A 278,706-nucleotide genomic window follows, 5' to 3' on the forward strand; every position below is an offset into this window, starting at 1 on the left:
GTGGAAACAGGATGCACTTGAGCTCTATTTTGAGTGTCATGGCAAAGGCTGTGAATACTTATGTACATGTGATTATTTTTTTATACCCCCCCCCCCCTTTTTTTTTTTTTTTTATAAATTTGCAAATATTTCAAACAAACATCTTTCACATTGTCATTTATGGGGCATTTTGAGGAAAATCAATGAGTTTGATCCATTTTGGAATAAGGCTGTAAAATAACAAACTGTGGAAAAAGTGAAGTGCTGTGAATACTTTCCAGATGCACTGTAACTTCTCCCTGATATGCGCGATTTTCGAATTCATTGGAACTCACCAGAGAAACATCTGTGTAATACACTTCTTAGTGGAGAGCATACATCGCTCCCCATAATATACAAACCTATGGGGGGAGTTGACTGTTGCCTAGTAAGATAACTCATCTCATTTCTCATCATGCAACCTTCATGGTTTGCATTTACCAAACTCTTAAGTCCCCATTCACACCGGTGTAGCTTTGAAATCGTGCTATTTGTACTGCTGATTTCATTACAACTTCATACAACTGAAGTCTATGCAAGTCGCAATGAAATCGGCAAATGGTAGTGCAGGAACTTTTTTCAAAGTCGCTGCGACATGAGTCATTGCAATTTGAACAGTTCCATTGCCAACAAAGGAGTGTGACTTGTAATGCGAATTTTTGAACGCTTAGCCTTAGCTTCCCTGAGGGTTTTTCTATATATCTGGCTTTGTATTTATTTCTGACATCTCGACTTTGCACTTCTGTGCTCCCCCTATTGCAGGTTTGCGCCTTCTTGTCTCCTATGGTGATCTTCTATATTCTTTTTTGGGATATTTTTTAAATGTTCTCTTGAACCCCCTTTATGATCCTGGGAGTCACCTTGGGATATCATTTCTCTAGAACCATGGTACCTTATCCATAGCAGTGTGCTGCTGTCTAGGCACCCCTCACTTCTTGGAAGCCCTCATTTATTTTTGCTTTCTTATTTTTTTTTTTTTTTTTTACACTATCCTACATGAGAATCACATTTTTGCCTGGAAGCTGCTCCCTGGACAACAATTTTCCCTCAAACTGTCCTACACTGGCAGCCTTTTTTACTTTTTATTTGTGATTTCTTGATCTTTGACAGAGAACATAACTGTGCCTTGTGTCTTTACATTTAGGACTATTCCTCCTCATTTAAACATTATTTCATGCAAACATCTGGCTGTGCCTTGTGTTTACATTTCAGCCACTGCTACCTTTATTAAAATGTCCTGAAGGTCTTTCCTCTGCACAGTATTATTCATTATTATTGCCATTTAGCCTCCAATGGAATTGTTGGTAAATTAGGATTTCAGAATTTGCTGAAATTTTTTATTTTATTTATAGATATATATGTATATTAGGGCTGCAACTATCGATTATTTTCATAATCGATTAGTTGGCCGATTATTGTTTCGAATAATCGGTTAACAACCTTAAAATAAAAATTTTGCTGCGATTTGCATTTTTTATTTTTTTTTGCCAATTTGTTGTTGGGGCAGATAGAAAACACAAATTGGCCAATTTTTTTTTTTCTGCAGCTTCTCCATTGAAGTATATTGAACCAAAAAAAACAAAATAGCACCGTTTTGCGTAAAAAAAAAATAAAATAAAAAAAAGTCCTTGCCCTTTCCAAATAGCAGCTGACAAAATCATGGATGTGAAAACCTTGTAAATGACGTAGTGTGACCCAGGCCTGAGATGTTTAGTAACATAATGGGGGTTAAAAAAAACTAAAATTAGTACAAAGAGCAAATAATCGCTACTGTAAGGGGTTCATTTTTTACTGTGGGACAGTGAAAGTAATATTTACAGTAGAGATTTGCTCTTTTTGTACTATAAAAGGATAATTGTTTTATTTTTTAACCCCATTATGTTACTGGCCGATTAATCGATTATGAAAATGATAATCGATTATGAAATTAATCTATTAGTTGTCGATTAATCGATTAGTTGTTTCGGCCCTAATAAATTATTTAGATCGCGATAGATCTATCTATCTTCCTGTCTACATGCATGCACTCCAGTAATTGTTACGTATTCTTTCTCAGGGCAATATTCTGGTGACAAAAGGAACATGTTTTTTTGCAATGATCTCAAACGGCTAAAATAGGAGATATCGTTTAAAATGTTTTTCATGACTTATTAATTTGTGTATTTTTTTGGCATAAACAGATTTGGCACACTGGGCAGTAAGTCACAAACTTTCTCCCATATATAGCCTTATAATATAAAAAGTAAATGATTACTGTGCTTATATCCACAACTTTAATGATCTATAGCGAGCAGCTAGCACAGTATTGGTGAATAACAATAAAAGAGATATGGTGCAGCACTTATACAATTAACGAATCCATAATAAATCAATCAAAAGATGGTTTTCAATGCACTTCACATCAAGAGATGGTTAACAGAAGGTGAAAGAGGGAGGAAACCATCGCCGGCACCCGATAACACTGCCACCTAACCTCCTTTGTGGACCCTCATCACAAAACGTTTGATATAACGAACGCCCTTTAATCTCCATACATCTCAGTCAGGGCCAGCAAACGGGAACACAGGTATAACTACCCTGATCTCAACTTGATATGCCATGATCACCATAATTTTTTTTAAATTGGGAAAAGAGTGACAAGGTAAAAGCTGACCCAAACAATGGGATGGAATAATCTATGGTGATATTGCTGGAGTATCGGAAGAAGAAAAGTTGAGATCAGGGTAGTTATACCTGTGTTTCTGTTTGCTGGTCCTGACTGAGATGTATGGAGATTAAAGGGCGTTCGTTATATCAAATGCTCGTGTGACCTTTCCTATGAGGGTCCACTAAGGAGATGGTTTCCTCCCTCTTTTTTTTGTTTGCCTTCCTTTTAACCACCTTTTGATGTGAAGTGCATTGAACACTGTCTTTTTTGATTGTGTTTTTTTTTTTTTTTTTTTTTTTTCTTTCTATGGACTCTTTAATTTTATAAGCGTTGCATGATCTCTCTATTATAACTATAATGCTTCCTCCACTATTGTTTTTAACATTGGCAAATGGTTGTTTAAGTGTCAGGTAAAACTTTGTAGGATGTACATTTGGCCATCAAGTTATTTGAAAAAGTCCATGACAAATCTAAACATCCATATCTGAATAGTCTTAAATTCATGAGAGGACAATTCTTTTGTTTAACCGCTTCCTCCGCCGGCCGTACGATTTTATATACGGCCGCAGGGTGGTTGTAATTCTCTGACGCGCTGTGTTATTTACGGCCTCCGCCTCCTACTGGCCACTGGGGGGGGGGCGTGTGAGCTGCACCACTGAGATGCCGATGCGTGTGCCTGCGGCCCGCGATGTCTGCCAGGCTCCCGCGATCCGCGGTTACAGAGACAAGGACGTGGATCTGTGTGTGTAAACGCACAGATCTACGTCCTGTCAGGGAGAGGAGACCGATCTGTGTTTCTTGTACATAGGGACACAGATCGGTCACCTCCCCAGTCAGTCCCCCCCTCCCCCCACAGTTAGTAACACCTAGGCAGGGGTACACATTTAACCCCTCCTCACCCCCTAGTGTTAACCCCTTCAATGCCAGTCACATTATACAGTAATTGGTGGCATATTTATAGCACTGATCGCAGTATAAATGTGAATGGTGCCAAAAATGTGTCCGCCATAATGTCGCAGTCCCCCAAAAAAAATCGCAGATCGCTGCCATACTAGTAAAAAAAAAAATAATAATAATTATGTCCCATTTTGTAGGCACTATAACTTTTGCGCAAACCAGTCGCTAATGAGCAGTATTTTTTTTTTTTTTTTTTTTTTTACCAAAAATATGTAGAATACGTATCGGCCTAGGACTGAGGGGAAAAAAAAAAAAGGGGGTATGTATTATAGCACAAGTAAATATAAATTTTTTTTCTTTTTCAAAATTGTCGCTCTATTTTTGTTTATAGCGCAAAAAATAAAAAACGCAGAGGTGATCAAATACCACCAAAAGAAAGCTCTATTTGTGGGAAAAAAGGATGTCAATTTTGTTTGGGAGCCACGTCGCACGACCGCGCAATTGTCAGTTAAAGCGACGCAGTGCGGAATCGCAAAGGGGGAATGGGGTATATGTGCCCAGTAAGCAAGTGGTTAAAGTCTGACATCTATTGAAAATAGAAGACTAGAGACATGCAGTAGTAATCTGTTCACGATGAATCAAAAAGTACCAGTGACTATTTTCCACCGCTTAAAGGCTAATTTATAGGTGTATACTCCTGGCTGATCATTTTGGCTTCCTGTGACAAGGCTGGCTAAAGAAAATCAAATTGTGTTCAGTCAAAAATGTACGTCTTTAAGTTGGTTATTAAAATATGATTTTTCCTGTATCTAGGGGTACGTTTAGAAAGTTATGCTCTTATAATACAAGCAAACTTTTTATTCAAACCCTTTTTATTTTTTAATCTTGGGGAATGTCTATTGTGAAGTTTTTAATAAATAGCATACAAGTTTGCTATGCTGCACTGTGGTATTCTGTAAAATAATTTTTTTCTTACCAGTAAAATCAGTTTCTTGTTGTACAGTATGGGACACAGATGCTTGAGTCATAATCATCTACCTTTAGGTGATTGGGCACTGGAAAGAAAGCTATATAAACCCTTCCCCTCTTATCTAGCCTCAGTTTTGTAGCAAACCATAGGTAGATCATAAGAACAGAGGGGAGGAACCTAAGTCTGTAGTGTCCTCCAAGAAACACATTTTACTGGTCAATCAAACATTTTTCTATTTGTACAGTATAGAACACAGAGCAGACTAATCATTACAACTGTGACATCCGCAAGCAATCAAACTGAGTAGTGGGAAATACGGCAAACAACTATCAGACCTACATAACACATGGGCCAAGAAAGGCTTGACAAACTTGAGAGCAGCTTATAGCACCTTACACCTGAAATTGGCATAGGCTTAATCGTTCACCTAGTAGAACTTAACAAATGTGAAAAGAAAACAAAGTAGCAGCCTTGCGGATCTGCCCTGATGCTTGAAAAGCCCAAGAAGCATGAACAGATCTGATAAAATGTGCCTTAACAGGGAAGGTAGGAATTTCCTTCAAACTATAGGCTCTAAAAAATAAAAAAAAACTTGTCTGATCCACCTAGCAATAGTGGAGTGAAAAGCAGCACAACCCTTGTGGGAACCCTAAGGAAGCAGCTGTAAACCCTCACAGTATGTACCACATAAAGGCAGTGAAGAGAAATTTCCTATGGATGCATTAAAGCTGGACATAATAAAGGTACGACAATATCTTAAAAGCGGGAGTTCACCCATTTATTTAATTGTTGCCCTTTTCCCCTTAGATGGATGCTCGTTCGGTCTAGGGGAATCGGCTATTTGTATTAAAATATGATCCGTACTTACCCGTTTTCGAGATGCATCTTCCGTCGCTTCCGGGTATGGGTCTTCGGGAGCGGGCGTTCCTTCTTGATTGAGAGGCTTCCGACGGTCGCATCCATCGCGTCACTCGTAGCCGAAAGAAGCCGAACGTCTGTGCGGCTCTATACTGCGCCTGCGCACCGACGTTCGCCTTCTTTCGGAAATCGTGATGCGAAGGATGCGACCGTCGGAAGCCTCTCGGAAGACTGTCAATCAAGAAGGAACGCCCATTCCCGGAAGCGACGGAGAGGATGCATCTCGTAAACGGGTAAGTACAGGTCATATTTTAAAACCAATAGCCGATTCCCCTAGACAAAACGAGCATTAATCTAAGGGGAAAATGTGCTCTCTAACGGTGAACCTCCGCTTTAAGTTGGAAAGAAGAGATCATCTTTGAGAGGAAGGGTTCTTTAAGGCCCGTACACACAATCATATTTTCTGACTGGAATTGTGTGACGACAGGCTGTTGGAAAATTTGACCGTTTGTATGCTCCATCGGACAATTTTCGGATTTTCCGCCAACAAATGTTGAATAGCATGCTTTAAAATTTTCTGCCAACAAATGTGTTTTGAATGAATTATCTGATCATATGTACACAAGTCCATCGGACAAAACTCCAAAGTACAAACACGCATGCTCAGAAGCAATGCTCACCATAACGCTAAATTAGCAGAAGTTGCCCAAAGGGTGGTGCTAAAGAGCAGAAAAACATGTTTTGTGTTTGTTGGCCAACAATTTGTGCTGTTTGTATGCAAGACAAATTCCTGGCCAACTCCCTTCCCACAAAAGTCCTATGCTTTGTCCGTGGAAAATCAGATTGTGTGTACCAGGTTTAGGCTTCTGAGGAGCTGAGAGAACCAGATTGAAGTAACAGGAGACTGCACAGGGAGAGAGAGGTGTGCTACAACTTGAAACTTACTAAGGAGTGAGAGGCCAAAGGTCTCTGAAACAGGGTGACCAAGGCCAAGATTTGTCCCTTTTGTACTACTCAAAAGCCAGATTTGGATCCAGACCAGACTTTTAGCCTTCAACAAGGTGGAGAGGGAAGACTCTCATAGGCCCCTATCTTTCAGAACTGTGGCTTCAACATTGGCCCCTAGTACAGAAGAACCCACAGAGCATCTGTCAGCAATGTTAGTATGCCCAAGTACCAATGAGAATCCCCGGAATGCCCATCTCAATCCTAGGGGGGGAAAAAAAAAAAGTTGAGGGTGGGTCTGGAGGATGTCCCCCTGTTCAATATGTTGTGAATTTGGACACCAGCCAGTTTCCCATACCTGTGGCATAGGGCCTAAAACCCTTCTGGCCCATTTGGCCTGGTCCAGGTGCTGACCACTGAGAAATTCCAACTGAAAATGTTCCAAAGGAGAAGGCGGACAAGGCTAGAACATGCATTTCTGTCTAAGCGAGAATCGAGTCTGCTTCCTTTTGAGCGATATGGCTTCTGGGCCCCAATGATGATTTATTTAGGCCACTGTCATGTTATAATTTAATGGAATTGTTGTCCTTGAAAAAGAGGAGTCCTCTGTTGAAGCGACAGCCACGCTAGAACTGAGATCAGGATCGTTGTTGAGAAAGCAAACTTCCTCCGTTTGACCAAGGTCCCCTGCACTAATATGGCATCCGGGACTGCTTCCCAGCCCAACTGGCCTGCATCCATCACAAGGAATCTTCCACCACCTTGGAGGAAAGTGCTTTGCTGGCTGGAAATCCAAGCTAGAGAGAATCTGGTCTTTCAGGTCAGATGCATGGGACGGTCCAAGCACAGGGTCTGCTTGTCCCATACTGCCAGAATGTTGAGTAGCAAACAGTCTGGGGTGAAACTGGGCATACATCACAGTCTCGAAGGAGGCAACAATTGAGGGCTTCCCCTGAGCCTGGGCATGGGAGTAGAGGGACAGAAGTTTTTTTTTGAGGCACTAAGGTTCTGGAGAGAGCCATGTCTAAAATCAGGCCCAGATACCCCAAACTGTAAGATGGATCCAGTGATGGCTTCCTCATGTTGAGGATCCAATCTAAGCTCTGCAGATTTTACATTATTTGTTGGATATTTGCTAACATGGTTAAAAAAAAAAACAGTCTGGGGTGTTTGTGTAATGCCACCACAGATGCTTGGCAAAATGTTCTTTTGTATAATGTAAAGACATTCTCATAGGCTAACTGACATTTAACCAACCTGTCCCATGTGTGTGTGCTTGTATAAATGTGGTAGCACCATTAAACTGGGTCCCTTTGGTAGCAGAGACTAATGTGAATGGTTTTACATATTGTTACCAGCTGTGTAATATATTAATTTTATATAAATATTATGTAACACATCCATACAATGCATACAGGAGTGATTTTATTCTATTTAACCCGATGGCAGGGTCAGCACACATGACAATCATCCCTGTTACAGGTGTATTAGTGGAACAGTAAAAATTCTGCACAAAAAAATACCAGCAAATGATTAGACATTCATTGAATTCAATTTCTTTTTAATGTATTAAGGTGCACAGCCAGCCTTTACAGAATTAATTGTCTTAATGTAGGCTGCCTAAATCCACAATAGCACAAAGCATTAACATGAGAGCGCTGGTCGGATGCCAATCAGCAGATCTTATTTTAGGCATGCCCCTTCAACAGAAGCTGGAAGTTCAGCTGACTTCTGTTGTACACCCGGGCCAAATGTCAGCCATTTTCTGTTGAAACGGCCGATATTCGGCCCGTGTGTACGTGGCTTTAGGTCAGTTAGGTACTGGCTGCTGGTAGAGTGAGAGTGTTGTCAGGGCTTTTTTTCAGGGGGAACTTGGGGGAACTGAGTTCCACCACCTCTGGCTCAGACCCTTTGGTGCCTGCTCACCACAATCACTTGTAAACCCAGAAGTCTGGTTTCTGTGTTTACAAGTGACAGCTCTGCACTCTGTGTGTAACCCCCCTGAACTCTGCACTCTGTATGTAATGCAATCCTGGTATTTAATGTCCCTTTAAGACCCTTCTACTGTTTGTGAAATCTGAAAGGGGTCGTGGTTGAGTTCCTGCACCTATTTTCTGAGAAAAAAAGCTCTGGTGTTGGTAAAGATTATTATCTTCTAGTAGGCATAAACAAGCATTTACCCCTTGCATAGCACTGTATCTTTTTGCTTTCTCCAGAGTAGTTTTAAGAAGAGATCAATATTACTCCAATAACGGTACATTTTAGACCAATTATACAACATGTGAAAATGTGTCCCAGGTTCCATCTGCTGATACATCTGATGCATTTTTGTAAATGTAGGCGTTTTATATGTAGATATGATTTTAACAAGGGTTGTTCAAAGTCAGCCTATTCAAATGACTGGATTTCCTAACCAAAAACACATGCACTATTTTTGTAACACAGCACACCATTAACACAGCACAGAGCATTACAGTGCATTGTGGTGTGCTACAACTCATGCATTGGCAATGTGTGTTGGGACGAGTTGTTGCTGTGGTATGACACTGTGTGACCAGTCCGTTTTTTTTTTTTTTAGGTGTGTGAGAGCACTTGGGTATGGATATTATTTAATATATTTTTTTTTTCTGAGTTATATTTATATTGTTACAGTTAATTGTTGAAGTTTGTAGTTACAAAAAAGCCAATGTGACTCCAATGGTAAATTTTAGATCAGTTTTATACCACCTGTGGAAAAAAATCCCAGGCTCGCCATTACTTTATTTCCAGGTTTAATAACCTACATTTGACATAATGGGCTTGATTTAACAAAGAAATAGAACTTTTTAATTTTATTTACCTTAGCAACTGATGTGAAATTGTGTTGACTTCATATGATAGGAAAAAAGTAGGGTTTTTTTTTTGTGTTGAATTTCCCTTACACAAAATTGGATATTCTTTGCTACATGGTTTACTTTTTCACCTCATTCATTAAGACAAGTAAAAATTCACTTTGAAAGCAAAAATGCACTACTCCTTTAGTAGATTGGAACCAGAATGTATGAATGTAATGTGAAAAATGTGTATTGAAAAGAAAAACAAAGGAATCTATTGAAACATGGACATTTTCTTTCTGTACATGCCACACATGAACACTCAGACATAGACATGCCAGCCAAAACCCACAGGACAAGTATAAAAAGAGTAGAATTAAAAGTTCTCTTTCAATATGGTTTTCCAAAAGATATATTTACAATGTTTCAATGGCAGGAACCCACAGGAGCAGTGACTCAATGTAAATCCACAAGACTTTAATCTCTATGTTGTAATAAGAATGAACCTCATACAAAACGCTGCTTTAAATAGTTTATTTTGTATGTCATTTACATAAATGTATATATATTTATATATATTTGGCTTTCTCATATACTCTGAGGTTTACAATTTCTAAAAAATAAAATAGTCCTTTTTCCCCTGAAATAAATCAGAAAACTATTTTACTTCAGTTCTTGTATGACAAGAAAGCACCACTCTGTATATTACATAGTAAAGTGGTTATCATAAGTGCTGGTTTATCTCTCGCTACATACAGGACCAGCTTTTCCTTACAGTAGCAAAAGGGTTAGTAGCAAAATACAGACATAAAACACTTTTTTTTCAAAATATACAAAACCATCAATAAATATTGTATACGGTATCAGACAAAGCCTTCATCACATGTAAACTAGTTAATATTTCTCCAGAGACAACGTTTGAGTGTAAGCAGCAATTTAGCAGAATGGGGTGTATACAAATGAATACAATCCAGTATGCTGAACACTGATATAGCATCATATAACAAATTGCGGAGTATAAGGAAAATAACAATTAGCCATTGCTAGTATAAAGATCGGAATGTATATGAATAGTGGTTAGCATGAATTTCAGGCTACAACTGTAGTATAGAAACAAATCCATTCAAAATGATTTAGACCAATTTGTTCCACTAATAAATTGGTCAACATGTTTTTCTTTGTGTCAACTATATTATGTGAACACAAAGTGTTGTGTCACCAAATCTTGGGGAAATTGGGTTTTATGTGCATTTTACTTTAGCCAAATTGGTAAAGGAAACCTATACTTAGAGACATACAGGGTCTGCCATTGCCAATTTCCTTCTGAAGATGCTAAATACATGGCCATCAATACATTGTGACAGTGATCTGCAAAAAGCTCCAGATTAGCAGTAAAAACTCCTAATCCACATTCTTGTTAAGAGCCAGTGACTTTTGTAAGTATTGAAGACACTAGATCAGCAAGACATCCAGGAAACAAAAACTTTCAGGAGAGGTCAGCGATTTTAGCCTATTTGCTGCCTCATCAGAGTTCCTTTAGGAAAGTCTATGAACCATGTGCTTATCTGACCATTGATAGCTTCAAGGCAGTTTCCCATATGCAGGTTGTCCTACCATCATGTACACCAAAGATAACATTTTATGGATTTTAACAATGATCCTCCTATACAATTCCTCTACATCTTGAGGAACTTAATAACTCATTGTAATAATGAGTTATGAGAATTATACAATTGAGTACTGTCCGTGATACTTTTTTTTTATTTGCACTAATATACAATTTTTCAGGGCAAGCTTTGGGGTATTTCCTCTTTCTTCAAGGTCCAAGCAGTACTAATACTACTGTATTTGTACTGATACAAGCTTTCAGGGTATTTCCCCTTCATCAAAGTCCACGCGTACTGATACTAATAGAGTTGTATTAGTACTGCTTGGACCTCGAAGGGGAAATACCCCAGAAGCTTGTCCTATAAAACTGGATGTTGGTGCAAATAAAAAAAGTATCATGGACAGTAAGTACTTTTTTTTTTTTTTTATCTCACACGTGCACTAATACAGCTACAAACACTTCAAGCTGAGAATTGTACCAAATCCATACAGTTTTACCATATTTTTGCAGCCTGTAAGATGAATACCTCCAAGAGGCACTTCCAGCAAAAACGACAGTTCATACAAATACAGCTTCAAGTGATCTCATATATTGGTCATCGTTTTTAGGATGAATCTAGTTCTTCATGATTGCTGCTACATATAATGCTGTTTTCTGCTGATAGCACGGTGTGGATTGTACAGGGCTAGAACAGTGTTAATATTACCTAATTCTTTAAAAAATATTGAAAACTCAAGTGCATATGTAAAGGTGAAGACGGGGGTCTGTGCCTGGCTTGTCTTTATGCGAGAAAGCCCAGAACTTACCTCCCTCCCCATTCTCCATGTATGCCCCTTGTGACTAGACAGAGGGCATTAGTGAGTATAAACACTGTGTTGGCCCTGTGCATCTTGTGAATTGCTACCAACAGAGTACACTATTGTTTACAATGGAAGGTCTATAGCATGGCACTGTCATTTTTCTTGTGAGCTTGCCCTTTTTTTTTTTTTTTTTTTTTTTAAATAATGAAAAAGTGAACCTGTTAGGATAGGAATAGGGGACTTTTTTTTTTTCTTCTCTAAGGTGCAAGCCCCAGGGATGTCTTCCTCATCCTCATTTCACTACCTAGGGAGTCATGTACACCTGTGCAGACAATAAAGCCTGACAACACTTTTGCACACACTTATTCACTACACATTAAAGCCAGGATCAGGATGACAGTGCTAGAGTCTGAAGCAATTAAGAGCGGCAGGTCCAATTGCCATAGGCATGTACATAACATGCTTTAAGATTTACAAGCTTTGGGAGATACTAGTTAACATTTTTAGACAAACAAACCAGGCAAACTGATCTGTTTATAGAGAGAGCTATAAGATAACTACATTGGAGATACAAGTGTTCTCTAAAAAGTCGCTGCACTTTTTTTAAACTCTATTAAATATAAAAAAAGTCTGGAAACCTTTTGAAGACCCCCTCGTATATGTAGGTCAGAAGCCTAAGGTATTCCTATTCTAGGTGTTGACTGCGAGACAGATTGCATCATTAACACTTTGAGGTTGATTTACTAAAACTGTAGAGTGCAATATCTGGTGCGGCTCTGCATCAAAGCCAATCATCTAACTTCAGCTTGTTCAGTTAAGCTTTGACAATAAAACCTGGAAACAGAGCTGCACCACATTTTGCATCCTCCAGTTTTGGTAAACCTACTCCTTTGTATAGCTTACATGAAAACCACAGCTACACAAGGAAATCCCTACTTTAGCTTTCTTCCAAAAATAACAATTACTGAAGCACTGATTCCTCCAGACCTATGTACGGATACATGGAACAGTGCAAGTTTCCTGTTTTCCTTACAGACATCAATCCTATATCAAAAGGTCTTGTAACAGTTTAGTATTTCTAAAGAAAAGCTTAAAGTACAGCTGTACCCATACAGAACACCAATCCACTATTCTTAGCCCTCCCAAGCTAATCAACACTCCATCTCGCCCACTCCATCTGTAGTCTCCATAGTACAGTCATGAACTGCTCTGAAGTTTACAGCCTGACAGGGAGAAATCCTTTTTAGCAGTAGCAGGATTTGCACAGTGAGCCCTCGAAGACTTGCATAGAGCCATACCCAGAGTAGTGTCAAAGTACAGCCTTGTTTAAGGCTATGAGTGCCAACTGCCCAGGTACAGCCACACTAAGCCTTGGTTTACACCAGTGTGGCTTTGAAGTTGCGCTAGTTAAGTGCAACTTCAAAGCCGACTATTCAGTGCAATTTCATTGTGCCTTGCTGACACTCTGAGCAACTTCATTTAACAGATGTGAATGCAAGTCGCAATGAAGATGCACAAATAGTGCAGGAACCTTTTTCAAAGTTGCTGTGACATGAGTCGCATCATTTTTAACGGTTCCATTGAGGCAAATGGGGTGCGACTTGTCAAGCCCGAACCAGGGCTTAAGCAGATTTCAGGCAGAGAGACTGTAAACATTAGAGCAAGGGGTTCTCTGCTACTGGGGTTAGGTAGACAGCTGGAGTAGGAAGATTTAGAAATGGTCATTTCAGAAAGGCTAGGAAGTATGGCTTAGCATTAGTTTTTTTCAAAGTACACCTGTAATTTACCATCTGCTCTAAATTAAGTCTCACTATGAGATAATCAAATGTATTAAAAAACAACAACCCCACATCTTGGGGATGCACATGTGCATATTTGCCTCCTATCTTTTCTATTGCAAAAAAAACTGTTCCATTGGATAGTAGGCAGCTAAGTGGAATTTCCTACTTACCCCATCCTATATCTCTTTTTCCCAACAGATGAAGATAAAATAAAAGTAATCTGTATGCAATTCTAACTCTGCTCCATTGTTTCTATCATTCTTGGCTAAATTGATCAGGTGGAGAGACAAGCCAAACGCAAAGCGGTTGATTTACTAAAAACAAAAAGGCTGTGCACTTTTCAAGTGCAGTTGCACCAGAGCTTAATAAATGAGAGGATGCTCTGCTAACCTCCATCATCCAAACTTGTGCAACCAAAAATGCTTTTTTTTGCGTATTCCTTGGGTATTCTTTACAAAGTGAAGTTTCACCTCATTTACTAAGCTCTGGAACAATTGCACTTGTAAAACGTACAGTTTATTTGCCTTTAGTAAATCAACCCCAAAGCCTTAGGCTGCACAAGTAGGAATACTCACTTTTTAAAACATCCATGTGGTCAGGGCACATACTTAAAAGGGTTATAAAGGTTCGTTTTTTATTTTCTAAATAGGTTCCTTTAAGCTAGTGCATTATTGGTTCACTTACCTTATCCTTCGATTTCCCTTCTAAATGTTTGTTTTCTTTGTTTGAATTTCTCACTTCCTGTTTCTCCTCAGTAAGCTTTCCACCATCATCCGAGCGGTGGAAAGTCATTTAGAACAGCTTACTGAACAACTTACTGAGGAGGAACAGGAAGTGAGAAATTCAGACAAAGAAAACAAACATTTAGAAGGGAAATAGAAGGAAAAGGTAAGTGAACCAACAATGCACTAGCTTAAAGGAACCTATTTAGAACATAAAAGACAAACCTTTACAACCCCTTTAAGCCTCGTACACACTAATAGTTTTTTTTCCGTTCAACTGGATCGAACCAGCCGACATTTGGCCTCCTGACATTCTGCCTGTGTGTACAGGGCTTAAGTCAGTGATGGCGAAACCTTAACACCCCAGATGTTTTGGAACTACTTTTCCCATGATGTTCAACTACACTGTAGCTTGCAAGAGCATCATGGGAAATGTAATTCCAAAACATCTTGGGTGCCATTGTTCAAATCACTGGTTTAAATGTATGCACCATGACAGACTTTTTTTTTTTTTATTGATTTATTTGGACATGGAATTACAAACCACACCCAAATACAGTTGTGTTTGTTTAAAGGCCACCAGTCACACATTGTACAATCTCCTTTAGATCTACCAACAACCATATAGTGCAATGGCTTGCTGACTGGATACAAATTGATTGACTATAGTTGCTAGGTCCTCATATTACACAGTTTTGGTAAAACTAAAGTTGATTGTACAAGGAATGTACAGTCAGATTGGATGGAAAAGGGACAGATCCTCTGTCAAGTTAGTATTGCTGCCTCTGCCCCTGTTGGGGAGATTTCAGTTCTTCACTTCTTGTTGTAATCACACTGTTGCCATCAGTGACAGGAAGTGAGAGTAAGTCTCTTCAACAGGCACATAACAACGATGTTTCATTCTTTGTGCATTAATGTGTTAAACAACACAACTGAAGTGCAATTCATTCATTTTGAGATTTTTTCCTAAAACTGTGCCATAGATTTTTTTATTGCCTATCCAAATCTTGCCAAAGCAGTGCTTTGCAGCGAACAGTAGTACATTACTGTGCATTGTGGTGGGCTGCAATGTGTGTGTTGTAGGTGCATTGCTTTAGTATGCCATTGGAAATGAATGTCACCTCAACATGCTAACGTGAATATGATGTTTCTGTGTTTTGTAGTAATGTATTATTGGAATACACTGCAATTGACAGCTGTAAATGGGCCGGAAAAGTCTTCCTTGCTTTGCACTAGATATTACAAGAAAGCACATATCAGTAAAAATTCATGTGTAGTGATATGCAAAATTGTGTATGAAAATGCATAATATAATGTGTATTGTAAACACGTTAATGTATGCACACAGGTGAGAAGACCACAAGTGATAGAGATACAATTTCATATGCAAACTAACTTCGTAGAAACCTATATTCATAAGTGCAGCAAGCCATAGCAACCAGAATTAATCTTATACTGGCCTGATTTCTGCAATGTGAACTCTAATTGGTTCTGAACTTAATAATTAGCCTTACGAATTAAGAAATCGTTTTTTAAAAATGGCAAAATAAGAGATGCTTAGAACCATACACTTGACAAACCCTGGACTTCCAAGCAGTGAGTGCCATATCACATGACTGGATGCCTATGGGAGCAGTGTACCTGACCTTAGGTGCAAAGATTTTTTTTTTAAACTAATGTAAGATATTAACGAATAAACAAAAATCAGCTAGAAATGCTCAACATGCAGCATTGGTGACATACAACTGGGCTATCAGAACATTACATTAAACAGTACAGAGTTACTGGACACATTTCAATAAGCACCAATATCTTGTACAAAGCCTTTCCTAACATTAGTCGTCTATTACTCCAAGCAAGGTGACTATTAATGACTCATTTAAATGGGTATCAATCACTGACCCAATGAAAGAATTTAAAAAATACCAACTCGATGTTGGAAACTAAAGTCTCTACTACAAGAAGGTACCGGTAATTAACAAAAGACATGAGCACCAGTCAGAGCATCAGCACCTTCTTTCCTTCCATTAACTTGTGCCTCCTAATGCACATAAGTCTTAATGGGAGCTTTGCCCTCAAACAAATGTTTGGTTTAACGGAAATAGTGGAGATTTTTTCTTTTTTTATAATGTACTTGTTTGTGTGCCATTATTATTCAAAAGGGGGAAATAATTTTGCCATCATGATATTTTGGTCATCCTATTGGTAGACTATAAAAATTAAGTTCTAATAGCATTTTATAAACAAAAAGTGATGCTGGACTGTAATGTCAGCAATCTGCATGTATTAGAACAGCAACCAAAAATTACCCTACAATGTGCAGAGCAGACAAAAGGATGCTTCTTGCAACGTAGATCTTCACTTAGTGCAAATAAAAATATGTTTAAGTGTTGCCTATAGCAAAAATGCAGATTTCATCTCTTCATCTTTTGAGCTCCTGTAAGACAGTCACACTAATACGTGATTGTTGGGCATCACCACTGTTGTCCTTTTTCAACAGATTTTTTAAGTGATCCCTAATGTCAAAACAGGGACAATAAAGGAGTAACAATAGTTAAACCATATGACTGCCATATTATTTAGTAAGTGTCTTAAAACATATATTCTAATACTGGTAATCCTTCATAGTTGTAATACCAAATAATAAACTAAAGTAAACTTTAGTGCAAACCAAAGATTTTTACAATTATACTCAATTTCCTCCATCACTATAAGAGGAAACGTCACTGCAATTTTTTTTTACCAATGATCTGCATGAGTACAGGGCCAATTTACCAGCAGTTATTTCTACATGACATTAAAGCTTCGGATTTGCAAATGTCAGATAATAAATATGCAATATCTGTAAAAACAAGCCAATACGTTGCCCAAAGTTTAAATAAAGAATAGGAGTTTGTAAAATATATACATTATATATACTCATATCTCCATATATACAGTTACAAAAAAGTATATACACTATTTTACATACCATATAATAATTATCTCTTCATGTGGAAAAAAAAAATAATGTTAATTACACTTTTAACCTTGCATTTGTCTCATTAGATTTTGTGGCAAGGTAGGGGTTATGCACTGGGACGGTTTGTTGGTTCTTCTTGACCATTGATCACAGTGTATTGTACTGTATTGCAGTGGCACCTTCCATTAATGTAGTTGGGTATATCCATTTCAGCTAACCGGTTGCCATCATGTTTATAGACATTGGAGGTATAAATCCACTTGCATAGCCGTCATAAATGGAAATATATCCATTATCTTTGCTGTAAGCTATCTCCTGTAGCTTCATCTTGGTGAATAATTTCTTTCAAAGCAGCTTACAGTTATAACCCCCTTTGTTCATACTGAAAATCCTTTGGTATTTTTTTGAGTTGTCAAAAGCTATGTCCAGGAGTCATTGTCTTCCACTCTTGGTATTGACCTATGAACAAGAAAAGGCTTATTAGATCACAAGTCTTATATACGGAACATGAAGCAAAATAGAGGCAGTCACTTAAAGATGATCAAGGTAGAAAGAAATGCTCGGCACTGGCGTATGAATGTAGGATGGCTGCAGGAAGAATTTATTACCCTGTCATGTAAGACCACTATTGACCACTACTGGAGGGAGAATGGGGCGGACACCTCGATTCATAATCAGTGGGAGGCTTTTAAAGCGACTTTGAGAGGGCTGTTTACTAAAGAAACCAGTGATTTCCCTAAAGCTTTAAATTCATATATACGAAATGCAGGATTTAATGTGACTAGTGCTGAACAGAAGTATATTCAGGAACCAACCCCTGATACTTATCAACTTTGGCAGAACCAGACGAGACAGTACAGATTGCTCTTGACTGAACAAACTACAAAACAGCAATTACGTCAGACTAGATCCTTTTTTGAATTTGGGGATAAGAGTGGTCGTCTGCTACCATTCTTAGCAAAACTGCTTTATACTCCAATGTCTGTCCTACAACTCAGACGATCCAATGGGGAGGTGGTGCGAGATTCTCCTGGTATGCTAGACACCTTACTGGAGTTCTACCACACCCTTTATCAGTCCCAGACCCGACATACAGACTTGGAGCTGTCTTCCTATCTAGATAACATATTACTGCCCTCCTTAAGCTCAGAGGATAGTGCTAACCTGGAGCACTCTATAACACAGGAAGAAATATGTGACGCCATTTCCTCTTTCAAGCCTGGTAAGTCGCCTGGACTTGATGGTATTCCGGCCGACTGGTACCGATTGCACAGGGAGAACTTGGCGCCACATTTACATAGGGTCTTTACAGCAGCAGAAAAAGAGGGTATACTCCCGGAATCTATGCACGAATCCCTGATTGTGGTGATTCCCAAGCCGGAGAAGGATCCGCAAGACTGTGAATCTTATAGGCCAATTTCCCTGATCAATTCCGATGTCAAAATACTGGCCAAAATTTTGGCCAATAGATTGCAATCGGTGATTCTCAAATTAATTAACTCAGACCAGACAGGATTTATACCCAGCCGATGTACCCAAATGAACCTTAGAAGGCTATATGTTAACTTACAGATTCAACATGAGAATGCAGGCAAGAGAGTGATGGCATCATTAGACACTAAAAAAGCATATAACTATCTCTTCTCCCTACTTGTTAAACTGGGCTTTTGGCCGAAATTTGTCTCCTGGGTTAAACTATTGTACAAAGAACCCTGAGCTAGTATTAGAGTAAATGGCCTTATATCAAACACCTTTCAGATCCACCGGGGGGACGAGGCAGGGGTGCCCTCTGTCTCCTCTCCTGTTTGCCCTGGCTATTGAGCCACTGGCGTCTAAACTTAGAGCTCATGACTCAATTGGGGGGCTGTTGGTGGGGGACCTGGAGGAACGTGTGTCATTGTACGCGGATGACATGCTCCTGTTCCTGGGAGACTCAGATGCGTCCTTATTGGCGGCGGTTTCACTGATTCTGGAATTTGGAGATTTCTCTGGTTTTTAGAATTAACTGGTCCAAGTCTAATCTTTTTCCCTTAGATCTGCAACCTACCTCCCGCTCAGTGTCCTCTGCTAAACGTATACTGGGGATTTGTATAAAACATATAGCCGTCACCCCTCTGCACCTTTCACCCAATGCCCCGCTGTGGTTCAATCCTTGTTTGAGGGAGTATTTTCATCTGGAGGATAGGTATAGGTGGGCAAAGTTTGGACTCGCATATCTCCACCAACTATATATGATCATGGGGAACTAAAAACTTTTGCACAACTACGTAGGGAATTAGACATACCCGACTCCTGGGAATTTCAGTTCACCAGACTGAAGCATGCTGTTAATGCTCAGTTTGGGACAGAACGACTACCACTTGAAAACTCTAAACTGGAAAAGCTCCTTATTGCTCCTGAGCACACTAAATTGATCTCTACCTACTATAGTTCACTCATAGATAGAATAAACCCAAGGGAAAAGAAACGTAGCGAGAGGTGGACTAATATTATACCAGAACTTACAGAGGAACAGTGGGGGGAGGTGTTGACCTCTTATACGCCCACAGTTATCTCTGCCAGAGACAAATTGATACAACTTAGATATTTGCATCAAATGTACTATACTCTGTTAAGGCTGTATAAAAATTGGAAGGAAGGATAGCCCCACCTGTCATAAATGTTTACTGGCGGAGGGATCCTTTATACACATGGTCTGGGTTTGTAATAGGATACGGCCCCTATGGTCGCAAGTGACCCAATTTATTGCTGACACATTTGATCTGCCGAATATCTGTAGTCCACTGTTGGGACTCCTAGGCATTATAGAGGATGAGGTTATAAGTAATAATACACGAACACTACTGAGACTGCTGTTTTACTAGGTTAGAAAGTTGATTGCTCTCAACTAGATTAAGAGAGAATATCTCACATTAGCTGTCTGGAAAGGCCTTGTCAATGCCAATGTCACACTGTATAAAATGATGTATGAATCCAGGGGCTGTCCTAAGAAATTTAATAAAGTTTGGGGAAGATGGATTGATTCTAAAGATACGGTACAAACTGACAACTGAGAGGATTTCATTTCTTTGCTATTATCTGATAGGAAATTGCTATGACATGCAGAGGCGTCTCTAGGGGGGGGCCAGAGGGGGCCCTGACCCCCCCAACATTATGCTGTGCCCCACCATGTGCCCCCCCAAAAAAAAAAATTTTTTTTTGCTTTTTTTTTTTTTTTTTTTTTTTTTTCGGGCCGCCGCTGGAGTAACAGTCTCTCCTGAGAGGGAGAGCGTCCCCAGTCAGCTCTGCGGGGCATTCCTCCCCCCTCCCTCTGCTCGCTGACACTGCATAATGCGAGCGTTCACACAACCACAGCCGCCCGATCTGCTCCTTCCCCTGCATCCTCATTGGCACGGAGAAGAGCGAGTTGCAGAAAGGACTCCATGAGCACTGTGGGGGAGGGGGGCCCAAGCCTTCATCTCAGTTACTGAAAAAACAGACTGATTTCTCCCGTCCTTAGGACAGGAGAACCAGCCTGTAAATTCCGAGAGTGGTGACTGCAAGCTGAGCCAAGTGTCAGTCTATGACACTCTTTTACAGCCCAGCGAGTCTAGCCACCCCCCCCCACTCTCCTCACATATGAGCAGGGAGGAATAAAGCTCCTCCTCCTTCTCCTTTCAGTCCCGCCCACACTATCTCAGTGTGCTGTATCTGAAGAGAGGGGATGTGTGTTCAGGAAATATGAAAATCAGCAGCATGTGTGTGAATGATGCCTGAGATTCTAGCCTGGACCGTGGGTATGTGTGTGCACTGCAGACTGCAGTACACTGTAATCACTGAACTGCATTATCTCCATCCCTTCTCTCCCCCATCTGTCTCCCTCCCCCTCTCCTGTTCTTTCAAGACATTCACAATTTACTTTCTGTAAAGGTCACCACCGTTTACGATATTCCAATCCATCGCCCCATGACAGGTTATCTGACAGTCCGACAGACATCAGACACGACCCATTTCATTTCCCAGAATAAACGAGACAAAACAAGCTCTGGTACTGGCTCCAAAATGAATGAATGAATCCTTTAATGGTAACTTAGCTTTGTTATATACAGTACAAGCATGTTACAGTTAATCACAGGGACAAAGACACACTCCACCCACACATCACACAATGGGGGGCTTCATACACATTATTTTACATAATAACATTCCGATGAGTTAATTACTACTTATTACCCAGACGGTCTGGCTCCGCATTTAGAGGGGTTAATTACTACAGCTTGACACATTCACATTCCACATCTTAACAGTGTCATACACAATGAACAGGTCTTAGGAGAAGACCTAATTAGCACAATGGACACAAAACAGTATTAGCATCACACAAAGGAGTGTCTAGGAGCAGACTCAATTAACACCTCAAAAGCATGTGTCCCCCCCATTGAATGAAAACACTCTATTGACCTGTCGGAGTCAGACTTTAACAACTTGTAATATTTCAAGATATCCTGCAATACATGAATTATCAGTAATGTCCCATCTCATGTAATTTATAATTATCATTTCTCAGTCACCCTATGCCCAAAAGGGCATAGTGACGCTGGCACAGGAGTAAACCCCATCCTTCAAAAGTCTCTGGGTGTCACGGGCCATTCTGTTACACTTTCACTTTCAGTTAGGCAGGTAATATACAATGCAATTTTTTTTCCTACATCCACAGATTGCAGGAAAGAAACTTGCATGATTCCCCCATCAACACAAACAGTGCTGACGGGAATATCCCTCCTGCCCAGCAATTGTATTCTATACAGCAACCACTGGTGATAATCATAAGAGAATCTGCTCATTAATGGTTCAAATCTCAGCCAGTTCCTGCTGAACCAGCTGAGATTTAAAATGTCTATGGCTGGTCTTAGCTCTTAGGCAGCCCATACATTGATCACTATTTTTCATTCAACTATTAGGTTGAATAAAAAAAAAAAAGAAATGATCCAATTACCCCATCTACACATTATAGGTGGATGGGGGAATCGTCCCAGTGTGGACCAGTGCTGGAACAACCAGAGTTACTGTCCTGTCCCGGCTATTCACAGCACTGGTCTCTGTCTCCATGGCAGCGGCGGCAGGACATTGGAACCCAGAGCTGGTTACTTTATGGGGCTGATGTACAGGAGGGCCAGCACAATTTGTTGTTAGAGATGGGCTGGGCATGTTCAAAATTCCACATGCCAGAGCCTGCCAGGAAGCCCACACTGCACAGCGCTAATCACAGGCAGTGAGACATTTCTCGGTCCGCAGCTGCACAGATCAGGAAAGGTCTCACTGCCTGTGATTAGCGATGTGGAGTGTCGGCTTCCTGGCGGGATCGGGCATGTGGGATTTCAAACACACCCACGCCCATCTCTATTGGTTGTAGACAGTTGAGCTCCCTGCAGGTTGCTTAGCAGCAGTGGACCATTCTCTGACATGCTGATCGTGATGCAATCCAGGTGATGCTCTTAGTCAAATCCTAGTGTTAAATATCAGAGATTTTATTGATCAAAGCCCACACTTTACAGGCATAGAGCCCACACGGCTGCGGAACATACGTTTGATTATATATATATATGTGGTTGTACTCTTGATGCTAATAAATATTGTGTTTATTAGATCTGACTGGGAGCATCACCTGGATCACATGCCGATCAGCATGTCAACAGAGAAGGTTATACAGCATTACTGCTGCTAGGTGACCAGCTGGGGGCTCAGTTCTCTATAACCAATAGTGCCAGCCTTCCCCTGCATGCACCCATAATGTCACCAGCACTAGGACCTAATAGACTGCCGCCGCTGCCAAGGAGACAGACGCCAGACCAGCTCTGTAAATAGCAGGGACAGGACAGCTGGGGATCCCCACTGTGGCAGAACACCAGGGCCCGGTGGCAAGACAACCTTTGCAACCCTGAAAGTTCTCCCACTGCTTTGGACCCTTATATTTTATTGGTGTGCTGGTGACATATATCTCTTGTTTTCTGCCACCCTGGGGGGCCCCAGTATAGTAGGAAGGGAGCTCACGACAGAACATGTAAAAGGGCCCGTTGTGGGATCGTAGTAAAGGGCCCCAGGAGATTTTATATATATATATATACTGTATATATATAAAATTGCATTTTATAGTTGGCCCCCCTACTTTTTTCCCTGTCCCCCCATGTGCCCCCCCTAAATATGAAAGCTGGAGACGCCACTGATGACATGGGAGAGGGGAATGTGAAAGTTTGGGTTTGAATGAGTAACAGCACACATCACAAGAAGGTTTGGAGGACTTTACCTCCGTTGTTATGTGATGTTTAGGTTATTATGTTTCTTTTATATGAGCATGTGAGGTGCCTGATATTTTGGTTTAAAAAAAAAACGTCTAAAGAATATACTGACCCCAGAATTAGAAAGGGGAAAGAGTTCTCTATTGACATACTTTGATGTTTTACATGCTTATGACTGTACCTTGTCTACAACTTCTCAGGTCCTGTATGTACATTTGGCAAATACAAATCTTAAAAAAAAAAAAAAAAGAAGAAGAAAGAAATGCTCATCCCTCTGCCTGACTACATTCATCTGTCATTTAAAAATACCCCTCATGAGAATTTAATTATTAATCTCAGGTGATTGAAATAAAAAAAAGCAGAAAGATGATCAGGAGCAAAGTGTTCTATACCTCTTGGAGCAAGTCATGTTGCAGTTGCTGTATATGCAAAATACCAGCAGGGTCAGTACTTTTTTTCCTAATCTTGGATGGTTAGAATCCTACTTAAAGAGGCACAGGTATAGTGGCAACCTAATACCTAGTTCTTATAAAAATCCAGTATCCACCAATGAAAACATCCATGGCTTATAATGTCACACTGCTCCTTTTATAAAAAAAATAGATAATAGATAAATAAAAATAAAAAATGATTTATTTTCCTTTAAAAAAATAGATTTTAGCAATGAATACGAGTAGACTTTCCATAAACGAATTATAGGCCAGAGATTAAGCCATATAAAAAAATCATATTAAAAAATCATCTCTGTATGTATAAAAAAAATGATTCCAGAAAAGTGATTCTAGTAATCCACTGGAAGCCAAATACTAGGAACCTCCACCAGTCATCCGTATCTTCCACAAGATTTGGACATGTCTTTTTTTCTGGGGATTGAAAGCTTTTACATCTAAGCATACGTGTACATGGCCTTATCAGTTGCCCATTGCCCTTATCGGTTAAAGAGGCAACTGATCCATGCTTGGTGAAGGAAAATCATTTTATTTTTTTTCAGTACAAAAATGAGAAGACAGAGGGCCATATTCATGTAGAATTACGGCGGCGTAACGTATCCCGTTTACGTTACTCCGCCGCAAGTTTTCAGCGAAGGTGCTTGATTCACAAAGCACTTACCTGTAAACTTGCGGCGGCGTAGCGTAAAGCCGTCCGGCACAAGCCCGCCTAATTCAAATGGGGCGTGTACCATTTAAATTAGGCACGTTCCCGCGCCAAACGTACTGCGCATGCTTCGTTTTGAAATTTCCCGCTGTGCTTTGCGCGAAATGACGTCACCCGACGTAATGTTTTGAACGGCGACGTGCGTTACGTACTTTCGTATTCCCGGACAACTTTACGACGGGAAAAGCCGACTAGCGACAATGTAAGAGAATGCGACGAACGCGCGTACCTTCGTGGATCGCCGTAAACAGCTAATTAGCATACCCGACGCGGCCGTACGCCTGTCGGATCTTAGCCAAATGCCGTTGTATCTTTGTTTGTGAATTACAAATAAAGATACGACGCGGCAAATTTGAAAGTACGGATACTCCGGCGTACTTTTTCTGTGAATCTGGCCCAGAATATTTATTTTTCTATTTGGCACCACAATGGGCTGTAATAGTGATTGCCTCCAGAATTTGTGAATTGCATGCTTGCCAGAACAGAAATACATTTCATTGTTAAAAATGTGTATTCATTGAAATAAGAACTAATGTCATCTGAAATAGGAATTCATATCTTAATTAGCTTTGTGCAATGTACATAGGAAGCCTAAAGCCTTTATCTACTCTTTATTCCTCAGACACACATTGCAATGTCCACAACTAGGACAACTCTTTGTAAACCTCAGCAAGTGACCAGTGCAATTTATATGCAATGGCTGGATCAAAGTGAGTTCAGACACCAGTTTACAATTATAAACCCTGAGATTTCTGAGGCGTAATGAGGCAAGCACAGTAGGTGGCTCTGCTATAGAGCATAGTCTATGAAAAGCACCCAGGTGAGAAAAAATGTGCTTCTTCCTTAAGGCATGAAAACAAGAATAGCTGCTAAGTGTAAGCAACAACAGACAGGGTACATCGCTGCCCACAAAATAGACCAGCTATCCTTATCTCAACAGTTGGTGTGTGGCTATAATTTCAATACCAAAAAATAGTCCATACTATGGTCCTTCTAAGCCATTTTGAAGCAGGTTAGCAATGTACTGCCACTTTATGGAGCCTGACATTTACGTTTTTTTTCTTCAAAGCTTTGAAGTGTATCTCTAGGATCTTCTTATAGAGTATGGTGGGATTTGACTAATCTGTCAAGTTTTATGATGTTTGTGTCCCCATTTGGGAGTTTCCCCCCTATCTTTGTACTGATGAATATTGGCCCAGATTCACAGCCGAGATACGACGGAGTATCTCAGATACTCCGTCGTATCTCTCAGAGTATCTATGCGACTGATTCATAGAATCAGTTACGCATAGATATCCCTAAGATCCGACAGGTGTAATTGTTTTACACTGTCGGATCCTAGGATGCAATACCGCGGCCGCCGCTGGGGGGAGTTTGCGTCGTAAACCAGCATCGGGTATGCAAATTAGTAGTTACTGCGATCCACGACGGTTTTTCGCGTTCGCTACGTCGCTGCTAGTCTTGTTTTCCGTCGCAAAGTTAGTCGCCGTTTTTGGTGCCCTAACTTTACACAGCACACGTATGTGCTGTATAAAGTATGGCCGTCGTTCCCGCGTCGAAATGTGAAAATTTTTCCTTCTTGCGTAAGACGTCCGGGAATACGAAAGTACGCTACGCACGTTGCTGTTCGAAAAAATTACATCACTTCAGCGCAAAGCACGGCGGGAAATTCAAAAGGGAGCATGCGCAGTAGGTCCGGCGCGGGAGCGCGCCTAATTTAAATGGCACACGCCCCTTTGAATTACGCGGGCTTACGCCGGAGGCCGCCGGCGGACGTTTTCTCGCAAGTGCTTTGTGAATCAGGCACTTGCGATGAAAACTTGCGGCGGTGTAACGTATGTACGATACGTTACGCCGCCGCACTTCTACGTGAATCTGGGCCACTGTCACCAAGAATAAAAGTGAGGGAAAATCCAATATTTAGGAGTTGTCCCCAGAACAAGAGGTAAGGGATCCTTCTAATGGGAACACCAGTTCTAGGACAACTGTCTAAAGCTAACCAAATACCAGTAGATTCCAACATTCCTACGTACATTCTAAACACAGACATTTTCTAAGTAAATGTTTTTAATGTATGGCTGGCTTTGAAATGGAATTCATCTCACTTTGAGAGATGTCCTAAAATGTTTTGTTTTATCTCTGGGACAGGAAGGGAGTCTCCCCAATGCTACACAAGACAGCCAAAAAACACCTGGCAGGGGTTTTAACCCTTCGTTCACCTCTAATAAAAACGTTTTGGCTATTCATACACTTTAACTGTTTCTCTCTTTCTGTTTTTAACTATCTGTAATGATTACAAATACAATTTACCAAACCTAATAGGGATTATCTTGGAACATAGCAGGTATTAGATACTATAAGCATTCTGATGGAGAATGAAATATACTGTTATCATACTGTAGGATGGAGAAAGTACTGAAGGCAGAGGATCAAAAGAACAGTCAGGCAGTTGCTATTTTCAGAAGATTAGCAATGAAAGTCCCCAATATTACTGTTGGAAAAGTTTACTTTAACCCAAGATATGAGCTTGCTCAAAATTCACTATGGTTTCCCTTTATTCCCTTTCATTCAGTTGATTGTGTGGCTTATCAAAGGGAAAGAAGAGTATCCTTGCCATCAGCAGAGTCTGCACATTTTTATTCTACCCAGTAATAACCTATTACACTATTTGACCAGGCTGTCCATATTGTACAGCATTTCTATTGAAAAAGAATCCAAGTGCAAAATTGCTCCTATTGACCACTCAAAACTTTTGTTTAAAGTGTTTCTAAACAGAGAAGTGTTACTTGTCATAATTCAGTCACATAAATCATATACAGTATATCAGGCCACTGTTTTTTTTTCTTTTATTCTCTTATTACCTTATTCCTGCAGCACTGTTGTATGGTTGCATGGTCTTTCCCTGTTCTTTGGCATCAGCAGGGAAAGATCTTTGGTATGGGCTTCTATGCTCTCTAAACCGTGAGTCTGTGTCTGGCCAGCCCTGATTGGTGCTGTGCCAGTCACATGACTAAAAAAAATAGTTTTAGAAGAGTAATTCAAATTAGATTTTAAATATCAAACATCAGAGCTGTATTTTTGTGCAATAATATGGTATGGCATAGTCAAAGAAGATTGACACTAGCATTTACCATAACGTATAAGACGACCCCCTATATTTCCAGCTAAAATGTTGGTTTTGGGATTTACTCAAGACGACCCCCTTCCTACTAGTCATGCCTTGCCTCACCTCACTGTGCCATTACATGCCTCACTGTGCCACCATTACATGCCAGACTGTGCCACCATTACATGCCAGACTGTGCCATCATTACATGCCAGACTGTGCCACCATTACATGCCTCACTGTGCCATTACATGCCAGACTGTGCCAGCATTACATGCCTCACTGTGCCACCATTACATGCCTCACTGTGCCACCATTACATGCCTCACTGTGCCTCCATTACATGCCTCACTGTGCCTCCATTACATGCCTCACTGCGCCATTACATGCCTCACTGTGCACAATTACATGCCTCACTGTGCCATTGCATGTCTCGACGATCCCTTACCTTATCCCTGACATGCAGAATCTGTCAGACCGTGGCCGTGCATTTTTCAAAAGCCGCGCCTCCTCCTTGTGCTGTTCCGTGATAGGCGGAACACTCAGCTTCCCAGAAGACACGGGGCTAGATTCAAGTAACCCGCCGTAAGTTTGTGCGGATGTAGCGTATGTAATTTACGATACGCCGCCGCAACTTACACGGGCAAGTGCAGTATTCACAAAGAACTTGCTCCGTAAGTTGCGGCGGCGTAGCGTAAATGGGGCCGGCGTAAGCGCGCCTAATTCAAATGAGTTATGAGGGGGGCCTGTTTTATGTAAATGGGTGGTGACCCGACGTGATTGACATTTTCCTGAACGGCGCATGCGCTGTCCGTGGAATTTCCCAGTGTGCATTGCTCCAAAGTACGCCGCAAGGACGTCATTGGTTTCGACGTGAGCGTAAATTACATCCAGCCCTATTCGCGAACGACTTACGCAAACGACGTAAAAAAATTCAAAATTCGACGTGGGAACGACGTCCATACTTAACATTGCATACGCCTCATAATAGCAGGAGCAACCTTACGCCGAAAAAGCCTAACGTAAACGACGTAAAAACATAGCGCCGGGCGTACGTAAATTTGTGAATCGGCGTATCTAGGTCATTTGCATATTCTACGCCGAAAACAACGGAAGCGCCACCCAACGTAAATATGCACCCTAAGAAACGACGGTGTAAGAGACTTACGCCAGACGGATCTTAGACTAATGTCGGCGTATCTTGCTTTCTGAATACAGAAAAAAGATACGCCGGCGCAGCTTTGAATTTAAGCGGCGTATCTATAGATACGCCGGCGTAAATCAATGCTGAATCTAGCCCACTGTGTTCAGTGTTCCGCCTATCACGGATGCCATCTCGTCCGAGACCAAGGAGGGCATCCGTGATAGGCAGAACACTAAACAGAGGCTCTGCTGGGAAGCTGAGTGTTCCTATCACAGAACAGCAGAAGGAGGAGGCATGGCTTTTGAAAAATGGATGGCCGTGGTCTGCATTTTAGGTTACCGGCGTATAAGATGACCTCCGACTTTTAGGAAGAGTTTCAGGGGTTAAAAAGTCGTCTTATACGCCGGAAAATACAGTAAACATAATATTTGATTAAAAACAAGTCCAATTTTGTGCTCATTTTCTTATCTATAGTTTTGATGAATCAGCCCCACAGGATGAGCTGTGAACAACTGGAAAGTGTTGTGGGTATATATATATAGTAGCTCACAAAAATGTACAGCTTGTATAATAGTGTAAATTTGCTGTCCCCTCAAAAATACTGAACACATATATTATATATATATATATATATATATATATATATATATATATATATATATATATATATATATATATATAGTTACATAGTTAGTCAGGTTGAAAAAAGACACAAGTCCATCTAGTTCAACCATAAAAAAATAAAAAAAATATCATACAATCCCATATACCCAATTCTATACCCAAAGTTGATCCAGAGGAAGAAAAACAAAACCCCAGCAGAGCATGATCCAATTTGCTACAGCAGGTGGAAACATTCCTTCCTGATCCCCCAATCAGGAAGGAATATATGATATATTCAGATTATGTTACTCAAGAGACAGCCTTCTGACGAAGACCTGTATTCAATGTATGTCTACAGATAGGACTGGACATTTTAAAAATAGGATGAGGCAAATTATTTCTTTTGGACAGTTAATGTGTCATAAAGTCCCATGTGCCAACGATAGCTTTTCCTTATCAGCCTTTCACAGAGGCTGGTGGCATCATGAGTTGACTCACCCTAAATAATGGATGAACATCAAATACTATTTTAAGAATAGCAAGTGGATAACGTGAAATGTCACGATTTTGGTATCTGACAAACACCATGCCACGCTGTGCACAAAAAATGAAGTCATAGCCCCACTTGCAGCTTGCTGGATTCTTCCATAGATACAGAACTATTGCTGAAAGTGGTTCTAAAGGCATTAAGGTAAAACAAACTTCTGTCTTCAGCTACCCCTCTAGCGCCCTATTAAATATTTACCTGAGCCTGATCTTAATCCAGTGTTGTGCCCGGGAACGGCAGCTCTCTCCTTTCTCTGGACATGGATGCAGTAGCAGAAGCCATTGCCTGTGTGAAGAGAGCAAGGCCGAACCGCTCTATGTGTCAATGGATACACAGAGCCCAGCTCAGGATTTAGCCCTTAAGAGCGCCCCCAAGGTAAGTGGGGGAGGAGACAAGAGCAACGGCCAAGGGTCCCCACAAGAGGATGACCGGAGCGGCTTTGTGCAAAACCATGTTTGTTATTTAAAAAAAAAAAAAAAAATCCTTTACAATTACTTTAAAAATCTGGTGCAAAGGGGTTTAAAAAACACTGAAAAGTGTCAGGTCCCGTACACACGAGAGGATTATCCGCTGGAAACGGTCCTCCGGACCGTTCCCACGGATAAATCCTCTGGCGGATTTTGATCTGATGGTTGTACTAACCATCAGATCAAAATCCATCCGCGGTGACGTGTCGCGCCGTCGCCGCAATGATGACGCGGCGACGTGCACGACGTTGGAAGGTAAAGACTTCCCATGCATGCGTCGAATCTTTACGACGCATGCGAGGGAGGGGATCGGACGGATTGATCCGGTGAGTCTGTACAGACCACCGGATCAATCCGCTGGACAGGATTCCAGCGGATAGATTTCTTAGCATGCTAAGAAATTTTTATCCGCTGGAAATCCATCGGCCCGAAAAATATCCGCGGATAAATATCCGCTGGGCCGTACACACCACAGGATCTATCCGCTGGAACTGATCTGCGGATAAATCCCAGCGGATAGATCCTCTCGTGTGTACGGGGCCTCAGGGCCTATTCACCTCACTGGAGGCACATTAAGCTCTGTTTAACATGTGCCCACTGGTGTGCATTGTGTAGAGGCAGTACAATTAGAGGTCGACCGATATGGGTTTTTCTCTGGCCGATGCCGATATTTGGAAATCGGAGCGGCCGATGGGCAATATGTGTTGCCGATTTTTGCGGCCGATTTTTTTCCTTCATCTCAAAAAACCTAGGGTGGAGAGGTGGGGAGGAGATAATTGTTTAGGGTGGAGAGGTGGGGTGCAGCCTGTCAGTGCCACATCAGTGCCTATCAGTGCAGCCTATCAGTATCCATTAGAGCCCACCAGTGCAACCTCATCAGTACCCACCAGTGGAGCCTATCAGTGTCCGTAAGTTCCACCTCAGTGCCCACCAGTGCAGCCTATCAGTGTCCATCAGTGCCACCTCATTGGTGTCTATCAGTGCCCACCAGTGCCACCTCATCAGTGCCCACCAGTGCAGCCCATCAGTGCCACCTCATCAATGCCCACCAATGCACCAGTGCATCACATCAGTGCCAACCAGTGCATCACCTCATCAGTGCCAACCAGTGCATCACCTCATCAGTGCCTCACATCAGTGCCCACCAGTACAGCCCAATGTCATTCACTGCCACCTCATCAATGCCCACCAGCGGAGCGCTCCAGGCTCCGTTCAATCTCCTAGACTAGCACAAGAAAGCTCCATTCGTCCCTGGCCCTGACATTCTGCCCCGTCTCTGCCTACAATCCCCAGAATGCAGAGCGGGCCGGTAACAGCCAATCGGCGGCCGCCGCTGCTGACATCCTCCACTCTGAAAAAAAAATCCCCTGACGTGCTGCGCGCCCTGCCTCTGCCTACACACCCCAGAATGCATCGCGGGCCGGCAGTTACCTAGTCTTGCCACCTAATTTGGTTACACTTAGGAAAGTCATACATTATAAACAAAAAAATGTTCAACCATTAGGTTGAACAAAAAATAAGTGCTGATTCTCCCATCAACACAGTTGGTGATGATGGGGGAATCACTCCCACAGTGCTATTGCGTTCTGCCGACAGGGAAGGCTATAGCCGGAGGCACTGATCATTTGGAAAAAATCCAACAGGCCAACTAGCCCACACATGGATCGAAATTTGGCTGGTCCCTGCTGAGCCAGCTGGATTTTGATCCATGTATGGCCAGCTTCAGAGAAATGACCTCTGCAACGTTTGTGCTCTTCGGGTTTCTGTAAGTTGGATATACAGGCAGTAACTGAAAGCTTATCAACCAGAAGAGGAAGCCAGTCTCTCCGGCAATTGTTCCAAGCCTAACATCTTGTAAAGATGCGCTGTCTGAGTGTTCATAACTGTACTCACATTCCACCCAGACTTAGCTGTACTCTTTGACAATTGCAATTCCCTAGAGTCCTTGGGAATCATACAAATGAGGGTAAGGAAGGAACACTAAACTACCCCTTTCATCCTGACAGAGGAAGAAACTATTTTCTATCGCTTGCATTGCAAATAAATACGAAGGTGCAGTGCAGGAATAGTGTTTTACTATTTTGGGAATTCCAAATCTTCTCTGAGATTTTCTGACAGTGAGAGCAGTTTATTTTAACTTCTCATCCGCCTATTCTTTCTCAGAAAGACGTATTTTTTAGATAGGATTCCCTTACAATAAAGTAATTATTTCTGCCAGCCAGTTCTCGGAATTACAGGATGTTAAGTGTAAAACACCTGAGTGGGTTATTTAATGATATACTGTTATCAAAAGCATCTTTAAGTGTGGGTAGGTCACGTCTGCATTGTTATATTAAGAGTCTAATACTGTGATTTCTAAGATTTCCAATTAAACAGTGTGTAAGGACACATCACTGTGTCACGACTCTAGGCAGCACAAGTCAAAATAATTCTAGGAAACAAAGACATTTCTTAAAGGAAAGCTTTACTTAGAAAGCATGGAGGCAGCCATTGCAACATCTCCATCTGAAAATAGTTATACTGAATGAATTGCCTTAGTACTTTCTGTGTCCCTAACTTGGACCAAATATGCAGATTAGGAGTTCAGACTTTACTCTAAGGTCAGAACTCCACGGGCCGGATTCACGTACAGCCGCATAAAATTGTGCGGGCGTAACGTATCTGATTTACGTTACGCCTCCGCAACTTACACGGGCAAGTGCTGTATTCTCAAAGCACTTGCTCCGTAAGTGTAGCGTAAATCGGCCGGCGTAAGCCCGCCTAATTCAAATTTGGATCAGGGGGGCGTGTTTTATGTAAAACTACTGTGACCCGTCGTGATTGACGTTTTTGCGGAACGGCGCATGCGCCGTCCGTGGAATTTCCCAGTGTGCATTGCTCCAAAGTACGCCGCAAGGACGTCATTGGTTTAGACGTAAACGTAAATGACGTCCAGCCCCATTCACGGACGACTTACGCAAACGACGTAACTTTTTTAAATTTCGACGCGGGAACGACGGCCATACTTAACATTGTTATGCCGCACTTATGCCTCATATAGCCGGGGCAATTATACGCCAGGAATAGCCTAACGTAAACGTCGTAACTTTACTGCGTCGGCCGCGCGTACGTTCGGAAATTTGCGTATCTAGCTAATTTGCATACTCGACGCGGAAATTCGACGGAAGCGCCACCTAGCGGTAAAAAAAAATGCAGTTAAGATCCGACGTCGTAAGAGACGCCTGTCGGATCTAATGGATATCTATGCGTAACTGATTCTAAGAATCAGGCACATAGATACAACGGGTAAAATGCTGCATTTGAGGTAACACAACACAGGTCAAACACAACTTCTGAACTGTCATTTATAGTAATGAAGTCAGTTGCAATCTGACGTGTGTTTCAAATGCATATCAAACTCTGTAGATCAATGCTGTGAACAAAAGCCCATACAGTTGCAGGCTTGGTAAAGATTGCATAGTTAGGCTGCCCATCTATACACTGATGAAATTTCAGCCTGTTGATTGAAAAATAGAAGGGTCCAGGCATAAAACTGTTCACTGAACAGCTCCTGCACCCCAATTCATTCCCACCCATATTCTAAATACCCAGTTTAGAATATAATAGCCGCAGTGGGAGATTCGACCATCTGTGCTGTTTACCATCGGCGGAGGAGTCTTTTTCTGTTCAGCTCACAGGTTGACCAAAAGAAACCTATGGGTGTAATGCCAGCTTTTGGTTTGGTTTTACATCAGACAGTAACATGACATTAAATTACACATATAGTTAATATGTACTGGTCCAGGTTATCTGCAATATTAACCTAATTGTAACATTTTTGTATAGGCTTATTGGAGGATTACAGGTCAGAGAGTAAGCCCTTTATTTTGTGTATGGTTCTGTAAATCTTAATAAATACTCTTTTGCATAAACCAACCTGCATTTAGTATTTAGAGGTTCTTTAAGATGTGTCTGCACATGAGATCCAATAAAACAAACGAAAAAAAAACACAAAAAAAATGGAACCAACCTAAAGCTACAAGATGGAAGCTTCTTCTGAGTCACTACAGCTGCCAACAGTGAAGGAATCTGAGCAAGGCTCTCTAGTGGGAAGAAAATGCACCCTTTAATGTAGGACACAAACTATTTTAAGCAGAATTACCAGACTAACTATTACAAGACAAGGGAACATTTAATTATTTGTCACTGCTTTTGTTTGCCTGTTAGAGTGTCATTAAAGCAGAAGCTAGGTTCTGTTCTAAGCATTCAGCTGTCTGCATGCTCACAGTGTACTGTAACTGGATGAATTACATATACAGGCTTCATTCATACTGTAAAATGCAATGAAAAAATACAGTAATTCATAGCAACCATCTTCCAGTATTATGATTAATAAAAGGGGAAAAGCCATTTTGTTTGCTATGGGGTATGAAATGGCAATTAAGTAAGCTGAATAGCACTCATTACCTCTCCTACCAACCTGCCCCCTCAGAAGAATCACAAATTGATGAGGTTTATGTTACGTAGGTGGTAAATGCAAAGGAATATTACATGTGTTATATGAAAACAGACATATGTTGGGTTATATACAAGTTTGATTTGAAATATATGAAAATCAAGCTACATATTACAAGATATCCCTGGAGCCACATATTAAACCAGCATACAAAAAATCTGGGCAAGGATAGCTACAGTATATACGGTATTTCATTGAACAACTAGAACAATTGTCAACTACTGTTGAACCCTATCAGCTGCTCCAAACCTGTCTGTTACTGAACAACTGCCTAATACATTACACCTTCAACATTCTCTGTGATGGGATAGAAAATGGACTGCATTAACTGGACTGGAGGCGAATGTTCAGGCTGCTACAACTTTTATAACAATAAATGAACATCTATCTACATCTTTCAGGTTTAACTCACTTTTATTATGTCTTTAAAATATTTTCTACTATGCCCAAACAGTAAACCATAGCGATGTCCTCCCAACAAACTCTCTTATACTGGGACATAGGCTTTACAGTTTTCTACATCCATATTTAGAATTCACCATCACAGCATTTCTAAGGGCACAATTGTAACCATTGACGTACCAATCAAATTAGTTATTTCTGCAACCAAAGTGGTTCATTTACTATACTCATAAAGACTGTTCACTTTGCAAATGAATTTCCCCTTAGCTTAGAGGCAAAGCTCTGCTGGCTTCTAGTATCTAATCATTTGTCAGTAGTGTAATTTTTTTTTTCTTCTGTTAGTAAAAAGTTAGGCCCTTCCTAAGATTAACACAAACTATTTTAGATATACTGTAATAATGATGAGTGATGAGGTTAATTGGATTAATAAAGAACATTCATCAAAAGAGGTTAGGCAAAGAGTCCTGCAATCACAGATGGTGCAAGTACTTACTGTGGTAATGCAATTCAATATAGCCACATTTTCATACTTATAAACAACTCAAGATACTAGTGTATTAGGATGCAATAATAATAATAATAATAAAGGTGATGATAATAATAATAATAATAATAATAATTGCAACTAATAGCAAATGATAATAATATTCAATTCCCACTGTTTTACAAATGACTTAGAAGACTGAATGTATCCAAGAAAATTTACTCACTCACAGGGCACCAGAATATGTGTAATTAGTGTTTGTGCCATATGTCACCTGCAGCATCAATGATGATACCCCAGAGAGAACAGACATGAATTGAGTATCTGAAATTTAACTTATCATTTTAAATTTAATATATTTACCTATTAAATTCTGATGTCTGCCAAGTATTGATTTGTTTGCAATGAATTAGACAATTTAAAACAGTTTGGAATATAAAAACCAACCAATAATGGTTGTGAAAACTGTCTTTGATCCTTTGCTTTAAAACCTGTCTGTAAATATCAGTCATAAACAAATAATGATTAATGAATAAGGTTTAGGTTAATTCACACCCAAATTCCCACCTACGCCAACAGAAGTGAATTTAAAGGATGTCTTCTTTCTGAATTCTGGTAAGGAGCTGCAAGTGTATCCTTTACCAGCAGAATTATGTTTCCCAACAAGCAATTTAATGCAAAGAAAAACATGAAAAGGTGGATCAACTTACTGTTGTTCAGCTTTGGCAAGGTCTTCCAAAAAGTAAAGTGCTGTAGCTAGGAAAAACATTCCCCCCAAAACCACCACGAATGGGCAGAGCATCAGTGCATAGCCGAGACTCAGGAACTCCCAAAGTGGAGTCTTATTGGTGCTCTCCTGGATCAGATCTGAGATCTATGAATCAAAAACAAAGGGAAAGTAAACAGATTGCTCCTGCCTTGTGGAATGAAACAATTCCCTTTTACATAAAAGGAAAGCAACATTATACTAACTGCATATTTATCACATGCACTAGGGATAAGGGAGGAAAACTTAGTTTAGTTAAATGAGACTCGGATGCGAACAGCTGCAAACACATTGGGCCATTTGTAAACACACAGAAGGTGATTTGTAGGTATTCATGTCTGCACTCAGGTGTGTAAAACTGCCTTAGAATAAAATGATTCTTACACAAAAGGAAAAACAGGAATCCATTTATTTTTATGAAGAATACATACAGTAGTCAAGAATTCTATAAAGGATTCATTTTGTCCTACATTAGTTTATCTCCACATTTAGCAAAGTCTGATGATCCCACCAAATCACTGCAATGACTTCTGGAAGTAGAACCATTAGCATAATTCATCAAGCTGCAACTGTGAAATGGCCTTGTAGTGGTGAAAAGAATGAGCAAGCTGAGCCAGACAGACACACTGGGAGCAGTTCAGTATAATACTCAGAAGACTCTTTATTGTTAGGGCTCATATGCTTTGTAAATATAAAGAAAGCAATGTGTGTATGCACATTACATTTACAGTAGTATTTAAAAACAAAAGCGCATAATTGGATAATGGTTCCAATAGTACCCAGTAGATGTTACTGTTCTTTTTCCACAATAGTCTATAAAATAGACCATAATGTCTAAGCAAAGATTTTTTGGATGTGAAGATATGGCAGCAATAACACTGCAGAGGATTCCACAGAACTTAGAATGAGGTAAATGCAACTATAAATAATGAGATGGTAGTTGGAAGATATGATTACTTGCTAGGCATATTTAAAAAGCCTTTAACACCATGCAAGTTTATGCATGGATTTAAGCTTTAGCTTTAGTTTAGCCAGCTATAAAGCCTTATTGTCTACACAAATGTGTATAGGATTATTCCATGTTTTTTTTTTCTTCTGGGGAGTCTGCATAAAAGTTCATTTATGGAAAGATCTGCATTCAGATCTTTCAAACTCAATCCCATATCTATCATCAGAAGTAACTTATTTTGCTAGGCGTTATCACTTTCTACTTACAAATCCAATAAGGTATGGACTGCCAGCGTCTCCGAGGAGGTGAGATGTAAAGCTCTGCAAGGCCACAGCAGTTGCACGACGTGTTGGAATAACTACATACTGCACAAAATACAAAGAAGATAATTATACAGAACATCATTAAAAAATATTAATGAAAATAATAGTTACTATTTTTCCCATTGTTTTATATTGCTTTATTTTTTAATAAGAAATATTTGTATATACTATAGATGCTAGCTTGAATTAAGTGGGGAATGATCTATACATGCGCACACCTAGATTGATAAATGGATAGACTGGCTATTAATTAAAGGTACTGAAACACATAAATGTCATTGACTTGACAAAATAGTACACTGTATATTAGTTAGGCTGCTTTCACACTGAGGCGCTTTGCAGGCGCTATTGTGCTAAAAATAGCGCCTGCAATGCGCCCTGAAAGAGCTGCTCCTTTCTATCCAGTGTGAAAGCCTGAGGGCTTTCACACTGGAGCGTTGTGCTGGTGGGACGCTAAAAAATGTCCTGCCAGCCGCATCTTTGAGGCGCGGTATGAGCCCATTAAAATCAATGGGGTAGCGCCTCCAAACCGCCCGCAAAACCCTGCAAAGCTTTTTCTGCAAACACGACAAACACGGTGGTAAAACGCCGCTAGAAATAGCGGCGCTTTACCGCCAGCGCACCAAGCGCCTCAGTGTAAAAGTACCCTTAAGCTGTGGAAAAGATACATGGTTCATTCCTACTGCACAGATACACTGTGTCCTCAGGGGACAATATATATTGAAGCCTAACTTGGTAAAACCTCCCCTGCAGCAATGATCATGTGACTAAATGCCTAAGCCTCATGCACACTGGACGTTATAAAAAAAGCCAGCAACATTAGTTGTAGGAAGCTGTAGCTGTATAGTGAGTTTTTCAGCATTTTTGCACTAGCATTTTTTAGCTCCTTTTAGCAAAACTATACTCTCATAAAAGCATATGGCTCAAAAATGCTGATAGACGCAGAATAGATGCGTTTTCAGCGTTTTTTAAGTTGTTTTCAGCTTTTTTCATAATTAGGGCCCTTTCACACGTACGTACGGACAAACGGTCCGTTTATTACAAGTCCGTTTACGGACTTGTAATGTATCCCTATGGGATTGCAGACATTAGCGGATGATGCATCCGCTAACGCCCGCAACCATCTGCTTCCGCAAAGAACCGCTATTTTTCTTCCGTCCGGCGGAACGGATCGGATAAATACGGACACACGGTCCGTATTCATCCGATTCCCCATAGGGGAGAGCTGAGGAGAGACAGGGCGGTCTCTGCACTGTGTGCGGGGACTGCCCTGTCCGCCGACAGCTCAGCGGGGATTTACGGAGGAATCCCCGCTGAGCCAAACGGGCTAACGGAGCGGATTAATATGGATCCGCTCCGTGTGAAAGAGCCCTTAGAGCTGTTTTACAGCTGAAAAACTCCTCTCAAAACCTACTAGTTTTGGGTTTTTTTTTCCAGTCAGAAAACGCCCTTGCCAAAAACTACTGATAACAGCCTATGTGTGCATGGACACATAGGATAACATGCTGAAGAGATTATTGGCTGCAGACAAAAACATCTGAAGCCAAAAACAACATCTGTAAAAACATCCAGTGTGCATGAGGCCTATGGGAGCCTGAAACAGCACCTTCTCAAGGGCATACTTCTGCCGCGTACATACGACCGTTTTTCATGTCGAGAAAAATTAAATTTTTTAAATTGGTCATTAAAAACAATCGTGACGTTAAAAATGGCCATTAAAAATTTAGAACATGCTCTAATTTTTTTCGTAGTTTTTCACATCGTCGTTTTTCACGTCGTCGTTTTTTTCACGTCGTGTGTAGGCTTTATTGACCGGAAAAAAAACTTACATGCTCAGAAGCAAGTTATGAGACGGGAGCGCTCGTTCTGGTATGGAGATAGCACATTCATCACGCTGTAACAGATTGAAAAGCACGAAGACTGAAAAGCGCAAATTGTCTCTCACCAAACTTTTACTAACACGAAATTAGCAAAAGCAGCCCAAAGGGTGGCGCCATCCGAATGGAACTTCCCCTAGTGCCGTCGTACATGCTGTACGTCACCGCGCTTTGCTCGAGCATTTTTTTTTAACGATCGTGTGTATGCAAGGCAGGCTTGACAAGAATCACGTCGAGAAAAACATTGTCTTTTCCATGACATTAAAAACAGTCGTGTGTACGCGGCATTACAATTTACACATCCCATAAAGACTGCTAACATTAATGTCAACATTTGAGTATAGATCCACTTTAATAGATGAGTACCTTTATTGACCCTAATCCTAAAGTGGATAGGCATAATGTGTATTCATAAAACTTTATCTCATAGTTTAAAGTACTCCTAACATGGTGTATTAGGCTTCTGGGTAATAACCAATGAATAAGGAGAGCCTGACGAGAATATTATTACTTATCTACAACATTACCCTGAGTGCATGGAGCTAGAGGAAACAACATTGTGCTACTGGCTGACTGGTGATATCTTGACATATCAATAAAGAACACAACATTCAAGGAACTTCCTGTTTAAAAGAAAGTATTCAGGGCTAAAGTGTTTGGTTTACTTTAAAAGGTTCAATAGGAAATTCCTAAAGTTATAGTAGATGATGGTCAAGATTCTTTCATTCCTTAGCGAGGACAAACATAGAGAATAACATTCCAATGTAAGAGGTGGAAATCATTGGAACAATGGACCAGGAATAATCATCTTGATGAGAATCGCAGAAAAATGTGACTAAAGCACAAAAATAAGGCAAGTATCTGATTCACTCTTCAAAACTAAATGGATTAATGCTTAATGACTTATTAATGTGCATGAGAACACATATAAGCACACGTTGTTAATCCATGACTCCGTCATATGATGTCACAGACTTTGATTGGTGATACCTGCAGTTACAGGCATCATTCAGATATCTTCTTTTACAGTCTGTGATTCCCTGTACCGTAAAAACAGTTATAGCGGCTTTTTTAACAGGTGACGGAAGGGGACCCCCCCCCGCCTCCCTCTGGTGCTTTTACTGGCTCGCCCGTGTGATCGGCAAGCCGGAGAAGGAATCAGCCTTTTTATTTCAGGCTTCCCAGCCTAGATGCGAGATGTGGAGACTTATAGACCTCAGATCTAACTGTAAAGAGAACCAGTCATGCCCTATTCCTATTACAAGGGATGTGTACATTCCTTGTAAAAGGAATAAAAGTGATAAAAAAAAGAAAAGGTAAGAAGAAAGTGTCAAAATAGAAAAATAAACAATAAAAAAATAAAAGTGCCCCAGTCCCCACGTGCTCGCTCACAGAAGCAAACGCATATGTAGGTCACACCCACATATGTAAACGGTGTTCAAACCACACATGTGAGGTATTGCCACGATTGTTAGAGTAATAATTCTAATGCTAGACCTTCTCTGTAACTCTAAAACAGGTAACATGTAAACATTTTTAACGACTTCCATACCAGGCACTTTCGCCCCTTCCTGCCCAAGACAATTTTTATCTTTCAGCGTTGTCGCACTTTGAATGACAATTGCGCGGTCATGCTACACTGTACCCAAATAAATTTTCGATAATTTTCTTCCCACAAATAGAGCTTTCTTTTGGTGGTATTTGATCACCTCTGCGGTTTTTCATTTTTGCGCTATAAATGAAAAAAGAGCGACAATTTTGAAAAAAAAAACAGATGGGCGACACTGATAGGCAGGACTGACGGCACTGATAGGCGGCACTGATAGGCAGCACTGATGGGCACTGATAGGTGGCACTGATGCGCGCGCCGACTGTGATATCCTGATCCCGTCATATGATGTCCGGTCAGAATACCACAACCACTTTGCTGCCATCATTCTGCTATATGGCGGGCAGCAAGTGGTTAAAGCTTTGTTTTAAAAAAAAAAACGTTGAAAAATTGCTGTTCAAATGCCGTGCAAGATAAAAAGTTGCAATTACCACCATTTTATTCCATAGGGTCTCTGCTAAAAAAACATATATAATGTTTGGTAGTTCTGGGTAATTTTCTAGCAAAAACATTATGATTTTTACATGTAGGAGAGAAGTGTCAGAATTGGCCTGGTAGGCAAATGGTAATAAGGTTAAGTACATGATCACAAAACTGTTAAAAATAGCTTTAAGATGTGACACAGCAATTACTTAATTGCCACATCCATTGCTGCTATAAATTGCCATATTTCATAATAATTAAAGGAAGTAGAGTGCCAGGGTGGATCATAACAATCAAACAGGTTCCAGCTGTAATTTTTATGGGAAGATTACATAATAAAAATGAGTTATTCAGTGCCGAAAATATGCGAAAATGCTTGCTTGTGTCATTTGTAGCTTATAAATCTATAAGCACTGTTGCTAAATAATACGGTTGATTGGATTAACTCTATCAACAAGGGAATATTAACCATGATTTACTTGACCCAGTTTGATAATCTTGTTATCAACGTATATTACTTATCAAACTAAAATGCATCCAAAAAATTTCAAGAATGAAAGAAAAATATACAGCTGACGCAATAATAAAATGAGAAAAGCGCGGTCGCAAGAATGACAAATCCACTAAAAGCTTTTCATTCATAGTAGCGTTTTTCATCATCAAAAACCAATGATGAAACTCTTAATTGTAGCATCCTGGCTCCATGGAGCAAGGTATGTTGAATTAGAAAGCACCACCTACACTCAAAAAACTGACTGGAGATCCATATTAGGCATTATGCATTAGTCATTCATATAAAGACATAATGAGATTTATGATTAATGGAAAATATATTTCCTATCTCAGTCCCTGATTTCAGTTGCAGTTTAACAATAAAATGCTATACAAATATTATCTAGAGTGGACATATTCCCAGAAGCAATAATTTCTTCTAAAATAGCCTAGTATTAACTGCGAAACGGATTATGGAATAATATAAGGTAATTAAAGAAAAGTTAAATACATGGATTGAATATTCATAAGTCAATTAAATGTATAAGTGTATATAAAAGACATATAGATTTATGATCCACTTATCTCTCAGAATTAGTCTTAAGAATGTATATACAAAACCTTTTATGACTCAAGTGTCACAATTGCACTAATATGGCTACAATCACCTCAAGTATGAATCAAATGTCTAACAGACTCACCATTAACATATCAGCAGTGATGGCCCAGTTGGAGAACAGCAAAGTCTCGCCAGCAAATATACATATCTGGAAAAAGTAAGAGAATGATATATCTATTATAGATAATAGGAAACACTAGAACTTAAACAATTGACTCTGTGGGTCAGCTTGCTCAGTCAAATTGGTTTAAAAGTTCAAAAGGAAAAAAAAAAACGGATATTAAAAGCCTTATATTTTACAGCCACATTCCAGGTAGGTATGCAAAATATATACACCATTTACCCAGTTATGTATTCATTAAAAAACATTGAATTCAATTTTACATGCAACCAACATATGAGTACTTAAATCTGGGATGATGTCTGCCCCCTGTAATCCCTGCTTAATAAGTGGGAGGGAGAGAGGTAGCACTTTAAGCTGGTCAGAGCTCCATTACTTTGTACAGTGCTGTCAGTCTAGCAGAGTCAACATGCTTACATGGGGGGAGAAAACATGTAAGATCCAGGGCCGGTGCTACCACTAGGCAAACCAGGCAGCCGCCTAGTGCACACTGCTGCCTAGGGGTGCCCGGCAATTGGTGTTCCTATTCTCTTCTCTCTGCAACAAGCAACTAAGTCTCTGCATCTGCAGGCAGCCACGCTCCATTCATACATAGTGTCAGAGGTGCAGGACTGTGTCCCAACTCCCGAATGAATGGAAGCAAGTAAACATTCATTGATGGGCACTAGTAGGCTGCATTGATGGGCGCTGGTGAGGCTGCATTTGATGGGTGCTTCATTACAAATGTGAGGTATACATAGGCAGGACAAAGGGGGTGGAGTCAAGAGTGAAGTCATGGGGGGGGGGGGGGGGTGCGACAAAATGAGGTTTCGCCTAGGGCAGTGATGGCGAACCTTGGCACCCCAGATGTTTTGGAACTACATTTCCCATGATGCTCAACTACATTGCAAAGTGCATAAGCATCATGGGAAATGTAGTTCCAAAACATCTGGGGTGCCAAGGTTCGCCATCACTGGCCTAGGGTGTCAACAATCCTTGCACTAGCCCTGGTAAGATCCTTCATTGTCCAGTCACAGGCTGGGGCATAACTGGACCAAGTGTTTGTGATTAAATACTATCTAGTCTGTATGGAAGCCAAGGTTTTTGGCTGTGCTGTTGGAAACTGCAACTGACTGAAGAAAATGAAAAATCTTTGCTGTAAAGAAGTCCACATATATGGTTTTTAACGTGCATATACAAAACCAATTTCAAAAAAGTTGGGATGCTATTTAAAAATCGTCATAAAAACAGAATGCTAAGATTTGAAAATCATATAAACCCATATTTTATTCACAACAGAAAACATATCAAATGTTGATGACATTATATACTGTCGATGGTGATATATTTAAAGTGGAAGTAAACCACAAAAAAAATAAAAATAAAAACCTGCAAGACAATGGCATAATGTGCATCATATACTTGCACATTATAAAAAACTCACCTTAGAACTAAGCCCTTCCAAGGGGCACCCAGTCAGCGCTGAGAGGGCTGACTTTTTCTCTCATCCTTTCTTCCGGGATCCGGGGCTCCGGCGCTATGAGTGGGGGGAGCCACCATGACGTTACTCCCGCGCATGTGCACAGGAACCCTTGGTTCTGGCAAGAAGCTCTGAAGGTCCGGCATAGTATGCTGGACCTTTAGAACACATGCACCGCTGACGTTAGCGGCTGCATTCAGGATGAATATCTTCTAAACAGCGCACATTTAGGAGATATTCATTTTACCTACAGGTAGGCCTTATTATAGGCTTACCTGTAAGAAAAATAACACAGAGGGGGTTACAACCGCTTTAAAATTAAACAAGTTTTATAAAACATTTTAGGTGGTTTATAGCAACTAAACAATGCCAGATACTTGTTTAAGTACCATTTCCTTTTCAACTGAAAAGGAAATGGTACTTAAAAAAGAGGGGAAGCCAATGGGAGGTTATCCAAAGTGACTAAGCTTTTACACTTTCGAAAGAGATGAGTGAGTCAAACTCAGACGAGTATCTGAAGTGAAACTAAGACTGTAGGATTCGGTTTTATCCTCATCCTACACAATCATTGCAAATAGTAAATTTTATCCATTTCACAATCCCAATTTTTCCAGAGAACCCACAGCCACCCCCTGCGGTCATCCGCACCGCCCCAGTCGGTCGGTTGGGTACGAGCCCCATCTATGGTGGGGGCAGCGCTTCCCTCTTGGCGACGGTCTCCTCCCTCCTCCTTATAGGCCAATTGGAACGCTTCTCCTTTCAGCCAATCGGAAAAAGGGTCTTCCTCAATTTTAAGATGCAGCTTTTCATAGATTGATGAACCTCTGCCCATCTTTACTTCTGACTCTCTAAGATGCTCTTTTTATCCCCAATCATGTTACTACCTGTTTCCAGTAAACCTAATGAGTTGCAAAACGTTTCTTCCAGCTCTTCCTTATTAGTACCATCTTTTTGTTGCCCGGTCCCAACTTTTTTTGCTGTCATCACTTTTTTTCTTAAAATGGTACATTTTGTCAATTTAAACATTTGATATGTTTTCTATTTCCTATTGTGAATAAACTATGGGTTTGAGGTTTTCAAATCATTGCATTCTGTTTTATGTGGATTTTACACAGCGCCCCAGCTTTTATTTTTATTGGGGTTGTAGCTGTTTATCTTGAGTTTGACTTTAACAATAGACTAACATGTGTGATTTGGCCAAGCATGTCCCTTGCTACCTATAATACAAAAGACATAACAGGCAAACCCATACAGAATGAATACCATTTCTATCTTTTGCTACTTGAAGGGGAAAGCTATGCATTGAAGATGGTCAGATTGGGAGGGCTTGTGGTTCTTTTGATGTATTAATGTTTGCTTATATGTACATTTGTAATAGAAAGTCCTTACCCATGATGTTAATCTGAACACAAACAGTAACATAGTCTTTCCAGTCATTGTTTTCCCTTACTAGCTCTTTGCGTATTTGAATTGCTGCTATTATGTTGTATAGCTTTGAAGAACAATATGGTTTTATCTTGCATGTAATTTCTTTAGGTAGGTTCAATTTCACAACCTTTTGTCCATGCAATATTAAATATTAAGCAAGCTGGACAAATACAGTACATTTTTACTGTCAGTAAAGGATCCAGTCATAGATCCTCTGTATGACCAACACATGTATACTCCTTAGCATACATTGAGTTACTAAAACTGGAAAGTGCAAAATCTCCAGTTTTAGTAAATCAACTGGAAGCTGATTGGTTTCTATGCACAGGTATATATATATATATATATATATATATATATATATATATATATATATATATATATATATATAAAACAATGTAGCAAGTCATTTTACTTATTTGCAAAGCTGGCAGTGTACTGTGCACGTTATGCTTTATGGCTTTGTGATAGTAGAGCTACCTCTTGCGACTTCTCTTTCTAGCTCCTGCACCACCCTTTCTCCTTCAACTCTGCTATGGCAAGTGCCAACAATTTACTAGAGGTGGCCAGTTATACCTAAAATGCAATAAAGTAAATAACAATTATAGATATTGAAACCGATGTGCTTATCACTACCACCATCCTGGACATAAGTGACCACACTCCCTATTGGTGACATGACTCTTTTGTGACAGTATGCAGCAGACAAGCTAACGAGGTATGGCTCATGAGCAACTTGTGTTCCAACACAGTCAGTTAATTCCTTACAGTTTGTAGATTTGGATATATGTATGGAAGAGTTTTTGGGTAAGTTTCATTGTTGTTAGTGTTAACCCATTCTATTTTTCAGTAGGACAGAAAGTGATATTGAATCTAAAATTGTACAGTTGTCACTGGAACAGAAGTTGTGAATAAGTCTTTTAAATGGAGATTTTCCTTTACTTTGGAGATATGTCCTCTTAATTTGTGTATTCTGGGCAGGAAGTGGACAGAAATCTCTTCAATGGGATTCACAAAAGAAAAAAAAACCCTGGCAGGGGTTTTAATCATTCCGTAAACTATCCAAAGCTTAAAAATGTGCCCATAGATACACTAACAAATGTATAATTTGCAAATGACAGTTGTCAACAAATAGATTTGTGGTTTACATTATATTCCCTAGCCTGAATAATTTGTAAGAATTGTTATTGTACAGTGCTGTGGAGAGAAATCCCTGGATCACCTTTGCTTACAGGGCTGGCAGCACTGCATTATAACAAACTAAATGTTTTCAAGTGCCCAAGAGCAAACATTTTCCTGCTCCTTGGCCCATGAAAAAGATAAACGGTGGTCATAAAATCATTTTTGTTGTATTATAGCCTAGAACTGCTTCAGGAGAAAACAGCTTCACAGAAAAAAAAGGTACACACCTCAGTACAACCTCATTCCTGATCTTATTTTGTAGCATTACGTTTTCAATTGAAAATAACCTCTTATCGCCAAGTATGCAGTGGTGTTAACATTACTGTGAATGTAATGTATTTATAGCATAACATTGGATTATCAATGAGTTCTGAAGAGGGAACAACAGAAGATTTCAGTTTATTTGAGTTGTTAAGACTACTGATGAATATATTATTTTAAGGTGAAGGTCAGTTTTAATTAAAAACCCATTAGCCCACTCTCCCTAGGCTCCTAACCTAATTGAACCTAAACACCCCCAACCAGATGCTTACTTACCCCTCGCTAGCTCTGGTCTATCTTATTTGAACCAAAATGTCTGATGCTGGTTGTGCCTGTGTAGTGACTTCCAATAGACTTGAATGGGGTGGGGCCATAACCTCTACATCTCTAGTGTTATGCCGCGTACACACCATCACTTTATGTGATGGAAAAAAACGACATTTTCTAGGAAGTAAAAAACTACGTTTTTGAAACTTCAATTTTCAAAAATGACATTGCCTACACACCATCGTTTTTTCACAATGCTCTAGCAAAGCGAGGTTACGTTCACCACTTTTTTCCATTGAAGCTCGCTTCATAACTAGCTTCTGGGCATGCGCGGGTTTAAAAACGTTGTTTTAAACGTCGTTTTTTGCTACACACGGTCAATTTTTGTGAAACAAAAAACGACGTTTTTTGAAAAACGAGCATGCTTCAATTTTTTTTTGTCGTTTTTCACAAGACATAAAACAACGTTTTCCCCCACACACGGTCATTTAAATTGACGTTTTTAAAAATGTCGTTTTTTTCATCACATAAAGTGATGGTGTGTACGCGGCATCAGAGTTTGTCCTTATTAAAGTCATATTTGGGCATATGCAGGAACCTCAATATTTATTCTTTAATAATTATGACTGCTTTAACAGAGACCACTAATGGCTGTTAAAAAAAGTTATTTTCATAAAAGTGCATGTGCAATTCTTTTGAGCTCCTCCCAAAAAGCTAAATATACAGCTGAAACATTTAAAAGGAATTGTTTTGACTGCCAAAATGTTTGTAATTGAATGCACCTTTCCTTGTGATCCAATCCACATATTCATGAGTTGCACTGCATGGGGGGCTTGGGAGGGTGGGTGACAAAAATCAGCAGCATCTATAATTCTGTGGGTGATGCCCAGTACCCTTCCCCTTGTCTACTCTTGAAACTACTATGTAAAAAAAATAATAATGCGGATGCTTACCCTGGGCTCTGTCCCTCCTTTGGAGCTAAGCACCTTCCTTTACTATACATGGACTTACAAAACAATTGAAAGACTTTTGAAAATACACACATTTTTTTTTTATATAAATTTGCCCGAAGTTCCTAAATTAAACAATTAAAAATAAAAAATTTTTGTAAATTTTGTGTGCAGGAATAAGGCTTTTGCAGCAAGGTATAGTGTTAGTAGTACCAGGGTGCATGGCACTAATTCTTAAGCAGGAAAATGACACAATGTGCAATCTGGATAGCAGCTGAGCTGCACAGAAGGCTTGTTGCAGCCTCACTGGGTAAAACTAATTTTTATCAGCAGAAAAGCAGAAGACAGAAGATTTTTCCAATACTGGAACTTACATATGCAGCTATGCTGCTACTTTTGGCAGCGACGAAGACCAGGCAAATGAAGATAGCTGATCCCAGCATGCCAACAGCACAGACAAGTGGGTCAGCACGTTGTGTTTTCAAACGGCACCACTTAGTAGCTCCAGCCCCCGTTATTACACCAAGAAAGCCAGTGATACAGGTGATTGCTCCAAAAATCAGGCTGTTTAAAAATAGAAATCTGTATTATTTTTTTCCAATAAAAAATGGTTAACTACAATGATAAATAATTAATATTTGCTTCAGTATTGACCTGTCTTTGTTGCTGCATGGTCCAAAGTTGCAGGGTTCCACTGTTTTCTGCACCACTTGGGCTCTGTACAGATAGAGGGGAATCCACATGCCCAAAGCCCCCGTTGCAAACGACACTGTGGACGTTGCCAATGAAGAGAAGACATAACTGCGGCTGGTGATAAAATAAAATACATAAGTTAATAACACAATTAACAAACAATGAGATTTGGCGGAGTCATTGATTTTACAGATATCTGTACTGGCAAGTGATACCGTGAGTAATAAAGCCACCTAAAACTGATATTTTATTAATGGTGATATTTATTATTTTATCGATTATTGTAGTTTTTATTAACCCCCCTGGCGGTATTCCCGAGTCTGGCTCGGGGTGGAATTTCAGAACCAAAAGCGGTAACCCCGAGCCAGACTCGGGATCGCCTTGCAGTGTCCACAGGCAGGGAATTACTTGCCTTGTCCCTGGATCCTGCGATGCCTCGCCGCTGTGTGATCGAGCGCTGTCCTCGCTGCCGAGCTCCGTTCCCTGCGACATTATGACGCACGGGGGCGGAGATCAGCGCCAAATTAAAAAAAGGAAATACACACAATACATACATTATACTGTAATCTTAAAGATTACAGTACTGTATGTAAAAAATACACACCCCGTTGTCCATAGTGGTCTTCCCAGTGTCCTGCATGCACTTTTATATAATAAAAACTGTTCTTTCTGCCTGGAAACTGGAGATTGTCCATAGCAACCAAAAAGTGTCCCTTTATGTCAAAAGTGGTTTTAGACCAGCTATCACTTGAAGAATTAAGCAATAGCAATTTGTGGGGAAATTCGTCATCAAAAAATAAAAGTAATGACAGCGACAATTCTGCAACTGAGCAAATTTAATTTCATTATTAATATATTATTTGTTATAATTATTTATATTTATTTATTGTATTATAATTTATGATTTTGTGTTTCAAACTTTATCATACCCAAGATGTCTACTAAACTCTTGTTTGGACAGATTTAAGTGAGTTATTCCTAAGAATTACAGGCCTACAATACAAAATGCCAAATTTTCATGCAAAATAATGGTACCACTTTCAGCACCTAAAATCTGACATAATCATACCGCCAGGGAGGTTAAAAGTAAAACAACAACAGTATATACATGGTAAATATCATTCATTCATTATGACACTTATACAAAGTATCATAATGAAGTCTAAATAGGTTTTCTATAGATTCTTTGAAACATGCAGTCCGAGCCTAAGTTGCGTCAGTAACAAACATTTATATTCTAGAGAGCATGTACTGATAATATACAAGGTTCAGACCTATCAAGTAATGTAATATCAAACAGAATACAGAAAACTCTCATGTAAAACCCATGTATAACTATAACAAGGGGGTTCAAGGAGGGTCGAGTCTACTTGTGGACAACCAATTCAGGCCGTACACCTGTAGCTCGCACATCATGGAAATAGCAATGAAATTAAAGAACAGAGAACAAGGGCCAACCGGCGAGATACAATTATAGTTAAGGACCATTAGGGGTTTTTGCAATGTCAGAGGTGGGTATGGGAGAGGAGCCAAAGCTAGAGATGTCCCACATTACCCATATTTTATTAAATTTGGCTAAGGTCTCCTCATTTAGGGCTATCAAGTATTCCATGGCTTGAATTTCAGAAAGAGTTGTGGTAAGATGGTTTTGTGATGGTGTCTCTACTGATTTCCAGTGCCTAGAAATTATAGAAATTAGATGTCAAGTTGCGGTTAAAATGTGTATCCAAGGTTTTTGAGCTTTTTGGTATACCTTTAAATGGAAGGCATAGAAGATATTGCACAGGGTCTAAAGGTAGGCCCGTATCTAGGACTTGTTCCAGTACTCTTTGTACAATGACCTAGAACTTCTGAATTTGGGGACAGGACCAGAAGATATGCACCATGGATCCGACATCCACGGAGCATTTACAGTGTGTAAGAGTGTCCTGTACCAGTGCATCATAATTTTGTAGATGTTTTCTTTATAAGTTACACATCTAGAGGTTTTGGAAGTAGCCTCCTAGATCATTCGTCAGCTAATCAAAGGTATAGGACGGTTGACATAGTGATATTTTTTTAAGGTGTAGCCGTGGAGTCCGTCCCTGGATTATACTGTATGTCGTGGTTATTCTAACTATGAGATCTCTGTGCCTGCAGACCCACTCAAGTAAGGTGAACCAACAAAGTCCCCAAGACACAGAAGATACTGTATATTTAATGAAAACTGAAGCACAATTAAGAAGTGGTCAGGGGAGGTTTTTCCTGTCACAGTGCTATTTTAGAGCAGCAGGGGGGACTTTATGAATAAGTCTTTATGAATAAGTACTACCTTGCAACAGAATTGATAAATGTCCCCAAAAGTGTTTGCTGCAGTCAGTGCCCCCACTGCACATTGATTCGAGAACTTCATGAACAACAGGGACAGAATTCTTGATATGTGCTTATTCTTATTTCATATACATGAATATTGATGATATATTTTGAAGCCCACTGGAAGAACTGAGAGAAGCATGTGCCACCTACACAGTATGTAATAAGCAGTTATGTTTATATATACAGCTTACTTTTTAATGAGAGCCTTCATGTCTCGAAACCATGAACTCCGTGCCTTGAGCTGTTCTACATGGCCTCTTTTGGCAATTGGTACAAATATCAGGATTAAAGACCCAGTTATCATGCCCAACACTGGTGAGACCTGGAAGAGATGTCATGCTGTTAAATGCATTGATGAAACTACGAATTTTAAAGAGAATACATTCTTTTATGAATACAATTAGAACCATATTTATAAGTATTGTAAAATATTAATTTAACTATTACAAGCAATCACCTCAGTTTCATTATACATGCATAATAAGTCGGCATATAGTAATTTGTAGCCACAGACAAGGACATATGAAGCTTTATCCTAGTAAATGAAAGATATTGCTGTTTTCTAGAAGAGAGATTGTGATGAGTATTTTTGGAAGGTTGTGATCAGAGTGTTAAGTATGTGTTCAGCCAGCATTGGGTATTTAGCATCTGATTATTTCTAATGAGCCTCAGCGATGATGCCACATAATCCTACGCACAGTCCTGCATGTACCTATCTTCAGGTTTATTGCCAGGGGGACGTATTCACTAGTTTCCTGGTCTACCTACATGTGGCATGTTTTCAGCTTCATCTTATGGATAAAATATCTACAGTATACACTAATGCAGCTTGACATTTTGATACTCTAATATGTTATATATTGGTTGGCTTCTGTGGTTTCCATGATGACCTTTACAACTGCAAAGCATAGATGTGTATAGTATGACAAACAGATGTGCACAGATGGTACCTCACAGTCATCACCGGTTTGACAGGACAGACTGCACATTGAGTACGACAAGGCTCAAAGTATTCCAGACAGTTTTACATTTTGCGTATTAGTTTAGGTGAAATAAGGCAGAATTTCAACCCTCTCCCAATCCTCCAATCAATATTTATATCCACGACCCTGCAATACCCCACCTCAAAACGGGCTGGAATAGGTGCCATCTCAGTACTCTTCATAGAATCCTGTGGAGAATCTAAGTGGGCCAATGGCACCAGTATTATATTGTCACTGCCCCTCCTACAGTCCCTCCAATAAGAATATAGGTAGTATGCATTCCGGAATTGCACCAGGACAGAACCTTGGCTGTCTTGATTGGACCAATTTTGGGAAAAGAGATTCCCACCAAGTTCTTTAAAACCATGCAGGGGACTCAACTGTATTGTTTAACATTCCACTTGAGTATATCTTTGAGTATATCAAATATAAACAAGAGACTCCGTTATCATTTAGTGTTCAGATTTGATAGGCCACAGGTATAATTGTTTGTGATGTGAATTTGTTTCCCTGGTTAGTTTTTTGGTTTAAGAGAGTTCAGAAAGGGTCAAAGGTAAAGAAGCAACACTTCCTACTTGTTAAGATTTAAAATCATATTTATAACAACACTGTCAAAGCACATTTTTCTATGGAAATGATAATGTGTGAAACCTGGATGCCACAGCACAGAACAATGGAAACAAAGCATGTTTTCCCTTAAATCAGGAAATGGTCTTTGGTATAATCCTAGACAGTGGAAAACAGAAAACATTTGGTGGCAATCACTAATTAATATCAAATGGTTGGAATTTCAGTTAGAACACTGGATTGTTTTTTTAAACAAGTACATGTTTTACAGCCGGTAAAGCACAATCCAGTACCCAGACTAATAATGACAGCTCATTAAATTCAGAATAGTACAAAATAATTATTGTGTTAAATAGGGAACTGCATTAATGCATAAAAAAATCACATACTCTAATAATAACAATAATGCCCCGTACACACGATCGGAATTTCAGATGGAAAAAGTCAGATTCAAGCGGAGTTTAGATATAGAACATGTTCTATTTTTTTCCAATGGAATTCCGTCGGAATTCCGATGTGATTTGGCCAGGCAAAAGCACGATCGTGTGTACATGGCATAATAATAATATGCATAGAATTCCTATAGAATGAAAAAAAGAAAGGTAGATACTTTTACCTTCTAAAAGCCCAGCATGAATCTTCTTGCTGTTTTGGGGTACAAGGGTAATCCATCTGCTCTTGGGGTACAAGGGTAATCCATCTGCTCTTCTTATGTAAGATAATCAGATGGATTACCCATGCACCGAAGAACAATATGATTTATTCTGGGCTTAAGTTTAGACATTAATGGCTGTGTGTTGAGTTATTTTGAGGGGAATAGAAAATTTACACTGCTGGCCTCGTACACACGACCGTTTTCCTTCGACAGAATCCATCAAGAAACTTGGTGGCAGAGCTTTTTTGCCAAGGAAAACGGTCATGTGTATGTTTTTCGTCGAGAAAACTGTTGTGGATCTCGACGAGCATAAAAGAGAACAAGTTCTCTTTTTCCTCATCTGGGAGTCTCAATTTCCTCGTCGTGTTTCTCGTCGGGCTGGTTTACGACGAGGAACACGTTTGTGTGTATGCTTATAAACCCGCGCATGCTCAGAATAAAGTATGAGACGGGAGCACACCTTCGGTAAAAGTAGCGTTCGTAATGGAGATACCTCATTCGTCACGCTGTAACAGACTGAAAAGCGCAAATCGTCTCTTACTAAACTTTTACTTAACACGCAGTAACATGAGATTAGCAAAAGCAGCCCCAAGGGTTGTGCCAGTGGAATCGAACTTCCCCTTTATAGTGCCGTCGTACGTGTTGTACGTCACCGCGTTTGAGAACGACGAGATTTTGTCTTGACAGTGTGTATGCAAAGAAAGCTTATCAAGATTCTCGACAAGCCTGACAAGGAACTCGTCAAGGAAAACGATGTTTCATTTACGACGAGTTCCTCGGTCGTGTGTATGAGGCCTTATACAAGCTGTACTCTCAATACTTTACATTGTAGCAAAGTGTCATTTCTTCAGTGTTGTCACATGAAAAGATATAATAAAATATTTACAAAAATGTGAGGGTGTACTCACTGTTGTGAAATACTGTAGATGACCCAAGTTCTGTTTATGAAAGGTATGTTATATACTGATGTATTTGGGCCCGCTTACTCCTTTGTGGCTCTTAGATGGCTTAAGGATTAAAACTGAAAGATGCCCCAGTGGATAAAGGCTTTACTTCCTAATACTAGTTTTCAGCTTAATATATCAGAAAATATTTTATGGGTCTCTCTCCTTTATGATAAGATGCTGTAATTTGCAATTATTACTATAATGTTAATTACCAAAGCGATGTAATTTTTTTTGCTGACATTTAGTAGACATAGCCTTCAGTACAATTGTTCCACTAAATTTGGCTCCTTGTTTCATTTGCGTCAGTCATGCTAATTTCACATGCATTGAATGATCTGACAGCATGTTTAGTCTTTGCACTAGCCATTGTAAAATTGTTCATGCTAAGATATGCTTGTAAAGCACCATGATGAGATTCAAAGCAATATCAACCAGAAGTTAAATCATTTAACTACAGTAAAATGAAATCCAATTATTCTCGGGCATGTTACACTTCATCACTACTTATTGCAATTGTTATTGAATAAGCCCAAACACATATAAAGAGAAAGGCAGCAACATAATATGTGCTATGCTTCACTAAACCTTTGGCGTTACCATTGGGCTCTTGCCATTTTCTGGTTTCTAGCCAATGTTATACAGGTGTTTATGCATTCTATATCAAGTATCATTTAGTTTTCAGAACTATATAAGTATAGTACAATGTTGTATGTATCAAAACAAATATCTTACCCTCAGAGCCCAGCGCCAGTCCCCTGCAACTTGCTTGACACTTGAACCAGTGATATAGCCTAAGCCACTAAAGGCAACAAAAGAAAATAGAATTGTTGATAATTCAGTCTAGATAGTCAACTGTCTTGTGGGCATTAACTTTTAAAAACTGGAGTTGTTTTACATGCTTATAAGTATACTAAAATCATGTTTAAAAGATTATTATTTTAAAATTTTATGTCTGGGCAAAAAACAAACAAAACAAAAATCATTAAGTACAGCTCCGCAATACATACACATGTTTACATGTGTTATGCCTTTACAGCTACAGAATACACTTTTCCCTTTCCTATGCCATAATGGAAGTTTACTGCTTGGGATTTAGTGCAGCAGAGTCAACATGCTGTCAGCATAAACAGAAAGGTAGAAGCATACTGGATTTGTGGCAGATAAACAGGTATTTTTCTGTAGTTGTAGAGTTTTTAAAGTGATACAACATGGGGAAATGTGCAAGTATTCTCGAGATGTACTGATTTGTACATGTACTGTTTTTTTTCCCTGACATACACATTAATAAAAATGTTATTGAATTTCATCAGACTAGGTAGTAGGGATATCTGTTATGTTAGAGCAAAATCCCATGGCAGAAGGCAGTGCCTACATTTAGTAAAGCAGATGAAAACATATCTTATCTGATAAGCAGAGTAGTTTTGAAGCACAAATACACGCTAGAGACTTTGCATGCTGGGCTCCTGCTGTTTCCTTATTGTGATGCCTATGGTAAATGACAGTAGATTGGTGCTGTTCTTGTTTATTTGTCAGGAAATTATCTCACTGTGCCACTTCACTATAGGAAATTGCTTACAGGAACCCACTTGTATGTTATACGCCATGCAGTCTACTGACTCCCAGTGCAGAGGTCAACTATTGTAGGGGCCGCCAATGTTGACTGTAACAGACGCGGTGCTTTCTGGTACTACTCAAATAGTTGGGCCAGCAAAACAAGTTCTCTAGCCTTATATTTTAATTTTTTGCCAGCTCTGGCACTAAAGATTTTAATCTAAAATGCAATCTAGAAAACCCTACAGCTGAGCTAACATCAGTAAGTTATCACAGTTTATCTTAATGTGCAATCAACTGCAGTCAGAATGCAGAAACAAACTGGGAGTGTACTTCCTAAAGCCTGAGTTAAAGGGGTTGTAAAGGTTTGTCTTTTATTTTCTAAATTCGTTCCTTTAAGCTAGTGCATGGTTGGTTTACTTACCTTTTCCTTCTATTTCCTTTCTAAATGTTTTTTTTCTTTGTTTGAATTTCTCACTTCCCGTTTCTCCTCAGTAAGCTTTCCACCATCATCCCAGCAGTGGAAAGTCATTTAGAACAGCTTACTGAACACCTTACTGAGGAGGAACAGTAAGTGAGAAATTCAGACAAAGAAAAAGGGAAATTGAAGGAAAAGGTAAGTGAACCAACAATGCACAAGCTTAAAGGAACCTATTTAGAAAATAAAAAACATACCTTTACAACCCCTTTAAAGCGGGGGTTCACCCTATCAACGAAAAAAAAAATGTTTTTTTTCTTTTACCATCGAGACAGGCATTGTAGCGCGAGCTACAGTATGCCTGTCCCGAATTTTTTACCCCCGTACTCACCTTGTACGCGTAGATCGAAGATACCGGGGAATGGGCGTGCCTATGGAGACGGAGGATGATTGACGGCCGGCTCTGGCGCGTCACGCTTCTCCGGAAATAGCCGAAATAGGCTTGGCTCTTCACGACGCCTGCGCATAGCCTGTGCGCAGGCGCCGTGAAGAGCCGAGACCTACTCCGGCTGTCTTCGGGGAGAGTGACGTGCCAGGGCCGGCCGTCAATCATCCTCCCTCTCCATAGGCACGCCCATTCCCCGCGGGAGCCGAAATCTACGATGTCCGATTACAAGGTGAGTCCGGGGTTAAAAAAATCGGGACAGGCATACTGTAGCTCGCGCTACAATGCCTGTCTCGATGGTAAAATCAAGCCAGTGAGGGTGAACTACCGCTTTAAGTAATGTTATTATTAAATATATTCATATTAATTATGAGTTATAATTAACCATCTTTGCTTTAGGTACTACCAATCATATTTAAATAGGGACATCTATCGGGTCCAGATAGCTGCACATTCAAGTAACTGATTGAAGAATAATGCGATAAATTATCATTTATATACAGTTTTTGTCTTATAATTGTATGTTTAATTTTAATTCTGACTTCATGCTCATTTAAGAGGCCTATTTCTCTCAAATATTGTTCACAAATCTGTCTAAATCTGTGTTAGTGATTTACTGTAGTTAAATGGTTTAACTTCTGGTTGATATTACCTTTGCCGGGTGTGGCATATTAAGATGCTAATTAGACAGCATGATTATTGCGCAGGTGTGCCTTAGGATGGCCACAATAAAAGGCCACTCTAAAATGTGCAGTTTTATCACACCGCACAATGCCACAAATGTTGGAAGTCTTGAGGGAGCATGCAATTGGCATGCTGACTGCAGGAATGTCCACCAGAGCTGTTGCCCTTAAATTGAATGTTCTTTCTTTACCATAAGCCGTATCCAAAGGCGTTTCCGAGAATTTGGCAGTACATCAAACCGGCCTCACAACCGCAGACCACGTGTAACCACACCAGCCCAGGACTTTCACATCCAGCATCTTCACCTCTAAGATCGTCTGAGACCAGCCACCCGGACAGCTGCTGCAACAATCGGTTTGCATAACCAAAGAATTTCTGCACAAACTGTCATAAACCATCTCAGGGAAGCTCATCTGCAGGCTCCTCGTCCTCATCGGGGTCTCGACCTGACTGCAGCTCGTCATCATAACCGACTTGAGTGTGCAAATGCTCACATTCAATGGCGTCTGGCACTTAGGTAGAAAATAACCGCTCAGTAGTCTTCAAAGAACCTCCTCACTGGAACCAAACCATGGGTGCCGGCAATGCAATAGTGATGCAAAAATACGAAGGAAACTTGGACAGCCGCACTCCAAAAATGTTCTTTTAATTAAAATCGATCACAAAATAAACATGCCACAGCAAAAAAATTGGAACAAAAGCTAACGTTTCGCACTGTAGCTTCAGTGCTTAGTCTTGTACTAGCTATGACTAAGCACTGAAGCTACAGTGCGAAACGTTAGCCTTTGTTCCAATTTTTTTGCTGTGGCATGTTTATTTTGTGATCGATTTTAATTAAAAGAAATTTTTTGGAGTGCGGCTGTCCAAGTTTCCTTTGTATTTTTGCATCACTTTGGAGAGGTGTTCTCTTCATGGATGAATCCTGGTTTTCACTATACAGGGCAGATGGCAGACAGCGGGTATGGCATTGTGTGGGTGAGCGGTTTGCTGATATCAACGTTGTGGGTCGAGTGGCCCATGCTAGCGGTGGGGTTATGTTTTGGGCAGGTGTGTGCTATGGACAATGAACACAGGTGCATTTTATTGATGGCAACCATCACCTCATATTGCAGCATGATAATACACGGCCCCCTGTTGCAAGGATCTGTACACAATTCCTGGAAGCTGAAAACATCCCAGTTCTTGCATGGCCAGCATACTTACTGGACATGTCACCCATTGAGCATGTTAGGGATGCTCTGGATCGGCGTATAGGACAGCATGTTCCAGTTTGTGCCAAAATCCAGCAATTTGGCACAGCCATTGAAGAGGAATGGACCAACATTCCACAGGCCACAATCAACAACTTGATCAACTCTATGCTGTGCTGCACTGCGTGAGGCAAATGGTGACCCCCCAATACAGTAAAACTGCACATTTTTGAGTGGCTTTTTATTGTGGCCAGCCTAAGGCACACCTGTGCAATATTCATGCTGTTTAATCAGCATCTTGATATGCCACACCCATGAGGTGGATGGATTATCTCGGCAAAGGAGAAGTGCTCACCAACACAGATTTAGACAGATTTGTGAACAATATTTGAGAGAAATAGGCCTTTTGTGTACGTAGAAAAAGTCGTAGATCAGCTCATGATAAATAGGGGCAAACACTAATTGTTGCGTTTATAATTTTGCTCAGTGTATATATACAGATAGTTCTTCTGCTTGATATGTCAATATATTTTAGGTGAAATGTGATGTATTAACCTTTAAGGATTTGTTTTAACTTTGTATTGAATAAAACCAGTTGATTTTTTTTAAAAATGGTTGTACTTTTGTTTATATCTGAGAATAAGCATTGAACTCTCCAATTACAGCAGAGGTTTTGGAGATTTTTCAAATCACATTCACACACTCGTTTCATTAAGTGTCTGAGATTTGAATCTGGCTGGTGGCTGTTAAAAAGTTCTTAATACAGAGACTTTGGGGTTGATTCACTAAAACTGGTGTACACAGAATCTGGTGCAGCTGTGCATGGTAGCAAATCAGCTTCTAAATTCGGTTTACTCAGTTAAGCATTGACAATAAAACCTTGAAGCCAATTGGTTTCTATGAAAAGCTGCACCAGATTTTTCACGCTCCAGTTTTAGTAAATTTCCCTATTTGTTACATCAGGTTGTATGTGAGAGACAGCAAGGATCATGTAATGAGCATGGAGCAGCACTCTTGCATTACAAGTTACAACATTTTGCAGTTCTCACTGAGCTTACCTATAATAATATATGAATGTCACAATTTAGTATGTGACACTACAACATTTTGTCAGCTCCGATTGGTAATGTTATATATATGTCAACTATACATTTAAAAGATATGTTGAGGTTTTTTACATTATTTATAACTTGATGTTTTTGGTAAAAGCCCAATAAGTAGATTCTTGTAGCATCATAATGCAAATGGTGCTGATTCATTATGAAATAAGAAGAGCTGTAGTGTCAGTATCCTGATACATGTGCAGTGCATGGTTGTGCATGGAAAGTGAAGGCAGCGCGTGTGACATGGCTAGAAATAGTCACAGTGGTTGTGCTAACTAAGGATTCTCTGCACTGACCACTTCCTGTTTGTAATACAGTACATTACATATAACAATGCTTACCTTCCAAGAGGAATGGCAAAGTAGAAGACTGACAGCATAAGTGTACGGGTATTCTTTGTAAACAGGTCTCCAATGATAGTGGGGGCGATTGTTGAGTAACTGGCTTCCCCAATGCCCACCAAGCCTCGGGAGAGTACAAGCAGCCAAAAATACTGCAAAGGAAGACAGAAAAAGAGAATTATGTTATTTACTAATCACCACACTAAGACAGGCAGGATGGTACTTGGGCTATTCTTTTACCAAAAGAAGGAAAGTGTTAATGCCTAAGTCATTTTCGTTTAGTTGCCACGGAAACTGGTCAGGGGATATGCATTGGGAATATACAACAAACAACAGAAAAGATGGGTGTATCCCTGCTGGCAGGGAGCCTGCTATCAAGTTGGCAGCCCCAACATACAGAAGAAAAAGCATTACACTAATGGCTTGTGTAGTATGTGTTAAGCAATGATAAGCATACGACAGCTTATTCTGTTTATTATCCTTAATATTTTTTGCTACCAATGATAGTTTTGTAGATGCCAACACTGACATGAATGAACTGAGAAATCAGGAATACCCATTAATGTCTACCACATGTATAATGTACTGTACACTTGCAGGTAAAGAATATGTTTTAGCACACAAACACAATTTACAAACAATTGCATGACAAAATACATGTTGCAATTTAGCAAGAGTATATAGAATTGCTAGCACTTAAAGTCTGATTGGTACTATAAAAGAAATGTTACAATCATTTCTGAATTCTAAAACAAATGCATTATTCTGTCACTTAAAGTGGACTAATATTCAAATGATAACTTAAAATGATGTTAAACATTTTGCTGGAATAGACAAGTAAAAAGTAATCGGTTGCAATTGGTTACTTTCCTGGAAAAAATACCTTTCAGGTTACATTCAGTCCTGGTCACACTTCTGAAGGCTTAGGTACTAGGTCATGTGATCTTTCCAGAAAGGGAGAATCAGAGTTCAGATTGCCTGAAGACATTCAGGACAGATCACATCACCAAACTCCTGGGCCTTCGCATGTTACAAGCTTGGGTTGACCAATTGATTTAATGATTTTGTATGAGCTTCCTAACAGCCCTTCTATAAAGACTTTTTTTTTTATCATGTAAGTCTTGTCTTTGATGTAGAATGGTACAGTACAGTACAGTATTATCATTAACATTAGATTTCATAAGTTTTTTTAATAATGGCAGGTAAAAATTAAAACTGTGTATTTTCTATGTGACTTGTTTTTTTTTAGGTGTATGCATCCTATTCTTCCAATTGTAATACCGGTACATCTTTACAGAGATGCTGTTGCTGGACCATTAATTTCAACAAAAATCTTCTCCCTCAAGATAATATGTGCATTTAACATATTCTATGCATGCTTTTTACATGGAGAAAACATATACATACATGGTTGGTAGGGTTAATTAAAGACAATAGTCCATCCAGTTCAACCTGTGTGGGTGCACATGTGTCAGTGTCTATAATTATTTCCCATATCTCTGTATGTTGTGTTCTTTAAGCAAGAATCTTTTAAAAATATCAATACTTCTCGCTGATACCACCAATTTTGAAGGAGAGTTCCACATCCTTATTGCCCTGACAGTGAAAAAAAACCCTGTGCAGCTCAAGGTTACACCGCTTCTCCTTCAATCTCATCGCGTGGCCCCTGTGTCCTCTTAAATTCCCCGGAGACTGAATCGTTTTTCCTACGCTGGGATCACCATTGAGGTATTTGTAAATCGCTATCATGTCCCCTCTCAAGCGTCTGTTCTCCAGCGAGAATAAATTTAGTGCTTGTAGTCGTTCCTCGTAATTGAGGTCCTCCAGTCCCCTATTTATTTTGTTGCCCTTCTTTGGGCTCTCTCCAGCTCCAGCACATCCCTTTTGAGGACTGGTGACCAGAACTGAACAGATTACTCCAAATGTGGCCTTATAAAGTGGCAGGATTATAGTCTATCTCTGGAGTATATCCCCCTTTTTAAGCATGCTAAAATTCTGCCGGCTCAATGGTAGCTAGCTGCAGCTTGACATTGCATGTTTTTTCTCAGTCTGTCTTCTACTAGGACCCCTAGATCTTTCTCCATCCTTGATTCTCCTAGTAAGTAGTTTGCATTTTTTTCCCCAAGTGCATTAGCTTACATTTCTCCACATTAAACCTCATTTGCCATGTAGTTGCCCACCCCATTATTTTATTCAGGTCTTTCTATACATGTTTCAATATCCTGAAGTTAAGTCATTGCCCTGCTTATTTTTGGGTCATCTCCAAAAACTGGGATTGAGCTATTTATCCCATCCTCTATATCATTTATGAATAATTTAAACAGAGTTGGTTATTTGGTCAGAGCCATGGGTACCTCACTTACTACTCCAGATCAGTCTGAGTACATGTTATTTATAGCCACCTTTTGGACAAGCCCCTGTACCCAGTTTTCTATCCAATAACAAACCTTATTGTCCATGTCTGCAGACCTCAGCTTGTAGATACATAGCTGGATTCATGTACAGTTACGACGGCGTATCAGTAGATACGCCGTCGTAACTCCGAATCCGCGCTATCGTACATTTAAGCGTATGCTCAAACTGAGATACGACCGGCATAAGTCTCCTACGCCGTCGTATCTTAGCTGCATATTTACGCTGGCCACTAGGGGCGTGTATGCTGATTTACGCCTAGAATATGTAAATCAGCAAGATACGCCTATTCACGAACGTACCCTTGACCGTCGCAGTAAAGATACGCCGTTTACATAAGGCGTTTTCAGGCGTAAAGATAAACCATCAAAAAGATGGCGCAGCCAATGTTAAGTATGGACGTCTTTTACTGTAAAAAAAAGTATGGACGTCGGACCAGCGTCGTATTTTTCACGTTTTACGTCGTTTGCATAAGTCGATTCAGAATAGGGCTGGGTGTAGGTTACGTGATTTGGAGCATGCGCACTGGGATACGTCCACGGACGGCGCATGCGTCGTTCGTTCGAAGCGTCATTTACGTGAGGTCACGATTAATTTCCATAAAACACGCCCACCTCTTCCACATTTGAATTAGGCGGGCTTACGCCAGACAATTTACGCTACCCCGCCGCAACTTACGGAGCAAGTGCTTTGTGAATACTGCACTTGCCTCTCTAACTTGCGGCGGCGTAACGTAAATAACATACGTTACACCCGCACAAAGTTACGTGAATCTACCTATAAGTGTTTATGCGGAATCGAATGCTTTTGCAAAATCCAGATACACCACATCCACAGGCCTCCGCCTATCTAGATGGCAGCGCACTTCCTCATAGAATGTTAACAGATTGGTCTGGAAGGAACGACCCTTCATAAACCCATGCTGATTGCTACTAATGATACTGTTTTCTTCAGCAAATTCTTGGATATAGTCCCTTATCATCCTCTACAAAAATTTACCTACTATTGATGTTAGGCTGACTGGCCTGTAGTTTCTAGGAATATGTCTCTGCCCTTTTTTGAATATTGGTACCACATTGGCTTTTCTCCAATCAGCTGGTACACTTCCTGTCAGTATGCTGTCCACAAACAAAAGGAATAATGGTCTAGCTATAACATGAGTGAGTTCTTCGAGGACTCTCGTGTAAGCCGTCTGGTCCTGGTGATTTATTTATCTGTTAGCCACAAGGTTGCATCCTGTGATGTGTTACTAATAATAGTTATAGTCAGTATACCCCTCCTTTTTCTGTGTAAAAACTGAGGAGAAGAAAACATTTAGTACTGTTGTCTTCTCTGTGTTACCATCCTCCTATCATCGTCTTTTATGCGGACAATGTGCTTTGATCTCGCTTTTTTACTGTTAATATATCTAAAAAATTCCATGGGATTTTAATTTACTCTCCTCTGCTTTGTGTCTCTTGTAGTCTTTTTTTAGCCCCCCCTGCTTTGTGTCTCTTGTAGTCTTTTTTAGCCCCCCCCCCCCTTATTTTGTTATTACACTTCTTGTTGCATTGTAGTGTTGAAATGCTGACAATGACCCCTCCTCTTTATATTTTTTAAAGGCAATTTTTTTCTCTTTAAAGAGGAACTGCAGGCTGCTCACATAATTTGTAATAAAAACATCTTTGCCATTCTGAAGCTTTCCTCAAACCACTTTGCACATTATTTTATATATACGGTGATTCTGTACTTACCAAATATGCTGCAGAAATCTTCCTCCACTAAGCCTGACTTCAGCCATTTTAACTGTGGGCAGCTAAAGCTGCTGCCTGTTTACTTCCTGGATTTACACAGACCCACGCCTCCAGCTCTGCAGCTCTCATTGGCCCTCTCATGACTCACCCCCTCCTTTCCTGGCAAACCCTCACGAGAGTGAAAGAGGAGGCTGTGCATGATTTCATAAGCCTAGGCTAATGACCAGACAAGAATCAGGAAGTGGGCTGTATAAGGTATTTACTGGCAGAAAAAAATGTTTTACAATCCAAAGTTAAAACAAGGGCAGAAGATTTAATAGATGGAAAATTGAAAAAATTACTGAAGGTCTGCTTTTGTAAGACTTTTTAAGTTACGGTTCAGCCACCCAGGTTTAACCTTCGCTTTTCTATATTTATTGCCCATTGAAATGCACTGTGTGATACCTTCGTTTAATATGTTCCTAAACATTCCCATTTTTCTTCCGTTCATTGTTTCTAGAAATCAGTCCCAATTGATGTCTTGTAGTATTGAGCACAGTTCAGAAAAGTATGCTCATTTGAAATTTAGTGTTCTTGTGCTACCCTCGTGACTCCTTTTCCTAGGATTTACGCTAATCCAGGGACGTAAGCCAGAGGTCAGGTTCAGGAGAGAGAGCAGAGTCGTGCGGAAGTCCGGGTCAAACAAGGCAAGTACAGTGACAGAAAGTTCAGGCAGGAGCTGACAACAAACCAACAACCTGTCATGAGACAGGGGCTGGTTTAAATAGGCCGATCAGGCCTCTGATTGGTTCTGGGGGGGTGCGCGCCCATGCATGCGCCGTACCGCCGGACCGGCATGCGCCGTTCGCGCACGGGCATGCGCTGGAGTGCTGTTCCAACGCGCATGTGCGCCATTCGGTGGCTGGCAAGGCTGGCTCCCTGACACCTTCCCTGTCCTTCCGATACTAGGAATACCCCTGGATATTTGCCAGCCAGTCCTGTAAGCTGTCAAACCAAGTTTCTGTTATTCCCACAAAGTCTAATGCCGCGTACACACGATTATTTTTGGGCATGAAAAAAACTCAGTTTTTCAAAAACGTCATTTAAAATGATCGTGTGTGGGCTCCACATAATTTTTTAGGTTCTGAAAAATGACCAAAAAAAAAATTCGAACATGCTGCATTTTTTAAGTCGTTTTAAACTATGTAGTTTTTCGGGTTGTAAAAAATGATCGTGTGTGGGCTAAAACAACGTAAAAAACCCACGCATGCTCAGAAGCAAGTTATGAAATGGGAGCTCTCGTTCTGGTAAAACTACCGTTCATAATGAAGTAAGCACATTCATCACGCTGTAACAGACAAAAAAGCGCGAATCGTCTTTTACTAACACGGAATCAGCTAAAGCAGCCCAAAGGTGAATGGAACTTCCCCTTTATGGTGCCGTTGTACGTGTTGTACGTCACCCCACTTTGCTAGATCATTTTTTTAAAACATAGTTGAAAAACGTCATTTTTTTTCATGCTGAAAAATGATCGTGTGTACGTGGCATAAGTGCTCCTCGTGTAATAGCAGCTCCGTTTTGTTAGCTAGGCTCCTGGCATTTGTGTATACACCTCTCAGTACTGTATGAGTACATATTAATTTCTCCTTATGTTTTCTCAGGCTTTGTTTTTTGATTTGTCCACACATTCACCCCGGGATTAGATGTTACGGCTATATTAACACTACAAATTCCACTATTACCCTCTGTCCTTTGCTCACTGCTGGCTATCCCTTCCCCGGTACCCTTCTCCCTAACACCTAGTTTAAAAGCCCCTCCAACTTCATGGCCATCTTTCTTTCCACTAGAGCTGCACTCTCCAAATTAGGGGCAAACTGTCCCTACTAAAGAGCCGGTAACTGACTGAATAGTCAGCCCAGTTCTCCAGGAACCCAAACCCCTCCTTCCTACACCAGTTCCTCAGCCACTTGTTCAGTTTCCTAGGCTCCTTCAGCCTCTCTGGTGTGGCTTGAGGCACAGGTAGTATTTCTAAGAATACTACCTTGGAGGTCCTTCTCTTCAAGCTATTCCCAAAGTCCCTGAAATCCTTATTTAGGACTCTCCACATTCCTCTCATTTTGTCCTTGGCGCCAACGTGTACCATGACAGATGGATCCTCCTCAGCTCCACCCAATAATCTGTCCATCTGATCAGTGACGTGCCGAACCCGAGCGCCCGGTAAACAGCATACCATTTGACGACCATGGTCTTTGTGGCAGATTGTTCTCTCTGCCCTTCTAATAACTGAGTCCCCTATCCCCCACCGTGCAACTTGGCATATTTGTTTGGGGGTACCAACTCAGGACTGGCCTCCCTAGTGCTCTTCCCTCTACCCCCCTTCTAAATGTCACCCAGCTACCTACCTCTGGCTCCTGTGCCTCCATATCTCCACCCTCCTCTACACTGGCCCCCGCACAGCTTTCGAGAGCCGATCACGACAGTTCATCTGATATTATCCAATGGGACAAGCACGAAAAAATTTCTTGTACAATACCAGATTGTACACACTTTGTTTAATCAGTACAGTTGTCGTTCAAAAATACAATACAAATACACTACAACACATTACATCACTTCGGAATTTTTATTCTATCGTACGAGAATTTTCATAACTTTAGTAAACTCTTTATATTCTAAAGGAGATTAGCATGCCAAAAAAAAATGGACGTTAGGGTCATTGGAAGTTATTAACAACTTATTTATGCAAAAGGAAATCATTGCAAGCAGCATTTTAAAGGGGTGGTTCACCCTAAAAAACTACTTTTTCTTATTCCACTGCCCCCCCACATTACAATCCGATTAAGGCTCTTATTATTTTTTTCATGCTGTACATACCTTAGTACAGCATATTCACCCGTGCATCCGGGTTGCGAGTCCCGCGGGAGTGGGCGTTCCTCACATGCTGGTGATTGACGTTTTGCCCAAAAACGAGCCCCCCCCGTCGCGTAAGCCGCGTCACGGTTGGCGAAAGGAGCCGAACGGCGAGTCGGCGCTATACTGCGCATGCGCATCGCCGTTCGTCTCCTTTTCGCCAATCGTGACGCGGCATACGCGACGGGGGGAGCTTATTTTTGGGCAAAACGTCAATCACCAGCATGCGAGGAACGCCCACTCCCACGGGACTCACAACCCGGATGCACGGGTGAATATGCTGTACTAAGGTATGTACAGCATGAAAAAAATAATAAGAGCCTTAATCGGATTGTAATGTGGGGGGGCAGTGGAATTAGAAAAAGTAGTTTTTAGGGTGAACCACCGCTTTAAATGGTTCGCTTACCTGCAATTTCATAAGTTGGTGACTGTATCTCTTTAAAATATTTACTACAATGCACCAATGCTCTCCTGTATTATGGGCTTAGTGGAATGCTGATTGCCTGCCTTAATATATTCTTAGCATATAAGCATATATTTGTGATGTCTACATTTTAAAAAGTCTGGTTAATGAAGAGTAAATAAGAGACATTTCTACTGAATATTGTAATACTTCAAATGACTTGTAAACTAGACAGATGTGGAGCTGTCACATTTAAAAGCTTGTTAGCTTTTGTGACGAAGACTCTGGTCACTGCACACCATTAAAAAGTCTTGGTATGTCTTTTGTTTTCATCTTGTGTCCTTTAGGCAATTCACTTTGTTTGTATTATTTACGCAGTCTGCATGAGAATAGATACCTCCTTTGTAGGACTGCATGCCAATATTTGTCTGTATTCTAAAGGCAGTAATTTTAGGCAATCTCTCAATACCAGTCATCTCATCAAGCACAAGAAAACTACAGGGAACACTACTGCAGTTTAGAAACACATCTAATGCTATAAAGGTCTTTTACATGTCAGGATTAAGCATCTTCTAATGCCGCGTACACACGATCAGGCTTTTGCCTGGCCAAATCACATCGGCATTCCGACGGAATTCCATCGAAAAAAAAAAAAGAACATGTTTCATATCTAAACTCCGATGTAATTGATCGGAATTTCCGATGAAAAACCTCAGATGGGGCTACACACGATTGGAAAATCCAATGTAAAAAGTCCATCGAAAATTCTGATCGTTTGTACGGGGCATAAGTCTGCTGCTATGATTATCAAATTCTGATCATGGATAAGGGTTGCAAGTTACATAACGCCCAGTGCCCACTTTATATCCTCATCTGAGGCAGAAAACACAAAAAACTTCTTTATACTAGGTTGCCTTGAGGTAGAGGCTCAAGCAAAATCATTTAGCATGTTTCTTATTGTTATCCTTTTTCTAAACAGTAGCATACTATTATGCCACTCTAAAGCTAGCCATAAAGAAGTAAAATTGTGTTTGAAATTCCAAAAAATTGCTCATCATAACATTCTTTTTTGCCAATGTTGTCAACTGAAAGCCCTTAAAATTTCATCCAGACCTGCTACTTAAATACAATCCCAAATGTATTAAACAGTTTTTTTTTGTACCTAGTGCATGCACATTATCATAAGTACAATATTTCCCAAAAGGTTAAAACTTTGTTCAGATAAGAAGCTCATCCTACAACCTTCTTGTCACTATGGTTCAAAATGATCGTTGCTTTGATCCCACTATCCAGTAGAAAATTGAACGAACGTTCTGAAAAGAAAGATTTTTTTAAACAAAATTCTACAGATGTACAGCTAGTCTAAATAAATCTGAGCTAAAGGTTATCGTTATCTCAAATAATGATTCTCAGAATCACACACTGCTAAGCTCATCTTGTGAATCCTGTTATTGTAGAAGGAGTGTGTGGATAAGAACATCAAAAGGAGGATCTCAGTATGGAAATAGAGGATGTCAGAAGCAAGACTACTGTCTCTAGCCTCTGATTGAATGCTAAACAAAAGCATTACATTAAAACCTAGTACACACCACTAGTTTTGGGTTGAACCAAAAAAAAACTGCCATCTGTCAGACCGGCCAAACTCACGGGCTGAATATTGGCCATTTTTTATTGACCAACATTCGGCCTGTGTGTTATAGGTTTTAGCATGACACAAGGAAGATAGATGGTACAAGAGTCCATACTTTGTGTGCACATTTTTTTCATACAAATTGCAGACACCGCTCATTAAGGTCAGGGCATGTGTTTTCTACATAGGCTCTACAGGTACTCCAAATTTCCCACTATAAATTAGTTTGAGCCAATAAAAGGTTAGGTACAAAAGAATTACAAGATATTTAGATAGATATTTTGTACTGTAGACATGTGGCCAATAGATCTAGCAGTTATAGCGCAAAAATAAGAATAAACATTTCTATTTAGTTATTTAATGTGTCATGGTGAGGAATGCAGTCTTCACAGTCTACAATTTTATTAACTAGCATGCAATATCGCAGCACATGGGTCCTGAGTTCAATCCTCATTTCCCCCCAGATTGTGTAGGTTTATTCCCAGTGCTCTTATTACTGCCTACAGTTCTCAAATCGAATGGGCTTCAACCAAAATCTGGCCCTATAGTGACCCTGGTGTATAACTGAATAAGAGTTCCTTCCAAGGTAGAAGCTGATACCACTGATCAAGGTGCTTAGTAAGGTGTTAAAAATACAAATTAATAATTACTGCTTTAGCAGTGTCCCTAGATAATAGTTTAAACCTTTACTAACTGTAATAACTTTAGTAACTGTAACATTAATATAGTCCAGCCAATCACATTCAGTATATAACAAGGTAAAAAAATAAAATAGATGATCAGGACATTAAACTTCCTGAGCACAGGAATATCCTATAGACTTGTTCAAGTTTGTTTTTATTTTGCTGCTGTAGTTACTGTATTTATGTCTTCCTTACACCAAAGATTCTGTAAATTGACACAGTGAGAAAATGTGCCTTTTCTGTTAATGTGATTCACTAGGAAAACAACTCTCTGCTCAATGAGGATATTAAATTGGGACATTTAGGGAAAATACAGTCTGCGAACATTCACAGTGAATGGAAAATGAGAAGTTGGCCATGCAGTCAGAGCCTTTTCTGGAGTGTGATTGGTGTAAAACAGGAGTGTCATAAACAGTCAGAGACAAAAATAAAACATACGGCAACACATCTTTTTATCTATCTATCTATCTATCTATCTATCTATCTATCTATCTATCTATCTATCTATCTATCTATCTATCTATCTATCTATCTATCTATCCCAAGGGCTCATTCAGATGGGTGCTGGGACTCTTACTCCATCCTGAGCCACCTTTTGCTGCATTGTACATCTACCTTGGTGCTGTATGCAGGCAGCCCATAGAAGTGGATGCAGATGAGTAGCTGCGCTTGGATCTGTACACCAGCTACCGCTTGCATGCAAAATTTTGACATGCTAAGCAGACCAATTTTGTCTGCATAGCCACTATGTCAGCATACACTTCTATGGGCTGCCTGCATACAGGTGGATGCACAATTAAGCAAAATGATGGATGATGCCTAGCTTGCTTTAAACATGATTACAATCACAAAATTCTTGGAGAGTATAGGGCTAGGGCGCTGTGTAAAATCTACAAAAAAGCGAAATTCAATAATTTGCAAATCTCATAAACCCATATTTTATTCACACTAGAAAATAGAAAACATATGAAATGTTTAAACTGAGAAAATTTACAATTTTAAGAAAAAAACATAAGGTAATTTTGAAATTTATGGCAGCAACTAACTAGATTAATTGGCAACAAGTAAGTAACATGATTGGGTATATATATAAAAAAAAAGCATCCTACAGAGACAGAGAATGTCACTTTAATAATATGGTTTATACCAGAATCAGGGCCGGTACAAGGAAGGAGCGGAAGGGGCGAGTGCCCAGGGCGCTACCATTTCGTACAGGAGGGGGGCGCAGTTCTGACACACAAGCAGCCGCTAGACCAGTACACTTGTGTTTGTCATAGACAGCGCGGGCAGCAGCAGTGGCATTGTACAAACTGTGTGCCGACTGGCTGCCGAGTGCGCTCCTGGCTCCCTTTCCTGTGTGTTTACTACCCCCCTATGGAGGATTCAGTTGGTGCATTCCAGCGGCGTAAGCCGCGTGATGTCACGGCCGGAGGCGAGGTGAGAGAGGGAGGACTCGTCTCGGAGCACTGTGCAGGGAGCTGTGTCGGCGCTTGCAAGGACTAGTCTTATCACGAGGAGCCTGCCTACAGTGCCTAGGAACCTAGCAGTGTACTACTGCAAAGAACACTACTGAAGTCTAAACCTGTGTAAAAAGTAAGCAAATAATAAGCAAATAATGAAATGGCTGTATTGGGGGGGGGGGGGAGGCTGACTGAGGTGACCATCACTTTTTTAATAAAAAATGGCAGTTAAAAAAAAAAATTGTGTTATTTTGAGCCACGCTGGCCTTCTCTGACTAAAAAAAAAAAAAAATTGCAGCCTCACTATGCCACCAAACGCAGCCACTGTGCCATCACATGCAGCCACTGTGCCCATCAAACACAGCCACTGTGCCATCAATTGTCGCCACTGTGCCCATCAAACGCAGCCACTGTGCCCATCAAACACAGCCACTGTGCCCATCACACGCAGCCACTTTGCCCATCACACGCAGCCACTGTGCCCATCACACGCAGCCACTGTGCCATCAAACAAAGCCACTGTAACCATCATTTGTTGCCAGTAAGCCCCATCAATTGCCACCACTGTGCTAATCAATTGCCGCCAGTGTGCTGCCAGTTTGCCCCATCAATTGCCACCAGTGTGCTGGTGAAGGAGGCTGACTGAGGTGACCAGCACTTCGTTAATAAAAAATGGCAGATAAAAAAAAAGTGTTTGTGTTATTTTGAGCCATGCTTGCCTTCTCTGACTAGCAAAAAAAAAGAACATCAATTGCAGCCTCACTATGCCACCAAACCCAGCCACTGTGCCATCACATGCAGCCACTGTGTCAACACACACAGCCACTGTGCCATCAATTGTCGCCACTGTGCCCATCAAATGCAGCCACTGTGCCAATCAAACGCAGCCACTGTGCCTATCACACGCAGCCACTGTGCCCATCAAACACAGCCACTGTGCCAACACACACAACCACTGTAACCATCAATTGTTGCCAGTTTGCCCCATCAATTGCTGCCAGTGTGCCCATCAATTGCCGCCAGTGTGCTGCCAGTTTGTCCCATCAATTGCAATCAGTGTGCAGCCAGTTTGCCCCATCAATTGCCGCCAGTGTGCTGCCAGTTTGCCCCCATCAATTGCCGCCACTGTGCCCATCAATTGCCGCCAGTGTGCCCATCAATTGCACACTGGCGGCACATTGGCGGCAATTGATGGGCACACTGGCAGCACACTGGCGGCAATTGATGGGGCAAACTGGCAACAATTGTAACCATCAATTGTTGCCAGTTTGCCCCATCAATTGTCAAGATGTCATTGGTAGGCCACATTCTGGTATATTTCTTGACATTTTAGAAGTAATAAGCCATCACAACATGTCATTGAAAGAAAAAATAGAAACACATCGGAGGCGCACCGTCAGTTACTTCTCCTATAAAATTCAAAATGAATTTATCAGTTTATTGGCCAACACAGTTCGCTCTACCAGTTTATTAAGGATAAAGGAGGCAAAGTTTTTTTCATTGCTTTTTGATTGTACTCCAGACATCTCCCATCATGAGCAAATGAGTGAAATTATACGCTATGTCACTGTTGTTAAAGGGAAGGTGACAATAGAAGAGAGCTTTATAGATTTTATTTCTAAAAAAGAGAAAACTGGAAGTGGTCTAGCCTCAGAAAATTATTAACAAGTTAAAAACCGATGGAATTAACCTTAAGGATGCAAGGGGTCAAGACTATGATAATGCAGCTAACATGGCTGGCAAATACAATGGTGTGCAGGCAAGAATTCTGCAAGAAAATCAACATGCAAGATATGTTCCATGTGCAGCCCGTAGCCTAAACCTGGCAGGGGTACATGCAGCTTCCGTGAGTCCAGAAGTTAAAACCTTTTTTGGAACTGTTCAAAGAATGTTTACATTTTTCTTCAGTTCCACATCCCGCTGGGAAACCCTAACAAAACTTGTAAAGACAACTCTAAAGGGTCATACAGATACTTGATGGTCTTCAAGAGCAAATGCAATAAAAGCTTTATTTACACAGATCACCGATGTATGTGAAGCTCTTACGGACATTATAGAAAACTCGTCAAATCCCGAATCCGTATCAACATCCGAAAGTCTTTTGCTGCAGGTTAATTATCGTTTTTTGTGTACGTTGTTTGTGTGGAACAGAATCTTGAATCAGGTCGATCGAGTAAACCAAGCTATCCAGGCCAAAGGGATTTCCATACTACAGGCATCTCATATGATTGATGGCTTAAGACGCACTTTTCAAGAAATGCGTAATATGGATGTCCAGGAAATATTTTATTATGCTGCAGAAGTATGTGAAAAACTTCAGATTCCTGCAACATTTCCACCAAAGAGGCAAAGAAAACCTAAAACCAGACCCTTATACGAGTCCCAAGATGCTCAGGTCAAGCTGAGTGAAGAAGACCGTTTTAGAATTGACTTTAACCAGGTTTTTGATGTTCTCATCGCTGACATGACATGGAAGTCACAAACACTAATGGAAACATCCCAGGACTTTGAGTTTGCAGTTTGCCATCTTCGCCCTGGGCACCAAATGGCCTTGTCCCAGCACTGACCAGAATGCTTGACTTCTTCATGTAGCTTATCCCTATTCTGCCTTTAAGTTATACCACATACTAGCTACTGAGATCATTAATCTAACAGGTAAAAATGCTAACTGCATAAGAGTTTTTCTCTGATGAAGGGGTATGGCCCCGAAACATGTCAGTACAATGAATATACTTTTATTAACTGGTCCTGTGACCCTAGTGAGTGATCAAAGCCACCCAGACGGTTTGAATCTCAGCTGGTTCAGCAGGGACCGGCCGAGATTCGAACCATGTATGGGCAGGCTCATTGTAGCCAAGTTGGTCGTTCGATCAACTTGGGTACTATCTGCCTGTCAGATTTATAATGTGATTATTGGCTGCGGGTATAGCCGCTAGCAATGTGTGTTCCACTAGAAGGGATGGCTCCCTGTGCACACCCCCCCCCCCGCCACCGCCAGGAGAACACAATAACTCCGCAGGTGGAATTCCCCCATCAACACCACAGGTTGCAGGAAAGAAAATCGCTCCATTTATTGCCAGCACAAGCCACTTAATTATAAGTGTAATTTTATTATTTCGATTTATTAAAAAAAAAAAATTCTACACTATCCAGCGCACTTTATTGTCGCTCATTACTTCAATTACTTCCTGGGAGAGCTAAACGAGGTCAAGCAATCAGATTTGAATGTGCATGGTCTTCGTTAGACCATTCCTTAATAAAAATGACAAATCTGACATTGTCCTACCTTGAGAAAGTCAGTTCAGAATAAGGAAGAATGCATAACTGGCATTGTAGAACATTACACATAAGCTACACAGTAAAACATATAGCCCCAGTAATTCTCCATATTCCAGCAGAAAGACACATCAGCATTGGGAGCGCCAGAACACATGCAGCTGGAATGTGAGTGAACACTGTCATTAAAAATAAGCTTTAGAATGGCTGTGACATTGAATGTTCTAGTAAATCTCAAGAGGAATGTGGCACCTCTCACGTTGCAGCCTTGTAATTTTCTCAAGCTATTATGTCATAATTACAACAAAAGAGAAACTGACAGGTTGAAACAAAAGTCTGAGCTTCTGCCATGTAAAAACGGTATTGGAATGACAATATGACACAATTAAGACTCTGTGATGCCGTGTGGCACTTCTCTGAGACCAGTCTAAGGAGCTGCATGGCTTTCAGTATTATCTTGTCTGGACAGCAGACTTATTAGTGTCCAGGAATGTGACATGCCTTTACCATTGAATTATCTGTATCAATATGTAGTATATGATATACTACAATACTAGTCTTCATAGAATGTAATGGTTCATATATTCTAGAATAAAAATGAAGAGAAACGTCACTACACATGGGATTCTGGGGTACGGTGAGTGTGTAAATAAATATCTGGGGCCCCTTTGCATTTGCCCTACTTGTAATACTGATGTCACTGTGAGGCTTATTTACTAAAGTTGGAGAGTGCAAAATCAGGCTCACTTCTGCATAGAAACCAACCAGCTTCTATGTTTCATTGCCAAAGCCTAACTGAACAAGCTGAGGTTGGAAACTGATTGGGTTCTGTACAGAAATTAGCCTGATTTTGCACACTCCAGCTTTGGTAAAAAACAAAACCCTGTGAGTTTTACCATGTCAGTAAATGCTAAACCCATATAAATCTATGGAAAACCTGCAAAACATGCATAAAAGACACACAGACCAAGATATCCGGGGAGTAATTGGACCGGGTCCAAAATTACGTAGTAGCCCAGAGGAAAAAAAAACCATGACTGTGAGTAATATTTACATATTAGGTTTAACTCAACCATTTTATCTAATCTACAGTTAGGTGGACTGTCATGAAAAAAATGCTGCTCCCTTACGCAACCTAAAGCTGAAGTTGTGACCTGTAACATTGTGAGGAAACACTTTATTGGGGCATTAGTTAGGTAATAAAAGGGTTTTTCTAATTATGTGTACCCCACTGGTGGCTGTTGATTCTTTCTTGACAAATGTCACTTACAGCCTCGGGAGGTGATGTCTGACAGTCAGGGCAACATGCCAATACAATAGCTTTCATTGAGGCACCATTATAATACTATGGAAGATCTGGGATACATAGATAGCCCTTTAATCAAAATACTATATTATTTCTATAGTAGCTTGTATATACTACAAAAACTGATTTTTTTTTATAAAAATTACATGTACGGTAATTTATACCTTTCCTATTTTGGAAAATAACAAAATAGCAGTTTGCAACTATTGTTTGAAGTATTCTGTGTAACAGTTTCCTTTGTTAGCCATATGATCACCTGAATAGTTCTCAGAAAAAAATATATGAATTACCTAATGCTTGTGAGATACAGTTCATGTAGCACTCATAATGCTCCATGTAATATAAAAACGCAGTGTGGGCAACAAGAAATTAAACTCTGTTATGTGTCCCAGGCATAATGCATCTCCACTATCTCGGGCATTCTCTCTCTAACACTCTGCAATCCATTCATGTATTACCTGCTTGGGGATGAAGGAACTTGAGAAGGTGACTGCTGACCAGAAGAATATCCCACAGCTCAGGATCACTTTTCTGTTGAAGCGGTCTCCTAAGTAACCAAATATCGGAGCGGCCACCATGAAACTGCATATGAAAACTGCCAAAACAAAAAAGTAAGAGTTACTGATTGATGTATATAGATCTCAGAGGAAATAACTATGGTTAATACATGTAACTACAGGGCCAAATAAATAAAGTTAGAGACACATACCTACACACAAGGAAAAAGAGCATGAGCATTAATGTGAGTGAGCTGCCTAGTGCAGAGTGCAGAAACATCTTGTTTTATAGTAATCATTGCAATTCCAGCAACATATAGACTAGTCTTTCTCAGCCTTTTTACCACTGATGAACCATTGAAGTAATTATCAAGTCTTAGGGAACCCTTGCTAAAAAGGATTATACCTACAGCTCATACTACAATTAGGTGATCAACAAGTTTTAGAAAGTTTTAAATAAAAGACGTATATGTTGTATACCAATCCTATTTGACACGCAGGGCACCCACGTCTAACATAAATAGGATCCAGTGCCGCTTTTTTCTGTCATCTGCCATTTTTTTTTATTGAATAAATGTTTTATTGACACTGCTTATACTCATGTGATGTATGTAGTATATATGCTCTGTCATTTTATTTTGTGAATATGCTGTGAACAAGGCTGTATACCGAAACGCGTTAGCTGTTTTTAAACTTGACCTACATATAGCAAATAAAGATTTTCAATGGGATTCTGGAGTTGCCGGCTACATCTTTCTTGGAGCTGCTTATTCAATGGCTGGAGGCCATTAGAGCCAGAGCACTCAGTGAAGGATGCCTTCCTTTATCCATGAGGTGTGTTCCCTATTGTGAGCACTGTCTTTGTGCTTTGCCTTCCATATAATTTGGTTACAAAGAGACAGAACTCAAAGTACCCACAGAAATCAGAATTAGCAGGGTTGGCCATTAAATAATCAAATTTCAATGAAAGTTTGTATTTGTATACGCTTAAGGGTGCACATAGATGTTACAGGTCATTCAGAACATTTATATATGAAGGCACAATCCGACCACCCACATGCGAAACACTCACAATATTACTATCTGAAGCCTGTATGGTTTTAAAGTGGGCAGATAATTGAAAGCTGATTTACAATTGGTTATTTAATTTGGGGAATGCCTTTGTTTTTGAAACATTAATACATTTTTTGAAATATATGGTTTGGGCCAGCTTTAATTAGAATACTTTTATAGCAGTATAGGTAAACTTCAATTTTTAGCCCTGGACTCTGCCAAGTTAAAACTATGCACTTGTTTTTCATGAAGTGTCCCACAGACCTTTGCTGCCTCGGTTGCAGATTACCGATTGCTACATAAAGTCTCATCATTAAATATGTGTAGCACCCTCTTAGGTAGGTGCTAGAAGAGAGTATAGATTTAGAATTTTCTACTTACCAGGAAGATGTCAGGTAAAACTTGGAGTGCTCTCTGCCTACCAGGGAGCAGAATCTATTGGTTGGGTCTGTTCATTGTGCTCAGGTGCAGCTCAGCTTGTTTGACTGTCTCTCACTGGCCAAATAGGGAGACATACTGGACAGTGGGAGGAAACCTCACAAATGAGTGCTCAGGCTTTGTTACAGTCCTGGCAATTGGCAGAGGAAATGTGCTGCATTGCATGATGGGATACTGTATTAAAGCCCCGGGCACATGTGTTTAGAGTTAGTTAAGCCGGGGGAACAGAGTCCAAGATGGAGGGGGTGACTACCCTCTCCTTCGTGGAGGTGGTCATGCGGCCCTGGGTGGTCAAACCCAGGGGTCTAGAGGCTGAACCCTGAAGCTGAAGAGAAGCTGAACCCTGAAGTCCTGCAGAGCTGACTGGAAGGGAGACACCAGAAAGTATCTGATTCTGCCTATTGTGAGTACAGATCTGTGTATTTGGGGCCGAGTGAGGGCCACCCCCTTCAGCTAGAAGAGCCAGTGGACGGGTATCAGTAATAGAGATGCTAGAGAGTATCCTGAAGATAACATAGTACATGAAGTCTGCTGCTAGTGAGAGCAAGAAGACTTAATTCCTCCACACATGTGGCTGTATGGTTAAAGCAGTGTGACTGCTTCCACAAGTAATCCGGTGGGGTCAAGTGAGAGTTGTCCTTATCCATTGTGAATAGTTCCAGTTGGAGTATCCCACTAATCCCTTTTCCCATGCAAGTTTCAAAATAAAATACAAAAACACAAATACCCTGGACTGGTCATTGAGTAACGATCTAGCGGGTGTAAGGATGGGACCAAAGTTGAAACCCCCTAGCAACCAAGTGGGAACCCTTAGTACCCAGCTGCTGGTAACCAGAGAGAGGCCTAAGAAGTGAACACTCAGCAAGCCCTATGGGAACAGTGCTACATATGTATCAGAAATTGCTAAACTGTCCACACAATCTTCTTTTTAAGAGTAATCGAAAACTAGGTAGTGGGAGGACCAACCTAAATGGACAGAAATTGAGCAGATGACATATTACATATATATGATCAGTCAGACATTCATCATAGATGGTATACAGATCACTCCTCTAGCTACAGCTCTGTTGTTGTTGGATGTGCCCCTTTTTTCCAGTTAATGAATCCCATTCATGCTGCAACAATAGCAGTTTAAATTTTGCTTCTACAATCTTCATCACGTAATGTAAAATCCAACAGGGAGAATGACATCCCCTTGTTCCCTGGAGAAATGCTGCCTGTGGTTTGACTGATCCATTAACGGGAATTGTTTGGACAGTGACAACAAGCACAACAAGAAAAATCTATGAGGAAATCAGATACAGATACAGAAAATTTAGCGAATTAAGGCAAATACATACAGTATATGGTGCTACAAAGGTGGAAACACTTTCTATTCTATATGATTTTCATTGGCCCTAACAATTACCAACCCCAAACAAATCTGAAACCTATTATCCCCTGTCTATATCAGGGTAACCAAACATATGCCATAACATCATTAAAAATGTATAAAACATTTTTTCCCCCCAAATTCCTTCCTCTCATGTTTAAGCCTCTGCTAGGTTTGCAAATATTGACTGGTTATTATGCACAGCAAAAAAATGTTTTCCCACACTTCTTAAAACAATGCCATATAAATTGCCAATCTTAGAAAAAACGAATTTGCTCTCTTTGGCTTCCAGTATTGGTGTGACTAGCCTTACCAGTAAAAATAGATCATTCCTCATCATAAGCAGCATGCTTTGTCTTCTGATCTCATGTGACCACAATGAAGCACCTGCTAATGTGCACAGCTAAGGCAATCTCATTTTGACCTCCTACATCTAGCAGTGTGCTGTCTATCCAGTCTACCCCTATGATGTTTATCTGTTAATTTTCCTCCAATTACACGTACCTTTTAAACAAACTTGGAAGTTTACATGAAACCTAAAAAGCTAGTATAACTACTTTTAATGAAAATTTTTTGATGCAGATAAAGACGCCAAGCTATACTATAGACAATGGATCTACACTTACGTAGACAAAACATGGTGTTAAAACAGGTACAATGTTTATGTAAAGCACCAGCTCAGTATTTTATGGCTTGTGATAAAAAGTCCACTCCAGAAGACAAAAGAGTGATTTTTCTTTCTTTTGACAGCCCACACTGCGTAGCTGTGATAACATTTGTACTGTCAACATAATAGACTAGAGGGGTACTATTTAAGTTCCTACATAAAATATACAGTTACAGCTTTGTCCTTTTAAGTGTGTTTATATTAGAGTTATGATATACAGCAGATCAGTGTTTTCTGAGTTGAATTCTTTTATGTATTACTGTACAATATCAGGTTATTGCCAAATAACCCCTGCTGTATCTCGTATATATTATTCTGTATTTTTATCGCTTGCACCTTGCAGTTCACCTGACAGTTGTTCCTGGCAGTTTAGCACTGTTAGCTACCCTTGGAAAATGTTGGCCTGTCATACAAATCAATCAGACCTGTTCATATTTCTGTGCTGATGTTCAGTGTATTAAATAAAGCTTAGCCTTAATTTTACCTCAATGTGGATTTTGGGGGGCAAAAGAAATTAAGGTTTATGCATTAAACTCGCATGGAGTCTTTTTTTTACTATAAACACAATTTACCATATGACCCCTAAGAACAATAAATAGGCATGCAGTAAAATGTAATTAAAGCACTACACAATACCGAATGCACTTAATATGTGATAAAAACACATGGAACTGTCCACATTTTACAATGCATGATATAAATTCAATATCTATAATTATCTCTATGAAACCCCTTTAATTACTGAAGTTTACCTGCAGGATTTTTTTTGGTATCATTATTATTATTATTATTACCGTATTATACAGGATTTATACAGCTCCAAAAGTTTGCACAGCATTTTACAACGTTAGGGCAGACAGTACAGTTACAATACAATTCGATACAGGAGGAATCAGAGGACCCTGTTTGTTAGAACTTACAATCTAATAGGGAGGGTCAAGTGATGCAAAAAGGTAATAACCGTGGGGATGAGCTGATGAAGAAAATGAAAGTACAGTTGTTAGGTGGAGGTGGGATAGGCTTCTCTGAAGAGAAACGTTTTCAGGGATTGCCTAAAAGTGGACCGAGGTTTGGAGATAGTCTGACAGATTGGGGTAGAGAATTCCAAAGGATGGGAGGAGGTGACGAGGAAGCTAGAGAGCAGGTCTTGGGAGGAATGAAGAGAACAATTTGGTTGGTATTTTGAGACTAGGTTAGTAATGTAGCTGAGGGCAGACTTGTGGATAGCTTTGTAAGTTATTGTTAGTATTTTGAATTTTATTAGGCTGGCAATGAGGGGTAGCAAACGCTGAGTGTTTTGTAAGGTGGATGAGTCTGGTAGCAGCACTCATGATGCACTGAAGGGAGGATAACGTATTTAAAGGTAAGCCAATGAAGAGGGAGTTTCAGTTGTCAAGTCGAGAGATAACCAGGGAGTGAATCAGGTGAATTTTGTGGTCTAATTGGTTAGGAAGGGAAGTATTTTGGAGATGTTGGGGAGATTGAGGCGACAAGCTTTGGAAAGTGATTGGATGTGGGGCCGAAAGGAGAGTTCAGAGTCAAGGATAACACCTAGCACCCCAGCATGCGGGGATGGATGGGTGGGTGGTTGTGCTGTTACTCTTGACAGAGAAGACAGGGGAAGGAGCATGCGGGGGAGGAAATATTATGAGCTTGGTTTTGGACAAGTTGAGTTTAAGGAAGTGGTGTGACATCGAGAGTCAGAAAGTGTAAGTTAATGATGTGTGAGGAGAATGATGGAGTGAGTTGAGGGGTGGAGAGAGAAAATTGGGCATAGAAATCATATTGAAAGCCATGGGACAGGAAGTAGGTGTAGATTGAAAATATGAGGGGTTCAAGTACAGAACCTTGGGGGACCCTAATGGAGAAAGGAAGATGAGTGAAGGAAGTAGAATTGCAAGTGACACTTAAGGTGCAGTGGGATAGGTAGGATGAGAGCCAGGGAAGAGCACAGTCACAGAGACCAATGGGGTAAGGTTTTATGAAGAGGAGGGGGTGGCAGCACCAATCAAAGTGCAGAATAAAGTATAAACAAGTTTAATAATGTAGTAATCACCTCACAAAGGTAAGGAGTAGGACACAAGGTGCACGTGGGTCTCTTCCGTCCTTGCAGGCAGGCTGATGTGATCAAAAGTCCCAACCGCTCCGGTGGCATCTGAGACTGGAGGAGATCAGCTAGGCGGGGTGGGAGAGGTCATCCATGCATCGGCTGTGTCAGGCAGGGGGCGTGGCTGAGCTTGCGTTCGGAGCATACATGCTCCTTCATCAGGCATGGGGGTGGCCATCTTTGGTGAGGTTTTTATAGAGGAGAGAGGGGCGGTCCATAGAGATTTTCATATCTTTGCATTATCTTATTGTAAGCATATCAAGCTGGACACTTTTCTAATATAGCTTGTTTTAGATTGTATATCATGTACATGTAGTTGTCTTGCTGCATAATTCTGTTCCGAGAATGGTGCATTTCATGGGAGACTGCAGGCATAGGATCGCTGAGCCTTGCTGTTAAATGGACAGCCCCTCTCTACCCTATAAAAAACCTCACCAAAGATGGTCGCCCCCCATCCTGAGGAAGGAGCATGCTCCGAATGCAAGCTCAGCCACGCTCCCTGCCTGACACAGCTGATGCATGGATGACGTCTCACCTCCAGCCTAGCTGATCTCCTCAAGCTTCGGAGCCTCGGATGCCAATGGAGCGGCCGGCACTGTCGATCACCTTAGCCTGCCTGTATGGACGGATAAGGCCCACGTGCACCTTGTGTCCTACAGGCCTTTTATACTCTTTACCTATGTGAGTTGACTACATTATTAAACTTGTTTATACTTTATGCTGCACTTAGATGGGCACTGCTCTCTCCCTTTTTCTCTCACTGTTTACAGAGTCTCCTTCCACTCTGACAGCTGGCTGCCAGTATCTACAGTGCATGGACTATTGCTACCATGGATTCCCCTGGGACATCATTGACCTAAAACTGTCCTTTGTTTTATAGAATTCTCTGGGACTCTATTGGTTTTAACTTTGACCTAATAATATACCCATGTTTCTTCACATAACTTTCTCCCTAGACTTTCCCAGTTGGGCACCAAGCGTTCCAAATATACCCCTCTCAAGCCGAAAGGTCCAGAAGTAAGAGTACAGAATTGTGTTCACTGCCTTTTGCTGTGATTTATTACTTCTAAAAGAATGTTAATCTTTTATTGTGAGTTTAATATGAACTATACCTATTGAACCTTAGGCCCTGTACAGACGAGAGGATCTATCCGCTGGGATTGATCCGCGGATCAGTTCCAGCAGATAGATCCGGTCGTGTGTAGGCCCGAGCGGACAATTTTCGGCGGATAAAAATCCAGCCGACGGATTCCCAGCGGATAAAAATTTTGTAGCATGCTACAAAATCTATCCGCTGGGATCCAGTCCAGCGGACTGATCCGGTCGTCTGTACAGACTCACCGGATCAGTCCGTCCGCTCCCATCCCTCGCATGCGTCGTAATGATTAGACGCATACGTGGAAGTGTTTACCTTCCAGCGTCGTTTTCCGCACGGATTTTGATCCGATGGTGTGTACAAGCCATCGGATCAAAACCTGGAGGAGGAATGTCCGCTGGAAACGGTCCGGCGGACCGTTTCCAGCAGATAACCCCTCGTCTGTACGAGGCCTAAGAGATCCACCCCTAGGGATACATGTACCACTGGCTGAAAAAGACCTTATAAATGTTTAAACAAAATATTATTTTCAGATAAAAGAGCTCTTCCAGGGAGAGCTGCTTTAGTATAGAAGAAATTGTAATCCGTTCCAGGTCTGTTACAATTCAAGGATTGTTAGCACACATGGTGGCAAATACTTAATTGTTATTATTCAAAAGATTTCGAGACAGGCACATGCAGTTACTGGTGTTGATTTACAAAAGGCAAGTAGACTGTTCACTTTAAAAGTGCATTTGCACTCTGCAAGGAGATTTGTCCTAGAGGCCAGTGAATGAGATGACACTCTTCTGACTTTCATCATCCAGTCATGTGCAAGAAAAAAATATATTTTTTTTCCTTTTCTTGTTTTCTTTGCACGATTAGTTATTCTTTGCAAAGTAAAGTTTCACCATATTTAGTAGGCTCTGGGGATAATTCCCTTGAAGAGCCAATGGCTCCCACTGCAATCACTGCAGCCTATGAGAGGATTACATTCAAGTGCCCCTGCAGATGGGCAATGCACTGGATCGAGATAGAAATATAGTATAAAGGGTGGTGAGGTGGTGAAACAGCCAGTCGGACATTTTTTACCTTAAAGCAGGGGATGCATTAAGGCAAAAAATGTCTAGCCTTTACAACCACTTTAATCGCATTGTTGAAGATATATATATATATTCTGTATATCATGTCAAGACTCTTTTGTTTGGCCCACAGGTGCCAGTAGACAGATATTGCAGAACATTTATCCCAACTGGACAGGACCTTCACATGCTATGTAGATGCCCATCTAAATTATTTATTCACTATCGTATACAGAATACAAAGACATTTTAGACATTTGTGCACTGCCCTGTGGCAACAGTTTGGGGAAGGCTCTTTCTTCATGACTGTGCCCCTGTGTACAAAGCCAGGCCTATAAAGACTTGACTAGTGTGGGGTGGATGAACCTGCGAGCCCTTTAGTGAGCACTGACCTCAGCAATAATGAACACCTCAAGGATGATCTGGAATGCCGACAGTGAGCCAGGCCTTCCTACCCAACAGTAGTACGCAAAGAGTCCTATATGGCTGAATGAGCACAAATTCACACAAAAACACTAAGATTGTATTGAAAGCGTGTAGAGGAGATGCTTTTAATTATTTTTTTTGTTTATTTTATTAAACCTTAATTATTCCAACTTTTTTTTTTTTTTTTTTTTACTTTGCTGAGCCAGTGGCAGCCACTGGTAATACCCTTGGTTTTGGAATAAGCTGTTCAACAATCTCAAACAGGTGTTATGGTCAGGTGTCCACAAATGTTTGGCTATATAGTGCATGTCTTTGGGTCTTACCCAACATCCGCTGACCAAGTCAGTTTCCCCTGTTCAAAATAACAGACATTCAAATGCAGCTGAAGCACACTTTTTTATTTCTACAGCCGCTGCTGTCTGCAGTCTGTAGGTATCTTAGACTACTGTAAGCTTCCGTCGATCCTTGTATAAAATCTTATTATTTCAAATAAGCTTTACTAAATGTATTTCTAGAGGCAGATGGTGATTCCATTTCCAGTTCAGCATATCAAGTCTATTTCGGAAAAACCCTGGCAGCATATTCTGAAAAGAAGTTCAATTACAGTGGCTCTCCAAAGTAATCAAAAGACAGCTATCTAATCTTGTAACCAAGGACTGGAACATTTTAAACAATTAACACCTGCCGGGAAGGATTTTTATGAGGCCTCAGCCATCATCGGCAAAATTGGAACTTATTTCAAGGAAAACAGCCAAATAAATGTGATACCACAGCCATGTCCAACATTTACAAACCTGTGACACATACAGTGAGGGAAAAAAAGTATTTGATCCCCTGCTGATTTTGTACATTTGCCTACTGACAAAGAAATGATCAGTCTATCATTGGTAGTTTTTTTAACAGTGAGAGACAGAATGGCAACAAACATATCCATATGTTATGAATTGATTTGCATTTTAATGAGTGAAATAAGTATTTGACCCCTTCACAAAACATGACTTAGTACTTGGTGTTCATTTGTTCCAGGTCACTGACCCTGTATCCAAGGACAGCCAGACTTTAGACACTTCCAAACGAAAGACAGTAATGTTCTAGGAACAGGTATCATTTACAATATTCCTGTTATTTATAGTCCCGGTAAATAGGAAAGTAAAGCGCATACACTTCAGTTACTTACACATAGGAGAAATGTTTTCTGTTTTTCACAGCAGCTTTGGGAACATACTTTTTCCATTGGACTGCTAGGTACATTCTAAACAGGGTTCACTGTAGAGACGTTTCACCACTTCCCATCCAGCATATAATTGTCCATCCTGGACAAGAAGTGGTTATACCAGGATGGTGTATATGCAGCTGCAGCCATAATCCTGGTCCAATGTTTCAACCAGCAATAGTTTTTTTGTAAAAGTGATTTGAGCCGACCTACAGCCTGCCAATCACTTTTACTGGACTCAGAAGAGGTCCCCTCCTCCCATCGCTGTTCCCAGGCTCTCTCATGCCACTGGGGAGCCTGGGACCGGCTACACACAGAGGAGAGGGAGGAACATTTATTTATTTTCATGCACATATGTCCATGCACAAAGGAAAACACGTAGGTCCTGCATGCACATGTACATGGTGATTGAGATACCTCTGCAAACGTCAGAGAGCAATAAATCTTCCAGAGCTCACATTTAACTCTAAACTGGTAACCTGTGAAGACTTTTAAAGCGTCGTCTATGTCTATTTTTAGGTTAGTTTCAGGATTTTTGGGGAGTTCTATGTAATTTTCTAGAACATGTTACATATATGTGTGAAATATTAAAATTGGGCCAGACGACAAGTGGTTAAAGAGGTTGTAAACCTCCTAAAAACAAAAAACAATAAAACCTGCAAGACAAAGGCATAATGAGCTAGTAGTATGCAGCGCATACTGGCTCATTATGAAATACTTACCTTAGAACGATACCCTGCAGTGCCACTGCACTTCGCTCCCATGGGCGTCATCTTTCCCGAAGTTACTTCCGGGTTCATGGGCTACGGCGCTGTGATTGACGATGAACTGCGATGACGTCACTCCCGTGTGGGTGCCGCCGGTCATAGCATGGGTCCTGAAGAAATGACACGAGCAGTGCGCATGCGCCGATGACGACGGCGGCAGCGTATATAGTAAATATCTCCTAAACGGTGCAAGTTTAGGAGATATTTACAGTTCATACAGGTAAGCCTTACTATAGGCTTACCTGTAGGTACAATTAAAGAGGAAGACTGTATTTCCTCTTTAATGTGTTCCATTTCAAGGGCAATAAAGGCAAGTGCAAAATGCACCATAAGGACAACATAATTTCACTTGTCAGAAAAATATCTGATGTTTATTAGATCTCATATATATCTTGGCATGAACACAAACAGGTCTGCATGAAAATGACTTTAGCAAGTATAGTAGAAAAACCAGCTGAGTAGCATCCTACTGTCATGTATATACACATTGAATGCAGACATGTATTCAGCAATGCAAAACATCATTAATTAAGTGTTTGGCCTGGTGCCAGAACAAGCAGATAATTACATGTCCAAATTGTTCAGGGATCTTATTGTTTAATAATTGTACCCAATGAGAGGATTATACCATTTATAAACACCATGGCATACACACTAACTGCAGGAAGAGTGCATAAGAAAGATTACAGGGGGCAGAACAATGCCTTTTAAACTGTTTGCAGAATTCATGATTTCACAATATGAAAATGATAATGATAATTATTTCATGATTTCACAATATAATCATGAAGGAACTATGGAAGAGGACCAGAGGGAAGATTTTAGGTGTTTTTGAAAGCTTGTATCGCAAAATATATTGACATTTACATGAAAGGTATTGCCTACATTTTTACTTTACCGCCAATTTCACAATATGCGGGTATAATTGAAAAGAAGTGCCTAACAGCACAACTTTAATGAGTTTACAGGATTTTCTATGTGGGTCTTGGAGAGAGAAGGGCTTGTTACAAGTGAGCATATTTGATAGTTATAGTGATTCAGGGACCTGACCTTGGTTTATCTTAATTCTACAATGAGGTACAGTAGTCACGGTTTAAACCAAAGTCACCTTTTATCGTTTTAGTAAAACTTGACTTAATCATGTAAAAAGTATCTCAATGGTCCACCTCTAAGGCCTCGTACACACGATAGGATAGCCAGAGGACAACAGTCTGAAGGACTATTGTCCTAGGTTAACCTATGAAGCTGACTGATGATCCGTCGTGCGTACACACCATCAGTTAAAAAAAACGATCGTGTCAGAACGCGGTGACGTAAAACACAACGACGTGCTGAAAAAAACTAAGTTCAATGCTTCCAAGCATGCGTCGACTTGATTCTGAGCATGCGCGGGTTTTTAACCGATGCTTTTGCATACTAACGATCGGTTTTGACCTATGGGTTATCAGTCCATATGTTAAATTTTAAAGCAAGTTCTCATTTTTTTAACCTAAGGTTAAATAACCGATCGGTTTGGACTGATGAAAACGGTCCTTCAGACCGTTGTCCTCTGGCTATCCTATAGTGTGTACGAGGCCTAAATGCACAAGCTACTCATCCCTGTAAGGGATTCTATCCAGGGTTCTGGTCTGGGTGCCCTCAATGCCCCCTTCTTCACCCTCCCTTTTCCTCTCTTTTTCTATCCTCTCCTAATTTTCCTTTTCACCTCCTGATATGGAGGCTTCTTTACTTATTTTTTCAATCTTTTCTTTCAAAGATATAGAAAAGTACTCTGGGCGGTGATTTGTATGCCACCTTACTTCTCTCCAGACAGTTATTGATCACCTTCACAACCATAGCTTAAAGTTTTGCATACTTAAAAACTCTTGTAATGTTTAAATGACTCAAATTATGAATGGCTATGCCTTTGACATGTAACTATGTTGCATGCTTCTTTACATCTGCTACTCAGAAACTTGATGTTTAAATTATTCAATTTTATCAATAACTATACCCTTGACAGGTAACTTTGTAATGGGCATATTACTCTGCTTCTTTATATTCGTGTTAGTATTTTGCAAAAGCTACATTTTTGAAATTTTCAATAAAAATCTATTGAAGGTGAAAAAGTATCTCAACGAAGAACTGTTTGTGATGCCTATAGAGACAATTATCTTCATACTTAAGTTTATCATCAGCCAATTCAGCCAGCTTTGGTAGCAATGCTGATGTCTATGGATAGCATCTGATCATTCTCAGGGGGACTAGTAATGGCAAGGTTAAGCATTAGCATGACTAATAAATACAAAGTCTGCCATAGATTTATTATGGTGAACCATGTTTTCAAAAGGGCCTTGGCGAACAATATCACATAGTTTGCATATTTTCCCATTTCCTGCATGAACAAAGACTTTATAAAATAGATTTTTCCACTGCTACTTTACAGGTACAGTTATTGAGCCAGTGCCTGGGTGTGTTCTAGGATACATAGCAGACAAAAATACATTGCATGTGAACTCAGAGAACCTATCCCTCCCTTCAGTCCGGTCCTCTCTGTACTGATTCCCCAGACACTGAGGATATCCTGAAAGGATGCTCAGAGCAGATGAGTCAGCAACTTGTAATGGCCACACTGGGGAACTCACAAAGTCCTTTGCATAGGGAAATACATTTAATCATGGCCTGCTTTACATGAAAGGAAAAGTTAACGATAATGATGCTTTGAACTGTAAAAATAAGCACTGAAAAACAGAATTAATGTTTTTTTATTGTTTTGTTTAACATTGGCACGCAGTGAAAAATATCACAAATCAAATGACTTTGGCTAATTAGGTAAAGGGGAAAAAATATATTTTACAGAAAGGAACTCCAGGCAATATAATAATAAACTAGTAAAGTGAAAACCTTTTTGGGTTTGCTTATACAATGAGTTTTCTTCTGCTATGCTGTGGGCATCATTAAAGATTATGTTTTGTATTGGTCAAATTTAACCACTTGCTGACCACCCTATAGCAGTTTTACTGCTACAGAGTGGCAGCTGTGCGCAGGATCACATAAATATACGTGATCCTGCACTTCCGCCTGCAGGGGATGCGTGTGCTGCCGTCTCGCCGATTCTGCTGTGATTATTCAATAAAAAGGCAGAGTTCCGTTCTGATAGGGGGAAGGGATGGACTCTGTGTTCCTGCAGTGACTCAAATCCATATCTACCCTAGTAAAAGCAGCACACATAGTAAACACAAACACTGGCTAGGCACACATTTAACCCTTTAATAGCCCTAGATGTTTAACCCCTTCCCAGCTAGTGTCATTAGTACAGTGACATATTTTTTAGCACTGATCACTGTATTAGTGTCACTGGTTCCCGCAAAGTTTTAAAAGTGTCAGTTAGTGTCCGATTGTCCACCGCAATATCGCAGTCCCACTTTAGGTTGCTGATCAATGCCATTACTAGTATAAAATAAATAAATAAATAAAAATTCCAGTATATATTCCATAGTTTGTATACACTATAACGTTCACGTGAACCAATCAATATTCGCTGATTGGGATTTTTTTTACCAAAAACATGTAGCAGAATACATATCAGCCTAAATTTATTAAGAAATTCAATTTAATTAATACAACTGAAAGAAAGCTCTATTTGTGGGGAAAAAAAGTCATACATTTTATTTGGGTATAGCGTTGCATGACCACTCAATTGTCAGTTAAAGTAATGCAGTGCTGTATTGCAAAAAGTCAAGGGGATAAATCTTTCCATGGTCTAGTGCAGGGGTCTCCAAACTTTTAAAACAAAGGGCCAGTCTACTATCCTTCAGACTTTGGGAGGGCCGGATTGTGGCCAGCAGGGGTAGAAAATGTCCTGAGCCCAGCATTAGTGAGAATAAATATGGCCTCGGGGTAGGTGGTCAGTAGGAGGAGTAGTGCCCCATTATTGGTATTAGTAGGAGGAATAGTATTCCATGATTGGTATCAGTGGAAAACACAGTGCCCCATTGTTGGTGTCAGTGAGAGGAATAGTGTCCCAAGGGCCGGATAAAGGCTAGCTAAGGGCCATATCTGGCCCTCAGGCCGCAGTTTGGAGACCCCTGGTCTAGTGGTTAAGATAAAGTGATATAAAAACAAAGAAACAAAAATTTTATGTCTCAGGCCTCGTACACACGACCGAGAATCTCGTCGTAAATGAAACGTCGTTTTCCTCGACGAGGTTCTTGTCAGGCTTGTCAAGAATCTTGTCAAGATTTCTTTGCATACACACTGTCAAGACAAAATCTCATCGTTCTCCAACGTGGTGACATACAACACGTACGGCAGCACTATAAAGGGGACGTTCGATTCCACTGGCACAACCCTTGGGGCTGCATTTGCTAATCTCATGTTACTGCTTGTTAAGTAAAAGTTTGGTAAGAGACGATTTGCACTTTTCAGTCTGTTACAGCGTGACAAATGTGCTATCTTCATTACGAATGCTACTTTTACCGAACGTGCGCTCCCGTCTCATACTTTATTCTGAGCATGCGCGGGTTTCTAAGCATACACACAAATGTGTTTCTCGTTGAAAACCAGCCCGACGAGAAAAACGATGCGGAAATCGAGACTCCCATCGAGTAAAAAGAGAACATGTTCTCTTTTTTTCTCGTCGAGATCCACGACAGTTTTCCCGACGAAAAACATACACACGACTGTTTTCCTCTGCAAAAAGGCTCTGCCACCAATTTTCTTGATGGATTTTGCCGAGGAAAACGGCCGTGTGTACAAGGCCTCATACCTAAAAGAGAATTCCAGAAGTATGACCAGAATAATTAGTGTATATGTATATATATACTGCTCTCATATATATATATATATATATATATATATATATATATATATTCACACACACACAAAGTATATGATGATGCCAGTGCTGTCGTTTCTAAGTTATAGCATTCTGAAAACCCTGTATGTGCAGCTGTACCACCAGCTGGCTGCTTCTAGTCCCTGTGCATTATTCTGAATATTCCAAAACTTAAACATTTTGAAAACGTTAACTTGGAACTGGCCTTAGAGCCGGTTCAAGCTGGGGCAGCACGACTTGCAGAACAACTCGGCAAGGCGATCTGCCCACAACTTCAGAGGCGACTTGTAAAATGACTTCTATATTGAAGTCAATGCAAGTCGCCCTGAAGTCATTTTGCCTATAGTTCTATTTTTTTTTTTTCACAAGAAAGCCTTTAGTTCTATTTTAATGAATAGAATGTATTAGTGTAAAAGACCCTGAGCCTTTAGAACCACTGTACCATATTTTTTCATGTAGTTCAACAACAATTAGGTTTATAACTCCTTTGCATAACTGATTTAATAGACAAAAATGGAGGCTTAACTAAAAATATCATCCAGAATGGTACTGAAGCAGCAACACAGAAAGCATGGAAATGAATTTAATGTATGAGTCACATGTGATTATCAGCAATTATGACGTTATTATTTGGTATAAAACAGAACAAGTATGCCATATTTTAATTACAGACATTATTATGTAGAATGTTTGCTATTAATATATTCCATATGTGACTAACTTAAAAATGTTAAAATGAACGCCATATATTTATTTTACTGGGTGTAGAGCTTGGCAATCATCTTTAAAATTAATGTTGGGTAATAATTAAAGCATTGATGTAGAGCAATTGCTAGTCCAAAAATATATGAAATAAGGAATTTAATATGTGTGCTATCAATCTAAATGCTTTTTATACTGTATAAAAAGTGAGCAGACAGGACCAGCGAAAGTGTTGCCCATAGCAGCCAGTTAGCTCTTATTTTTAGATTTCACAACTATAATCTAATTGGTCAGCATTGGCAGCACATTCGCAAGGCTTTTTAAATGTTAAAATAACATTTTCGGAAATTGTGAAAATATTGAAAGGTTAGCAGAAAACTCAGAGGGCAGGGAGTACACTGACCAGGCTGATCAGATAGGGATATGTCACGTTAGGCAGGAAACTAGATCTTTGGCACACCCTTGCACTGTACTGTGATGGCCATTAATCTGTTCGCTGCAGAGCTCCCGATGAATGATAATTGTGCAAGGCTAAAAGAAGAAAACCACACCCATGTGGACACCCAGATTGTAAGAGCCCTTTAGAATTATTGATTTACAATAAGTACCGCATTTTACAGACTGAAGTGTTTATGCCATATTTCACAAAGATTTATTAAGCCCATAGAACAAAACATCACTAGCTCACCAATACATGACTGCTGAGAAAAATGATGACAGCCTATTTTTTAATTATACATACATTACTAGCATTACTAGCAGAGATTTCAAAGCTAGTAAACAACTCAAAGCGAATACATATCTAATAATGACAGGATGATGTTATGTCACATTCTCTCGCTGCAAGGAAATCAGTCTATACTGCAAATTGTATTAGAGAGGTGATAAAGTGATTCATATGATGGTGCTAATCTTTTCTCCAAGCTCGGAAATATGAATCAAACTCATCTATCTTTTGAACTCGTTTACTATAGAATATTGACAGACGCTCAAATAAGATGTGTTAGAAAATAACAACAAAGGGCCAGATTCACGTAGGGCGGCGTAAATGTAAGCGGGCGTAGCGTATTGTATTTACGTTACGCCGCCGCAACTTAGAGAGGCAAGTGCAGTATTCCCAAAGCACTTGCGTCTAAAGTTACGGTGGCGTATCGTAAATGTGCCGGCGTAAGCGCACCTAAATCAAATGAGGAAGAGGTGGGCGTGTTTTATGCAAACTAATCATGACTCCACGTAAATGAAATTTCGAACGAACGTCGCATAAAATTACGCCCGCTCAATGCTTAGTCGACGTGAACGTAACCTACGCACAGCCCCATTCACTGACGACTTACGCAAACGACGTAAAATACGACGCTGTTCGTACATTTCCGACGTCCATACCTAACATGACTTACCCCTGCTTTATAAGGGGTAACTTTACGCCGGCGTATGTCTAACGTAAACAACGTATCTTGATACGCCGGGGCGCACGTACGTTCGTGAATTGGTGTATCTAGCTAATTAGCATATTAGACACGGAAAAATACGGAAGCGCCACCTAGCGGGCAGCGTAAATATGCACCCTATGAATCAGGCGCCGAGTTGCGACGGCTCGCACTCAGAGTTACGACGGCGTATCTGGAGATACGCCGTCGTAACTCCTATGTGAATCTGGGCCAGTGTGTGTATAGTTACCTTGGAAACTTGAAGGATAACTACACTGTGTGCACAATTATTAGGCAAGTTGTATTTTAGAGGATTTATTTCATTATTGAACAACTACAGTGCCCTTGGTCAATCCAAAATGTTAATAAAATTCAAACCAAATATTTATAAAAAGAAAAAGTGAGCTTTTGACTTTCTTAGGAGAATATCTGTATGCACAATTAGGCTTAATATACACGGGACGTTACAACCTCTTCTGAACGATTTAACTTGACAGATAGTAACCCACGTTTAAAACGTCAGTTTTGCCACTTTGTCATGCCACGTTTAGCAGCGTTTTGCCACATTTGCATTTAGAAGCGCTTAAAATAGCCAAAAACTAAAAAAGGCCTGTAAACAAAACACGGCTAAATGTGGGTTACTGTGTTTAGCCCTTGAAATGGCTCTAAACTCAGCATCTGAACACATTTTTTTGCTTTCCAAAAAAAGCCTCTAAACCCAACTGCCTAGAAACTATTATAAAGGACGCTGTGTACATGTACTGATAAGATAACATAGAGGAGAGCTCAGGAGCAGTTGAAAAAATATGCACAATTAGGCCCCTTCCACACTGGGGCGGGATGTGCGGTGGCTTTACCGTCTGAATTGCCGCGGTATTCGGCCGCTAGCGGTGCCGTATTAATCCCCCGCTAACGGCCGAAAAGGGTTAATACCGCCGGCAATGCGCCTCTGCAGAGGCGGTTTCCGATACTTTTTAATGGGAAGGAGCGGTAAAGGAGCGGTAAACACACCGCTCCTCTCACCGCTTTAAAGATGCTGCTGGCAGGACTTTTGAAATGGTCCTGCCAGCGCATCGCATTCACATTGAGAATGCAGTACAGGAGTTTTTCAGGCGGTATTTAGGCGCTATTTTTAGAGCTAAACCGCATGAAAACTCCTCAGTGTGGAAAGGGCCTTATTATGCAACTAAATGAAAAACTAACATTTTCCCATCTCACTTGTTTATTTTTTGTCTGTTAAAGTGAGAAGAATAAACAAACAACTCAAAATTTACAAATAAACATTTCTGACATTAAAAAAAACAAAAACAAATCTGTGACCAATACAGCCCCCCTTCTTTTCAATAACAGTCATAAGCCATGTCAAAAGTCACAAGTCATGGACTTTTTGTGCAACAGCAACCACAGCCTCTTAGGCCTTGTGCACACAACCGAACATGTCCGCTGAAACTGGTTCGCGGACATGTCCGACCGTGTGTAGGGCCTAGCGGACAGTTTTCCAGGCCTAGCGGACAGGTTTCCAGCGGACAAAAGTTTCTTAGCATGCTAAGAAACTTGTCCGCTGGAACCATGTCCGTCGGACATGTCCGATGGTTAGTACGACTCATCGGACATGTCCGCTGGTAATGACGTATAACCAGCGGCCCGAAATCCCGCGCATGCGTCAAATTGATTCGACGCATGCGTGGAAGCATTGAACTCGCGTGTTAGAGAACGTCAGTGTCTTATACGTCACCACGTTCTCTGTCCGCTGGGATTTTGGTCTGATGGTGTGTACACTCATCAGACCAAAAGCTCCCAGCAGACATGTCCGATGAAAACGGTCCGCGGACCGTTTTTTATCGGACACATCTGCTCGTGTGTACAAGGCCTCAGACACTGTTCAGAGAGGTGTACTGTTTTCTTCACTGTAAATTTCCCACTTAAAGTAGTTGTTAACCCACATTTGGTCATTTACACTATGCGTTCTGTATGCTAATAGAGGGCCCCCCCTGCCTCTGTGTTTTATTAAAAAAATACCTCCTTCACCGTATTTCAAGGCGACTCCCAGCGCTCATGTAAGATGTACTTCCTCTCTGCCCATCCTGCAGAAGCAGGGGGCAGGGCTGAGGTTTCCCTGCTGACCTTTGTGGGACGCAAGGAGGAGAGGATACAGCCGGTCACATGATTTCCGGGACCTGCCGTGAGTTATGGTGAAGGAGGTATTTTTTTAATGAAACATAGAGACAGCTGGGCACTCTATTAGCATACAGAACAGATATAGTATACCAATGTGTATGTTATTCCTGTAGCAGGAGGGGGGTGGGGCAGCACTGTCACTAGGTGATACGCTGAGAAGGGGGGGAGCACAGAGGAGACAGACACAGGATAGGGCTGCGAATGACGGAGGCACGCAAATAGACCACAATGTCAGGAGCTCAGCAGCCATGATTATCGTGTTTGCATAGGGGAGGGGAGAAACTGGCAGGATCAGCCAGGTTTTTTAGGTGTCACAGGGGTTCAAATTATACATCACAAGCACTGTGCTGTATAAAATGCTTTAAAGGAACATAAAAACTGGCAGTAGGTTTAGGAGTTGATTTTGAGTGCAACTTTAACCCAAAAAGGTCAAACAAGCTCATCTTTAATAATACCAGCCCATACCAGTATCCCACCTCCACCTTGCTGGCATCCTAGTAGAAGTGGGGCTCTGTGCCCCTTAGTGATCCAGCCACAGGCACATCCATCTGGTCCATCAAGAGTCACTCTCATCTCGTCAGTCAATAAAAACATTAAAAATTCATTTTTCTAAAAAGATATAACTAACGTAACTATTTTTTTTTTTTTTGCAAGCTATTCAAGATATACCATTTATAGTAAAGGAGGAGTCCAGCCTGAGCTTTTTAGGCTGGGCTTCTCCTATGGGTCACAGGAGTGCAACTTGTTTTGCACTCCTGTGACCCGTTTTCAGCAGAGAGCACTCTGAAGTCAGCTCTCCGCCGACGTCACTGCCATCAGTCGGGGGAACGCGTCATCCCGACTTCCAAGTCTGGATCCGCCAGCTGCCCTGATTGATGGCAGTCTCCGCAAGCCACTAAGACAGCCTCTCCCCGCCCCTTCACTGCTCAGCACTCCAATGAGCACTGAGATGTCGAGCAGAAGCTATGTTGACTGACAGTCAGCATCGCTCTGCTTGGGGAGGAGTATGAACTGAGCCATTGGCAGTGTTCAGTGGCTTGGTTCTCAGTGCAAAGATTGCCGGGGGATGATGCTGCATTCGCCGAGTTAAGTATGAATAGGGAATTAAAAAAAAAACATACTTCTCTTTTAAGTTCAATAAAATCATATGTTTTTTTTTTAATCTGATCCCATTTTTTAATTAGGATTTTGATTATGACCTCAACTAAGGTCTGTACTAAGAAGCATGTTTGGATATTATGTCCAATTAAATTCTGCTAATTCTGCCATCACCCATTGGTTACTACTGGCAAAAGCCTTTCCTTGCTTTGAGATTGATAAATACTCATGAGTCCCATTCCCCTTAGATTATCAATAATATGTGTGTGTTGGTACCTATTTTAAGCCTACGCTGCAACAATAAAAATTACGTTTCATATTATACAATAAAAATCTTTTTACTTGGGAGCCATTTTCTTGTTAGCTGTTAACCTGAGCAAACATTGTGCTCTGATATTCACAGCAGGGAACTGCATATAAATACAACCGCAAGGTATATTAAATGTGAAGGGGTTGACATACTGTGTGCAGGCAATGGCCTCCAATGATGAATCATTTTTAGACAGCTTTTATTTAAAGCTTTAACCCTTTTCACCCATTTTTCCATTCCTACCGATTGCATTGGCAGAGACTTGACAATAGAAAGGGCATGGTGTCCCACAGGAGAACCTAATGTGATCCTGAGTGTTTTAGACTGTTACAAATACATTTTACGTATTTGAACCAGAAAACCATTAGCTTTTCTAGCACAATTCAGTAGTTCCATCATATCTACATGTTCTCTGCATAAAAATGTTATGTCTGTATGTCCATGCATGTTCAAGCCTTACAGGAAGCAATGGGTAAATTATGCCTCACATGAATGACTAGGTAATTGACAGGAGGCACACAGGAGGCTCCAATAATCCAGGAACAAATTGCCATACTTGTCAGTTTTCATCATACATTAGCTGCTTTGGGCTTTCTGTCCACTGACTGCTGGCCCCAGAAAACACAATCCATATACATCTAATAATTGAAAAAACGAGAGGGAGCTGGCAGAATTTGGCATATCAGAGAGAAACACAAAATTGTTTCTGAATGACTATAAGGAACTGCCTGTTGAGCTAGCATGACCCCAAACCCAACCCCTACAGGCTTTCCAAAAGGGTGTCATAAGACACGTGAACACCAACATCTTCAACTATCTAAAGAGACCCTGTCACCAAACCATTCATTTTAACAAAAATCTTCCTGTAAGATTATACATGCATGAAACATATTTTATACATGATGTTGGCCTGTAAAATATCCCTTGTGTAGACATCCAAAAGCCATTAGCATGCTAGGCACCACCATCTTAAATGTGATATCAACAGCCTCAGCAGACTCTCTCCAATGACACCTTATAGAATTCTCCTTCACTCTTCCCTCTGCAGCTACATAAATGGTCATATAGGCAGGTGATGGGCGGAGGAGGGGTTTGGCTAGCACAGACAGTAATTAGACAATTGTAGAAGAGGAGAGGGCTATGATGTGCAGGGAAGAGGTTGTACTAGAGAACCGACTAGTCATATTTTAAGACACATTTCACTGCAAGTAAGCACAAAAAAAAAAAAAATACTTGATTTTTCTATGCTTATAGACATATGAAAACCTGCGTGTTTCTAGCTTTAATACTTAAAAATAATGGGCATATATACTAAAGAAGCAAAGGCTGTTGAAGTTTCACTTTGTCAGGGAATGTATACTTTTTTTCCATCATCCAATCATGTGTAACATAAAAATTAACATAATTTGTATGTGTATCATGTGTAATATAAAAATTAAATAAAAAAAGTTCATTTTACCACATTTACTAAAATACATGAGAATTCCTTGGCAAAGTGAGAATTCACTTTACAAAGTAAATGTACTTCATGAGCTTCAGGCACTGTGCAAAGTAATGTACTTGAGCTTTATACACCAGGTATTGATGTGGAGGCTGAAAGGAGGAACCACAGTGTTCAGCGGGGGGCACTGCTATCCAACACACCCAGAAGTGCCAATGAGCAGCAAAACTTATGAAGATAGCAAAATTTCTGCATACCACCTACTGGAAAGTGACTAATTATTACCTTCTTTTACAGGGTACTGTCAGTTTTACTTTCAGTGAGGAAGTGGCAAGGTCACTAAGGGTTGATTTTAGGGGTTAGGTATAAGGTTAGGTATAGAGAGTACAACCACTCTGGCTATTATTAAAGCGGGAGTTCCCCCTCCAAAAAATGTTTACCCTTAGATTGATGCTCATTTTGTCTAGGGGAATCGGCTAGTTGTTTTAAAATCAAAGCTGTACTTACCGTTGTAGAGAGCGATCTTCTCCGCCGCTTCCGGGTATGGTCTTCGGGTATGGGCGTTCCTTCTTGATTGCCAGTCTTCCGACAGGCTTCCGACGGTCGCATCTATCGCGTCACGTTTTTCCGAAAGTAGCCGAACGTCGGTGCGCAGGCGCCGTATAGAGCCGCGCCGACGTTCGGCTTCTTTCGGCTACTCGTGACGCGATGGATGCGACCGTCGGAAGCCTGTCGGAAGACTGTCAATCAAGAAGGAACGCCCATACCTGAACACCATACCCGGAAGCGGCGGAGAAGATCGCTCTCTACAACGGTAAGTACAGCGTCGATTTTAAAACAACTAGCCGATTCCCCTAGACAAAATGAGCATCAATCTAAGGGTAACAAATTTTTGGAGGGGGAACTACCGCTTTAACAGCAACAAATATTTGCCTTCAGTTACTCCTTTTAGACATAAGGCTATTATAATCTTGAACTAAGGATTCATTTAGATTTTAGTGTTGAAAACCATGGGTCAAATAACTTTAAAATGCAACAAATACAAATGGAATTTAAAAGGGAGCGTTAATGGTTTTATGTAAATGGTATTCTGTTTTTTTTCCCATGGTCAAGAAACAATGTGCTGCAATGCATAGGTTTGAATGAGCCCTATATATTTTTAACTGTTAGTTTTGGAATCTTTATTTTACGGTTTGTATAAAATCATTGTTTTACATATACAATGTAATACATGACAAATTATTTTTGCTTTGGAGCCTTCCTTTATGTATGCAAAAACAAGGGGAAAGGCTGATGCCATGAAAGTCAGCTAAAACATCATTTTAATTTTGTAGGTTGACAGCAGTCAAAAAACCAACGCGTTTCGACCAACAGGCCTTAATCATGGCGCCACAATTAAGGCCTGATGGCCCAAACGCTTTGGCTTTTTTGACTGCTGTTCACCTGCAATAATAAAATAATGTTTTAGACGTCGTTCATGGCACCAGCCTTTCCCCAGCCTTTTTTGCATGGATTGTACACAGTCATTACACAGGAGGTAGCAGCTTGGATGCACCTGTTCCATTTCCTTTATCTGATTGAAACCTTTTAACGAGACCTCTGGTAAAAGATGAGTCATTGTTTTGAGAACTTATTTGAATTCTGTAAAGAATGGGCTTCTTTCAACATATTAAAGAAAGGTACATAGTTAACATGTGAAAAGGAGACTAGAGCTCCATCTACTGCCTCAAGTAGAAAAACAACTTATAAATATGCAATTTTTCATATTTATGTGATTAACCACTTCAATACAGGGCATTTTCACCCCCTTCCTGCCCAGACCAATTTTTAGTTTTCAGCGCTGTCGCACTTTGAATGACAATTGCGCGGTCGTGCGACGTGGCTCTCAAAAAAAATTGACGCCCTTTTTTCACACAAATAGAGCTTTCTTTTGGTGGTATTTTTTTGCGCTGTAAACAAAAGAAGAGCGTCAATTTTGAAAAAAACACAATATCTTTTACTTTTTGATTTAATAAATATCATAATTTTTTTTTTTTTAACTTTTTTTCCCTCAGTTTAGATCGATACGTATTCTTCTACATATTTTTGGTAAAAAAAAATCGCAATAAGCGTATTTGATCGGTTTGCGCAAAAGTTCTAGCGTCTACAAAATAGGGAATAGAATTATGGCATTTTAATTTATTGTTTTACTAGTAATGGCGGCGATCTGCGATTTTTATTGTGACCGTGACTTTGCGGCGGACATATCGGACACTTTTGACACATTTTTGGGACCATTCACTTTTACACAGCGATTAGTGCTATAAAACTGCACTGATTACTGTGTAAATGTGACTGGCAGGGAAAGGGTTAACACTAGGGGGCGCTGAAGGGGTTAAATATGTTCCCTAAAGTGTGTTCTAACTGTAGGGGGAGGGGGACTCACAAGGGGAGGAGATCGATGTGTGTTCCTCTGTACTGGGAACACACATCGGTCTCCGCACCGCTGACAGGACATGGATCTGTGTTTTTACACACACAGATCCATGGTCCTACCGTGATTGCAGGCAATCGCGGGTGCCCGGTGGACATCGCGGCCACGCGGCACGCCCACTGGGTCCCAAGCAATGCGGCGGGGGCGCGCGCCCCCTAGAGGCCGGAAAAGCAAGGACGTCATATGACGTCTAGTTTGAAGGATGAAAGGTCCCTGCCGACGTCATTTTACTATGACTCGGTAGGAAAGAGGTTAAAAACATTATTTAAAAAAAAAAAAAAAATTTAGTCTCTACCTAAATAAACAAAGGCGGAAAACCAATATATCTATCTCCAAAGTCATGCTACATTATACATAATATTTCTTGCCAAGTCTCCGCAATCAGACATTAATTAGAGATCAGTCCTTTCACTGCTTTGAAAATGTGTTACTGCAGCTTAGAGACAATGAGACTTATGTCATGTTCTGTACATTTTGGTATTTAAGTAATAGCTTGTTGATGGAGAAGAGTAAAAATGTAAGCAGATGTCTTTCATTGGCAAGAAAGGAACTTTGAATCTAGCCAAATAGACCACTCTTCATTGTGTTCTTAGGATATATTTAATGATGAGAGCTGCTATAAATCACTTGTGTATTATTCTTGCAGTTCATAGATGTACATGACATGATGCCTAGAATGTTTGTATTGTACTCCGCCTCATATCAACCTGAACCATGTATAATACAAAAGTTTCCGTGGAGGCTGTCATGGAAGAATCCCAAGAGTCCCGGTAGTGCTATTGCTTTCAAAGAGATCACTAAGAAGGAGTTCCTTACAGTAGAAATGGTTGCTGTGGGATGACATTGCTTAAAGGGATTTGTTTTGCCAAAATTAACAAAAATGACACAAGATTATGTGCAGTGACACACTAACATTTATTCAAATGGGTCCCAGGAAGGTGCGAGAAGCTGCAGACAAAAATAATACAGGAACTTTTTTCAAAATCCTGCGCCACAGCACAGTGATCTTATTTGCCTTAGGCCCCTTTCACACATGTGAACATATTAACATTTCTTGAAAATTCTTCAAGTAGTGAAGACTAAATATTCATAATTACTTTACTATTCATCACATTTTAATTGAATCTCCTTTAGCCCTGGTTCACATTGATGCTACTTTTAAATCGCACTACTTCACTTGAAGTAGCGTGATGTGAAAGTAGCAAGGTCAGCGCGATTTTAGGTGCTACTTGATAGACATCTGTGTGGCTTCATGCACAGATGTCTATTAAAGTCGCACCTGAAATCAGCAAACGTAGTGCAGGAATCGTCGTCGCAAAAACGTCGTCGCACCGATTGGAAAAGTGCCATTGCCTCCAATAGGCTGCGACTTGTCATGCAATTTGATCTCTCAAATCGCATAAAAAATCGCTCCAATGTGAACCTAGGCTAAAAGTTGCAATAGCCAACTATATGACTGTACGAAGGTTTAAAGGATAAAGTCGTTTAAAACAAATTACCCTTTTTAAACTGTATTTCCACTTTTGAAGCCCAACAGACATAATATCTACTTTATATGTATTACACATTCTCATTCATATAGCATAACTTAAAAAAAAATATTTAAAAATCACAGATTACCTTTTTTAGATGCTCTTTTGTGGAAACAATGTTAAATTCTACATAGTACTCTTTGTTTATGAGAGGCCTGGGCAGCTGTGTTTTCCATCATTAACCCTGGCTGTACCATGCTGGCAGATCTCATCAATGTAAGCTAGATTTGAACACTGTCTGTGCTAACGAAGGGTTAAAGGTTTAGTAGCTGGGCTTCTTGCATTTAAAGGATCACTAAAGATAATTATATATTTTTTTAAAACAAACATTTTATACTTACCTCCACTGTGCAGCTCGTTTTGTACAGAGTGGCCCCGAACCTGGTCTTCTGGGGTCCCTCGGTGGCTGTCTCGGCTTCCCCTCCCTCCGCAAGAACTCAACACCTTCATGCGAGCGTGCTCGCATGGTGTTGAGTTCTTGCGGGCGCGCTCCCGTGATACACCTGTTGGCTATAACCACTCTCTGTATCACTCTGCTCCGCCCCCCGGCACGCCGCATCATAGGATGTGATTGACAGCAGCGCAAGCCAATTGCTGCGCTGCTTTTAATCCATCCACTGTAACCAATCAACGGCCAGGCTGAGCGGCAAAGAGGATGTCGGGGGCGAGTGCGGGACTTTCGAGGGGTCAGGCAAGTAAAACGGCAGGGGCTGGGGGGGGCTGGTATCGTCGAATGTTTTTTCACCTTAATGCATTGAATGCATTAAGGTGAAAAAACGTGAACCTTTACAACCCCTTTAAACATAAATGAGAAGAAACTCTGTCATTAGGACAGACTCACTCTGACATTGTTCAAAAATCCTTGAATCAGCCATGCCATGCCGCCTTATTCCTAGAAACATCTAAAAAGGTAGGAAATATTCCTCTAAAAAATGTTTAGGGTATACTTTAGGTATGCTGCAAATGAGGGACAGTTGGGAGGCATGGAATGAAAGACAAGGTAAGGTCCCCAGAAGAGCTTGCTTTTTTGACTCAAACTGTACACATTAGTTGAAAGTCATGTGGGCAATGAAATAAGGATACAGATAAACAGATGAGCAGCCACAATCCTTCCACCATCAGACACCATGATGGGGGAGAAGATAGCAGTAAAATGATTTCTAAATATTACTCCATATTTCTAACTTGATTGAAAGTACAGTAAAACCTTGGTTTGCGAGCATAATTTGTTCCAGAAACATGCTTGTAATCCAAAGCACTTGAATATCAAAGCATTTTTTTTACAGGGTATAAAAGAGAAGAGAGGCGCCTCTAAGTGTAGCAATAAGTTGCTAAATGTTGTACCTTCATTAAATGTAACCGTATTGCTACACTTGGAGGCTCCTCTCTTCTTTTTTATACTCAGTTGTGACATGACACTACTCTTATATCAAGACATCGCTTGTATACCAAGGCAAAATTTATTAAAACATTTTGCTTGTCTTGCAAAATGCTCTTAAACCAAGTTACTCTCAAACCAAGGTTTTACTGTACCACTGTTGCTAGAGTCATTATCTGGCTGATCCAAAGACTTGAATGGTCACTGACTACATTTCTCTCATTCATCTCACAGATTTCCATTAATCAATTATATTTTTGTTTATTTATAATCTTACAGGACCCCTGAGAAAACCATTTACAAATATTCTAGTCATATAGCCAACCAAAAATGCAAATTCATTTAATTTCTGATCTCTACTTGAAAAGAATCAAGTTAAAGACAAAAGAATAACTAAAGATAAAAAGATAAAAGTATGGCAACATTTTATGACAGTATTCCCTTTCCACAGCAAATGCCCCAGCAGTGCTTAATGCTAGAGGTGACACATTATCACTGTTTTGTCTTCACAGAACATGCTTCTTAGACAGATTCTCCCAGGGGGAATGTGTAACTAAGAGCAGCATTTTCACATATTTTAACACAAATTAAACTGAAATTGTTGCAGAGCCCACAACATCGGGCAATTGTCAAAGAGATATGAACATGTTAATTGTAAAGCTACTATCAGGCGTTAGTCTTGGTATTTATTTGGAATATCAGTGAGAAAGAACCAAGTGTATTATTTCTGTAACAGAGAAGTAGAGCAGCAGTTCACCATCGGAAGAGCCAAAGCACCATCTGGAACGTCTGTTTAGTCTTCCCAATCTGTTTTGGTATAAGTATCTGAATCTGAAGGAAAAAAGGAATGTAAAATCCCAAGTGTGGCCCTCTTTGCTCATACTGGCAAAGCCACACCACACTGTTTGCTCAGTCATTAGGGCTTATATAAAAAATGATGCAAAGAGCCACAACAATTCAAATGCTACTAAAGTGCAAAACTCATTGGGTATATTATTGTTCCTTACAATCTGTGTGCTCATAGTCACTATTATAACTTTCAAAAGCCATAATCAGACAGAAAACAGGTGTCACTGGTACCTTTGGGGTGGAAGGTGCAGATGGCAAGCTGAGCAGGGTGAGTAGCAAGGGAATAAACCAACATTTGCCAATAATTCATAAACCACTTATGGAGTTTCAGGTAAGGAAAGTGGCACTTAATAGGGAATTCCTCTTTAATGAGGCAAGAGCTTTGTGTAATAGCAAGATTCCGAGGAGAATAATCCGCAATAACAGCCATTATATCAGGACTAAGAACACAATGTAAAATCTGCAATTTTCAACCATTTGAAAGTGGACATGTTCTATAAAATGTTGCATTTAGCATAGTAGACAATTTAAACACAGAAATAATTGTGTGCTTAGTGCAAAGGAAGTAATGCAGCAACCTATATTCTTGACACAAGGTAATACAAAAATAATGAATCTTTCTTTATCCCCTGAAGAAATCCGTTGCACCAGATGAAATGCGTGTGGGGCGAGGCCAATGGCATATGATGTTGTACACCTGCAGTTGATCCCTGGTGTGGTGTGTTTTGCATGTGTTACTCTGTAACCTGAGTGCAGTATATCTGCTTTTAATAAATTGTGTGGTTTTAGCATACTACTCTATGTTCCTTTGTTCTTTCTCCTACCCATTATTACTTTAAGGTGCTTCTTTTGGATGTCCAGTGAAGGACTCTAGAGGTGGTGGAGTCAGCGGTTACCTGAGTGATGGCCCCCCAATTGGATGATTTTGTAGCTGTTAAGCTCTTGTGATTTGGAAACCATTACCATTTGGTAAGGGAACTGGCACACTTGTCTGTAAGGATAGGTTGGGATTCTTACACGTGGATTCTCATCATTTCAAGATTTTACATTTGGACTTTAACTACTTGCCGACCAGCCGCCGTAGTTCTACAGCGGCAGGTCGGCTCCCCTGCGCGAAAGCCTGTACAATAACGTCGGCTCTCTTTGCGGCCACTAGGGGTGCGTGCACGCCGCCGGAGGTGCGCCCCCCGCTCGTCCCTGACTCCCGTGCGGGTGCCCGGCGAGCGCGATCGCCGCCGGGCACCCGCGATTGCTCGTTACAGAGCGAGGACCGGGAGCTGGGTGTGTAAACACCCAGCTCCCGATCCTGTCAGGGGAGAAATGCCTGACCGTCTATTCATACAATCTATGAACAGCGATCAGTCATTTCCTCTAGTGAGGCCAGCCCCCCTACAGTTAGAACACACCCAGGGAACATACTTAACCCCTTCCCCACCCCCTAGTGTTAACCCCTTCCCTGCCAGTGGCATTTTTATAGTAATCCAATGCATTTTTATAGCACTGATCGCTAAAAAAATACCAATGGTCCCAAAAATGTGTCAAAAGCGTCTGAAGTGTCCGCCATAATGTCGCAGTACCGGAAAAAACCTGATGATCGCCGCCATTACTAGAAAAAAATATATTAATAAAAATGCCATAAAACTACCCCCTATTTTGTAAACGATATAACTTTTGCGCAAACCAAATCAATAAACGTTAATTGTGATTTTTTTTTAACGAAAAATATGTAGAAGAATACGTATCGGCCTAAACTGAGAATTTTATATATTTTTGGGGGATATTTATTATAGCAAAAAGTAAAAAATATTAATTTTTAAAAAAATTGTCGCTCTATTTTTGTTTATAGCGCAAAAACTAAAAACCGCAGAGGTGATCAAATACCACCAAAAGAAAGCTCTATTTGTGGGGAAAAAAAGGACGCCAATTTTGTTTGGGAGCCATATGGTCCGGGGGTTAAGTGGTTAATATATTTTTCTTTGAAGTTTACCCCTTTTGTTATGCACAAATGTATTATGTGATTTATATTTCACCATCTATATGATCCACATTGTTTATTAAGGTTTAATATGACTTCATTTTATTTTTTCACACATATAACTTTGTATTGCTCATCACTACAGAAATATTGCTTTTGCTATTTAATATTGCTGATAAATTATAATAGATAATTTACAAAGGAGTTTTACCTGTCTGTAGCAGACCAGCACCACTATCCTTCACTCCAAAGTGTTGCTGAATGTCCAGTAGAACACCTGTAAAATACAGACACAATAGGTCAATCTACTGTTCTTATTTACATGATGCGTCTGTAACGGACTGACATGGTGCACACTTACTTACAATAAAGGAAAAAAATGGAGAATCCCCCAAAGTGGGGCTTTTGAGGCAACAGTAGTTAAAGTAGTCAAAGTTAGTACAAAAATATAATTATTTAATAATCAACAAAAAATATACATATATGACATAATGGTTTAAAAACAACACATAGGGAAGTGTCAGTTGAAACAAGGAGAGAGTCCACAATACGAATACAGGGCCCAAAACTTACAATAAAGAAATGTTACTGTACAGTTCATGTATTTATTTCTCTTGAGTAACCAAATTTACACCATGCACATTTAAAAATGAAATGGAATTTATCTTCAGAACACAGAAATTACACAAGACTCACAATATCCAGAACAAATAATAAGAATAAAGGAAGAAGTCAAGTACTGAAATAATGAGAAGAAGCAGATGAAGTTTGTCCATGCCCTGCATTGCCTAATGCATCCTCTCTCCAGGACACAAGCTCAATTGCTTTGTAAATACTTGCACATTTAGGTCAATATAGAGTACCAATGAAATGAGTTTTGCTTTCTTTGTATGCGGTTTTGTGTTTGTAGCCAGGAAAGGTCTGCTGCACGGTGCTGTAAATGCATCTCCCTATTCTTTTATATTGTAACATTATGTGGGTATCCTATTATAAGAGCACTGACTGAAGATTACAAAAGTACAAATATTGATTTTAATAGATTCTTTAATAGCACTACCTTTCCATTAGCTATATAACTTTTTTTATACAGCGGATGCATTTTTAAATAGTGAATAGTTACTGGCATCACTATAAAATATTTACTTCTACAGACTGTACTGATAGTTTCTTCCTAATTCAATGTTTTCTTGCAAATAGCAAATACTATGTTTACCTTAGATATTGGGCTGTTCGCTATCTGTGTCAAACTTTTCAGGCTGACCCTTCCTGTTGTTGTTGTTATCACATGTGTAATGTGACAGTTTTACAAAGCATAAGGAAAACAGGATAAGGAAAGTTCACAGAGTTGGCACTTTAGGTACCCACAGAATGTCTATTAATTTATTGGTTTTGCACAATAAATAATAAAACATACCCACTCTCCCAAACCTGTTGTAGAGATTTTGTGCCCGAGGTCATATATAATGGAGCGGAAGTAAATAAAGATGGCCATAGATGCATTGTTTTTGTTCTTAATCAGCTGGTGGGCAAGCATATCCCCCCATCTAACTTGCTTATGTGGATAGGAAAATTAGTTTTTTTCTTTATCAGGCCATATGTATTCTGACAGCGGGGACTCAGCTGTCAGAATACACTGATCAGCATTCCAGCATTGTCTGCAGTCCTGATCGAGTGAAAAAATGTAACATTTCCCAATATTCCCATTCGAGAGAAGCTGATCATTAGATCAACTTCTCTCATGTGGGAAAGGCCATAGATCAGTGGTTCTCGACTCCTGTCCTCAGGACTCACCAACAGGCCAGATTTGAAGTATTACCTTGGGGAGATGCAGACTAGAGTACTGTAATCACTGAGCAGCAAATTATATTTTTAAATTAAATATTTCTTAATATTCCCATTCAAGAGAACCTGATCATTCACTTCTCTCATGCCGGAAAGGCCCTATGGATCAAATAATGCTGAACCAGGCAACTTTCAATCCATCTGAGGCCAACTAAAGAAACTAGGTGTGAGGGTTCTAGCTTTGACTATGTTGAAGTGCTAAGGTTGGTAGGTTATCCTTTATGCAAAAATTCTAGTAGCATAAGCTAAGAATAGCTTTTAACATAAATGAATCATATTCTGGTAGTATAAAAAAAATAATAGCTCCTAACATTGAGTTGCTGAGAAGCATTTGCTTTATTTTAACACAAAAACAACCTTCAATTCAAAGCCTTCAATTCCATTCAAAGGTCCACTTGAAACCTCTTTATTATTTGAGCCAAAAAAGATGAAATCATCCAATAAAGCTCTTATACTCACATTTTCCCACATTTTCTTAGAAAAGTGTGTATAGATTACTGTACCTAGCAACTACCAGTAACGTAGGCTTAGCATTGACTCCCATGAGATATACAGGTGTTCACACACAAGGAGGGGCTGCCTGCACATACGAGATAAAAGATGATGAAACCAATACTACATATAGGCAGGGCAGTATCACCCTTTTCTATGCATGTTGTCTCTTTATGTTTGCATGTTCCCATAATGAGAAGGTTTTCAGCTGGTCAGGTAACAATGTCATAGTCATAACTCCTTTGACTGAGTACTATTTGATCTTTACTGTGCTTTGTTTTATATTGTAGGAACCGATTTTAGATTGTGAGTCATACTAATTCTATTAGGTCTCTAGCGGAGAATAACCTGCCTGAAGTGTGTGATGGTATCTTTCAATGTCTACGTCTCAGGCTGTAAAATTGTATTTTAAGAAATCAGATGATTGTGACCACAGATTGCTATTTTTGTGTCATCGTGTACAAGATACCCCTCTTAAAGACTGTGCCTGCTGTATATGCTAGTTTTATACATTCTCAAGTCCTGGAAACTAGCTCAAGCGTTATACGATGCTCTATGGTTATTTTTCATTTAAATAAAATTCAATCATTCAAGACCCCCTTGGTTACTGACTAGGCCCTAAATGTATGCATCATTTACGATTTCCACAAACATTCACTCTGCATGCTTTCAGGAATTTTTGTTTTATAAAGACAAGTCACTTGTCTTATTCTTACTCACTGATCCAACGCAACATTATGACCACCCACCATAATATTATGGCCACCCACCTAATATTGAGTAGGTCACTTTGCCTCCATAACAGCCCAGACCAATTGAGGCATGGACTCCACTAAACATTCGAAGGTATGCTGTGGTATCTGGCACCAAGCAGTCAGCAGCAGATCCTTTAGCCCTCCACTGACTTATTTCTATGGTGCATCCTGGTGAAATCTCTTCCCCAGCTAACAGAGGCACAAGTACCCAGCACTTCACATTATGTAAATGAAAATGTGATTTATCTGACCAAGCCACCTTTTTCCACTGCTCTGTGGTTCAGTTCTGATGCTCACATGCCTATTGTATGCTCTTTTTGCTGTTAGCACAGGTCAGCATGAGCACCGTGACCAGTCTCTGGCTACATAGACCCATATGGAACATTCGGCAATGCACTGTATGCTCTGACACCTGTTAGAACCAGCATTAACTTTTACAGCAATTTGAGCTACAGTAGCTCCTTTATTGGATTGGCCAGCCTTCACTCTCCATGTGCATTAATGAGTCTTGGCTGCCAATGACCCTGTTGCCGGCTTGGAAGTTTTCCTTCCCTGGACCACTTTTGGTTGGTCCTGACCACTGCAGACTGGGAACATCCCACAATACCCGCAGTTTTGGAGTTGCTCTGGCCTAGTCATCAAGCCATTACAATTTGGCCATTGTCAAAGTCACTCAAATCCTTACGCTTGCCCATTTTTTCTGCTGTGAACACATCAACTTTGGGGACAATATGTTCACTTGCTGCCCAATATATTTCACCCACTATCAGATGCCATTTTAACTAGGTAAACAATGTTATTCACTTTGTCCGTGGTCATAATATTATGGCTGATGTACTCTGAATTTATAAATTTTTATTTATTTCAGGTACTTATATATCGCCATCAATTTACGCAGCGCTTTTTACATATACATTCATATCAGTTCTTACCCTCAAGGAGCTTACAACCTAGAATTCTAGCAAAGCTCCAAGGGTTTCCTAATAGCATTCATTTCCTCACTTCCTACTGCTGCCATTGACAGAATAGGGAACGTGTGACTCAATCTGGAGAAGCACATTAGTCTTATAAAATGTGATTCTCAGCAGAGCATCAAAATAAAACCTGGGTGGAAAGTGTGTTGTAGCATTTACTAACATCATTGATAATTTCCTAACCCACACATGCATCACTCTCAATGTTTATACACACCGAGACACACCTTGGGTTTAATGATGGTAGTTACATAGTCAGTCATGAGCTGAACGCTGGGTACTTTTATAGAGCGTCATACCAAAGTTAACACATAGATCACATGACAATTATAAATATACAATGCAATCTGCAACTGTTTGCAATGCAAAGCAAAAATATTTTAACATGCGCACTGTAAAACTGATTCCTCGCTAATGAAATGAGTTACATGTTTCTGGCTGCATCATGAAAGATTTCGACCTTCTCCCAATTCCATGTAGTGCAGCACTGAGAGTTTCAGTTGCGGTTGGAGTACTCAAATCACAGTAGATCTCTCATACTCCAGCTCATCCATTCCGTAAACGTATTGCATTTGTTTTAATGGATGCAAGGCACTTTGTGACTGGAGCAGCTGAAGAAAAAATGACCCACTAGATACATAGGACACAATTCATTAGTGTGAATTTATTTTTACAGTATGTGTGTCAAAAAATAGTTCACCAGAGTTCGGCTTTAATCCGGGTGACCTTAACTAAAGGACAACCTGAACTTAGGACTGCTGAGAGTGGATTTACCACTATGTGTCTGTGTTCATGTGTGAATGAGAGGATGTTAGGATTCCGTTCAACCTGCGTACACCAAAGCGTGTTGCCAGTTATTCTGAATGGTTATCCTATATAGAGTTGTGCTCATAAGTTTACATACCTTGGCAGAATTTATGATTTCTTGGCCATTTTTCAATAGCCATTGAAACCCCTTTATGTGCATATTATCAGGCCAAAATCACCAGGGTATGTAAACTTTTGATCAGGGTAATTTAGGTAGTTTCTATTGCCATTATGATTTTAAAAGAGTAAATACAATTGATTGATAATAAATGGCTTCAGCTAAACACTAAGGCCTCGTACACACGGCCGAGGAACTCGACGTGCCAAACACATCGAGTTCCTCGGCCAGTTCAGCACTGAAGCCGCCGAGGAGCTCGGCGGGGAGAGAGCTCCCATAGAACAACGAGGAAATAGAGAACATGTTCTCTATTTCCTCGCCGAGCTCCTAGTCGGCTTCCTCGGCCGAAAGTGTACACACGGCCGGGTTTCTCGGCAGAATTCAGCCAGAAACTCGGTCGGAAGCTGAATTCTGCCGAGGAAACTGGTCGTGTGTACGGGGCCTAACCATGAGTGAAAGAAATGTTTTTGTGTTATCATGCATATTCTCTGAAAAATGGCCAAGAAATCATAAGTTCTGCCAGGGTATGTAAACTTATGAGCACAACTGTAGGTACATTTAATATGGCTTAGCACTTTGGCAGCAAAAAAGAACGATTGGAACCTGATACTAAGTTATAAGCTCCCAAACGAATGAAACCATTCTCATAAATAATAGAATGGTGTCCTATCTGGTGCTGAATGTGTTGCTTTTATGATATAGTGCACATTAGGTTTCATAACTCAATGGTCATCTTAATGGCCTGTATAAGATGAAATTATTCACTTCGCAGATCTAAAAATACTTCTCTATGCTTCTGTAATAAAATATTAATTGCATCCGGGAGTGGTTATAATTATGGATGACATACACCATTAGCGTTCCACAAATTGTGTCCATTACACACTGCAGAAACTGCTGTTTGTTTTAATAACACATTTACTTTTTGTAATAAAAATATTTTTAATCGATGATGTGAACTCGATTGCACACAGGAAAGAATTAGGAAGCTGGCACGCCTGTGTCACCTATCATGACATTAACAGCAGATATTCCATTTCCTCCATAACAGGGTCACTGGACTGTTTAGTGAAAATATTTCAAGTCACTGATTTTATTTTTGAAGAATCAAGTCACTAATTTTTTTTCTCTAGCACCAATAAATGTTGAAATTCAGTACAAAGTTCAGTAAGCAATATGTGAATCACTAATGTAAAAATACATCCAAATGTTACATAAAGTAGCACTAAGCCTCTTTGTTTTTTACTAGAACACATCGGATCTATTCGTTTTGTACAGTACAGGGGTCAATTGTATCATGATTTATTTTTAGAAAATCCTACTTAGTTAACATTACCCCCTTCCCTGGTGCCAGTTTGCCCAAACTTCCTGTCAAGAGGCACAAACTAATTTATAAAAAATAATAACAGTTCCATTCAGTACATTCCCATCATGCATAGTACCAATCAACGTGCATGGCTCCTCCTGCAATTCATCGCTGATGTCAGAACAGATCCATGTGCCCAGTAGTCCTTCCAAGGAGCGCCCACGTAAGGGTGGCTCCATAAGACTAAGCAAGGGGAAGGAGCACCTTAAAAACCACAACACAGCTGAGAATACCCTGCTAAGTTCCATACTGTATTCATCATAAAGAACCTATTTATGCAGGAACAAGGAGAAGGTAGACAAAAATATCATGGGATCAAATGAGGACTTCTTCCCTATTGCCTCAATACTGTGCCAATATCATGAGTTGGGCATTGTTACGGAACCATGAACCAGACGTACAACAAGAGATAAGTAAAAATAAGAAGGCTTTATTGAAAATCAAGCTGTAAAGCAAAAGTCCAACGGATGGTGAAACCAGAGGTCAGGAACCAGAAGAGTAGTCAGACGAAGCCAGGATCAGGAACCAGCAGGGAAGTCAGACGAAGCCAGGATCAGGAACCAGCAGAGAAGTCAGACGAAGCCAGGATCGGAACCAGAAGCAGCAGCAGTCTTAGAAGCATGTGCACACAGGAGGACCAAGCAAGGAACTGAAGTCACAGACCTCCTATATATGTGAGCCAGGTATCCAGCTCCTCCCAGTGGGAAGGAGGAGCCGCAGGGTGGGAGGCTACAAGAGACCTAGAAACCAAGATGGCTGCCAGCACATGTCAAACGAAGGAGACAGGAGAGAGGTAAGACCATGACAGTACCTCCCCCTCAAGGGCCCCTCCTCCGCGGTGCAAAAAACGGTTTCTGAGGGAAGCGTGCGTGGAAGGCTCGGAGCAAGGCAGGAGCATGGACATCTGCGGAGGGAACCCAGGAACGCTCCTCAGGACCATAACCACGCCAGTGGACCAAAAACTGCACCCGACCGCGAACCAGGCGTGAGTCCAGGATATTGCTCACCTCATACTCCTCGTGATTGCCCACTTGGACCGGACGAGGCCGAGGAACCGAGGAAGTGAAGCGATTGCACACCAGTGGCTTCAACAGGGAGACATGAAACACGTTGGAGATCCGCATGCCAGGTGGAAGCGCAAGGGCATAGGCTACCGGGTTTACCCTGCGAAGCACTCGGAAGGAACCAACAAAGCGAGGAGCCAGCTTGGGAGTGGGCACTCGAAGGTTGAGGTTGCGGGTGGACAACCATACACGGTCTCCGACCTGGTAGGAAGGAGCAGGCGCTCGTCTGCGATCAGCCTGGAGTTTCTGGCGCTGCGCAGAGACCTCAAGGGACCTCTGGATCTGTACCCAAGAAGCACGTAGAGCAGAAAGGTGATCCTCCACAGCCGGAATATCCTGGGGAGAGAATGCCTCCGGTAACACGGCAGGTTGGAACCCATAATTGGCCATGAAGGGAGACGTCCCAGAGGAAGAGTTCACAGCCGTGTTCCTGGCAAACTCAGCCCAAGGCAGGAGGTCAACCCAATTGTCCTGGTGATCGGAGACATAGCAACGAAGGAATTGCTCCAAGGCCTGATTGGATCGTTCTGCGGCCCCATTGGACTGAGGGTGGTAGGCCGAGGAGAAGGAGAGATGAATCCCCAACTGGGAGCAAAAGGCGCGCCAGAACCTGGACACAAACTGACTCCCCCGATCCGACACTATCTCTTTGGGCAAACCGTGCAACCGGAAGACCTCCCGGGCAAAAATCGTGGCCAACTCTTGTGCAGAGGGTAACTTCTTGAGAGGAACACAGTGGCACATTTTGGAAAACCGATCCACAATCATGAGAATGACCGTATGGCCTCGGGATGCAGGGAGGTCCACAATGAAATCCATCCCCAGGTGTGACCATGGGCGCTCCCCGGTGGCTATGGGTTGCAGCAGGCCCAACGGAAGGTGCCGAGGGGACTTACTTTGGGCACAAACAGAGCATGCCGCTACATATGCGGCGATGTCGGAACGTAGGGAAGGCCACCAGAACAGACGTGAAACAGCCCAGGACAGCTGATTCTTACCAGGATGCCCCGCGGTCTTGGAGTTATGGTAGGTTCGCAACAACCGAGTGCGCAACTCCTCAGGCACAAAACATCTGCCGTTGGGTGTCCCAGAGGGAGCACCAGACTGAGCCGCCAAAATCTGCTCACCAAGGGGAGAGGTCAGGCTGGTGCGAATGGCGGCCAGGATCTGATTCGGAGGTATGACCGAAGTCGGTATAGATTCCTCCCTGGACAGCTCGGAGTACTGCCGTGATAAGGCATCCGCCCTGATGTTCTTGGAACCAGGTAGGTAGGAGACCACGTAATTAAAACGTGACAAGAACAGAGCCCATCTGGCCTGACGTGGTGTCAATCTCTTGGCCTCAGAAAGGTAGGTCAGATTCTTGTGGTCCGTCAGGATGAGAACCGGAACCACCGAGCCCTCGAGCAAGTGCCTCCACTCTTTGAGAGCCTGCACTATGGCCAATAACTCCCTGTCACCAATCTGATAGTTGCACTCCGCGGATGACAGTTTCCGGGAGTAAAACCCACAAGGAAGCAGCGGACCCTCTGGTGTCCTACGCTGAGACAGAAGGGCGCCTACTCCCGTCTCGGACGCGTCCACCTCGAGGACAAAGGGCAACCCAGGGTTGGGATGAGACAGAATCGGAGCTGACACAAAGGCGGATTTTAGGGCCTCAAAAGCCCGGATGGCCTCGAGCGGCCAGACCTGGGAATTACTGCCCTTCCTGGTCAGATCCGTGAGAGGCTTGGCCAGCATGGAGAAGTCCCTGATGAACTTCCGATAATAATTGGCGAAGCCCAAAAAACGCTGCAAGGAACGAAGACCACTGGGCTGAGGCCACTGTAAGACAGCCGAAACCTACTCAGGATCCATGGAGAACCCCTCAGCGGAAATGATGTAACCTAGGAAGGTTACCTGGGATCGGTGAAATTCGCATTTCTCAAGCTTACCGAACAGCTTGTTCTCTCGTAACCGTTGCAACACTCGTTTGACATCCAGAATGTGGGCCTCCCTGGATTCAGAATATACCAAGATGTCATCCAAATAGACCACCACACACTGCTGCAACAGGTCACGGAAAACATCGTTGATGAATTCCTGAAAGACTGCGGGCGCATTGCACAACCCAAAGGGCATAACCAAGGATTCATAATGACCGGTCCTGGTGTTAAAGGCGGTCTTCCACTCATCGCCCGCCTTGATCCTTACCAGGTTATATGCCGCCCTCAGGTCGAGTTTGGTAAAGACCGTGGCCCCTTTAAGGCGATCGAACAGCTCGGAAATCAAGGGTATCGGGTAAGCGTTCTTGATCGTGATGCGATTGAGACCCCTGTAATCGATGCAAGGCCTCAACTCACCGCCCTTCTTTTTCACAAAGAAAAATCCAGCCCCTGCCGGGGACGAGGATTTGCGAATGTGACCACGGGACAGCGCCTCCATCACGTACTCCTCCATGGCCTCATTCTCCGCAACCGACAGTGGATAGACCTTGCCGCGAGGAGGAACGGCACCAGGTTGTAACTCAATGGCACAATCATATGGGCGGTGCGGAGGTAGGGCAACTGCGTGTACCTTATCGAATACATCCCGGTACTGCTCGTATTCAGGAGGCAACAGAGAGTCCGAGGAAGTACACAGCAACTTGACAGGCCCATGGATGCACTTAGCCCCACACTGTGGTGACCATGAGAGGATCTCGGCCGATCTCCAGTCAAAAGTCGGATTATGCTTCTGGAGCCAGGGGTACCCCAAGACCACCGAGTAGTGTGGAGACGAAATAACTTGGAAGCAGACCGACTCTCTGTGAGCGGCACCAATGGCTACCCCCACTGGAAGGGTCTCATGAGTCACGTGTGACGGTTGGAGGGGTCTGCCGTCTATCGCCTCTAGAGCCAGCGGGGAACCTCGAGCCTGTAGAGGAATGGAATTGGCGGCAGCGAACTCACTATCAATGAAAAAACCACCAGCACCAGAGTCCACCAACGCCTGGGTCGTCACCGAGCCCCCGACCCAGGAGAGGACAACAGTGATCAGTGGTTTATCAACACGGGAAACCGGGGACGAGGAGACTCCACCCAAGATCTGCCCCCGACAGGATCTCAGGTGCGAGCGTTTCCCGGACGGTTCGGACATGCCAACCGAAAATGCCCATCGAGACCACAGTACATGCATCGGCCCTCGCGTCTCCGGAGTACCCTCTCCCCCTCGGACAAGCGAGCAAACCCCAGCTGCGAGGGTTCACCCCCAGACAAGTCAACCCCAGGAGGCGTGGGAGGAGAGGGAGGCACGGGTGGGACAGCAAACTTAGGCGCCAAACTGTTAGGAGGCCTCCGCAGGCACTCCTTAAAGGAAGGTCTCTCCCTGAGTCTGGTGTCAATCAAAATCAGGAAAGAAATAAGAGCCTCGAGCTCCACTGGTAGGTCCTTAGCTGCAACCTCATCCTTCAAGGCATCCGAGAGACCATGAGAGAAAGCAGCGACCAGGGCCTCATTATTCCAACCTACCTCTGCTGCCAGGGTACGAAACTCAATGGCGTATTCGGCTACGGATCGTGAACCCTGTCTGACGGACATAAGGAGCTTCGCAGCAGAGGCGGCGCGAGCCGGCACATCGAATACCTTCCGAAGAGAAGCAACAAAACCGGAAAACTCGGCAACCACCGGATTGTTGTTCTCCCATAAAGGACTGGCCCAGGACAAGGCCTTGTCAGAGAGCAGCGAGATCAAGAACCCCACCTTTGATCTCTCAGTGGGAAAGGCATGTGGCAGCAACTCGAAATAAATGCCCACTTGGTTAAGGAAACCTCGGCACTGAGTTGGCTCTCCCCCAAATCGCTGTGGAAGGGGGGCAGAACCGGACATACCCCGAAACACCGCAGGCGCAACATCAGGTGTCGGGGTAGACTCTGGCGCAACAACCGGAGCGGCAGTAGGAGCGGGCCCAGGAGCGACAACCGACCCATCGGCAACGGGAGCGACATGAACCGTGCGTTCAAGCAGGGTTTGCAACGCCACGGCGAACTGACCCAACAGGGACTCCAGCTGATCAAGTCTGGCAACCAGCGTGGGTAGCGAGGATGGCTCTGTACCGTCAAAATTCATGGCTTGGTCCTAATGTTACGGAACCATGAACCAGACGTACAACAAGAGATAAGTAAAAATAAGAAGGCTTTATTGAAAATCAAGCTGTAAAGCAAAAGTCCAACGGATGGTGAAACCAGAGGTCAGGAACCAGAAGAGTAGTCAGACGAAGCCAGGATCAGGAACCAGCAGGGAAGTCAGACGAAGCCAGGATCAGGAACCAGCAGAGAAGTCAGACGAAGCCAGGATCGGAACCAGAAGCAGCAGCAGTCTTAGAAGCATGTGCACACAGGAGGACCAAGCAAGGAACTGAAGTCACAGACCTCCTATATATGTGAGCCAGGTATCCAGCTCCTCCCAGTGGGAAGGAGGAGCCGCAGGGTGGGAGGCTACAAGAGACCTAGAAACCAAGATGGCTGCCAGCACATGTCAAACGAAGGAGACAGGAGAGAGGTAAGACCATGACAGGCATAAGGACATCTATGCACAGCTTTCAGTGCCTCTGCTTCTGCCAGAATCCCAGGCTGTTCTGATCGAGCAATGCTTTAATACTTTCTGGTATAAATGAAGCTTCACCCTTCCCCACAAATACCAACTGGCCATTGAGGCTATTGTCATATTGGTGTGCCAATAGAAATGTCACATTAAAGGAAATCTACAGTATGGTCACAGCACTTTCATTTTATAACATCAGCATTGTAATAACAATACAAACAATAGTTATTTATGAAAATCCAATGTAAGTTTATTTGAAAAATCTCCTTTCATGTTGTGAGTTTTGCCTGTCTGCTATTCATTTCTTTCCATAATTTTCTGGATTCCCTGCATGCTTTGCAGATTCTCCTCTGCTGTTTACTTTAAATTTCTAAGGACTATATATCCCATGATACCTTGCTACCTGCAAAGCAGTGTTTCCTGTACAGAATCCAGCTCCTGAAACGCCTCCTCTTAGCACCTCTGTATTTTAGAAGGCAGGTGTTTCGTCAGATTAGGCGACCAGTCAGGTTTTGTAACAGAAGTGACGTTATGTTACGGCCATCTTGCTACACCCCGCGCTCGGCCGCAGTAAGGATACAGTGAGAAGACGGCAAGTGGACATATTTGTACACCCACCAGAGTCTTGCATGTCACAGTTATTTTTACCAGTAAACTGAGCTTATATAGAGAAATACAATATTTAGAAATCCGTCTGACTGTTTTGATGTTGAATTGTAAAAGCAACGGCAAGCGTGCTGATCTCACAGGTTTGCTAATCTCACAGAACACTGCTGCTTTTACAATTCAATTCAATACCAAAACAGTCAGACGGATTGATAAATACTGTATTTCACAATATAAACTCAGTTTACTGGTAAAAATAAGTGCAAAATGCAAGACTCCGGAGGGTGTAAAAATATGTCCGCTTGCCGCCTTCTCACTGTATCTTTACTGCGGCCGAGTACAGGGTGTACCAAGATGGCCGTGACAGAATGTCACTTGTTTTACAAATTCTGACGGGTCGCCTAATCTGGCGGAGCACAGGCTCTGTGAAATGTGTGACTCCACAGGACATAGTGAATACATGTCACAGAATTCAAGGAAGTAAATGTTTTCAAAAAGTCTATAAACTTCAAGAACAATCAGATTAAAAGGAGTAGGCTAAGAATAATGGCAATTTGGAAATTAATATAGGGTTCTAGATTTTGACCATGGATATGCTTGAAGTATGATTTATGTGATTAGAGTCTATCCACATACTATGTGCAGCAAACAAAAAACGCAGTTGTGCACTTAGAGCAAAAAAAATTTTTTTAACAGTGTTTAATATGTAAGATCATACAACACTATGATTACGGAGTGGAAACAAACTGGCATACTATGTGGGCACATACTTCAATATACAATGTAATACCACAAATGACAGGGGACCACACTGAAGCTCTGGTGACTCGAAATGGTGCAGGTGCCTCATGCTTCCACATGCAGACTTTCCTTTTCAAGATAATTATAGTTACCAAAATGGTAGCTCCATCCCACTAACTTCCTATTGTTTTGACCGCATGATACCACAAACTTTCCTCTGTTTAGCCCAAGGCTTATTCATTGTAGTGCCAGACTGATATACATAGACTACCAAAGAGTGTGCCAGCATGACCCCATTTGATGTGAAACCGCAATGAAAATTTACCGTATTTACAACATGGTACTCCAGAGTGACAATTGTTACCTCTTTGCAATGACAACACATGATATAATCAGTACCAGCCTTGGGTTATATGGCGTTCTGTGAAAAGATCTAGTAGGACAGCCCTGAATGATAAAAGAGGATATTGCTCCTTTTTCTTCTTGCAGCCACTGCAACTAAAGTCAAAATGAGGACAATTTAGCTCCTCTTAGCCCACTTATATACACAAAACATTCCAAAATACACAGAATTACCACTGCTGGATGCCGGTCAAAAGCCAGCAGCATGCCGTATACTTTGCATTCTGTGAGCAATGCTTTATACAGCAGGCGAAAGGAGGTTTTTGCTCACTAACATCCTGCCATCTTACAGCTTACCAACGTCCCTATAGGGCTGAGCTGGATGAACAGAGAAGGTGCTCCATGTGAAAATCTTGTCGAAAATAAGTGAAATTCCAGCTGTGATTGTACATTGTGTGACAGGGTAATACACAGCTAAAGCCGGCTATAGATGCAATGAAAAAAAGCACAGCAATTCAGGGATGCTACCTATTATCTGATCACGGAATTGTTTAATTGTGGAATCTTGAGGAATGTAATAAAGCAATATTTAAAAGGGTATTATACAGTCTAATAATAGCATAACACATTAAGAACCATAAAGGCTTATAATCACTTCCAATGTGAAATTATGATATAATTATAAGCATAGCCCACTTTCTTAATATTTATGTGTTTTATTTACATACTTCTGTGGTGCACCAGTTCACTCAATGCCCTTTATCTGTAACCTGGTGATCCGATAACCCCTGCTTTGGTTAAAGAAAATATATTTTCAAACACACCTACTACAACCTCTTTGCTAAAAACTGGCCAAAAATTAATCATATTTCATTCTGTGGTTTGCTCGGTAGGTACCACCCAGCTGAACAAAATTAGATTTATCAATTGATTTTTGCGAAAGAAGCCAGGTGGAAAATTCTTGGCTCCAGTCAAATGCAAGTACTGTTTAGGTATTCTGACAGCTGTGGGTTCTGGCTGTTGGAATACAATAGTTAGCACCACAGATTTCTCCATCCAAACGGGTCACAGGAGTGCAAAGCTAACTGCACTCCTGTGATACACAGGAGAAGTACAGCCAAACGAGAATTGGCTGTACTTCTCCTTTAAGCCTGAACATAGATGATACTTTTTTTGATCAGCCAGAGGTATTATCCCCACTGGGACATTGTGTTCTGACAGCAGGAGCAGCCACGCAGGGAACAAAATTCACCCAGTCCCTACTGAACCGCCTGAATTTCCATCAATGTATGGCCAGCTTGACTCTTCCATACACAAAGCCTGGTGTAAAAAATGTAAGTACTACAAGGTTTCTCATCAAAGCTGCTGTGGAAGTTTGAATATCATTGATGATACAAGACGCACAAAAGGGCAGCTTACACAACACAGACTTCGGGAAAAACACTTCCAATACATACATAGAGGGCTATGTGCTGGAGATTACACTGAACAAAGGGAAAGTTAACCAAATGAACTGCCTGCTTTAGTACAACTTCAGTATTTTCTGGATTTCAGCAGCCTCGGAGCTGTACAGCAAGATAATTCATGTGAACTCCAGGCAAGCAGATATACAAACAGTTAAAATGCCTATAAGTGAACTAATTTACTTGCCAAATGATTTATAATTCTAGTCAGCCCGTCCTAATTTGCACATGTCTGCCACACCATACAACAAAGCAGGTGATAATCCTATTTTGTGGTTTAACTTTGCAGCATCCTGTGCCCCATCTTTACCTCTATACCATTGAGTGGACAATAAATCCATCATATTTGCCTAATGAACAGGCAGACGACTCAGGAAACTTTAAAGTTAGACCAGAGAACAGTAGGGTCTTATTCGGGTTGTGTAATGTAGCAGAAATGTGTGAATCACAAAGAAGTGTGCAAACCAGAAGTCTAACTAAACAGAGTTACCAATCCTCTTTCTGACAACACTGTCAACATATGGAAAATGTAACAAGGTACTAGAAATTCACCTTGGTTGCTTTCCTGGTTTGTATTAGACATGTGCATTCGTTTTCCTCCGAATTTCGGGAATTTTCGTTATCGTTTTAACAAACGCGCAGAATCCGAAATTCAAAAGATCCGACATAAAAAAATGCCTTATTTTTGTTTTTGTTGCTACAACATTTTGATATAGATAGGAGATTCGACATGACGCTGACAATAGCAATCTCTGTCTATCGAACCTGTGGTTGAATATGCCTAACCTTAACTCTATCAGTCCAAGATTAATTTACAAAAGATTCGACATAGAGAGAAAAGATTCGACATTATAGACAGTGTTGGGGTAGACCATTCGACATGAATGACGAATATTCGATGAAGCAGCGAAAAACATACAAACGTTGAATCTGTCATTGAAGGCTTATGGTGTCTGTCGAAAGTTCTAAGAAGATCCGAATACTGTACGACGCTGCCATTGTATATTTCCGGTCAAATGCTTGGCCCATAGGCTATAGAAGAATTTGAATGTTGGTTGACTAGTAATAATAATTTATAAATATAATTATTACTAGTGTCATACAACATTAGAATTCTTTTATAGCTTGTAGGCGGAGCATTCGACTGGAAATGTACGATTGCGCCGTCGTACAGTTTAGCTGCTCCATCGAATCTTGTTAGAACATTCAACAGACACCATAAGCCTCCAATGACAGATTCGACCTTAATTAATTCGGATTTTCGGACGAATGCATTTTTTAACGAAATGAAATAAATAAAAACGAATTTCGAGAGTAACGAAATAAATTTATTTTTCCGTCGAAAACGAAATTCCGAAACAAAATATTTCAGTGTGCACATGTCTAGTTTGTATTTTTCAGCATTTTTTCAGAAACTATCCCATACATAGTAAAATAAACACTTCCCCCCCAAGTGCAGAAAATACCAAAATTAATTTGTAAGTCAAAAGTGCATTGACTGAGTCTGCTCCAAAACATGCCATAGATTCTGGCAAGATATCACAAAAATAATTTGGGCTTATGCAATCAGGTAGCACCAAGTGCAGAAATGATATGCAACAAAAAGTACATAGCATACCCAACCCACAGCAACCAACCATGATTAAATGTTTATGGTCAGATAATAGAAAGATTTATTCAGACAGGTAAGCAGGAGTTATGTGCTCCACATACTGTTCGTTGTCTGATTAAATATACCAGATAGTAAAATGATATAATTAATGACATCTGACAGCCTCATAATAATCGAGAAATGCCACTTAATTTACGGTCAAACGATTATCAAGCTTGATTATGTGACTGCAATGCTATGTATGGCTAATTGCTTGTGTTTCTGCTACTGTGTGGCAGACCTGATAGGGCACCACTGTCACGGTATTAGAAATTGTTTAAAAATGCACAGATCCAGCAATCTACAGAGAAGACCATCTTTACGTACCATAGTATGATAAAATAGCCTTACCCTTACAGCAGCGGGGGGGCAAAGTGCATTATATAAAGAAAATAAGAATTAATTCTGCCACTAACATTTTACAGTACAGTATAATGTTTAACATTCAACAAGGATGAGTTATGACAGCAACCCCCTAGAATATACAAGCAAAGCGTTCTTTGATTGTCAGCTTTCTCAGATATGGTCTTCTGCTGTTCATCGCTATACAGTCACATAGCTCCAGATGAGCTGCTACTCCCGAAAAATACACATCCTTTCCTCAAGTCTATTGATTGAAAATGAAAACTCGTGGCACGCTGCCTTAATGCATTATTCATGCTGTGAATAAATCAGGGGATGCCACTTAAGGAGAGCTCCTTTTAGTTCAGCGCATGGCCTCAAGAGAGATCAGCACTGCAGCTGAGCCTGGAGGATCTCATACTATATGCAGGGTGCGCACGCTCAGCATCTAGGTGCTTACTGGTGCAGAAACACTATTCTTTATCATGTGTGAGCCTGTAGCATGCATACTGCTTGGGCTGTGCACCAGGCATACTCTGATGGACATTACAGACGCTAATGCCTTTACCTTGTAGTACAGAAAGCTTTGTCCTGTGACCTGTCTTCTGTTTATTACTTGACGGCTTTCTATCAGCCAATTTCCATTTTTTCCTATAGCTAATATTGGGTATGCATTTCTTAAAGGGATATTCACAAGTTTATTAGTATTATTATTTATTATTGGCCAACTTTTAATTCCACAAAAAGCAATACAATAACAATTATATTATAAATAAAAATTATATAACTAGATAATCATTTATTTATTTACGGGGGAAAATATATAGATATATATATATCTATAGATATGTATATAGATCTAGATATATATATATATATATATAGATAGATCTATATCTATCTATCTATCTATCTATCTATATATAGATCTATATATAGATCTATATATCTATAGAAAAATATATAGATATCTATATATATGATTAACTGCTGTAAATTATTTTCTTTTTTCTTAAATCCTTATTTTTGTAACATTAGAGAAGAAACTATAGTAACTGAAGTCTTTGCTCTCCATTTCAGAAGATGTGAAGTGAATGCTATTTTTTTATACTAGGGGAAAATAAACAGTTTTTGGCTTTACCTTTATATTTATATTTACAATAACTATGATGTTTTATAACTCTTTCAGACAAGCTGCTACATGCTGATCATTGAACTAAATTTTTTAGGAATAAAATGTGCCTATGTACTATACCACCAGGAGACACGTAAAGCAAAACTCTAGTTAAATGCCTAAATACACAGTTAAAATACTGTACATGTTCACTGTTTTACTCTCCAATGGATTTGTAATCCTATAAAACAATCTTGTGATACAGTATTTAATGGTATGCCTAGAGTTAACTATATGGCTCTACAGGCTTATGTCAAAATCTGGAAGACCCCTGTCCTGACCTTGCACTGGATTTAAAGCACCTTTGGAACAAAACAAGTGTATAATAACTACATGCACTAGTCACTATATGCCCACATTTACAGTGCCGCCATTTTAATATCAAGTTTCATAATATTAAACAACTTAATATATTTTGGACCGTACACAGAAACATTTGTTTAAATCTGGACCTAAAATTGCTCTCATAACTGACCCATGTATGGTCAACATATACAATGTTTTATGTTCTAATCTTAATATAACTTGCATGAAATGGACTTATCCCTCCTGGGCTATATAATGGCACAATGTGGCCTAATTAATGATTATAATTAGTCACCACAATTAAGATTTCAGTTTCTTTCTTTTAAATGTACTCCTAGCTGAAAAGAGGATGCAGAAATGTCTCAACTCTGTTCCAAGAAACAATGTTATTATTGCTTGGAAATATAAACTGGAATTATATAAATTGCAGGAAGTAATGCACATTTACAAATAACTACACAATACATTTTATCATTAAAGGCCCCCGTAAGGTGTTGACTGTATTTCTGTCTCATAAAAATAAAATAAAAAAAATAACACATGTATGTTTACTATACAAGCCATTTGTAGTTTAATTCTAGTTAAATTAACTATTCTAATGTATAGCCAGCTTTGATTTTCTAATTGCTAATGCTAATTCTTCTTCATTGCAGCCATGGCAACCCTGATATGGTAATAGTTATTAGTCAGGATTTCCCAATATTCTAATCCCTCTGCTTCTGAAACTGGTCCACTGCTTTTCCTAGATGTCTTCACAAACCTTGAGGTCAAATTACAGACATTCCTAGCAATGTCCCACACTGTAGAGCATACTGTGTATATAATAAACTGATACCGATCTATTTGCTGATCACATGTGCTGCCTTTTCATTACTGAATGGCCATCCTAACTGTGTCATTAATAAAGCACCTTTACTGTCCCATCAAGTTGCTATTGTTGCTGTGTGGGAAACGTCTGGACTTCCCCAGTCCCAGCAATTTTCACTGTATTTGTAACACACCCAATGTTACTTTTGCCATTTTTTTTTTTCAAATAATAAAACATATTTAGAACTAAAAAAAATCTAATATCAGTATACTTTTGCTTTAACTCATCCAAAGCTGCAGATCTAAAAATGATCGTTTAAAGTGATACTAAAGTCTTGTTTTTTTTCTTAAAAAAATGTATTAACATCTTTATACTTACCTGCTCTGTGAAACAATTTTGCACAGAGCAGTCCGGATCCTCCTTTTCTCGGGTCCCCCGCCAGCACACCTGGCCCCTCCCTCCTGTTAAGTTCCCCCACAGCAAGCAGCTTGCTATGGGGGCACCCAAGCCGAGCTGCAGCTCCATGTGTCTATTCAGACAAATTCTATGCATTAAGGTAAAAAAACTTCTACAAGCAGCGCCCCCCCCCCCCCCCAAATACTTACCTGAGCCCAATCTTGGTCCAGCGATGTGCACAGGATCCGAGGATCTTCTGACTCCCTCTCTCCTCACTGGCTCAGACACAGCAGCAGGAACCGTTTACTCCTGCTGCTGTTAATCACAGTCAGTGAGGAGGGAGCAGGGGTTGGTGCCAAGTCATGCTCTGTGTGTCTTATGGACAGACAGAACTGGTTCAGGAGTGAGCATGCACCTTATCCCATACCAACTCATACTGCATTCTTAGTAAAACCAGTCCATTGATGTTTTTATGCAACTAGACCTGCAAATAACACACTTTCTGTCCCTGGGTCCCTACGCTCACTCCTTTTCTGCTTTTATTCATCCCCATTACACAGAGAATTGGGAAAATGGTGGTTTACGGAGAAAGGTCATTATTTTTGTCTGCCGTTGAGCTCACATGAACACTGACATTTCTGGCAAAATCAACAGCTGTTTTCTCTACTTGCTGAAAATGTTCACGTCCTAAAAATTTTAACTATTGCACCCATGGAATCCAAGGACTGGTAAGCTGCAATGTATTACAATTATTCTTTAAGCGCTCATGTACAAAGGATGTAAAGATTGCCACTTTTACAGGTGTTTGACCTTTTTTTTTTCAGCCTCTAAAAACACTTCTAAGTTAAGCCACGTACACACGACCGAGTTTCTCGGCAAAAAACAGCAAGAAACTTGCTGTTTTTTTTTTTTTTTTTTGCCGAGGAAACCGGACGTGTGTACACTTTTCGACGAGGAAACTGTCGAGGATCTCGTCGAGCCAAAAAGAGAACATGTCTTCTTTTTCCTCGACGGCAATGGAGAAATTTGGCTCGCCGAGATCCTCGACAGCCTAACAAGGAACTCGACGAGCAAAACGATGTGTTTCGCCCGTCAAGTTTCTCGGTCGTGTGTACGAGGCTTTAGTCTATGTGGTCATTCACATGTAAGCATTTAAAGGCGTATTAGAAAAGGTGTGTTTAGAGGCTTCTGGAGAGGCGTGCAAGACAGAAACAAACACTGAAAAAGCATAAATGTGCCAAAGCAATAAGCACTTGCGTGTTCATTCATTCCAATGGCCAGAATAAATTAAAATACTGAAGTCGATCAATAGATTGACTTCAGTACAACCTGCCTGCCCACAGATGGGTCGAAATTTGCACATTTCCTGCTAAATTGGCAACATTTTGATCTGTTTATGGCTTGGCTTAAGACACTGAAAACTCCTGCTCTGCTGTATGGAATTGTTAGGTTAACTGATAAGCTTTAAATTAACACACAGAAGATTCCTATTACTATATTCCTGTCCAAAGTGTTCATTTTTTTGGCAAACTTTTCAGCATCTAGATAAGTGTTCTATAATTGTAACATTTTCTTCCCTTCCAGTTTACTAAATACTAAGTTACAATACCCCTATTTTCTTCCATTGTATTAATGTATCTTGTGATACACTTAAACCTATTTAGAGTTCACGGGATTGTGGCTAACACAGAAGCAGGCATGTGATTCCATAATCTCTTATTCTATACTCACTAGACTGAAACACATAGTGAGAAATTGTCTGAGCAAAACCCTGCAAGACACTAGAAAAACATGGAATTTGGACATTTTTAAAGGCGTTCAGTTGCCACTTAGTTATTGCAAGAACCTGAATATTTGAAGGCTGATTTACTAAAAGAGTTAAGAATGTTCACACAATAAATTGTGCAGTTTCAGTTAAATTATCCAATCATGTGAAAAACATATTTTACTTATTTCATCTGGACATGACTGGAAAAATATTTACACAATCTATGGAACCCCTCTAGTGAATGTGCACACAAGTCCTAAATGATTATTACTGGTCAGACTTCAGAAAGATTTAAGGCTCATTTGGGTGGGCAATCTGTTGTGGCTGCAAGTGAGAATCAGTAATTCTGGCCATGGTCTGGCAAAGACCATGCACACATTGGGGGTTATTTACTAAACGCAAATCCACTTTGCACTACACGTGCAAACTACAAGTGCAAAGTACACTTGAAATTGCACTGAATCTGCACTTGGAAGTGCAGTTGCTGTAGCTTCGAGTGGGACATGCAAGGAAAATAAAAAAACTGCATTTTAGCTTGCACCTGATTGGATAATAAAATCAGCAGAACTTCCCCTCATTTCAGATCTACCCCTTAGATTTACAATGACTGAGGAAAAGTGCATAAATAAAATAGAAAACTGTTATCAAACAACTATTGGTAGACCCAAAGTCTACTGTTAAAAATGGTTTATTGGAAGCAGGGCCGTTGCCTTGTATGCTGTAAAAGAATAGTCTGCTCTATAGGCAATTGTAAGGGGCATTGGTCTTTAAACATATAAATATATAAAAAGTATCAAATAAAAGCTATTGTTCACATTGTGGTTTTAAACAAAATCAAGTAAAAAAAATATTTCTGTCTTCCACATTTTTCCAAATGCCATCCATTATGTATAATTTGAATCAGTGCAGATCAATATACACTGTTAAAAAGTAATGCCAAAGCAGTTTATTCAGTAGAAAAATGTATCTCACAGCTTGACAGACTGATTTATAAATACCAGTAATGTTTTCCTGAGGTCAAGTTTTATTTTACAAATGTTACCAAAACGATTGTGCTATACAAGAAACTAAACAGGTTTTTGCAATACATTGGCTAAAAGGTACACAGCTATTAGCAGGATTTTAACTACATAGCATACCAGCAAGGCTATCCAAATGTTTGGATTTTACCATAAGAGCATAAAATGATTTTGTTCCTTTCTGTAGCACATGTTTTTATCAGAGCAATGCCATGTGGTTATTGATGTTTTCCAGCATTTTCTCAGTAAGGGTAATTCTAATTATAACATGTATTTGATCTATGACTGTGAGCTTAGTTCTGCAATAAAACAAATGAATTTTCTTCAAAAATTGATTTATAAATTTAAGAAAATACTGGAGTGTATACACACATTAGAATAGTCAAAAATGTACACATAAAATCAATTAATGCCACAGATTCAAATACTGCTTATGACAAATGGCCCATTTTAGTTTAACTGGAATAGCATAGAAAAAATCTATTTATTGCATGTACTGCATTCATGTGGTGTCTCTAAACCATGTATTATGGCTGCAAGGGTAAAGGTATACTTCTCCCAAACCATAATTTTTTGTATAAAATTAGCCCAACTATGACCAAAGTTAGCACTAGTATCTTCATAGAAGTTACCATGGTGACTGTTGGTGCTCCTTGTTTAGTTACGGAAATAATGCACTTAAATTTCCACTCTGCAAAAATGTTGGTTTATTATCAAAAGCTTTAGGAAGTACAGAATGTAAATTAGGAGGTTTTGTCAGGATTCCAAGCAAATGGATGGTCACCTGCCTTCAGCATAAGCTCCAAACTGTTGAGGGTGTCCAGATGCTCGACCTATGAGTAGATACTAATCAATCAGAAAAGTCGTTTGGGCTTACTAAGTGTCAGAATATCAGCAGATTAGATATAAGCGACCTACAATGACAGATACCTAGGGGTTGATTTACTAAACTCTGCTGAAAGCTCTGCTGACTTCCATCATCCAATCATGTGCAAGCAAAAATGCTGTTTTTTCTTGCACATGATAGGGTACATTTTGCAAAGTGAAGCTTTGCCGAATTTACTAAGTTCTGGAGCATCTACACTTTGCAAAGTGCATGGTATATTTGCCTTTAGTAAATCAACCCCATAGTCTGTGTATGGCTAGCCATTACAGGAGAACACCACATTCTTTGCTTGTTTTTTTCCTGAGAAACTCTTATATACTGTAGATGGGCAGATATAAAACAGGGTTAGAAATTGCAACAAGGACAGCTTCAATGTTCTCTCGTTACAATGATATTTAAAACTACCAAAACTAAGCATTACTAACAATGTACTATTCTCCACCAACTTTACTTAAAGTGGAGTTCCACCCAAAAATGGATCTTCCACTTTTTGGAACCCCCCCCCCCCCCCCCGGTGCCACATTAAGCACCTTTCCAGGGCGGGGGAACAGATACCTGTGTAATACAGGTATTTACTCCCACTTCCTGGCATAGATCACCGCGGTGATCGCAGTGCCCTAGGCCACTTCTGCCGCCTATTCTGTCTTCACCTGCTGTCTTCCGGGAAACTAACATGTCCCAGAAGACAGCAGGGACCAGTGAGGACGCAAAGCACGACTCGCGCATGCGCAGTAGGGAACAGGGAAGTGAAGCCACAAGGCTTCAATTGCTGATTCCCTTACCGAGGATGCCGGTGGGGGCAGCCGAGAGCCGAGCGATTAATCGGCTTTGGCTGCTGACATCGCGGGCACCCTGGACAGGTAAGTGTCCATTTATTAAAAGTCAGCAGCTGCAGTATTTGTAGCTGCTGGCTTTTAATATATTTTTTAGGCGGACCTCTGCTTTAAGGAAATCTGTAATGTGAACAAAGGGACAGCCATTTCTCCTCTCCTTCTAAATAAACTAGTTGCCTGGTTGTCTTTGGCTCCAACATTTTCGGAATTGCTAATCTCGAACAAGCGTGCAGATTAGGAATTTAGCATGACGTCAAAACTTCTGATCTGCATACTTTGGAGTTAAGGCAGGTAGCCTGCTTACTTTGCAAGGAACATTTCTCTCAATTTAGTAAATGTGGTCATTATTCACTTTGCAAAGAATCATGTGCAAAAAAAAACCACTAACAAAACAAACAAACAAAAAAAAAAACAGTATGTTTACTTGCACATGATTGAAGAGTCTCACCTCATTTAATAAGCTGGTTAGGATGAAGGAAAAAAGCTGGGACAGCCGCACTCCAAAAAAACTCCTCCTTTAATTAAAAATCACAAAATACATGCCACAGCAAAAAACAGCACAACAAAAGAAAAGCTGACGTTTCGCACTATGCCTTAGTGCTTCTTCATTTAATAAGCTAAGTGAAAATTCCCTTGCAAAGTAAACAGCCTATTGCCTTCAGTAAATAAACCCCAGTGTCTTGAAAATGATTGAAGCAACTGGATCAGCATAACAGCCAGGCAACTAGCACATTCAAAATTAGTGGTCAGCAAAGGCAGGTTCCATATTCTCCCAATATTGGTCCATCCATTGCTCTCCTCTTCCCAGTGCATCCCTTTTTCCAAAGAGCAGTCATTTTTCATCCTGGTTATGTTTATTCAATCCCCATGAAAGCAGGAGGCAGGTAGAGGTGCCTAAGAAAGGAACCTCATACAATGCTAATCTTTAAAGCATAACTCCACTTTTGTTGAGGAAAAAAACATTCCCCACCTGGCCAATCTATGTACATTGCAAAGATTTTAACAAATTTTGTTGCAGAATCCTAACTTTTTTGAAAATCCTTTGTGTTTCTCTGTGTCCATGTGAACAAGTGAGTCTAGTGGGAGTGGTTTCATAATTATCAATAGGCTGCTGCACCTGCAGGACACTAATGAGGAAAGTTACTGGGCCTGCGTCCCTTTAAGTGGGGTACACACTATAAGAAAATCTTTCTTGATGTTTCACAGCAAATCGGAACCGATCAACAAAAATCCGTGCGAAAAGTCTAGTACGACAAAGGCTGTTCTTTGTGGTTCATTATTTCTGATCATGCGCAGTCTTTCCTTTTCTGATTTTTCTTGTATGAAAACCGAACAAAAACGGTACACATTAAACGAAAAGCGTCCATTCTGTTCCCATAAGAGAAAAAATTTGGTGTTTGTCCCTTCTGGAATTTTCGTACAAAATTTTGGAATCGGCTGTCAAATGTTGTGTACACACTATACAAAAATCGTACAAAAATTCTTTGAACGGAAATGTTCGCACGATTTTCTTATAGCGTGTTTGAGCCTTTAGACGTGATTTCTTATTGGAAGTATCTAACCAAAAATGTTATTTTTGTTGCAGGAAGATGCCTGAAACCTAAATTGTATCCTAATGTAAACTTCTAGGAAAATTTGGTGAGCCAATCACACAAGCAGGAAATTATGTTTCTGGGAGGTGTTGTGTGTACAGAATACCTACAGGTAGCCATATTCAGTTCAGCCAATCAGGTGCATCGGGTCTGGTTACTGGTCACCTGATTGGCTGAAGCGACATCAGGGATGGGAGAAGACATCAAGGGAGCGGAGGGAGCGTGGAGGAGGATGGTGCTGACCCAAGGAAGGTAAGTGCCGGGTTGGGGGTGAAACTGGCTGCATTTGGGCTCACAAAATGGCTGTATTTGGGGGCACAAACTGGCTGCAATTGGGGGCACAAACTGGCTGCAATTGGGGGTACAAACTGGCAGCATTTGGGGGGACAAACTGGCTGCATTTGAGGGGGCAAACTGGCTGCATTTGAGGGGGCAAACTGGCTGCATTTGAGGGGGCAAACTGGCTGCATTTGGGGGCAAACTGGTGGCGTTTGATGGGCACGGTGGCTACGTTTAATGGGCACAGTGGCGGTAATTGATGGGTTTTTTTTGCACTCCCCAAAAAATTTGAGCACCAGCCGCCACTGGAATTGTGTAAGCTATATTATTTTTTCTTTATTTGCTATTACCACACAAACATTTCAGTTACCCTTTAAAGATGACCTGGGAAAATATTCCCACTCTTTGAAAGACCAGAGTTAGGCACCACATAGCACAGCAAGGCCTTGACGAGGCAGTGTGGTGTCCACATATTCCTGTCAACATATGCAACCAAAACCTCTATTTTAATGTAAATTGTTGAAACTGTGTAGATTTTTTTGCTGACTAGCTGAGAAATTGCATTGTTTTGCATTATTCTGCCCTTACCTCATTGCTGCAATGACCGTATATTAAAAGGAATTCCAGACAGAGCATGTCTGGAATAGAAAGCTCAATAAAAAAGTGTTCAATGTGTGAAGTAATTATTTTCTTGACCAAGTCTATACTTTATAACAAGATCTTTTTAGAGATGATGCTAAAAGATTGAAAGGTTCAGGTCAAACGCATACATTGGTGACATAGCTAATCTGCTGCTCTGGCTGCAGTCACTGAACAGACATATCTGGAATTAAGTTTCTGCTATGAGGTAAGAAAGAAAAGGGTCTTTGGAACCTGAGCCAGGAAGTGATTTACTTTACCAGACCCTGGGGCTTGGGAGGGAAATAGTGCAATAAAAGAAAAAAAAAAAAACATATTAGATGTCTCAAAGGCTATAGATTCATATGTGATCTTTTTTTTCCCCTGTAAAATATCCACAAGGGGAGGCTTTAATTACAACCTGCAACAAGAACAAGGGAACCTTGAACATGCCCTCCCAGAAGACACTGTAGCAAGCTGTGACCATACAAACATATCTGTTTGAGATAGAATAGTATTCTACAACAGTACCAGGATCCTGGCTCTCCGACCACCATCTTACCCATCAGCAGTGAGATCTATGCTTTAAATCTTCTACTTTATTAGAGAAATGAATGGATATCTTTATATTTTTATGATTATTGTCCTCTTTTAAAGGTTAGCTTTATACTTGAATGAATTGTGTATTAACACATTGTCCAAGATGCCGCTGATTTGATATGCCATCGGTTTTCATGGCTTTAAAATGGGCTCCATCTCTCATTCACTGTACAACAATTGCAGAAACTGGTCACATGTGTAGCACATTATGCAAGGCACCATACTACCCAGTGTGAAGGACATCAGTTCTGTTTATATATTTAATGAGTAGATGCATAAATCCCTGCAATGGGAGCATGTGTCAGGCGCGTGAGCAGGGATGGAGCTTCCTAGGCAGAGGCAGTAGCAGGCAGATCGAAGAGACAAGCAAACCTTCAGGCAAGTCCTCAGACAGCCCAACAGACATCAGTAAAGCATGCTGACACAGGAGATCTGGACAACCAGACATCAGACTAATGCACCCAGGACATCACACATATATCAAGAACGGGCCATATAATATAAGAGCTGGCTACAAATATATTAATAATGTATTATTAATTCACAATAGAGCGCAGTGGAGACTGGATATTCAATACAGACAGGATCATTTTTTTTATTTGGGTTGTTGAACTCCTAAGGTTGCTGGTCCAGCTTTTATGCTAAGGCTGGCCATAGATGCCTCGTTTCTGACTGACGGAAAAAATATATAAACAGACACCGCCATCAACACAAGTCAGGTGGATGGAGGAATCCTCCTGCTATGCCATTGTATTCTAAAAGCAGGATTCCTCCGCTGTCAGAAGGCAGGATCAGCGATTGCAGACAATAGGCATCAGCAGGAAGGACCATAGATGGATCAAAATAGGCAGCTTATAGTGGTTCTATAGGCAGATGTTTTTTTACCGCAAAGTATTCTCTGCATTAAAGTAAAAAGAAAACAGGCACTGGGGCTCTGGATTGAGCCTGCAAGCGTGCGGCTTCCTATGGTGGCACACCAAGAAGAGGAGGAGCAAGGAGCGCCAGTAAGGGACCCTAGAAGAGGAGGATCGGGGCTGCTCTTTGCAAAACCACTGCACCGAGCAGGCAAGTATAATATGTTTATTTTTTTAAAGTGTACCCTTTACAATTACTGTAAAAGAGAAGTCGAGCCTGAGCTCGTTTGGTTAGGCTTCTCCTATGGATCACAGGAGTGCAGTTCATTTTGCACTAATGTGATCCTTTTTCAGCAGAGAGCGGACTGAAGTCTGCTCTCCGCTGACGTCAAGGATATCAGTCCAGGCACCGCGTCATCACGACAATATAGTCTGGATCCACCAGGTGCCTGGACTGATACCCATCTCCGCCTCTCAGCGAGCCGCTGAGAGGGCCGCTTCCCACCCCTCAGCGCTCCAGTGAGTGGGGGGAGCTGCTGATTGACAGTCAACAGCTCTCTGCTAGGGGAGCTGTGAGAACAGAGCCATCGGCGGTGTTCAATCGCTCAGACCTATGCTGCATAAACTTCTGGGAAAAAACAACAACATACTTCTCCTTTAAAGCTTCCACTTCTGCCTACTGATTTACACATTGAGCAGGAGAGCTGCACAATTAATCGTTAAAGAATCAAGAGTCTACCCCCCCTCCCGATCTTGAAAAAAGCATTTCCTCGATTCAGTGCAGAGAGTTCTCTGCTCAAGGATACAGTTGTTAAAAAAACAAAACAAAAAAAAAAGTTTTATCACAACATGCTTAGGAAGAGATAAAGAGAAGCATTGTAACAAGTCATTTTTTAAGATCAAAGGGATGAACTTCGGTCTGTAAATGAGATCAGTTTAACCACTAAACCTTTTTCTGACATTTGTTGCTTACAAGTTAAAATCTGTATTTTTTTGCTAAAAAAATTACTTAGAACCCCCAAAACATTATATATATATATATATATATATATATATATATATATATATATATATATATATATATATATATTTATATTTATATTTTTAGCAGAGACCCTAGAAAATAAAATGGTGGTTGTTGCAATATTTTATGTCACACTGTATTTGTGCAGCTAAACAGTAAAGTTAGCCCAATTTTTTGTATAATGTGAAAGATGATGTAACGCCACGAGAATCATGATCTTTGTTCTAAGCAAAAAAATTGTGATTCTCATTTTATCCAGAATCGTGCAGCTCTATTGAACAGATGATATAATAAGGAGATGGGGTAAACTGCATACAATGATCGCATTTGTTATTGTTATCTGAAACACCAAAACCAATCATTCAATTGCTCAGACAAAAAAACATCCACATGGGGAAGCTAAAACTTACAAGGATGCCCATAAACCAGAAAAGCAAAAGATGAACTTCCCTTTTTAGGTGCTTATCCAAAACCCTGCAGGTGGTTCAGGGTACTATAAATGCTATATCCATGGGGGGGCCTTCATATTGTATCTATAAAGAGGTTCATGATGGATATGAATGAAAATACCACTGCCATTACATTCGGCCTACAGAAACATAACAGCTAATACTTCAATATAGATTCCAGTCAGCTCAGCTGATGTTTCATAAGCAGCATTTTCATCTTTTTTATCTTTACACAGAAGCTTCATTCACACAAAAATATGTGGATTTATATCTATAAAGGAGTCACGGTATTGCCCTAGCATTCAGTGCTACTACAGACAGTATATGCCTACTGACCCATTTACACTCTATTAAGTGCAATATTTTATTCTCAAATTATGTTTGCAGACCAGGAAGGGAGTTTGGACAAATAAAGGATAACAGCTAAAATAAAATGCTTTTTACATGACCTTTACTCTTATTAATTATGTTGACGATTTGTTTCAAAAAGTGTCAGCTCCCAGTTGAATTCCAGCTGTGAGTAGTAAGCGCCGACAGACATAAATAACATCATTAAAGATAAGCATTTGTGAACTATCAGTCACCTAAAACAAATTTCCATTTCTAGCTTATATACTAGCAAAATAAAATTCCTCATTACACGGACTCAGCTATACATTTAGTGAGTACAAAGCACAAATATAGATCAGCTGCCTATACAGAGCATGAAACCGTAGGCATGTATACATAACGGCATACTGTAATGCGATTCACATAGCAACCAGAAAAATAGGAAACATGCGGACATACATTTCAGTTTAAACAGCTGCAAAGATTGTTTTTATTAGAAAATGTTGCTCACTTTTTGCTACATATTTGTCTTTTCACTATACAATGCGACAGTCACAAGGCGTACTGTCTAGTATATGCAAAAAAAATGTAAAATATACATGGTATATTTAGACTGTGGTTAAGGGTAGTGAAATACGCAATAAAAACTCTGCATTTTAACTGTGAACAGACTGTATTGTACTTTCCTGAAGAGTTTTCATTTTTATGCATCTACACTCTTTTTAGGCTAGGAGTATAATGTGAACAATATGGAATTTATATGCCATTGTAAAGTGGTTATGAAACTGTATCTTAACCCAAAAACAAAAATATGACACATATTGCAGCTTACCGATACTTAGATGAGGTGACTGCATTAATTTTTTTCATGCTTTATTTTCTGCAGGTAACCTTGCAAATAACACAGTGCTCAATAACTTCACTGTATCTATGGAGGGAACCATGTCACATAGACTGGACTTCAAATTTATAGGGATTGAAAAAAATACGGTAACACTACATGATTTGTACAGGTGTGAAAGTGGTGACATGTTTTGCTTTGAAAGCGGAAGTGATGTAACATTCTTTTGCTTCTGCTGTGTGAAGAGACACCTAGCTAACAGGTGAGAAGTCTCACTTTCGCCTTTGACTGCGTGCTCTGCTAGTAATAACGAATCATGTCAGAGCTTACTAAGCTCCAAAGAGGGCAAATTGTTGGTGTCTGCTTAGCCGGGGCCTCTGTGACTGAAGTTGCCAATTTATTTGCAGTGTCACACGGTACAGTTTTAAAGGTCATGACGGCCTATACAGTGTCCAGGAAAATGTCGTCTGATAAGCATAAGCACGGTCAACATGGTCAACTGACCTAAAGAGACAAAAAATACATTTTGCAAGATTGTGACCAAGAACACAACTGCAAAAAGGACTGCAGAGCTCAATCTCAGGCCCCGTACACACGACCGAGTTTCTCGGCAGAATTCAGCCAGAAACTCGATCGGAGCTTGATTCTGCCGAGAAACTCGGTCGTGTGTACACTTTTCACCGAGGAAGCCGACGAGGAACTCGTCGGGCCAAATAGAGAACATGTTCTCTATTTCCTCGTTGTTCAATGAGGAAAGTTGGCTCGCCGAGGTCCTCGGCGGCTTCAACACAGAACTCGACGAGGAACTCGATGTGTTTGGCACGTCGAGTTCCTCGGACGTGTGTACGGGGCCTCAGTCTTCCAAAACCTGTGTCCTCCTGTTCGGAGGGAACTCCATAAGCAAAACATTCACAGGCGTGCTACAACCGCCAAACTACTAGTGACCGATATTACTGCTCAGAAGAGAAGAGTGTGGTGCTATCGATCAACGGAAGCCTGTAATATGGTCAGATGAACTGAGCTTTACACTATTTCCAACCACTGGACGTGTTTACTTGTGGCGAACACCGTCCTGAGCTTACATCCAGGACTGTCTTGTGCCAACAGTAAAGCATGGTGGCGGTGTAAACATGGTTTGGGCAGCCATATGTTGGTATTCTGCAGGCCCCATTATCACCTTGAAAGGTAGAATCACTACCAGCGACTATGTACAAATTTTGGCCAACCATGTGCACCCTATGGTGCAGACATTGGGGGTTATTTACTTATTGTCAAAGCTTAAAGCGGGGGTTCACCCTAAAAAAAAGTATGCTGGATTTTTTTTTTCGGTCTGTACTTACCTTTTTCCATCGTTTTCACCCGGCTTCCGGGTTCTCGCTCCCCCGGGGAGTAGGCGTTCCTAAGCTCTGCATAGATGAGTGACATGCGCGTCATCGCCTTCCGAAAATATCCGAGTGGGACTCGGCACTTTACGGCGCCTGCGCAGTCAGCTCTACACGGCAGGTGCCGTAAAGAGCCGAGACCCCGTCGGATATTTTCGGAAGGCGATGACGCGCACGTCATTCATCTATGCAGAGCTTCCCTTTCCCCTTAGCAGAAAAACACCAGCATGCAAGTCAGTTTTGCATGGTTGCTAGTAAGTTGAATCATATACCCGTCTTGCCTCTAGGGGATTGTAGTAGTGAGATATCCCCATTAGAATTCTCAATTCCACACTATTGCTGAGGCTAAAGCCAAATTATGATGTCACCATGATCTAATGGATTTTTCGTAACATTAAAACCAACTAGGGATTCCAGCTGTGGGAGGTAGAAGACTTCATTATAGGTTTGTGAGAGGAGATGTCACACTGTTGTTGGCAAGTGATTTAGATAACTTCAGCCTTACCTTCTATCTTGCACAGTTGCACACACTCATCGGCGTTCTTTAATTGCTTACTCTAATTTAACGGCACACTATATGTTATTCTAACATGCATCCAACATCATCTAGCTCTTTCCTCCCAGGAAAGCCTTACTGCCTATGCCCCCTTTCATTTATTGGATTTCAGTTCTTTCACTTACGGAGGCTCAGCGTCACACATGGGTGTTACCACAGCTTTCCATTTTCAAGAAGATATGTACAGGCCACCAGCCCCTCCTACCAGACATGATCTGCCTGGATTGCCTAGAGAAGCACAGAGATCTGGTAATGATATCATTGGGTCTAAAATGTGGTATGTAAGAAAAACAGAACATTGTTTTAAATCATTTCATTAGCATGTTGATGGAAGGGGTCCCAGGAAGGAAAAATATATTCAAATCAAACTTCGCCTAAGCCTATGCAATAGGATAAAACATATATGTCTAAATAAAATGAATACTTGTCTCTCTTTAAGGACAGTAACTTCCGTACTTCTTACCACTAGTAAGTGCCATGCTATGACTTTCCATTCTTTGTCCATGTTTCTTTAAAATTAATAATTAAAGTGGTATTAAACCCAAGACCAAAAATGCATTATATTGCAGCTTACCAATCTTTAGATGTGGTGGCTGCATCAGTTTTTCTCTTTGTTCCCTTTTGTTTTCACCCGGTGATCTGGCCAGTAACATACCTTCTGTATTATACAGACACAACTCTGGATAAGTGAGCGCAGGAGGAACAGCAGAAAACAGCATTGTTAATCTTGGGTGGGAGGGCAGTGTTAGATGTATTAGTAGATTTAGATCACTGGCTGGATCACCAGATGAACACAGAAGAAATAAAGCCTAAAGAAGAACACTTATGCAGCCATCACATCTAAGAACTGGTAAAGCTGTAATATAATAAAGGTTTGCTTTTGGGTTTAATACTGTTGTAAAGCTTGAGGCTGTGTTCACACCTATACGAATTGGATGCGGTTTTCTACACACCAAATTTGCATAGCAGGAGATTGTGACTTGCTCTCTATGGAGCCAATTCACATATCTCTGCAGTGGCTCCCGGGGGGGAATTGAACAGGTCCCCTGTACGTCTTTTGGTCTGTTTCAGGTCTGAATTCAGCTCAAGATTCGGGCTGAGATCAGACCTGAATGGAGATGCACCGGACTCTTGCTATGAGCTAAGCCCAATCCAATTCCAGCGATGTGCATGAGAGTGGCTGCTCTCACAGATCTTTGTCTCTTCATTGGACACAGCAGGGGGGAGTCATTGGCTCTTGATATTGTCAATTCTAGTCAGTTGGGAGAGAGCAGGACGGAGCCGAGACCCATTCTGTGTGTCTTATAGACACACAGAGGGGGGCTCGGGAGCAAGCGTGCATGAGTGCTCCCATAGCAAGCAGCTTGCTATGGGGGCACTCAGCAAAGGGGAGGAGCCCAAACACCAGCAGGAACCCGAGAAGAGGAGGATCGGGGCTGCTCTGTGAAAATCCTTTACACAGAGCACATAAGTACAACATATTTGTTATTTTTTCTAAGACTGAGAACTAAGCAATCAAAGAATGCTTATTGATTATCAGTCATTGGCTCTCTGCCCTGCCCCTCCAGTGCTCACAGAAGCTCACTGAGAGGCTGAGCCATCTGCTGGTTCAGGCATCGGGATGGATCCCAAAATTAAAGTCGGGATCCCTCCAGAGTCTTGATCTGCTCTGTGACATCAGCCGAATTTAGTTTGCTGTTGGGTGAATATGGGTCACAGGAGTGCAGAACAACGTGCACCCTGTGATCCCCAAGAGAAGTAATGCTGAAAGGGCCCTACTTCTCCTTTGACAAGATAGTTCAGAAAGAACTTCTGAAAAGGAATTCGTAAAGATATGGGCTATTCTAAAATGTATTAACTATGCCCAATTGAACCATACAGGGTCTATAAAGGAAACTGAAAACAGAGTTACTTAGAACATTCAGAAAGTTCTCCCTCGTCATGTTCCCCATTTCAAACTATTTCAGATACCTAAATACATGAGAACCAAAAGTCACTAATTTTAGAAGGTGATAGACTCTATGACATCACCACAGGCCTTAAAGCGGATGTGCCATGGGAACAAAATATTAAAAGTCAGCAGCTACAAATACTGCAGCTGCTGACTTTTAATAATAGGACACTTACCTGTCCTGGAGTCCAGCGCCGATCGCAGCAGAGCACGAGCGATCGCTCGTCACTCTGCTGCTCCCCCCGCCATCCACGCTGAGGGAACCAGGAAGTGAAGCGCTGCGGCTTCACTGCCCGGTTCCCTACGGCGCATGCGCGAGTCGCGCTGCGCCCGCCGATTGGCTCACACGCTGTGTGCTGGGAGCCGAGTGTTCCCAGCACACAACGGGCGACAGACGGGATGTGACGGAATGCCCGTCTTTCGCCCGTATCGTGTGGCCGGAAGTGGGTGCAAATACCTGTCTTTAGACAGGTGTCTGCACCCCCCTCCCCCCTGAAAGGTGTCAAAAGTGACACCGGAGGGGGGGAGGGTTCCGATCAGCGGGACTCCACTTTAGGGTGGAGGACCGCTTTAATGGCCACAAACAGATAAGCACATCTTTTTTTTTTTCTTAACATACAAATGGAAAGAAAATGTGTGCATGTTTAATAGGGCATTTGTGTGTCTGGTATATAATAGTGTGTTTATGTACAGAAATGTATTCTTACATTACAATAACCTCTATGATCTTAGCATAATGAAAATGTGAATTGAGTAGATATTCTATCCTATAATATGTGGTATGTGGCCCTTAGAGAGGAAAGTCCTAGTACAGTCCTGACTCTTCCTTGACCCCATTATCAGACAAGATTGTGCGTGGTGCATACAGCTGGATCCAATGTATATACTGAAGATGAGGATAGCGACAGCTGCAGGGTCTGTCTTATGATATATCAATAATCATTTCTTTGTCCATTTCCCAGTCTTATGCAGCTCTATGTAACTTTCCACTTCCACTGTATAACAAACCACCCTTTCCCCAAAAGCTGGAGTACAGTGTCCTGGAAGCACAGGTTCAAGTGTCTCCTCTAAGTTCAAATATTATGACTAGCTAATTTTATTGAAGCAACTCTTATAAAAGGAACAGTGTGCTGCCATGTCTGGCGGCAAGTGGAAAGAATGCATTCTCTTCCATATGACTTGAATAAAATGTCAAATGTGTATGTGAAAAATAGACCAAAGGGTCTGTTCACAACAAAATAATAATATCAATCTGACTTATAGATGTTAGCATATTTAAAACGTGTGAAATCAAGTGAACTATTTACTCAGATGTCAAGGGTTAACGACTTGCCTACTTTTTACCCCTTTCCTGCCCAGGCCAATTTTCAGTTTTCAGCACTCTCAGGCCCCGTACACATGACCGAGTCTCTCGGCAGAATTCAGCCAGAAACTCGATCGGAGCCGTATTCTGCTGAGAAACCCGGTTGTGTGTACACTTTTGGCCGAGGAGACCGACAAGGAACTCATCGAACCAAATAGAAAACATGTTCTCTATTTCCTCGTTAGTCAATGAGGAAACTTGGCTCGCCGAGATCCTCGGCGGCTTCACAAGGAACTCGACGAGCAAAACGATGTGTTTTGCCCGTCGAGTTTCTCGGACGTGTGTACGGGGCTTCACACTTTGAATGACTATTGCGTGGTCATAGATCACTGTTCCCAGACAAAATTTGAAGCATCTTTGTGAAAAAGATAGAGCTTTCTTTTGATGGTATTTAATCTTTGCTGGGTTTTTTATTTTTTTGCTAAACGAATGAAAAAAGAAAAGTTTGAAAAAAAAGTTGCTGTTACAAAATGTTGCAAGTAATATCTCTCCTTCACTGATAAGCACTCATGAGGCAGCAGCGATGGGGCTGCACTGATGAGCACTGTTTAGGAGGCACGGATGAGGCTGTACTGAAAGGTGGGACTGATGAGCACTGATAGGCAGCAGCGATGGGCACCGATAGGTAGCACTGATGTGCACCGATAGGCAACAATGATGGGCACCGATAGGTGGCTATGATGGGCACTGATGGGCATTGATAGATAGCACTGATGGGCACTTATAGGTGGCACTAATAGGTGGCAATGGTAGGTACTGACAAGCAGAACTGATTGGCAACATGGACTGACACTGGTTGGCACCGATTGGCAGCACTGGTGGGCACTGTTGGGGAAGCACTTATCATCAGGGTACTGATGATCAGTGTAGATGTCCTAGTGTGGATTTGCCGGTTATCGGCTCTCCTTATGCGCTGTCAGAGTGAGGAGAGGAATGCCAATAACTGGCAAATATGGTTTATACTGTGATCAGTTGTAATTGGACACAGCTGATCACAAGGTAAAGAGCCATTGTGATTGGTTCTTTACCACAATCTGTGACCAGCTGTGTCTCAAGGACACAGCATTTAAAGATGTCTGTGGATGCACACCGCAGGGGGACACGTGAGAAGCACGATCACAGAAGGACGTCATATGACGCCCTCCTGGCAATATGCAACAATGCTGTAGCCTTCATTTGGCTGTAGCTCAGTCATGAAGAGGTTAAAAATCTCCGAAATCACTGATGGCAAGCTGCAGTTTAGAGGTCTAGTTAACATTTTTTATATGTAATTTCAGTTGATTGCATAATAACTTATCCAAGCAGCCGTATTACCTGGTATATAATTTGCATTAAAAAAAGAATGTACAATAAATCAGTTCAATAGATGTCTAGAAAACTGTATCCTATATTATTTCCAAATAGTACAGGTTGCTATGGTATGTTTGTCCCTAATGTGATTATTAAAAGCCTGGAACACACTATGCAATGTTATTCACCCATAGCTAGACTGCTAGCTATTGCTACTATGCCCTCTGGCAGTCACAGACCCCAATACTGTCTCTTCGTAATTCCATTCCCAAAGCACAGATATTTATACTCTAACAAAGAATATGTGCAGCGAGAGACCATCATACATGTCATTATGAAGTAAATAATCTATTTAACTTAGTTGGGTTTTTGGAAATAGCTTTCCAATCCTTTTAATTATCTGACCAAGTTTAACCACTTCAATACCGGGCTTTAAAACCCACCTCCTTCCCGGGCCTATTCTGGCACTTCTTTCCTACATGTACAAATCCTCATTCTTTTGCTAGAAAATTACTCAGAACCCCCAAACATTATATATGTTTTTTTAGCAGACACCCTAGGGAATAAAATGGCGGTCATTGCAACTTTTTATCTTGCACCGTATTTGCGCAATAATTTTTTAAACGGCTTTTTTTTGTAAAAAAAATGGTTTCATAAATTAAAAAATAACAAAACAGTAACGTTAACCCAATTTTTTGGTAAAATATGAAAGATGATGTTACGCCGAGTAACTAGATACCTAACATGTCACGCTTTAAAATTGCGTACACTCATGGAATGGCGCCAAACTTCGTTACTTTAAAATCTCCATAGGCGACACTTTAAAATTTTTACAGGTTGCCAGTTTAGAGTTACAGAGGAGGTCTAGTGCTAGAATTGTTGCACACGCTCTAACGCACGCGGCGACACCTCACATGTGTGGTTTGAACGACGTTTACATACGTGGGCGGGACTTACGTGTGCGTACGCTTCTGAGCGCGAGCTACCGGGGACAGGGGCATTTTAATTTTTTTATTATTATTTTTTATTTTTTATTTTACTTATTTCTTTATTTTTTACACTTTTTTTTACACTTTTTTTTTTTTCAATCGCTTTTATTCCTATTACAAGGAATGTAAACATCCCTTGTAATAGGAATGTGTGTGACAGGTCCTCTTTAAGGAGAGATGCGGGGTCAATAAGACCCTCACATCTCTCCTCCAGGCTGGAAAGAATGAGATCGTGAAAAAAAATTCACAGATCTCATTCAAACTAGCCGCAATTGCGGTTTGTTTACTTACGGGGACCCGGGCGTGACGTCATCACATCGCGCCCGGGCCTCCGACGGTCATAGAGATGACTGGTGACCAGATCGTCACCAGTCTTCTCTATGGCAAACATCCGGCGGACGGCGATCATCTCTCCGGGCCCCCGGTGGGACGGGAGAGCCCGGAGAAGCACCGGATGGCGGCGGGAGGGGGGGGATGTCCCCTCCCGCCGCCTGTAAGAACGATCTAGCGGCGGAACCGCCGCTATGATCGTTCTTACGGTGCGCAGGATCGCCGCCGCTAAAAAATGATATCTCAATGATGCCTCCGGGTGCAGGCATCATTGAGATATCCCCCCGCAAAGCCCATCACGTCATATGACGTCCACCCAGGATAACAGGTCCCCGTTTTGGACGTCATATGACGGCGTGCGGGTGTCAAGTGGTTAAAAGAGAAGACACAGTTGCTATCCTGTCTCCACCAATTCATCACATTTAGACATTTCCATGGCAGCAGACTCCGTCAATATCATTTTTAAGGGAATGAATAAATGACTTGATTGCTATGTTCTTAATATATTTCTACTCTCTTCTTTAAAATAGCATTCAGTAAACCTTGTAATTCTTGTTAGCTGTGGTTGGAGCTGTGTGTAGGCAGGCTGTGTTATGCTATGGGGGATGTGGTGACTGGGCGAACACAGCCGCAAGTCCTAATTTGACAGGTGCAGGTTAGATGTAGGTGTAGGTCCCTGAACACAGACAGCACGCATTTGGGGCCACTCACCCACAACTGTCAGATTAGGACCTGCAGCTGTGTTCCTACAGGCGCTATTTAGAGTAATAGAGTAACAAGCTGCACAAGCAAACTGCGTATTCATACCGTGTGGGCCAGAGAACCCGTAACGTATGTGGTCCGGCGTAAGCCCGCCTAATTCAAATCTGGATGATGTGGGCTTGTTATATTTAAATTTCATGTGACCCCGCGCATGCTCGAAATTACTCCGCAAATCGTCATTGCTTTAGACGTAAACGTAACTTCCGTACAGCCCTATTCGCGAACGACTTACACAAACGACGTAAAATTTTAAAAATTCGACGCAGAAACGTCGTCCATACTGAATATAGGATACCCCTCATATAGCAGGGGTAACTTTACGCCGGAAAAAGCCGAACGTAAACAACGTAAAAAAATGCGCCGGGGAGATGTACGTTTCTGAATCGGCGTATCTACCTAATTAGCATATTCCTTGCGTAAATATACGGAAGCGCCACCTAGCGGCCAGCGTAAACATGCAGCCTAAGATACGACGGTGTAAGACACTTACGCCGGTCGGATCTTAGGGAAATCTATACGTAACTGATTCTATGAATCAGTCGCATAGATACGACAATGCAACTCAGAGTTACGACGGCGTATCTGGAGATACGCCGTCGTATCTCCTTTCTGAATCCGGGCCAGAGAAAAGTATTAAGGATATCAATTCCTCAGTCCCTTACTCTGCAGCCTCAGCTGAACAGAAAGTGCTTTGCACAGAGGCTCCTGTTCATTGACAAACTGAAGCATAGTAAACTGTGTTATATATTAACACAGTAAGCGATTGGTACAAAATCGCTCATTGTGTTCATTTAGAAAAGGAAGGGGCTGGTAAATATAACATATTAACCGACCCCTTTCCTCCCTCCCCATCCTCAAAATCTCTGGTGTGCTGGTGGGAGAGGAGATGAAAGAAAACCAGCAGCACATTGGGGGGGCCCAGGCAGCAAAAGGAAGAGGATGGTGCCCAAGGAGGGGAATGGGTGAAGGTGGGCTGTTACTGGAACCAATCCCCTGTATGGCTCTCTCTGCAGCATGTGTTTGTTCTAAATGCTGTACACGTCTTTACTAATGCTGGCCTTACACTATACGAAAATTCGGTCGTTCAGACAGTTCTTTCGTTTTTCGAACAGTTAATGGACACAAAATCGATAATCGTTGGGACGTTTTTGAGCCGAACGAACAATAAATCGGAAGGTTAATGTGTTTCTCGTCCGAACTTTCTGCACTAGGTATATGTAAAAAAATAACCAATTTTTTTGTATGTCCACTGAACGATTTATCGGTCATTACATGATGGCACTATCGTTTGCGCTAACGACCGAACGTTTGTTTTTCGAAAGTTCGTTCGGATGAATTTTCATGGAGTGTATGGCCAGCATTAGTAGATTATTACCTACTAGTCCCAGCATAGGTGGAAGCTCAGGGGTTGCGTTTGGTCTACTACTGGGAAAAGCAAAAATAAATAGACCTCAATAAGACCAGCAGTGTCCAAAGAAAGTTAGGCAAAAAAAAAGCCCCAGAATTGTTATCCAAGCAACACAATGAAAGGAACAGAAATCTACAGACTAATTAGTATAGCATGCTTCAAAACACAAGTCAAATATAAAAAAGGAAAGCCCATGTATGTAATCCCTTAGGGCCAGTTCACACCACAATTTCTGTGTTCCAGATGCGTTTCTGCATGTGTGTTTTTGATGCATTTTTGGTGGGTTCTGTTGCGCTTCTTTCCCCTCTTTTATTTTCTTTCACCTCAATTGAGGACATGTGTGTTTTGGTGCATTTTTTATATGTTTTGCCGTGTTCCAGATACATTCCATACAGAAAAAATGCAGCATGTTCGACTTTTGTTGACTGCACTAGAACACACCGCACTGGCGTGAATGAAGGCCATTGGAATACATGGAAAACACTGTGCATACATTTTTGGTGCAGAATAAAAATGTACTGGACTGCATTTGGTGTGAACCAACCATAAAGGTGGAATTTTACTTTCTAAACCCAGAATTTTTAAAGCTTATGCTGCTAGCCTTAGTAACATTTTAGGAAGGTACAGTATATTCTATTTATTTGCGTTCAACATTATTTTTACAGTTGCCTAGGCCAAAATGATATTCTACATCCAAGGAGTCTTCATGAGCATTTTTTTTCTTTCAACTGAAGAAGGGGAGGAGGGGCTTTCTCAGCTAAGCACACACCCCTGCCTGCATGCCTGAGCGAAGGGCAGATGGATTCCAGGAAGTACATGCTACATGAATCATCTGCTTCTACTCAAGATGGCTGTGACTAGAAATGTTACAGAGGGTTCAAAGTGATTTCTCAACAAAATGATGCATGGAGATGGATGCATGGGAGAGTTTTCTTTTTAAAAAATTAATTAAATTGCATTTTTGGGTTGTAGTACTCCAATACAGTTAAAGTGATTGTAAAGGCAGAAGGTTTTTTATCTTAATGCATTCTATGCATTAAGATAAAAAAAAAAACTTCTGTGTGCAGCAACCTTCCCAGAACTCCCTAATACTTACCTGAGCCCCATCTCTGTCCAGCGCTGTCCACTAGTCCCTCGGTCGTCCTGGACTCTCCCTTCTGATTAGCTGAGACACAGCAGCAGTGCAATTGGCTTCCGTGGCTGTCAATCAAAGTGAGTTAGCCAATCGAGAGAGAGAGGGGCAGGGCCAAAAAGCAGCTCCATGTCTGAATGGACACACAGAGCTGCAGCTCGGCTCGGGTGCCCCCATAACAAGATGCTCGACAGGAGGGAGGGGCCAGAAGAGCCAAAGAGGGACCTGAGAAGAGAAGGATTTGGGCTGCACTGTGCAAAACCAACTGCAACAGAGCAGGTCAGTAAAACATGTTTGTCATTTTTTTTTTAAACAAGACTTTACAATCACTTCAAGTGTCGCTTTAATGAACTGAGGTCAATATCTGAAATAATCTTTAATACCTTAAATAATAAATACAAATTTGTACCTATTGATGATCAGATATAAATCTGCCTATTGATGATTAAGGCTGGCCATACATTATACACTTTCCATTCGTATGCAATCAGGCAGGCCCTTGTACTACATAGTTAAAGGTGAATCTAAAGGAAATTGAATATGAAAATTGTATAATGTATGGCCAGCTTTAGTCTGATCGGCTGTGGTATTCACTTCCATTTACTCTACTATATCCAAGTCCAATCATTTTTAATGTATTAGCTTAACCAGAGCTAAAACATAGATACTCCCTGAGAAGACCCTACAGAATGCCATCTGTTCAAATGAAGAAGTTTTTGCTTAGAACACAAAAATCAAGCTAAAGAGTTAAAGAGAGTAAAACAAAGAGAGAACCGTCCCCGTAGCTAAGATTTCCATGGGCAAATTACTATGTGTTACAAATCTACAAACAAACCAGCAATCACAGAGGAATCTAAATTACCAGGAGAGAGAAAGGAAAGCCACAAAGTTATGCCGAAGAAAACATTCTTCAATTATGCCATTCTTACGATATTATTGTATTTATTTTGGTGGCTTCATTTTCCTCCTGAGATATTGTACATGCAATTCAACCCTTTAAATCCATTTGCTTAAAAGCAAATTGAATTGAATTATCTGAAAAATTACTTAATTGTAGCTCCAGAGCTATTACTGCAAATTAAAATATTTATAATAAACACAGAGTGTAGCCTCCATCATAAAGCCTTGCCCAGCAATTATCCTATAAATAGTGTAAATGCACTCTGATGTAACCGTAATTCCCACTATGCATTACAATCGTAGGTCACACCCAGCTGGACTTCCTTCCTTTTACATGAATGAGGTGGCTTGCCCCAGGATTTAATCATTTGCAGCTTTCAATTCAAATCAATATATATAATATTTTGAAGAATTATAAACCCCAGGCAAATATCGAAAAAACAAAAATGACTACACCAATTTCCTAATTTAAATATTATTAAATGTATTTTACATATTTTTATGAAACTGATATAAGCACCTGGGCTTTCTTTATATTGGCCTCCAGTGTTCCACTGTGTAGCAGCTCTAGAGTCCAAATCCAGCCTTACAACTGATAAGAGCAGAATGATTACTCATCAGTGTGCTGTTCCTTTTTATTGTCCAATCATCAGGGTGAATCCCAGATAAAGCTGTTCTGATTAGCTGCAGTGGACCTGGTTTTGCTGTCTGACAGGAGTGCCTGAATCACCAGACTGGATAAACTGAATTAAATGTTCTTTGGTATGTTTTCCAGCTGTGTACAGGGGGTCCCCAAGTTACGCCCGACTTACAAACTACTCCTACTTAGGAACGGGACGCTGCGGGGACCATCTGCCATTCTGCGCAGACCATCTGCCGTTCTGCAGCATTCGACGGAACATCGGAAATGTCCGTAATTGCCGTTCTGCGCAACATTTCCAGATTACAAACAACAGGAAAGTCCCCAAATCGTTCGTAAGTCAGGGACCCCCTGTATTAGTCTCCTTGCCTGAAATTCAGCTTAAAGAGGAGGTCCGCCCCCCACCCCTACAAAAATGAAAAGCCAGAAGCTACATATACTGCAGCTGCTGATAGGACAGCGATGTTTCCATCAGCTGTCGGGTGCTGCCATTGCCGGTAAGGAAACCCGGCATTGTAGCATTACGGCCTCAAGCCGGGAACCCTACTGTGCATAGGCTCCTCTCCTCTTTCCTATTGGCACGGCGGCATGGGAATGAGAGGGAGCCGAGCCGCTAGCGTAATTCGCCGGGGCGAGATCTCCCGGATGTGGGGACAGGATACTTTTCAAAGACAGGTATCCGCCCCCCCCCAAAAGGTGCCAATTGTGTCACCGGAGGGGGGAAGGAGACAAATTATTATTCAGGATTTATATAGCGACAACAGTTTGCACATCACTTTACAACATGGGGGCAGCCAGTACAGTTACAATACAATTCAATACAGGAGAGATCAGAGGGCCCTGCTCGTTAGAGCTTACAATCTAAAAATTTGCGGAAGTTACACTTTTGGGTGGAACTCCGCTTTAAAATAGGCATGTGGGTATAGCTCCCTTACATAACTCCTTCTTTCATTACACACATATCACAACAATTACAAAAACATTATATGCATACATACAGTATATTTATTGATGAAAAAAAAGTGGGGTTGATTTACTAAAACCTAGAAGGTAGAAAATCTAATGAAGCTGTGCATGGTAGCCCATCAGCTTCTAATTTCAGCTTGTTCAATTAAGCTTTGGCAAAAACAAAAACAAAACAAAAATGGAATTGATTAATTTCTATGTAGAGCCAGATTTGGCACTCTCCCATTTTCATAAATCAACCCTACTGCATAGGAAAGAAGTGCATTTCATATGGATTTGATGTAATAAGAATATTGGTACTGAAACCAAAAATTCAGGATGCACTTGGTCGAAACCAAAAATAACAGTTTTTTAAAAATATATATTATTATATATAATTGTATTATATTTGACTTTTTAATGAATATCATGAATTTAAATGAATATGAATTTATTGTTGGCCATTATGGGCATCTTTGGTGTAAGAAAAGCTCAAGAAAAATGCATCCCTTTAGGTTTTATGTATGCCTTCACACTGGTCAGTTGCACTTCCGTTGTGGTGTTAAAAATCTCGCTTGCTGCATTTTTGGCCAGTAAAAAAAACGCACCAAAAACTTACCTCCCTGTTGTACTGAAATTGCATCAAGAACGCATCAATAACCTACCCTTGTTAAATTTTTGATGCGTTTTTTTGAGATTTATGAAAAACACACCATAAGCAAAGTGAAATCGTAGGAAAAATTGCAGCAAAATCGCGGTGAAAGCGTTTGCGTTTTTGGAGTCATTATCGGTACCTTTTTCTCTACCGGTAAAATGCCGGAAACACCATTTTCGTCCAATATGTTTCAGCTGCTGAAATTTCGGTGCATCTATGATATTTTGTCAGTTTTATACATCTCAGTTGCACCCACATTACTACTGGATAGTACAGTTTTTAATACTTTTTTGTGTCCAGGATTTAGCTGCCTATAGCATTTTAAAGCACCCGATAGACGATATTAGTAGTGCCATAAACATTTTTATATTTTGACTCGTCTTGCTTTGTCTTTTCATAGGTTTGCCCCTTAATTATTACCAACATTAACACATTCTATAGTCAACAGTACACACAGTGATGGTCAGGCACAAGACCTAAAACAACACCATCCAAATGTACTTATCAGTGGTCCCAATCAACACCTGTTGGACCCCTATCACATGCTGATTTGGATTACTGCTTTAATTGGTGTTGCAATTAGCATTCAGGAAGTCTAAGCAATCTCAAAGCAGAGCTGCAAACTATTTGGGCACCTAAATCAAAGGAGATTTGACAATAAAACTTGTAGTGTACTACAGGTGCTAGGGAAGCCTCTAATTAGAGTGTAGCTATCAGTAATAGCATTATACAACTGTACTTTGTTAGCCTATATTATGTCTTGCAGTCCATTTGCATGAAAACCTGTGTGGTTCCTGTATGATGGACATCCGTGATGCAGCCAAGTAGTACATTTTTTTTATTCACTATTTTTCCTCAGTTGTTGTGGCACTTCGCAGACTGCTGAGATAAATGTTGTGCCTGCTGAACAATTACTCTGGCAGCATGGAGCCATATCTGCTGAGTTTACATCTACACTTAACTGCAGGAAGGGATAAATTTCAGCAATTAATTTTGCTTTTGAATAATTTGTACTATATGTTTCACCTTATAGAAAGCTCCTACCATCAACCAATAGCCACCTCATGTGGCCAGAAAGGTTAAAAGATGTATTTGGTAGACCAATGAGCGTATCATTTGTTTCTTTATCATGTGTGCATGGACGTGTATCAGAAAAGCTCCAGATAGCTGGAAATTCTGGCTATATCAAGAGCTGTGATGGAAACATCCTGCTGCCTCTCTGTAGAGTCTTTCCAAAACTAGACTAGTTTTGGCTTGGTATAAGGCACCAATCTCATGTCTATGGAGTCAGGTAGATGCTTAATGGTCAACAGTTCCTTAGGCAGCTTGGAAGGCCTAGCCCAAAACATAGCACCATCTTCCTACACTCCGTTCTCACATTAAAATGAACTATTTATATGGGATGCTATGCAAGCTCTTGTCATCGAGTGTTAGAATTGTCCAACTGCCCCCTAATGTTTTTGGGCAGCCTAAAGTTAGTTACTTGATTATTACTAGCAATCTGTGTTACTCCAGCATCTACAGTGGCAACACAAAAGATACCCATATAGGACAGGGAGTCTCCTGCTTAGATTTTTCTGTAACCAGTTATTTCATTGATTTTGTTTCCATGAGAAAACTGAGAAATAATTTGCCCGCTAAAAGGAGCACGGCAACTGTGGTATCTGTTGTTTGTTGACTGTTTCAATGTCAGACAAATTTGTAGTTGCCAATGACTGGGCTAACTGCATATCATTTATAACCCTGATTTGCTTATTACTCTAAAGATTTCACATTCTTTATAGCACAATATTCTGTGATTGAACTTGCTGTACAAACTCCAGAGGGAAAGTGTCAGCATTGCACAAAGTAATCTGAAGCTCATGCTAAGTTAAAGCACAGTGCAGAGCTACCTGACCCTTACTGATTAGAGCTCAAGAGACCAAGACCAGGATAACGTAACACTTCATCAAAAGCTTGGAAGTAATGCTCACCTATATTATAACATCATTTCCTAATAGCCTTGGGCACATATGCTGTGATATGTTAAACAGGGGAAGGGTGGGAAGCAAATACGCAAAAATGCTGGCCTGGGGTTACATGGAAAATATAAGCCTCTGTGTCTGATGAAAAGTGATGGGACACCTCTTAGACATATGATCTGTTGATGGAGCCATTGTGGACGCAATAAGTGTTATAAAGGTATTCTACTAAGGACTATTAACAAAAGATATATAAAGTTATTGTCTTCCTCTCTATATGAAAGTCACAAGCTAGCCCCAAAGGAAAGTCATAAAAACAGTATTCAAATGTAAACTATAAAATACTGATTACTACTAGATAACAACTAAGGGCTAGATTCACGTAGAATCGCGTAACTTTGTGCGGGCGTAACGTATCCTATTTACGTTACGCCTCCGCAACTTTTACAGGCAAGTGCCGTATTCTCAAAAATAAGTTGCGGCGGCGTAGCGTAAATAGGCCGGCGTAAGCCCGCCTAATTCAAATTGTGAAGAGGTGGGCGTGTGTTATGTAAAACAGGCTTGACCCGACACTTAAGTTAACCTTACCAGGAACCTTAAAAATTACAATTGTTAGAACTGATACAAAAACACCATTAAATCAAACATAATAATAAGAAATATGAATAGGTAGCAGCCTTTCAATACTCCCTACTTGGAAATTGGAGATACATTGCTGATGTTTAGTTAACACTTTTGCATCATGGCATATATATCAATGTACTACATACACCGGGGGTGGCCAACCAGTGGCCCGGGGGCCACATGTGGCCCGCAGAGCCCTCTGATGTGGCCCGCGACCTCCTGCTCTGGAATGGTGGTTTGGCAAGCCCAGATCTCAGGTTGCTGACCCGCCATACCACAGAATCAGTGTTGTAAATGAAGCTGGTGGTAGAGGAAAAAAGTGTCTGAAGAGCAGAGCCCCATAAGCCGATGCTTCCTGTACAGCGCCAGCTTTTTCCACAGGTGGAGTCTATGGCAAAGTTCAGCTAACCCGCAGGATAGACATAGGTGCTCTACGCTGCACCCGTGGTGTGGGTAAACCGCAGCACATCACTGTGAAAGCAGTCTTAGGCCCTTTTCACACAATCAGGCCAACCAAATGGGACCCTCAGTTCACCTCTAAAGAGCGACATATGTCTGTTTACGCCCACCTACCTCCAATCCGAAAAACAGAAGGAAATTACCCTATGGACTAAGACTGGGATGCCATTAAAGTTTATGTGCGTGTAAAGGCAGGTGTCCCAATACTTTTGGCAATATAGTGTATCTGACCACTTAGTTAATATCAATAAGGTCTCAAACCCATCAACATTTGCAAAGTTTAGTCCAGTCTGAAACAGTTTCCAAGATATTATACACAGTGGCTGTCAAAATACTTGTACTGCCATTCCCTTATGTCTTCCATACGTATTCTATATGACAAACACAAAATACTCCAAGTGTGATCAAACTGGTAAACAAAAGGCAGAGAAGGCATAATTAGAAAGTTCACCATGCGGTTTCCCTGCGGCTGCATTTTTAATAAGACGCATGCACCTTTTTTGTGATTTTCACACAACACAGCAGCCCATTTCAAATGAATGGGTTGCTGTGCCTGAGTAAAAACGATGACCCACGGCCCATACGGTTCGCACTAGTGTGAACCTAGGGTCATGGTAAATGATGACGTAATTAGTGAAACAATTAGGAAAGGTCATGTATGTTTAAATATTTATTTACGTTAATGAATTTGCAGGATTGAGACAAATCCTGTATTTTTCAACTTTATAATATTCCAATATTAAACACATATGTAAACTGTGAAAATGGTAGATGACTTCTCACATTTCCTAGTAAAAGAGATAAGGAGTTTCTCTGTTACATTCATTTACATTTTGTATGTAGTTTCGTACATTCTCCAGAAGGACAAAGAAGATGGACAAGTCAGGCTGCATAACAATTTAAACTGACTCCAGTTCACACCTTTCAAAGCCATCTAAAAATATTCTTGCTACTCCTCCCTCCAATTACATAGGTAAATGAAGAACTATGAAACTAAAAATATATGTGCAAAAAAGCCAGCACTCTGCAACTTTTCCAGACTCTAATAAATAGGACGACACTTTATACAAGCATGACTAAAACTAGAACCGATGACAATAAAAGTACAAACAGTAAAATAAAGGTTATATTATTTTCTTACAGTCAATAAAATGCCAAATTCAATTCCAGTAATAAAACTGCTTTCAAATCCTCCTGCAATAATGTCCTCCCTAACCTGAGACCAATTTTATTGCACACTCACCAGATAATAAAGACTTTATAAAAATGAGGTTCTAGGTTTTGGGTACCCCTCTATTGGAGCTCCTCCACAATCAAGGCAGGTCATTTGTTGACTTGAGCTCAATCAAGCTCACTCAGCATTTTATATAAGATACATTAATTATTTCTAAGCATGTACATTTTATCGGAGTACACATATCTCTAAAGCCCCATACACACTATCAGTTTTCCTGACGGTTTTCTCTTCAGGTTTACCAAAACCATCTAATATAAGGTCAAACCTCAAGAGTTTCAATTTGTATGCAATAGGCAGGCCCTTGCACTACATGGTTTTGGTAAACCTGAAGAGAAAACTGACAGGAAAACTGATAGTGTGTATGGGGCTTTAGGGCCCACTTATCTGTGCATTAAATAAGCCCATTCATTTTTAATGTGCTGGCAGTGAATCTCAATATATAAAAACCCAGGGCCGATCCTAGGGTCACAGGCGCCTGGGGGCAGAAATATTTCTGGCGACCCCACATGGGCGTGGTAATTTTACTAACTCCTCCCATTTACAAATGTTTCTATGGCAATGACTCAACCACAGAGATGCTCCCCACAAAGTCTTCATTAACCTGGGATCCTTACATGATCTCTTAACAATAAACAAAATACAGGAAGAGAAGCAGAATACTTTATTGGGACCTGGAGGGAGGCCTCTCTGATGGACACTTAGAGGGTTTCTTTTAGAGAGTCTGTTAGAAAGAGCCCCCAGACATACTACAGACATGATACTGGAGATGGTTAGAGACTGCAGACATAGTACAGGAGATGGTCAGAGACTACAGACATAGTACAGGAGATGGTCAGACACATCAGTTCTGGACGGACACACACCTATGCTCAGAACACGAGTTCTGGACTGACACAAACAAGGAGAGAAGGAGGGAGGGGAGAACTCTGCCACTTTGGCGCCCCCACCTCTGCAGGCGCCTGGGTGCAAAGCACTCTGTGCACCCTGCCTAGGATCGGCCCTGAAAAAAACACACCAACAGTATTTTCAGCAAAACCAGTATGCAACAGTGCACTGTGAGTAAGGCCTCGTACACACGACCAAGGAACTCGTCGGAAAAGACACATCGTTTTCCTCGACGAGTTCCTTGTCAGACTTGTCGAGGAACTCGACAAGCTTGCTTTGCGTACACATGGTCAAGACAAAATCTCATCGTTCTTAAACGCGGTAACATACAACACATACAATGGCAGGGGAAGTTTGATTCCACTGGCACAACCCTTGGGGCTGCTTTTGCTAATCTCATGTTACTGCATGTTAAGTAAAAGTTTGGTAAGAGACGATTTGCACTTTTCAGTCTGTTACAGCGTGACAAATGTGTTATCTCCATTACAAACGATACTTTTACCGAAGGTGCGCTCCCGTCTCATACTTTATTCTGAGCATGCACGGGTTTCTTAGCATACACACGATCGTTTTTCTCGTCGAAAACCAGCCCGACGAGGAAATTGAGACTCCCGTCGAGGAAAAAGAGAACTTGTTCTATTTTTACCTCGTCGAGTTCCTCGACAGTTTCCTCGATGAAAAACGTACACACGACCGGTTTCCTCGGCAAAAAAGCTCTTCCACCAAGGTTCTTGATGGATTCTATCGAGGAAAATGGTTGTGTGTATGAGGCCTAAGTTGCAGCTTGATGTAGTGCAGGTGCCTTGGCAGCTACCTGACGTGTTACCACAATACACAAACTACTATGTGTTGCAGTAATATACGGTAGAACATTGCCACATCAGTGTGAAGTCAGCCTAAAAAATGTGCTGTTAGGGCTTATTCACACCATCTATTTGTGCTAACACTCGCATTGCCGCAATATGTGACAATACATATTAAGTGCATTGATGTAATCAGGTACCATTCATTCTAAGGCTGGCCATACATTATACATTTTTCTTGTACAATTTTGCTTTAGATTTACCAAAACCATATAATATGGAGGTGAAACCCATACACTTTCAACATGTATGCAATCAGGCAGGCCTTTGCACTACATAGCTGAAGGTAAATCTAAAGGAAATTAGATTTTCATGAAGGTAAGCCTTTAGAACCACTTTAAATTGCACTCCAACGCAATTGCCAACATACATGCAGCACAACACATGACAAATGCACTAGCATGTGAAGCTCTGTCAAAAAATAGTGCATGCACTATTTTTTGGCAGCACACCACAATGCATCTTACAACAGAGCTAAACTTACCTTTCTTACTTCCCTGTACCTCGCTGACATCTTCTTGTTGGTGTCGGTCTTCAGCTGTCTCCATTGGCCAATGTTCGATGATGTTACCCCTGCGCATAGTAGGAGTCAGTCATGCCAGCACACAGAGACTGTGCCGGTGATGTAAGCTGAACTGTGCATGTGTATCTCATTTTACATGCTGGAGAAGACAAGGAGCAGGCAGGTAAGGGTATTTTATTGCAGAAATATATTGCACTCAATTTATGTTGCCATGATTTACTGCAAATACAGGCTCTTAGTCTGGTATGCTGCACTGTCATGCAATATATGATACAATAATAGGGATAACTTCTTTGTTATGTACTGTCTATGGTCCTGAAATGATTAAAAACGAATAAGCTCCTGTAATGTTTCAGGAGCAGCGCCACTAAATAATTTCTCACATTTCCTATCATACAGGTTGGTGTCCCATTATCTAATTTTGTCAGGCATGAGGGCCCCTGATATTTTGACATTAGGCCCTATATCCTATTACATAAAATACAGCAGTATTGTTATATATTTAAATATTTTTGTAAGAATAATAAAATGCTGCATTCTCTACAACTTGTCTGTCAAAGGAGAAATATGACTTGATCCCATAGTTGCTATCAATTGTCTTCTTTCACTCTGTACCATGTACTGGAGAACAGCAGATAATTAGAACTGGGTACAGCACTGCCCTTCAGATTTGAAAGATGAGGCCGATGTGTTCCAAGACACTAAAATGTTGAGTGAAATGATAAAAAAAAAAAAAATCACAGGATCCCGTTCTTGGGCCTTAGCTATTATGATCGTCCAGTACTATGGTGGCTGCCTATTTGCTGTCAGATGGTTTGGCTGTTTTTTTAGCTTTCATTGTTTTGGAAAAAGACCCGACAGAGCCTACAATGGGCAGCAACACATTTCATTCTTTTAACCTTGTTTAACAATGAACACAAGAAATGCCCAGCTTCAGAATGCTCTATAAATAATTCATGTCTGCTCCGAATCTTTGTTCCAAAAAAGAAAGAAAAAAAAAACAAATTTTCACGCTCAATTGCCATCTACTTTACTATCCTTGACAGCAGGTGCTTCAGAGTCATGCCGAGGATAAAAACTCACCTGTGCTGTCAATATTCCTCCATCTGCTTAGTGATAGACTAGAAACATGAAAGTTACATAGCCTAGCGTGTTCTGCGCTCTTCCTTTAGCTGCAGTACAATGCTACTTTCCTGTACTAACCAGCTGAGTGAAATCCTATTATGGTAATCCGCAGCGAATGGCTGTGTTTTAATGGGATAGACAGCTAAACTATAAAGCCATTCACTCGCTATCCCAGCAGTCATAAACTGGTGATAAGGACATTGCTGTTCTATCTGTATTGTCAACAGTCTGGGATGTAGAAAATACATTAACATGACAAAAACAATCCGCAGACGCATAAATGAAAATCCGAATGTGGATATTTTTATATTCCACAAAGACCTGCCATTTATCATGTCAATAAGTAAGTAATTAGGGCAAATGTCTGCAATGTAGTGTGTTGCCTTTCTTGTCAGTGTTTTAATATTTTTCATTTTACAACACTCCAAATGGTTATGTATGTAAAAAAATCCGGTAATATTTTAAACCCCAACAACAGAAAATGTGTTATTAAAGGAAAGTGCAAAGGAAAATGGAAGCATTAGGACCATCTCAGGCCTCGTACCCACGACCGAGTTTCTCGGCAAAAACCAGCAAGAAACTTGCTGGGAGATATTTTTTTGCCGAGGAAACCGGTCGTGTGTACATTTTCGTCGAGGAAACTGTCGAGAAACTCGACGAGCCAAAAAGAGAGCAAGTTCTCTATTTCCTCGACGGGAATGGAGAAACTTGCCATGTTGAGTTCCTCGACAGCCTAACAAGGAACTCGACGAGGAAAACGATGTGTTTCGCCCGTCGAGTTCCTCGGTCGTATGTACGAGGCTTCATACTTTCAGACATACTTTTGTAAATACAGAACTCCACCTAAAACATAGGGGTTGATTTACTAAAGGCAAAAAGACTCTGCAAGTGCAGATTTTCCAAAGCTTAGTAAATTAGGTAACTCTTCAATTTGCAAAGAATACCCAATCAAGTGCAGGGAAAATAGAAAATAAAACAACATTTTTGCTTGCACATGATTGGATGATGGAAGTCAGCAGAGCTTCTGCCCATTTACTAAGCTCTGGGGCAACTGCATTTTCAGAGTTTATTTGCCTTTAGTAAATCAACCCCATAGTACTCTATTGTGGGTAGAGTGGAGAATGATTTGTTCCATTTCAAGCTCTTCAAATGTCTCTGGAGAGCCTGGTGTTTTCCTTTCACCCATCCTGATTGGCTGCTATTTTGGGTGAAAATTGGCTTTAAACAAAGTAAGAAAATGGGATTTTAAAAGGCCTAGATACATACTTAGTCCATAAGAAATAGTAGAAGATTTTTGCTTTAAAGGTCATATTTTTACATATTTTGATCAGGCACATTTCTTAGATAAATGTAGAAAATATTGCAATAGATCATCTCAGGTTCAAATCACTGCAGTTTCCATGATTTATCATTTTTTTGTGTATCTATGACAAAGAACCTGGAGTGGCATTCACAACCAATTTTCCACCTATATGAAATAAAGAATGTATAAAATGTTGGAAAGAACTGTGGCATATATGTTGTATATGGTTATCTAAATACTGGGTCTTGTAGTACACGTCCTGGCAATAAGAAATCAAAACTGGGTGAATTCTGTTAAAGTATAACTAAAAAGCAAAACTTCCTTAGCTTTGGAAACAGTGGGAAGGGATTAGAACACCTGTAAAGTTGCTATAGCTGTCTGTGCCCCGTTAAGGAGATTTACCCTCTTTATTTGTCTCGTGTAGCATTATCAACCAGGGTGAAAGTCAAAGAAAATTCCAAATCTAGGGGTTTTAACAGAACAGTAATAGAATGGAATCTTCCAATGGGGTCCTGATGACCCTGGATTCCCTCACTTTGGTGAAATTACTTGTCACTTCCTGTTTTGGCTATGGGACAGGAAGTTAAAGAAAATCCCCCCCCCCCCCCCCGTGGTGATTTGTCAGCACATGAACTTATTGGCTCCTACTGTTTCTTCTCCTCATACTCCACCTCTGCTGTACACAGACTGCAAGAAGATGAATCCTGGTCAAATCCAGGTAACACTGCTTGCAAAAATACATTTATTGATTATAGGACTGCATTCATTTATGTATTTTATATCTTTTCAGTGCTCAGCTTTAAAGCCAAATGGAAAAAACTGTCTAGCAGAAACAACGGGGGAAAAAAGTCAAACCAAACTAGAGATGAACAATATTGCACTACATGGAAATGGAAGCTATATATTATTTGAGATGAAAGAGACAGAATTGCCCCTATTCATCCTTAGCACAAATGTAGCCATTTATCTTCATGAGCAACTGAACAACTCTGCTTGTTGCTCCCCCGGAGTGATGGAGCACAATGAATGTAAACAGTTCTATCCACGGCTGATGGGCTGATAGACTGGTCAATGTATTTTTTGTCATCACATTATCAAGATGTTGTTTAATCTCTTCTTCTAACAATAGTCACTTATTAGCAGACTTCATAAAAGGGCCCATTACAGCTGTAATGCTTTTGATCATGTTAAATGTCACCATTAGTAGCCATCAGCTTTGATTCCGTTAGCACGACAGTGAATATAGGCCCTGTTTTGAGTTCACGCAACTTTTACCAAACACACATAACACAGCCTCCCCTTTAAAGTGACCCTGTCACTATACACAAGTTATACCAGTATAAAATGACTGTAAATATTTACATTTCACACGCTGCCAAACGCTGTCCAATCCTGAGAAATAGTCCCCCAAATATCTGCTAATAAACCCTCAACATTTCAAGAAGTGTCGATCACCTATTTCCCCCACAGTTCCTAATATTTCCTTCAGTTGATCTATGCATGACTAATTTGTCCTATAGTGAAATGAAGAGTTCTAAGGCCTCGTACACACGACCGTTTTCCTCGGCAAAAAAGCTCTCCCACCAAGTATCTTGATGGATTCTGTCGAGTTACTCGGTCGTGTGTACGAGGCCTTAGAACTCTTCATTTCACTATAGGACAAATTAGTCATGCATAGATCAACTGAAGGAAATATTAGGAACTGTGGGGGAAATAGGTGATCGACACTTCTTGAAATGTTGAGGGTTTAAAAGCATTATTTAATTAAGATAATAAACCTTTTATACTTACCTGCTCTGTGCAATGGTATTGCACATAGCATCCCCGAACTTCCTCTTCTGGGGTCCCCCACTGGAGCACTGTATTCCTCCTCTTCTGAGTCTGTCCCTAGAGCATTGCTTGCTATGGGGGCAGATGTGTGGGCTCAATCCCAAGCCATGTTGTCCATGTCCACACAGCGTGACTCGGCCCCACTCCTCCGCATAACATTTGATTGACAGCAGAAGAAGCCAGTAGTTCCTGCTTCTGCCTCAATCCCTGAGAGTAGAGTGAGAGAAGAGATGCAGCCAGGCACAGCTTTGAATCGACTGAAGATCTACAGTATCTCACAAAAGTGAGTACACCCCTCAGATTTTTGTAAATATTTTATTCTATCTTTTCATGTGACAACACTGAAGAAATGACACGTTGCTACAATGTAAAGTAGTGATTGTACAGCTTGTATAACAGTGTAAATTTGCTGTCCCCTCAACATAACTCAACACACAACCATTTATGTCTAAACCGCTGGCAACAAAAGTGAGTACACCCCTAAGTAAAATGTCCAAATTGGGTCTAATTAGCTATTTTCCCTCCTTGGTGTCATGTGACTCGTTAGTGTTACAAGGTCTTAGGTGTGAATGGGGAGCAGGTGTGTTAAATTTGGTGTTATTGCTCTCACTCTCTCAGACTGGTCACTGGAAGTTCAACATGGCACCTCATGGCAAAGAATTCTCTGAGTATCTGAAAATTATTTTTTTTGCTCTTCATAAAGATGGCCTAGGCTATAAGAAGATTGCCAAGACCCTGAAACTGAGCTGCAGCACGGTGGCCAAGACTATACAGCGGTTTAACAAGACAGGTTACACTTAGAACAGGCCTCGCCATGTTCAACCAAAGAAGTTGAGTGCATGTGCTCAGCATCACATCCAGAGGATGTCTTTGGGAAATAGACGTATGAGTGCTGCCAGCATTGTTACAGAGGTTGAAGGGGTGGGGGGTCAGCCTGTCAGTGCTTAAACCATACACTGCACAATGCATCAAATTGGCCTGCATGGCTGTCGTCCCAGAAGGAAGCCACTTCTAAGACCCCTTTCACACTGATCCGCCCATAGCGTCGTTGGTAAAACTCCGCTATTTTTACCGCTGATGCTATGGGCGGATTTGCAGCACATTTCGGCCTGAGAAAGGGTTAAAACCGTGGTATAGCCGCGCTGTCCCATTGATTTCAATGGGCAGCAGCAGTGAAGGAGTGGTAAACACACTGCTCCAAAGATGTGGCTAGTAGGACTTTTTTTACCGTCCTGCTAGTGCAATGCTCCAGTGTGAAATCCCTCAGGCTTTCACACTGGAGACAATGGTGCTGCTGTTTAAGGGCGGATTGCAGGCGCTATTTTTAACGCTATAGCGCCTGCAATACGCTACAGTGTGAAAGGATTCTAAAGATGATGCATAAGAAAGCCCCGCAAACAGTTTGCTGAAGACAACCAGACTAAGGACATGGATTACTGGAACCATGTCCTGTGGTCTGATGAGACCAAGATAAACTTATTTGGTTCAGATGGTGTCAAGCGTGTGTGGTGGCAACCAGGTGAGGAGTACAAAGACTGCTAAAGTTGCTAAAGAAGCTGAGGGTAAAGAAGAAGGATTGGCGATAAAGCTTCAATGGAGACACCTTTTTCCCATGATAACTTCCTAGGGGTAGATTTCCTCTTACTTCCTGTTGTTTCCCTCCATTTGTAAGTAGGAGTCATTTAGACGTCAGATGTTTGTAACCCAGGGACCGCCTGTATTTAGGGAAGTGGGGGAGCGTAGCAAGTTGTAAAATATTCTTTACCTTAATGCAGGTAATGCATTAAAGTGGTTGAAAAGGCTGAGGGTTTTTACCTTAATGCAGTCTATGCTGCATTCCACTCCCCCCACCTGTTCTTATTCTTACCTGAGCCTGATCCTAATCCAGCATATTATATGGTACCCTATGTGTATTACCATCTGTCATTACACTGGCCAGGTGCCACAATGTTGCCCCAAGGATGCAACAGAAAACTGTAGATTTGCCTCTTATGAACATTTCTGACTATTTAGGCTGCTTCGAGCTAAACCAAAGATTTCCCTGGACTGAATTAATATAATCCATAACACATTTTCTCGCTGGTTAACCTGAATCATATGGAAGTAGTGTGGGAAACCAGTGAGTAATGTACGTTTGTGTTACTTGGCTCAGCTATCAGTATATATACAACATGTCAATGGCATTGATCAATATTAAAACAGCCTGCGCCATGATAGCCATTTTCCTATATCAAGTGTTCGCTTTTACTACCCTTTAGCTAAGTTCAATTTATTTCAATGATTTGTCCATGCTATCAGTGAAAAGAGCCAGAAATACATTCTGAAATAGATTACTGCCTTTTTCAGGCAGCCCCAGATGTACAGACTTGGCTCGATTTACAGTGGAGAGGAACAACCAAGGAGGGATAAAAAGGAAGACTTAGGCTAGGTTTATTAAGTGTTTTGGAAGGTTCACTATATCTGTTGTTTAATGGTGCTCTATATCCTATTTTGTTTAACAGTCATCAAATATGATGCTAAATTGGCAACCTGCAAAACCAGATTTAAAAGAGTTGTGCGAGGGGCTTACGTTGATTCAAGTACTGCAAAACAGGCCTTGACACACTGAGGTCCAGCTAGACGTTTTCAATTAAATCCAGTGTACTAAAGATACAACTCAAGTAAAACAATTAAATGGAACTCTGGTCAAATAAAAACAATAGTCACCAGGAAAAAAAAATTGATAAAATTTCCCCAGTGTGGGGGGGGGGGGGCTGGATGTCTTTATTTTTGTTATTTTTTGAGCATATTAAGATATTTTATTGATCTCATAATAATAATAGCAATATTTTTAGCCTTTTGTATGTAGCACCAATAAGTCAGCAATGTTTTACATTTAATGTGTCAGATATGCGCTTTACATATTTATAGTACTTTTAGACATTGCTTCTAAATAATGGAAAGGGTCCAGCGACAGCAGCTCTGTTCAGGTAAGAATGCATAGTGGCACAACAATATCAAGGATTTGCAGAGGTAAGCAATTTAATATTAAATAACTGAGCTTACAAAACTGCAAGGGAAAACCCAAGTATATCATCAGCAATTATATTTGTTTTGCATGAAATACACTTTGCCTTTGAGGCTGTAAAATGGAGTTTGCTTAAAGTGGATGTAAACCCAATTCATGAAATTTGAGCTGGGCACATATATCTGCAGTATTTTGTTATCTTTCTTCAAAGAGCTAAGTCCCTTAGCTCTCTCCTGAACCATTCTTCTGTTATCAGCCTCCTGACAAATTCTTGGACACTTTGGACAAAAGCAGCCTGAATCTTCAGTCCGGGGAGGTTGTTAAAATAGATTAGCAGATTAGATTAGATTAGCTCCCTGCTAAATAGATTAGCAGGGAGCAGTTCCTATTACAAAACACCTCAGAGAGGCTCTGCCTATGATGATAGGGGGTGTGTGCCTTTCCTCCAATCAGAAATGTTAGCTATCTCCGCTGTACGCCCAGACATCACACTCTGTGTTAACCAGAAAGAGAAAATCGAACACTATCTCAACTTTCTAAACAGTATATAAATGTGAAGACAGCAGATATACATGTAAAACTTATGTAGGGAGATTGGTTTCATCCCTGTGTATCATCTGAGGCTGTTCACTTAACTGGGTGTATGGAGGGTTTACATCCACTTTAAGCAATAATTTAACATCTTTGAAAAACACAGCAACTGGATTTATTTTGTATAATTACTAATTTACCAAAATATAATTTATATAGAATCATTTTTCATCGATGTAAATACTAGGTCAAAAATACAAAAATAGATTCCCTTTTGTAAAGAGCACCTGCTCACCTAAGTATACAGCATACCTACAGTATAATATTAATAAATATTTAGAATACTTTATGTTTGACACATTGAGGTTATGACACATGTCATATAAAAGTCCTCTACCATCAAACCTTCATTCCAGACAGTGGAATCGCCATTGGCTTTGCCCTAATAATCAGCTATCCGGAATGCAGTCCGTCATGTTATGAATGTAAACTTTGTGAATAGCTGTGAGACGTGGTGACATAGGACTGACACCAAGATTTCTCTATCACTGTCACTTTTTTTAAGTATATCAAAAGTATTACATCTTGTGAGACACCCACTGTGTTTTAGATTAGCATTATTAATGCCTTACTAAATGACACTTTGAGAAGTTATTGCAAGGTATACGAAGGAGTAACAGGTGATCAGAAGCATTCCAGATGCATTCCACACTTAAAAAGGAAGACATTCCTTTGTAGTGATGTATGTTCCCTTCTACTAAATGTATAGACGTTTGTGCGCAGGTTCAGCGTGGCGCATAAAAAAAAAAAAAAAAAACACATTTGTTCTGTAGAGGTTTACCAGGTCATTGTCAGACTACTTGGTAAACTACATTTTTAGAAGAAGTTTCAACAACCAAACCCTTTCTGCATACCTGAATATCGTGGAGTTGATTTACTAAATAGGCTGTTCTTTCGCAAGGGAATTTATTTTTACTTTTTATTTATTTTTTGCATGTGGTGGAAATTTACTTTGGAAAGAATATTAAAAGATGTGCAATAAAATATGAAAATATATTTTTGCTTGCACATGATGGATGACAAAAGGCAGGATAGATTCATCTCATTTACTAAGCTAAGAGAAATTCCATTGAAAAGTGAAAATTCTCTTGCAAAATGAAAAGCCTATTTTCATTTAAATCAACTATATCTTTATGTCTGGTATATTATCAAAAGTATTGTTTTAGGGCCCATTCACACCAGATGCAGTGCAATGCAGTAGGTCCTCAGGGCAAACCTTGGGGAGATGCAGACTAGAATACTGTGATCACTGAGCAGAAAACAATATCACCTGTGATGTATTTCAGTTATCTTGCAAACCAGGCCTGTTAGTTGGCCCTTTGGACAGGGTTGATGACCACTAGTTCATGCTATTGCACTGCAGTGTAGTCAAAAAAGCTAGCCTCATTTTTCCGCACTGCAAATGCTCACAAATGCATGTAAATGTGCAAAATGCAGTGCAGTGCGCATAAAAGCCCAAAGAAGAAAGGAGATGGAAGTAACCTCAAAGGAAATACAAACTTAGGAAAAATACACCACAAATGCATGAAAATGTGTGTAAAAACACAAATCAAATGCACATGCAAAAACGCACATGCAATTTCTGCTGTAAATGGGCCCTTATAACATGTAAAGGAAAATGGTGTGCTAACCTAAAACAACTAGGCGGCATGCCTTTTCATTCTGCCTACTCAAAAAAGAAATAATGTAACAAAACTGCAACATATCTACCCATTAGTCACTCCCTGCTAAACCAGGCAAGATTCTAATCATCTATGGCTGGCTTAACTGACATCAACAGGAACACTAACGTAATGAGGGAAAGGAGTGCAGAGTATGGCAGTGGGTAGTATATGCAGAGAAGAGTGTAGAGTCAATGGTGGTGGGTAGTATGTGCAGGATGGTGTCAGTAGGGCAGTGGATAGCGTCAGTAGAGCAATAGACAGTGTCAACTTTTTTTGTTTATTATTTTATTTCTTTTCACAGTGCTTTGTTTGGGGGCTGTGTACGGTTATGGGTGGACAGTGTCAGTTTTTCTTAATTTTTATTTATACATATTTTACAAATGTATTTATTTATTTGTATTACAACTTAATTTCTTCTTATTTAAAAAAAAAAAAGGGGAGGAGGTTGGCAGTGGATCATATCATTAGAGAAGTTGATGGTGTCAGTCGTTTTTTATTTTATTTACAATTTATATTATTTTTTCTTTACAATGCTTTCTTTTGGAGGGGGGGTGTGGACAGTGTCAGTATATATTTTTTTTTATTACTTTATATTATTTTTACAATTTGAGACAATTTTCCCTTTGAGACAGGGAAAGGGATTTAGATTTTCCAGTCCCTTTCTTAGCAGCCTCAGCTGCACCGAAGATGAATAGACAGGAGGCAGAGGCTACTGTTCATTCATAAACTGAAGCATCATAAACACAGTTCACGATGCTTAGTTATGATTGGACAGTCAGTGATCACTCACTCTGTTCATTCAGAAAAGGAAGGATCCGGTAAATGACATATATACTGGCTCCTTCCGCCGCTCTCCATCCTGACATATCCGGGACAAGGGGGGGACCGGAAGAGCACAGAAGGGCACCAGAGAAGGACACGGGGTGAGGCAGGAGGAGGCGGGGTGCCGGAAGAAGACCCAGGGAGCCAGAGGAGGGCACGGGGCCCAGAGATTAAGGGACATTTGATGGGCAGTCTGGAAAGATCGTGGGGGGAGTTACAAGCACTGATCTCCCTGTGTGGCTTTCAATGAAGCAGCTGACAGCTGCGGGAAGGAGAGGAGGAGAAGCGGCTGTCAGCTGCTTCATTGAAAGACACACAGGGAGATTGGTACTTGTAACTCCCCCCACCACTGCACCAATCATCTGTGAGGCAGCCCAAGCACCCCTTGCTGAGCTCAGGATGCTGAGCCTGGTACAACATGGCCAGCTATACTGGCTTATCCAGGGACGTCTTTAGTATGGCCCCCCCGTGCAATTTTGCTCTCCACTCCAACATCTCAAAAAACAAACACACACTTAGAATTATCAAAAAAATAAATAAATGTAAACTTGGTCTGGCAGCTCACATCACATATAGAGAATGCTCTGTGTGTTGCGGCTATGTCACCCCTGTGCATGTTCTCACTGTACCTGCGTGGGTTTCCTCCGGGTACTCTGGTTTCCTCCCACACCAAAAGACATGCTGATAGATTAAGTGTTTCCTGTCTAAATTGACCCTAGTATATGTATGCATGTAAGAAAGGAACTTTAGATTGTAAGCTCCTTGAGGGCAGGAAATGATGTGAATGTACAAATGTAAAGTGCTGCGTAAATTCTTGGCGCTGTAATAAATAAATCTAAAACAGCAGTCACATTTTAGCATTCATAGACTTCTCTCACTAACCTAACTGCTTCAGAAAACTCACGACAAAACTCCTCCAGAATACAGATCACACACAATTTCGATATTAATATACAGGTAGATACACCGTAACTTCTTGTGTGCCACCTAAAAATAGATGAACTTACTTTCAGTGCACTTAATGGAAAATTCCCTAGGTGTACAATTATGACGCTGCCTGTAGTTCCCTCAGGAAACATAGTAATATTAATGTTTGGGAATTATTAGCCTGTTTCTGTGGCAACCAGCAGAAGCTATGTTCATGCTATTTAAAAGCATATCACAGAAGAGACCAAGGAGTAGTATTGTTTCCAAATTTTAAATAAAATTAGCTTAGTGTGATGGCGTCCTTCTGTCTACAGCTAAAGATAAAGAAATGTACATACATCTTAGAGAGAAAATGTAGCACTTTTAATCCTAATGATCATTTTTGGCTCATTCACACCAGCAACATTGAGCTGCATTGGCCATTGCATTCCCAAAGCAAGAACAGGACAATTCCCCTTATGTTCTATGGGGTCATCTCATACAACCTGCTGCCTTGGTGTGCATTGAAAAAAAGAAAAAAAATTGGACATGTTGCATTTTCCCACAGGGCGTTCTGATGTGCTATAACATATATAACGTTAATACATTAAATCATTGTACTGCAATGTGTGAAAAGTACTCCCCGCTCACCTCTACACTCCCCTTGTCAACATGCATTTTTTCTTGTGTATTCCCTACACTAAATTCTGCTATGATCACTAACATCCAGTCAAAATCCAGAAAAGTAACCACATGACTTCAGGAAAGGAGTGGGGGTGGGAATTGAAAAATAATGCCTGTCTCCAGGCTAGTGCATGAGATATTTAAATAACCTGTCACTCACAGTAAGGGGGCAGAACAAACTAAGGTTTTTCTCTGTAAATCCGTTTTGATTCACTGAAAAATAAAAGAGGATTGCTCCGAGCTGGATTAACTCTGTGTGGCAAGATTGGGCACAAATGATAAGAAATCTTATACTCTACATTGTGACATCAAAAAAACAAATAAAAACTTTCTGGTTTACATTTACTTTAAAGAAACAATGTTATTTTTGCACAAAAACACTGGGGGTTTAATATAATCCGTTGCCAGCAGCAAAGTTTGCTAATAGTACATTTATGCCACATAAATGTACTATTTTTGTGTTGCAACACCTGCTGTGTTCCAACACAAGAACAAGCAGTTGACACGTACTGCGTTGGCGTGTGCTGAAAAGAGTGGGACATATTGCATTTTCTTTTTATGCAGTGTGTTCCAATGTGTTGCAATGCATCATAAAATGCTGCAGCATATAAGAATTACATACAGTTAGGGTAAAAAAGCAGACATTGCAATGTATTTTAACACCACAAATTCATAATGTACTCCAGTGCATGTGCTCACATGTGCTGTGTGCTGTGAATGCATCCTAAAAAAATACAGTTTTCTTTTCTCCCCCAGAATAAATACATTGATTGGAATCTTTCCAATAACCTTATTTCCTATTTTTTAATGCCTAATTTATTGTACATTGTTGAAAATTGTTATATATATATATATATATATATTTTTTTTTATATTTAACACATTTTTAACCAGGGTTTGGTTTATTTATCGCTATAGAGAGAAGGATGCAACTTACTATTATGACCCCCTGAGCACGGTTATATTATATTATTATTTTGAGGTCTTGTAAATTGTTGCCACTGGTCCTATAAAGCATTAAGGACTTATGTATGAAAAGTAGCATAAAACAAAGACATTTCTGGATGTTCATAACAACCAACCAACCAACTCCTAACTATAATGCCCTGTACACACGATTGGAATTTCCGATGGGATATTATCCGATGGAATTTTCTGTCGGAATCCCGTTCAACTTGTCTTGCATACACACTGTCAAGCCTCGCACACACGACTGAGTTTCACGGCAAAAACCAGCAAGAAACTTGCTGGGAGATATTTTTTTGCCCAGGAAACCGGTCGTGTGTACATTTTCGTTGAGGAAACTGCCGAGAAACTCAACGAGACAAAAAGAGAGCATGTTCACTATTTCCTTGACGGGAATGGAGAAAATTGGCTTGTCGAGTTTCTTGACAGCCTAACAAGGAACTCGACAAAGAAAACGATGTGTTTCGCCCGTTGAGTTCCTCGGTCGTGTGTACGAGGCTTCAGACCAAATTCCGACTGTCCAAAATGCAGTGACGTAAAACACTATGACGAGCGGAGAAAAATGAAGTTCAATGCTTCCGAGCATGCGTCGACTTGATTCTGAGCATGCATGTTCTTTTCTCCGTCGGAGCTCCACACAGACGATCGAAATTTCAGATCAGATTTTTTTCCATTGGAAAAAAATAAAACATGTTCCATTTCTAAACTCTATCTTTTGATATTATGTCTTCACAGAAGGCAACCTCTAGCTATGCATTTTTCCCATCACAGGCGAAGTTTGAATTGCCAAAGTTTGTGACAGGCCTACTTTAAGTAAAACGATTTCAAACTCCTAAGAACAATATAACACACTCTAAAAAAAATCCCTAGTAAATTCCTTGTTATGGAATTTTTTACTCTCCATAAAAGTTTTTGACAAGCTGCATATCTATCATTCTTAAGTAGTTTTCTCTGTAAACATACAGGCCTTCACAGGCATTATAACGGTTCCCACACATTGTCACAGGGTCATGAAAAGGGTCATTAATATATAATTCATTGTGTTAATATATTCAATTTTTACAATAACTACGACTATGCCAGAATCTTGTAGCTCTGCACCAAATGTTCAGGTCATGTACAAGGCTCCATTGGTATTTCATGTATAAGAAACGTGCGTTCCTACTCCTTGAGACAAATTCCACACGTTTCTATGTGTCGCTTGAATGGGCTGCCCTATGCACCTTGGTACGAAGGCAGAAACTCCTCCACCTTTTTCGGGCAACACACTTTGTGCGATTTCTTTCACACGCGTTTTGCTGCATATTTTGGTTGCAGTGTCACTACATTTGGGGGGGTGATTAAAATGAATTCCACCCAAATGTGCATCATGCATTTTGCCATGATTTTAGTGTGATTTGGATTCCAAATCACTATTTGTGAATGGGGCCTAAGAAGCAGAATAATAAACTCTGCGCTCATCAAACTTGCATTGCCATTAAGTGTTATTTACAACCAAAGGGCGGTTAGTAGACACACATTTTGTTGCGCTACAAATGAGCCAAAACGTGTGCTGCAAAAAAACATGCAAAGTTCCACACCTGAAAACGTTTTGCCACATTTGTCATGGGTAGGGCAGCCTATTCAAGTTAATGGAAACGTGCAAAAAAATGCATAAAAGCAAGAGAGAACATATGTTCCCACTACACAAAGTGTGAATGGGGCCTTATGGAGACAGCCCTCAATTTAAACAGGAAGTAAACCTTTCTGTATTGTTTGTACCTATAGGCAAGCCTATAATAAGGCTTACCTATAGGTACTGTAATTATCTCCTAAACGTGCGCTGTTTAGGAGATATTTACTGTATATGCCGCTGATTGCGTCATCAGGGCATGTGCTCTGAAGGAACTGGTGGCCGTGCCTCTGCTTCAGAGCCTGTGCCGTGACGCAGGCATCATGATGTCATTGCAGCTCTGGCCGCTCACAGCACCGGGGCCCACAAACCTGGAAGAAACACTGGGAAAGATGTCAGCCATCTCAGCGGTATGCAGGCACTAGTGGAGGGCCTTGTTCTAAGGTAAGTATTTTATAATGAGTCATTGGGCCAGATTTACATAGGTTAGCGGATCTTTAAAGTCCAAAGTCATATGGAACTCAAAATTGAAGGAAACATTTCTCCTTTCCCTCATTCTGTGATACATTATAACAATATGATTCTCTGGAATGACGTTTGTGCAGTTTGCAGAAAGTTTAGATGACATAATTGTCACTGTTCATTTTTAACTAAGAACATCACACAATTAACAAGAGACTATGACAGTGTGATAAATATTGAAATATTTATACCGCAAGGTAGAAGAAGGCTGGGAAACACTATGCATCCAATTACATTTCCACACACCACATACACCACAAAGGAAGCCCCCAGTGACAGCTCTGCATCCCAGCAGAGGTAATGACGTGTCAATAGAAGCATCCTTAGAAACACTCATCATTGCACACCATCTTGTACAAAATCAATGACTCGTGTAAACATCGTTGCCACATTAATGTGCAGAATAGTAGATCACTCCTGACGACTGTTCCAAATAAAACAAAAAAAAAACCCCAGAAGTGTTTTGGTAATCATAATGTGGTATGTAGATCTAAAGATTAGACCGTAAATAAAATGTGCATTGTTACCCAACGATTGACTTCTAAAGTGGAGGAAGTTATTTTTTGTAAATACAAACACAATGGTTAGGCTTGTTTTACTTGGCCTAAAGCTAAACAACATAAGGGCTATGCTATCTGAAGGTGTCAGACACGCTGAAGGTGGAGGTTTCAGTACCCAAGCATTCCTAGCAATGCTATGACTGTGTAAAAATGCCATTTGCGTTTACATATGAAAGGTCAATGGCATAGGCAATCAAACCCCAATCTAATTCAATATATGTCATATACAGGCGAGATTCAAGAAATGTAAAACATAACATAGCAAGCTTTTTTAGTGAGTTACAGCTAAGCTAAGATCATCCCTTCAAAAAAAATAACATGCTATTATACACTTGTGGTATCTTCTCTCGCTCATACCCATAACCCCGTGGGATGGGGCAGCCTCTCATCTTGGTTACACATAGCCAGAAACCTTGAGATGCCATTTGGGCTCCAAGATTTACATGTGGCTAAGAACTGGCAAACTCTACAGAAGTCTTCCAGCAGGATATATGGTATACACATAGGTGTGCACAGCCTATTGCATTAGGGTGTGCACCACAAAGCTCAAACATACATGCCTGTGTGTAAATATACATAGGGCAATTACAATTTTTTTTTACAATTTCTTTATTATTATTATTTTTTTTTTATATTTTTTATTTATTATTTTTTACATTTTTTTATTATTATTATTATTATTATTATTTTTTTTACATTTTTTTTATTATTATTATTTAAAAAAAAAAAATTCTGAGCCCCGTTGGAAGGGCTTTGGTGAAATATCAGGAGTCTAAACAGACCCATGATGTCTCAATTTGGAGAAAAAGAAAGGGACTGAGGACAGAGATTCCCCGGTCCTTTTTCCTTGCAGCCAAGCAGCAGGGGAATTCTGCGCAGCAAAGGGTTATAAGGGGGTGTGCCCAGGCACACCTGGCACACACTGTGTGCACACCTATGGTTATACATACTCTGGTGCTTCATCTGCTGGCAATATCCACCAATATACACTCCAAGGTTGCATACAACACTCACACAATATTCATTTAGCTTAATCCATTTTCTTGGCAGATGTGTAGCTCTGTGTTTTTTCACATATATATACACTATAATGTAGTTACAAAAAAAACAGCATACAATTTCAGCCATCCATTTAAAATCAGCCTGTGTGCGGATGCTTCAGCTGTAAAATACAATAACCTGGAATAGGCAAAACACAGCAGCCTTATCCTTTGGCATGATGTTACGCATTTTTAACGCCTACAATGGTGATCATGTTTGATATTTTGCCAGCTAAGCATAAACTGTACATTTCCATAGACTTTTTAAAACACGCTATGGTTTCTATGACCGGATCGCACAGAAAAGAAAACTGCGCACGTGATCTCGATTATCTGCATTTTCTTTATATAATACTGAACACGAAGCATGAAGTGAAATCCTGCAGTGATGCAAAAGCCTTATGCCCATGTGCCACATTATACCAACATTCAGCAGAAAGATAATATAAGCAGATTTTCTGATTACTTTCTGTACACCAACAGTATGTGTTTAACTGTTTTATTCCAGAATGCCTGTGTTCGTGCTAAAATACTCCAAAACGTATAGAACATCTAAAACTCAAATGACCTTGAACACTGCTGCCTTCCAATTGTTGAATGCCTTCAGTGGTTCATATAAAAGAATACAAGTTTGTCCTGTTGAAACCTCTAGGTACAGGTACGGGAAACCTTTTTAACCCTGAGGAACCCATGAAATAGGGGGTCAGTGAGAAGAATGCCCCTTATATTGGGGGTCAGTGGGAAGAATGCTCCTTACATTGGGGGTCAGTAGGAAGAATGCTCCTTACATTGGGGGTCAGTGGGAAGAATGGCCCTTACATTGGGGGTCAGTGGAAAGAATGCCCATTATTATTAATATTGTTGTTATTATTATACACTATTTATATAGCGCCAACAGTTTACGCAGCGCTTTACAATGTAGAGGGGGGACAGCACAATTACAGTACAGTTCAATACAGAAGGTACAGGTGGGCCCTGCCCATAGAGCTTACATTCTAAAGTGAGGGGACATTGGGGGTCAGTGGGAAGAATGCACCTTACATTGGGGGTCAGCGAGAAGAATGACCCTTACATTGGGGGTCAGTGGGAGGAATGCCCCTTACATTGGGGGTCAGTGGGAAGAATGCCCCTTACATTGGGGGTCAGCGGGAAGAATGCACCTTACATTGGGGGTCAGTGGGAAGAATGCCCCTTACACTGTTGGTCAGTGGGAAGAATGCCTCTTACATTGGGAGTCAGCGGGAAGAATGCCCCTTACATTGGGGGTCAGCGGGAAAAATGCACCTTACATTGGGGGTCAGTGGGAAGAATGCACCTTACATTGGGGGTCAGTGGGAAGAATGCCCCTTACACTGTTGGTCAGTGGGAAGAATGCCCCTTACATTGGGGGTCAGTGGGAAGAATGCCCCTTACACTGTTGGTCAGTGGGAAGAATGCCCCTTACATTGGGGGTCAGCGGGAAGAATGCCCCTTACATTGGGGGTCAGTGGGAAAAATGCACCTTACATTGGGGGTCAGTGAGAAGAATGCCCCTTACACTGTTGGTCAGTGGGAAGAATGCCCCTTACATTGGGGATCATTGGGAGGAATGCCCCTTATGTTGGGGGTCAGTGCGAAGAATGTTCCTTACATTGATAGTCAGTGGGATGAAAGCCCCTTAATTTGGTAGTCCGTGGGAAGAATGGCCCTTACATTGATAGTCAGAGGGAAAAATGTCTCTTACATTGCTGGACAGTGGGAAGAATGCCCCTTACAATGGTGGTTAGTGGGAAGAATGATCCTGACAATGGTAGTTAAAGGGAAGTATGCGCCTTACAATGGTGGTTATGATGGACAGTAGCAAGAATGCCCCTTATTTTGGTGGTCAGTGGGAAGAATGCCCCTTATTTTGGTGGTCAGTGGGAAGAATGCCCCTTTATTTGGTGTTCAGTGGGAAGAATGCCCCTTATTTTGGTGGTCAGTGGGAAAAATATGCCTTACTTTGGGGGTCAGTGGGAAGAATGCCCCTTACATTGATTGTTCCCACGAAGAATGACCCTTACATTGGTGGTCAGTGGGGAGAATGCCCCTTATATTGGTGGTCAGTGGAAAAAATATTCCTTACATTGATGGCCAGTAGGAAGAATGACCTTTATATTGGTGGTTAGTAAGTAGAATGCCCCTTACATTAGTAGACAGTGTGAAGAATGACCCTTACATTGATAGTTAGTAGGAAGAATGCCCCTTACATTAGTAGACAGTGTGAAGCATGATCCTTATTTTGGTTACCAGTGGAAAAATGTGGCTTGTGTTGAGAGTTAGTGGGAGGGATGCCCCTTACATTGGTGGTCAGTAGGAAGAATGCCCATTACATTGGTGATCAGTGGGGAGAATGTACTTTACATTGGTGGTCAGCAGGAGGAAATCCCCTTAGTGGTATTAGTGGTCAGTAGGGAGAATGCCCCTTACATTGGTACCCCCAGAATGCCACCCTCCCAGATAGGTAAAAAGAGATCATTAGTGTTAAGCGACTGGCTGTATCTGGTGGTGATGGTCCTGGCACCATCAGAATGGAAGGTCAATCAGCCACAACAGATGTTCTTCTAGTACCCTCTGGAGGATCTCTAGGCTGATAATGGTTGGGGTAAGGTAACACCATGGATACATTATATTTGTAGAAAGGATCACAAATCCACTATTTATAAAACAGGTTGAAGAAATGTCATGGAAGGGTTATTATATTATAGAACAAAAGCCAGGCATTGTATAGAGATGTCCCTGAAACACATGGCTGCCTGTGTCTATGATATAAAACAAGTAGATGTGAGGATCCCTGTGTACACGTGTATGTGATGTGACATGTACACACACTCCATCACTCACCTGCCACGGTGTACCTGTCCAGGTAATTGAGCACGTTGCCCACACTGAGGATGCCAGCCGCGGCCACATTGGCTCTCTTGATGTTGGGGACATGATCCTTGTGCAGGTTGTCTTTATGGATCTCTGGGGACTTCCTCTCCAGTATTGGGGGTACAGGGCTCATCCTTCCAGACAATGTCTCCACACCCCCGTCCTCCGCTCCCGGGATACAGTCCTGACTACTACTACCAGCCGTGCCCGCTCCATCACTCTCCAGGCACATCATCAGCTGCTGCCCGGAGCTCCTCCACTGATTCCGGGCAGCTGAATGGAAGAGAGTCACGGTGCTGACTGTCCCTGTCCTCCTCAATGAATGGAACAAAGCAGGGATCCTGCAAGCTTCAGCTGCACATCGCCGGCTGCCTGCAATTTTGTGACACTTGACAGCTCGGCGCACGGACCTTCCTCCTCCTTCTTCTTCTCCCTCTCCTTCTTCTCCTTCTCCTACTGCAGAGAGGTGTGTGTGACTCTGAGGGCACTCCAGGCTGGGAGGAGGCTCCGCCCACACCCACTGCCGGAGAACACAGCCACTCCACACCTGACTGCTGCTCCACTCAACTCATTACTATCAGCCGAATCTTAGAGGCTGCGCCACCTGCTGGCGCTTCATCTGTAGCTCATCACCTCTCTTATCTATCTGCACCATCAAACAAGCTCCTCTCAGTACACCTTGTCACGGCAGTGACCCTTACAGTAGCTCTGTCACCACCTCAGCTCTGTAGCGGCTAAGTTTACACAAACAATAAAACTGACACTAATGCCAAACAAAGCACCTATATCATTAACCACTTGACCTCCAAATTTAGCCCCACTTCTCGACCAGCGCCGTTTTTTGCGATGCGGCACTGCGTTACTTTTGCGCACGTTGTGCCCAGATAAGATTTATGTCATTTTTTTCCCCACAAATAAAGCTTTCTTTTGGTGGTATTTTTTAAAATGTAATCTTTATTTAAAACAAAATGAACAACATTGCCATAGTTGTAGTAATTTCAGTCATGAAGACACGTGAAATGCACAAGGTACTTACAGATACAAATACAAATACTTCCAAATACAAAGGTACAAAAAAATAAAACGCAACATAACATGAGGGCTATCCTTTAGCCCCTTTTCACACTGAAGCAGTTTTCAGGTGTTTTAGCGCTTGAAATAGCCTCTAAAAAGCACCTGAAATTCGCCTTCCGTTCTTTGCAGTGTGTGTTTTCACACCGGGGTGGTGCGCCTGCAGGACGTTAGGAAAAGTCCTACAAGCAGCATCTTTGGGGTGGCTTAGGAGCTCTGTATTTAGCGCTCTCAAAATGCCCCTGCCCACTGAATGGGCAGCACTTTCAAAGCACCTTAAAAACTGGAATGGACTTTTTTTCACAGACCCACTAGCATCTGAAAAATGCTGCTATAACATCGCTAAAGAACCGCAAAAATTAGTGGCGCTTTAGCGCTAACGGCACGGCGCTGCAGTGTGAAAGGGGGCTTAAGGAGCTAGAGGCGACCCACAAGGCGGACACTCTAAATAAGCCTTTAAGAATCCTGACAGGTAGGCCCGAGAGCCGACCTAAGCTATCAAGGAAGTTTATATTTCCTAAAGTGTTTTTTTTTTTAAAAGCCAGCAGCTACAAATACTGCAGCTGCTGACTTTTAAAAAATGCACACTTACCTGTCCAGGGCGCCTGCGATGACATAAGCCGAGAACGAGCAATTGCTTGTCCCTCGGCTGCCCCCGCCACCATCCTCGTTTAGGGAATCGGGAAGTGAAGCGTTGCGGCGAGTAGCGCGCCTTTACTGGTCCCCGCTCTCTCCTGGGAACAGTGTGTTTCCCAGAAGACAGCGGGGGCTGCGGGTAGAGGCGTGTCTGCCGCAGTACCGTATTCCCGGAAGTGTTTGCAAATACCTGTCTTAGGCAGGTATCTGCACCCCCTCCCCCCTGAAAGGTGCCAAATGTGAGACCGGAGGGGGGGAGGGTTCCCGAAAAGCGGAAGCTCCATTTTTGGGTGGAGCTCCGCTTTAATTAAATTCAGAATAGCCCAACTGGCTCCAACGTTCGATGAGGGGGACCTTAATAGCCTCCATCAAACCTCCTCCAACAACTCGCTGTACCAAGGGCTAAGTATGAGTATATAGCCCTGGTTCACATTGGTGCATTTTGACATGCGATTTGGCACTGCTGGCAATGGCACCATCCTAATCGGTGTGACACCACATCTGCATCTGCGGTGCTGCGCCAAGTTCAAACAGTAGTTTCTGTACTACTTTTTGCGATTTCGGCCCGAGGTTTACATTGACATCTGTGCAGAAACTGTAAAAACTGTCTCTGTAATCGCAGCCGAAATCGGGACTGACAAGCGGGAGTGAAATCGTGCGAGTTCAGCTGAATTCGCACGGCTTCATTCCCGCCGCCCAGTGTGAACCTGGGCTCATAAGGAGAATACCTCACTTACTTAGCAGAACATTAGGTCCGTATAGGTAAGTCTGGTGCAAAAAAATAGCACCAAATAGAAGAAGACGTGTACAACCAAAACAAAAAAAAAAAACAGGTAATATATCATATGACTAGAGGACACTCATATGGAATATACTGTAACCATAATCGCCCACACCAGGTTACAGTATGGAGAAAAACAAAATGTCCACACGTGTTGCCTCTCTTTTGGTGGTATTTGATCACCTCTGCGGTTTAATTTTTTGCGCTATAAACAAAAAAAGACCGACAATTTTGAAAAAAAAAGAAAACTTTTTTACTTTCTGCTTTAAAACATATTCAATAAAAAAAATGCAAAAAATCAAATTTCTACATCATTTAAGGCCAATAGGTATTCTGCTACATATTTTTGGTGAAAAAAATCCCAATAAGTGTATATTGAATGGTTTGCGCAAATGTTAAAGTGTCTACAAACTATGGGATATTTTCGTAAATTTGTATTTACTAGCAATGGCAGCGATCAGCGACTTATAACGGGATTGCAATATTGCAGCAGACATTCTGACACTTTTGACAATTTTTCTGTGATCAGTGACACTAATACAGTGATCGGTGCTAAAAATATGCACTCTGGCTGTACTAATGACACTGGCTGGGAAGGGGTTAACATCAGGGCGCTCAAAAGGTTAACTGTGTGCCTAGTCAGGGTTTTACTATACTGAGGTGCTTTTACTAGGGGAAGAGATTGAATTTATTTCCTGCTTTGCTTGCAGGGATACAAATTCCATCCCTTCCCTCCTGTCAGAACAGTGATCTGCCTTATTTACATAGGCAGAGCGCCATTCTGACGCTCTGCCTAACGATCGCGGGTGCTGAAGGATATCGGGATTCGTGGCACCGCCGATCGGCTTTCAGGCCGGATTCACACTTGTGCGGTGCGAATTTCAGCTAAGTGCGGTGCGAATTTCAGATAAGAGAGCTGTTCAGCAGATCATCTCCGTTTTAGATGCGAATTTGGAGACCTGGGAGGGGGGAAGTGTATTGAGCTGAATGGGAGAAATCCTGAAGAGAAATGAACACATGTAATAATAATAATAAAAATGCCATAATTTCATCCCCTATTTTGTAGACGCTGTAACTTGCACAAACCAATCAATATACGCTTATTGCAATTTTTTTTTACCAAAAATATGTAGAAGAATACATATCGGCCTAAACTGAGGGGAAAAAAAATGTTTAAATTTTTTGGGATATTTATTAAAGCAAAAAGTAAAAAATATTGCATTTTTTTCAAAATTGTCGCTCTATTTTTGTTTATAGGTGATCAAATACCACCAAAAGAAAGCTCTATTTGTGGGAATAAAAGGACGCCAGTTTTGTTTGGGAGCCACGTCGCACGACCGCGCAATTGTCAGTTAAAGCGACGCAGTGGCCTGGTCTTTGGCCAGCAAAATGGTCCGTGGCTTAAGTGGTTTATTGTGAATATGAAATCTGGCTGGTAGCTGCTGTACCACTTTTCTTTGCACTAGTCTCTGTAAACCTGTAAATGAAAGCAATTTGTGTTTGCTAATGATTGGATGTTTGCAATCATTTTATATAAAGACATGCATTTTAAAGAAGCTTCCTAATACGATGAATACTTGCCCCTAGGTGTATTCCAGAGATTTAGCTAATACACTTCACATGTGTTTGTCTAGCTGTGCTCTTCTTTAAAGTTACTAGCAAAGCACCGTGAAATAATTGAAGCACATTTGCATTAGAAAAAAAAAAGCTGTGTTCTATTCATTAAAGTGTTTTCAGTGGTTCATTAATGTAGATGTGATTAGCTGTCCAAACAATTAGGTTTCCAAGGGCAAGCAGATGTGATTACTTCTGCAGATAGTTTAAAGAGACCTCACAGTATGACATGAGCTGGGTGCAGTGCCGTCTGCCTGGAAACTGAACGCATTCTTCAGCAAATGTATATTGCAAGCCACACACTACATCACTATATAAAAAAAAAACAGTCTGTGGATGTGACCTGTTAAGTTAGCACCATTTCTCACCCCTGCGTTTTAGGTGTAAGTAATTTTTTACGCATTTCCATTCAACGCTATAGAATGTGCATTTTACTGGAAAACAAGAAAAAAACAAGTACGGTATTCATTTTGTTATACACCAAAAAAGCAGAAGTGTTTAAGTATATCTAAAGCAAAAACTTTTCTAATCCACACTATCCAAAACTGGAAAAAAAAAGTTTTGCTTTCAGTTAGGCTTTCTTCACAATGGTAGGACTGCTTACTGCCCACTGAAAAGTGATCCATGGTGGTGGTTGGCAGGCATTCAGGTGATGATCCTGGCAGGGCCAGATTAAGAACATCATGGGCCTGGTGCTGAGGATTTTGGTGGGGCCTTTTAGGCTGCATTCACACCTCCGCGACAAGTAACGCCGCGTACGCGGCGTATTTTGCCGCGAATAGTGTAACTTTTTTTTTTTTACAAATCCTTCCTATTGCTTTGTATGGCCGAACGCCAATGCCGCCTAAAAAAAAAGGGTCCGGGACTTTTTTTCATGCCGCAGGTGTACGGCATCTATGAGGCATCCCCTCCAGCGGCACGAGCGGCCGGCGTCGGGCGTTTTGTCGCGGAGGTGTGAATGGGGTGTAATAAAGAATAAATAAATGCGTGGGAATGACATGAACGCAGCCCAGCCAAGGCAAGTGACCAAAGGCACAGAACCCAGAAGGAAGACCGGGTGAAGATGGAAGTGTCCAGGCCCCGTCTGATTCATCGCAGCACTGGAGGGCTCAGTCTGAAAATTGAAGTGTACACTAATGTGCTAATATGCTGTGCATACTTGTACGTTGTGGCATAACCTACCCCAGGGCCTCTAAAAAGTAGTAATGTCAGGAAAGTTTACTACTGCTTTATTATCACAGGATCCCAGGAGCCTCTCATGGGGCCCCCTACTGACCCGGTGGACGGTGGCCCTTGGGCAGTGCCTAAGTGCACAGTTGCCAACATTTAAAAAATATTTTCAGGGCCACTTTTTTATATAAGTGCTATATTTAGAGTAGCTGAGATCCCTGATGTTCCTCTATACATCATAGTAGTAATCACAAAATTAAATGAGTACTAATAATGGGGCTGAACAAATATGAGAACTGATATTTCCTTTAGTTGAACTAACAAAAGTGTGTCCATTCTAGAGCTGGTAACATTGAGGGTATTCAGTATAATTTTAAAGAACTGTTTTTGTGGGTAAGCGACATAGGGGAGGAGTATGGACGGTATATAAGTGGGAAGTATGTGCAGGTGAGGGAGAGGAATGTGGAGGGTCTAACAGTGGGCACTATGTACAGGAGAGGAGTACAAAGGGTACGGAAAAAAGCACTATGTACAGGAGAGGAGTGTGAAGGGTATGACATTGGGCAGTATGTACAGGAAGAGTGAGGGGGTATGACAGAGGGTAGTACGTACCAGAGAGAAGTGTGGAGGGTATGATGGGGCAGTATGTACAGGAGAGGAGTGTGGAGGGTATGACAGTGGGCAGTATGTACAGGAGAGGAATGTAGACGGTATGATAGTGGGCTCTATGTATAGGAGAGGAGTGTGGAGGGTATGACAGTGAACACTATGTATAGGAGAGGAGTGTGGAGGGTGCGACAGTGGGCACTAAGTACAGGAGAGAAGTGTATGACAGCAGGCACTATGTACAGGAGAGGAGTGTGAAGGGTATGACAGTGGGCGCTATTTATAGGAGAGGAGTGTAGAGGGTATGACAGTGGGCACTATGTACAGGAGAGGAGTGTGTAGGGTATGACAGTGGGCACTATGTACAGGAGAGGAGTGTGTAGGGTATGACAGTGGGTACTATGTATAGGAGAGGAGTGTGGAGAGTATGACAGTGAGCACTATGTACAGGAGTGGAAGGATATTTAGGGACTGAGTAGTGGATAAGCGGGTCATACATGGATTGAAATTATGCCAATTATGCAGAGACCAGCCATAGTCGATCTATGTATGGGCTAGCTGGTTTTACACAAGTCAATCTATTAATCAACTTGAGTACAACCAGCCTGTTTTTTTTTCTTAAAACAATCAGTGCTGCCAGCTAAAGTTAGCAACACTGATCACTGTACACACTGGCAGAACACAATAACACTGCAGGAGTGATTCCCCCATCCACAGGTCAGCAGGTGAGAGGGTGTGTGGGGACAGTCTGGGGAGAGATACTAGTCAGTGGCTGGGTAGGCACTGGTAGTATCAGAGCCAGATACACACAGGTTACATACGCCACGATCGTTAGAGCGAGAACAATAATTCTAGTACTAGACCTCCTCTGTAACTCTAAACATGTAACCTAAAAAAATGTAAAGCATCGCTTAGGATACAAAAAAAAATTGTGCTAATTTAACTAACTAACTGTTTTTTTAATGAATGAAACATGTTTGAAAAATTGCTGCACAAATACCGTGCTAGAGCTGCACAATTAATCGTTAAAAAAATTGTGATCTCGATTCAACCCCCCTGACGATCTTCAATGCAGAGTTTGCTGATTCTTTCATATAACAAGTGGAAAGACTTTCAGCTGTCAAAAGAAAATATCTGGGCAGTCTGCCAAGTTTTTAACAGGAAACATTGTAACTGACACTTCCTTCTTAGATCAAAGGGATACACTTCTGTGTGTAAAGAACAAATCTGGGCAGTCTGCGAAGTTTGTAAACAAAATGAAACATTGTAACTAACTAACATTGTAACTAAATTTAACCACTTAAAGTCCAGCACTTTTTTTCTTAAGTTAGAAAGCAATATTATTTGCTAGAAAATTACTTGGAACCGCCAAACATTATATATATTTTAGCAGAGACTCTAGGGAATACAATGGCTATTGCTGCAATATGTTATGTCACACTGCATTTTCCCACTTCAATGAATAATAAAAACCATAAAAACAAAACAGTGAAGTTAGCCCATTTTTTTTTTTTTTTTTTTTTTTATGTGAAAGATGATGTTACGCCGCAACAATCGTGAGAGAATCGTGATCTATCTTCTAAGCAAAAACATTGCAATTCTCATTTTAGCCAGAATCGTGCAGCTCTGTACCCTGCAACATAAAAAGTGCAAAGACCACCATAGAGTAATTTTCTAGCAAAAAACAAATGATGATTTTTACATGTAGTAGAGAAGTGTCAGAATTGGCCTGGGTGGCAAGGGGTTAATTACCATAGAGTAATATACAAATAATTATTATAAGCACTGTGATCCTATCAGTCTGCTGTAGTGTGTCAGCTTGTATTTATATTGGCCGCTCTGAATGTAGCTTCTGACAGGCTGTGCAAGCAGGCCCGTATCTCCGGAACCATAAATGATAGCCGTCCCATATTTTAACCAGTTGTGGGGTAGCTCTTCCCATGCCTACCCCCAAATGTGGGGTTTCTGTGACCTCTGATCATCAAGCTACAACCCCCCAAATTCGATCTTAGAAAAAAAAAATTTTGGGCAAATGGGCCTATCTTGAGAAAAGGCCTGGAGCTGCAGCTCCATCAGCCCCATTGTTAATCCGGCCCTGGATCCTGGTACCTCCCGAACATATGATTTTTTTTCTTGTTTTCAATCCCAAAAGGGAAATTTCTAGTAAAAAGAAATTAACACTACAACCAGTGTCATCTTAAGAGCATTATAGGCCCCCGGGCAATACAGTGCACTGGGGCCCTGTCTACACAATCACGCACGAGAATTTACTGACAAAAATCATAAAATTTACTGGCAGAACCACATTTTTTACTGCCACTGCAAAAAAAGTACCTAAAATTACAGTTTTCAGTGCCCAACAATGCAAATGTCAGTATTTAAACTATAAACATATAGCTAGTGCTATTAGAAATGTGTTTAAGTTAAACAAAAGTAAAAAAATAAAAATGTCTTCATTGACATGAAGGTCAGGTTACTATAACCCAGCCAGCACAGAGTTTCCTCTTACATCAGAGTCTGCAGGATTCCCCCTTACAGTGAAAGGGAACTCTTATGTAAAGGGGAACGCTGCAGATCATGATCTAAGGGGGGAACTCTGATGTGGAGGGAGGCTATGGTGACCAGAGACAACCTTATATCAGAGTCCACTGCTTTCTCTTTCCCACTTACATCAGGGTCCGCAGACCGAGTTCCCCCTTGCATTGTAAGGGGGAATCCTGCAGACTCTTATGTGGGGGGTACTCTGGTGACCAGAGACCACCTTCCTTAGATTAAATACACTAAGGTAAGGGGGGTCACTAATATAGGAGGGGGAACCTTTATATCAGTGCCCCCTTACATTTTTGCATTCACTCCCCCCTTACATCAGCAACCCCCCGCACTCGTGGAGGACCGTATCTTCTCTGTGATTTCCGCGAACTGGGCATGGACAGTTCTAACCCGTCACTCTCCATAATTTTTTACTGGGGTTGCTGGGCAGCCGGTGGGGCCCCCCAGGCAAGCGGGGCCCCCGGGCAACTTCCCAGCGTGCCCAATGGAAAAGATGGCCCTGACTACAACCATGAGTCCAGCATTTGCGTTGCAGTTACTGTGCGCTCTCATTGAACCCCGATGGGTGAGTTTGACAGGCAGTGCCATATGTCAATAAAACAGAAAAAGATTGCGCATACCAAATGTGAAAATATAAGAGAAAAGCTGCGACTCAAAAATGCTATACAACATCAAAAATACATAGGAAAAGGAGTGGAGTCACGCTGTATAAATCAGGACAAAAAATTGCTTATTATCCAATGAGTGACATGGACACAATACTAGGTAAATACCCAATCAGCATACAGTGAATAACATAAATATATACAAAATATGTGTAAAAAAAATTGAAAAGTGAAAAAATAATGAAGAAAAGTCCAATAATAGACGAAGGCAAGGATAGTGAGCCCAAAGTGTAAATGGATCCACACACAGTGCAGTTGATGACAAACAAGAGCCTCCACCACCATCAAACACTGACCCTTACCAGAGCCAAAGATCTCAAGGAGATCAAACACAGCAGAAGTACAGGAGTGACATCCATCATCCACATAAAGGTGTAAATTGTAACATCCGTCAGGTATGATCAGCCAAGTGTTCGCCAGTATCCCAATCACACACAGGGTAACGATTGAATAGATTGTGCCATACGCATACGTCTTTGGATCTTCCTCTTCTATAGAACATTTTAACCAGTTCGCGACAGGGCCTCTTATTTGATAAGTGTTATTGATATCCCAATACAGCTTGATACTGTGGTGATTCACCTTCCCCACTATGGGAGGATCAGGGCGTGGAAAGGCAACCTCGCCTTATTTTTGGTGACCGCACACTTCCAGCAGTGTAAATTACTGAAAAAAAGAAAAAAATTTGCGCTAACGCAAAATAATGATAATCAAATCACAGAAGGCTGCAATCACGTGATCTAACACAGGTAAGAATAAACAGAAAAAAATTGCGCCAACTAAAAATCAAACTCAATTAAGTCCATATGTAAATAACATAAGGTCAAAAGTAAAAAAGTCCAAAAATGCAGAAACGGAAATTTGGACAGACAGCACCCCAGTGCACTTGAAAGGACCGTGTACCACCACCACATGGAATGAGGCTTACCAGAGATAAGCTTATTGCAAGCATTAATCAAATCCCAGACCAGGTTCTCTCAGAGATAGATGTCCCAGCATACAGTATTCGGATATCACACAGACCAGGGCTGGACTCAGAATCCACAGCGGGTAAACCAGAGAGTTGGATACTAAACGCGGTGACGTCACTGCACGCCGTGACGTCACAGTGCAGTGCAGTGACGTCACCGCGTTTACGCTAGGAGGAAGGGCTCCTGTCTATGCCGGCCGGCATTAATTTTTAAACTGCTCGTATTTGCACAGCACTGTGTAAGTAGATTTTATGCTATTTTAATAAATTGTTTATACAGAGTTATACTATGGTGCGGTCTCCTTCCTTGCATATGGTTCACTGCCGTGCTGTGTAATATGATCGCTGACAAGTATCCAACGCTCTGGTTTACCCGCTGTGGATTCTGAGTCCAGCCCTGGTCTGTGTGATATCCGAATACCGTATGCTGGGACATCTATCTCTGAGAGAACCTGGTCTGGGATTTGATTAATGCTTGCAATAAGCTTATCTCTGGGTAGCCTCATTCCATGTGGTGGTGGTAAACGGTCCTTTCAAGTGCACTGGGGTGACCTTATGTTATTTACATATGGACTTAATTGAGTTTGATTTTTAGTTGGCGCAATTTTTTTCTGTTTATTAGTGTAAATTACTGACAGGAGCTCAGTGAGAGGTCAGTGCCTGGGCTCCATGCTGCCAGTCCTGTCACTTCCTGGTGTCTCCTCACAGGTGACCCGACTGAACCTGATCACCTCACCTGTCTATTATTGGACTTTGCTTCATTATTTTTTCACTTTTCAATTTTTTTTACACATATTTTGTATATATTTATGATATTCACTGCATGCTGATTGGGTATTTACCTAGTATTGTGTCCATGCCACTCATTGGATAATAAGCAATTTTTTGTCCTGATTTATACAGCGTGACTCCACTCCTTTTCCAGTGCCATATGTCAATCTCGGCAGCCTGAGTTGAAAATGCCGCAAAGTATCACTGCTGTTTCATGTATTTAGTCGTGTCAGGTTGTATTGTTAACATTTGGCTCAACCACCTTTTTTTTTTTACCACCCCCCGGCTGCCTATGTGACAGAGCCATTAGGCTTATTTTAGACAGGTGGTAAACTTACCCTCTTCTGAAAAGTGATCCATGGTGGAAAGGGCAAGCCCTGCTGCTGCCTCTTGATACTAATGGCAAGTTTACATTGCGGGGGGGACTATGCCAGAACTGTGAACCATGCATTTGGCTTGCAGTTGTGGTGTGGCCCCATTGATCTCAATGGGTGAATTTGACAGGTGGTGCCACCTGTCAAACTCTGCAGCCTAAGTTAAAAATGCTGTGGCCATGGCATGTGTACAGCCCTGTCAGCAGCGCTCAAGTCCTGCAGGAACGCGTGGGAACGGAGTTCCTGCACTTTTTTCACAGCAGGAACGCAGTTACCTTTGCAGGACTAGAGCAGTCTTGAGCAGCCGAACCGCCCGAGCCAATCCTTCACTAAGCGGTGATGCCCAGCTCGAGTCACTGTCAGGGGCAGGAAAACCTTAGTAATGTTTTAAAAAGAACTTGCTCTTTCTTAATACCGCAATGTCTCCTGGGAACAATGACAAAAGCTCCCAGGAGACATTGCGGCATCGAGGAAGTGACGGAATACCCGCACACTACCCGATGAATCCATATACAGGAAGCGGCCAGTAACATAAAGGATTACTAAGGTACAGTGGAAAAAAACCATGCAGTTTAGTAATTATGCATATGAGCGTATCATTTTTTTTTTGGTGGGGGAGTGGATCTTGGGTGAGAGTTCCCACACTTTTTCCCCCAGGACTTGACCCCCTGCCTGTCAGGCTGTAGTACTAGAATTTGTGTGGGAGTTGTTCAGTAAAACCACAGCTCAGCCACTTGTATTTACCACTGCCCAGCTGCCTGTGTAATATACTTTAGATCCCCTCCTAGAAAGTTGTTTCCATTAAAAAAATTCCCCACTACTCTTGTTCTGGTGGATTCTGTATTTACCCTTACTTTCATTCCTGGTGACATTGGTGATAAAAACAATTAGAGAAAGTCAATGGGGGAGATTTACCAAAACGGGAGCACTCAGATACTGGTGCTGCTGTGTTTGATAGCCAATCAGCTTCTAACTTCAGCTTGTTTAATTAAGCTTTGACAATAAAACCTGGAAGCTGATTGTTTTTTGTGCAGAGTTGCACCAGATTTGCACTCTCCAGTTCTAGTAAATAACCCCCTTAGTCCCTAATAGGGGTAACAAACACAAATGTTTACCCTAACACTTAACCCCTAAGTAACCCAGGCCTTCTAACACAAATGGAAATAGATAGAAAATCCTCTGCTCCTGATTATCACTCTGCCTTTCTTATTACACTCATAAGAAAACCCTTGATGAGAATTCAGAATTCAGAAAAGATTAAAAGTCTGCAGCTACAAATACTATAGCTGCTGATCTTTAATATTAGGGAACTTACCTGCATTAGGCGTCAAGCAGTGTCTTCACCTGAGCCGGTTATTCAATCGGCTATCAAGTGCTGGGGCCGCCATCTTGACTAAGGGAAACCGGCAGAGAAGCCTTGCGGCTTCACAACCGGTTTCCTACTGCACATGTGCGAAGCATTCTGCATTTTGTGAATGCGCCGCATTGTTCTGGGACATGCAAAGTGTCCCAGAAGGCTGTGGGGGAAAGAGGAGGGGCTGAACTTTCAGCTGTGAAAACCAGGTAACCCCTCCTAGAAGGTGCCAAATGTTTTCACTAAACTCAGAGGATTGTGATCACAAAGGCAGATATATGATAAGGAGCAGAGTGTTTTCTACCACTGGAGTGATCATGTGCCCCAACATTTCATTGTAACAGTGTTAGGGTCCTACTAGTTAAAGTACCTTGAGGGCGGGTCCCCGAATGCGGCTCACAGCAGGGGTCCGGTGTGTGCTAGTTCGCCGGTTCAGGTCCGATTTCAGCCCGAATTTTGGGCTGAAATCGAACCTGAAACGCACCAAAAATGGCACATGTTTTTCCGGCACACCACACCGGACCCGCTGCAGCCATATGTAAACCTGCTTCATAGAGAGCCAGTCACATTCTCCTGCTATGCGAATTGAATGCATTCAATTCGAATAGGCGGGAACCCGGCCTAACACAGATGGTGTCTTTGCAGGAACAAACCCAGGACTCTAGAGTTGCAAGTATGGGATACTAATCATTTAGCCCACATGCTGTTATTTTCCCTTAAAATAAACTTGTCATGAGATAGTTCTGGAGGATGCCATCACTAACCTCAGAAGAGTGGTTGCCTAAATGTTTAGCTGACTAAAAAGAATTGTTTTTCATTTTTCAGTGTTCTGGAACACATATGCAGATCAGTAAAGACAGCGAAACATCTGATATCAGCCAGTGGAATATGGTGAGTTGAGTCACCTACTGGCTTCTTGCATCTCTACACTAGCATTGCTGTGGTGGCAGCGAAGAAAAAATATGTTGCCTCATCACGCCTGTATTACCCATTTAAAATCTGCACCACCACCTTGCAACCAAATACGTTGCACACAGTTGTGGGGCAGTTGCAGCGTGGTCCAATGGGTCGCTTTCAGTAGCCAGTACTGCCCTTCAAACATGACAGGATTGATATTTTTTGCCATGTTCTGATGCCAAGCATCTGTCTGCAACATACATACACCCCTGTCTGCTGCTGTTGGTACTTAAACAGGAGTGGTTAGGTGGTTGCAGAGCAGTAAAAAACGTACTAGATAGCAATTAGAAAATCAAGCAAACGTTCTTAAAGTGAAAATATTCAAACTCTCTTTCTCTCTTTCAAACAAACTCTTATTAGTTTATGACCAGCTTTAGACACCTGGATCTGCTTGTATTAGCTGTTTTCTTGTCAATTTTGATTATTGAATTTTGATAGTTAAAGGGGTTGTAAAGGTTCGTTTTTTATTTTCTAAATAGGTTCCTTTAAAGCGGTGGTTCACCCATAAAAACGACTTCCCCCTATTACACTGCCCCCCCGCATTACAATACGAATATGCCATTAATTTTTTTTTGGCTGCTGTACATACCTGGGTACAGCTATTCACCCGTGTCCTCCGGGTTGCGAGTCCCGCGGGAGTGGGCGTTCCTACCATGGCGGTGATTGACGTTTTGACTAAAAAACGAGCTCCCCCCGTCGCGTAAGCAGCGTCACGATTGGCGGAAGGAGCCGAACGGCGAGTCGGCGCTATACTGCGCCTGCGCATCGCAGTTCGGCTCCTTTCGCCAGTCGTGACGCGGCTTACGCGACAGGGGGGGAGCTCATTTTTTTGTCAAAACGTCAATCACCGCCATGGTAGGAACGCCCACTCCCGCGGGACTCGCAACCCGGAGGACACGGGTGAATAGCTGTACCCAGGTATGTACAGCAGCCAAAAAAAAATTAATGGCATATTCGTATTGTAATGCGGGGGGGGGGGGGCAGTGTAATAGGGGGAAGTCGTTTTTATGGGTGAACCACCGCTTTAAGCCAGTGCATTGTTGGTTCCCTTACCTTTTCCTTCAATTTCCCTTCTAAATGTTTTTTTTTCTTTGTTTTCTTTGTCTGAATTTCTCACTTCCTGTTACTCCTCAGTAAGCTGTTCGGTAAGCTGTTCTGGCTGACAAACCCCCATTGATGATGGGGGCAAGTTTACTGAGGAGAAACAGGAAGTGAGAAATTTAGACAAAGAAAAAAAACATTTAGAAGGGAAAGCGAAGGAAAAGGTAAGTGAACCAACAATGCACTCGCTTAAAGGAACCTATTTAGAAAATAAAAAACAAACCTTTACAACCCCTTTAACATACATAAGTACACATGGTGGTAGCAGAAGAAAAGATCCTATACAAGGAAACAATATTGAACTTTAGTTCCAAAATTATTTAAAGATAGTGTAACTTAAAAGATTTAAAGGAGTTTTTTTTGCTCAAATGACTGTTTACAGGGTATAGAGACATAATAGTTAACTGATTCCTTTAAAATGATTAAAAATAGATAAAAAAACAATCATATAATGTACCTGCAGTTTCTAGTTTCGTTTTTGCATGCTGTTTCCTGCTTCTGTGATGTACAGAGCCACAGAGCCAATACAGGGCAGTGATGGTTTGGAAAACGAAACTGATTGGTGCTGTGGGGTTTAACCACTTCCATACCAGGCACTTACACACCTTCCTGCCCAAGCCAATTTTCAGCTTTCAGCACTGTCGCACTTTGAATGACAATTGCGCGGTCATGCTACACTGTACCCAAACAATTTTTTTATCATTTTGTTCCCACAAATAGAGCTTTCTTTTGGTGGTATTTGATCATCTCTGCGGTTTTTATTTTTTGCGCTATAAACAAAAGAAGAGCGACAATTTAAAAAAAAACACAATATTTTTTACTTTTTTATTTAATAAATATCACAATTTTTTTAAAAAAAAACATTTTTTTTCCCTCAGTTTAGGCCGATACGTATTCTTCTACATATTTTTGGTAAAAAAAAAAAAACGCAATAATCATATATTGATTGGTTTGCGCAAAATTATAGTGTCTACAAAATAGGTGATAGATTTATGGCATTTTTATTTTATTAATTTTTTTACTAGTATTGGCGGCGATTTGCGATTTTTTTACTGTCACCGTGACATTGCGGCGAACACATCGGACACTTTTGACACGTTTTTGGGACCATTCACATTTATACAGCGATTAATGCTATAAATATGCATTGATTACTGTGTAAATGTGACTGGCAGGGAAGGGGTTAACCACTAGGGGGCGAGGAAGGGGTTAATATGTTCCCTAAGATGTGTTATAACTGTAGGGGGAGGGGGACTCTCAAGGGGAGGAGACCGATGTGTGTTCCTCTGTACTGGGAACACACATTGGTCTCCTCACCGCTGACAGGAGGTGGATCTGTGTGTTTACACACACAGATCCACACTCCTGCCGTGATTACCGACAATCGCGGGCACCCGGCGGCAATCGCGGCCGCCGGGCACCCGCGCCGGGTCACGAGCGTCGCCGCGCGCACGCCCTAGATCGCCGAGAACGCAGGACGTCATATGACGTCCACCCGGATTGAGAAAGGGTTCCTGCCGCCGTCATTTCACAATGACGCCGTAGGGATGTGGTTAAGACACACAGTAATCACACCTCCTTGATTAGTGACCACAGAGGGAAAGCTCGCAGTACTGTGGTTATCAGGAAATAGACAACCAGGAAGTGTGGAGATCAGAGAAGAATTACAGCAACTTGAGAGCAAAAACGAACAATGAGGACATGAAACAGCACTGCATTAAGGTAAAGGAAGCTATTAAGATAAAAAAAAAAAATTCCTTTACAAACCCTTTAAGCTTAGATTTAATAACTCAAAAGAGTATGTTTTTTATTGAAAAAGGAAGGTTAAAAAAGCAAGCTAGACCTTAGTAATATAAGATGACCTCGGGTAAGAAACGGGAAAAAAAGGTTGTATTCCTTAACTAGCATATATCACTTACTATGAATGCATAGAATGGAAGTATGAATCAAGATTACCAAGGTCTTAGAAAGGAAGTGTCGAAATTGGATGGAAAAAAGTGAGTCACCCATGTTAATTTATCTAGGTTAATTCTTTCTTGTATATAGGGCATACTTTTTTTCTTTAATCGAAAGATATCGAAAGTATTGGCTGTTTTCTAAGACCTCCTCTCAAATCTCTTTAATAGTAAGTGAATGAAAAACAGACATATTCATCTGCATCTTTGTGGTATGGCTAGCAGTTATAGGATTATGTACTGGCCAGACAAGAGTGTATGCTGATTGGCAAAACAAGGTATAAATAGCCTGACAACTTACATGACGCAGCTACGTAAAATGTCACTACACGCCCTTCTAATTTTCACTTGGAATTTTAATTAGCTGTTCTGCGATCACCAATATATCTGTCATATTATTATGACACCCATTTTAAAGTTAGAGCCACCCATTTTTACTAGTTTATTTCATGTGTAATTCCTATATATCCTACTTAATCTACAGTAGAGGTTACAACCTGCCATTACTAGGAAGTTTACTATAAGCGTTTGTGGCATCCTTCTGCTGCCAATCAATGAACATTAAACAAGCCACACACATTTCAAATTGTATGTACTGTTTTAAACTGATCTGGAGCTGTAAAGCGGTCATAGAACAGGGGTACTGAATTAAAGTTTTCTTCCAGCAAAGGTCCGAATCACATTTTTGTGCGATGACTGAGATCCTTCACATCACAGCCCCCTCCTTTACCACAATTCTGTTATTATATCGGTGTCCTCAGTCTCTAGAAAATCACAGTCCCCCACTTCACATCACAGTAGTGTTCTCAGGTCCATTTCACCTCACCCTCATCCCCACCTCCTTCACAGTAGTGTTCAAAACCCCCTTCACATCACAAACCCCCTTTATTCACAGCAGTGTCCTTAACCTCCTTTCAAATCATCACTACCACCACAGTACTGTACTCTGCTCCCTTCATTTTCACCCTCCTTATAGCACTGCCCCCCTCTCACATCACAACCCCCCCCTATAGTGGTGTGTTTTGCCCTCCTTAAACCCCCCTGTCCCCAGCACTGCCTCATTCATATCCCCCAACAGTAGGGATGAGCCTAACAACCCCCCCGTTCGGTTTGGTTCGTACCAGAACCTTCGAACGGACCGAACGTTTCCGCGAACTTTAGAACCCCATTGAAGTCTATGGGACTCGAACGTTCGAATTCAAAAGTGCTAATTTTAAAGGCTAATTTGCAAGTTATTGTCCTAAAACGGGTTTGGGGACCCGGGTCTTGCCCCAGGGAACATGTATCAATGCAAAAAAAAGTATTAAAAACTGAAGTTTTTTCGAGAGCAGTGATTTTAATTGAAAAATTCCTTTAAATATCGTACCTGCTGGGTGTCTATAGTATGCCTGTGAAGTGGCACATGTTTAGAACTATCCCTGCACAAAATGACATTACTATAAGAAAAAAGTCATTTAAAAATGCTTGTGGCTTTAATGGAATGTCTGGTCCCTGCAATATGGATGAAAATCATTGAGAAAAATAGCATGGGTTTCCCCCCCTCCCCCCAGGTCAATACCAGCCTCTTTGGCCCTATATACTTTGAACAGCAGTATACAGGCAGTGCAAACAAAACCGGGACTGTAGGTTTGTTGTTAAGTAGAATCTGTTTGGAATTTTGAACTGGTACTTTTTTAAAGTGTAGCTCCAGCCAAAAAAATCTATTTTTAAGCTTTTCGGAAAACATAGAAAAGGGTTATCACCCCTGTAACATTTGTCCAGAAGATTGCATCTCACTTTATGTCCCAATGACAAATGATTTTTTGAAAATGTGTTTTTTTAGTGAAACAAGGTTTGGTGATAAAGCATCAGTGAACAGGAAACACCTCTTACAGAAGAGAATTTCCCTTCCTAGGGGTAGATTTCCTCTCACTTCCTGTTGTCTCCTTCCGTTTGCAAGTAGGAGTCGTTTGTAAGTTGGATGTTTGAAAGTAGAGGCCTGCCGTATATACTCTGCAGAAATTTGGGCCCTAGGTGTTGGTGTTGCCACAACACTGTAAGCCCTCACAGTTAGTCTTGGTGGGTGCTGGAACGCCCTGCTGTGAACTATTATATCAAGAATTGTAATTACATTCCATTGTTGAACAGTGGTAGAAGAATTGAGCCTTTGTTGCTGGCGCTGGTGCCATAACACTGTAAGTCCTCAGTTACTCTTGGTGGGCGCAGGAATGGGCCCTGCTATGAAATATTAGATCAAGAATTGTAATTACATGCCCCTGTTGAACAGGGGCAGAAAAATTGGGTCTTTATTGGTGGTGGTGGTGGTGCTGCTGGTGCCAGAACACTGTAAGCCCTCACAGTTACTCTTGGTGGTCACAGGAATGGGCCCTGCTGTGAAATATTAGATCAAGAATTGTAATTACATGCCCCTGTTGAATAGGGGCAGAAAATTTGGGCCTTAGGCACTGTTGCTGGTGCCACAACACTGCAACCTCTCACAGATACTCTAGTTGGAGCGCAGGAATGAGCCCGCTGCAAAGTATTGCATCAAAAATTTTAATTACACGCCCCTGTTAAACAGGGGCAGAAAAATTAGGCCATTAGCAGTTTCACCTGGGTTGATCTGAAGGTCTAAAAGATGAACTTGTCAGAGTGGGGGTACCAACAACTTTGGAGGACCTGGTTAATCTAGCCATCCAGATTGACCGGCGGCTATGGGAGCAACAGTCTGAGAAAACCAGCAGAGGCTCTTTGGTCCACCCCAGACCCAAGAATACTGTTTCCTGCATCACTGGTGACATGACAAAGGCACCTTGAGGCCCTTCGCAGAGACGTTTTTGGAGACCCTCTCTGTCTGCAGCTGAATGTCTCAGACGTCATCGTTCCAACCTCTGCTTCTACTGTCGCAATGCCGGTCACTATCTACAAACCTGGGAGTCTAGCCTCCTATCCTTTGCTGACTGATCTTTAGCTGTGTCCTGTATCCTGATCTGATCCTGTGTGCTCTTCTAGTTGCTGACCTGGCTTGTTCTTTGACCTTGGCTATGTATCCTGTTCCTGTTCTGCTGCTCACCCCTGACCCGGCTTTGTTTCTGACTCTGGCTCTGGTTATGATTTGGTACCCCGCTGCCCGCCTGCTGATGACCCTGGCTATACCTGAAACTCTGCTTCTATGATCCTGGCTTCTGTTAACCCTCGGGTGCCTGCCTGGCTGTCTCCTGCTCAAGCTTTACACACCGCTGCATACTCCGGTCTCCAAAACCCTGACAAGCTGCCAGCCTGGAATCATCCACATCAGGCACTTGTGTCCCTCCTGTCCTTCGGCTTCCTCTGTCTAATCCTCAGTGGGGCCAGGACAGGAAATAGGAGAGTTGAGGTCGGCCTCTCTTATATCAGGTACATTACACTGCAGGAAACCAGCACCGCTCATCACCTGACCAATACCATCCTTACAGTGAAGCATGGTGGTGGCAGCATCATGCTGTGGGGATGTTTTTCTGCAGCAGGAACTGGAAGACTAGTCAGGGTCGAGGGTCGAGGGAAAGACGAATGCAGCAATGTACAGAGACATCTTTGATGAAAACCTGCTCCAGCAGAGCGCTTTGGACCTCAGACTGGGGCAAAGGTTCATCTTCCCTAAGCACAGAGCCAAGATAACAAAGGAGTGGCTACTAAAACTCTGTGAATATACTCGAGTGGCCCAGCCAGAGCCCAGTCTTGAACCCGATTGAACATCTCTGGAGAGATTTGAAAAGGGCTGTGCACCAACGCTCCCCATCCAACCTGATGGAGCTTGAGAGGTCATGCAAAGAAGAATGGGAGAAACTGCCCAAAAATAGCTGTGCCAAGCTTGTAGCATCATACTCAAAAAGTCTTGAGGCTGTAATTGGTGCCAAAGGTGCTTCAACAAGGTATTGAGCAAAGGCTATGAATACTTTTTTTTTTTTTATAAATTTGCAAAGATTTTAAATAAATGTATTTCACATTGTCATTACGGGGTATTGTTTGTAGATTTTTTTTTAGCAAAATAATTAATTTTGGAATAAGGCTGTAACATAACAAAATATGGAAAAGGTGAAGCGTTGTGAATACTTTCCGGATGCACTATATATACAGTATTTGAAAATTGATCAATACTGATGTACTGATCTAATTTCATGAGGCCCTTAAAATGTCAGGACAGTAAAAATACCCCCCAAATAACCCCTTTTTGCAAAGTAGGCAGCGCAACTTATTTAGTAAGTGGCATGGCAAGTTTTTTGTAATTTTTTGGAAAATGCAGTCTTCTCTGTTGTTCTGCTCTCTTCCTATCACCATGCAGCATAATGGATTGGCTCTTTGTGCTGCCTCTCCCTCCCCAGTTTAAAGATGTACTGAGTACTGAGATAGAACTAGAGACAAAAAAATATATATTTTTTTGGATAGAGGGAGGGTGATAACCCTGTCATTTTTGCCATCTGTGTCTCATTGGGGAGATTTCCCTTCACCCCCTGTCCCATAGTCAAAACAGGAAGCGGTCATTTAAATGCTTTGATTGTGTTTTACTCTATTCCTGTGTGTCAAAATTAAAATACTTACTTTACAAACTCACTGATTACAATGTATAGCTCTACAGTATAGAGTGACTGTACTTTCACCTCTGACTTGTTCAATCTGGTTTCTAAGATCTTGAGAAAATAAAGTGTTAAGTCCAGGATGTTTTTTCTTTTGATCCGCTAGTGTCATGTAACAATAGGATTGCCATTATCTGCCAGAACAGTTCAAGAAGCTGGACATCCAGGACTTCCTACTACATTTCCACTGGGCAGAGGAGATATTATGGTATATCTTATCAGCCAATAGCTGCAAAACTCCTTTATACTCTTTATATAACTTCATACAACAACCAGGTAATTTACTTTCCAGTCTCTGAGAATGAAAGCTATGGTTTAATTTATTTTTTATAATTTCTTAAAAATAGCATTTAATTTATTTATTTATTGTAAATATTTTTGACGAGACTTAACAAAGTCATTCACATCAGCCCCTGCCCTAATGGTATTGTCTCTACAATACACAGTCACCTATAAACTAGGACCGAGTGTTAAAAGAGAAGTTTATTTTTTATTTTTTAAATTATACTTACCTAGGTGAATGCTGCATCATAGTATGCATGAAGGTAATAAACTTTCAGCCTTTAGAACTACGTTAAAACAGAGCTCCAGCCCCCCCCCCCCCCCCCCCACACCAAAAAAGTAAAAGTCAGTAGCTACAAATAATGTAGCTGCTGACTTTTAATATTAGGACACTTACCTGTCCACGATGTCTGCGGTTTTTCACTCGACTCTCAGGTGTTGTCGCTGCCATTCCTTGTAAGTGAAACCCTACTGTGTATGTGCAAAGCGTGCTGTGCTTTGTCAATGGCCCGGTGGCTGTATAAGGAGACGGGGGCCAAACTTCGGAGGGGCCTTGCCACACAAGGTCTTCTTTAAGTGGGGACAGGTACCTGTCAAAAACAGGTACCCGCTCCCCTCCCCCCAAAAGGTGCCAAATGTGGCAGTGGAGGGGGGGGGGGGAGAAAGCAAGCAAGCAGAGCTTGCATTATACTGTGGTGCTTTAAGGCAGCCCATTGAAAATAACTGGCTGCTAACACAGGTGTGCTGTCTTAATGCATTGGGGTTCTATTAAAAATGAATAGCACCACAATGCAGTTCTGTTTGTGCATTAGTCCTAAATGGATGTACAGGAGATCCATGCAGGTGCTCACCCATGCATCTTGTGCGGTTGAAGCTACCTGGATGTAAGGATCAATATGCCTGTATAAATGAGGCCATACAACAAAAAGAGCTTTTCTACATGTAAAATGTTTACTTATGTATCGCCACCCCCCGAAGGAGCCGCTTAAGTATGTTTGGTTCTGTACTCTGCCTCTCAACCCCAAGAACAGACTCAGCCCCTCTGGCACACCTGGCAAATAAGCGTTATTACTAGGAACAGTAAATTATTATTATTATTATACAGGATTTATATAGCACCAACAGTTTACGTAGCGCTTTACAATATAAAAGGGAGACAATACAGTTACAATACAATAAAATACAAGAGGGATACGAAGGCCCTGCTCAGAAGAGCTTACAATCTAATATGGACACAAGTTTGTAGTGAACCCAAAGGTATTTTTACTGGGAAACTTTTGACATAAAACAGACAGGAACACTAGCACATGAAACACACAGTCAAATGGATGCGGTGCGAAATTAGCAGAATATGTTAAGATTTTTAAGTATACCTGTCATTAAATACATACTGTACAGTAGGCTGTCATTGCGACTTAGTCCTAAATGCAATACTGTAGAATAGATTTATGCAAGTACTAACTCTCAGTGATGTGTTTTGTCTTTCTGGATAAAACTTGTCCACGTTTTTGCTTAAACATTAGCCAACATCTGCCAGTTGGATTTGCATACATCATTTAGCATTACCTTAGAGGTCTATTGAAAATGGATACCTGCAGAGAAAAAAAGTTTCACTGACTGGGTCAATGTAAATTTAAAGGAATGATTTTAATGCTCCCAGGCTCTTTAAAAGCATATAGTGCTACATTCTGTACATTTTTACAACCCAATATAGACTTTTACAACCCAAACATGCATGTTCCGTTTTAAATTGTATTTATCAAGATACAAAATGAATACAATGTTTTACTTATGTGTCTCTGAATAAACAGTTAGCACCGTGGCCTTGCAGTACTTGGGTTTAGTGTCATCTCCCAGCAGGGATACTGCATGCATGCAGCTTATATGTTCTCTGAACATTTTGGAGGGCTTCCTCCAGATTCTCTAGTTCCACCAGGGCTCCTGCGGGAACGCGTGGGAACGGAGTTCCTGCACTTTTTTCACAGCAGGAACGCAGTTCCCTTTGCAGGACTAGAGCAGCCGAGAGCAGCCAAGCCGCCCGAGTCAATCCTTCACTAAGCGGCGATGCCCAGCTCGAGTCACTGTCAGGGGCAGGCGAACCTTAGTAATCCTTTATGTTACTGGCCGCTTCCTGTATATGGATTCATCGGGTAGTGTGCGGGTATTCCGTCACTTCCTCGATGTCGCAATGTCTCCTGGGAGCTTTTGTCATTGTTCCCAGGAGACATTGCGGAGGTGTGCCACGAGTTATCGCGGGATTTAGAAAGAACTTGCTTAAGGTTCCCGCGATAACTCGCGGCACACCTCCGCAATGTCTCCTGGGACCAATGACAAAAGCTCCCAGGAGACATTGCGGCATCGATGAAGTGACGGAATACCGGCACACTACCCGATGAATCCATATACAGGAAGCGGCCAGTAACATAGAGGATTACTAAGGTACAGTGGATCGAAAAAAAACATGCGGTTTAGTAATTATGCATATGAGCGTACCATTTTTTTTTTTATTTTGGTGGGGGGTGGATCTTGGGTGGGAGTTCCCACACTTTTTTCCCCAGGACTTGACCCCTGAGTTCCACCCCCTGGGAAGAGTCGGCCCAGTGACGTTTAGTACCGCACACTGAACCGACAAAAAACTCTTGCTGCTGTCACAGAGCCGGTCCAGGCTGGGCAAGATTGTAACAATATGGTCGGGATCCACCCACAACCCTGGACTGACACCCGGCTCAGCCTATCAGTAATATAAACCATTTATCATTTTCCTTCCACTTCACAATTATGTGCCGCTTTGTGTTGGTTTATCATATAAAATCCAAATAAAATACATTTACATTTTTGGTTACAACATGAAAAATTGTGTAAAATTTCAAGAGGTATGAATACATTTTCAAGGCACTATAAAACAAAAAATAGTTATAGTACATTGCACATTGTATGAGACCTTATTTTTAATGCTTGGTTGCTGCACTATAGGCAGCATAGAAACATTTACTTCCACTCGCTCCTGAGATATTTATAAGCTTTTTGTGACTGAGCTGTTGATCATTTGTTAAAGGTAATGTTAGGTGTCTCTGTCTATTTTTGGAAGACCCAACATGATTGTCTGAAATGAACCTGGAAGAATAGCAGTTTTAAACACCAATGGTAAATTTTCATGTGGAAAAACATTTCCTAAAATAAACTACAGACTTATGTTCTAAAGTGTATTCAAGCGTTGTCCATCATTTCATTTGGCTGTTTTTTTCTTTTTATTTAGAGATAAGTTTAAAATGGTTGGGGCACTGAACTCACATTTTGTTTTCTGTTTTATTTGTAACTTTGGAAATGCTTTTTCTAGTTTTCTGGAAATTGTTAAAGAGTAACTCCACTTTTGTTCACAAAAAAGAAAAAAAAAACTGGTTGATCATTATACATTGCAGGGGTTTTAACAAACTTTGTAGCATATTGCTACCTTTGGTAGCTCTGAAGAAATTAAAGCTGTTTGTTTTATTGCCGTTGATTTACTAAAGGGAAATCCACTCTATACTACAAGTGCACTGCAAGTGCACTTGTAAGTGCAGTCGCTGTAGATTGCTGTAAATCTGGGGGGAAGCTCCAGTCAGTCAGTCAGTGTCAGCGGTGGAGTAGGGCGCTTCGGACCTTCCGTTACGAGCCTGCTCTCACCCAGACCTGGCAGTCAGAAGCTAGGCAGGCTCTCCATACCTGTGCTGCACAAGGAAAACCGCAGCTCCTAGGAACCAGGAACCAGCTCCTTCTCCTCACTCCCCGTGGACTCCATCTTTCTCCGCAGGTAAGACCCTGTCTCTCAGGGCCTGCCATCCTGGGGAACCACTGACGACCGTCCTTCTCAGGACAGCCGTCACACAGACCCTACACTGCGGCTCTCTGCCCCGCCTTTCGCCCGGCATCGCCGCCCGCACGGCCACCCACGATTGTGGTGGCCCCCAGCCACCACCCCTGGGTGAATTTTCGGCGCTTTCCGGCGTTTTTACACGCCCGCGCCAGCCTGCTCCTTTTCGCGGCCGCCGCGCCTCAGGAAAGTCCGCGGCTTCAGCCGCGGCCTACCGGCGCGCCGACCGTACACCCTGCACTCGCCACCAATAGTGCAGATCTCTCAGGATTATCTCCCCCGCACCCCTAGAGGTCCCCTCCATCCCCTGTTCAGCAACCTGATCGGTAAAATTATCTTTTTACCAAGCTGACAGCCCCCCCAGCCTGGGTCCTGTGTTTTGTCTGGCGGCCATCTTGGTACACCCCAGCAGCAGTGACACCCCGCATCCCCCCCTTTTCCCCTCCATAATCCAACAGTCTTTGATCCAGGGTTTGATCCGATCGCCTTTAGGGATCAGGAAGGAATTTTTTTCCCTGCCGCAGCACATTGGCCAGCTCGGCCAGGGTTTTTTTGCCTTCCTCTGGACCAAAATAGCCGAGAGTGAGGATTCAGCGAATCTTCTCTCACACAACACCTGCACCCCTGTCCACGGTGACTGACAACAATGGTTAAATTGCGATACTCTGCAGAAACTATTTGGGGTCTGAGACAATTCGCAACAATATTACCTGCCGTCACCACAAAGGCCTTAAAAATAGATCAACTTTTGAGATTCGATCGCCGATCAATCATCAAAAATTTCAACCATTCAACACAGCTCAAGCACATATCATGTGCGCTGATTAACACTAGATCGGCAGTAAAACACCGATCAGAAATCCACGATTTCTTACTACAAAACGATCTAGACTGCCTCTTTATTACAGAAAGTTGGCTTTCAGACGACTGCAACACCATTCTTGGAGAACTGGTGCCAGTAAATTATCGCATCTTAACGGAAAACAGAATAGGGCAAAGAGGAGGAGGCCTTGCGGTGATTCATAAGTCTCATATTGCAATCACTAAACCGGTCCTTCAAAATCCTCTACCGTTTATGGAAACCCTTACGCTTCAACTTCAAACTAACTCCCAGGAGACCGTTCACATTCTCCTCTGCTATAGGCCACCTGGGCCCAAATCGCAGTTGCTACCAGCATTAACGGAGTTCATATCCACTTACTCCCTTAACGGCAATCATCTTTTGCTGCTCGGGGATTTCAATCTGTGGGCCAACTCCTCACAGGATCCCATCGCGGATGCCTGCATCGACCACCTGGAAGGGTTAGGACTACAGCAACTTATATGCGGACCCACGCATGCTTCAGGTCACACACTCGACCTAATTTTCAGACAAAATCTGAAAATAAACATTTTGGGTAATGAACCTTTGCCATGGACAGACCACCATGCAATTAGCTTCATAATTCCCAGAATTCCACTAGTTATAAAAGCACCCAAGCCGGTGACAATACACTGGGCTAGATCTCAGAAGAAGCTCCACTCGGAACTCTTCAAATCTACCCTGGGAAACCGAATTGGGGCTATTCCTCCTCAGCTAGCAGCCTCAGATACACTGGACGCCATAAATGCAGCTCTGCTACAGTCAGCCGACTTAGCAGCACCAAAGCGCAAAGTCCGCATCCGGGAAAAAAAGTCCAGCTGGTTCAATAACCAGCTGTCACTACTGAAGCAAGAGCGCAGAAGGGCGGAAGCCGCCTGGAAAAGAAGCCCTTCAGAAGACCGCCTCAACATCTACAAAGCAATAACAACACGATATCACAAAGAAATCTTCAAAGCCAAAAAACATCACTTTTCCATGGTGATTAACAGCGCCATGAATCGCCCACGAGAACTCTTCAAGATGGTCACCCAGACCATGAATCCGGGATGTCTTGAAGTCCCCACTTCAGACACCCAAGAGTTCTGTAATGAACTATCGGATTTCTTCATCAACAAAATTGAAAGAATTCGGGTAAGTATTCTGCAAAACAATACTCCGCTCAGCCCCCTCTTCAATCAACTACAAAACACCGACAGAAATCCTCTACAATCAACTAAGTTCATTCTGGAACCAATCTCCGTCAATACCACCAAAAATATCATTGGTGCGTTGCGGAACAGCACAGCACCCAATGACATCATTCCCACCAAGCTACTGAAGGAATGTGCCGACATCCTGGCGCCTCCAATCACACAGCTTATAAATCAGTCATTTAAAGAAGGCATAGTGCCTTCCCTGCTGAAAGAGGGCACAATCCTGCCCATCTTGAAAAAACCTAATTTGGATCCTATGGACCCAACTGACCGCCGTCCCATAACAAGTCTAAATGCTCTTTCCAAGATAATGGAGAAAGTGGTGGTACAACAGCTGCAACAGCATCTGGATACCCACAACCTACTTGATCCATTTCAATCCGGTTTCCGTCCCGGACACGGGACGGAAACGGCCTTACTGAAAATATGGGACGATGCGCTCGAGGCCGCAGACGAAGGAGAATCTTGTCTCCTGGTTCTGCTGGACCTAAGCGCAGCCTTCGACACAGTAGACCATAAATTGTTACTGAGACGACTAGCAGAAGTCGCCAGAGTCGCAGAAGATGCTTTACCATGGTTTTCCTCTTTTCTTGGAAACCGATCACAAACAGTGAAACTGGGATCTTTCACGTCGGAAAAACGCACGGTGCCATGTGGGGTCCCCCAAGGATCCCCCCTATCACCGGTGCTGTTCAATATCTATCTTCGTCCTCTCTTTGATATTATCAGTAGCCAAGAACTACTCTATCACTCTTATGCAGACGACACGCAACTGTATTTTCGCATCTGCCACAAAAAGGATCATCATCTCAGATTAGAGAAATGTCTCTCTTCAATAGAAAACTGGATGACTAAGAGTTATCTTAAACTCAATAGCGCTAAAACAGAACTCTTTATGTTTAATGCCAGTCGGAAGAGTCAACTGGCAACAAACTGGACACCATCGCCCATTCTGGGACAAATCATCTCCCCTAGCTCCAAAGTCAAAAGTCTAGGAGTCACTTTTGACACCTTCATGACAATGGACGCACAAATAGGGTCAGTAGTCAGCGGGTCGCACCATTTGATGCGCCTACTACGCAGACTTATTCCATTTATCCCCAAAGAAGACGTAGCAGTCGTGGTGGGAACAATCGTGAATTCCAGACTGGACTATGCAAATGCCCTTTACCTCGGGCTCCCCAAGTACCAAATCGCTCGTCTACAAGTCGTACAGAATACGGCCGCAAGACTGGTGACTGGGAAAAAATCTTGGGAATCAATCTCACCTTCACTGAGATCCCTTCACTGGTTGCCAGTAAAAGACAGAATTGCTTTCAAAGCACTCTGCCTGACACATAAGTGCATCCATGGGAAGGCTCCAAGATATCTATGCGACAAGATCAAACCTCACAATTGCAACCGCATTCTGCGATCCACCGACCAAAATCTGGTCAAGGTTCCAAAAACCAAATACAAGTCCAAAGGAGAAAGAAGGTTTGCTTTCCAAGGTCCCAGGCTTTGGAATGCTTTACCAACCAGCATTCGGTTGGAGCAAAACCACCTGTCTTTCAGAAAGCAGATCAAAACCCTGCTCTTCTGATGGCATGAGACACTAACAACCAGCGCCCAGAAGCGATTCAGTTCGCATGTGCCGCGCTATATAAGTTTTTCATTCATTCATTCATTCAGCTCTGACATTAGGGGAAGCTCTGCTGATTTTATCATCCAATCATGTACAAACAAAAATGCTGTTTTTTATATTCCTTGCATGACCCCCCTCGGATCTACAGCGACTGCACTTCCAAGTGCACTTGCAGTGCACTTGTAGTGTAAAGTGGAACCGCCTTTCGTAAAAAGCCCCCATCGTGTCCCTTTCAGACTGATTCTGAATGGCAGGATTTGGTTCATTATAATCACCTGGTGCACTCTATGTGTTCAAATGAGAAAAGCTGCAGGATCTGCATTCCTTTAGAAATATTTAAACCTTGGGAAGTATCGCACCCAAACTGAAATTCCTATTGAGGTGCCAAAAATGAGACTGTATCTTAGTGCAGTAATAAATAAGTAGTGCTACGCTGTGTGATAAGGGTAGATGAATTAAAGAAAAGACAGTTGCTATAACTGATATGTTATGATATGTTGCTGACTCAGCGATAGGGATCTCCTGTTCTTAGAGTCTGCCCAGCGCTCTACAGCCACCTGGTTCCTGCCAAGACTCAGCCAGCGCCATCCATTACATTGGCCCTCGTGCCAAGCTGTGTCCGTCACTCCCTGTCATCACTACCAGGGGTGTCAGACAGGAGGTGCAAGAGAAGCCCCCTCTCCAGCTTGATCTCCACCATTGATTGATCTCCACCATTTGATGTTCACATATCAGTTATAGCAACTGTCTTTTCTTTAATTCATCTACCCTATCACACAGAGCAGCACTATTTATTACAACATTTTTTGGGTTTGAGACACCTTCAGTGTTGCAGCAGTATTCCCTTTCTATCTTTCTCTTCCCCTCCCCCTTTTCTTTTTTCTCCCCCCTCCTCCTCCTAACTCCTTCCCCTCCCTTCCCGTTTCTCTTTGGTAGCGCGGTAATATCCTATCAACTATCTTAGTGCAGACTACTGAGAAAATCGGTGAGCTAATCACGCAAGCAGGAATGACATTTGTGAGGGTGTTCTGTATACTAAACAAAGTACAGAACACTAAAACAATGTTTATATTACAATATGACTAAAGCAGGCCTTACATGAATCAAAATCTGGCCAGCTCAGCAGAGACGGACTGAATTTTGATCTATCTGTGGCTACTGTAGTTGAACAGAAGTTGATCTACTGATTGACTTTCGCTCAGTCGTCCTGTCAGTAAATTTGTGTCCGATCAGCGCTGCAGGCAATAGGTTGCAGTAGTGATTGGAGTATTATAAAGGCAGGGAAGTCTCCATGCTGTCAGAATACATGATTTTTTACTTTCCAGCTTTAGTAAATAAACCTCATTGTGTACTTAAAAGTGGGGTATGCCTGTACAATGACACAACAGGGAAAATTGCTGCATCCACATGGAATGTGTCAATGGTGGAATTGAGTCAGTTTTTTCCATTCAACCAGCTGGTTGAACAAAAAAACTACTGACCTGTGTATAGCCAGCTTTACCCTTTAACTGCTTGCTGACCAGCCCCACGCAGTTTTACGGCATCAGGTCGGCTCTGCTGGGAGAGATCACGTAGATCTACGTCATCTCTCCCAGCAGCCAATAGGGGTGCGCGCCGCTCGCTTCTGACTCCCGCGCGTGTGCCCGGCGGTCGCGATCACAGCCGGGCACGCGCGATCGCTCGTTACAGAGCAAGAACCGGGAGCTGTGTGTGTAAGCACACAGCTCCCGGTCCTGTCAGTGGAGAAATGCCTGACCGTCTGTTCATACAATGTATGAACAGCTATCAGTCATTTCCCCTAGTGAGTCCACCCCCCCTTACAGTTAGAACACACACAGGGAACATACTTAACCCCTTCCTCGCCCCCTAGTGTTAACCCCTTCACTGCCAGTGGCATTTTTATAGTAATCAATCGATCGCCGCCATTACTAGTAAAAAATTATATATTAATAAAAATGCCATAAAACTACCCCCTATTTTGTAAACGCTATAACTTTTGCGCAAACCAATCAATAAACGCTTATTGCGATTTTTTTTTTACGAAAAATGTGTAGAAGAATACGTATCGGCCTAAACTGAGGAAAACATTTTTTTTTTATATATTTTTGGGGGATATTTATTATGGTAAAAAGTAAAAAATATAATATTTTTTTTTCAAAATTGTCGCTCTATTTTTGTTTATAGCGCAAAAACTAAAAACCGCAGAGGTGATCAAATACCACCAAAAGAAACCTCTATTTGTGGGAAAAAAAGGACGCCAATTTTGTTTGGGAGCCACGTCGCACAACCGCGCAATTGTCAGTTAAAGAGACGCAGTGCCGAATCGCAAAAAGTGCTCTGGTCTTTGACCAGCAATATGGTCCGGGGCTTAAGTGGTTAAAGGGGTTGTAAAGGTAAAAGTTTTTTCACCTTAATGCATTCTATGCATTAAGGTGAAAAAACATCTGCCGATTATAGGCCTCCCCGAACCCCCCCTTTACTTACCTGACCCCTCAAAAGTCCCACGCTGTAAACGTGCAGGCTTCTCGGTCGTCCTCCCGGCTGTCATTGGTTGATTGAAAGCAGTGCAGCCATTGGCTCGCGCTGCTGTCAATCACATCTAATGACGTGGCCCTGGTTATTATTTATATGCTTCGGTAATAGGGATCAGACCACTGTATACAAGTCACAGTCTACAGCAGCTCAGGCATATTTGTGTGTTGTGGATGTTCACAGATAACAAGGTACACTTGATCATCATCATTTCTGACTGAGGCTGGGTTCACACTGCTGCGAATTCTTTTGCGAATTTGACCCGTTGCGATTGCTCAAATTCGCAAGTCATTGAAATAACATTGTTTTCCATTAGTGCCATTCACATCAATGCCCTGCAAATATAAGCTGCGGGAAAAAAGGGTCCTGTGCGAGTTTGATCCGTGTGCAATGCGAATTCAGCTCCAAACACTGGCATTCCCTGAAATCGCGGCCCGCGAATCATGGCAAATTCGCGGCAAAAACGCAACCGCAAAATTGCTGTAAAATCGCGATTTTACTGTGATTTTGAATTCGCAGCAGTGTGAACCTACCCTGAGGAAATATCTGTATTTGGAAGCAAGTCATGGGTGTTCACAATGCAGCAAGGCAGTTGCTTACCGTGGGGCCCAGAAGCTAATTGAGATCACTGGCGTAGCGCTGTATTCTACTGCGATTTCTAGCTTCCTTAGAGATCCAACAGGTATCGTACATACATAGGCAATAGGTCCATTGGTCCAAGCTGGGCCAATATAACTATGTGAAAATATCTATACCTGAAATTATTCATAAAAATCTGAAATGTCGTCATGTAAAACACTATTTGAGAATTCAAAATATATTACATGTGTGTATGTAACTTAACACTTAGCATGGTGAGCATTTAATCAACGTTCAATCAACATTAAAGCCTCATACACACAACGGGAATTGTAGGATGACAGGCTGTTGTCAGGAAATCCAACCGTTTGTATGCTCCATCGCACAATTTGTGTCAGATTTCCACGGACAAATGTGGGATAGCATGCTTTAAAATTGTCCGCCAACAAATGTGTGTTGTCGGATTATCCAATCGAGTGTACACAACTCCATCAGGCAAAACGTACAAACATACATGCTCAGAAGCAATGCTCGCCATAACACATCATTAGCAGAAGTTGCCCAAATGGTGGCGCTAAAGAGCTGAAAAAACATGTTGTTTCATGTTTGTTGGCCGAAAAATTATTTGCAGTTTGTATGCAAGACAAGTTCCTTGCCAACACCCTTCAGACAAACGTCCAACGCTTTGTCCGATGAAAATCCGATCGTGGATATGAGGCTTTAATCATTTGCAGGACAAGTTTCTACTTTTCAAATTTACCTGCAAATGCTGAGTTTCTAAAGTGGACACAGATTCGTTTGGTCAAGGTAAATCAATTCATCTACATTTATAAAGGTTAGGAATATGGTAGCTCACCATAGCTGGCTTTGCTAACTTATTTTTGAAGCTGAAAGCTACAGGGTTATCATTCTTATACTTGTTCCACTACCTTATGGGTAAGGGCACTTTCACACTGGTAGTGCCTGGGCGTCGGCAGTAAAGCACTGCTATTTTTAGCGGTGCTTTACAGTAGTTTTTGCTGCTCTTTTTGCCCGCTAGCGGGAGTTTTTAACCCCCGCTAATGCCCAAAAAAGCATTAAAAGCGCCTGCAAAGTGCCACTGATTTCAATGGGCAAGGGCACTTTAGGAGCGGGGTATACCCTGCTCCTAAAGCGCCTCAAAGATGCTGCTTGCAGGACTTTTTTAGTGTCCTGCCAGCGCACCGCTCCAGTGTGAAAGAGGCACTTTACAGGCACTTTGCAGGCGCTATTTTTAGCGCTATAGCTCCTGTAAAGCGCCTCAGTGTGAAAGGGGAATTACTGATCTTCTTTGCCTTAGGTACCAAGTAACCTTGTCCTGGCATTGGCCATACATTGCATCTTTTTGACTGCTGCTTTCTATAATTCTGAACATATAGCAGGCTGCAGCACACAAAGATTTTGTAGACATAAAAGATTTTTTTTTTTATTTATTTGTGGTCTACCGTCCTTCTCTGGTACCAGTAAGAGCCGGTTCACACAGGGGCAGCACAACTTCGGGGGCGACTCGGCAAGGCGTCCTGAAGACGACTTCAGAGGCGACTTGCAAAATGACTTCTGTATAGAAGTCAATGCAAATTGCCCCGAGCCGCCCCTGAAGTCGTACAAGAACCTTTTTTTAAGTCAGAGCAACTTGCGTCGCTCCTATTAGAACGGTTCTATTGAATAGAATGGGACGCGACTTGTCAGGCAGCTGAGTCGCCTGACGAGTCGCCCCAATGTGAACCGTCACTCAAAAGTTTGCTAGATTTTGATCTATTCTTTTTGTCCAAAGAAAATAACAGTAAATTACGGTCTGCAAATATAATACTGTATGAAGTGAAAGTACAATACTGTATCTGTAAAGTGATGCGTAAACTGTCAGCACTATATAAATAAATGTAATACCTAAAATAAATATACCTAATAAGAAGTAAAACATTTAGCTCTAATATCTCGCATTTTTTAATAATAACCTGTAAAACCTATAATAAATATATCTTTAAAAGAAATAAAAAAATAAGTGAGCTCTTCTATTTTTTATTTGTAATTAATAGCCTGTAATGCTTATAATAGATATAACTTTAATACAAAGTCAAAAGATGTGAGCTCTTCTATTTTTTTATTTACAAATAATAACCTGTAATACATAATAAAAATAACTTTAATAAGAAATCAAAAAGAAGTGAGCTCTTCTATTTTTTTTTGTAAATGATAACCTGTAGAACCTATAATAAATACAACTGTACTAAAATTTCGAAAAGAAGTGAGCTCCTTTATATTATATATATTTTTAATACCTATGATAAATATAACTTTAACCACTTAAGGACCACCCTATAGCAGATATACTGCTACAGGGTGGCCCTCCTGCACAGAATCAGGTATATATACACATGTGATTCTGCACTGCCACCTAGGGGGCATGTGCATATCAGCAGAAGCTGATCTGCTGGTGATGGGCACTGGATGATCGTCGGGTAGAGTAATTTCATAGTGAATTTGTTTCTACAATGACATTAAATCTAATCTTATCTTATCTTATTGTCAGGTAAGGTAACAGAATGGAGCTCTGCCTATGTAAACAAGGCAGCGTTCTGTTCTGACAAGGGGGGAAGTGATATATTTTGTTTCCCTGCAAAGGAGGGAATGAAATCCATCACTTCCCTTAGTAAAAGCACCTAACACACTACACAAAAACACTGGCTAGGCGCACAGTTAACACTTTGATTGTCCTAGATGTTTAACCCCTTCCCAGCCAGTATCATAAGTACAGTGGCAGGGCATATTTTCAGCACTGATTACTGTGTTAGTGTCACTGGTTCCCACAAGTGTCAGTGTCCGATCGTCACCATTACTAGTATAAAAAAAAAATACATATCAATTCTAGTATATATACCATAGTTTGTAGACACTATAATGTTTGCACAAACCATTCAATATGCACATAGTAGTTTTTTTTTTTTACCAAAAATTTGTAGCAGAATACATATTGGTCTAAATTTATAAAGAAATTAGATTTTTTATTTGATATGTTTTTTATCAGAAAGTGAAAAATATATATTTTTTTAATTCAAAATTGTTGGTCTTTTTCTGTTTATAGCGCAAAATTGTTGGTCTTTTTTTTGTTTATAGTGCAAAAAATAAAAAACGCAATAATGATCAAATACCCCCAAAAGAAAGCTCTATGTTTGGGGAAAAAAGAACACACATTTTATTTGGGTACAGCGTTACATGAACGTGCAATTGTCAGTAAAAATAAAGCAGTAAAGGCCTGGTCATGAAGGGGGGAAAAATCTTCCTGGAGGTCAAGTGGTTAATAAGAAGTCAAAAAGAAGTGAGCTATAGCGTTAGCGTTTAAAAATGCTTACATGTGTGTCATGGATATATAGGAAAAAAAGCCAGTGCTGCATAGCTATGTAATTCCGCTAATAAAAGACCTAGTTAAATGTCAGTAGGTATCAGCGCTCTTAAAACTAATACTCTACCTGGTATGATTTTTACATTTCAGTAATGTATGTACAGCTGATACTGTTTCCTTTTCTACACCGATCAGGCAATAAAGATTTAATCCCTACTTTGTATCTTGACAGTCATTTCCACGGCAACAGACAATGATGTCATGAGTTTAGAATTGACTTTCGAAGGTGTAGTCTGATCATTTCACATTCAAACTGAATAATGTTCCACACTGCGCTTGGGGAATACTGAAGATTGTTGCCAAAATAAACTCTTTGTAGTACACGTGCAGTGATTTTTTGACCTCGAGTAATACATTTTCCTCACACGAAGCACAAAAAATGTCTGTGAAACTCCTTAAGGTAAAAATCCATAGCCTTTTTAGAATTTCTCAGGAGGATTAGCTGAATCTCTTTGGATATATCCACATAAATGTATACCTTCTGCTTCTAGATCTGAGCAATATGCACCAACCAGGGAACCTGAAACATTGCATCCATATCCTTAGCGCGTAGGGATTAGAATGCGCAAAGCTATGTATAGTATATACTGTACAGTACAACCTTGGTTTGAGAGCGTTTTGCAAGACAAGCTACATTTTAAAAATACATTTTGACTTGATATACAAGTAGCGTCATGTCACAACTGAATATAAAAGAGAAGAGAGGCGCCGCTTTAGTGTAGCAATACAGTTCAATTTAATGAAGGTACAACATTTAGAAACTCACATGGTTGACGATTAAAAGAGGCACATCTAAGTATGCAGGCATCCGGGGTAAAGCGATCCACATAGACCATCCTCCTGTCATGCTGTCCGTTTTCGTCTGATCTCACCATAGGAGAGAGCGGCGCTGGACAAGCCCCTACCCGCTCAGTGAGCAGAGAGGGACCAGTCATCCGCCGGCTCAGTGGAAATCAGCAGAGAGATCTCCCGCTGAGCTGGCGAGAGCTGGCGAACTTCGTAGCAACGGATCTGCATCGTCTGAATGAAGCTGTAGGCCTCGTACACACGACCGTTTTCCTCTACAGAATCCATCAAGAAACTTGGTGGCAGAGCTTTTTTGCTGAGGAAAACAGTTGTGTGTATGTTCTTCGTCGAGAAAACTGTTGTGGAACTCGACGAGAAAAAAAGAGAACTCCCTCGTCGGAAGTCTCAATTTTCTTGTTGTGTTTCTCGTCGGGCTGGTTTACGACAAGAAACACATTCGTGTGTATGCTTAGAAACCCACGCATGCTCAGAATAAAGTATGAGATGGGAGCGTGCCTTCGGTAAAAGTAGGGTTTGTAATGGACATAGTACTTTCGTCACGCTGTAACAGACTGAAAAGCGCGAATCGTCTCTCACCAAACTTTTACTTAACACGCAGTAACATGAGATTAGCAAAAGCAGCCCCAAGGGTGGCGCCAGTGGAATCAAACTTCCCCTTTATAGTGCTGTCGTACGTGTTGTACGTCACCGCGTTTGAGAACAACGAGATTTTGTCTTGACAGTGTGTACACAAGGAAAGCTTGTCAAGATTCTCGACAAGCCTAACAAGCAACTCGTCGAGGAAAACGATGTTTCATTTACGACGAGTTCCTTGGTCGTGTGTACGAGGTCTTAGGCCTCGTACACACGGCCGAGGAACTCGACGTGCCAAACACGTCGAGTTCCTCGGCCAGTTCAGCCCTGAAGCCGCCGAGGACCTCGGCGGGCCGAGAGCTCCCATAGAACAACGAGGAAATAGAGAACATGTTCTCTATTTCCTCGCCGAGGTCCTCGTCGGCTTCCTCGGCCGAAAGTGTACACACGACCAGTTTCCTCGGCAGAATTCAGCCAGAAACTCGGTCGGAAGCTGAATTCTGCCGAGGAAACTGGTCGTGTGTACGGGGCCTTAGAGGCACCTCTCTTCTCTTTTATAATCTGTAGCTCCTGATAGATTTTTCCATCCACAAATGGAGGCTCCCATTTGTGGATGGACATTTTATGGTTACAGAACTTATCACATTGCTATAATCTTGTTATATGGACTATAAACTGAAGGACTTATGAACAAATGGTTGTGGAACGAATCATTTGAGTTTCCATTATTTCTTATGAGGAAATTTGCTTTGATATACAAGTGCTTTGGATTACAAGCATGTTTCTGGAACTAATTATGCTCACAATCCAAAGTTTTACTGTATATGGTATAAAATTCTTCTGTCTATATAGCCAGTATTTTAATCATACAACATACAATGCATTAACAACACATTACATATCAAGGCGGCGCTACCTAAAAACATATATCTATCTATATATGTATATATTTTTTAATAAATAAACACTATATCTGAAAAAGTGAAGATGAAGGTCATTAACAGGCAAGAAACGACGCCCACAGATGATGTCGATGACCGACGAAACGCATCAGGGTTGGTTGTAGTAGCTTTCAGTTAGGTGACGTCATCACGCAGATCGCGATACACGGAAGTGTGTTTGTTTGGTGGTTTGGCTGGACTACGGAGGCACGGAAACATCGCCCTGATATGCTCCCGCTGCACCAACGTGATGTGATGTATTGCCTTTGAATTTTTTATATATTGTAAGTGCAATTTTAAAGGGGAGAGGTTTTAAATAAAAAGTTTATATGGTATTACACTATTGTGGCTTTTTTTACCTCTATATTTGAGCACCTTTTGAATCTGGAAAAGTGGAGAGGCATTTTTGAGTTCATACAACGCTGTATATACAGTACCTTTTGGTAAGAGCAATTACAACAGGGGTGTATTTAGACCCCAAATTATCTTCACGAGTGATGGTTCTGGTGGAGGAGGATGAGCATTTCAAGCCGTTGATATCTCTTTTGCTTTTCTTTGAACACAGACTCTTGTTTCTACTGTTTCTTACCTGTTAATGACCTTCACCTTCACTTTTTCAGATATAGTGTTTATTTATTAGAAAAAAAAAAAATATATATAGATATGTTTTTAGGTAGCACCGCCTTGATATGTAATGTGTTGTTAATGCATTGTATGTTGTATTGCTATAAATTTGCCTATCAGTAGATGGGATAAGGTGGCAGCTTTTTAAGATCACTGTTTTTTTATATTGTCCTAGAGGGAGGTGATTATAGTCCCTCTGTGTATTTTCATTTAGTTTCTCTCCTCTCTTTCATAAGCGCTTTAATTTTAGGAAGGGCTAGTCGTTTTGTTTGAGTATTTTAATCATGATCTTCAGACACACATGCAATGTTTTATAGACTTCCAGGTGACAGGACAGGTTTTATAATTAGTATTGATTAGAGAATTGCTCTCATTGTTTCCAACGATTTACTTTAAAAAAAAAGATAGAAAACTTGTACTACAAAGGCCCTGTTGACATCGCTATACAGTCTCGCTGCCGTTTTCAGAAGCATGCATTATATGTAATAAAAAACACATTTATATGATTTTGCACCTGAGTCGTCCCCCTCCCATCCTCATTTCCCCCCTTCTCTCCTTTCCGTTTTCTAACTCCTTTCCTTTTCCCATTCTCCTGTCGATTTTTATTTTCTACCCCCTTCTGTAATCAAATTCATTTCTACTCTTTCTTTCCTCCGTTACATATTATCCTTTGGTTCTATGTTGCCACTTTTTGAGTAGTTTGAGAGGTCAATAACACACAGGTTTACCAATATGTGTACAGAGGCCTTTACCAACTTTAGATGTGTTATTTTTCTTTGCTCAGTATGATGTTTTCACGTGCAATAATTTATACATCCTTCTGTCAAAGTGTAAAAGCTAATCCCAAACCCAAGAATGGAATATACACTATATTACCAAGTATTGGGACACCTGCCTTTACACACACATGAGCTTTATTGGCATCCCAGTCTTAGCCCGTAGGGCTCAATATTGAGTTGGCACACCCTTTACAGCTATAGCAGCTTCAACTCTTCTGGGAGGGCTGTCCACAAGGTTTAGGAGTGTGTCTATGGGAATGTTTGATTATTCTTTCGAAAGCTCATTTGTAATGTCAGGCACTGATGTGGACGAGAAGGCCTGGCTCAAAGTCTCCGCTCTAATTCTTCCCAAAGATGTTCTATCGGGCTGAGTACAGTTGAGGCCAGTCAAGTCCAGTCCAGTTGAGGCCAGGGCCATCTTACTGAACAGGCACCAGGGGCCCCAGATTCACATGGGGCCCCATCCATCAGAGACAAATACAAGTAGCAGCATGGGGCAAGGAAGTCAGGCTTAGCTGGCACAGGCAGTCTGGTGGGTAGGGCCGCCATCAGGGGGGTACAGAGCACATACACTAGTAAGGGGCCCTAGCATCTAGAAGGGCTCGGCTGTCTGGCGGGGATAGGAGAAGGCAGGGGCGGGTGCAGGAGGAGAGCTCCGTGGCTGCGCTGGCTTTCAGAATGTGTGCGAGTGTGAGTATCATTGAGCTCTCACATCGGGCTCTTTGCTGCCACCTCTGGTAAATTCCTGCATATGCACCGTTCATGTGTCCTGCACAAGAACTGGGACAAGGAACACCACCTAACAAGTAAGGGCTGTTCTACAAGTAAGGGGGGGTGCCTGTGTGTGTACGTGTGTGTGTGCGCCTATGTGTCTGTGCCTGTGTACATGTATGTGTGTGTGTGTGTGCCTGTTCTCATGTGTGTGTGTGTGCCTGTGTCTGTGTGTCTGTGCGCATGCATGTGTGTGTGTGACTGTGTACATGTATGTGTGCCTGTGTGCACATTTGTGTCTGTGTACATGTATGTGTGTGCACCTGTGTGTGGCTGGTTACATGTGTGTGCATGTGTGTGTTTGTCTGTGTACATGTATGTGTGTTTGTCTGTTTACATGTCTGTGCCTGTGTACATGTGTGTGCGCCTGTGTGTCTGTGTAAATGTATGTGTGTCTGTGTACATGTACACGTACATGTATGTGTGTTTGTCTGTTTACATGTCTGTGCCTGTGTACATGTGTGTGCACCTGTGCGTGTCTGTGTACATGTGTTTATGTGTGTGTGTGTCTGTTTACATGTGTGTGCCTGTGTACATGTGTGTGCTTGTGTACATGTGTGTGTGTGTGCCTGTGTACATGTGTCTGTGTACGTACATGTGTATGTGTGTGTGTACATGTGTGTACATGTGTCTGTGTACATGTGTGTGTGTGTCATATATTTACACATGTGAGGGAGGATAAGACTGTACAGGCGTTAGGGGGGCTGCAAATGTACAAGTGTGAAAAGGGTCTGATAATGAGACCGTACAGGCGTTAGGGGGGCTGAGAGTGTACAGGTGTGAGGGGGACTGAGAGTGTGCAAGTGTGAGGGGGGGCTTAGAGAGTACAGGTGTGAGGGGGGCTTGGAGCGTACAGGTGTAAGGGAGGCTGAGACCATACAGGTGTGAGGGGGGCTGAGAGCGTACAGGTGTGAGGGGGGGCTTAGAGCGTACAGGTGTGAGGGGTGGCTGAGAGCGTACAGGTGTGAGGGGGGCTGAGAGCGTACAGGTGTGAAGGGGCTTAAAGCGTACAGGTGTGAGGGGGGCTGAGAGCATACAAGTGTGAGGGGGGCTGAGAGCATACAGGTGTGAGGGGGCTGAGAGCGTACAGGTGTGAGGGGGGGCTGAGAGCGTACAGGTGTGAGGGGGGGCTGAGAGCGTACAGGTCTGAGGAGGGCTGAGAGCGTACAGGTGTGAGGGAGGGGGCTGTGAGAGCACAGCTCTCTCAGGGATTTTTTATACCAAAGACATTTAGCATAATACATTTTGGCCTACATTTATAAAAACATGTTTTAAATGTTTCTAATTTGATATGTTTCATAGCAAAAAGTAGAAAATATTGTACTTCAATTCTTGGGAGTAGGTGTGTAAATTAGGCAGGCTTGTAGGGGCCCCATAACATTACTTTGCCCAGGGGCCTATGATGCTATTAAGATGGCCCTGGTTGAGGCCAGTCAAGTTCCTCCACCCCAAACTTGATCATCCATGTCTTTATGGACTGTGCTATGTGCACTGGTCCAAATCATTTGGTGGAGGGGGGATTACGGTGCAGGGTTGTTTTTCATGGGTTGGGCTTGACTCCTTGGTTCCAGTGAAGGGAACTCTTAAGGCGTCAGCATACCAAGAAATTTTGGACAATTTCATGCTCCCAACTTTGTGGGGACAGTTTGGAGAGGGCTCCTTCCTGTTCCAACATGACTGCGCACCAGTGCACAAAGCAAGGTCCATAAAGACCTGGATGAGCAAGTTTGGGGTGGAGGAACTTCTCTGGCCTGCACAGAGTGCTGACCTCAACCCGATAGAACACTTTGTGATGAATTAGAGCAGAGACTGCGAGCCAGGCCTTCTCGTGGCAGGCTGTTAACCACTTCCCGACGGCCGTACGACTATATACGGCCGCAGGGTGGCTCTACTTCTCTGGGAGGCCGTGTTTTTACGGCCGCCCCTTTTCGCGTTCCCCGCGCGCGCTCCCGAGCACGCAGCGGGGAACTGCTGTGCTGGCCGTGTCCCTTGGACACAGCCAGTCACAGATCGCCGTGAACGGCCAATCGGAGCGGCCGTTTCCTAGGCGATCTGTGCGGCCAATGAGAGATGATCTCATATGTTTACATATGAGATCATCTCTCATTCCCGGCTCTCGCAGACAGCGGTGCTGTCAGGGGAGAGAGGAGACGGATCTGTGTCTCTTGTACATAGAGACACAGATCGGTCACCCCCCCCCCAGTCACCCCCCTTCCCCCACAGTTAGAACACTAATTAGGATACACATTTAACCCCTTCCTCACCCCCTAGTGTTAACCCCTTCCCTGCCAGTCACATTTATACAGTAATTAGTGCATATTTATAGCACTGATTGCAGTATAAATGTGAATGGCGCCAAAAATGTGTCAAAAGTGTCCGATGTGTCCGCCATAACGTCGCAGTCCCAATAAAAATCGCAGATCGCCGCCATTTCTAGTAAAAAAAAATTTTTATACAGTAATTAGTGCATATTTATAGCACTGATTGCAGTATAAATGTGAATGGCGCCAAAAATGTGTCCGATGTGTCCGCCATAACGTTGCAGTCCCAATAAAAATCGCAGATCGCCGCCATTTCTAGTAAAAAAAAAATGTATACAGTAATTAGTGCATATTTATAGCACTGATTGCAGTATAAATGTGAATGGCGCCAAAAATGTGTCAAAAGTGTCCGATGTGTCCGCCATAACGTCGCAGTCCCAATAAAAATCGCAGATCGCCGCCATTTATAGTAAAAAAAAAAAAATAATAATAATAATTCTGTCCCTTATTTTGTAGGCGCTATAACTTTTGCGCAAACCAGTTGCTTATTGCGATTTTTTTTTTTTTTTATACTAAAAATATGTAGAATACGTATCGGCCTAGACTGAGGATAAAAAAAAAAACGTAAAAAAAAAAAATTGAGCTATTTATTATAGCAACAAGTAAAAATATTTTTTTTTTTTTTTAAATTGTCGCTCTATTTTTGTTTATAGCGCAAAAAATAAAAACCGCAGAGGTGATCAAATACCACCAAAAGAAAGCTCTATTTGTGGGGAAAAAAGGACGCTAATTTTGTTTGGGAGCCACGTCGCACGACCGCGCAATTGTCAGTTAAAGCGACGCAGTGCCGAATCGCAAAAAGTCCTCTGGTCAGGAAGGGGTTTAAGTGCCCAGTAAGGAAGTGGTTAAACGGGGATCTCCAAACTCCCTCTAACTGTTGCGGAAGTACACGTGACATCCAATGAGGCACTGTAAAACTCTTACATGGCATGATGGGAATTGTAGTTCCTGAACAACTGGAGGGCCATAATTTGGAGTCTCCTGCTGTAAAAACTCCAGACAAGGATAGCCCTGGCTGCACTGCTGTGTGCGAACTGTTACCCGCAGTGTCTCACCCCAAAGATACATAGAAGGGGTTCATGACCTTATTATTAGAGAGAGCATTTAGCATTCAAGGTCAGGGACTGTGCTACAGGGAAGGCTGAACTTGCAAGGGCAACCACTGGAGGTGGCAAGTAAAGGATTATCCTCTTCATATTGGCTGTGATCTCAGAGAGGACAAAAAAAAGAAATGGGATGTTGTGTGGGTGTAAACACTTACTAACTTTGCACTAGTCCTGTGGTCCAAAGTAGGCTGGGCTTCTACCACATGTATGGTGCCGAATCAGTGCCAGGAAACGTTTTTTTCTTGGATATTTGGGCTTTAAAATGCTGTCTGCTACTTCCAATCTCTACTTCAGGAAATGTTGAATGCCTGGCTTCCATGCTGGTACAAATGTTCCATTAATTGGTGAGACATTGGCCTGGAACAAGTATTTCTATCTGGAGTTCGAGCTTGGCTCTGGCTTCAGTTGCTGCATGCTTGTTATGGGTCAATTACAGAGAAGTACAACCAGGTAGCTATTATTTAAGTAGATCAGCAATAGTAGCCTCTGCATTTTCTTAGTACAGGTTTCCTGGCCTAGTCGTAAAAAAATACAATATGCACTTTTTCAGTTCACAGATTTCTATAAATAATATTAATTTATTGAGATGCAATTGTCACACAGACTGCTGAGATCTTAAAACAATGGCAAAATAAAAGTTTTGGTAAAAGATAAACGTACCCTGATATGCTGGGCCCTAGCAAAAAAAATCAATAATAGCTGAGTACCTCTGATTTAAAGTTAATTAACCACATTCACATAAACTTCTAAAAATCATAAAAAAGGAGGATATATTCCATATGAAAACAGTTGACATTCACAAAAACATTAAAGGTATACTACGTAATCCTCCAAATATTTCCATAACTAAAGAAAAAGCTGCTTGAAGATCCCATTCAAGTTTTTATTTCACGCTCCAATGGAATGTGTGGAAGAACAGACTCCTGCTAGCTTTACAGCTGCACCTATGTCATATGATATAACGTAAAAACTTAAAAGGACACATCATTCAAAGCTATTATATTTGTAAGAGAAGCCGTAATAATTTACAGTGTTCAGAAATTCGTTTATTTAAGTTTTCCTTTTGAGACCACATTTTTTTTTTGTAATGCCGCGTGGATATCGATGAGAAAAGAAGAGAACAAGTTCTCTTTTTTCTCATTAGGAGTCTCAATTTCCTCGTTGTGTTTCTCGTCGGGGCAGGTTTATGTCGAGAAACACGTTCGTGTGTATGCTTAGAAACCCGCGCATGCTCAGAATAAAGTATGAGACGGGAGCGCACCTTTGGTAAAAGTAGCGTTCGTAATGGAGATAGCACATTCGTCACGCTGTAACATACTAAAAAGCGCGAATCGTCTCTCACCAAACGTTTACTTAACACGCAGTAACATGAGATTAGCAAAAGCAGTCCCAAGGGTTGTGCCAGTGGAATTGAACTTCCCCTTTATAGTGCTGTCGTACGTGATGTATGTCACCGCGTTTGAGAATGACAAGATTTTGTCTTGACAGTGTGTATGCAAAGAAAGCTTGACAAGATTCTCGACAAGCCTGACAAGAACCTCGTCGAGGAAAACAATGTTTCTTTTACGACGAGATTCTCGGTCGTGTGTACGAGGCCTAAGGCCTCATCGGCATTTAGCCCCGCTGCATGGGGCTTTTTTGTTTGGGTGCAGGTGGAAGGTACAGGTGCATCATTCAGCCAAATTCTAATTCTATGAGAGACTGAAAACTGCTGAAGCTGGATGGGACTGGATGATGCACCGAGCCTAGTGTTGCCAACCTACCAGATTAAAATTTACTGACACAACACCCAAAAATTACTGGCACAGCTAAGTTTTCACTGGCAGTTCCAAAAGTTACAAAATTACAGTTTCAAGTGCAAATTCCAGTATTTATGCTACAAATAAGTACAATATGCAATGCGATTTAAGGTAGATATTAAGGCAAAAAGCATATTTCTTATTTTTTTTCCGATGTAGTAAGTAAGTAGCTATAGGACAGTAAGTAGCTAAGGGACACTGAGTCACAGTGACAGGACTGAAGGGACCACCTGACATGGAGAGAGACTAAAGCCTCGTACACACGACCGAGGAACTCGACGGGCTAAACACATAGTTTTCCTCGTCGAGTTCCTTGTTAGGCTGTTGAGGAACTCGACAAGGCAAGTTTCTCCATTCCCATCGAGGAAATAGAGAACTTGTTCTCTTTTTGTCTCGTTGAGTTTCTCAACAATTTCCTCGGCGAAAATGTACACACGACCGGTTTCCTCTGCAAAAAAATATCTCCCAGCAAGTTTCTTTCTGTTTTTTGCCGAGAAACTCAGTCGTGTGTACGAGGCTTTACAGTCCCGCTCCTGGCTTGCCTTACTCCTGTCCCACAGACCCACACACAAGGCTCTTACCCCTTGGCTCCCTTGCACCATGACATCACACGACATGCTCAGACACCGCCTCCACCAGACCCGTCCCCCCACCGGCACCACCCAAACACACTGTAGCAGGCACTTGGTTGGTCTCAGTTGGCTCCGGAAACGAGCTGCCTATGCACAGTTCCGAGCCGAGTGTCACAATCATATTTTTTACTGGCAACCTTTTCCTCTTACTGGCATTTACTGGCAGGAGAAAAGTGCCCATTTTTTACTGGCTGGCAGTAAAAATACTGGCGGTTGGCAACACTGACCGAGCTGTACTTATGTCTAGTGCAGTATGCATTCAGGTACAAATGCTTAGAACGCAGATTGCTTGACCTTCTTCCCTGAGCGCATGTTGCACTAAACATAAATACCATTTGCTGTGCTATTCATCCTCATCCATACGCAGCAGCTCTCCGCCCCTCATAATATGATATTCCGTCAACAATTGTCCAACGGACGTATTTTGTCGGATAATCCGACCGTCTGTATGCTCCATCGAACAATTGTTGTCGGAATTTCTGACAACAAATGTTGGCTGTGCATGCTCTCAAATTGTCCGACAACAAATGTGTTCCGTCGGATCATACGATTGTGTGTACACAAATCTGTCGGACTAAAATCCAAAGGACAAACACGCATTCCCTGAACAAATGCTAAATATCAGACAACAATAGCAGACGTTGCCCAAAGGGTGGCGGTAAAGAGCTGAAAAAACACGTAGTTTGGTGTACGTTGGCTGAAAATGTTCTGCCGTCTGTATGCAGAACAAGTTCACAGACAACGCCCTTCGGACAAAAATCCACGGATTTGTCCGATGGAGGTCCGATTGTGTATATGAGGCTTTAGAGTTTGACAGGCTGCCAGAAGCAGGTCTGAGCAGTGCCCCTATACCTTATACCCGCACCTAAATGCCCAGTGTGCAGAAGGCCTTAGTTATCACCAGAACAAGTGTCCTCGTCTGAAGAATATCTCCTAACATTTTAATATTCTAGCAGTGTTTAGAAATGATAACTGGTTGCAGATTAATTTGGAAAGGTAATTTTCAATATTATTAAATCATAATTTGACCAGCAGTTATAAATGTCATATTAAATTGTCAGTCAACAATTTTCAAATGCTGATGATTCAAATCAAAAAAGGCTTTTCCTATTGTTTGCACCTATAATCATTAACACATTTTGCTTTCAATTAGTGACAATCACAAACTGTTTACATCCAGCTGTTTTCTAATATGTTTCATCTAACAATTACACCATATTACGGTTTGAAAACACATAATTCTTGTTGTCAGCTTTTTCACATTCAGTAATGCTCCTCTAGGCAACTGTAGACAATTACTGAATTTACCATTTCTTAAAATAGCATTTTGCAGAGTATAATTACAAACATATTTTTAGACAGTGCTATATATGACCGTTACAGCAAAAGATGAGGTTTTAATGCCTTTTTTTTAAAAACATTTGATTTTGGACATTAACCATTTTATGTCCTGATCCGTTCTAATAAATGGAACAAATGGTTCTCTATGGTGTAAGCAGTATTAGCTAATGAAAAGAATATGATCACACAATTTTCCAAATGTGGACAAATCTATTACACATGCTACTTGTGTAGTTTATAATTGCGTGAAATTTTACTGTTGCACGTTTAGGCAGGTGACGTTTTATTTCTCCACTGTAGGTGGTGCTCTCTGTGATGGCACTGTTGTTGGAGAGGAAGTCAAGGTTTCCTGGGCTATTGGGGAAGCTATCCCATTGGATGTTGGCAGTCAATGTCATACATCCCAACTTTTTGAGATAAGAACGAGGGACACCTATTAGCAAATGTATGTAGGCATAGGCCACACCCTTTGCTTCGCCCCCTTAAAGGAGAATTATTCAAACAAAATGAGTTAAATCCACAAATGCTTTTTTTTTTTACCACTATTATACCTTTATACTGGCTTTTGACATTAACAAATGCAGCAACTTAGAATTTGGATGAAAGGTTTAGCCCTGGGAAACACTTTTTGAAAGATAAGAAGTGCATTTTATATACAACTTTATAGATCAGATTAAAATGAGGGACAAATGAGGAGGAAGGAGGGATAGAGGGACAAATCAGGGACAGTACCTCATAATCAGGGACAGTTGGGAGCTATGCAATGTGACTCTGGCAGCCATCTTGGGTCAGGCAGAGCCTTTTTAAGTGACTAGCTCCCAGATTTGATGTGGATTTCTCGAATGGGCAGTGTAGGGAAAGGCATCCCCCTTGTTAGGAACAGTATTAGTAGTAAACAAAGCCTCCTAACTAGGAGGGAAAGCGTAGGATCTGCAAATTCTCTGGACATCTTCCAGATTGGGCATGAGATGACCGGGCCATATTCTACCCACTTTTCAGGTACTGAAGTCTGGCTGAGTATCGCTCCATTCACATTTCTGAAAACCAAGAGTGCACCCAGATGGGTGGTCTGCCCTCCAGGTTCTATTGTGAACTGTTTCTGCATACCTTAATATAAGTTCTTTAATGCACCCATCTGCACACCACCTTTATTGCCACTGCACCATTCTGCACACCACCTACACAAATGGGCTAAACAAAATTTTCTCTTGTGCAGTTTAAGACTTATTGTGTATTTTAGCCAATTACAGTGCTTTGAAAAAGTATTCATTCCACTTGAAATGTTATACATTTTTCCATGTTACAACCAAAATCGTAAATTTATTTTATTTGGATTTTATGTGATAGACCAACACAAAGTGACACATAATTGTGAAGTGGAAGAAAAATGAAAGATGGGTTTAATTTTTATTTCAAACAAATATCTGAAAAGTGGGGCATGCATTTATATTCAGCCCCCTTTACTCTGATACCCCTAACCAACATCTAGTGGAACCAATGGCTTTCAGAAGTCACCTTATTAGTAAATAGGGTCCACCTGTGTGTAATTTAATGTCAGTATAAATACAGCTGTTCTGTGAAGCCCTCAGAGGTTTGTTAGAGAACCTTAGTGAACAGACCGCATCATGAAGGCCAAGGAACACACCAGACAGGTCAGGGATACAGTTGTGGAGAAGTTTAAAGCAGGGTTAGGTTATATAAAAAAAATCCCAAGCTTTGAGCATTTCAGGGAGCACTGTTCAATCCATCATCCAAAAATGGAATGTGTATGACACAACTGCAGACCTACCAAGCCATGGCCGTTCACCTAAACTGACAAGCCGAGCAAGGAGAGCATTAATCAGCGAAGCAGTCAGGAGCCCCATGGTAACTCTAGAGAAGAGATCCACAGCTTACGTGGGAGAATCTGTCCACAGGACCACTATTAGTCGTGCACTCCACAAATTTGACCTTTATGGAAGAGTGGCAAGAAGAAAGCCATTGTTGAAAGAAAGCCATAAGAAGTTTGTTTGCAGTTTGGGAGAAACCATGTGGGGGACACATCAAACATGTAGAAGAAGGTGCTCTGGTCAGATGAGACCAAAATTTTACTTTTTGATCTACAAGCAAAACGCTATGTGTGGTGGAAAACTAACACTGCACGTCACCCTGAACACACCATCCCCACCGTGAAACATGGTGGTGGCAGCGTTATGTTGTGGGGATGCTTTTCTTCAACGGGGAAGCTGGTCAGAATTCATGGTTAAATGGATGGAGCCAAATACAGGGCAATCTTAGAAGAAAACCTGAAAACGACTGGAGACTGAGGCAGAGGTTCACCTTCCAGCAGGACAACAACCCTAAACATACAGCCAAAGCTACAATGGAATGGTTTAGATCAGGGGTGTCAAACTTGATTTCATTGTGAACCGCATCAGCATTATAATTGCCCTCAAAAGGGACGGTTGTATCTGTAAGAATAGATCTCCAGCGCATCCCCTCCCCTTTACATTAGATGTGAACTGGCCCTTAAAGTGTTACTAAACCCACAAAAGTAAAATCAGTCTGTATATGCAGTAAAGGATGCTTGTTATACTCACTGTGGAACCTAATGCCTCGTACACACATCCAGTTTTCCCATAGGGAAAACTGCCATGACAGCTTTTGGCCAGGAAAACCGGCCGTGTGTATGCTCCACCACCGGGAAAAATTACAACATGTTCTCTTTTTTCCCGCCAGGATTCTCAGCGGTTTTTAAGCCAGCAGTTTTCCTGTGGGAAACACTGCGGTGGAGCATACACACGGCCGGGTTTCCCGACCAAAGCTCTCATGGCAGTTTTTCCTGCCGGGAAACACAGCCATGTGTAGGGGGAAAAAGTTACCAAGCAAGTCCTCGGTTTGACTTTTTACCGCCGGAAAAAACGATCGTGTGCACAAGGCATAAGGCCCCTTTAACATGGGCGTTCCACTTGTCTGCTTTTCATCCATCCATTGACAGATAAAAACGGACATCAATGCATCTCTATGGATAAATGGATGATCATCTATTTACATTCGTTAACATCCGCTTCCGTCAACATCCGTTTTTTTTGAACGGATCAAAGCCCTATTTTCTTCTGTTAAAAAAACAGAACTGACGAAAAACGGATGTAAACTGTTTTTATCCATCTTTGCAATGGTAGTGGATGTAAAAAAAAAACTGATGTACAACTGATGTAAAACTGATAAGAGCCTGATGTAAACTGATGTAAACTGATCCATTTTGTTTTTGAAAAAACATGACTGAACATTTTGTAAAAAAGGCTGTATGATCCTGTCTTCTCTGATCCTCACCTTCTTCCATAGTCCCCAATCTAACAGAGCCTTGGGGGCAACCTGCACATGCTCAGTTTTTTGTGTATTGCTAGAGAGTTTTTTCTTTCTTGGTAGAGTACATGTGATCAGCACAGAGCTAATCAGCACTGTCCAGACATAGGGTCAGGGGTCCTGCATTCTCATAGGAAAATCAGGGGAGAATTAAAACTCCTCCTACAAGCTTTAACCAGACACTGATAGAAGTCACAAGACTACTCTAACTGCTGACAAGAAAAGGCATTTTTGCAGTTTATATTCACAAAAATAATTGCATTTCCATGTTTTGTGTACTGTGGGAGACCAGATATAGTGAATGCAGGGTCCTGGATTTAGTAACACTTTATTAATCAACAAATGCGTAGCTTTAAATCCTAAATGAACTTTCAGTTCATATCAGCTAAATAATTTCCAGTGGCATGTAAACAAAAGTTTTTGCCTGTCCCGTTAGCATGTAGCAGAGAAGGACCCTTGCTCTCTTTGTGGAAGCAGTGGTCTCTCTTCTGATGTCCAAAACACCTTCTTCTGAATCTGACCTATAGCTCCCCAATATGCGAGGCTCAATCTCTCTGCTGATTGGAGAGCTCTAGCTCTTCCTTACCCCTCGTTTACACTGAACGCAGGTTTGAAATCGTGCTGATTTCAAACCCGCATTTCATTGTGAGTTCAAGGGTGATTTGAAAGACATCTGTGCAGGTTCATGCACAGATGTCTATTGAAATCGCCCCCCGAAGTCGCCAAAAGTAGTGAAGGAACTACTTTTGGAAATCGGTGCAGCGCTGAAAAGTCGGCGTCACACTGATTGGGACAATGCCATTGCTGGAAATAGGCTGCGAATTGGCATGTGACTTAAAATGTAAAGTTGCATGTCAAATCACGCCGATGTGAATGCTGGCTTATAGTGTATTGCTACTACTGTAGTGTTAATTTTGGCAGTAAATTTCGATTTAGTTTTAAGCCCTGTACACACGGGCCAGAATCTCGTCAGGAAAAAACCCTTGTTTTTCTAGATGAGATTCTTGGCAAGAATCTCTTGCCGGCCGAGTGTACAGACACTCCTCAGTTCTTTTGAAAGGCAAGACCGCGGTGCTCGTCACATTCGATGCAGTCGCCGCCATCTTGCTGCACCCTACCTATGCCTAGGAAGCTACCGCGCACAGGTTTCCACAGCGACAGGTAAGTATACACCCTTTCAGGTTTCTCGGCAGGAAAACACTGCCGAGAATCACAACGAGAAAATAGAGAGCAGATTCTCTATTTTTCTCGTCGAGATTTTAGGCAGTTTTCTTGACGAGAAACCTGAAAGCCTCGTACACACACACGGTATACTCGGCAAGAAAGCTCTGCCAGCAGTTTTCTTGCTGGTTCTTGTCGAGTAAACCAAGGGTATGTACAAGGCTTTAGTCTTATGCCGCGTACACACGGTCGTTTTTTCGGCATGAAAAAATGACATTTTTAAAAACTTCATTTAAAATCATTGTGTGTGTGGGCTTCACATCGTTTTTCGGCTTCTGAAAAAAAAAGTTCGAACATGCTGCATTTTTTAATGTCGTTTTTTAAAATGTCGTTTTTCGGGTTGTAAAAAATGATTGTGTGTGGGCTAAAACGACGTTTTAAACCCTCGCATGCCCAGAAGCGAGTCATGAGACGGGAGTGCTCGTTCTGGTAAAACTACCATTCATAATGGAGTAAGCACATTCATCACGCTGTAACAGACAAATCGCGTGAATCGTCTTTTACTAACACGGAATCAGCTAAAAGCAGCCCAAAGGCGAATAGAACTTCCCCTTCAGAGTGCCGTCGTACGTGTTGTACGTCACCGCGCTTTGTTCATCATTTTTCTAAAACGATGTGGTGTGCGGGCAACATCGTTTTTAATGATGAAGTTGGAAAAACTTAGTTTTTTGGACATGCTGAAAAATTTAAAAATTTTTCATGCTGAAAAACGACTGTGTACACGGCATTAATCTTAGGACTAAAATGGCATTTTAGTTTTAGTCCCATCTTAGTCTTCTGCAATTGTTTTAGTTTTAGTCATATTTAGTCTACTAAATCTCCAGGACATTTTACTAGACTAAAATCTCCTACATTTTAGTCAACTAAAATCCCCAGTACATTTTAGTCAACTAAAATTTCCAGTACATTTTAGTCAACTAATCATTTTAGTCGACAAAAAATCATTTTAGTCATCTAAAATATAATGGGTGTAGTTAAATTGTAATGCATTATTTAAGCATTACTCTACAATTTCCAAACTCATTATATACTGCTGGAGTGAAAAATCGAATATGTTATTATTGATGGTATGGAGGTATGAACATGTACTACAGACTAGTGTTAATTTTTTTTCATCAGATTTCAATTTAGTTTTAGGCCAGGTTCACACCTATGCGAATTGAGTGCGGCTTAAACCGCATCCAATTCGCAGAACATTTTAAAATACATTGTTTTCAATGAGGCTGGTTCACATATGTGCGATGCATTCGCACTGCGCATTGCCGCCAAACCGTGTGTGTCTTTTAGGCATTGCGGTGCGGCTCAGGTGCGAATTCAATTCTCATTCAGCTCAATACCCTTCTCCCCCACTCTCCTCTCACCAGTAACTTCTCCCAGGTCTCCAAATTCGCATCTAAAACGTTTCTAATCTGCTGAACACTTCTCTTATCTCTCTGCAGAGATAAGAGAGCTGAAATTCGCACCACATTAGTGTGATTCCGGCCTGAGTCTTATGCCCTGAACACATGATCGGTTCGTCTGATGAAAACAGACAGATGGACCTTTTTCATCGGCCGAACCGATCATGTGTGGGCCCCATCGTTTTTTTTTCCCATCGGTGAAAAAAAATAGAACCTGTTTTAAATTTTTATTGTATATTAATAATGTTATAATAATTTATATAAAACAGTCCTTAAAGTGTTACTAAACATAGGAGCCTGCCTTCACTTTATCTGGTCGCCCACAGAACATGGAAATGCAATTATTTTAGTAAATATAAACTGATAAATACCTTTTCTCATCAGCAGTATATAGCAGTCTTGTGACTTCTTTCAGTGTCCGTCCGAGCACTGGTTAAAGCTTATAGGGGGAGTTTTCATTCTCTCCTGATTCTCTTATGAGGCTGCATGATCCCTGACCCTCTGTGCAGACAGTGCTGATTGGCCCTGTGCTAATCACATGCACCCTCCCAGAAAAAAAAAAGAACTCTCTAGCAATACACAACAAACTAAGCATGTGCAGAGTGCTCCCAAGGCTCTGTGCTATCAGCAGATGGATTGGGGACAATAAAAGAAGGGGAGGATCAGAGAAGACAGGATCAAACAGCCTTTTTACACAATGCAGACAATTAACCCCTTAGGTTCAACAGTGAGTGTAACAAGGAAGATGTACTGCATATACCGTAGGCTTCAGTCAAGTGAAGTTAAATATGCAGAGCTAAATAATAAACAGTAAAATAAATACAAATCACTAATGTTAGAAACTCAAAAGGGTGTGATGAATCGTAACAGTGAATAAAACTGAGTCCATGAACAAAGACTAGAAAAAATAAGTAGCAATTACCATCACAAATGATACAGGAATCCAATGACAAAAAGATGTTGTCAGGGTTGACAGGCGTCACAGAGTATATCTTCTGAATAAAAAGTATTGTGTATTAAACACTCTTACCAGAGACGGTCGACCCACCTGTCAGCGACAGAGGGTCGATCATGCTTATAGGTTCCCAATGGGTAGGTCAACAGGATATCCAGAAGGTCTGATGGAACTCCAAATGTGGAAGAAGTCAGAGGTGAAGACAACTGGACCTGGCTGTGCACGACCGATACTCAGTCTACCGCAGATATTCTGAGGGGCTCCAGGAACCAAACAAACTCAAGGATACTCCAAAGAATACTCAGGGAATACTGAGCATTAATAACCCCCCTGGGGTGGCGATGGCAAAATGGAAACCTAACAAAAACTCAAGACAGCACATGGAAGAACCAGAAAAAAATGCAAGGACTTCCAATAGTGCAGGTCAAAAATTTTGGTTTTATTCATAAAAACCGACATACAAAAAAACATAAAAGTGATCACTATAGTATAAAAGCAATATGGGGATAAGGTATAACCTGGCCTGACGCGTTTAGTCTGAACGGACTTCAACTGGGGCATCTACCTGCTCCCCCATATTGCACATAAATATATAAAATATCTAGACCATTGATTGACCAGTCAAGATTTCAATGAATAGGTCTGTGATTGGAGGAGAACAAATCACATGGTAAACTGTATGCAACACCTCCAAACAAGAACCAATAGTGTCCAACATATGGAACAACTCCGGGGTGACTACAATACGTCCAATAAACCCGGAAGTGATCCACAATGAGCACATGGTGCAACACCCCTCAGAAAAGCCTGTCAAAAAACGGCTATGATGTATCATATGATAACCCTCATCCATTCATATCTAGCCCGGAGAAACATCCGGATCAGTTACCACAATGACATGATCTCATTGTAGTGTCATTAGTGTGCTGCATGGAGTAGTAAGCATTGCCTCACTTTCCTCTTGCCCAGATCAGACTGCAACATTGTAACTTTGTAGCAAGTCACATAAAAATCTGCCGTAGAGGCCATCTAAGGCAGTGGTTCTCAACCTGGGGGTCGGGACCCCTGTGGGGGTCAAATGAGGATTTGTCAGGGGTCCCCAAAACCTGGGCTGTTTTTGAAGCCTGCGGCCGCCCACTAGGCCTCTTCACAGCTGCACCTTCAGTTCACGGCATAGCTGGGGGGCAGGGACTAGAGGTCAGCTGACTGGTGAGGAATGTGAAGTGGGAGGGGCTGGAGGAGACCCTATCTGCTGATTTCAGCATAGGTGTCACTGCTACGAGAAACTACAAAGTCGGAGACACAGTGAGTAACACTACCTGTGATTAGAGTTGCCCTTAAAAGTCCCCACTACAGTTCTCAGATCAGCAGATGACCCTGATCAAGAGCACATCCCAACTCCCCGCCAGCACTGCCACTGATCCCAACTTCCCACCAGGGAGTAAGAGAAGGAATAAAAATAGAGACTACATGGAAGAAAGAGGAAAAGAGGGGGAGGAACAAAGAAAAAGGGAGAGAAAGAATAAGAGAAAGAACAAGAAAGACGTCTAGAGAGGGATGGGGATAACAAACAAGAAATTAGGATAGAGACATATAAAAGGGAAAGAAAAGAGGAACACAAAGAGAGAGAGTGGTACATCCTAAAATGTACTATAAGGGGTTTTAAGACTGAATGGAAGGGACTCAGGGAGCGCTAAATGTCTGTGGGTTAGGTCTTGTCTTGGGTGCCGACAACCCACTATAGAAAAATCATTTTACGGTTAGGGGTCCCCACAACTTGGGACATTTATCAAGGGGTCACAGCACTAGACAGGTTGAGAACCACTGATCTAAGGGATAACCACTCCACTCATGGAACATCAGACTGAAGCTCCTTCCAATCAGTGTGTTTAATATATATAAGTTAGACTTATTTGTTATATTGAATTTTGGCACTTTTTGATTAGTTTATTGTTGAATCAAGCAGATTCTAGAAATATTGTACATTTCACTGTTGATTTAGATGTGATGGCCCCCCCCCCCCCCCCTAGGCCACATGGCCTGTATATTGGGTTTACACTAATAAACTGTTTGAGCTATATTATTATAATGTGAGCTTGATATTATATACTTATGCTTATAAGTTATGATCTTTACATATATGCATACTGTATTGTCAGTGTATATTGCCATTAGTAAATCAATCCCACAGTATTCAGATATACAGAAAGGGTTTGGTTCTTTTAAAAATATAGTTTACCAAGTAGTTTGATAATGACCTGGTAAACCTCCACAGGACATGCACTATATTACCACAAGTATTGTGACAGCTGACTTTACACGCACATGAACTTTAATAACATCCCAGTCTTAGTCTGTAGGGTTCAATATTGAGTTGAGTTTGGAGTAGAGGGACTTAACTGGTCTGCACAGAGGTGGCGCTTCCGTCGAATTCCGCGTTGAGTATGCAAATTAGCTAGATACGGCAATCCATGAACGTACGTCCGGCCGGCGCATTTTTTTACGTCGTTTGCGTTCGGCTTTTTCCGGCGTATAGTTACCCCTGCTATATGAGGCGTATCCTATGTTAAGTATGGCCATCGTTCCCGCGTCGAATTTTAAAAATGTTACGTCGTTTGCGTAAGTCATTCGCGAATAAGGTTTTGCGTAGAATGACGTCACCGTCGTAAACATTGGCTTGTTCCGGTTTAATTTCGAGCATGCGCACTGGGATACCCTCACGGACGGCGCATGCGCAGTTGAAAAAAAAATTCATTTACGTCGGGTCAAGACGTATTTACATAAAACACGCCCCCATCACATCCATTTGAATGGCGCGCCCTTACGCCACCAAAGATACACTACGCCCCCGTAACTTACGGCGCACATTCTTTAAAAAAAATAATAAGTTACGGCGGCGTAGTGTATCAGAGATACGGTACACCCGACGGATATAAGCGCCGATGTACGTGGATCTGACCCATAATCTGTATATGTATATAAATAGAATGTGTGTCATAAACTGGCATCCAGAGGAGAGAGATCTCCTCTGAGAATGCCTGAGTAGCGGTATTTTACTGCTGTATGAAAACGGAATGCCATTAAAGTTCATGTGCATATTGAGGCAGGTGTCCCAATACTTTTGACAATATAGTGTGTATTTATACATGACCGGGTTAGTTTTCAGTTCTGTTTACATATTATTTATACAGGGCCTTGTGTGCTGCTGATTGTTTTAATAGTGTTGATTGTTCTTTATTTGGGTTCATTGTTTGTATCTGTGTATGTTTTTATTGATATGTAATATTAAAATGCAATCTTTTTATTGAATTATTTATTGGAGTCCGTTTTTGATCCAAGGCCTGTTTAGTGTGTTCCCTTACTCATATTCATTAGCTTTTTGAGCTTATATTCATTAGCTTTTTTCTTTCTTGGTAATAGTTTTTCAATTAGATTATTGTTTATTTTAAATAGAGTATATGGTCACCTCAGAGTAATTTTGGGACAAAAGTTTTGTAGTTTTTCAGCAATATTAACTTGCGGAGGTTCTAAACTTACCACACTGTATCCAAAATGAAAGAAAAAAAGGATATTTTTGCTGGAGTTGGAGTGTACTAGTATGTGTAAAAACAGATGATACTTTGTCCAGTGTACACTTCCATTTACAAAACAGCTTCTATACTAGGGCTCAAGTCCTGCGGGAACGCGTGGGAACGGATTTCCTGCACTTTTTTCACAGCAGGAACGCAGTTCCCTTTGCAGGACTAGAGCAGCCGAGAGCAACCGAGCCACCCGAGCCAATTCTTCACTAAGCGGCGATGCCCAGCTCGAGTCACTGTCAGGGGCAGGCGAACCTTAGTAATCCTTTATGTTACTGGCCGCTTCCTGTATATGGATTCATCGGGTAGTGTGCGGGTATTCCGTCACTTCCTCAATGCCGCAATGTCTCCTGGGAGCTTTTGTCATTGTTCCCAGGAGACATTGCGGAGGTCTGCCGCAAGTTATCGCGGGATTTAGAAAGAACTTGCGATTTAGTAATTATGCCTATGAGCGTATAATTTTTTTTTTTTTTGGTGGGGGATGGGATCTTGGGTGGGGGTTCCCACACTTTTTCCCCCAGGACTTGACCCCTGTTCTATACCTGTTCAGGTGTCTAGTCAGTAATGCCAGAGACAGTGAGTCTGAAAACCACTGTTATTGTAAGTAAATGCGCTTTAATGACAGATGTATCACACTATTGTTCTACTATGGGATATTTTGGGGCTTTGGCTGTTTAAGGAAATTCATGTGATGAGTATCTTTCAGTGAAAACCGCAACTCATTTTCCCGAGTAATTTTCTATAGATTTCAATGTTGTTTTTCCCTTTCCCTCAGTGACATTTTTGGAATACCTTTGGAAATATGTCTTTGTGTAGCCTGATCAGCACTTCCCATGTAGCTTTCCAGCAGTTAATTTAATGTTAAGGAAGAAAAAACACTCATGGCATTGGTCCTTTGTGCCTGAGTTATGAGCTTCAGCCTTATAATCACCCATCTGTTTCCGGGTTTTGGCAGGGAGGGAACGATCTGAAAAAAAGTCGAAATGTCTCTGCTTTCATTGTTCTCTGCTTAGGACTAGCAGTGCGTGTGTGATATATACAGTATATACAGTATGTACTGTGTGTATATATATATATATATATATATATATATATATAGTGTATGTATGTGTATATATATATATATATATATATATATATATATATATATATATATATATATGTATAATTATATATATTTATTTTTATTTATATATATTTTTACATATAGTGTGTGTGTGTGTATATATATATATGAAAAAAAAATGAAACACATAATTAGTTGACAACCCTGTATTCCCTGTCCTGCAGTACTGCAAACAAAAATAAACAGCCATTAGGTAATTAAATCATTTTTCAGCATCTACCTAGACCCATTAGAGAAGTTTTTTGAGCAGATTTACACTTTTTAAATGGATTATCCATAAGCCCTTCAACAAATCTTTTTAAAGGAATCAGTTATGTAAAGCCAATCTGTCACCTGTGGGACAAAACAATGACATAGTAGACCAGACCGGTTTAGCAAAAATATGTCACTTGTATAAATATTAAGTGACTACTGTCAGGTTTTGACTGCTATCTGCTCCCTTAAGCCCCATACTTTATCCATCGGAAATTCCGACCGTGTGTATGCCCCATCGGAGTAATTCTATCGGAAATTCCGATGAATTCCATCGGTGTTTACATAGAGAACATGTTCTCTTTTCCTCCGATGGAATTCCGTCGGAATTCCGATGTGAATTTGGTCGGACAAAGGTCCGATTGTGTGTACAGGGCTTTAGAGAGATTTCCACTCACCTAAAAGTGACCAAATAAAAATAATTTTCCAAAATAAAAGTGAAAAATGGTTTCACCAAATAGGAAATGAGGAAAAATCTGCAACAGGGACACAGGCTGCAAGAAAAAGCAGACAGGGGCCATTGCCCTCTCTTATACTGCTCAAAAAGCATACTGTATTAATTTCTCTCTATCGTGTGTCTGGTGATACTGTTATCAACAGCAAGAAGAGGAAATATCGCTAAAGGAGTCACAGATAGCAAAAGAAAACTTGACAAGGGTTCTACTCCAGTGTATAACGTCAACACAAAACGTATTGAGTAGGGCTTTTTGCATCACTCACGATTTTGTAGTTCCAGTCTTTGGAGCACAGGTGTGTTCCAGAAAATCAATATATGCTGTGTAGCCTGTATTATACAAGACATATCTCCATGTAAGTGCATTTTTAATGTTTTTACATGTAGCACCCTGATGTTTAGGCGGGGTTGCTATTAAATTTATTTGCCAAGTGATAGTTGCCTTGGCCAATTGATAGGAGGTCAATTGATTTCACCCTAATTCTGGAAATGCTGCACTTCTCTCTTCTGTCACTAGATGGCCGGGTATTTGGTGGCATTAGATAAGACAAGAGCATTGCAAGGACAGATTAGGAGTGAATGGTGTGTCTCAGCCGATGGGCAAGGGTTTTCTTGGGTCCCTCGGCCTGCTGGGAGAGCCTATTTATTTGGGTGGAGTCAGGTGATCGGTGTTCTGTGACGCCTGGATGGCTGTCTGGGTGAACATGTGTTGTAATGCCACAGTTTGCTAGACTATAAGCCTTGGGCCTATCCTGGTGACATCTGGCTGCTAGGCTGACTGCGAGCCTATCCAGAAGCAAGAGAGCAGCATAAGGTTGGGACTGCGGATTGCAGTCCAACCAGAAACAACGGTTCTGGAGGTAGAGCGGGAAGCAGTCACCACTAAGGGCTACCGGAGACCACTGTGAGTAACTTCAGCAGGTACCAAGCCACGGACCCAGCCAGGGGAGGTAATTCTTGCGGAGCATTATTGTGTGCCAAGACAGGGACCAAACAGGCCAGTGGAGTGACACTTGAGGAGTATCTGTGAGTGCCAAGCTAGGGACCCAGAGGGGATGCGGGGGTGACGCTTGAGGAAGATACTGAGTGAAAATATTGGAAGAGCTCAGGAGATCTAGTGGCTAGTGGATCTGTTAGTCTAGTGAAGGACTAGGAGCTCATGTGAAGTTGTACAATAGGAGATTGTAGAAGAAGTGGAGGTGTTCATTGCAACCATGTTAGAAATGGTTACAAGGTTGTTGTCATAGGAGACAGCGGTCATACTCGTGAAGACATGGTGTCTAGCTGGATTCCTTTCCTTGCATGGCTGTCTGCCTATAGAAGTCTCGGAGTCTGCCAATTAACATTGCATCTATTTAACAGTGTCTTTGCCCTAACCCTCTCTCCCCCAGTTCTGTTTAAGAGACAATCACTCTCTTTGCATTCAAGAAGTGTCTGGCGCCCATCAATCTACCTTGCATTACACCCACCATGCCTTGTAACCCACTCTACACAGAAGGATGTCAGCCGTCCCTAACTCTGGAGGTCACCATTAGGCCTCAAAGGGTCCTGGACTTGGCTGCATACCCTAAATAGGTGGTTTTACACTATTGGAGTCTGTCTCCTGATTTCTTCTTTTCACATACCTGAATCAAAAAAGATTTTGAAGTGGTGGGAATTTAAAGACTTGAATCAGAGGAGAATTTAAAGCGGTGGAAATTTAAAGACCTCAATCGGAGGTGAATTTGAAGTGGTGGAGATTTAAAAACAGCGCTATACCAACACACTTAATTATATCTTAAGTCATACTCAAAAAGACTTGAGGCTGTTTTTGGTGACAAAGGTGCTTCAATAAAGTATTGAGCAAAGGCTGTGAATACTTATATATGTGTGATTTTCTTTTGTTTTTTATTTTTAATAAATTTGCAAATATTTTAAACAAACTTCTTTCGCATTGTCATCATGGTGTATTGTTTGTAGAATTTTGATGAAAATAATGAATTTAATACATTTTGGAATAAGGCTGTAACATATCAAAATGTGGAAAAAGTGAAGCGCTGTGAATACTTTTCGGATGCACTGTAATTGGAACTTCCGATCGTTACTAATTGTACTCTGTCAAAATACAGTGCTGTTAACTAACATAGGTAATACTTCTATTAAAGTCCACATCTTTTTTGACATTTATGGCATCATAAAAACATCTAGTTAGTGTTTTTTTTTTTTTTTTGTCTGTATTTATTTGTATGTTGTTTACAAATTTTTCATCAATCTTAGCCTTGCAGGAATAAAAAATAAATGAGTAAAACAAATGCAACATACATTTGTATTTGAAGACAGACTTATTGTTGGATAATATACATTATATTACCAAAAGTATTGGTACTTTAATGGCATCCCAGTCTTAGTCTGTAGGGTTCAATATTGAGTTGGCCCACTCTTTGCAACTATAACAGCTTCAACTCTTCTGGGAAGGCTGTCCACAAGGTTTAGGAGCGTCTATGGGAATGTTAAACCATTCTTCCAGAAGCGCATTTGTGGGGTCAGGCACTGATGTGGACGAGAAGACCTAGCTTGCAGTTTCCGCTCTAATTCATCTCAAAGGTGTTCTATCGGGTTGAGGTCAGGACTTTGTGCAGGCCAATTAATTTCCTCCACCCCAAACTCATTCATCCATGTCTTTATGGACCTCGTTTTGTGCAATAACGCACAGTCATGTTGGAACAGGAAAGGGCCATCCACAAACTGTTCCCACAAAGTTGGGAGAATGAAATTGTCTAAAATTTCTTGATATGCTGACACCTTAAGAGCTCCCTTCACTTAAATTAAGGGGCCAAGCTCAACCCCTAAAAAAACAACCCTAAACCATAATCCACCCTCCACCAAATGATTTGGACCAGTGCACAAAGCAAGGTCCATAAAGTCCTGACCTCAACCCGATAGAACACCTTTTGGATGGATTGGGGTGGAGATGGTGAGCCAGGCCTTCTTGTCCACATCAGTGCCTGACTTCACAAATGCGCTTCTGGAAAAATGGTAAAACACTACCATAGACACACTCCTAAACCTTGTGGACAGCCTTCCCAGAAGAGTTGAAGGTGTTATAGCTGCAAAGGGTGGGCCAAGTCAATAATAAACCCTATGGACGAAGACTAGGTAACCAGTAAAGTTCATGTGCGTGTAAAGGCAGGAGTCCCAATACTTTTGGTAATGTAATGTATGTGTGTGAATCAACATAGGTTTACCATCATAAAAGAATGAGAATGCAAAAATGCTAGTCCTTGTTATTCTAAAATAGTTTCTACTGTCTATCAGAGTGTTAGTTGATACAGAATGTAACAAGTACTCCCAGAAAATCCTCTTATTTAATCATCTATGACCTTAATCATTCTACAATGGTATGCATGCTAGATTCTCTTCTGTCCACTCCTCCGTCCACTCTACTTCATTTATTTGTTGAGATATATTATTTAATCCTACTGATTTACTATTGCCTCTATGTATCAGGCATATTTACTTATCTGACTTCACAAAGCTCAGTTTAACCTTATAATGAGCCAAATACAAGGGCTTCCATTGTTGACCACCTTCTTAAAAAGGTTTGTTGCCTGACTTGTTTGCTGCCACAATAAATACGGTGATCAGAAAAGTCAGGTTAAAGTTAGAAGTCCCCATCAGCATACTTGTTTTAGGTCACTGACCTCAAGTATTAAAGCATGAGGACAAACCAAGCAACTAGCATTTTCAAAAGAGATCAGAAATGGCAACTTTCATATTTTCTCATGATAGGTTTCCTTTAACACTGCGCCAAGCTATAAAGCTAAGTCCAAAGTATGCCTATTTTCAGCTAGTAAGCGAGTATGACTTCTATGACTTCTAATATATTCTTACATAGTTACATAGTAGGTGAAGTCCAACCTATGTAATATACTATATTGGATATATGACCAGATCTTAACCACTTCAGCCCCGGACTATTTCGCTAGCCAAAGACTGTAATTTTTTTTTGCGATTCAGCACTGCGTCGCTGTAACTGACAATTGCTTAGTCGTGCAACGTGGCTCCCATACAAAATTTACTTTTTTTCCCACAAATAGAGCTTTCTTTTGGTAGTATTTGATCACCTCTGCAGGTTTTATTTTTTGCGCAATAAACAAAAATATAGCGACAATTTAAAAAAAAAAGCAATATTTTTTACTTTTTGCTATAATAATATCCCCAAAAAATATATAAAAAAAAATTTTTTTGCTCAGTTTTGGCCGATACGTATTCTTCTACATATTTTTGGTAAAAAAATTGCAATAATCGTTTATTGATTGGTTTGCGCTAAAGTTATAGCGTCTACAAAATAGGAGATAGTTTTATGGCATTTTTATTAATATTTTTATTTTTACTAGTAATGGCGGCGATCAGCAATTTTTATCATGACTGCAACATTATGGCGGACACATCAGACACTTTTGACACATTTTTGGGACCATTGGCATTTTTATAGCGATCAGTGCTATAAATATTGTATAAATTATTATACAGAAGTTATATATTGCCAAGAGTTTGTGAAGAGCTAAACAAAATGAGGGCAGACAGTACAGTTACAATACAATTCAATAAAAGAGGAATCTTGACACAATATACTGTAAATAACATATACTGATAAAGCTCAACATATACCTTTCAATCTGCTCAATCTTGTACAATCTACTTACCAATACTATGTAATATGAGAACCTACCTAACTGTCCATTCCATATGTACTCAATTAGGGCTTTACAGGTATAAAACATGCTTAATATTCTGCTTGACAACACTCTTACGTCTAGAGGAAAAGAGATTTCATCTCCAAATACGGAAAGGTTTCTTCACAGTAAGAGCTGTGAAAATGTGGAACAGACTCCCTCCAGAGGTGGTTCTGGCCAGCTCAGTAGATTTCTTTAAGAAAGGCCTGGATTCTTTCCTAAATGTACAGAATATAACTGAGTACTAAGATTTGTAGGTAAAGTGGATCCAGGGTAAATCCGATTGCCTCTCGGGGGATCAGGAAGGAATTTTTTCCCCTGCTGTAGCAAATTGGATCATGCTCTGCTGGGGTTTTTTGCCTTCCTCTGGATCAACTGTGGGTATGGAGTTGGGTGTATGGGATTGTACTGTGTTTTTTATTTTGTTTGTTTATTTTTTTGTGGTTGAACTGGATGGCCTTTTTTCAACCTGACTAACTATGTAACTATGTAACTCTAATGTTGCTTTCTTCTGGTAAAAGAAAATTGGATATTATAATGGACATTTAACCTTAACATAAGTACAAGGTGAAGTCACAATTAAAAACTCATCAGATGTAAGTTTTCGACCCCCCCATTTTCAACCTGAACTTTTTTGAAGAAACAAAAAGTAGATTTTTTTTTTCCCCGGGAAGCGTACTAAATTACTTTAGCTATTGAATGTATTGATAAAAAAAATAGTAAATACAGTACATCTTAAAATTGTAATATGCATAAGCAATTTTCTCAACTAATTAGGCTGCCATTTTTAGATTTATTATCAAAAATGTGTTGTTTCAGTTCTGCAAAATCATTTTAGCAACCAACTTTACTAAAGGTTGAATTGTTTGTGCTTGGTGCTTGACTAAGAATGGAGACTGAGAGAAACACTGGCTGCAGCTGCTCTCTGTAGCTGCTGCCCTGTGGTGCTGAACTGGTAATAGCTTTATCAGCAGAAAGAGGGAGCTACTGAGTGGGGAGAGTTCATTAGTCGGGCAGCACTGAACTGTAGGACATGTAGTCCAAAGAAGAGAGGCTTTGCTGCATTGAACTGCATTTTCCAGTGCAAGGTTGCCAGGAGGAGGGGAAAGGGCTGAATTTTCTCAGCCTGTACGAGGCGCAATTTACCCTGAGGGAAACCATTAACGCTGCATTTTGGTGGCATGAGCAGGATCCGGAGCATTGAGTTTGGGGTTGCTGAAAGCCAGAGTCACCTGGGTGTAGAGCAGATAGTGGACCAATTGCTGCGTGTGACCAGATGGCGAGCTGCAATACCACTGTAGGAATTTATTATATTTTGCTAGAGAGATTGAGCCCTTTAGGAACTGACCATACAGTCTTCTAGTAGCCTTGTTTCCGCCTGCAGGCTTGATTGGGACTATTATCACATGCACCAGCACAACTGGGCCCAAACGCTAGCCGGCTAAAGCGTTAGGACTAAAGACTGTCCCTAAAGACTGCTACACAGAGGCCTTCATTTATTGCTTTTGCTAAGAGGTACCTCTCAGTGGACAGTGCACCATCTCCTAGCCATTCTCCTAAAGTGCACTACAGACTATTTATAGTGTTATTTTGCACATTCCAGTTAAAGTGGTTCTAAACCCTAAACATTTTTTACCTTATTGCATTCCCTTCACTAAGGTAAAAAATCCTTAGGTATTACTATCACCCCCTCACTCCCCCTTACACTTAAGTCCTCACTAATTCTAGCGCTTTGCCTTTCTGTAGTGGCTCCCTTCCTTCTCCCAACTCTCACAAGCTTGGCTGAGAGCAGCAAGATCCATTGACTCACGCTGCTGTCAGTAAAATCCTGTGATAAGAGAGTGGGAGGCGAAGCTGAGCCACGCTGTCTGTGTCTATGAATGCAGGCATCGCTGGTCAAGATCGAGCCGGCAGGTGTGCCACCATAGGAAGTTTGCATGACAGGAAAGTATAACATGTTTGTTATTTTTTCTTAAAAGAAGACTTTACAAATACTTTAATGCTTATATGCATTCTTTATTGCTGACTTTACTGATTCATGAGTTAATCCCAGTCTAATGGTGGAAAACGCTATTCTAAGTTACATTGGCATAGTAATTATACTGTCTTGCGGACTGTGTCTGATCCTACCTTTCTGTGTTCATTTATGCTCATACCACCATTTATTATAAACTGTACCAATACATTGAGTTCATTTACCACTAAACGGTCTTGTGTTTATTTCCTGGTGCTAATTTACACCCGAGTTAAAGAGGAATTAAACCCTCTCTTTTCTGAGAACGAAGCCCCCGCAGCGGTCCTCAGACACCTTCTCCGTCGCTGCCATGATACCCGGAGTGACTTCTGGGTATTGCTGCTCCGGTGCTGTGACTGGCCGGAGCAGTGATGACGTCACTCCTGCACGTGCACGCGAGAGCCGCCACCAACGGCATGATGCCGTTATTAGCGGCACGCTCAGTGAGCCTGTGTGCCATTGTCTACGTTGCATGCGCCATAGATAACGGTGCCGCCTTTCTTGGAAATGCCTCCTTAACCGTGTAGGTTAAGGAGATATTTCTTGCACCTACAGGTAAGCCTTAATCTAGGCTTACCTGTAGGTCAAAGTGGTCTGTAAGGGTTTACAACCACTTTATAGGTATCTATATTCGTTTTCTTTTAAATGTTTGCAGTATTTTTCATTTAACCAAGTGTGTCCGAGGGGCTAAGGTTGTTCTTGATGTTGAGGCGAAGAGCAGAGAACTGAAATTATCAAATGGCTCCTGCGGGGGTAGCGCTACATATGTTACATGGCTAATCACATAAGTATTCTATATTAGACAAGATAAACATTTTGCCAAATGTAACGCTTTTTCTTGAAACACATTTATGGTCTTTTGTATTTTATAACAAATGAATCATTATCACACCTAATCTCATGCAATGGATTTGTAAAAATGTAAAAATTGCGTCCTACAGCAAAGGTAATAGCAAACATGCAGTTGAATAAGGCTATTAAAAAAAAGGAACTTTTAAATTTCAGGAATGTAAATCTGAACTGGGCAATGTTTATACACGTAATTCAAACAATGTGTTTAAAGCATGAAACATATGTAGGACATAAAAAGGTGTATCACAGCTGCAATTACAATACACGTACATATTTCACATGTGTACTGAAAAGTACTCTTTAACGGCATAAGATGAGGGATGAAAAAAAGCTTCAAGGTCAGCCTTGTTTTCATGTGCTGTCTGTAAGAGGGGAAATTGATACCAGGATTCTCTTCATTGCCGCCAGTTCCACTTTTTCACTTCATATTTTCTTCACAGTTCACCATTTGTTTTTCTTAAGATATTGACTTAATGGAAGGTTCCTGTGGAACTCTGAAACTGAGAGTAAAAAGGCAACAATCTATCAAGACTTCAATATTGCATTCATTATAAATAATGGATATATATGTATACAGGGCTTTTTTTCAGCAGGAATGCGGGGGAACGCAGTTCCGGCACCTCTAGCTCAGAATTAATGTAATGGCAAGGGGTGTTGGGGTGTACTGGAGGGTCTATTGATGCTGGCTGCAGCGGGGTAGATCTATTTTTTCAGTGGAAGGGTCTATTGTTGCTGGGGAGGTCAGTTGTTGCTGGTGGGGGATCTATTGTTGCTGGGGGGCTCCTATGCTACTGTGAGACAATGGTTGCTGGGAGACATCTACTGTGGAGGGAGGGGTCTATTGCTGCTAGCTGTTCAGAGTCTATTGTTGCTGAGGGTGCTCCATTGTTGCTGGCTAAAGGGATTCTATTTTACTTCCTATCATCAAATTACATACAAATTACTTAGCACCACAAATTGATACTTGGTTCTGTATCCATTACTGAGAGGTGGGTAGGGGGTGAAACCAAGGAATGGTGCTCAGAGGTGGGTAGGGGGTAGAACCAAGGAATGGTGCTCGGAGGTGGGTAGGGGGTGGACACAAGAGGTGACTCGGAAAGTAGTTCCTGCACCTATTCTCTGAGAAAAAAAGCCCTGTATGTATATATATGTATATTCTTGTCTGAAATTCTTTGGAAAACATGTACTATAATTTAAAGAATACGTTCACTGCTGTGACAGAAGACCAGGGATCTTCTTCCTGTGCCTGCTGTCACATTTAAAAAAAGATGCAGCGGTGCAGGGTTACACCTATCCGGCTGTATCGTTCATTCACACCCTGTTCACACTGAATGCGACTTTGAAAACGCTCTACTTCAGCACAATTTCAAAGCCGCTGGTCAGTGCGATTTAATGTGCGACTTGCCGACATCTGTGCGACAGATCTATGCAAGTCGCACATGAAATCGTCAAAAATAGTGCAGAAACCTTATTCAAATCTGTGTCAGAGTCACACCAATTTCAACAGTTCCATAGGCACACATAGGGTGGGACTTGTCATGCGATTTTAAACTGTTAAACAGGTTATTAACAGAGTTCTGGAGTTATGAGAATGGGAAACTACATGTACTCAATGAACTACCAGGGTCCTGTGTGCTCTAGGCATTTGCTGCTGCTTTATCTTCAACCTTCCCTGTATCCTGTGACCCCGTGATTCTGCTTTATGATTCCAATTGCTGACTCCACTTGTCTGACTACTCTCTGAACTCCACCTGCACTGACCCTGGCTTGTCCTTGACCACCGCTCCTGCCCGCTCCATTTGCTTTTGTTCCACTGATTGACTCCTGACCCAGCTTGTACCCTGATGCTCTTGGCTGGTCCTCTGTACCTGATCCGTCTTGTCAGTGTTTGACTGGCCGGCCTGACTCTGCTAATCTTCCTGTGGGTTACAGTACTTGCCTTACATCCTGCTGTGCCTGCTGTGCTAAAGTCTGCTACTGGTGTATGTCTCACCTGCCCGCTGTTGCCAGTACCAGCTTACTTCATTCTACCAATAACAAATAAACGTAACCAATAATATTGCACTTACATCAAAGTAGACAAAGATCAGCATATAAGCTAATGGGAACGCCGGCTTGCTTTCCACCTGCGCTTCAACTATCGGAAATTAAATATCTTGAGAAACTCCACCCAACGCCATTTAGTCAGCCTACGTCTGACATCATCACCCCATTACCTTATATGCTGATCTTTGTCTACTTTGATGTAAGTGCAATATTATTGTTTTTTAATTTATGTTTTATACTACTACACTATGAGAATCCTCTTCTCTCTCCCTCCCTACTTTAATATGTTTTTGGAGTGATTTTGGCATGTTGAAGTGCAGTTTAATCTGGATTCCAATATATGGTGACCGACCCGTGAGATCTACCTTTTTTGTGCATTTGACTTCCTGTAATAGGGGTCAATAGAGTCTGGTGAATGTGTGGTGCATCTGCATGCTGGTGGAAAGGATACTCACTCAAAGAGGTCTCAATGTGATGAACATCCACCATGAATAAACATGGTGGATGTTCATCACATTGAGACCTCTTTGGACTTGTCATGGACTCTTTTATTTCACTTTAATTTTATTTAACCACTTAAGGACCTTGCCTGTTTTTCAGATTTGGTGTTTACAAGATTAAAACTGTTTTTTTTTGCTAGAAAATTTCTTAAAACCCACAAACATTATATATATTTTTTTCTAACACCCTAGAGAATAAAATGGCGGTCATTTCAATATTTTTTGTCACACCATATTTGCGCAGCAGTCTTACAAGCGCACTTTTTTTGGAAAAAAAATCACTTTTTTCAATTAAAAAATAAGACAACAGTAAAGTTATCCCAATTTTTTGTTATATTGTGAAAGATAATGTTACGCCGAGTAAAATGATACCCAACATGTCACGTTTCAAAATTGCGCCCGCTCGTGCAATGGCGTCAAACTTTTACCCTGAAAAATCTTCATAGGCGACGTTTAAAAAATTCTATGGGTTGCATCTTTTGAGTTACAGAGGAGGTCTAGGGCTAGAATTATTGCTCTTGCTCTAATGATCGCGTTAATACATCACTTCTCTGGTTTGAACACCGTTTTCATATGCAGGCGCTACTCACGTATGCATTCGCTTTTGCGCACAAGCTCGTCTGGACGGGGCGCTTTAATTTTTTTTTTGTTTTCTTATTTATTTTTATTTATTTTATAAATTTTTACACTTAAAAAAAATAAATGGGTCACTTTTATTCCTATTACATGGAATGTAAACAACCCTTGTAATAGAAAAAAGCACGACAGGTCCTCTTAAATATGAGACCTGGAGTCAAAAAGACCTCAGATCTCATATTTAGACTAAAATGCAAAAAAAAATAAAAAAATTGTCATTTGAAAAAATTACAACAATAAAATATGTCTTTAAGAAGCATGGGCGGAAGTGACGTTTTGACGTTGTTTCCGTCCTGCTATGCTATGAGATGGGTGGGGGTCATCTTGCCCTCACTCGTATCCCAGCTGAGCAGGAGGAAGGACCCGATCGCCTCCGCCACTGCCGGAGGGCGCGGGAGAGCGGCGGGAGGGGGGGCCCTCTCCCGCCGTTGATAACGGTGATCTTGCAGCGAATCCGCCGCAGAGACCACCGTTATCGTTTAAAGGACCGCTCACTGAAAAGATGGATATCTCGGTTGTGGCAGCAGCTACTGCCGTTACCGAGATATCCATCTTTAAAGAAATGACGTATATATACAGTGAGCGGTCCTTAAGTGGTTAAGGCCCCTTTCAGACGTGCGTATGTCCGCTTTTTCATCCATCCGTTTGCGGATGAAAAAGGGACATACATTGGTCCCTATGTGATTGCGGGTGTCAGCGGATAAACATCCGCTGACACCCGTAATCACCCGGCTCCGCAAAGATCCGATTTTGCGGACGGAAGAAAACCCTATTTTTTCTTCCGTCTGCGGATCGGATCGGATGAACACGGAAAGACAGGGCGGTCCCTGCACAGTGTGCAGGGATCGCCCTGTCAGCTGCCGGCTCAGCGGGGATATACGGAGCGATCCCAGCTGAGCTTACGGACACACGGAGGAGGATCATTACTGATCCGCCCCGTGTGAAAGGGCCCTAAGAAGTGCACTTTTTCCTTCACATATGTTTATTATATTTAAAATTTATTTTGAGTTTAGTTTTAAAATCCACACCTATTAGCACATCTACTTTTACAAGCTAGGGGCCTATATTTAAGTTGTTTTGTTTTCCATCCTTCAAAGACATTCTGGCAATCAGGGGGAGGGCTATGTCTACTGTATGACAGGACAGTGGCCTAGTGGTTAGCACTTCTGATTTGAACTGAGTATTCCTCCGTTCAAATCTTGACCAGGTCTTTAACTACATGGACTTTATAAGTTCTTCATGTGCTTAAGTGTGTTCCCTCCCACATGCTGTTAGTTTGATTGGCCCTAGTATGCTATGCTTTGTGGACTCAATGCTGGGACTTATGTGAATGTATTGTATATAAGCACTGCATAAATTGGCAACACTATATACACTCACTGACCACTTTATTAGGTACACTATGATAGTACTGGGTTGAGCACCCTTTTACCTTCAGAACTGCCTTAATTCTTCATGGCATAAATTCAACAAGGTGTTGGAAACATTCCTCAGAGATTTTGGTCCATATTGACATGATAGCTAGGGTGACCAGACATCCCCGGTGTCCGGGGACAGTCCCCGGATTGAGGACACTGTCCCCGGAACAAGTCTGTCCCCGGATTAAATTCGAACAGGAGCTGGGGCAATTTCAAAGACAGTCAGTGCAGAATTAAAAAAAAAATATCTGAATTACAAACCCCCCACTCGCTAGCTTAGGGGTGTATTTTATTCCATTATCTGTGCCCCTTTCTGATGATCATGTGCTGGTCGGAGTGGATGAAATATTTCTTCGGTTTCGGGTGCATGCCCATTCAGCTCTGCTTGTTTGTTCTGCCTGCTTATCTCCTTGCTCTCCAGGCCCTAGTAGCTGGGTCCCGGAGAGTAAGACTTGATAGCCTAGGCGGCGACGGGCATTGAGTCACTGATTGCCGCCATTACTAGTAAAAAAAAATATGTCCCTGGATTTCATTTAAAAAATCTGGTCACCTTAATGATAGCATCATGCAGTTGCAGATTTGTCGGCTGCACATCCATAATGCGAATCTCCCGTTCCACCACATCCCAAAGGTGCTCTATTGGATTGAGATCTGGTGACTGTGGAGGCCATTGGAGTACAGTGACCTCATTGTCATGTTCATGAAACCAGTGGTGAGATCATTTGACCTTTGTAACATGGTCAGGACTGGTGCAAGGATTTTTGACACCCTAGGCGAAACCTAATTTTGCCGCCCCCCCCTCACACACACATTGACTCCGCTCCTCACTAAAAAAATTGCGGCACCTATTTCTTCAGCAGTGGTCCACAGGTTTGCACCTGTGCCTCTGGACCTTCTCACCCATCACTGTATCACTCTGCATGCCTGTTCCCCCTCTGCACACAGCCCCTCCCCCTGTACATCTGCTACCCCTCTGTAACCCCCTTGCACATCTGCCCCCCCCCACACACACATATCTGTTCCCTCTCTGTACCCCCTGCACATCTGTCCCCCCCCCCCCCACACACACCCCTGTTCCCCCCTGCACACCTGTCCCCCCTACACACATATCTGTACCCCCTGCACGCCTGTCCCTCCTACACACACACACACACATCTGTTCCCCTCTGTACCCCCCTGCACATCCCCCCCCCCACACACACATCTGTCCCCCCCACACACAAATATCTGTCCATCTGTCCCCCCCACACACATTCAGTACCCCCCTGCACGCCCGCCCCCCCCCCCCCCACACACACACATATCAGTACCTCCCTGCACATCTGTGTCCCCCCCCACACACACATCAGTACCCCCCTGCATGTCTGCCCCCCCACACACACACACATCAGTACCCCCCTGCATGTCTGCCCCCCCCCACACACACACACATCAGTACCCCCCCTGCATGTCTGCCCCCCCCCCCCCCACACACACACATCAGTACCCCCCCTGCATGTCTGCCCCCCCCCACACACACATCAGTACCCCCCCTGCATGTCTGCCCCCCCACACACACACACACATCAGTACCCCCCCTGCATGTCTGCCCCCCCACACACACACATCAGTACCCCCCCCCCTGCATGTCTGCCCCCCCCACACACACACACATCAGTACCCCCCCCCTGCATGTCTGCCCCCCCACACACACACATCAGTACCCCCCCTGCATGTCTGCCCCCCACACACACACATCAGTACCCCCCCTGCATGTCTGCCCCCCCACACACATCAGTACCCCCCCTGCATGTCTGCCCCCCACACACACACACACATCAGTATCCCCCCCTGCATGTCTGCCCCCCCACACACACACACATCAGTACCCCCCCTGCATGTCTGCCCCCCCCACACACACATCAGTACCCCCCCTGCATGTCTGCCCCCCCACACACACACATCAGTACCCCCCCTGCATGTCTGCCCCCCCACACACACATCAGTACCCCCCCTGCATGTCTGCCCCCCCCACACACATCAGTACCCCCCCCCTGCATGTCTGCCCCCCACACACATCAGTACCCCCCCTGCATGTCTGCCCCCCCACACACATCAGTACCCCCCCCTGCATGTCTTCCCCCCCCACACACATCAGTACCCCCCCCTGCATGTCTGCCCCCCCACACACATCAGTACCCCCCCTGCATGTCTGCCCCCCCACACACATCAGTACCCCCCCTGCATGTCTGCCCCCCCACACACATCAGTACCCCCCCCCTGCATGTCTGCCCCCCCACACACATCAGTACCCCCCCCTGCATGTCTGCCCCCCCACACACATCAGTACCCCCCCTGCATGTCTTCCCCCCCACACACATCAGTACCCCCCCTGCATGTCTGCCCCCCCACACACACACATCAGTACCCCCCCCTGCATGTCTGCCCCCCCACACACACACATCAGTACCCCCCCTGCATGTCTGCCCCCCCACACACATCAGTACCCCCCCCCTGCATGTCTGCCCCCCCACACACATCAGTACCCCCCCCCCTGCATGTCTGCCCCCCCACACACATCAGTACCCCCCTGCATGTCTGCCCCCCCACACACATCAGTACACCCCCCCCCTGCATGTCTGCCCCCCACACACATCAGTACCCCCCCTGCATGTCTTCCCCCCCCCCACACACATCAGTACCCCCCCCCTGCATGTCTTCCCCCCCCCACACACATCAGTACCCCCCCTGCATGTCTGCCCCCCCACACACATCAGTACCCCCCCTGCATGTCTGCCCCCCCACACACATCAGTACCCCCCCCCCTGCATGTCTGCCCCCCCACACACATCAGTATCCCCCCTGCATGTCTGCCCCACCACACACACATCAGTACCCCCCCCTGCATGTCTTCCCCCCCCACACACATCAGTACCCCCCCCCCTGCATGTCTGCCCCCCCACACACACACATCAGTACCCCCCCTGCATGTCTTCCCCCCACACACATCAGTACCCCCCCCTGCATGTCTGCCCCCCCACACACATCAGTACCCCCCCTGCATGTCTGCCCCCCCACACACATCAGTACCCCCCCTGCATGTCTTCCCCCCCACACACATCAGTACCCCCCCCCCTGCATGTCTTCCCCCCCACACACATCAGTACCCCCCCTGCATGTCTGCCCCCCCACACACATCAGTACCCCCCCTGCATGTCTGCCCCCCCACACACATCAGTACCCCCCCCCCCTGCATGTCTGCCCCCCCACACACATCAGTACCCCCCCCTGCATGTCTGCCCCCCCACACACATCAGTACCCCCCCCTGCATGTCTTCCCCCCCACACACATCAGTACCCCCCCTGCATGTCTTCCCCCCCACACACATCAGTACCCCCCCCCCTGCATGTCTTCCCCCCCACACACATCAGTACCCCCCCCCTGCATGTCTGCCCCCCCACACACATCAGTACCCCCCCTGCATGTCTGCCCCCCCACACACATCAGTACCCCCCCTGCATGTCTTCCCCCCCACACACATCAGTACCCCCCCCTGCATGTCTTCCCCCCCACACACATCAGTACCCCCCCTGCATGTCTGCCCCCCCACACACATCAGTACCCCCCCTGCATGTCTGCCCCCCCACACACATCAGTACCCCCCCCTGCATGTCTGCCCCCCCACACACATCAGTACCCCCCCCTGCATGTCTGCCCCCCCACACACATCAGTACCCCCCCCCTGCATGTCTGCCCCCCCACACACATCAGTATCCCCCCTGCATGTCTGCCCCCCCACACACACATCAGTACCCCCCCTGCATGTCTTCCCCCCCCACACACATCAGTACCCCCCCCTGCATGTCTTCCCCCCACACACATCAGTACCCCCCCTGCATGTCTTCCCCCCCACACACATCAGTACCCCCCCCTGCATGTCTTCCCCCCCACACACATCAGTACCCCCCCCCCCTGCATGTCTGCCCCCCCCACACACATCAGTACCCCCCCCTGCATGTCTGCCCCCCACACACATCAGTACCCCCCCCTGCATGTCTGCCCCCCCACACACATCAGTACCCCCCCCTGCATGTCTGCCCCCCCCACACACATCAGTACCCCCCCCCCTGCATGTCTGCCCCCCCCACACACATCAGTACCCCCCCCCTGCATGTCTGCCCCCCCACACACATCAGTACCCCCCCTGCATGTCTGCCCCCCCACACACATCAGTACCCCCCCCCCCCTGCATGTCTGCCCCCCCACACACATCAGTACCCCCCTGCATGTCTGCCCCCCCACACACATCAGTACCCCCCTGCATGTCTGCCCCCCACACACATCAGTACCCCCCCTGTGTACACAGTGCAATACATAACAGAGTCCATGCAGAGTCAGTGTTTGCTTTTTTTGTGACTGGGCGCAGGCTACAGCACGGAGCGCTGACTGTGCTTCCACTATACCTGAGCCAGCGGCGGTGATTACTTTACTCTGGGTCCAGGAGAGTGGCGCTGCCCCTGCCTGTCCTTTCAAATCAGATCCCCGAGCGCCCAGGAGGAGGGGGGAGCGGCTTCTTCGGCAAGCCCGCCGTAGTTAACACTACATGCAGTCGCAGGGCTCCCATCTCATCCTCCCCCTCCACCGATCAGGCGGCACTTCCGGCCGGCTGCCTGCTTCTCATTCCACCTCTCTTCCCTCAGACCTCAGTCATCTTCTCACTGCCACGCCGCCGCGCCGCTACTGCAGGCTGGGGATAGAGCGGCCCGTCAGTATTCACAGGCGCAACCGCAGGTCTTGGTGGGATTTTAATAATCTGAATCCCAGCGAGTGGCTGGGGATCCGGATTTTGGCGCTCCCCCTAATCTGGCGCTCTAGGCAGCCGCCTGATCCGCCTATTGCTAGCGCCGGCCCTGAACATGGTGCATTATCCTGCTGGAAGGAGCCATCAGAAGATGAGTACACTGTAGTCATAAAGGGATGGACATGGTCAGCAAAAATACTCAGGTAGGCTATGGCGTTTAACCACTTAAGGACCAGCCACCGCAGTTGTACTGTGGCAGGTTGGCTCCCCTGCGCGAATCGCCGTCATTGTATGTCGGCTCGTGCAGGCGCATCCCCATTTTGACAGATGACATGACAGAGATCTACTGTTCCCAGTCATCACGAACAGTGATCTCTGTCATGTCCCAAGTAGCCCATCCCCCCTACAGTTAGAACACATCTAGGGAACACAGTTAACCCCTTGATCACCTCTAGTGTTAACCCCTTCCCTGCTAGTGAAACTTTTACATTGATCAGTGCATTCTTATAGCACTGATCAATGTAATAATGTCACTGGTCTCCAAAAAGTGTAATTTGGGGTCAGATTTGCCTGTCGCAATGTTGCAGTCCCACTAAAAATCGCAGATCGCTGCCATTACCAGTAAAATTAATAAAAGTCCCTAAATCTATCCCATAGTTTGTAGACGCGATAACTTTTGTGTGAACCAATCAATAAACGCCTATTGCGATTTTACAATGTCATATTACAATGTGTACTAGGGTTGTCCCGATACCACTTTTTTAGGACCGAGTACGAGCACCGATACTTTTTTTTAAGTACTCGCCGATACCGAATACCGATACTTTTTTTAAATGTGTCCCCAAATGCAGCCATGTCCCCCCACAAATGCAGCCATGTCCCCCCACAAATGCAGCCATGTCCCCATCAGCGACCCCCACACACATTAATGACCCCATCAGAGACCCCTGCACAATAATGACCCCATCAGAGACCCCCACACACACACATTAATGTCCCCATCAGAGACTCCCCACACAAATTAATGTCCCCATCAGAGACCCCTGCACAATATTGTCCCCATCAGAGACCCCCTCACACACATTAATGTCCCCATCAGAGACCCCCCTGCACAATAATGTCACCATCAGAGACCCCTGCACAATAATGTCCCCTTCAGAGACCCCCCACAAACATTAATGTCACCATCAGAGACCCCCTGCACAATAATGTCACCATCAGAGACCCCCTGCACAATAATGTCCCCATCAGAGACCCCTGCACAATAATGACCCCATCAGAGACCACCCACAAACATTAATGTCCCCATCAGAGACCCCCTGCACAATAATGACCCCATCAGTGACCCCCCCACACACATTAATGACCCCATCAGAGACCCCTGCACAATAATGACCCCATCAGAGACCACCCACAAACATTAATGTCCCCATCAGAGACCCCCTGCACAATAATGACCCCATCAGTGACCCCCACACACACATTAATGACCCCATCAGAGACCCCTGCACAATAATGACCCCATCAGAGACCACCCACAAACATTAATGTCCCCATCAGAGACCCCCTGCACAATAATGACCCCATCAGTGACCCCCACACACACATTAATGACCCCATCAGAGACCCCTGCACAATAATGACCCCATCAGAGACCACCCACAAACATTAATGTCCCCATCAGAGACCCCCTGCACAATAATGACCCCATCAGAGACCCCTGCAAATTAATGTCTCCATCAGAGACCACTGCACACACACACATTAATGACCCCATCAGAGACCCCCACCACAGCACTTACATTTTAGTCCCAGCAATAACGATGCCCAGCTTCAGTGCAGCTCTGATGTATCTCCCGGCTCCCGCCCGGCTGTTACACAGGCACGTGGTATGCAGACTGACAGCGAGGGAGCTAGGAGGTGCAGCAGGTCCTAGCAAACAGCTGCTTAGTGAGGTGCTGGGTTGGCTGGCTTGCAGTGCGCGTCCTGCTCCCCAACATAGCTCGAGAAGAGACTGACCCTGCAGTGAGTCTGAGGACTTAAGCTGCGGGCCGGAAAAAACATCTCAGCGGGCCGTAGTTTGGACACCCCCTGCTATACAGCATTCATTTGAATAGCTGTGATTCGCGCCGCGCTGCGTATAGACACTCCCCCTTGCTCGGGATTGGACAGTTCACCCGAGCAAGGGGGAGTGTCTATACGCGGCGGGGCGGGAAAGACTACAGCTATTCAAATGAATGCTGTAATGTTCCCTGCCCGTATTATCCAAGCGGGGATGCGTCGGCGGCGGCGGCGACGGCGGCGGCGGGGCGGGGGGGGGGGTAAGTATTCTATTCTGGTATCGGGGGTATTTGCGGGAGTACGAGTACTCCCGCAAATACTCGGAATCGGTCCCGATACCGATACTAGTATCGGTATCGGGACAACCCTAATGTGTACCTATTTCCTTATTTAGGCCCTTAGGGGCCAAGGTGTCAAGGGTACAAATCCAAAATGTTTCTTGTTAGCGTAACTGCTAAAAAGGTTCTGCTGGTGAGTATTTGTCTGGTATGGATCCAATGACCCATACTTGGAGATCTGAGATGGATTTCTGATGGTAAACTACAGTTGTTGTTTTTTTTGCCCTCCTTCATAAACTGCCAGTGCTCTCTGAACCTTTTTCACAGGGTCCTAATGGTTCGGCCCATATAAAGCAGTTCGCACAGACAGAAGAGGTAATACGCCATATGTGTGGTAGAGCATTAAAAAAGGCATTAATAGGATAGGTTCTGCCATTAGTCATGAAGGACTTATTGCCGTGTGGAACATATGCATGTGTAGGACATAGAGATTTGTTACGATTAAAAATCTCAGAGTCAGAGTCAGTTGTGCAATGGTACTGCATTTAAATTGGGATCTAATCTTACTAGGCGCAATTTGGCTCTTGAGACTAGGTGCTTACCTATAGGCAAATTTAGATACCTGAAAAATGGAAGGTGTTAAATGTGGATCCTGAAAAAGACTGGACCAGTGTTTTTTGAAGACTTTCTCCATTTTGCGATGTAATGCTTGATATTTGGCTTAATATAACCTTTGGCAACTATTGAAGAATCTATGTGCGTAAGTTATAGGTCCAGGAAGCATAAGGATATAGGGTTGACAAAATCATGTACTGAAGTGATGGACCTTTCCCAAATAATGATAATATGATCAATATAATGGACATAGAATACCAGATGTGCCACATAGGGATAGTTGTCCCAGACACACCCAGCCTCCTTCAGCCCTATGGTCAAATTGGCATAGCTGGGGGCAAAATGTGCCTCCATAGCTGTGCCCAACCTCTGGAGGTAATATTCCCCCTCAAACAAGAAATAGTTCTGTTATAAGCAGAACTTGGGGGCAGTCAAGATGAAATTAGACCACTTGGAGTACCACCTCATGAGGTATTAACGTATAGAGAGAACATACGTCTAAGGAGACTCATACATAGGAGGTTTCCCAGGTATAAGGATGCAACAGCTGAGGTGGGTCCCATCATGGATATACGATGATAGAGCCTGCACCATTGGTTGAGGAAAATTGTCAATGTAGAGGGAGTAGCCAGTTGTAATATGCTTCATTGGGGTGACAATGGGACAACCTGGTGGATTGCCAGAAACTTTTTGTACACTAGACAGATGGTAAAAATAAGTCTGCTTCTGTTTTTTTTGGAACCCCATCTTGCAACACAATGAGTAAGAGATCTGATTTAAGTTTAGTGTAGGTGTTAGAATCAGACAACAAGTGGTGAGATTCCTTAAGTATCTTTACCAGAAGCTCTCCGCAGGAGCATAAACAGTAGCTCTCTGAATAAGACCAAGAAGGAACATAAAGGGATGCAACAGACTAAGTCATGTGAGGATTATCAGATAAGGGGGCTCAAGCTCAAAAACAGCAACCCAGTTCCATCATCAAAAAATGTGGTTACTTAAGCCCCATACACACTATTAGATTTTCTGCAGATTTTTGTCTTCAGCTTTACCAAAACCATGTAGTGCAAGGGCCTGCCTGATTGCATACAAATTTAAACTCTTAAGGTTTGACTGCATATTATATGGTTTTGGTAAATCTTAAGACACAAATCTTCAGAAAATCTAATAGTGTGTATGGGGTCTTAGACAGTCTTTATGGTGAGCTTCTGTCTGCAATGTTGGGTCCCTTTAAACATTGCCATGCACAAATGTGAAGATGACTTAAAGGGGTGGAGTTCAACAGAGGTCTAGAGTAAATGTAGGCCTTTGTAGGTAAGTAGGCTCCTTGGTGCAGCCAGGCAATAAATTAAGCAAGTTCAAAAGGTAGGTGGGGGTATAAGGTCTAAGATATTAGGTAGTCAGGGAGAGTAGATGGACAGTAAAGCAAAGTCAGTGTCCTGACATACTATTGGCTTTAGGCCCTGTATATGGCTTTGATGGCTGAGGCCTAACGATAGATACAGCAGCAGGTATGATAAGTCTTGTGTAGAAAAGTGAGAATGGATGGAAATGTCTCAGTAACAAGTTTAGTCTGAAGGGAAGGTTAATAGTTAGCTATAGCTATGATGCGGCTTTCTATGGGAACACTCGGCTTAAAAGTGGAGCCAGGAGCACCCAAGAGGGACCCAAGAGTAGGAGAATCTGGGGTGCTCTGTGCATAACCATTGCACAGAGCAGTTAAAACATTTGCTACCCCCCCCCCCCCCACAAAAAAAAAAGATCCTGTTCCTTTCAAGCATGTTATACAGCACAGTGCTTGTGCTGTGTCATTTGGCCCCCTGTAACACCCGAAATACCTGGCTGATCCTGCCCCCCCCTCTGTAAACTGACCATGGTTTATCATGGCTGCTGAGCCCTGACACCGTAGTCAGTTTACACACCACAATCATCTGCAGCCCTGCTCTGTCCTTCTCTGTCCTCCTCTTTCCTCTCTCCCTCCTCCCCTCCCTGCCTGTCAGCTAGTGACAGTGCCAACCCCCCCTCCTGCAGCTGGAATAACTTTGAAAATCTTATATTATCCTCTGTGTCTCATTATGCTTGGTGCTCCTGTCTCTGTGATTTATAAAAAAAAAATGCCATTTATACCTGTTTTCAGAGCGCTGCTCGACGCTCACGTGACCGGCTGCCTCTCTCCTCCTTTTGTCTCGACTGACATCAGTGCGGGAACCTCACGTGAGCGCTGATTAGGGCTCTGAAAACAGATATAAACTGCATTTTTTTTATAAAACACAAAGACAGGAAAACCTAGCATAACGAGACACAGAGGATTATATAAAGTTAGCAGAGTGGGTTAACAACCACTTTAACCACTTCCCGCCCGCCCGGCTGGTTTTTACGGCCACAATGTGGCTGTTAATTGCCGGGAGGCCGTCTATATATGGCCTCCGGCTTCCAGCCACTGGAGGGCGCGCGCGCACCGAGATGCCGAAACGCGTGCCTGGCGGCCGCGATGTCCGCCAGGTACCCGCGATCAGCAGAGACAGAGCAGGGACGTAGAGCTCTGTGTGTAAACACAGAGCTCCAAGTTCTGTCAGGGAGAGGAGACTGATGCTGTGTCCCTTGTACATAAGGACACAGCATCGGTCACCTCCCCCAGTCAGTCCCCTCCCCCCACAGTAACAATCACTCCCAGGATACACATTTAACCCCTTCCTCGTTCCCTAGTGTTAACCCCTTCCCTGTCAGTCACATTTATACAGTAATCAGTGCATATTTATAGCACTGTTCGCTGTATTAATGTGAATGGTCCCAAAAATGTGTCAAAAGTGTCCGATGTGTCCGCCATAATATCGCAGTCCTGACAAAATTCGCAGATCGCCGTATTACTAGCAAAAAAATAAATAAAAAAAAATTCAAAATTCTATCCCCTATTTTGTAGCCACTATAACTTTTGCGCAAACCAATCACTATACGCTAATTGTGTTTTTTTTTAACCAAAAATGTCTAGAAACTGAGAAAAAAAAACGTTTTTTTTTTTTTTTAAATGGGATATTTACTATAGCAAAAAGTAAAAAATATTGGCCTGGATTCACATACATCGGCGCATATTTATGCGGGCGTAGTGTATCTAATATACGCTACGCTGACGCAGTGCACAAATGCAAGCACTGGATTCACAAAGCACTCGCTGCCACTCGCTCTTAAAGATACACTGGGTTGCCTCGGCGTAAGCCAGCGTAGGTGGAAGTGGGCTTGAGCCATGCTAATGAGGCGTGACCTCATGCAAATGATGGATTGAGCGTCAAAAAGATACGAATAACGTACGGCGTATGCCCCGTCCCGTGGACGCATCCCAGTGCGCATGCGCAGAATCACGTCGGAACTACTCCCTAAGATACAACGGATCACTGCCTCCCACGTGAACGTAACCTACGGCCAGCCCTATTCACGTACTACGTAAACGACAAAAGATCCGACGGCTTGTGTTCGCTGGTCCATACCTTTGCATGGGTTGCGCCTCCTATATGGGGAATAACTTTACGCCGGACGTACGACTTACACAAACCGCGTATATTATGCGCCGGGCGCAACTACGTTCTTAAATCGGCGTATCTCCCTCATTTGCATATGTGCATAGAAAATCTATGAGAGCGGCAAATGCGCCCAGCGTAAATATGCGCCCACGATACGACGGCGTAGGAAAGTTACGTCGGTCAGATAAAGCCTATTTTCAGGCGTATCTCAGTTTATGGGCACGGCGCACAGATACAACAGCGCATACTTACACTTACGCGGTGTATCTGGAGATACGTCGGCGTAAGTGCTTTGTGAATCCGGCCCATTGTGTTTTTTTTTCAAAATTGATGCTATTTTTTTGTTTATAGCACAAAAAATAAAAACCGCAGAGGTGATCAAATACCACCAAAAGAAAGCTCTATTTGTGGAGAAAAAAAGGCCGTCAATTTTGTTTGGGAGGCACATCGCAGGACCACGCAATTTTAATTTAAAGCGACGCAGTGCTGAAAGCTGAAATTTTGCCTGGGCAGGAATGGGGTATATGTGCCCAGTAAGCAAGTGGTTAAGTATGACATGTATGTTACTTTCATAAAAAAATTAAAATACAATTACAATCACTGTAAGCTTGCTGATGTGAATAAGCCATAATGAGATCAGCTAAGCCCTACCTCTTTATTACCCTACCACCTGATTACGAGGAAGGTCTGCTAACTACATTATCAAGATTGGCTCAAATAAATGATTAAAATAAATTCAAAATGTACAAATGTATTAAGATCTAAATAAACTCCAAAAACTCAACATGATATGCTATCAAAGTATCTTATGAAGTGCTGTCATTCCTTATTAGTTCCTCTGGGATAGGGTGGTTCAGTCAAAGATCAGATCAGATAAATCTTCTTCACAGCATTTTCGCTTTCCACATTTGAGGGATGTGGTAAGGATTGACCTTGATGTGCACAGCACATGACAAACTCCAAATGAGGTGAGATGTTTTCCCTGTAGTGAGGGACTAAGACAGCGCTAACAGTTTGTGGCTTTGTATTTATTGCTCTTGGACTGTGATCTAAACCATTAAGGGCTGGGGCAACTGCCAGCACATAGCAGTTCAAATACAGCCTACAGATCTGGTTCGCGTTTATATAGGCACAATGTTTTCTGAAATGATTTTCCACAGAATGCATGAACTCGTGTAAAATGGCAGGCGCATAAGTTAAGAAACAGACTTGAGCGTAATCTTAAAATTTTCGGAAAAAAGGGAAATGCGAATAATTTTAAACTATGCAGCAATATTCCAGCACCACAAGGGAGCTCTTGCAAGAAAAAAATTAACATGCATTAGTCTCTATGTCAAAATTGTGTTTCAAAATGGATGTACGAGGAGAGAATCAATGATGTGAACAAAAACCTGTTGATTCTGGTTCATATTGTATTGTACAGTATTTGTAACAAGCCCCTGTTTTTCTATCTACCAAGTTCAACATCACCCGAGGTAGGTAAAAATAGACCTTTGCTACAAATTTTAATTGTGTTCTCTGTCCCCTCAAAGCAAATTATAAAAAAATGTACCTTCAACACTGGGATGTGTAATTTTGGCAAATTAGTTCATTCAGAAATGTTTGAAATTCGGAAATTCTAAATTTTGGAAATTCGGAAATTCTAAATTTTGAAAATTCGAAATTTGGAAATTTGAGATTTCGGAAATTCCAAAATCCTAAATTCGGAAATTCGGAAAACCGAAAATTTGAGAATGTGAAACTTCGTAAATTCAAAAGTTTGAAAATTCTAAATTCCAAAAATAGGAATGAAAATCTGAAAATTTAAAAGAACGAAAACCGAAAATTTGAAAAACCGAAAATCTGAAATAACTAACTAATAATAACTTAACTATTACTAACTATTCCATTATATGAGGGTTTTGATATGCATTCTGTGTCCACTCCAGATTCTGATTACTGGATGGTGTCATGGGGGAGTAGGGACTAGGAACATGATGACCTGTTTAAAAATAAAATGTGGACCTTTCTAATGTCGCTTTCCCACAGGCAGTTAGAATTCAGCTTTTAGCTGAGGATAGAGGAACGTATTTACTGCAGCTAAACAGAGACAATGCATCACTATGAAATAAACAAAATTCTGCTGCACTAAAAATATTGTGATACAAAGCACACCAATAAAGTGCAAAAAATAAAGATCGAAACAACGATGTACGTCCACGTTAGATACGTTATACGTTAGAGAGCAACAGTCCCAATCCAAATATGCCACTTTGAGATAGAAGGTGTCAACAAACTTCCATATTCACCATGTGGGCCAACAATTGAATGGACTTTTACCAAAATCAATTAACTCTATTACGGAGTAAAAAATGGCCTGCAAACAGTATCCTATTATACAATACTAAGACCCATATGGTTTAATCAGATCCTCATGATATCTCCAATTCACCAGTGGCATATTAAATATACATGTAGTAATTCCTCCATGAAATCAAAATAGAAATGCCCACATAGTGTGAATCTGTAAAACACTTTTATTAAAAGGAAAATGTAAAACTACTCACAAGTGAATCATAAAAACAGCACTCTACAAAAAGGTCATTCCCAAGCAATGTAACAAGTGCTTTCAGGTATTACAAACAATTCGAACAGGCATGGTGATGTCACATACGTTATCTCTTTCATCATAACTGATGTCATCAATGTGCTGCAAGTCACCAGTATAGATCCATTCAGCAGGGAAAATTACACCCTAAGTGGCAAAAAATCAATTTTCAATATGTCCCACAAAGATGACTACTAAGTCTTGTTCATAATCAAAGATGGCCAAAACGTCTGGAAAATATCACGGTCTTGTTTAAATTTTAAAAAAGGCCGACCAGCCTGTATCACCAGCCTGTATCCAAGCTTTGTTTTAGTTTCCAACTACATCAACATCCAAGGCTCAATGTGAGTCTCAGCCCCTTGATTGGGAAAGACCCATCTCAGTGTATAGAGCAATTGGACTGCCACACAACAAAAACACAACGCAGGAATCCAGCAGGGTGCACAACACCCCCTGGTGGGCAAACTAACAAATTGTAAAACCAGACACATAGCAGCATTATACAATAGTAAATGCATCACTATGGCCCACTATGGCAATGTTTTCATAACATACAGTTTTGTGCATTTTGAAATACTAGCGTTAACAGTTTGCAGGACCAATGTACTCGCAAAAAAATAAAAAAGAGTAATCCATTGCTATAGAAAAGGAAAGTATTTACTACTGCAGCTAAATGCAGCTGAGTGTAAACACATGTAATCGCAGATAAACACAATGTACAAGTGCAAGTGATCTCAGTGCCAGGAGTGGTGGAACTTCAAAATAAAAAAAACACATGCATTTATAAGCAGCAGAACATGAAAAAAACAATATACAGAATAAAATATAAAAAAAGGTGATCACAATTCATAAGTATTAAAAGCAATATAGGGAGCAATGCATTTGGGCCATGCATTTTGCTCTCCATATTGCTTTTAATACTTATGAATTGTGATCACCTTTTTTTATATTTTATTATGTATATTGTTTTTTTCATTAAAATCTCTTTATGACCTACACCATTGGTGCCCCCATTTTTTTCTTCTCTTTACATGAATTTGTGGAAGATACCCACGGTTTACTAGGATCTTCAGTATTGGAGTAGTCGGTGGCCGATGAACATCTGGTCTTTCTGCCCTTTCCTGGGTTGAGGACATCTGACTGCCTAGGAGGCAGACTCCATTTCTTTCTGGACTTCCGGTGACATCTCCGTACGACATTTCGGTCCAACGGTTGCGGTAAGCGCATATGTATTCCACCTCAAATTTGAAGATTTCTGTTGGGAAGTTCCTCACCATCTCATGACATCTTTATCGTTTTATTTATTATGGACACTATATCACATTTTTGTTTATATTGTTCACTTTATTGATTTGAATTTCACATTTTGTTCTGGTGCAATTTTTGCCATTACATCCTTTGTGTCACAATATATGGTCACACCCCATTAGGTGTATACAGCCATTGCCTTTTGGCTCACACGTAGCGCTACATTACCATCCACACTAATCTGTTAAACAGGTTTAACCATATTGTAACACCCCTCCCCCATCCTGGTTATTTTTTAATGGTGCTAACTGTAGGGTTGTCATTTCTGCCCACTCTGCCAGCTTCGCCACTGTACATGTGGTTGCGCCAGCTCCATCCATCACAACATGGGGGAATGGGGGGTACATTTTAGTATCTTTATCCACTCATTCTGTGAACTGTGCTGTACATTCTCTGTTCCACACCACCACATTATGTGCACTGTGCTGTACATTCCCTTTTCGACACCTTCACATTATGTGCACTGTGCTGTACATTCCCTATTTCACACATTGTGCTGTACATTCCCTTTTCGACACCTTCACATTATGTACACTGCCCTGTGCTATCCTTATTCCACATCCCCCACATTATGTATTGTGGCAGGATGAGGCCATGCCCCCATGCATACCTCCAGCCCCGGTACTGGAGTCAAGGTTTGGGTGCTCTTTCCCAGCAGCCAATCAGGAGGGTTTGTCCTCGCTGTGCATGCTGGGGAGTGGTATTTATGAGGCAGACACCATTGGTTCGGGGTCTTCTTCGTCCAGTGTGGCACCGACCTTTAGGGTGGCCACATCATGGCGCCCCGGCGTTATGGCCTACCTGGCCGGGACGTGCGTGCCACGCGGTGTTCCTGGTTCCGGGACCATGTTGGCCAAGAGCATATGAACAGCAACGGGAATCCAGTGAGTGACTGGGTTCCCACCTTTGAGGATCCCAAGCTGTACTGCTGTTCGGTGGGGAGTCAGTCTGAGAAGTGCCATTGAGAGGCTGGCGGTCCAAAAGGGCCTGGGCAAACCACCGGGGATCGAGGTAGCCGGACACTGAGGGATTGATCACCTGTCAGTCGGTACCTGGGCGACAAATTGAAGGAAAATTCTCTATTTGTGGGGTGCCTGTGGATTGCTTTGATTTTTTTGGGCTTTTTTGGTAATTAAAAAAAGTTTGAAAGAGTTGTAAAATGCACAGTCCCACTTTGTGAACAGTTTGTATGGGGTTGGGTTCAGTAGAGCTGACTCAGGTTTTTGGATGGAGGTATACTGCTCAACTGACACAGTCCACTGCCCTACTGACACCGTCCACTATCCTACTGACACCGCCTTCTGCTCTACTGACATCGTCCTCTGCTCTACTGACACCGCTCACTGCTCTACTGATGCCATCCACTGCTCTACTGACACCGTCCTCTGCCCTACTGACACCGTCCACTACCCTAATGACAAGTCCTCTGCCCTACTGACACCACCTACTGCTCTAGTGACACCGTCCTCTGCCCTACTGACACTGTCTACTGCCCTACTGACGCCATCCACTGCCCTACTGACACCGTCCACTGCTCTACTGACACCATCCTCTGCTCTACTGACACCGTCCTCTACCCTACTGACACCGTCCACTGTCCTACTGACACTTTCCACTGCGTTACTGATGCCTTCCACTGCCCTACTGACACATTCCACTGTCCTACTCACACTGTCCACTGCCCTACTGACACCATCCTGTCCCCTAATGACACTGTCCTCTGCCCTACTGACAACATCCACTGCCCTACTGACACCGTCCTCTGCCCTACTAACACTGTCCATTGCCCTACTGACACTGTCCACTGTCCTACTGACACTGTCTACTGCCCTACTGACACAGTCCACTGCCCTACTGACACTGTCCACTGCCCTACTGACACCGTGCTCTGCCCTACTGACACCATCCTCTGCTTTACTGACACTGTCCACTGCCCTACTGACACCGTCCACTGCTCTACTGACACCACCATCTGCCCTACTGACACCGCTGCTCCACCACTGCTCTATTGGCTGACAGTGTCCACTTTTAAGGTAGGCTAGTTTCATATTTTAACTGACATTTCTTTTATTAATCGAATCATATTTTATGGGTACATGAATGCTTTTGTTTTATTTAACCATGCCCCTTTAAGTCCCCCCCCCCCCAATGTTAATGCAATTTGGCCACAGCCACTCTTCACTGTAGCATACCACATTTCTACTGGAAGAGGTACAGCGCTTGTGTACTAGCATTGTGGGCAGGTGCTAGACATTCTAGAAGACCAAGGCAAGAGGCCTGTAAAACAGGGCTGATAAAGAGAGCCAGAAGGCTTGAATATTGTTGTGTCATAATAATGGTGAGAAACCACTGGGTGGGAAGATATGTGTTTGTACATTATTTGCTTTCTTTTAAATAATTAAGTGTGCAGGAAAAGCCCTGAAATGTACTTCTGGCATGGAGTAAACTCACTGTATGAATGCATCTACCTTGAGAGCTAACAGCCCCATGTCACAGTATGCTGTGCTGTACATTGCCTTTTACACACCACCACATTCTGCACACTGCGCTGTACATTTCACATGATCGTATTCTGGACACTGTACTACACATTCTTCATCTGCGCCAACCCATTCTGTTCAATATACTATGCATTCCTACTCAACACTGCCTCATTCTATATTATGCAAGTTGACTCTGGCTCTTGAACACCGTTCAAGTCACATCCAAAATCAACCCAATGAAAACCATGCCCCTCTTTTGCTGCAGCATGCTCCTTTTTCTTTTTTTTGAGTAAGGGAACCCAAATTATGATCTTGCACACAGGGCTACAACTTTCAAAAAACGCCCCTGTGTGTACATTGATAATTACTCACCAGCTTTCACTCATGCTGAATTTCAAAGAAAGAAATACGATCTGAAAGTAATTTTGGACCTAAAAGCCTAATGATTTAATTAGACCATAAGTAACAAAAAAGTAGCCCTAAATCAAAATGATTAATAAGGCAGTGATACACCAATACAATTAATAAAAACAAAAAAGTGACAAAAGTTATATAAAGTGCAAATGTCACAACATGAAGTTAGTCTAAAAATGTGTGTATGCAATAGAGTTCAAAAACTGAATCCACACTCCATTGTTCATACGAGTGTCCCCACACTCCCAATTTCTTGTGCATCCACCACAGAGTGACACCATGTAGATAGCCTCTTACCAGACCCAATGGACCATCACATAAATGGTCAAACTTGCTTGTTAAAGCCCTTGGATCAGGACAATTTCAGATACCGGGCACGTGTCTCCATCAGCATAGAGGATATGGTGGAAAGTATGCGCCCATAGTGTAATCCAAAAAACTATTTATTTAACCACTTCAATACCAGACACTTACACCACCTTCCTGCCCAAGCCAATTTTCAGCTTTCTGCGCTGTCGCTGTTTAAATGACAATTGCGCAGTCATGCTACAATGTACCCAAACAGAATTTTTATAATTTTGTTCCGACAAATAGAGCTTTCTTTTGGTGGTATTTGATCACCTCTGTGTTTTTTATTTTTTGCTAAACAAATAAAATTTTGTAAATAAGTAAGTTAAGGCGGCACGAACGGGCACTGATAAAGCGGCACCAATGCGGCATTTATTTGTAATTTCCCTGGGGGTCTAGGGTGGCATACCTGGTGGTCCATTGTGGTGGCCATCTCTGGTGGTCCTGGGCGGGCATCCGAGGGGGGGCTGTGCTGATAAACAATCAGCACAGACCCCCCTGTCAGGAGAGCAGCCGATCGGCTCTCCTCTACTCGCGTCAGACGCGAGTGAGGAAAAGCCGATCAACGGCTCTTACTGTTTACATCGTGATCAGCCGTGATTGGATGCGACTGATCACGTGGTAAAGAGCCTCTGTCAGAGGCTCTTTAACGAGATCGGTGTAGCAGTGTGTCAGACTGACATGCCACACCACCGATCACCACGATGCGTGCCCCATGGGCACGTGGTGGCTGTTATCCTGCTGGAAATCATTTGACTCCCAGTCAGGATTACTAAACTACCGCCAAGCCTTCATTCTGCTATAGGCAGGGCGAGAAGTGGTTAAAAGGATCCAGTACAAATAAAGATGGGCAAAAAAGTAAAAAAATGCATAAATGCAGTAATAAACAACACCAGAATGCGTTTCCCAGAGCATCAAACTGTATGGCCGCACTGCACTCCACATGCCAGTCAGCAAGCCTCTTTGATGATCTAGCATCGTAGCCATGACCAACGCATTTCTTCAGAGAGATGACTTCTTTGTGGGGGGGCTGGCTTAGTTTAGCCAGCTTCTGTTGGACAGACCGACATACACACGGGCCGAATGTTGCCCGTTTTTTTTTTAACCGGCCACTGTCTCCCGACATTTGAACAGTGTGTCCCGGCTTTAGTCTGCTTTCACACTGGTGGTGTCTGAAAGCGGATCCACCGCTGAGCAGGGGATCTCTCCGCTGATCCCGCTGAGCAGACAAATGGCAGGTCTGTGTCCCCTCTGCTGATGCAGAGCGGACACGGACACAGTCTACTATTCTCTATGGGGCTGTCGGATATAAACGGCCACGCAGTCCGTCATCCTACCTGCCAGACGAATGGGGAATAGATCTCCATCTGTCTGTTTTTAGAGGACACAATTGGATCAGATGTTGGCAGGTGTCAACAGACACATGTATGTTGACATCCGCCGCTCCATAGAGAGCAATAGATGGTCAATCTTTGTGTCAGTGTGAAAGGGACCTTACTGTTCTCAATTCAAAAACTAGAAAAAGTTATGGATCCACTTTCAGAAAATTGTAGATGCCTATTAGTCTGTCTAGTGATATAAAGGGTCAGGTTTCATAGACATTCCTTGCTCAGTCCTAGACATACATAGACAGTTTTTTTCCCTACCTCCTCTGTGATGAAAAAAAAGGACCGAATATTTCCTATATTTGTATTATGCTTACCTTTTAGACAATTTATGTAATGCCTTTAGACATACACAGTGTCTCATACATGAACTGATCAATCTCAGTAGTACAAATTCCAACCATCTGCTGCCAGATCAGGATTCTCCCAGATGGCTGTGCAAGTACATTTGGATAAATGTGTCTTTGCAATGGAATAATATAAACTAGAAAAAAAATCACAACTATTTACGGCTTTTCTCTGAATACATTATTTAAGGAAACTTGTCGGAATAAATATGGGGGGGGGGTGACCTCTCCTTCATATATGAGGTCCCTCATACTGATACATACTCATACAGTTATACTGATCCAACAGTTTCATTACCATCTGAGTTACTTGAAGGTAGATCAGACATTAAAATTTTACTCTGCTCTCCTGATCTAAGCACTAGTGTTAGTGCGAAACGCGTCAGCTACTAGGTTTTATTTTATTTCACTTTGCTGTGACTTGTAGTGCTGTCCTTTTTTCAATAAAGGCTACAATTTGTTCAGTGTGCGGCTGTCCAGAGACAATCTGTGTTCACCCCTACAGCACTGCCAGCTTCCCCCCTCTCCCACGGTTGTTGCTGTGGATGTTTTAGGATAAGTGGGGGAAGGGGCCAGTAAATATGCCATTTATCGGCACCCTTCACTTTTTGAATGAACATCGTGAGTGATTGGTAGAGTGTGTTTGAGCTTTGGAGTGCACACCCTAATGCCAAAGGCTGCACACACCTGTGATTGAAGCCAGAATCCACCAAGTAAATAGCTTGTGTAGAAGGCAGTCTCCATATTTCTTTCTGTACAGGTTTCCTTCAAGAGATTAAACTGTATCTCCTATATAATGCAAAGGAATTCCCACCAAAATGTTGTAATGTAATACATGTGACACGTAATATAAATAATTACAGCTAAGCACAACTAAATGGTAGTAAGTCTCATAATTGCCTGGAACACCCATGGTTCAGCAGTTCTATAAGTAGAATAGGTGTCACCTGTCAGCTTCCAGTGATTGCTGTGTCCTGTTTCTGTCCTGCTATACTCCTCGAATTAGGACACTCAGAGATTGTCTATATACTTGCTCAGTGGTGGTTAATTATTTACTTGTCTGTGTAAGCACATCATTGCTACTTTGCATCCCTGTGGTGGCACATCAGTGAAGAACTTGTTTGCATGCCTTCAATAATTGATAGTTCTCTGTCTCCTCTCAGGGTACCTCTGCCCTTACTGAGCACATAGATGTCTGTCTGCAGATCCGCAATGGAATGTTTCATTTTTATATTTCTCAACAGCTCTGGCTGTTCAAGCAATGGCAAAGAAATCTGGTCATAATATTTTAACAAGAGTGAAAAGGAACAACGCATGGAGAATCTGATCTTTCAGGTTATGAGGCCTTCTGGTTATCCATTTTCATTTGAACTGCAAAACCTGTGACCACTTATATATGCTGTAAAATTATTCAAGGTGTACAAAAAATATAAAATCAGTCTTGCACAGCTGTACAAGCTCCTATCCGGTACAGAAATACCTTTCTCTGTGTTCACTGCACACTGTAAGCGTGTCACATAGGTAGATTCACAAAGAGTTAGGCCAGGTTATCTACAGATAAGCCGACCTAACTCTGAATCTAAGCCGACCTATGTTTAAGTGTATTCTCAAACAGAGATACACTTAAACATATCTAAGATAGGCCGGCTTGCGCCGTTCTATCTTAGATTGCTATGTTTCTTTTGGCCGCTAGATGGCGCTTCCATTGCGGCCGACGTAGATTATGTAAATGAGGGGATACGCCGATTCACGACCGAACGCAAACGTACGCCAGGCCTACGCCGACGAATTACGTTGTTTCCGTAAGGGATAGGCCGCCTAAAGTTGGAGCTATGCTCTAGTGGCCTAGCCAATGTTAAGTATGGCCGCCGTTCCCGCCGCAAATTTCTAAATGTTAACGTTGTTTGCGTAAGTCGTCCGCGAATCGGGATTTACGTCGTTTACGTCCACGTCGAAATCAATAGGCCCGTACGGCCTACTTAGCCGCAATGCGCACTGGGAAATGTAGTCGCCCGGCGCATGCGCAGTGTCAAAAAACGTCAAAAAACGTGAGGTCAAGCCTCATTTCCATACAACACGCCCCCCTCCAAGTCATTTGAATTAGGCGCCCTTACGCCCGCTCCTTTTAGGCTACGCCGCCGAAAATTAGCAGGTAAGTGGTTTGAGAATCACTACTAGCCTAACTAATTTACGGCGGTGTAGCCTAAAAAGGCTAGGCCGCCCTAAAGTTAGGCCATTGTATGTGAATCTACCTAACAGTGTACATTAGTAGCTGCAGCAGGTCCAACAGAGCCTAACTTAGGGCCAGATTCACGTAGAATCGCGGCGGCGTAACATATCCTAGATAAGTTACACCGCCGCTATTTTTCATCGCAAGTGCCTGATTCACCAAGCACTTGCGATGAAAACTACGCCCGCGGCCTCCGGCGTAAGGCGGGCCAATTTAAATGGGCGTGTGCCATTTAAATTAGGCGCGTTTCCGCGCCGGACCTACCGCGCATGCTCCGTTTCCTAACTCCCGCCGTGCTTTGGGCGCCGTGACGTCATTTTTTTGAACGGCGACGCGCGTAGCGTACTTCCGTATTCCCGGACAGCTTACGCAAACGACGTTAAATTTTGAATTTCGACGCGGGAACGACGGCCATACTTTAGACAGCAATACACTTGCTGACTAAAGTTAGGGCACCAAAAAAAAGACTAACTTTGCGACGGGAAACTTGACTATGGATGACGTAGCGAACGCGAAAAACCGTCGTGGATCGGCCGTAACTCCTAATTTGCATACCCGACGCTGGTTTGCGACGCAAACTCCCCCCAGCGGCGGCCGCGGTACATCCTAAGATCCGACAGTGTAAAACTATTACACCTGTCGGATCTTAGGGATATTTATGCGTAACTGATTCTATGAATCAGTCGCATAGATAGAAACAGGGATACGACGGCGTATCAGGAGAAATGCCGTCATATCCCTTTTGTGAATCTGGCCCTTATTTCCTAGATGGAGGCCATCCAGGATCATTTAGCTCTTTCCTCTCCAACTGAACTGTCCCTGGCCAGCCCCCTTCATTTATTGGATTTCAGTTCTTTTAGTCATGGAGTCTCAGCATTACATGAGGTTGTTATCTAGCACAGTCTGCCTAGAAACACCCACTTCTTCCGACTGATGGCTTTTTAAAGGTGTACTCAGGCACGATGCTGTGATGTTTTCAGGGAGCTATACAATACCCTGCGGGCCCCTCCACCAGTCATGACGTGCCTTTATTGCATAGAGCAGCACAGCGAACCAGTGATGATGTCACAGGGTCTAAAATAATGCATGCAATGGAAACAGAAAGGTTTTATTTAAAAAAATATATTAGCAGCAAGGGAGGTTGCTTGTAGGATCATAGAAGAATCTAGAGTGCATCGGACACATGTACAGTACAAATACAAATAAGATGACGACTTATTAGTTGAAACGCGTCGGATGGACCATATCTACAACATCGCGCCAATTCCAGTACTTTGTTAAGCCTTTTCTGACTATTTAAATGTGAGTGTTTCTATTTATATTTTACATAAAAAATTCTCAAAAACTGTATCACGCTATGCAGTGTTCTTTTTAATTTTTAATCATTACGCATGAGCATGTGGATATCTGCTGTTTGTCCTCCATATGAACCACGCCATACATTTCTTGGAACTCCATTGACGATTTGGTTTGCTGAGCTCTATTAATCGTTTCGGATCCCATTCAGGGGAAAGGGAACGCTACAAGATGTTTTACATATATTTATCTTTAAGTTTCATATCCTTGCCGTTTTCACATTGGGATGGCAAAGAAAGAAATACGTATGTCACACAGGACTCTAACTATTGCTGATATCATTAAGAGATCATTGCAAAATATTTGAATGGCAGCTCTGTACGATTCACATTCATGTTGGTACACTGCAAGTAGAAAACATATGGTGAATTTCAACACTTTGTCATCTAACACATTTCCATGGAACTTAACATATACATACCAGATGTGAAACAACAACTTTATTGGTTTTAAAGAGAGTGAATAATCTCTCAGTAAAATGGTATTAGCACAGCACACATACTAGGGCAAGTTCAAGTCGTGTTGATTTAGCAAAGTATGGTAACAAAGTGGAATTCATGAAAGCAAGGTTGAGTTAAAGCTGAACTCCAGGATCTCATGCAGTTTAAACCCTTATTACTAGGGATGCACCGATATATCGGTGGCCGATACATATCGGCCGAAAATAGCAATTTGGGGGACATGCCGAAATACATTTAAAATTGCCGATAATGACCGCCCTCCGTGGGCGGTACCATTGCGTATAGGAGGGGTGGCAGGTTCTTGTAAAAATGTAGCCGCGGCCGCCAGAGCAGTACAGAGCGCGGGCAGCGGCAGTGGCACTGTACATATTGTGTGCCGACTGCCGCGAGCGCTCTTCCTAGCCCAATTTTCAGTTTTTTTTACTCCCCTCTTCACTCCCCCTCCTATGGGGGAGTCTCTTGGTTCAGTCCAGCAGCGTGAGCCGCGCTGACGTCACGCCCGGAGGCGATGGAGAACTCGGAGCGCTGCATGTGGGCAGGGAGGGAGCTGTGCTGCTAAAACAAGTAAGCAGAACAGAACCTGTTAAAAGTTAACAAACGAAATGGCTGGATTGGGGGGGAGTGGTTAACTTAATACTGACCAGCACTTTCTTAATGAAAAAATGGCAGATAAAAAAAAAAAATGTTATCTGCCATTTTTTCACAGTGGCTCAGTGAGGCTGCAATTGATGTTTTTTTGGTAGTCAGAGAAGGCAAGCATGGCTCAATAACACACAAACGTTTTTTTTTTTAAAAAACGTTTTTGTGTTATTGAGCCATGCTTGCCTTCTCTGACTACCAAAAAAAACATCAATTGCAGCCTCACTGTGCCATCACATGCAGCCACTGTGCCCATCAAACGCAGCCACTGTGCCCATCAAACGCAGCCACTGTGCCAACACGTCCCCACTGTGCCCATCAAACACAGCCACTGCCCATCACACGTCACCACTGTGCCCATCCAACGCAGCCCCTGTGCCCATCAAACGCAGCCACTGTGCCCATCACATGCAGCAACTGTGCCAACACACGTCCCCACTGTGCCCATCAAACGCAGCCACTGCCCATCACACGTCACCACTGTGCCAACGCACGTCACCACTGTGCCCATCCAACGCAGCCACTGTGCCCATCAAACGCAGCCACTGTGCCCATCACATGCAGCAACTGTGCCAACACACGTCCCCACTGTGCCCATCAAACGCAGCCACTGCCCATCACACGTCACCACTGTGCCAACTCACGTCACCACTATGCCCATCCAACGCAGCCACTGTGCCCATCCAACGCAGCCACTGTGCCAACACACGTTGCCACTGTGCCCATCACACGCAGCCACTGTGACCATCATGTAATACATACAATTATTGAAAAAAAAATTTAAATAGGGGGAAAACAAAGAAAAGTAATTTTCGGTTTCGGTTTCGGACTGAATTTTTTTTTTATTTCGGTTTCGTTTCGGTTCTGAAATTTCCATTTCGGTGCATCCCTACTTATTACACTTTCTCTATCCACAATAAAAATGCATATAAAGTTTTAAAACAAATGTATTACATTAAAGCGGTAGTTCACCCTCTCGTACTTGATGTTACCATCGAGACAGGCATTGTAGCGCGAGCTACAGTATGCCTGTCCCGATTTTTTTAACCCCGTACTCACCTCGTAGTCGTCCATCGTAGATTCCGGCTCCCGCGGGGAATGGGCGTGCCTATGGAGAGGGAGGATGATTGACGGCCGGCCCTGGCACGTCACTCTCCCCGAAGACAGCCGGAGTAGGTCTCGGCTCTTCACGGCGCGTGCGCACAGGCTATGCGCACGCGTCGTGAAGACCAAGCCTATTTCGGCTATTTCCGGAGAAGCGTGATGCGCCAGAGCCGGCTGTCAATCATCCTCCGTCTCCAGAGGCACGCCCATTCCCCGGTATCTTCGATGGACGACTACAAGGTGAGTATGGGGGGGAAAAATTCGGGACAGGCATACTGTAGCTCGCGCTACAATGCCTGATTTAAAGGTAAAAGAAAAAAACATTTTTTTTTTCCCGTCGATAGGGTGAACCCCCGCTTTAACTAATTACTGTTTTAGTCCATGTGACAGCATCAGATGTCATAGAAGTTGTCCCGGATGCACAACAGGAAATATAGGGAAATCTAAATCTAAAGTCATTGGAAATCCCCTTTTAACAGCTGTCAATAGATCTCTTGTCCACATCATAAGATTTTCCCTCACCTCCTGTTCTTGTAAAATCTGTAAAGCTTTGAATTTCCCATTACTTTCTGCACTGAAGGAAGTACTCTTAGACCTTGTACAAACGATCAGTCCAAACTGATGAAAACGGACTGAAGGCTGAAGTCTGATGGTCTGATGGACTGATGGTCTGATGGTCTGATGTGCCTACACACCATGGGCTAGATTCAGATAGGTGAGCGGATCTTTAGATAGATCTGATTTACGTTACGCCGCCACAAGTTTTTGAGGCAAGTGCATTATTCACAAAGCACTTGCCTGTAAAGTTGCAGCGGCGTAGCGTAAATCCCCCTGGCGGAATTCAAATTACGCGGGTAGGGGGCGTGTAAAATTTAAATCAGGCGCGTCCCTGTGCCGAACGAACTGCGCATGCGCCGTCCGCCAAATATCCCAGCGTGCATTGCTCCAAATGACGTCGCAAGGACGTCATTGGTTTCGTCGTGAGCTCAACTTACGTCAGCCCTTTTCTGAATCGACTTACGCAAACAACGTAAAATTTCAAAATTCGACGCGGGAACGACGGCCATACTTAACATAGGATACCCCTCACATAGCAGGGGTAACTTTACGTCGAAAAAAGCCGAACGCAAACAACGTAAAAAAAAATGCGCCGCGCGGTCGCTCGTTTCTGATTTGGCGGAAATCCTCATTTGCATATTCGTCGCGTAAAAAAACGAAACGCCACCTAGCGGCGGGCCTGGAATTGCAGCCTAAGATCAGACGGTGTAAGACACTTACCTGGCGGATCTTAGGGATATCTATGCGTAACTGATTCTCTAAATCAGTCGCATAGATACGACCGGCAGATACATATAAAATATAGATGCGCTAATATTAACTTAAAAGGTGATAAAACGTACAAAGAAAACTAATCAGGGAGAACACTCCATAAACTGTGAATTACTAATATGTCCTTAATTAGTGCACAGTGATTAGCAGGATTCCATGCAGGGAAAAATCACTCTCTTCAATCTGAATGCTAATCCAGCCCTCCACCGCTGTGATCAGATGATACAGGCACTCACAGACAGGGATTGCATGAAAGAAAAGAAAAAAACCTCATTGCGCAATATTCGATGACAGATCAAAAATGTAATCAGAGCATTGACATATGCACTCACGAATCCCCGCTTTCAGTAAAGCATGAAAACGCCGCTCAGTGTGCTGTTTCCTCAGCTCGATCCGATGCACTCGGATTCGATCGCAGGCTCCTCCCTACGCGTTACGTCACAGACACGCGACTTACTCATGGGTTCCTACACCGTCGTATCTCTTTCTGAATCTGCCCCCATCAGTTCAAAAACAGATCGAGTCCAACGCGGTGACGTAAAACACAACGACGTGCTAAAAAAACGAAGTTCAATGCTTCCAAGCATGCGTCAACTTGATTCTAAGCATGCACGGGTTTTGAACCGATGCTTTTGCGTACTAACCATCGGTTTTGACCGATCGGTCATCAGTCCATCAGTCTAAATTTAAAGCAAGTTTTAAAACTTTGTTCTGAAGGACAAAAGTCTGATGGGCCATACACACGGTAGGTTTGGACTGATGAAACTGAACTTCAGTCCGTTTTCATTAGTTTGGACTGATCGTGTGTACAGGGCCTTAAAGAAAAAAAAATGGCTGTACATACAATTTAAACATATGGGGAATTGCAGTTCTGCTTTGAAATCCTACCTTTCAGCATCTGCAAAGGGACGAGCCAGGTGCCAAAATGATCACCAGTGGTTGAAATGGATGACACCAGACAGGAAGAGCCTGCTTTACAAGTATGTAGTCTGCGGTGAGTGACGTCCAGGTAGAGCCTCCGGTTCCAGTCGATGCCTTGTATGGGGAAATGAGTAGGGTAGAGCAGCAATCCTTGACGTCACCACGTATCAACCTGCTGGCTTGAGCCGCGGCTCTGTGATTTTGTACCTTCTACCGTGATCTTGGATTTAAGTGCTACATATATTTTTTAATAAATATCTTTGGAAATACTACACCATGAAGCCTCTTCCTTCTATTTTATGATACACCACGATGTTGGAGATTACTTGGAGAAGGTTGTTTTCGTGTCTCTGAGACTTTCATATAACCAGACAGCCCGCTGTTCGAGGATTTTTCCCCTGGAGGAGTAAGAGGAGGAATTTTTCCCTGCCTGCCAATTCTTGTGTGAGCGTGTATGAGCTCTATAATTTGAGATCCAAGAGTTCTGGTAAGCGGCACTGTTTGATCTATGTGTGAACAGGAGCATTGGG

General features: G+C 41.9%; 1 protein-coding gene across 2 annotated transcripts; it reads right to left on the reverse strand.

Annotated features, from left to right (window-relative positions):
- Positions 1-16,624: 16,624 nt before the first annotated feature.
- Positions 16,625-178,791, reverse strand: SPNS2 (sphingolipid transporter 2). 2 transcript variants are annotated; one of them, XM_040336708.1, is made up of 13 exons: positions 178,275-178,791; positions 107,238-107,303; positions 76,609-76,745; positions 60,359-60,510; positions 55,359-55,425; positions 51,666-51,796; positions 49,081-49,233; positions 48,801-48,990; positions 42,841-42,906; positions 37,682-37,780; positions 36,411-36,574; positions 34,329-34,401; positions 16,625-17,481 (listed from the first exon to the last, which is right to left on the reverse strand). In XM_040336708.1, the coding sequence occupies exons 1-12, from the start codon at positions 178,537-178,539 to the stop codon at positions 34,335-34,337; spliced, it is 1,557 nt and encodes a 518-aa protein (XP_040192642.1). In that variant the 5' UTR covers positions 178,540-178,791; the 3' UTR covers positions 16,625-17,481; positions 34,329-34,334. The 2 variants fall into 2 exon arrangements, with proteins under 2 accessions (XP_040192642.1, XP_040192643.1); XM_040336709.1 differs by lacking the exon at positions 34,329-34,401 and having other exon boundaries at positions 178,275-178,790.
- Positions 178,792-278,706: the final 99,915 nt, after the last annotated feature.

The sequence above is a fragment of the Rana temporaria genome, chromosome 2 (genome assembly GCF_905171775.1).
Source record: "Rana temporaria chromosome 2, aRanTem1.1, whole genome shotgun sequence".
Lineage (NCBI taxonomy): Eukaryota > Metazoa > Chordata > Amphibia > Anura > Ranidae > Rana > Rana temporaria.

Coding starts and splice junctions, on each gene's coding strand:
- SPNS2 (XM_040336708.1), bottom strand. CDS start 178,539: ATGATGTGCCTGGAGAGTGATGGAGCGGGCACGGCTGGTAGTAGTAGT. Junction 107,304..178,274: donor GGACAGGTACACCGTGGCAG/GTGAGTGATGGA, acceptor TGTATTTTACAG/GTGTTCTACTGGACATTCAG. Junction 42,907..48,800: donor GTAGCAGCATAGCTGCATAT/GTAAGTTCCAGT, acceptor TACTTTTTCCAG/ATATGTATATTTGCTGGCGA.